At 43.9% G+C, this 256,622-nt stretch overlaps 3 protein-coding genes across 5 annotated transcripts; 1 reads left to right on the forward strand and 2 right to left on the reverse strand.

The window, feature by feature from the left end:
* The first annotated feature begins 4,670 nt into the window (after nt 1-4,670).
* nfkb1 (nuclear factor of kappa light polypeptide gene enhancer in B-cells 1) lies at nt 4,671-131,573 on the forward strand. Of its 2 annotated transcripts, none has more exons than XM_063046963.1 (24): nt 4,671-4,710; nt 26,057-26,096; nt 38,337-38,427; nt 44,270-44,310; nt 52,873-52,971; nt 61,360-61,511; nt 63,847-64,010; nt 64,120-64,278; nt 72,049-72,153; nt 76,617-76,708; nt 80,515-80,653; nt 81,197-81,313; nt 82,113-82,208; nt 82,881-83,051; nt 84,482-84,623; nt 89,023-89,137; nt 90,239-90,446; nt 107,376-107,545; nt 109,556-109,658; nt 109,812-109,936; nt 111,222-111,288; nt 123,884-124,056; nt 124,326-124,476; nt 130,070-131,573. In XM_063046963.1, the coding sequence occupies exons 2-24, from the start codon at nt 26,064-26,066 to the stop codon at nt 130,195-130,197; spliced, it is 2,841 nt and encodes a 946-aa protein (XP_062903033.1). In that variant the 5' UTR covers nt 4,671-4,710; nt 26,057-26,063; the 3' UTR covers nt 130,198-131,573. The 2 variants fall into 2 exon arrangements, with proteins under 2 accessions (XP_062903033.1, XP_062903032.1); XM_063046962.1 differs by lacking the exon at nt 4,671-4,710 and adding an exon at nt 4,896-5,020.
* Nucleotides 131,574-133,302: 1,729 nt separating this feature from the next.
* manba (mannosidase, beta A, lysosomal) lies at nt 133,303-185,699 on the reverse strand. Of its 2 annotated transcripts, none has more exons than XM_063046965.1 (17): nt 185,397-185,699; nt 182,280-182,374; nt 178,918-179,023; nt 178,257-178,427; nt 169,240-169,363; nt 167,238-167,416; nt 165,804-165,914; nt 163,684-163,835; nt 159,454-159,571; nt 157,274-157,360; nt 153,890-154,057; nt 146,597-146,815; nt 145,005-145,169; nt 141,798-141,942; nt 136,781-136,923; nt 135,341-135,595; nt 133,303-134,398 (listed from the first exon to the last, which is right to left on the reverse strand). In XM_063046965.1, exons 1-17 carry the CDS (start codon nt 185,577-185,579, stop codon nt 134,174-134,176), a joined length of 2,646 nt encoding a protein of 881 aa, XP_062903035.1. In that variant the 5' UTR covers nt 185,580-185,699; the 3' UTR covers nt 133,303-134,173. The 2 variants fall into 2 exon arrangements, with proteins under 2 accessions (XP_062903035.1, XP_062903036.1); XM_063046966.1 differs by having other exon boundaries at nt 185,474-185,592.
* Nucleotides 185,700-189,024: 3,325 nt separating this feature from the next.
* On the reverse strand, nt 189,025-238,191 carry LOC134345777 (ubiquitin-conjugating enzyme E2 D2-like). The gene is made up of 7 exons (XM_063046974.1): nt 237,957-238,191; nt 230,041-230,104; nt 223,154-223,185; nt 222,996-223,073; nt 218,840-218,945; nt 209,647-209,740; nt 189,025-191,182 (listed from the first exon to the last, which is right to left on the reverse strand). Exons 1-7 carry the CDS (start codon nt 237,978-237,980, stop codon nt 191,137-191,139), a joined length of 444 nt encoding a protein of 147 aa, XP_062903044.1. The 5' UTR covers nt 237,981-238,191; the 3' UTR covers nt 189,025-191,136.
* Between the last annotated feature and the right edge of the window lie 18,431 nt (nt 238,192-256,622).

Here is a 256,622-nt window from a genome sequence, read left to right on the forward strand (position 1 = left end):
CTTCATGTTCAGCATTCTGTGCTTGAGTCCCGGCCCTACGTCTTGTTCCCAAGGAGGGGTCCCGGCTCTGTGTTCCATGCTCCCATCTCTTCTAGGCCAAGGTTCCATGCTCCTGAAGGCCCTCGTCCAGTCCTATCCAAGTCCTGTCCATGTGTCTTCACCTGTCCTTGTGTCTCGCCCTACCCAGGAGTTCCTCACCCAAGCCATGTCCAGTCCTGTAGCTTCGTATTGTCCTCCCCTAGTTCTGGAGTCCAAGCCTGAGTCAAGTCCCAGGTTTTGGGTCTTTGCCCAGTCTCTGGCTCAGAGTCCATACCCAAGCCTTGAGCCTCAAGACCCCAAGCCCGTCTCCATCTATACTTAATTCCCTGACTGATACGAGACACCTTCTTTTCCTCCCTATCCACATGCGTTATGTCTTTCAGGGCTTGCACCCCAGGATCCTTCTGTGCATCAAAACTCCTAAGGCTCTTTTAATGTCTACCTTCCTCTTGCATTTCCTCTCCAAAATACACTCAGTGGCCACTTTATCAGGTATCTCCAGTCTTTTGCTGCCATATCCCATCCACCTGAAGGTTCGATGTGTTGTCCATTCAGATGTGCACTCTTCTGCACATCACTGTTGTAACACAGTTATTTGAAATACCGTCGCCTTCCTGTCAGCCTGAACTGGTCTGGCCATTCTCCTCTGACCTCTCATTTACGAAGTGTTTTCACCCACTGAACTGTGACTCACTGGATTTTTTTTTTAGTTTCACACCATTCACTAATCTTTAGAGACTGTTGTTTGTGAAAATTCCCAGAGATCAACAGTTTCTGAGATACTCAAACCATCCCATCACTCATTCCACAGTCAAAGTTGTTCAGATCGCATTCTTTCCTATTCTGATGTTTGGGTCTGAACAACAACTGAGCCTCTTGACCGTGACTGCATGCTTTGAGTCACTGCCACATGATTGGCTGATTATATATTTGCATTAAGCAGCAGCAGGTTTATAGGGGTACCAAATAAAGTGGCCATTGAGTGTATGGAGTACTTCTCCAAGTTAAACTCGGTCTCCCATTTCTCCAGCTACATTTTCTAACTGATCTATTTCCTGCTACACCTTTTTTCACTACCCATAACTTCAATGTTTGTGTTGTCTACAAATTAACCATTGAACTACCTACATTTTCAACTAAATCATTTATGGATGGATCTTTGTGCATCACCAATGATCACAGATGTCCAGACAGAGAATGCCCCTCCTTTGTCTTTGATGGCCAAGCCAATTCTGGATCCAACTGACCAACGCAGAGTGGTTCCCACCTGACTTAATCTTCTGGACCAGCTTGCTGTGAGGGGCCTTGTCAAATGAGGGCAGGGGGTGAGAGTGTGTGAGAGGGTCAAGTGAAAAACTGAACAAATGAGAATGTGAAGGAGAGCAAGTGCGACAGGAAAGTAGTGGCTGCCTCCGACTTTGATCTCTGCTTATCTTGGTCCAGAGTTCACTACCACAGTTAGATATTCAGGGTAAAATGTGTTGCTCTTTGTCTTGCAAATAATAAGCTTTGGAGCTGAGTGGAGGGAGCCATGTGCAGTTTGTAACCCAGCCCAACAAGAGCGGGATTCACAGAGTTAGGGTTGGTCAGGTTGGGTGGGTGGGAGAGTGAGAGGGAGGGATTGACTGAGGTGGGAGATAGGCAGTACTAGAGGGTGTGGAATGAAAGGTGTAGGGAAGAGATGGGGTGGGGTTTGAGTGGCCAGGGCCGTGGGTTAGGGTTACGGTGGGGAAAGGGGGTGGCTGTTGCTGGTGATGGGCTGGAGGTGCTGGGTAGAGAGAAGAAAGCAAGGGATACAGTTGTGGGAGCTGACGTTTGAGAAGGGGAATGAGGAAGCAGGTTGGTTGGAGAATTTGTGGAGGGGCAGTATCAAGGGGCAGAGAAATTTGGTGGTGGGGTGAAGGGGGTAAGAGCGAGAGGGGTGAGGGATGGCCAGAGAGTGAGGGGTGTGGGAGGGGCTGTCACCTCAGTAGCTTCTGCATTACAGGTTCTCGGCAGCAGGGGGCATCACAGACTCAGTTACCAACACTAGAAATGCGGAGTCAGGTGGAGCAGATGGAGGTTGTGGGATATTGCAAGGGAGAAGCAACTGAGGGTGTTTTTGAGGGAGGGGGAAGGGAGAGGCAGTCAGCAGCAGGGCAGTGTGATGAACATTGCTGGGACCGGGGTTGGGGGGGAGGTGGCAGGTGGATTAGAGGAGCAGCAAATGTAACCCCACCATTTCAGAAAGGAAGGAGAAAGTTCGGATTGTGGACAGGTTATCATGACATCGGTATTAGAGAAACCACTGGAGCCTAGTACAAAGAATAAGGTCACAGGCACTGGGAAATCATCAGTGGAATTAGACAAGTCAGCATGGGTTCCTGGAAGGGAAGTTGTGTTGAGGATGTGGCTGGTGGAGTGGGCAAAGGAACTGAGGGTGTGGAGGGTCTGGAATTTCAGAAAGTTTTTGTTTTTGTGAAGTGCAGGAAAGATTTACAAGGATGCCACCAGGACTTGATAGATTGAGTTAATGAGAGAGGATTATCAGGCTAGAACGAAAGAGACAGAGAGGTGTTCTTAAAGAGGTTTGTGATATCATGAGGGGCAGAGGTAGGGTGAATGCACTCAGTCTTTTTTCCAACAATATGGAATCAAGAACAGGGCCTAGGTTTAAGGTGAGAGTGGGAAAGATTTACCAGGAACGTGTGGGGCAGCATTTTCATACAAAGAGTGTTATCTATGTTGTATCAGCTGCCAGAGGAAGTGGTTGAGGTGGGTACAAAACAACTTTAATAGACAGTGGAAAGGGTTGGAAAACTTTGGTAAGTTTGGTCAGTTGGATTAGCTTTGACAGGGCCTCTTGGTTGGCATGGGCAAATTAAGCAAAGGCCTCATTTCCATGCTCTATGACTCCATGACTGTGATTCTAAGTCCCACATTAAACATTGGTGGAAAATTGAAGGCTGTGGGATTGAGCACAGACCGAGAGTAGGAATCTAGGTGGGAGGCAGCGATGGATGGGGAAGCACAGGATCAGTGCCTGTTCCTAGCCATTCCCTGGATGCACCAACAACCTCAAAATGGGAAACAAGTGAAATACGTCCAAGTCTGCCAACAAACTGAAACTGGGTGAAATTGTGAATTAGGAGAAGGTGCAAAGAGCCTTTCACATAGCTTAGACAGGTGAATGAGTGACAGGTGAATGAGTAGGCAAAGTTACCCACTTTCAGAGAGAAATCAGTAGTCAGAAACGTCCTGAAACACTGACTGTTTATTCCTCTCCATGGAATTCCATTAGAACTTTTTGTGTGTTGCTCAAGATTTCCTGCATCTACAGAACCTGGAATGCAGATGTTGCGAAATGATGGAATACAGTTTTGGGAAATGTACGATAATGTGTTTTGGTAAAAGGAACAATATTGCGGACTATTATCTAAATGGGGAGAAAATTCAAACATCAGAGGTGCAGAGGGACTTAGGAGTCCTCGTGCAAAACCCCCAGAAGGTTAATTTACAGGTTGAGTTTGTGGTAAAGAAGGCAAGTGCAATGTTGGCAATTATTTCAAGTGGAATAGAATATACAGGCAATGAGATAATGCTGAGCCTTTATAAGACACTAGCCAGGCCCCACTTGGAGTATTGTCAACAGTCTTGGGCCCCATATCTCAGAAAGGATGTGTTGTAATTGGAGAGAGTCCAGAGGAGATTCATGAGAATGATTCCAGGAATGAAGAGGTTAACATATGAGGAGCATTTGGCAGCTTTGGGCCTGTAGTCACTGGAATTTAGAAGAATGCCAGGGGATCTCATTGAGATCTACTGAATGTTGAAAGGACTAGATAGGGTGGATGTGGAGAGGATATTTCCTATAGTGGGGGTATCCAGAATTAGAGAGCACAGACTCAAAACTGAGGGGTGACCTTTTAGAACAGATGTAAGGAGGATTTTTTTTTAGCCAGAGAGTAGTGAATCTGTGGAATGCTCTGCCACAGACTGCGGTGGAGGCCAAGTCCGTGGGTATATTTAAGGCAGAAGTTGATCATTTCCTGATTGGTCAGGGCATCAATGGATATGGCGAGAAGGCAGGTGTATGGGGTTGAGTGGGATCGGGATCAGCCATGATGGAATGGCACAGCAGACATGGCAGGCTGAATGGCCTCATTCTGCTCCTATGTCTTATTTTCCCTCAATAAATAAATCTCTTGTGTTTAGGACTATTACATGATGTTTGATCGAGCTGACTTACAAAGAGACTCGATGTCTTCACACACTGACCTCTGAAGGGAAACGTTAGGTGTAGCCGGGAGAGAAGGCTCAGAGGACTGGGCCTCATTGCATGAGGTTTTGACCACAGGAGGAGTTCTGGTCTCCTTGCTCCAGACTTGCCTTGTTGGGAGGGAAGCAAAGGTCCACCAACTGTCGCGGCAAGGTGACCAGAAATTGGGAAAACTTGGCCAGTGTCCACCGAGTTGAGGAGAATGAAAAGAGATTTGACTTTAACTACAAATTTAGGAATATACACAAAATGCTGGGGAGTCTCAGCCCGAAAAGTTGACTGTTTACCTCCCCCCGGTGCAGTATTTTTGAACGTGTCGCTTAAGACACCTCGCATTCGCAGAGGTCTCATTTCTAGACCCTGACGAACGGTTTGCAGGACTTCCCGGAGCGGAGGCTGGAACAGGGCGGCAGGTCTGAGACTGAGACGGTGGGGTGGGGGAGAGGAGGAGCCAGGCAACCGGTGGGGAGAGTGATATCCCGATGAGGGAGGGTCTGAGGGGGGCGGGAGCGGGGATGGGAGGGCGGAGGAGGGAAGTGGGAGAGGATCTGGGCCGAACTTCCTGCCCGAAGTCGGGGCGGTGCATCGTTGCGGCGGGGGCGGGGAATTTCCCGGCCGGGAGGAAGAGCTGAGTGGCCGCGCATGGAGCGCTGAGACAGCGGCCGCCCTGCTCAGCCCAGGCCGGAGAACATCCCAACTGGTCCCTGAGCCGGAGAGGCCGCGGTAAGTAAGGGGTGGGGTGCGCTGGGGGTGGGGGGGGGGAGATCCCGGGGAGGGGGCCGACCACCGCCGCTGATCTTCCGCCCGGGGCCGAACCGACTGTGGGCGCTCCGTGCACCGGGAAAGGGCCCGGTCTCCGATGTCCGGTGTTTGTCTGAGACGCGGAGCGGGGGACAGTGGGGTGAGTGCCTCGGAGAGGGAGGAGTTAACCCCGGCGGGACTGCTGGCGGAGGGTAGCGCTGTCGTCCTGCTGCCGGATCTCGAGTCCCGGGGCTGGGCTCTCGGCACCGGCTGTGATGAGAGAAGGGAAGTCTCGCCAATGGGAGTTGAGGTGATGGGCAATCTGTGTGTCAGGAGCCAGTTTGACGTCGGGCTGTGCGGTCCTGTGATGGTTGAGGGAACTATACGATAATTCACCAAGTGGGATAACGAGGTGTTTTCCTCCGGTGGATCAGTCAAACGTGAGTACATCCTGTTCGCCACCACACACGTTAATTGTACACCTTGCCTGGAGGAGCAGAACTGGTGCTGAGGCAGAGTTGAGTTTCAGGTGTCTGTTTTGGTCTCCCCTTCTGGCAGCTGAGCGCTTGGTGAGGGGTCTGCCAACTGGACACTGCTTTCTCCCATCTCAGGCTCAGCTGTGAGAGTAAACTCAACAAATCAGTGGAGATTCTGGGAGCTGTGTCTGCCCAGCCCAGCCCAGCCCAGCACCACGTTGTCCTTTCTGGTGAAACAGGAGTGGGGAGTTTCACTGATCCGTAAGACATGAGCAGGACTAGGCCTTTCGGCCCATCGAGTCTGACTGGATTGTATGGATTCCGGGGAGGGAGACAACTGTTGAACTCATTGGGAGTTGGAGCAAGTGGTGACCATATTAAACCACAAAAGTTTCAGAGGGGGTGTTGAGATGGTGCTTTCTCTTGTGGGGAAGGGTCGATTACTGACTGGGCTGTAGCTTCAGAATGAGGGGCTGTTTGTTGTAATTCTTTACCCGTAGAGTCGCTGAACCAGGAGGCGTTCATTGTGTGGGATTACGGGGAGGAACCGGGCTGAAAGGGAAGAATGGTTTCCTGTTCCCGTCTGGTATGCGGATAGGGTTCAGTTACTGATCTACTGACCCAGGGGGTGAGACTGACAATCCAGCAATGACACTGTGATTTGGAAGAGACAAGCTGGTCACTATGGAAACAACCTGACCCATCAACACCCAACTCCTTCACTGAGGCAGGGCATGGTGAGGCACAGGGGCGCAAAAGCAATGGGACTAGTGTAGATTGGTATCATGATCGGTGCAGACACTCTGGGGCAAAGGGCCTGTCTCTACAGGGGACTGCGCTGTCCTCTCCCACTCTGACCTAACTGAGGCTCCTGACTCTCCTCATCTGGTTGAAGACGGAGTGCCTCCTGAGGGGGTCCTGTAAACCACTCAGTTGTGTTGCTGCATTCAAACAGGTGGGCAACAGATGCGGAGTCACTATGGTCACTCCCAGCCTCGTCGTGCTCGCGGAACACCTGCAGGCCGATCTCCAACTCGGGAGAGCCTTCCCACAGACGTCGTGGAGTTCATCCCTAGTGTTGGTTCACCGAGCAACCACCGGACAGTCGACCTCTCGGAATCAGACCCTAAATGTTCACTGGGTTTCATCTCCTAAGTTACAGACGAAGGTTGAACAAGTTGGGTCTTTATTCTTTGGAGCGTAGAAGGTTGAGGAGGAACTTGATAGAGGTATTTAAAATTAGGAGGGGAATAGATAGAGTTGACATGGGTGGGCTTTTTCCATTGAGAGTGGGGGAGATTCAAACAAGAGGACATGAGTTGAGAGTTAAGGGGCAAAAGTTTAGGGGTAACATGAGGGGGAACTTCTTTACTCAGAGAGTGGTAGCTGTGTGGAACAAGCTTCCAGCAGAAGTGGTTGAGGCAGGTTCGATGTTGTTATTCAAAGTTAAATTGGATAGATATATGGACAGGAAAGGAATGGAGGGTTATGGGCTGAGTGCAGGTCGGTGGGACTAGGTGAGAGTAAGAGTTCGGCATGGACTAGAAGGGCTGAGATGGCCTGTTTCCATGCTGTAATTGTTATATGGTTATATGTCAGATTCCACCAGCACATACCTGGGTCGGTCCTGTCACACCCACAGGACAGGCCCACTGGTCATGGTGGCTTAGTAATGTATGGGTGGGAGGGAGTAGGCCATGGGGTCATCCACATTGACTCCTGATGCCACGAAGTCATTTGTTTTCAGGTTACCCATGGCAAGGAAACCCCCTCCTGATCACCATCCACCCAGAGCTAATGAATTGGGGCTCCTCCCTCTTAAGGAACACTGAGTGCAGCCCGACACAGAATGCCCCTTGGGTGGAGACCTCAGTATCCATCACAGATGACGCCACCACTGACCCAAGTGTCTGGGTCCAGGAGGATGGGAGTCCCCGACTGGGTTTACAGCAGGTAGTGAGTGACCAGCAATGGGACAAACACACTGGGCCCTGTCCTCACCTGTCTCCCGGTGGTAGATACATCTGTCCCTGGGAGTACTGGTACGGGTGGCCATTGTGCTGTCCCTGTGGTGCCACAGTTCCGTCTTCACACTAAGAACACCCGCCATCATAATGTGTGGACCTCACTCGTGATAACTGCGACCTGGATTTCTGGACCCTTGTGGACATTCCTGATAGTGATGGACTCTGTGATCACAGCTCAGGAGCTCAGACGTTGGGGAGGAGGTGGCCAGTTACCCCTGGCCTCTAAAAACTGGAGTGGAAGCAACTCTCCCTCGATCTTGAGGAGGGGAACAGTGACAGACCCGGCAACTCCATGAGGTGCCGTCACCTCAAGTCTGTCCCCTCACGGCCTGGCGTGTCCTCACTCAGCCATGCTGTCAAACCAGGGGACCCGTGTGTGCAGACAGATGAGCTGGGAACACCATCGGAGATACTGAGGGTGAGGCGGGTACATGGGGCTCTGTGTGTGTGTGTGACTCGGATAGACAGAGTGAGATGTCCCACCATGATGGCTCAGGTTGAAGCTCTGTAGACAGCCATCTGGTTGTGAATGGTGGCGGACAATTCAACCATGGACAGGTGGATGAGGCTCCAAGGAGATCCCCATCCTCAGTGACACAGGATCCGACCTGTGAGGGCTGTGGACGAGGCTGAAGCAGTCACAACCGTGTTCAGTCAGAAGCAGAATGATCCATCTCGGCTTCCCTCCCGAGATCCCACCAGAACAAAATCCATTCACTCTGATGGTCTCCTGACGATCCCATTCACCCCCTGTGATATTAAAACAGCTGAGAGCTCCCAGTAGTGTGCAGGTTGTCCAGGTGTGCCGTTAGTAAGTGATGGAGGGTGCCATTGACAGTGGCACTTCACTCAACAGCAACCTCCCCAGTGAGAAATCCTCATCACAGCCTAGGTCCGAACTTGATCCAGTGCACTGATCACAAACGAGAACATCTGTAGGTGCTGGAAATCCAAGCAACACACACAAAATGCTGGAGGAACTCAGCAGGCCAGCCTGCATCTATGGAAAAGAGTACGGTTGACATTTCAGGCCGAGACCCTTTGGCAGGACATCGTGACTTCCCTGACATTGTGGCAGCGTTTGAGTGCAGCTTCTTGGAACCCTGGTGATAAAGAAGTCAATGGACATCAAAAGTGAATATACTCTCGCGGTTGGGCTTATACCGCATACAAGGAAGAGGTCCAGTGTTCTGACCTCATTGCCGGAGACCATGATGTCCAAGATCAGCTTCAGCTTCTTCATTGATGACCTTCCTTCCAACATAACATGTTTACTGATTGTTCAATGTTTAATCCCCTTTGTAACTTAGTTAATGAAGCAGCCCATACCTACAAAGCCTGGACAACATCCAGGCAGGTAACATTCTCACCACAAAGGTACCAGGCAATGGACATCTACACCAGAGACTATAATCACCTACCCATGACATTTTAGTGACAGTATCATCATCCATTTCTCCCTCCCTCAACACATTGGGGTCACATTAATCAGAAACTCCACTGGACCAGATAGACACATCCCATGGCTATAAGAGTAGGTCAAGGCTGGGGATCTCACAATGAGAGACTCTCCTCCTGACAGCGCAAGGCCGCCCCACCATCTACGAGGCACAAGAGTAGTGGAATATTCTCCGCTGGCTTGGCCAAGTTCAGCATTAATAACTCTCAAGAAGTTCAACTCCTTCCAGGGAAAAGTAGTGGAGGGAGGGAGGGTGTGGATGGGGTACTGTCTGCTCAGTCAATACACCATCCACCCCTTAAGCACTCCCTATCTCCCTCCACCACCAGTGCACTTGTCTACAAAATGAACTGGTGTTACACACGCAGGCTACTCTGACAGACATCCCAAACACATCACCTCTGACACCAAGAAACATGAGGGATCAGAGGAGCATTTCCACCTGCAGCATCCCCCCCCCCCCCACCCGCCCCAGCTCACACACCATCCTGACTTGGAAACGTAAGTACTGATGAAGGGTCTCGGTCTGAATTGTCAACTGTTTGTCCCCCTCCGTGGGCCTGCTGAGTTCCTCCAGCGTTTTGTGTGTGTGTGTGAGACTGGGAAACATCGCCGGTCCTTCACTGTCACTGCAGCTAAACCCTGTTACGACCTTCTGACATGACTGAAATGGCTCAAGTATGCAGCTCCCTCCCCCCCCCCCCTTCTCGGGGGCAACTGGAGATGGACAATAAACTGTGTCTGCCTTACCAAAAATGGCCAGATTCTGAAACTGAATCTTATGTTTATATTAACAGGGTGTCTGCCCCTTTAGCGTTAGGGACAGAAGTCACACTCCCATTCATTACACTGAATAAACTTATCCAGTCATTTCTCACGTTGGGGGATCTTGCTGTGCCCAGACTATCTGCCACGTTTCCTGTAGTGCAGATGTGTCTATACTTCACTCCTAGTGAACACACACTTTGGATGTGTTGAAGGGCTGCTATACAAACGCAAGATTTTCCGTCTGGGTTCTTGTACTGGTGAACAAGGGACCATTTGTGAGTCTCCTCCCAGGCTGGGAGCTCAGCCTGTTACATTGTTGCTGGAATCAGTTACATTGTTAATGATATGAAGTGATACTATCTGTATCTCTATTATTCAAAGTAACTTTAAACTGACACTTCAGTTACACTCATCCTCTGATACTGAGGGGCATCTAGTGACAGACTGGAACTAACCATGTGCATACCCTGTGTGGAGAAGGTTCTATGCGCTAGCGTTTTCAGATCGAAGCAGCAGGCATTAATTTCCTGCAAGTGTTGCAGTAAATCCCACCCCCACATATGTAACTAGCACCTGTTCTTCACGGGCAGTCCCTTGGGATGGAATTTTATTCCCTTCCGCTCCGGTCCTCTGTGCCCTGAGGTGAATGTGGGAACCACAGACTCACCCCCAAACGGGTCTGGAGAAGGCTGACAGGGCAGGCAGTAGTCCATGGGGTGGTCCACTCCTCCTGACATGTACTGACCATCTCTGTGCACTCTGAGTTCACAGATCTCCAGTTTAAGTGATCATGGACCACGGATTTCCAGGAGTCATGGGAATGTTGCATTTTAGAAGTAGATTCTGAGCACATCACTGAATCTTTTCCGCTGTCTGGCCAGTGTTCTCTCCCCATGAGCTTGTTTTCGAGACAGTGCTGGCCGTGCATTGAACTGCCCAGCTGTGTCTAACCTGGTGCCTGGGATGTTGGCCAGGGAGACATTGCTCCCAGTGGATTTGGAAGAATGTTCAGTTTGGGTCATTTGCACAAGTAAGTGAATTCACAGGTGCAATGAGAAACTTGCTTACAGCAGCATCAGATAAACAGCATTCACAAGATAGACACATCCCATGGAACAACAAATTAAAGATTTCAATAAGATTGAAGGAGTACAGTGAAAATTTACAAGGATGTTGCCAGGAGTTATAGGGAAAGATTGAACAGGTTAGCACTTTATTTAGAATTTATTTAAGTCTTCCATCCATCCCACAACGTGAGGGAGTAAAATTCTTTGTGTTATGACTCCATCGTAATGTAGAGACATGTTTACTGAGTGGTTGACATTCTCCACTGTAGCACGCGGTGATACTGTGCATCAGGATCGTGGCACTACAAGACCTTTGCTTTGGAGCTGACAACTGCAAGACCACTCTCCTGTCTGCCTCAGCGAACGGCTTCCAACGAGGGCCTGGAGCTCGGCCTCTGAACGGGCATCATCTGCATGTTTGCGGCTTAGCAAACGTTGGGTGACCTGGTTCTGGAGCGAGGTGATGTGTGTGGGAGAGTTTCCTGTTAGCTCTGTGGATCGGCTGTGGAAGCCTGTTGAAGGTGGGGCAGCACTGAGAATGGGTCTGCTGTGGACCCTTGGTCAGGGTTACAGTTTTAGGGTGCAAAGGAATTTCCGCAGGAAATCAGATTTGAGAAGGAAGTATGGCAGTCCTCGACGGGGGTAGCCAGTTGTGAGATTTATTATCACTGATATAGTTGGTGAAGTTTATATTTTGTGGCAGCAGTATGGTGCAATACATTAAAAATTACAACAGTTACAATAAACATAAACAGCACAAGAGGAGAGTGACATTGTGAAGTAGAGTTCATGGACTGTTTAGAAATCCGAGGGCAGAAGGGAAGAAGCTGTTTCGAAAATGTTGAGTGTGTGACCTTAGGCTTTTTTTTCTGTACCTCCTCCCTGAGGGTGTCAATGAGAAGAGGGCATATCCTGGGTTATGGGGGTCCTTCGTGATGGATGTAAGGCATCACCATTTAAAGATGTCCTCGATGATGGGGGAGACTGGTGCCCAGGGTGGGGGAGCCCAGTGCCCATGGTGGAACTGGCTGAGTTTACAACACTCTGCACCTTTTTCCGATGCTGTGTGTCACCAGCTCCGTATCAACCAGTTTAAATGCTCTCCATGGTACATCTGTAGAAATGTTCTGGAGTCTTTGGTGACGTACTGAATCTCCTCAAGCCTATATACAGTGGATTCTGGTTAATTGGGACACAGCTGTACATTTTGGCCAATTAAATGGCTACCCCTATTAGCTGATTTTATGAAAATGGTTAAAAATATATGAAAAAGATAAACTGCCATTTAACTGAGTAATACGTTATGTTATTTAGATGAAATACAGACAAATTTAACTGTACTACACAGTGCTGTAAAACTGTAGTTCCTAATAGTTATCAACAGAGGAATTTATCCAGTGTTCTTGCCATGTTCTTTTCATCTTAAGCCCGCCATCCCTCCTGGGCCGCTGACACAAGCTCAACTGAGTGCTTTGTCCAGGACCAGACTTTCAAGTTGTCCCCAGGTGTAGCCCATCTTTGAAGATCCTTTCTCTCCCAGGATTGAGGTTTTTGGAGCTTCTTTTGACCTTTCTGTGTGTCTGGGTTTTTACAGGATGGGTTTGCTAGCCCCATGTCCAACCCTCCTCCTTACGCAGTCAGGCCTGGGACCGTCTGTGGCAGAGTTGTGTTCTTTTGATTGTGCTGATTTGTTCATTTACAGTCAGAGAACTATTGCAGTTAATGGACTGCCCTCATACAATTGCATCTTCCAATTCTTCATTTTCGAAGATTCAGAGTACATTTATTATCAAATGCCCCACTTCGCATTGATCGTCCCCTTCAAACCACTCAAAACCAGCAATCCAGAAACACATGTAACATGAACCCGAAAGTCCTCCAGAATGAGTGCACAGCCTCGCTGATCGATCCCTGAAACGTAGATCCCAGGACTCCTGCACTTTCATCTGACAGCAGCTAGTGAGAGTGAGAGTGAGACCAGTTAAATGCAGGCAGATGGTGCTGAACACCTGACTGTCCTCCGCTGTTGTCCTCGTCAACTTCAGCCTCGCTCAGCGCCTCAGTCGGAGAGAAGCAGTGGAGTCAATCATGGACTTGTGACCCGTCTCCATCCTTCCAGGCCTCTGGGCTGCAGATTTCACTCCAAACCTTAACCAAAGTCCCTCAGAGACAGCAAAGCACCAGATCACTCAGACGGCACGAAACACACCATCAGAATATAAATCACAGGTTCCAGCTTAGCAGTAGAATCATATTTGAAAGAAGAAGTAGCTTAATGAACTTTCTGCAGGGCATCGCTGTTGGTGCGTCATTTAACATGATGGTTGATGCCTTCAAACTCTTTGTAGTTCTTGTTGAAGTAGTGAAGTCGCTTCATTTTCACGCCCAGCCCTCTCTGGCATCTCCAGGCCTGAATGCTTGAAACTGCAGTGAGCAAAACAGTTCTGAATTGTTTCGCTGCTTATTTCTCGCCAACTATCAGTGACAAAAGTCATTGCCGTTTGAACGCTAACACACACAACTGATGTTTTTCTCGGTGTAGGAGGACGGCAATGAGGAGGCCCTTAGTGGCGACATTCCTCACGATGAGATCTGGGCGACCGACCTCTCTGTGGTCCCTGGTCAGATGCTTCACATTGTGAGGCTTGGAGGAAGGCTGTGAGGTTCTGAATTTGTGACTAAGGAGCTAACAGATTATCCAAGAATAAGCATGACAGGGAAACTAGAGAGAGAACAGGTGATAAGTGTGGTTATCCATGTGTGGAGCTACAGGAGATGGGTGAAGTCTTAAATGGATACGTCGCGTCTGTATTTACAATGAAGCCAGTGAGTTTGGGGAAGGGAACAGCAACATCCTGAAACACATCCACATTATAAAGTCCGTGGCACAGAAAGGGCGCAGCCACGAGCATCCAAGGACATCGTGAGAAGCCAGGGAAGAAGTAGCTGGAGCCCTGGGAGAGATATTTGTATCATCGTTAGCCACAGGTGAGGTGCAGGATGACTGGAGGGTGAATAATGCAGTGCTTTTATTTAATGAGGTGTGCAGGGAGAAGCCAGGGAAATTGTCTGTGAGTCAAACATCAGAGGTGTGAAAGTTACCGGTGGAAATTCTGAGGGACATGATTTATTTGCAAGAACTGATTAGAGATAGTCATCTTGGCTTTGTGAGTGGGAAGTCATGTCTCATGAAACAGGTGAACAAGAGGATTGATGAGGGCAGGGCGGTAGAAGTCTCCGTGGACTTTGACAAGGCCTTTACTGGTAGGCTGGTTGGATAACGTGGGACCCAGGGTGAGTTCGACATTTGGACACAAGGATGAGCGTGACAGAAGGAAGCGGGTGGTGCTGGTGCTGGGCTGATGCTCAGATTGGAGGCCTGTGACCAGTGGTGTGCCACAGGGGTGGACGCTGACTCCCTGGTGCTTGTCATCTATAGTAACAACTTGGACGACAATGCAGTTGAGTAGGTCTCCGATGAGCTCATGATCTCTTCATCAACCTGATGCTGTAGTCATGGCACTGAGCTCCTCCATGATGCCCGTACTGATGCTGTAGTCATGGCACTGAGCTCCTGCACACCACCAGTGTACACAGCAACACTAATTTGCCATAAATCCTTTATTGCTTTGCCGAGTGCAGGTAAAGTAACGCTGACTCCATTCAGTTTCCCTGGAATTTGTGTCAGTTTTGTAGAATTTGGTGCTTTGTCCCTCTACATAATACCGATTTGTTAAAAGGCTCAGAATCTTACAACAGCACAGCTACAGGCTGTTCAGCCCACTTTGTCTGCTGAACATGCTGCTGGGTTAAACAAATCCTGCCTACCAGTACGTCATCTATATCCCTCCAAGCCCTGCCCATTCATGTCTCTCTGCTAAACCTCCACATCCTCCTTGTAATGAAACAACCAGAACTGCAGACAGTGCTCCAGATAGGGCATAACCAGAGTGTTGTATAGCTGTGACATGACATCCCAACTTGTATACTCAGTGTCCTGACGAATGAAGGCAAGTACAGTACACTATAAGCTGCCTTTACTCGCTTTCTACTTGCATTGCATGGCTACTTTTAGGAGCTACGGACTTGAAACCCAAGACCCATCATAAGTCAAGGCTCCCTGAGGCACTGCCATTAACTGTATACTTACCCCTTACATTTGACCTCCCAAAGTGCAACACCTCACACTTGCTCAGATTAAACTCCATCTGCCATTTCTCTGCCCATATTTGTAACTGATCTATATTCTACTGAATCTTTTGACAGTCCTGTCCACAACTCCACCAATCTTTGTGTCACCTGCAATCTTACTAACCCACACACCTACCTTTTCATCCAAACATATTATGGATTCAGAATGGACCCCTGTGAAACATTACTGGTCATGGTCCTCCTGCTAGAATAACACCCCTCCACCAGTACCCTCTGCCTTCAATGGAAAAGCCAATTCTGAATTCAAACATGGTGATTGTCAAATGATACAGCGGGATATAGATAGTTTAGGAATTCTGGGTAGAGAAATTAGCAATAACTCACTGTACGTGGCCACATCAGTAGATAGGGTGGTCGAGAAGGTAAAGAAGAGTGTGGCATGCCCTTCGTTAAACAGAGAACACAGAACATTTCAGCCCGGCACAGTACAGGCTCTTTGGCTCACGATGTTGTGCCTCCTTTTAACCTACTCTAAGATCAATCTAACCTCTCCATCTACATAACCCTCCATTTCGCCATCATCCATGTGTCTGTCTCAGAGATTCCCTGATGTATCTGCCTCTGCTACCACGCCTGACAGAACATTCCATGCACCCACCGCTCTGTGTAAATAACTTACCTCTGATATCACCCAAAACTTTCCTCCAATCATTTTGAAAATATGTCTTGTTGTACTAGCCGTTGAGTTGGGGCAGTATGAAACTCAGGGATTCATGTTGCAGCTGTATTAAGTTTTGGTTGGTTCACACTCAGAGTAAGGCACTCAGTTCTGGTAGCTCTATGACAGGAAGAATGTGAAGGCTTTGGAGAGGATGCTTCCTGTATTAGAGACTGTGAGCTGTAAGCAAAGCTTGGACAAACTTGGTTTATATTCTCTGGAGTGCTGGAGGCAGAGGGGAGACTTAATCGATTACGAGAGGCAGAGAGTCCAGAAACTTTTCACAGAGTAGAAATGTCAAGTAATAGAGGATGTTTATATAAAATGGTTCTGTTTATTATTGAAGTATGTGTACAGTATACAACCTGAAATACCTGTCACAGACATCCGTGGAAAACAGAGAACCCCAAAAGAATGAGTGACAAAATTGTTAGAACCCCAAGGCCCTCGTTTCCCCCCTTCCCCACACAAGCAGCTGCAAGCACCAGGGCAACAACCTCCCCCCTTCCCCCTGCCCCTTTCAGCAAAAAGCATCAGCACCCACCACTCTCCAAGCAACAGCAAAGCACCCAAAGAGGGACCAACGTCGACAAAAGCTATTGTTTACCTGACAGTTCGACATGCCACAGGCTCCCCCTCTCTCTCTCTCTGTCAAGGGACAGAGACATATCGCCCATTCCACAGCAAAAGGGGGAGCTGACCATCGCTGTTACAGTGTTACGGTCTGCCGCATAGCTTTTTATTCCGAGATTCTCCGACTCAAGAACCGGCAGCAAACCTTCCCCCCATCGAGAGAGAGAGAGAGTGACCACTCGACTACAGAGACCTCCATCCATAATGCTTATGTTCCTTCTCCCGCAGCGCCCCAGTCAGCAACACCAGCCTGGAGACGGCTGTCCACCGGGCGGCACCCCGAGGTGCCAGCTAACAAACCGCGCCTGGAGAATGTTGTAAAGCGGCCGGCTGGCGAGCTCCAGGAACGGGAACTCATCTGCTGTTTTGTTTTAAAAAACAAAATGTAGTTTGAGTGCCGTTGCAGATCAGCTTAAAGGAGAAAAGTTGTTTAGTGATATATATGCACGAAGAGTGGCGGATGCCTGGAAGCAGGTAGTTGCATTTACAAGGTTTTTGGCTAGGAACACGAGTACGCAGGGAATGGAGGGATACGGATCTTGTACAGGCAGAAGAGAATTTTATTGTATTCAAGGCAGACATGGTGGGCCGAAGAGTTCACTCTTGTGCTGTACTGTTCTGTTTTCCACCAATTTCCTTGTCATCTACACACTTACTGTACATTTTCATCCAGACCATTTATATAAAACCACAAACTGAGGTCCCAGCTCTGATCCTTGAGGAACAACACTGGTCACTGACTTCCAGTCAGAGAAACACTCCTCCGTCACTATAAATAAGCCAGTACAGAGACAGGTGCGTAAAAAGGGCCTGAAGGATCACTGGGGACCTGAGTCACCCCAACCACAAACTGTTCCAGCTGCTACCATCCGGGAAATGGTACCGCAGCATTAAAGCCAGGACCAACAGGCTCAGGGACAGCTTCTTCCACCAGGCCAACAGACTGATTAACTCAGGCTGATACAATTGTATTTCTATGTTATATTGACTGTCCTGTTGTACGTACTATTTATTACAAATTTCTATAAATTGCACATTTAAATGGAGACATAACGTAAAGATTTTTACTCCTCATGTATGTGAAGGATGTAAGTAATAAAGTCAATTCAATTCAAATCAGTGAATCCTATATATCTTAATCATCTGGACCATCCTGTCAGTAGCGACCTTGTCAAATAATTTACTGTGGTCTTTGTGGACAATGTTGGTTGCCCAACCCTCATCAATCATCTTATCACCTCTGCAAAATACTAAATTAAATCTGTGAGACAGGACTCACCCCACACAAAGCCATGATGACTATCTCTAATGTCCATGAAGACTATCTCTAATGTCCATGCTTTTCCAAATGCAAATAGATCCTGTCTTTAAGAATCTTCACCAGCCTATATTTGTCAGGTTTGTCCTTTTTGCCCTTAAATAAAGGGACAACATTGCACACTCACCAGTTTTGTGGGACCTTATGGGACGGGAGGGCACAAAAGTTAGTTTATTCATAGAATTAGATCCTGAGGATTCATCAGGAGTTGATCCAGGGCCCAAGGACAACTGTTCATCAGACTCACTTGGAATTGAAGGTGAATTACTTCCTCTCTGAATCTGTGGCTTCTGAGTGTGATGGAGCCCATGTGGGAATCACAGACTCTGCCACAGTGTAGCAGGATGTGCCAAGGATAACTGAGCTCTGTCCCACCACGTTCAATGTCTCTGTGTGTACCCACTGCACAGATACAAGGTTCTCAATCCCACTGCTGCTTCTCTGCGTTGAACGGACACAGAGCAGATATTCCTAGGTGTCATTGGAGAGGATGCATTTCCACAAGCAGACTTACAGCACGTCCTTGAATCTATTCCTTTCCCAGGGGACTCTCCTCTCACAGCAGGGCTGGGAAGTATTTGATTAGCACAATGCAGGTGATTGGACATGCTTGGGGATTGGAGATTTGAAGTCCAAGACTTCAGTCCCCCTTAAAGGATTCCCACTTGGAGTCCACGTCTTTCCAATCCCCCATGGAGGAGGATTGAGTATTCCTAGAAGGGCATACGCTAGTCACCTCTGAAAACAACCTCACGGTTATTGTTAGGCTGACTAGCCTGTTTCTGTACTATGTGTCAGACCTAATGAACAGGGATGAATTTAATTAGATTAGATTAACTTTATTCATCACAGAAGCAATGAAATATATAGTGAAAGGTGTCATTTGCATCACAACCGAAACAGTCCATGGATATGTTGGGGGCAGCCTATAAATGTCACTAGCTTCTGGCGCCAACACGTCATGCCTAGTATGTCTTTGGAATGAAACTGGAGCACCTGGAGGGAACACCCGAGGTCATGGGGAGAACATACACACTCTTTACAGGCAGCAGTGGAAGTTTAACTCCTGTTACACTACTGTGCTACATCTAAGCATACACAACGGGGTGATTGGTTTCTGTAGGTTCTGTCATGATGCTATGAGTTCATTACAGCTGTGGTTACACATCATGGGGACCTCATTGGTTGTAAAGGTGCTTGGGATCTCCAGAGATGTGAAAGCAGTTTGGAAATGCAAGTCTTGCTTTGACATAACTACAAGGTAAGGAGCTGGTCATTGAAAGCTGAGGCCTGCAGTAATTCCTTCTCAGGGTGGTGAATCTCTGAGGGTGGAAGAGGACAGAGTTTTGGATTATATTTAAATTTGGAGGTGGATAAATATTTAAAAGATTGAGGAACTGAGTGTTGTGGGGAACTGGAACAAGAGGTGATGAGGCCAGCATAGATCAGCCATGTTCACGTCGAATTTGAAGCCTTGCTCCTATTTTAAGATAATCGGAGCAGAATTAGGTCATTACACTCATTGAGTCTGCTGCCCCATTCCTCCATGGCTGATTTATTATCCTTCTCAACCCCATTCTCCTGCCTTCTCCCCAAACCTTTACTAATCAAGAAACTATCAATCTCCTCTTTAAATGTTGCCAGTGACTTGGCCTCCAGAGTTGTCTGTGGCAATGAATTCCACAGGTTCAGCACCCTCTGGCTAAAGAAATTCCTTCTCATCTCTGTTGTAAAGGGACGTCCCTCTATTCTGAGATCTGTGCCCTCTGGTTGTGAAGGATGTCTCTCTATTCTGAGTCTGTGCCCTCTGGTTGTGAGGGATGTCTCTCTATTCTGAGTCTGGGCCCTCTGGTCAAGAGGGATGTCCCTCCATTCTGAGTCTGTGCCCTCTGGTCGAGAGGGATGTCCCTCCATACTGAGTCTGTGCCCTCTGGTCGAGAGGGATGTCCTTTCGCTCCCAGAGGAGCTCAGTGTCTTTTTTGCTCACTTCGACAGTCAAAACATGGAGGCAACTTCCCAACGCCTACAGCCCCCGATGACCCTGTGATTTCAGTCTCTGAGCCTGATGTGAGAGCATCCGTCAGGAGGTGAGCCCACAGAAAGCATCTGGCACGGATGGGGTAACTGGCCGAGTACTAAAAACCTGTGCTGATCAAGTGGCTGGAGTGTTCACTGAGATCTTTAACCTCTCACTTTCGCCTTCTGAGGTACCCATTTGCTTCAAGCTGGCTTCAGTTATACTGGTGCCTATGAAAGACGTAGTAACCTGCCTCAGTGGCTCACATCCAATAGCACTTATAGTACATCCACCGTGATGAGGTGCTTTGAGAGGTTGGCGATGAAACATATCAACTCCTGCCTGAGGAGTGACTGGGATCCACTCCAGTTTGACGTCCGCCACAACAGATCCACAGCAGATGCCAGTTCATCAGCTCTGGAACGTCTGGGCAATGGAAGTGCATGCACCAGGATGCTCTTCACTAACTACAGCTCGGCATTCAGTACCATCAACCGCTCAAAACTAATCAATAAGCTCCAAGACCTTGGCCTCGATACGTGCAATCAAATGCAACTGGATTCTCGATTTTCTCCCTTGCAGACTTCAGTTAGTCTGGCTTGCCAACAACAGCTCCGCAATCATCATTAGCACAGGTCCACCACAAGGCTGGGTGCTTAGCCCCCTGTTCTACTCACTTGACACTTATGACCATGAAGCTAAGCACAGCTCTAACGCCATATTTAAGTTTGCTGATGACACTACTGCTATTGGCTGAATCAAAGTTGGTGATGAATCAGCATATAGGAGGGAGATTGAAAATCTGTCTGAGTAGTGGCACAACAACACCCTCTCACTCAATGTCAGCAAAACCGAGGAGATGATTATTGACTACAGGAGGAGGTAGCTGGAGGTCCATGAGCCATTCCTCACCGGGGAATTAGAGGTGTAGAGGGTCAGCAACTTTAAATTCCTCATTGTTATCATTTCTGAGGATCTGTCCAGGGTCCAACACTTAAGTGCCATTACGAAGAAAGCACAGTAACACCTCTATTTTCTTAGACTTTCGCGAAGATTCTGCATGTCATCAAAAACTTTGACAACCTTCTGCAGTTGTGTGGTGGAGAGTATGTTGACTTGGTTGCATCATGGAAACACCAAATCCCTTCAATGGAAAATCCCTTCAGGAGTAGTTGATACAGCCCAGTCCATCACAGGTAAAGCCCTTCCCACCATTGAGCACATCTACATGGAGTGCCATCCCTAGGAAGTAGCATCCATCATCAAGGACCCCCACTATCCAAGCCATGCTCTCATCTAGCTGCTGGCATCAGGAAGGAGGTACAGGAGCCTCAGGACCCACACCACCAGGTTCAGGAATAGTTATTACCGCTCAACCATCAGTCTCTTGAACCAGAGAGGATAACTTTACTCACCTAACACTGAATTGTTCCCACAACCTATAGACTCACTTTCAAGGACTCTTCATCTTATGTTCTCAATATTTATTTATTGTTTATTTATTATTGTTGTTCCTGGCCTCCCCACCACCGAGCACGTTTACAGGGAGCGCTGCCACAAGAAAGCAACATCCATCTTCATGGATCCCCACCATCCAGGCCATGTTCTCTTCTTTATTGTCATCAGGCGGTAGGTACGGGAGCCAAGTCCTACACCACCAGGTTCAGGAACAGTTATTTCCCTTAAACCATCAGGCACCTAAAATGGCATGATTAACTACATTCACTTAACCCTGAACCGATTCCACACCCTACCGACTCACTTTCAAGGTAGTATATGGCGCCACGGTGGCATGGCAGTTAGCATGACGCTATTACAGCTTGGCGTCCAAGTTCGGTATTCAGTTCTGGCACCGTCTCTAAGGAGTTTGTATGTTCTCCCCATGACAGTATGAGTTTCCCCCAGGTGCTCCAAAACTTCCAACGTTCCAAAGATGTACCAGTTTGCATCAGTATTTACTCAGGAAACTGGCATAGCGTATACGGAAGGAAGGGAAACAAGCAGTAGTGTCATGGAACATAAAGAGATTAAAGAGGAGGAGGTGCTTGCTGCCTTACAGCGAATAAAGGTAGATAAATCCCCCGGGCCTGACATGGTATTTCCTCAGACCTTGAGAGAGGCTAGTGTAGAAATTGCAGGGGCCCTGGCAGAAATATTTAAAATGTCCTTAGCCACGGGTGTGGTGCTGGAGGATTGGAGGGTAGCTCATGTTGTTCCATTGTTTAAAAAAGGCTCCAAAAGTAAACCAGGTAAGTACAAGCCGGTGAGCCTGACATCAGTAGTAGGTAAATTATTGGAAGGTGTTCTGAGAGATCGGATATACAAGTATTTGGACAGCTAAGGGCTGGTTAAGGATAGTCAGCATGGCTTTGTGCGTGGTAGATCATGTTTAATGAATATTGTAGAGTTTTTCGAGGAGGTTACCAAGAAAGTAGATGAAGGAAAGACTGTGGATGTTTTCTACATGGACTTTAGTAAGGCTTTTGACAAGGTCCCACATGGGAGGTTAGTTCAGAAGGTTCAGGCACTAGGTATCCATGGAGAGGTTGTAAAGTGGATTCAAAATTGTCTGTGTGGGAGAAGACAGAGAGTGGTAGTGGATGATTGCTTCTCAGACTGGAGGCCTGTGACTAGTGGTGTGCCTCAGGGATCTGTGCTGGGACCATTGTTGTTTGTTGTCTATATCAATGATCTAGATGATAATGTGGTAAACTGGATCAGCAAGTGTGCTGATGACACTAAGATTGGAGGCGTTGTGTACAGCGAGGAAGGCTTTCAAAGCTTGCAGAGGGATCTTGACCAACTGGAAAAATGGGCCAGAAAATGGCAGATGGAATTTAATGCAGACAGGTGTAAGGTGTTGCATTTTGGAAGGACAAATCAAGGTAGGACTTACACAGTAAATGGTAAGGGCACTGAGGATACATAATTCCCTGATAGTGGCGTCACAGGTAGACAGGGTTGTAAAGAAGGCTTTTGGCATCCTGGCGCTCATAAATCAAAGCACTGAGTATAGGAGTTGGGTTGTTATGGGGAGGTTGTATAAGACATTGGTGAGGCCAAATTTGGAGTATTGTGTGCAGTTCTGGTCACCTAGCTATAGGAAGGATATCAGTAAGATTGAAAGAGTGCAGAGAAGATTTACTAGGATGTTGCTGGGTCTTCAGGAGTTGAGTTAAAGGGAAAGATTGAACAGGTTAGGACTTTATTCCTTGGAGCGTAGAAGAATGAGGGGGGATTTGATAGAGGTTTACAAAATTATGAGGGGTATAGACAGAGTAAATGCGAGTAGGCTCTTTCCACTTAGATTAGGAGAGATAAATACGAGAGGACATGGCTTTAGGGTGAAAGGGGAAAGGTTTAGGGGGATCTTCTTCACTCAGAGAGTGGTGGAAGTGTGGAACGAGCTGCCATCTGACGTGGTAAATGCGGGCTCACTCTTAAGTTTTAAGAATAAATTGGATAGGTACGTGGATGGGAGAGGTCTGGAGGGATATGGACTGGGTGCAGGTCAATGGGACTAGCAGAATAAAATTTTGGAACAGACTAGAAGGGCCGAATAGCCTGTTTTCTGTGCTGTAGTGTTCTGTGGTTCTGGTTAGTAGATTAATTGGTCATTGTAAAGTGTTTTGTGATTAGGCTGGGGTTAAGTGCGTAGGTGAGTTGCTGGGTGGCATAGCTCATTGGGCTGGGAGGGCCTGCTTCACACTGCATCTCTAAATAAAAATAAATAACATGTACACTCTTTGATAATAAATTTACTTTGAACACTCATTTCTGGTTGGGGTTGGGGCATTGTGTTTACGAGTCGAATTGAGGTGCTGGGGCCTGGCCCCAAGAACAGGGAGCAAGCCAGTGTCTGGCCATTGCTGGAGTGGACGTGGAGGCAATTCAAAGTGGCAGAACCAAGGTCAGGCAGAGTTGAGGCAGTGAGACCTGGACCTGAGAGCGAGGAACATGCTGATGTTTTGACCGATTTAAGCACTGGGCCGGATTGGAAAGGTGGGGTGTGGGTCAGATTGAAGCGGTGGATGCCGGGCCTGAGAACATATCAAAGCGGCAGGGCCTGGTCCGAGAGCGAGGGATGACCCACTGTTTGGCTGATATAAGTGCCGGGCCAGATTGAGAGGGTCATTGTGTCGGGGCCGCAGGAGAGGGACAGTCCAGTATTTAGCTCACTGCTTGGCACAGTTTACTCACCTCTGCACTGTCCTCAGGCTGTGGCCTGCATCTAACAGGCTCCTGGCTCGGTTGTGACTGGTTTCGTGGCGGTGGACTCACTTTTGTGACGTCAGTTTCTAAATGTTATTTGCCTACCTTTATTGCTTGCACAATGACTTTTCTGCACATTGGGTGTTTGACGGTCTTTTTTCTTAACGGCTTTGATTGGGTTCCTTTGTTTTGTGGCTGCCTGTAAGGGGTCAAACTTCAAGGTTGTATAAAGTATACATACTTTGAACTTTGAACTTTCCAGTGTTTAATGTGTCTTCTCTCAGTGTTGCCACATCCTTGACTTCTGACAAAGCACTCAGAACACCCTCCTTCATTGAGGGTCTTCAGGCAAAACCTTTTCATGCTTTATCCACAACGACTTTTATTTCCAATTCATTTTCCATTCTTGGGGATTTTCCCGTTGTTGTTGAGGCAAGTCTACCAGACAGCACAACTACACTCTGGAAGGCGATGATGAGATGCCTTGCTGTTCAGGTAAAGCAAAAGCAGGACAATGATGCCAAGTTGAACCAAGTTGCTTCGGAGATCCTTTTCAAAGTCAAAGGAAATTCATTATCAAAGTGCATATATGGTATTTTACCTTGAGATTCATTTTCTTGCAGGCAATTACAGAAAAATAAAGAATTCATGAAAACTATACATAAACTCTGACAAATAACCAATGTGGAAAAGAAGACGAATCATGCAGATAGTAAATAAATAAATAAATAATACTGAGAACATGCGTTGTAGAGGTTTGAAAGTGACTTCTTAGCTTCAATCCCATCCATCTCTCAAATCCTGTTCTGCAGGATGAGTGAATGGTGACTGATGCTGGGGGACACAACACATCTTCAAAATAACCAAATGAGCAATTCCTTCTCTCTCAGTTGTCCCTCTCCTCCAGAGAGATGTGGATGCTGAATCATTGAATAAGACAAAGAAAGTTTGGACTGCGGGGCTGGGAGGTGCAGTTGAGTGCAATGGGATTGAGACCAAAGTACAGATTACCCCTCCCACAGTGTATAGCCCTCACTCAGTTCCCCACTCATCCGGTGGTAGTCACTGTAAAGCACCCATGTCACCTTTCAAGTGGGGGTACTGAGGCACATCTGTGGGTCACTGTTACAGTTGAAGGGGTCATCTCCCCAGTGTTATGTCCCCACACCTGCTGTTTGTGGTTGGAGGGGAGGGGTGAGTAAAGGATTCAGTGATGTCCGTTGTCAAGAGGTGTAGTCACACATATACTCTGTGGGGCTGTTAACCTGACTTGGAGCTGTACTTCCAGCTTCCATTTGACCAGCTCGCAGGGTGCATTGGGAGCCTGATGGATTACTCTCCACCTACCTGGACAAGTGCAGGGTAATAGAATTGTTTGATCAGCACCCCACCCAAAAGTCAGACACTCCCTCCCTTCCTCCATCACCAGCGCACAGTGGCCACCATGTGTACCATCTCCCAAACCCACCAGCTCCACAACAGGTCAGCAAGTGTAACCTCTATAATTCTTTGCCAGTTCTAGCCCATCAGTCAGAAAATTAAATTAAATTAGCCTGTGACTTTTCCAGTGCTAACATTGCCATAGTGATACTCCCTTCCTTTGCTTTTCTTTATTCATTTTCAGAATCTGGGGATGGTGGACAGGTTCCGAGCTGTGAGTGGGAGACCTTGTTGATTCTCAGAATCACTCAGTGCATTAGTTTGATTATGGGATCTGGGCAGTGCGTCACACGGCAGGAGCCAAGGCGGGAGAAGCTTCCTGAGATGATACCCAAGTCTGAGCCCCCTCAGTTGTTTCCGGTCCTGTGCTGCAGTTCAGGACCAGGGCAGGGCAGTTCTTCCAGGTGTCTGGGCCAGTATCAAACAGCTGACTAACGTCACACTGGTCAGTTCACCGACCACTATCAGTGGGATCTTGCTGTGCACTGTTGCACATCCCACCTTGTCACTACGGCAAATTGCTATCCTTCGTTGGCTGAGTGATCCTTGGGATGTCTCAAAGTAGCAAAGATGCTGTGAGAATGCGGTTAATTCCCATTGAGTTTTTGTAGTTGGCACTCTGGCTATGTGAGTTGTGTTCGTAGTTTTAAACTTCTGCCTTATATGATGACTACAGCTTGACTGCTCAGGTTCTTTTTGTATTAATTAATTTATTTTGCTTCTGTTTTTAGGCTCATCATGGCAGAAGAGGGCAACTATCGTATGAACAATGTAAGTATTGGAGATTTCAAGCTTATAATAGCAATGAATTGTGTTGACAATATCAATTGGGGCGTTATATGATTTATCTTTCTTCAGCTAATTCTGAGCTTTGAAAACCGTGCAGTCTGAGGTTTAAGAATGAAACAAGCTTCAGGAATTCCATCATCTTTCTTCCCAGTAGAGATCTCCCAATGAATTTTACAGGGCAAAGTAATGGGTGCTGCTCCAGAGGGGAGAGAGATGAAGAGAATCAGCTTAGGAACCAGAGGGGAGGGGAGATAGTTTCTCCACAGGTGAGGATGTAGAAACATAGAAAATATACAGCACAATACAGGCCCTTGGGCCCACAAAGCTGTGCCAAACGTGCCCCTACCTTAGAACTAGCTAGGCTTTACCCATAGCCCTCTATTTTTCTAAGCTCCATGTAGCCATCCAGGGGTCTCTTAAAAGACCCTATCATTTCCGCCTCCACCACCACCGCTGGCAGCCCATTCCACACACTCACCACTCTCTGCGTAAAAAACCTACCCCTGACATCTCCTCTGTACCTACTTCCAAGCACCTTAAAACTATGCCCTCTCGTGCTAGCCATTTCAGCCCTGGGGAAAAGCCTCTGACTATCCACACGATCAATGCCTCTCATTATCTTGTACACCTCTATCGGGTCACCTCTCATTCTCCGTCGCTCCAAGGATAAAAGGCTGAGTTTACTCAACCTATTCTCATAAGGCATGCTCCCCAATCCAGGCAACATCCTTGTAAATCTCCTCTGCACCCTTTCTATGGTTTCCTCGTCCTCTTGTAGTGAGGCAACCAGAATTGAGCACAGTACTCCAAGTGGGGTCTGACCAGTGTCCTATATAGGCTCTTAAACTCAATTCCACAATTGATGAAGGCCAATACCTGTATACCTTCTTAACCACAGAGTCAACCTGCGTAGCAGCTTTGAGTGTCCTATGGACTCAGACCCCAAGACCCCTCTGATCCTCGACACTGCCAAGAGTCTTACCATTAATACCATATTCTGCCATCATATTTGACCTACCAAAATGCCACCTCACACTTACCTGGGTTGAACTCCATCTGCGACTTCTCAGCCCAGTTTTGCATCCTATCAATGTCCCTTTGTAACCTCCGACAGCCCTCCACACTATCCACAACACCCCGAACATTTGTGTCATCAGCAAATTTACTAACCCATCCCTCCACCAGATCATTTATAAAAATCACAAAGAGTAAGGGTCCCTGAACAGATCCCTGAGGCACACCACTGGTAACCAACCTCCATGCAGAATATGACCCATCTACAACCACTTTTGTGGGGAAGCCAGTTCTGGATCCACAAAGCAAGGTCCCCTTGGATCCCATGCCTCCTTACTTTCTCAATAAGCCTTGCATGGGGTACCTTATCGAATGCCTTGCTGAAATCCATATACACTACATCTATGGCTCTACCTGATGTGATCTGGGACGTGCTGACTGGAAGAGTTGTGGGAGCAGCTTTAACAAAGGGAATTGGGAAATGAATGACGAGGAGCCTGTGGGAAGGAGTGGGAGATGGGGGGTGATTTGGAGCTCCTTTAGAGGCAGCATGGGTGATGGGCTGAATGTCCCATGCCGAGGTTTGGTCATCTGCCAAACCAAGTTGAAGGGATGTAATTGTGAGGAGTTTGCGTGTCTACATGGATTGTTAAAACGCATGGTTGGGGTGTGATGTTTAGATTTTCCCAGTTAACTGGTGAGACGACACTCTGAATGTTGACTGCGTCAGGAGAATGAGCCATAGAGTACAGCTTAGTAATAACTCTGCCATCACCAATGCAAGAGATTCTTATGAGCAACACCTCATATCTTTCTGGGTCGCCTCCAACCTGATGGTATGAACATCAATTTCTCTAACTTCTGGCAATTCCTTTTCCTTTCCCCCTCCCTCTTTTCTTTCTCCATTCCCCAGTCTAGCTTCTTACCTCTTCTCCTCACCTGCCTATCACACCCCTCTAGTGCTCCTCTTCCCCCCCTTTTTCCCATCATCCACTCTCCCTCCTATTAGATTCTCTCTTCAGCTCGTTACCTTTTCCATCTGTCACCTCCCACCTTCTCACTTCATCCCCGCCCCCACCTTGCCCCTCACCTGGCTTCACCTGTCACCTGCTAGCTTGTACTCCTTCCCCTCCCCCATCAATGTTTCTAACACCACCTTATTCTGGCTTCTTCCCCCTTCCGTTTCAGTTGCAATGAAAGGTATCAGCCCAGGATATTGACCATGCATAGATACTGCCTGACCTGCTGAATTCCTCCAGGATTTTGTGTGGTCCATCACTCGCTGGCCGATTTGTCGGCATTAGCTGACGTGGGAAATCAGGACTAAGCCAAAGCAGGCTGTGCTTTCCTGATGGGTCAGACCTGGTCTGTGATGAATGCAGGAGATTGCAAACGTGGAATCTGGAGCAATGTACTGGAGGTGCTTAGCAGGTCAAGCAGCATCCTGAGGGAGAGGGGTGGTGGCGAATGAAATTTTAGATCAAAAGCCCTGAATCAGGAATGGACCCAAACTTACAAATCCTCTTGCTACCCCCACCCACCTCCTTCCACTCCCCCCCCCCGCCCCCGCTGTCCTGCTGGGTTCATCTAATCTCCCTCAGCAGACTGAGAGATGGTCACCAAGTGTCAGAAATGCAATAAGTGTAATTAGCCGATTGGAACCCAGACTGGCCTTTGAGCAATAGAGAAAGGTGTCCACAGCCAGGAAACTTAGTGTGGAAGTGGGTGGGTGAGATAATGGGGAAAGACTGGTGAGAGTCGGGTGCAGGCTCCTACAGTAACCACACCGCTTGATCGAGTTTAAAGGAAGAGATAACAGGACCTTCTCAGAAGGGAGCAGTGATTAAATGAGGGAAGGATTTTGTGATGTTCTTAGAGCAAAGGGTGACTTCAGAGTGAAGGACTTCCCAGGGAGTAGTTGGTCATATTGTGACTGAATTTTACACAGTCTGACAAAGAGAACAACAGTCAAGGTGAGTATTTTAACCTTAAACTACGTGGGCAATGGACTGAACTGGGAGGAAATAGGATCAGGGTTGTTCATAGAGTCACAGAACAGTATAGTATCAGTACAGACCCTTCTGGCCCAGTGATCCATGCTGACCACAGTGCCCACTAAGTTAATCCTGACTCTGCATTCAGACCAGACCCCTCTAAGCCCTGCCCCTCCATGAACCTATCCAAGGGCTTCTTCAATAATACTATTGTACCTGCCTCGTTCTGTACACTCACCAAGCTCCATGAGAAAAAGTTGCTCATCAGGTCCCTTTTAACTCTTTCTCCTCTCACCCTAAATCTATGCCAACTTTCACTGAGGAGAAGATGGTAAATGTCCACAGTATCAACGCCTCAAATTTCCGTAAGGTCACCCTTCATTCTCCTGTATTCCTAGGAGAAGTGACCTAGTCCAGCATTCTCTCCCTATAACTCAGGCCCCTTAGTCCTGGCAATATGCTTGTAAATCTTTTCCGCACTTTTTCTAGTTTGACGGTGTCTTTCCAATAACAAGATGACCAAAGCTTCCCAGTTCTCCAAGTGTGGCCTCACCAATAACTTGTACAACTGCACCATGAGGTCCTGCTGTCCAGCTCCTAAACTGAATGCCCTGACTGATGAACACCAGTGTGTAATCACTTTTCACCATCTTGCCTACCTGTGACATTGCTTTCAATGAACTATGCACTTGTACTCCTAAGTCCCTCCATTCCACTACACTCCCCAATGCCCAACCATTCATTGTACAAATCCTGCTCTGGTTTAACTTTCCAAAATGCATTACTTCACTCTCATCTGTACTGAAATTTATTTTCCACCCCCTGTACACTTCCCAAACTGAAGATTCCCCAGTAATCTGTGATAAGCTTCTTTATCAACACCTCCTTATTTCATGTTATTTGCGAGTTTGCTGATCGAGCCTTAATACATTTGCATACATTAATACAACGGTCCCCAACCACTGGGCTGTGGACCAGTACCGGGCCGCAAAGCATGCGCTACCGGGCCGCGAGGAAACGATGAGTCAGCTGCACCTTTCCTCATTCCCTGTCACGCACTGTTGAACTTGAACACAGGGTTGTCAACTATCCCGTACATTGGGCTAAATTGGTTTGTCCCATATGGGACCGCCCTTGTCCCGTATTTCCCCCACTAAGGTAGAGCGTTCCTATGAAACCTTTCGTGCCGAAATGGCGTGAAGCGAAGAAGGAATTACCAGTAATTTATATGGGAAAAATTTTTGAGCGTTCCCAGACTTAATATATAACCTACCAAATCATACCAATAACACATAAAACCTAAAATAACAGTAACGTATAGTAAAAGCACAGCCTATATAAAGTAGAAATAATGTATGTACAGTGTAGTTGGGAAGATTAAGCCAAAACCGATTTGTGGGAAAAAAATCGGCATGTACGCGCATGCGCACGTCACACATGCGCACGTCACACATGCGCACGTCACACATGCGCACGTCGCACATGTGCACGTCACACATGTGCGCACAGGTGCCTGTGCAGGGCTTCATGGTCATGGTAGTCTTTCCTGGGGTAAAGTGTCCCGGGATTTGACTGCTACTTTTGTCCCTTATTTGGGGGTGAGAAAGTTGGCAACCCTAACTGTAAAAGACAGGTTGAGGTGAGTTTAGCCCTACTTGAACAGCCCCCTCCCGGTCAGCCGGTCCGCAAGAATATTGTCAATATTAAACCGGTCCGCAGTGCAAAAAAGGTTGGGGACCCCTGCATTAATACATTTGTTGGGACCTTTATTCATTATTTATAAATAATGAATAAATGTCCCAACACTGGCCCTTGCCACACTCTAGTCACCAGCCCCCATTCTGAGAAAACTTTCAACCACGCTCTGCTTCCTGCGTTCAAGGCAAATTTTGAATCCACCTAATTGGCTCTTCCTGGATTCCATGGGACCCAACCTTCCAGACTAGCCTACCATCAGGTCCTTGAAGGCCTTACTAAATCATGTACATCCTTGATTACTGCTTCAAAAATCTTTAAAAATTACTTTAAGGATGACTTCCCATGCACAAAGCAATTCTTTCTAAGCAGACTGTCTATCCAAATGCTGGTAGATCTTGTCCCTCAGAATTTCCTTCAGTAACTTTCCCACTACCGATGTCAGGCTGACTAGCCTGTAATTCCATGGCTTCTTGCTACCTTTAAGCAACAGAACATAATTTCAGGAATTTTACCAGTGGCTAATAATGAAACAAGTATCTCCACAAAGGTCACTACACTTTCCTTTCTGGTTTCCCACACAACCTAAGGACACACCTGCTCAAGTCTTGGGAACCTATTCACCTTAATGCACTGTAAGGCTGTGAGTACATCCTCCCAGATAACACAAATCCCCTCCAAAATATTTCTACTTGTTTCCCTTTTCTGTCCTGAGCAACCATGATTTCCTCTTAAGTAAACAAATATCCTTTAACTATCCTGCAGCTCAAGATATAGGCAGTACTGCTGATCTTAGACCTTCTTTCTAGACCTGTCCCTAGACATCCTTTTAATATGGCTATGGAACCTCTTTGGTATTTTCCTTAACCTCACCTGCCAGAACCATTTCATACCCCCTTTGCCCTCCTGATTTCCCACTTAGTGTTTTAATCCTTTTTTATACTCAAAGGGATTCACTTGATTCCAAAACCACCTAAACCCAATGTATGCTTCCATTTTCTTGACTAGAGCCTCAATATCTCATCAGCCAAGGTTCCCTAAACTTGCCAGGGTGTAGGGTTCACTCTAACAGTAATGCACTGCTCCTGGACTCTCCAAAAAGCCTCCCCCCTCCCCCACCCCTTGCCATTTGTTCCTTTTTCAAACAAGCTCACCCAAACAACTTTTACTAGATTTTCCCCAATTGCTCCAAAATTAGCCCTGCTTCAGTTTAGGGTCTTTACCTGTGGATCTGATCTATCCTTTCCCATGATCTTAAAGGTAATAGAATTATGGTCACTTGAGCCAAAAGCTCCCTGGCTGCTGCTTCAGTTACTTGTTCTGCCTCATTCCTTAAGAGGAGGTTCAGTATTGCACCCTCCCAAATAGGGCCCTCTATTGACCCAGGAAATTCCTCTGGACACATTTCACAAATTCTACCAATCTTGACCCTTAACATTCTGAGTGACACAATCGATAATGGAGAAATTAAATTTTCCCACTAATACAACCCTATTGTTGTTACAACTGAAGAATTTATCTACACATCAGTTCCTCAAGATCCTGCTGGGCAGGGGGTTATAATACAGCCCCACTAGTGACTCTCCATTGCTTGTTTCTAAGTTCTACCCATTTGGCCTCACTGGAAGATCCTATGAATGTCATTTCTAAGTCCTGATCAAAGAGGCAACACCCGCTTCTTGCTTACCTCTATCCCATCATTCCTGTACCACCTGTATCCTGGAATGCTGAACCTCTCTCAGCTATGTTTCTGAGATGACTATAACATCCCAGTCCTCAGAGACAATCCAGGCTCTGACTTCATCCATCTTACCTGTTAAACTCAAAGCTCAGTTTAACAGGGTATCCCTTTCCCTGCTTTTAATGTTACCCTGGCTATCTTAATTACTAAACTTGTTACTGCTTTATTCCAAGACTTCCTTCCGTTCAAAATGCCAACTCACCCCCCCCCCCAGCTAAACTAATTAAAACCTCCCATGGAGCACCGGCAAATTTTTCTGCCAGGATATTGGTCTCCCTCTGGATCAAGTGCAACCATTCCCTCTTGTAACAGGTTGCCACCACCCCAAAGGAGATCACAGTGATCCAAGAACCTGAATGCTTATCCCCTCACTGGCTCTGCAGCCAGAACTTCTCATTCCTGACGTGGCACCAGGAGTAATCCAGGGATCACTGCCCCCTGAGGTCCAGCTTCCTAATTTACCCAACTCCTGTACTCATTCTGCAGGAAGGACCTCATACCATGTTCTATCTGTACAATAACCTCCGGCTATTTGCCCCGTCCCTTGAGAATTTTATGCAGCTGCACAAAGACATCCTTGACCTTGGCACCCCCGCCCCCCCCCGCCCGGTGTCTTTTCTGCAGCCACAGAATCTGCTGTCTGTCTCCTATCACTATCACCCTGTCTAACTGTATCCTTTCCCTCTGAATCTCAGAACTAGTCACAGTGCCAAGGACCTGACTGCTGCCGCTAGCCCCTGAAAGCACATCCACGCCAGCAGTATCCAAAGGTGTTAGTGAGGGGGATGGCCACGGGGAGCCCTACGCGATCTAAACTTCCCTCCATTCTCCCCAGACAGACATCTTCTGGTTATTGGTCATTGCTGCCCTGGGAAAAGCTGCTGGCTGTCCACTCTATCTATGTCTCTCATAATATTATACATCTCTAACAAGACACCTCATATCCACCTTTGCTCGAAAGAGGAAGGCCCATCTCACTCGACCTTTCCTCATAAGACATGTTCTCTAATCCAGGCAGCATCCTCTGCACCCTCTCTAAAGTTTCCACATCCTTCCTATAATGAGGCAATTAGAAGTGAACCAAGTGTGGTCTTACCAGAGTTTTGCAGCTCCTGAACTCAGAGCTCCGACTAATGAAGGCCAACACACCATATGCCTTCGTAACCACCCTGTCAACTTGCATCACACATCAAAGTTGCTGGTGAACGCAGCATCTCTAGGAAGAGGTACAGTCAACGTAAGAGGGGCAGCCATGACGCGGAACTCTTCTTCCGCCGTCTCCGTCTCCGAGCTCACTTCCTCGGCAAGGACTCTCCCACCCCCACCGATGACCCCTTCTCCCGGCTTCAACCCTCCTCCTCTTCATGGACACCCCGCTCTGGTCTTCTGCCTGCTCCGGATCTCCTCATTGCTAACTGTGGAGTGCGGAGGGAGTGGAGAGCAGAGCTTTCGGAAGGAGTAAGGTTGGAATGGAAACGGGCTGCGGTGGAGTCGAGACTGTTGATGTCCTTTCAGCAGTTAGCAATGAGGAGATCTGGAGCAGGCAGAAGACCAGAGCAGGGTGTCCATGAAGAGGAGGAAGGTTGAAGACGGGAGAAGGGGTCATCGGTGGGGTTGGGAGAGTCCTTACCGAGGAAGTGAGCTCGGAGACAGAGACGGCGGAAGAAGAGTTCCGCGTCATGGCTGTAGCTCTTACGTCAACTGTACCTCTTCCTAGAGATGCTGCCTGGCCTGCTGCGTTCACCAGCAACTTTGATGTGTGTTGCTTGAATTTCCAACATCTGCAGAATTCCTCGTGTCAACTTGCATAGCAGGTTTTCGGGTACCAGGGAAGGAAAAACTGATCTATAGGAATAAACAAACAGTTGGGCTTACTAGTTACTATTTAACTAGGTGAAAAGTGGTCTGTGGAGAGCGAGTCTGAGGGATTAGTAACAGAAAATCAGGAGATGACAGATTAATTATGCAGAATTTTGCCGGAGTTCTCACCGTAGAGGATAAAAATAACATTCCAGAAGGAATGTAAATCAGAGCCTGGCGGGAGGGACGATCCTGAGGACGATAGCCCAATGTGAATTGTTGGAGCTGTGGCTGACAAAAGTGGTGAGTGAGGAAGTTGATGCACTAGTTTTAATTCTCAGAGTTCCGGGGTTTTGGAGAAGTTGGAAAATGATAAATGTAAATCCATTGTTTAAAAGAGAGGGAGAGAAAAAGCAGGAAACTACAGGCCAGTGAGCTGAACATCAGGCTTTGGGAAACATTGGAAGTGATTAATTAATGATGTTAAAGCAGAGCTCTAAGAAATATTTGAGGTAACACATAGAATCACAAGAAAACGGGAGCAGAGATAGACCACTCGGCCCTTCAAACCTATCCCACCATTCAATATGATCATGGCTGATTTACGCTGACCTCAAGATTCAAGATTATTTATTGATATTCTTAAGTACTTGAGTGTAAAGGAGACTGAAATGATTGTTACCCCGAATCCAATGTAGCATAAAAAACACAATAAATATAAAAGAAATCCTACTAAACAGGACAGTATGTTAGCGAGGCAGCTAGCGTAATGCTATTACAAAGCCAGCAATTCAGGTTCAATAACCGTCACTGTCTGTTAGGAGTTTGCACATTCTGCCCATGACCAAAAGGATTTCTCCCAGGGGGCTCTGGTTTCCTCCCACAGTTCAAAGACGTACCGGTGGCAGGTTATTTGGTCATTGCAAATTGTCCCATGACTAGGCTAGGATTAAGTCGAGGGATTGCCGGGTGGCATGTCTCAAAGGGCCAGAGGGACCCGTTATGTGTTGTATCTCAATAACTAGGTAAACAGGATGTACGAGTGACTGTTACATACACAGACTGAATGTACGTACGTAAAGTGAAGTGTGGTGAATGTACGTAGTGGTGATAGGGGGTGGGTGGGGTGGGTTCATGGCTTGAGGTGTCGATTAGCCTTACTGCTGGGGGGAATTAGCAGTTTCTGAGTCTGTTGGTTTTGGCATGGATGCTGTGTAGCTTCTTCCCTGATGGGAGTGGTTCAAGCAGTGCATGAGCAGGGTGGGTGGGATCCTTCATGAAGTTAACGGCCATTTTCTGTATATATGTCCTGATGGCAGGTAGGTAGGTGCCAGTGATGCGTTGGCGGTTTTAACCAACCCTTCTAGTGCCTCCAATCCACTGCAGTGCAGTTTCTGTACTACACTCTAACGTAGCCTGCTCCTCTTCTGTGCCATTTCTCTACATCCCTTCTATTCTTCGACCTGTCAAATCTTTAGCCCCCTCCACTTTACTACTTATAGGATCCTGCTTCCTCCACCTCAGGGGTGGAGAATTCCAAAGGTTCATCACCCTCTGTGAGAGTAGAAATTTTCACACATCTTAGTTTAGAATCATCAGCCCCTCATAGCTCCTTGTTTGTAGCTCTCCCACTGGTGAAAATATCCTAACATCTCCCTTGTCAAGCTCCCTTAGGAGCTTGTATGTTTGAATTCACTCACCCCTCATTCTTCTAAACTGCAAGGAATACAGACTCAAACTGTCCAGCCTCTCTGAATAGGATAACTGTCTGATCCCAGGAATCATCCTGCTGAATCTCCATGGGACTAGCTCCAGTCCTATGCTACCTTTTATGGGTAAGGAGATTAGAACTTTATACCAGCTGAGGTCTCACTAATATAATTGCAACAACACCTCCCAAATTGTAAACTCCAACCCTTTCACAATAAAGCTCAAAATGCTGTTTGTCTTCTAATAACTCGGTGTTTTTTTTTGTGATTCTTGTAAAAAGAACACCACTATCCCACTGGATTTCACTCAGTTTCAATCTCTCTCCACTCAAACAATAAGTATCTCTTACCAACGTGTACGAATGCCCACCTTCTCCCATTAAACTCCATTTTCCAGGTTTTCAACCCATCCAGTCTATCTGCACTCAGTGGCCACTTTATTAGGTACACCTGTACACCTACTCATTAATGTAACTGTCTAATCAGCCAATCATGTGGCAGCAACTCAATGCATAAAAGCATGCAGACATGGCAAGAAGTTCAGTTGTTGTTCAGACCACTTACTGAAAGTGTTTTTTTTGTTTTTCACTGCATTTCCCTGTAAAATCGAGAGCAGGGTTTCCAACCTGGTGTCCATAGACCCCTTGCTTAATGGTATTGGTCCATAATATGCAAAAAGGTTGGGAATGCCTCCTCTAGAGACTGATGGGGGTGAAAACTCCAGGAGATCAGCAGTTTCAGAGATACTCAAACCACCCTGTCTGACGTCAACAATCATTCCACGGTCAAAATCACTTAGCTCACATTTCTTCCTCATTCTGTTGTTTGGTCTGAACAACAACTGAACCTCTTGATCATTGATAATGTGTATAACAGACAGTGTGCATCACAGGTACAGGTTGCTGATGACTCATTGAAAATAGGAAAAGCTGGAAACAGTTAACAAGGCAGACAGTGTGTGGGGAGAGCAAAATAGTTAGTGTTAAAAGACATTAACTGTCATCTAAACCGAGGAAGAGAAGCAAGCGCAGGAAAGTAAGTTGTAAAGAGGATGTAGAGAGGGTGTTGATGGGGTGAGGCTGTGGGTGAGGGACATTGATGGTGTGGGTAGGGAACATTGATGGTGTGGGTAGGGAACATTGAGGGTGAGGGACGTTGATGGTGTGGGTAGGGGACATTGATGGTGTGGGTGAGGGACATTGATGGGGGTAGGGAACATTGATGGTGGGGGTAGGGAACATTGATGGTGAGGGTGAGGGACATTGATGGTGAGGGTGAGGGACGTTGATGGTGTGGGTAGGGAACATTGATGGTGAGGGTGAGGGACATTGATGGTGAGGGTGAGGGACATTGATGGTGTGGGTAGGGAACATTGATAGAGTGGGGAGTGGGCAGAGTGAGGCCGATGTAAGCTTCCCCAGTGTGGCTGGAGAGCTAGAACAGAGTGAGGTTGAACTGCTGTAAGTATGGAGGTGTCTGGGTACCTGTGGTTCATGAACCACTAGTACTAGGGGACACGGAGTAATTCAGAAGCAAACGTTTCTTGCTGGGAAATTGAATACAGAGAGTAATAAGGTGGTGTTTCAGTGTCATCGGAATTGGTTTTATTTAAAGAAAGGCATTAGTTAGTTGGAAGCAATTCAGTTTACTAGGCCGATACTTGGAGTGGGCAGGTTCTCCGGGGGAGAGGTTAGACAGGCTGGGCTTATATCTGGTGGGGTTTAGAGGAGGGAGAAGGGATTTGATTGAAAAATATTATGATGTTAAGGGGAAAGGAGTTTTCCTGTATGGGAGAGCCAAGAACCAGGTGTGTGGAATAGTTGGTGGAGATTCAGGCGAAGAGAGTGGTGTACTGAATCCACATGTGGCAAACACCAAGAGGGTGGCTTTTGCAATGGTGGGTGGGATCCTGATGTGGGGGTGTTGGGTGGGATTCAGATGTGAGGAATAACCAATCAGGGGATCCAGATGTGGATTGCGGTGGGTGGGATCCAGATGAGAAAAAGTCTGTGGGGATCCAGATGTGGTAGATGGGGATTGGTCAGTCGGACTGGAATACTCAGTGGGATCCAGGTGTGGAGAGCACTGGGTGGGATCCAGATGTGGGAAGTGGTGGTGGGACCATTACTTTGTTCAGTGGTTGGGCAGTGTTTGACCTTATCCCTCGCCTGTAATCCCAGGATTTCTCTCCTGCACTCTGGCAGTGAACTCTGATCAGCGGCTCCTGTTCTCCTGTGTTAACTCCCTTTGTCCTCATTACCTTGTGTAGATCTACAACATTGACGACTACGCAGCATTGGACATCTCTGGGGTCATGTTCAACCCTGCCAGTGGTCCTGCAGACACACCTCTACACACCCGTGAGTACCTGCCCTCTCAGCACTGTCCAAGACAGCGATATTATGAAATGTCAGGAGTTGTTTGTGCTAAAGAACGTCAATCTCCCTCCACCTCCCACAACCCCTCTGGTGGGCTGACTCCCCAGTGGAAGCCTTATAGGTCATCTGTCTATCTTCTGTGAGCATTCAGAACCTTCAATGAGCATGGCTTCAACCTCTGCCCCTTGTCCTTTTTCCTCTCACTCGCCCTTCCTCTGCATCTCTCTCTCATGCAAATCCGTTCCCCCCCTCCCCCCCACCTACTCCTCCCCATTCTTTCCTTTCTTTGCGGCAGGTTTCGGAACGCCGTAACATCCTGACGTACCTTGACTCTGCTTCTCACTGTCCATTTCATGATGGGACTACAGAATCTTTTGAGATTTTCACTTTCTCATCTTCTGCTTCAGGCGGGTGGAAGAGCTGGTTTTGTTCACAGACACCTAGCTGCTTCTTGTTTCAGCTTTCAGTGAAACTTCACTAAATATTTCCACTGTGGGAAAACAGATTGAGATTCAGAGAATGGTGACTCAGTTCTCAAAGCTCGGAGACTCATTGGACTGCTGGTGCTGTGTACTGTAAACTTGGCTGCTCCTGGTAGCTGGCTGGAACCTGCAGCTCACAGCCTGAAGCAGAGACTCTCACTTTTGCGGAGTGTCAGGGTAAGCACTTGAACTGGCAGCACATGGAAAGTTATGGACCAAGCAAGGGGAAAGGAATGAGTATCGCGGGCAGCCATGGACGATGGGCTGAAGGCCCAGTCCCTGTGATGGGTGGGTTAGGATGATCGGCCCTCAGTGAGATCAGGCTGATCGGGGATTCCGGAGAGAGGGCTTGGATGGGGCGATGAACCTCCAAAACCAGTGAGCGGCCAGGATTTTACAGAATGGGTTGGTAACCGGGTGTGGTGGGGGTTGGGGAGGGAGGTCAGTGACAGGGTAGGTCAGGGATGAGGTGAGACAGTTATGGGGAGGGTCAGAGGTTAGTAACTGGGGTGTCATTGAAGTGAGAGTTGGTGACGAGGTGGGTCAGTGACGGGTAGGTCAGGGACAAGGTGAGACAATGATGGACTGGGTTAGTGTTGTATGGGTCAGTGATGAGTGATGGATAGGTTAGCGGGTCAGTGATGGGTAGGTCACGGACAAGGTGGGTCAGTGGATCAGCAATGGGTAGGTCAGGGACAAGGTGAGACAATGATGGAATGCGTCAGTGGTGGGTGGGTCCATGGGTCAGTGACAGGAGGTACAGGGGGTCAGTAGGTCAGTGACAGGTGGGTCAGCGATGGGGCAGCACACCATGAGTCACAGGTTTTCAATCAGACGCAACCATCTACTTCCACTCTCTGGGTTCTCCCATGAAATCAATGTCTAATCCGGTTTACTACTTTACCCTGAATGCCGAGTGACTAAACCTTTTTGTCCAACCTCAGACACGGGACCTTGTCAAGTGCCTTGCTAAAGTCCACTGTCTTTCCTTCAACCTTCCTGGTAACCTCCTTGAAAAGCTATAAGATTGGTTGGGCAATACCTAACCAATACCTAGCCTCACTTCTGTAGACCCTGTGTTCGTCTCCCAAATAAATACAGATACAAAAAAATCAGTTTAAAATATCCCCCATTTCTTTCATGTCCATGCATATATGACCACGCTGATCTTCAGAGGGACCTATTTTGTCCATAAGACCATAAGATTTGAGAGTAGAATTGGGTGATTTGGCCCATTGAGTCTGCTCCACCATTTCATCGTGGTTGATTTATTTTTCCTCTCAGCCCCAATCTCCTGCCTTCTCCCTGTATCCCGTCATGCCCTAACCAGTGAAGAATATATCAACCTCTGCCTTAAATATATATAAAGACTTGGCCTCCACAGCTGCCTGTGGCAAAGAATTCCACAGATTCACCCCTCTCTGGCTAAAGAAATTCCTCCTCATCTCCATTCTAAAAGAACACCCCTCTATTCTAAGGCTATGTCCTCGGGTCATTGACTCTCCCACTATAGGAAACATCCTCTCCACTTCCATTCTGTCAAGACCTTTCACCTTTCGATAGGTTTCAATGAGGTCACCCTTTATTCTTCTGAATTCTAGTGAATACAGGCCCAGAGCCATCAAATGCTCTTCGTATGACAAATAGTTCAAACTAGGAATCATTCTCATTAAACCCTCTCCAGTTTCAGCACATCCTTTCTAAGATAAGGGGCCCCAAACTGCTCACAATACTCCAATTGACGCCTCACCAATGCTTTATAAAGTCTCAACATTATGTCCTTGCTTTTATATTCTAGTCCTCTTGAAATGAATGCAAACATTGCATTTGCCATCCTCACCACAAACTCAACCTGCAAATTAACCCTTAGGGAATCCTGCACAAAGATTCCCAACTCCCTTTGTGCATCAGTTTTTTGTTTTTTTTTCTCCATTTAGAAATTGTTAACTCCTTCATTTTTTCTACCAAAGTGCTTGCCGTACACTTCCCGACACTATTGCATCTGCCACTACTTTGCCAATTCTCCTAATCTATCTTAGTTCTTCTGTAGCCTCTGTACTTCCTCAAAACTACCTGTCCTCCAACTATCTTCATACTGTCTGCAAACTTTGCAACAAAACCGTCAATTCCATCATCCAAATCATTAACATATAATGTAAAAAGAATTGGTCCGTACACAGACCCCTTTGGAACACCACCAGTCAGAGGCAGCCAACCAGAAAAGGTTTCCTTTATTCCCATTCTTTGCCTCCTGCCAATCAGCCAATGCTTTATCCATGCTAGAATATTTCCTGCAATACCATGAGCTCGTAGCTTGTAAAGCAGCCTCACATGTTGGCACCTTGTCAAAGGCCTTCTGAAAATCCAAATACACAACATCAACTGATTCTAACTTTGTCTCTCCTGTTTGTTATTTCTTCAAAGAATTCCAACAGATTTATTAGGCAAGATTTTCCCCTGAGGAAACAATGCAGACTACAGCCTATTTTATCATGTGCCTCCAAGTATCCTGAAATCACACATCCTTAACAATTGACTCCAGCATCTTCCCAACCTCTGAGGTCAGATTAACTGGCCTATTATTTTCTTTCTACTGCCTGTCTCCCTTCTTGAAGAGTGGAGTCACATTTGCAATTTTCCATTCCTCCAGAGCCATGCCAGAATCAACTGATTCTTGAAAGATCATTACTGATGCACCCACAGTGTCTTCAGCCACCTCTTTCAGAACCCTCGGCTATACACCATCTGGTCCAGGTGACTTGACTATCTTCAGATCTTTCAGTTTTCCAAGAACCTTCTCCCTAGTAATGATGACTTCACACACTTTATGACCCTTGACACCTGGAACTTCCACCATACTGCTAGTGTCTTCCACAGTGAAAACTGATGCAAAATATTTATTCACTTCGTTCGCCATTTCCTTGTTCCCCCCATTACTACCTCTCCAGCATTGTTTTCCAGCGGTCCCATATCCACTCTCTCCTCTCTTTTATGCTTTATGTATCTGAAGAAACTTTTGGTATCCTGTTTAATATAATTGGCTAGCTTACTTTCGAATTCTATCTTTAAATTACTTTTTAGTAGCTGCCTATTGGTATTTAAAAGCTTCCCAATCCTCTAACTTTCCACTAATTTGTGCCCTATTATATGCCCTCCCTTTGGCTTTTGCAGTCCTTTTGCTCTTGATATATCTGTAGAAGACCTTGGTATTCTCCTTCACCTTGTCTCTCAGAAGAACCTAATGCATTCTTATAGCCCTCCTTATTTTCCTCTTATGTGTTCTCTTGCATTTCTTATACTCCTCAAGTGCCCCATTTGTCCTTGCTGGCTATATTTGCTATACACCTCCTTCTTTCTAACCTCAGTACACTTGAAAACCAAGGTTCCCTAAACCTGTCAACCTGGCATATTATTCTAATAGGAACATCCAGTCTCTCTACTCTCAGTATTTCACTTTTGAAAGGTCCTATTGATTTGCCAGAAAGCTACCAATCCCATTCCACACCTGCCAGATCCTTTCTGATGCTATCAATTTCTTTCTTCAATTTAGAATCTGAACCCGAGGACCAGTCCTATCTTTCTTCATAATTATCTTGAAACTAATGGAATTATGATCACTGGATCCAAAATGTTTCACTACATGCAGTACACTTTAGTCACCTGCCCTGTCTTGTTCCCCAGTAGGAGATCCAGTGTCACGCATTTGAATTAAGATCTCACTAGTTAGAAACTTTATTTGATAAACTATATCCCATCTAGTCCTTTTGACAGTATGGGAGTTCAGTCGCTATGTGAAAATCACCTACTATCACAACCTTATTTTTCTTGCAACTGTCGGCTATTTCTCTACAAATTTGCTTCTCTAAATCCCATTGCCTATTGGGTGGTCCATAATGTAATCTCTTTCTAATCCTTAGTTCCACTAATACAGCCTCAGTAGACTAGACTAACCCTTCAGACTGTACGGTCTGAGCATTGCCAAGACACTTTCCCTGACTAGTAATGCCATCCCTCCCCTTTTTAATATTTCTCCCACTATCATGTGTAACGATGGAACCTTGGAACATTGTCAGTCCTGCCCCTCCTGTAACCAGTGGCTCACTAATGGCAATAGTATAATTCTACATGCTGATCCATGCTCCAAACTCATCTGCCTTACCTAGAAAACTCCTCGCATTGAAATAGACGCAACTCAGAACAGTTGTACCACCATGCTCAACCTTTGTATTCCTGACTTAAAATCCACTTTGCCCACAACTGCTCCACTAGCTGCCCTGGCACTCTGATTCCTATCCCCCTTCAACTCTAGTTTAAACTCTCCAGTGCAGCACTGGCAAACCTTCCTGTAAGGATATTAGTCCCCTTCCAGTTCAGCTGTAAACAGTCCCTTCTCTACAGGTCCTACCTTCCCTGGAAGAGAGCCCAATGATCCAAAAATCTGAAGCCATCTAAACTCTATAATCTTCCTATTTCTAGCCGCTCTAGCATATGGCATGGGTAGCAATCCTGAGATCACCATCCTGGAGATCCTGTCCTTTAACCTAGCACCTCATCCTGAACTCACTTTGCAGGACCTCGTCACCTCTCCCACCCATATCATTGGTACTGGCTGCTCACCCTCCTGCTTAAGAATACTGTGGATTCGATCCCAGATGTCCCTGACCCGGCACCCAAGAGGAATCTCATTCTTGTCCGCAGAACCTGCTGTCTGTTCCCCTAACCAATGAATCCATGATGACTACAGCTCATCTCTTCTCCCCACTTCCCTTCTGAGTCACAGAGCCAGATTGAGTGCCAACGACCCTGACTGCTGTGGCTTTCCTCTCCTAGGTCATCTGCCACCCCACCCCAACACAATAGTATCCAAAACAATATACTTGTTGCCGAGGGGAACAGCCACAGGAGTACCCTGCCTATTGATCGATAGGCAATACAGGGAGGTAGTTACATCTAAGGTGCAGGACACAGGTAAATGGCTGTCTGTCCCCTTTGCCTCTCCTGACAGTTACCTGTGTCCTGTACCATAAGTGTAACTACCTCCCAGTATCTCCTGTCAGTCAACCTGTCAGCCTCCTTTTCCTGGAGGGAGGGACAGTGTTTGTCCTTCCGTTGCCTCTTTTTCCACTGTTGCAAGGGTGGACATGCTGTCTGTCTCCTGCATTTTCTTCAGTATGGATTTCCAGCATTTGGTGTATTTAGCTTTTTGAGTGCTTTCCCCTGTTGGCACGGGACTTTCCAGTGGTGTTCTGTAATCAGATTCCAGCCTGTCTGGTGCATGAGATGTACATCCAGTAAGTATGTTTCCTGATTGTGCTAATCACCTGATTTCTCTTTCCTTCCAGCTGATGGACCTTACCTTCAGATTCTCGAGCAGCCCAAACAGGTATGGGAGATTTCCCTGGGTACACAGCCTCCTTTCTCTCTGCTGGCAATGCATGCTGCTTCCTTAGTTACCAGACAACATGTGAAGGAGCTTTCACTGTCCAAGACAGAGGCCTCATCTGTCCCTCTCCCCACTCTCTGTGGGAACTCCATTCCCCACCCCCAGTGAAACCATTCCTCTCCCTTCAGTACGTATCCTCCCCTCCCCCAGGATCTCTTCTCTTCTCCTCCAGTCACCCCTCCTTTCCCGCCATTGCAAACCCTTCCAGTCCCCTAGCATATTCAATCCCTTTCTCCTCAAATCTCCCGGTGCATCCCCTCATCTCCCCCAGGGTGTCCCCTCCCCTCCCCCATCATGCCTCTTCCTCCACCAAGCACCCTCCACCCCAGCACAGTCCCTCCCCCAGTCCTCTCATCTCCTCAAGTGTGTAATTCTCCCCCAGTGCATTCCCCTACTGAAGCACAGATCCCTTCCCCTGACATGGTTCCCTTTCCTCAGCACAGTCCTTCCCTTAGTGCCTCCCTCCCCCCAGCATGACCACTCCCTCAGCATGTCTCATCCCTCCTCACGCAATCCCATGATGTCTGAATGAGGACTGACCCTTCTTTGAAAATGTGGGCCAACTTTTAAAAAATTGTGCCCAAGAAGTCTGTGAATGGTTCCAACAGAGGTCCCATCCATTTCAGGGTCTTCCCATTAGGAAGGGATGCAGAGCCATGGGGAGGGTGGGGAATAGATTTACTGGAACAGTCCAGGAGCATTGGGATGGATTGAGTTGGTGGAATGGGCAGACACATGGCAGATGAAGTTTAGTGCAGGGAAATGTGAAGTGATGCACTTTGATAAAAATAATAAGAAATGTCAATGTAGAATAAAAAGGTACTGTTCAAAAAGGATATGGGAGGGGGTGCTGGTGACATAGGTGCATAATTGATGGATAGTGCCAGGGCAGATTGAGAAAATGGTTAGTAAGACAGGGAAATTCTGGGCTTTATCAGTAGAGGCATAGAGTGTTAAAACAGAGAAATAAGGTGAACCTTTATGAAACACTGGTTAATTAGGAGGTGTCGTTGACAGTGAAGAAGGTTATCGTAGATGACAGAAGGTTCTTGATCATTTAGAGCAGTGGGCCGAGCAAATGGATTTCAATACAGATTAGAGTGAGATGCTGCATTTTGGGAAGTGTAGGATTTACAGTGTGAATAGTAGGGCAGAGAGAGTGTAATTGAACAGAGAGACCAAGGTGTGCAAGTGCATTGTTCGTTGAAAGGAATGCCACAGGATGGTTAAAAATATATATATATTTAGCATGCTGGTTATCGTCAGTCAAGGCATCGACTATAGGAGTTGGCACATTATGTTGCAATTATGTATGTCGTTGGTAAGGCCGCACTTGGAGCACTGTGTACTGGTTTGGGTACCCTGTAGTAGGAAAGATGTGGTTCCGCTGGAAAGGATGCAGAAAAGATTTACAAGGATATTGCCTGGACTAGAAGGTCTGGGTTAAAGAGAGAAGTTGGCCAGATTTGGTCTTTATTCCTTGGAACATAGGGTCGCTCGTATAGAAATATTTAACATTATAGGAGGCATATATAAGGTGGATAGTACCAGTGAGATACAGTGGGTCAGCTCTTTGAGTGGTGCTGCAACAACAACCTCGCTCTCAGTGTCAGTAAGACCAAGGAACTGATGGTAGACTTCAGAAAGGGTAAGACGAGGGACCCCACACCTGTCCTCATAGAGGGATCAGCAGTGGAGTGAGCAGTTTCAAGTTCCTGGGTGTCGACATCTCTGAAGATCTCTTCCGGGCCCAAGGTTTTGATGCAATTACAAAGAAGGCATGTCAACAGCTATATTTCATTAGGAGTTTGAGGAGATTTTGGTACGTCACCAAAGGCTGCAGCAAATTTCTACAGATGTACTGTGGAGAGCGTTCTAACACGTTGCGTCACCATCTGAAAGGAGGGGCCACTGTGCAGGCGATGCCTCAAGAAGGCAGCATCCAGCATGAAGGGCCCTCGTTAACTAGGGCATGCCCTCTGCTCTGTGCTACCGTCAGGGAGGAGGTACAGTAACCTGCATGGCATAGGAGCAGCTTCTCCTCCACCACCAGATGTCTGAACGGACATTGAACCCACGAACACTACCTCACTCATTTTTGCTCTCTTCTTGCACTGCTTACTTAATATATTTGATATGTCTATTTCTTCCTGTAGTTTGTGTTTTTATGTATTGTGCTGTACTGTTGCCAACAAACAACAAATTTCGTGACACATGTCAAAGTTATTAAACCTGATTCTTATTCTGGTCCTTTTCCCAGGGTAGGGAGTCCAAAAGGAGGGGGCGTAGGTTTAAGGTGAGAGGAGAAGGTTTTAAAAGGGACCTGAGGGGCAATGTTTTTCACCCAGAGGGTGATGAGTATATGGAAAAAGCGCCAGGTGATGAGTATATGGAAAAAGCGCCAGGTGAAGTGGTTGGGGCAGGTGCAATAGTATTATTTTTAAAAATACTTGGATATGGGGTGGGACTTAGAGGGATATGGGCCTAATTCAGGGAGCTGGAACTAGTTGGAGTTGGCATAAACTTGTTGGGTCAGTGGGCTTGTATCCATCCTACAATTGCTCTAGGATCTATAACTTGAGTGTCATCTTCAGTTCTTGTGCCTTATTTGGGGAACGATGTGAAGATTTTCGAGGGAGTCCAGAAAAGAGTTACAGGAATGGTTCCCGGGGTCAGGGGATGCCGGTGCAAGGAGGGTTCAGGGCAGCCTGAACTGTTTTCCTTTGGGAAGAGTAGGTTGTGGGAGAATTGATAGAAATGTATTAAACGTTGAATGGACTGGAGAGAGTGGATAGAACACAACATAAAACCTAGAACATAGAATGTAAAACATAGGGATCTAGGCCCCTCGTCCCACGATGTCCACGCCAACCACGTCGAATTGATTGGAGACACAGAGACTGCAGATGCTGACATCTGGAGCAACAAGCTATCTGCTGGAGGAATTAGTTTCAGAATCAGGTTTCTTATTGACATGTGCCATGAAATTTGTTGTTCTTGTAGTGGAAGTACAATGCAAGACATAAAAGTACAATAAGCTACAACAGGAAATAAGTTAAATCAAATAGTGCAAAAGAGAAATAGGGAGGCAATGTTCACAGACCGTTCAGAAATCTGATGGTGGAGGGGAAGAAGCTGTTCCTAAAACATTGAGTGAATATCCTCGAGTTCCTGTACCTGTACTTCCTCCCTGATGGTGGTAATGAGAAGGGGGCATATCCTGGATGGTGGGGAACTCAGTAGGTCAAGCAGTATCTGTGGGAGAAAAGGGACGACAGCAGATTGTTTGTTTTGCCATTTGGGAGGCTGTTCCCAATGGCGGAGGGGTGAAGAACTAGCGGTCACGGGTATACAAAGAAGGAGATGAAAATGAAGACTGACGTGAGGAAAAGTTGCAGATGTGGTGGGGTCAAACTCCACTGTGACCTTCCCGAGGGAGTTGGATAAATGTATGATGGAGAAATGTCTGCAGAGAAAGGGAGGGGGAGTGGAAGGAGTGAGCTGTCTGGTAGAGCACGGGTGCAGACTCAATGGGTAAATAGCCCCCACTGACTGGAGGAGCTGCAGTCATGAAATGTTTTTCTGGCATAGTTAGTGGACACCACTCCAGGAAGAACAGTGACCCAGAGGACACAATTTTCTGGGAGAAGGTATAACATTTTGAGGGAATTCTACAGTGAACGGCTGGGAGCTGAGAGCTGCGGGCAGAGGTGGTGGAAGCAAAAGGGAACCAAGGGGAGAGCAAGGCAGTGAGACTGATTGGAGGGGGCACGCACACTCGACAGGCTGACTGGTCTCTTCCAGTGTTCTGTGACCCTGCTTTCTAAGCTGTGATTCTTTACAGGGACTTTAGATGTTCCCTTGGGGGAAAATGTTGAGGTGTATAAGGAGTAAGGAGAGGGTTTCAGTCTGCCGGACACAGCTGCCCCACTCTCTCTGGATTGGGAATTGAGCAAGGAGTAAAGTCCAGCTCATCTGGCTGAAGGGAGACTGGGATCAGGAGCACAACAGGATTATTGAGTTGTTAAGCTAAATCTTGCTTTCAGCCTCACCTGTTAGATATCCAGCCTTGAAAGAACTGTACCCACAGGAATGTGCTGAAACTTTGAAGGATATTGCTAGGTTAATATGGCTGGAAAATCCCCGGCTGAATCCAGGTTCTGAGAATCAGCAGGAATTTAACAAACCCTCTTCCTTTCCATAAAGAGGGCAAGTTGCTGACTCCTTCCTGATCTTTCTCAGACCTCCCTGCCACTGAGAGAGTACTAACTGATGCTAGAGTGTTACCCAGCTACTGGGTGAGGATAGGGGACGGTGCCTCTGAGATATTTGCTGAGCTCTCACTGCCTTGTCAGCGACAACCACGCTGGCACCACTCTGGGACAGAGAGAGTGACAAATAGAACCAGTTGTTATTCACAAACTTCTTGGTAACTTTTTTTTAAATTGCTCACGTTTTTTAAGAGCAGCCAGTCCTATTTGATCATTCACAACCACAGGATAACCGCAAGTCCTTGATATTAGCTTAGCAGTGTCAGTAAATGACAGTCTTTTCGATACATTGGGTTTGTAGTGCTGGCAAATATCCACAGTAGGAAGGAAGTTAATGTGTGTGACAAATGTCAGCAGTGTAGTGTCGACGTTTGCATCTCCAGATGTTTATCTCATTCCTTTTCAGCTTTTACTGCTTCTTGTTAATGCAGCACAGATTAATACTTTACCCTCCCACTGGATTCCTCCCACCCTCCTCAAACCCCATCCCCCTCCCACCCCATTGCCCTTCTCTCTCTATTCCCCCATCTCTCCTCCATCTCCCCTCACTCAGCTTCTCTGCTATCTGCCTCCCTGTTCCCCTCATTCCCCTCTATCCCTCATCCCTCTCTCTCCCTCGCCATCCCTCATATTTTTCCTCCTCATTTCTCTCTCTCTCTCCCCATCCCCCTTCTCTCACTCTCCCATATCTCTTTCTGCCCTGTACCCTTCTCTCTCCCCATACCCTACTTTCCCATCCCATCCACCCTGTCTTCTCCCTGTTCATCCTTCTCTCTTCTTCCCCAACCCTTCTCCATCCTTCATCTCTGTGTCATCCCCATCTCTTCCTGTCCTCACTTCTCTCTCTCCCCCCCATGTTTCCTCTCTCCCCCGTCCTTCCTCTCTGTCCACATCATCCCTCCTCTCCCGACCCTCAACATCTCCTCATTGTTAAACTAGAAACTGAATTTAAAATTGGGCTTCATATTTCAGTCTAATACCTGCAGGGACCTCACGACGATGTAACTCCGATCCTTGCCCCACTGGGCTGACCCTCGCTCCCACAGCCACTTCTCTGAAGGTGCCCATCTGAGTTTTTTTGTTTCCGGTGGCTGTGTTGACTGTCGCAGAGTTCTCTGTCTGCTCCAGATGTGCCCATGACCTGTCAGGACCCGTATGCAGCCTCCGCCACAAGCACACATGATTCATGTGCCCTCTGTAAGGTGGCAGGAGATTGATAAAACCCTTTACTTAAAGGTAGGGTCCTGGCCTGAGGAACAGAATTAGGCGGGTAGTGAGACACAGGGCGGTTACACTAAACCTCTGCTGGATATTTGTGTCCATCTCCTCTTTGGGTCCCTCCATATCTGCTGTACTGTGCAGAAGTCTTAGGCACATGTGAAAAAAATTTGTAAAGTGAAGGTGCTTTAAAAATAATGAAATGTAAAGTTTCAAAGTATCAAAAAGAACTAGAAAGAGCAGGAAACATTAAAAAAAAATCAAATCAATATTTGGTGTGACCTTCCTTTGCCTTGAAAATCACATCAATTTTCTTAGGTTCATTGTTCTGCAATTTTATAAGGAAATTGGCTAGTAGGTTGTTCCAGGCATCTTGGAGAACTTGCCACAGTTCTTCTGCAGACTGTGGCTGTCTTGCTTGCTTCTGTCTCTCCAGGTAATCCCAGGCAGCCTTGATGATGTTGAGATTAGGGCTCTGTGGAGGCCACACCCTCTGAAACCATATTAAAAAAAACTTAGTGTGCCTAGGACTTTTGCACAGCACTGTACCTCTTATCTTAAACCTCCCCCTCACCTCGGCTGAGCTAGGAAGTTCCTCATTGTCTATTCCATTCGTAGTTCTGTATGCCTGCATCAGGTCCCTCCTCTGCTCCAGGAGGGACAAAAACCTAGCCACTCCTGTCCTTCCTAGCTGAAAGGCTCCATCCTAGGGGACACTATTGGTGAATTTCCATTACACCCTCTCATCCTTGCTATAGTGTGATGAATAGAACTGCACACAGAACTCTAGCCATGGCCTAAATAATGTTTGATCATTAGATTCTGGACTAGTTCCTGAAGATTGGAGGGTGGCTAATGTAACCCCACTTTTTAAAAAAAGGAGGGAGAGAGAAACCGGGGAATTATAGGCTGGTTAGCCTAACGTCGGTGGTGGGGAAACTGCTGGAGTCAGTTATCAAAGATGTGATAACAGCACAGTTGGAAAGCGGTGAAATGATCGGACAAAGTCAGCATGGATTTGTGAAAGGAAAATCATGTCTGACGAATCTCATAGAATTTTTTGAGGATGTAACTAGTAGAGTGGATAGGGGAGAACCAGTGGATGTGGTATATTTGGATTTTCAAAAGGCTTTTGACAAGGTCCCACACAGGAGATTAGTGTGCAAACTTAAAGCACACGGTATTGGGGGTAAGGTATTGATGTGGATAGAGAATTGGTTAGCAGACAGGAAGCAAAGAGTGGGAATAAACGGGACCTTTTCAGAATGGCAGGCAGTGACTAGTGGGGTACCGCAAGGCTCAGTGTTGGGACCCCAGTTGTTTACAATATATATTAATGACTTGGATGAGGGAATTAAATGCAGCATCTCCAAGTTTGCGGATGACTCGAAGCTGGGCGGCAGTGTTAGCTGTGAGGAGGATGCTAAGAGGATGCAGAGTGACTTGGATAGGTTGGGTGAGTGGGCAAATTCATGGCAGATGCAATTTAATGTGGATAAATGTGAAGTTATTCACTTTGGTGGCAAAAATAGGAAAACAGATTATTATCTGAATGGTGGCCGATTAGGAAAAGGGGAGGTGCAACGAGACCTGGGTGTCATTATACACCAGTCATTGAAAGTAGGCATGCAGGTACAGCAGGCAGTGAAAAAGGCGAATGGTATGCTGGCATTTATAGCAAGAGGATTCGAGTACAGGAGCAGGGAGGTACTACTGCAGTTGTACAAGGCCTTGGTGAGACCACACTTGGAGTATTGTGTGCAGTTTTGGTCCCCTAATCTGAGGAAAGACATCCTTGCCATAGAGGGAGTACAAAGAAGGTTCACCAGATTGATTCCTGGGATGGCAGGACTTTCATATGAAGAAAGACTGGATGAACTAGGCTTGTACTCGTTGGAATTTAGAAGATTGAGGGGGGATCTGATTGAAACGTATAAAATCCTAAAGGGATTGGACAGGCTAGATGCAGGAAGGTTGTTCCTGATGTTGGGGAAGTCCAGAACGAGGGGTCACAGTTTGAGGATAAAGGGGAAGCCTTTTAGGACTGAGATTAGGAAAAACTTCTTCACACAGAGAATGGTGAATCTGTGGAATTCTCTGCCACAGGAAACAGTTGAGGCCAGTTCATTGGCTATATTTAAGAGGGAGTTAGATATGGCCCTTGTGGCTACGGGGGTCAGGGGGTATGGAGGGAAGGCTGGGGCGGGGTTCTGAGTTGGATGATCAGCCATGATCATAATAAATGGTGGTGCAGGCTCGAAGGGCCAAATGGCCTACTCCTGCACCTATTTTCTATGTTTCTATGTTTTTATGTTACTATAATCCCTCTCCTAGCTCTTGTATTGTAAGCCTTAGCTAATGAAGGCAAAAATCCTCTATACCTATCTGTGCTGTTGCCTCTGGGGGGTCCTTGGACGTGTAAATAAAGGCCCCTCTGTACCTCGGTACTCTCGCAGCTCTTACCATCCACTATACTTGTCTTATCAAGTGTAACACCTTACTTTGTTCACATTTAAATTCTCCCTACCATTCCTCCGGCCATCTCACCTGTAGCCAACATCTTACTTCCTCACTATCTGCAACATCACCTGTCTTTGTGTCATTAGTAATCGTACTGCCTAATTCACAGTTAGATCACTAATTTGTACAACAAACAGTCAGAGTCCCAGCTCTGATTAAATCGGTGGTCATAAGCATCTAATCACAAACCTGACCTTCAGTCAATACCCACTTCCTCCTTTTCCCAAGGCAATTTTGGCTCTAGTTTGCCAACTTGCATTATTAAATACAACCTTTGGACCAACCTATCTTGTGGGACCATGTCAAAGGGCTGCCGAAGTCCATGTAGGCTGGACATCCCCTCAGCAGAGTCTTGCCAATTATCCCTGGTCAGTTCTGCTCCTCATTCATAGATTAATTCTGTCCCTTGGAATTTTTTCTGGTGATGTTAAAAAGCCGTTTTGAGATGTGACTTGCACAGTTGTGTTCATGTTGTCATTGGTTATTTCTCTAGAGAGGATTTCGTTTCCGCTATGGGTGTGAAGGTCCATCCCACGGAGGACTACCTGGGGCTTCCAGTGAGAAGAACAAGAAGACCTACCCTGCTGTTAAGGTCATTATTTGAATGTTAAAACCAGCAAAATGTTCTTAATCCTCGTATATTAAACTTATGTGACATGTGAAACTCATCTGATTAGTTCCAGTGACCTGGTCCATTAGTACAAAAGAATTAAAATCAGCATTTCACATTCATAAATTTACAAGTGGAAAAATCGCCAAGACAAACAATCTTCTTTTAATAGTTTTTAAATTTATCTCAGATATTATCTCAAAATGTAAAGACCTTTTCAGACTATTTCTTTGGATATTTCTCAACTGAGAGAGTGAGTTGGTAGCTGGTGGGTGGATTACTCTGATAATAGAATTAAATTTAGTACAGATGCAAATGTGATCTTTGGGGCTGGGATGTTTCTCAACAAGTGTGAAAGAGGAAATTAGTCGGAGCTTAAGAATGAAGCCAGGAAGTTTAAACCAGGAGCTCGTGGTTGAGCATTGTGACCTTGGGTGTAAGATGATGTTTGGATAGTTCAAGTTTCCAGGCAGCGGAGTTTTGCTTGTGTTAGTTTTATTATTTAGAATAATGAATCTGTATCTCTTCTTCCCACGGTGAGGGTCAGACACCACATTGCGATGCCAGGAAGTTGAGACAGTCATCGTCACTACTTCTTCCTCCTCGGTTTTCTCAACAAAGTGATCTCTGACAGGAAGAGGCTTGGATGGCATCAGTGGTGGATGCTGACCTTGCCCATCAACACTAATTCCATGTGCCCACATTAGTACTGTAGCCAGTGTGTGATTAAGTGTTGCATCCTTACCCATTCACTTTGCCTATCAATATCCCCCTGATGCTCTTCTGCATCTTCCTCACAATCCATACTGGCATACAGTTTAGAAATGTCAGGAACTGTGGACATGTTGCACTTGGTCCCCCTATTCAATTCAGTGACATAGATTACATAAACACAAAATAATCTGCAGATGCTGGGGTCAAAGCAACACTCACAACACGCTGGAGGAACTCAGCAGTCGGGCAGCATCCGTGGAAAAGGTCAGTCGACGTTTTGGGCCGGAACCCTTTGTCAGGACTGTAGGGGAAAGGGGCAGAGGCCCTATAAAGAAGGCGGGGGGAGGGTGGGAAGGAGAAGGCTGGTAGGTGCCAGGTGAAGGAACGTTTCGGGCCAGAACATCGACCGATCTTTTCCACGGATGCTGCCCAACCTGCTGAGTTCCTCCAGTGACATAGATTGTTAACTGGATTACCCAGAACTGATCTCCAGGGCAGCACACAGCTTCCCAACTGGAAATGACCCGTTCATTCCTACTTCTACTTTTCTGTCTGCTAAACAATCATCACTCCATGCTAATATCATCCACTCTAATTTTATTTAATAACATCCTGTATGCAATGTCTTACTTGAAGGCCTTCTGGAAGTTGAAATGCATCATATCGATGTGTTTTCCCTTACCTACAGTGTTAGTTACCAAAGCTGAATGCAGAAAAGCCATGTAAGAGATGCTGCTTTACGCAATATCATTCATTTTTATAAATAAAGTACCCTTTGTCAGTGAAATCTCCCAAAGTATATGAGAGTGAGAGAGAGAGAGAGGGAGGGATGTCAAAACAATTACTAGTTCAGGAAGGGGTGATTAGTCTGGAATTATTAAGGGACAGAGGGCTACATACCAAATACTGGTAAATAGGATTGGTTAATGGTCAGACTAGTAGAGTTGGCTTGTAGGAAAGTTCCTACACTGTATAACTCTGGATTCTAGACACTGATGTCCAGATTCTGTTGGGGGACGACACAGTAGCATGGCAGTTAGCGTAAGGACAGTCAGAGGTACGAGTTCAATTCTGGCATCCTCTGTAAGTGGTTCCTTCACGTGTGCATGTGACTTTCCCCCGGATGCTCTGGTTTTCTCCCACAGTCCAAAGACCTACCTGTTGGCAGGCCAGTTGGTCATTGTAGATTTTCCCGTGATCAGGCTAGGGTTAAATTGATGGGTTGCTGGGTGGCGCATTCAAAGGGTTTGTTCCGTGCAGTATCTGTAAATAAATAAAAATAAAATTCTTCGCTCTTCCTCCAAGTAACATAGAAAGTGATCAGGGGAAATGGTGAGCTACAGGGATCTGTGCCAATCCTGTGCTGAATCCGATGTCATTTTTAAACAGTTTAATTTTTAAGAACATTTGAATCGATTTTCGAGTTTCTGCTGCTTTTCCGCATCGGGATTTAACAGGTGCGTAAGTTGATGATTTACCACTGGCTGGCTGGTGTGTTGTTGGTGAGGCCAGGAAACGAGAGTGTGGTGTTTTTAGACGTAGACAGAGGTGGGATTTTGTGATATTTGTGTGGGGGTCACTGCAGTCCATGGGTCAAACTGAGTTTCCCAACATGGGCGGCCAGCCAAAGACTCTCGTTCGTGATGTACTGTGTCGTATGATGTGGGCAATCATGGTGTTTCCATGACCAGGACTGTTCTGGGCAAATTTTTTACAGAAGTGGTTTGCCATTGCCTTCTGGGCAGTGTCTTTATTGATCCCAGTCATTAGCAATATTCTTCAGAGATTGTCTGCCTGGTGTCAGTGGTAACATAACCAGGACTTGTGATAACCACCAGCTGCTCCCAAGGGTCGAGTGCTGGGAAATGGTTTCAGTGGAGGTGGCTACTGTGGACCAGCGTACACATGGTGGGCCGAGGGATCAGCTGCAATTGGGTAATGAAGAGGAGGGACTCGGCACAATCATTGGAAACCACTTGAAAGATTTTTTCCTTGTCTGTTTTTTTTCACTTGCTTGTTCATTTGATGTGGCAGAGTGTCATGGGCAGCACTGCATCACACCCACGCACTGCCCCTGGTCTCGGTGGGATCTCACGGGAGCGCAATAGTGCGGAGTCATGTCTAGGCCACGGTGGGGAAACGAGGTGGATTGTAGGCTTATACAACATTCTGGGAGCTTTACGGTCACTATCATTGTCAATTAGTTCCTGTAAGTTACCAGCTGCTGGGGGATTTGATCTCAGATCTCCTTCATTGGCAGGATGAGCTTGAACCCCAGCACAACACACGCACAAAATGCTTGAGGAATTCAGCAGGTCAGGCAGCATCCAGGGAGAGCAATGCTGTCTGAGGGAGAGAAACAGATGACATTTCAGACCAAAGCCCTTCATCAGGACTGGGAAGGAAGGGCAAAGAAGCCCGAATAAGAAGGTTGGGGGAAGGGCATGAGGTACAAGCTGCATATGGGTCAAAGGAGTAGAGATTATAGGGGAGGTGACGGGGGGCATGATTCCCCCTTCCTTTCCAGTACTGATGAAGCGTCTCAGTTTGAAATGTCGGCTGTTTATCAGCCTGGCCTGCATTTTGAGTGCGTGTGTTGCTCTTGAACACCAGTTCCTGGTTGTAGAGTTATGGAGTCATAGGAAACTACAGCACAGAAACAGACCCTTCAGCCCATCTAGTCCATGTCGAACTGTAATTCTGCCCAGTCCCATCGACCTACACCCAGATCATATCTCTCCTTCCCCCTACCAGCCAAGTGTTTATCTAAATTTCTGTTAAATGTTGAAATCAGACCCGCATCCACCACTGGCGCTGACAGCTCGTTCGACACTCTCGCCTCCCTCTGAGTGAAGAAGTTCCCCCTCGTGTTCCCCTGAAACACTTCACCTTTTACCCTTAACCCATGACTCTATTTCTTGTCTCAGTGGGAAAAGTCTGCTTGCATTTACCTCTGTATACTTTTGTATACCTCCATCAAATCTCCCCTTATTCTCCTACCCTCCAGGGAATAAAGTTTTAACCTATTCAACCTTTCCCTCAAGATACATCCTTGTAAATTTGCTCTGTATTCTTTCAATCTCAGTGATATCTATCCTGTATTTTATTTTTTGTCAATTCACAGAAGTCATTGATTGTAGGTAGGTTGAGTTGAAGCTGAAAATGTTCTAGTTTGCAGTCACTGAAGGCAGTATTCCCTTCCTGTACTTAACGGCACAGCTCCTAAAAACTTTTTTCCATGGGTTTGTGGTTCAAGTGGCTGGAAACAAAATCTTTACTGTTGTTGATTTCTGTCCTATTTTCATGAGCAATGGACTGTAGTTAGTGCGGGGAATTCCCTGTTATTTCCAAGATACGTAATGTGGCCACGTGACTGAAGGCAGTCAGTCTGTGTCTTCACAGAACTGCGAGTAACTGCAGTATTTTCACAGCTAGGGACGTTCTGCCAGGCTGGGAGGGTGCTTTCTGGTGAAATGTGGAAGTTCCCCGTCCATGAGTGGGGCTTCATTGAATTACATTTTATGAAAGGTTTCTGAATGGGTCTGTAATTACCCTGATGTTACTTTTAAATGGGTGGGGAGAGAGGTGGGAGGCAATTGTTAAAACGGGTAGTATTGGACCTGATAATTAACCTACTCCCATCATTTTTGGTGGAGATGTCAAACAGTCCCACCTACCTCACAAGCAGAAAGTTAAATATTATGTGAACATGTTTGGACAACAGTGAGTTCTGCTCTCTGAAACAACACCATAAATAGCAGAATCATTCTTCCTCATTCCCTGGTGCAGCGTGCGTTTGTGTGTGTTCATGTGTGTGTGTGCGCGTGTGTGTGCGCGCGTGTGTGTGCGCGCGCATGCACTGACTGCAGTGTGTATGGGGGACAGGTGGGGTGGGGGGTCGGCCAAGCAACATTGAGTGCACACTGGATGAGACCCCCTAGGTCAGGTCCTTGTGGTTTTCCTGTTCAGACAGGCCCCACCCCGCTTTTCCTAAGGTAAAAATTCCAGGTGTGGAAGGGACTACAGATTTAACTCTTTCACTGATGTACTGTGGACAAGTACTTAGCAGTCCAATGTTGTCAGAGACTACGCTTGAACTCGTGTCACCCTGTCCTGTAGGTGGGTGTACAGTTACACCCATAATCTTTGTCACAAACAAGAGAAAGTCTGCGGATGCTGGAAATCTGAGCAACACACACAATATGCTTGAGGAACTCAGCAGACCAGGCAGCATCTATGGAAAAAAGCACAGTCGACGTTTCGGACTGAAACACTTCAGCAGGACTGGAGAAAAAAAGCTGAGGAGTAGATTTGAAAGGTGAGGGAGGAGAGAGAGAAACACCAGGCGATAGGTGAAACTTGGGGGTGGGGATGAAACGAAGACCTAGGAAGTTGATTGGTGAAAGAGACAGAAGGCCTTGGAAGAAAGAAAAAGGGGGAGGAGCACCATAGGGAGGCCATGGGTGGGCAAGGAGATAACAGAGAGGAACAAGGGGATGGGAAATGGTGAAGGGGTGGAGGCATAACTGGAAGTTTGAGCAATTGATGTTCATGCCATCAGGTTGGAGGCTACCCAAATGGAATACAAGCTGTTGTTCCTTCAACCTAAGTGTGGCTTTATCACGACAGTGGAGGAGACCATTGATGGATATATTGGAATAGGAATGGGAAGTGGAATTAAAATGGGTGGCCACTGGGAGATCCCACTTGTTCTGGCGGATGGAGTGTCGGTGCTTGGCGAAGCGGTCTCCCAATCTACGTCAGGTCTCACAGATATACAGGAGGCCTGCCGGAAGTACTGAACACAGTATATCATCCAACAGACTCACAGGTGAAGTGTCGTCTCATCTGGAGGGACTGCTTGGGCCCCTGAATGGTAGTGAGCGAGGAGGTGTAGGGGCAGGTGTAGCACTTGTTCTGCTTGCAAGGATAAGTGCCAGGAGGGAGATCAGTGGGGAGGGAGGAATGGAGAAGGGAGTCACATAGGGAGCAATCCCTGCGGAAAGCAGAAAGTTGGGGGGAGGAAAAGATGTGTTTGGCGGTGGGATCCAATGGGAGGTGATGGAAGTTTCGGAAAATTATGTGCTGGATGCGGAGGCTGGTGGGGTGGTAGGTGAGGACATGAGGAACCCTGTCCCTGGTAGCGTGGCGGGAGGATGGAGTAAGAGCACACATGTGTGAAATAGAAGAGAGTCAGTTGAGGGCAGCGTTGATGGTGGAGGAAGGGAAGCCTCTTTCTTTAAAAAAAGAGAACATCTGCTTTGTTCTAGAATGAAAAGCCTCATCGTGAGAGCAGATGCGGCAGAGATGGGGGAATTGAGAGGGGGGGATGGTGTTTTTACAAGTAACAGGGTGGGACAAGGTCTGGTACAAGTAGCAGGGTGGCCACCCATTTTAATTCCACTTCCCGTTCCCATTCTGCGTGTCCATCCATGGCCATCCACAATGAGGTCACACTCAGGCTGGAGGAACAACACTTTATACTCCATTTGGGTAGCCTTCAACCCGATGGCGTGGACATCGATTTCTCAAACTTCCAGTAATGCCCCCTCCCCTTCACCATTTCCCATCCCCTTGTTCCTCTCTGTTATCTCCCTGCCCACCCATCGCCTCCCTCTGGTGCTCCCATTCTCCCCCCTACTCTCTTCTTTCTTCCATGGCCTTCTGTCTCTTTCACCAATCAATTTCCCAGCTCTTTGCTTCGTCCCTCCCCCTCCAAGTTTCACCTGTCGCCTGGCATTCCTCTCTCTACCTTTCCACTCTACTCCCCAGCCTTGTTTCTCCAGTCCTGCCGAAGGGTCTCGGCCCGAAACGTTGACTCTACTTTTTTTCCCTAGATGCTGCCTGCCCTGCTGAGCTCCTCCATTCTGTGTGTGCTGCCCACGGCCTTTGAGGTGGAGCAGCTTTCCTTGACCTCTCGCTTACAGAGAGTCCGGGCAGGGGGTGGGGTTGAAGATTGGAGGGGAGGGTGGGGGGCATTGTTTCAGTTTGGGGGTAGAGGTGGGGGGGCAGTTCTGGAGCTCATTGCTGAGAGGACAGGGAAGGCAGAAACCCTCACTCTTGTACTTGAAGAGTTGTGACCTTCAGGGCTGGCAGGTGAGTTAGACTGGGGAACTCTCCTCAACCTGCACAGCCATGAGGGGTCTAATAGTGCTTGGTTTGTAAGTTTTTAATGGTTCTTTAACATTGTACAATGCGTGATTCACTGATTGTAGATCAGCCTATCAGAATAGAGAAAAGTACAGCCACTTGGCCCATGATATTGTGTTGGTCTTGATGCGTATTTATCCTAAGTATCTTCCCGTGTCTCATCTATATCCTCTAGTCCCTTCATATTCATGTGTCTGTCTAAAAGCCTCTTACACTCCTCTAGGCTGTCTGCTTCCCTGGTAACCCACTCCAGGCGTCCGTTTTAAGTATTAAAAAAATAACTTGCCCCTCACATCATCTTTCAAGTCCGCCCTTTCTAAACTAAAAGTATGTTCTCTAGTGTTTGACATTTTCTACCCCAGGACAAAGATTCTGACTGTCTACCCTATCTATGCCTCTCATGATTTAAAAAAAAACTGCAGGGTTTCCCCTCAGCCTGTAGTGTTCGAGGGTGAAGAACCCAAGTTTGCCCAACCTCTCCTTATACAGTAGCTCGTTCTCTCTAATCCAGGCAGCCTGGAAAACCTCTTCTGCGCCCTGGCCACACTCTCCACGTCCTTCCTATAGTGGGGTGACCAGAAGTGCACAGCATACGCCATGTGGTGTGAACAAAGCTTTGCATGACTTCTTTACACTTCTGCTAAATACTCCTCCCAAAGAAGACAAGCATGCCATAGGCTTTCTTTACTATCTTATTCACTTGTGTAGTTACTTACAGCAAACTATGGTCCTGGACCCCCAAGATCCTTCTGTACCTCAGTGCTACTAAAGGACCTTCCCTGAATGGTATACTTCCCCCTTCCATTTGACGTCCCCAAAGTGCAACATCTCACCCTCATCAAATTAAACTCTTATCTGCCATTTCCCAACCGCTATCTGTAACTGATCTATTCTTACTGTATTCTTTCATAATCCTTTACAGCTCTTTCAGTCTTGGTATCTTCTCCAAGTCATTGATGCGTATCACAAACAGTAGGGAACCCAGCAAAGTCCTTGTGGAACACTTCCAGTCACTTCCATCTAGAATAACAGCCCTCCAACACTACCCAGGGGAGGGGAACGTCGACTCAGACCATGAGAGGCCTGCGTCGGGCATTTTCATACCTTACAGGGTGCAGATTGGAAGTCTGTGTGGGGCGCCATGGCTGGCACAGACACTAGGGCAATGTGTGGTTAAGTGCCTTGCTCAAGAATACAAACACGCTGCCACAGCTGAGGCTCGAACTAGTGACCTTCAGATCACTAGACGAACGCCTTAACTACTTGGCCATGTGCCCAACACTACTCACTGTCTCCTATAGCAAATGGGAAATTTTAACACAGATGTTAACTTGTGTCAGAGGAAACCAGACAACGCTTGCTCTTTAACACAGGGTATTAGGAGACTGGGATAATGAGTCCAGCTCCCAGAAGCGACATGGATTGTGTTCCCTGTTGGTGGCCCACGCTCGAGGTAACGCCAGCACTTCTTGCCTTAATTCATTGACTCACTCTTCTCCTGTTCAGATCTGTAACTACGTCGGGCACGCCAAGATCGTGGTTCAGCTGGTGACTTCTGGTCGGGACATGGTTCACCTCCACGCACACAGCCTGGTGGGCAAGCAGTGCGAGAAGGGGATCTGCCTGGTGCAAATTGGCCCCAAGGAGATGACGACAACGTGAGTCTTCTGCTGGTGGGCCCCCTCTGACCCCAGGGATGGTTCCCACGGGAATGTCACAGTTTAGAGGTTCCTCAGTTACAAGGATCACCCTGTATGATACAAATTCTTCGATCCAATCCCCAACCTCAGTACATTAACCTCATTAGCAAACCCCACTGCCTCGTCCTTACTCCTGTCCCAATTACCCCTCAGACCAAGCCCCTTCTTACCCCTCCCACATTCCCTCCTCTTTACCCCTCCCCTCTTCCCCACATACCCCCTTACCCCTTTCAGCTCTTTCCTTCCTCACCAAAGCCCCCTCCTGTCCACCTTCCTCCATACTCTCCTAACCCCTCCTTATCGTTCCCCTCTCCCCCATCAAAACCCCTCCACCCTCTCAACCCTCCACTTCCACCTCCCATCCCCTCTCCAGTGAGTGAAATCATCATGTACTTCTCCCTCTGTACCCTCCGCCGCCTGGGCAATTGGACCTGCTTCTCATTGAAGATAACAGGGTGGAAGAGATGTTTGGCCTGTCATGCCTCTGCTGACTCTTACAAAGAGTTTTCCAACTAGCCCCACACCCCTTGCACGTACCCAGTTTCCCTTGTCCCCACTCCTGCTGCAGCCTTCCCCACTCTCTTGCCAATAATCTCCCTCGCCCCGGCCCTCCCATACTCACTTACCTAGTCTCTTGCTCACATTCCCTCACATCCTCCACTCTCCCTCACATCTGACCTGCCTCAAACCCCTCTTCCTCAACCCTTGTCAGCCTCACCCACTCTCCCACAGCTACTCTACCCCCCATTCCATCATGTCTGATTTATTAGCTCCCTCTACCCCATTCTCCCTGCCAACTCCCAGTAACCTTTGATGCCCTTACTAATCAAGAATCTCTCGACTTCCATTTTAAATATACCCAATGATTTGGCCTCCACAGCCGTATGCAGCAATGAATTCCACAGATTCACCACTCCCTGGCTAAAGAAATTCCTCCTCATCTCTGTTCCAAAGGGACGTCCTTCTTTTCTGAGGCTGTGGCCTCTGGTCCTAGACTTCCACACCATAGGAAATATCATATCTGCATTCACTCTATCTAGGCCTTTCAATATTCGATAGGTTTCAATGAGATCGCCCTTCATTCTTCTAATCTCCAGCGAGTATGAGCCCAGAGCCGTCAGAAGCCACATACATTGACCCTTTCATTCCTGGGATGATGCTTGTGAACTTCCCCTCGACCCTCTCCAAAGCCAGAACATCCCTTCTTTGATAAGGGGCCCAAAACTGTTCAAATGCAGCCTGACCAATGCCTTATAAAGCCTCAGCATTATATCCTTGCTTTTATATTCTAGTCCTCTTGAAATGAATGCTAACATTAAATCTGCCTTCCTTACTACCAGCTCAACATGTAAGTTAACCTTCAGGGAATCCTGCACAAGGACTCCCAAGTCCCTTTGCAACTCTGATTTCTCAATTTGCTCACCCCTTTGCCTTTATTCCTTCTACTAAAGTGCATGAACTTACGCTTCCCAACTCCTCAACGTGACCTGCCCCTCCACCTGTCTTCCTATCATTTGCAAACTTGGCCAGAAAGCCATCAATTCCATCATCCAAATTACTGACGTACAACGTGAAACGAAGTGGTACCAACCCCTGCAGAACACCACTAGTCACAGGCAGCCAACCAGAAAGGGCCCCTTTTATTCCCACTCTTTGCCTCCTGCCAGTCAGACTGTTCCTGCGGAGGGCACTCCCTGGGGAAGGTGAGGTTGTTGCGGGGTTTCCCAGGGAAGAGGTGTGGGTGTCCCAGGGAGTGGTCTGTATGATTCTGGGGAGGGGAAGGGCATGGCATGGGTGTTCTTGGACAGAGGGAGAGTGTGGGTGGTCCCAGGGAAGGGGAGGATGTGGGGATCCCAGGGAAGGGGAGGATGTGGGGGTCCCAGGGAGAGAAAGGTTTGACTGGTCTCAGGAAGGGTGTGTTGGGGCCCTGGGGAGTGTGTGGGGGTTTCAGGGAAAGTGCAGGTGGTCCCAGAAAGAAGATCGTTTGAGGGGTCTCGGGGAGGGGAGGGCGTGAGGGCGTTCTCAGGGAGGGGAGGGTGCGAGGGGTCTCGGGGAGGGGAGGGTCTGAGGGGTCTCGGGGGGGAGGGTGAGAGGGGTCTCGGGGAAGGGAGGGCGAGGGGTCTCGGGGAGGGGAGGGGAGGGTGTGAGCATTCCTGGGGAAGTGTGGGTGGCCCGGGAATGGTGAGCTGGTGGATGTGGGTCGTCTGGGGGAGGGTGTTGAAGGCAATCTGCCTCTCCCCCCCTCACAGCCGAGCCTTTGACCCCTGACCCCTGACCCCTGTCACCACTGCAGGTTCCCAAACCTTGGCATCCTCCACGTGACCAAGAAGAACGTGGCCAGCACACTGGAGCAGAGAATGATTCAGGCCTACATGATGGGTTACAACAATGGTGTGGTGATTCACCCCGAGCTCAACCACCGACACAGTGATGGCTACGGCCCGATGGAGCTGACAGGTCAGTTACAGGGGATAGCACGGGCATGATGGGCCAAACATTGGGGGGCAGGGGTTGTTGCTGAGTGAAGTGAGAGGTTTGTGGTGACTGGGCCTGTTACTGTCTGCAGAGCGGGAAAAGGAGCTGATCCACAACGCATCGATCCAGCAGGCAAAGGAAATGGACCTGAGCGTGGTCCGCCTCATGTTCACCGCCCTCCTGCCCGACAGCAGTTGCCGGTTCACCCGCAAGCTGGAGCCCGTCATCTCCGACCCCATCTACGACAGCAGTGAGTTACAGACCGGACTGGGGAGGGGGCATGGCTCGTACGGAGGGCACGCTGGTCATTCGGTGCATGGGGGTGAGGGTGGGCCGCAGAACTCACTCCCCCCTGTTGGAAGCCGGGGAGAAGGTCCTGTTGGAGCCGGGTGCTACCCCAGGCCCAAACTGCTGCCCCCCCCCACCCCTGCACAAGAGCAGAGTGGCTGAGTGTGGAATCACTGCACTTTAGCAGAAGGCAGGGACGGGGTCTGGGTCTGGGGTCCGTCCTTCACGATGGCTCCGCGTGTGGGCCCACAGGGTGCCCTGGGCAATGGTGGGTGGTGGGGCAGGGGGCCGTGAAGGTCAGTGGAGGCAGTGGTGGTTCGTGGGGCTGTGGGCAATGATGGATGGTGGAGGCAATTGTGGTTACTGGGGACAGTGATGGTCAGAGAGTCAGGGGGCAGTGATGGTCAGTGGGTCAGGGGGCAGTGATGGTCAGAGAGGCTGGAGACAGTGGTGGTCAGTGGGGCAAGGGTCAATGGTGGTCAGTGGGGCTGGGGACAGTGGTGGTCAGTGGGGCTGGGGGCAGTGGTGGTCAGTGGGGCAGGGGGCAGTGATGGTCAGAGAGTCAGGGGGCAGTGATGGTCAGAGAGGCTGGAGACAGTGGTGGTCAGTGGGTCAGGGGGCAGTGATGGTCAGAGAGTCAGGGGGCAGTGATGGTCAGTGGGGCTGGAGACAGTGGTGGTCAGTGGGGCAAGGGGCAGTGATGATCAGTGGGGCTGGGGACAGTGGTGGTCAGTGGGGCAGGGGCAGTGATGGTCAGTGGGTCAGGGGGCAGTGATGGTCAGTGGGTCAGGGGGCAGTGATGGTCAGAGAGGCTGGAGACAGTGGTGGTCAGTGGGGCAAGGGTCAATGGTGGTCAGTGGGGCTGGGGACAGTGGTGGTCAGTGGGGCAGGGGGCAGTGATGATCAGTGGGGCTGGGGACAGTGATGGTCAGTGGGGCTGGAGACAGTGGTGGTCAGTGGGGCAAGGGTCAATGGTGGTCAGTGGGGCTGGGGACAGTGGTGGTCAGTGGGGCAGGGGCAGTGATGATCAGTGGGTCAGGGGGCAGTGATGGTCAGTGGGTCAGGGGGCAGTGATGATCAGTGGGGCTGGAGACAGTGGTGGTCAGTGGGGCAAGGGTCAATGGTGGTCAGTGGGGCTGGGGACAGTGGTGGTCAGTGGGGCAGGGGCAGTGATGGTCAGTGGGGCTGGGGACAGTGGTGGTCAGTGGGGCAGGGGGCAGTGATGGTCAGTGGGGCTGGGGACAGTGGTGGTCAGTGGGGCAGGGGGCAGTGATGATCAGTGGGGCTGGGGACAGTGATGGTCAGTGGGGCTGGAGACAGTGGTGGTTAGTGGGGGAAGTGCAATGAAAAACTTACTTGCAGCAGTATCACAGGCACTGGGCATCAGATACAGCACGTTCACCAGGAAAATGTAAATCAAACATAAATTATACCCCAAAGAACAAAAGAAAAACAAAGTCCATTTTAGTGCAAAGTGATGAAAGAGCTGCTACACTGAGGACATGATTAGGGCTTTGCCGTTTGGTTATGGATCTGAATGGTCAAAGGGAACCCGGAGCTGTTCTTGGACCCGGAGCTGCTGGACCGCCTGCCTGATGGTAGCTGCAGGAAGGTGGTATGGCCCGGGTACTGGGGACCTTTGTTGGGTGTTGTCTTGGTGAGGCCACCGGATACCACCGGTGGTGGGAGGGACATACCCGTGATGTATTCGGCTGAGTCCACGACTCTCTGAAGCTTCTTATGTTCCTGCAAATCCGAATTGCTATACTAAAGCATGATGTGACCAGTCAGGGTGGTTTCAACAGTACGTTCTGTGACTGGTGGTCCGCAGGGGCAGTGGTGAGCTACCCAGGTGAAGTACAATAATCTCAGTATGCTGGTGTGTGTGTGTCCCTTGCGAAGTTGGTGGTCAGCTGCCCACTACTGACCACTGACCAGTACCAAACTCTGCTGAGAGACAGGGAGGATGTGAGGGCCAGAAGGGACTACAAAGACACAAAACACTTTCAATCTTAGTTTATTGTGAAGCCAGTAGTGTTACAGCCCCCTGATGGGATATGTTTGTTGGTGCCAGCTGGGAAACGGGGACAGACGAAGCCCATGGACACTAACTACCAGCTAGGGTTTTCCAAGTGTTTCCATGTCGGAGTCTCTGTGCAGGATGAGCAACTCGGGGACTGGCAGTTCACCAAAACTGAAAGTTAACGTAGGTTCTTTCCTCGCCAATGGAAACTTACTGTCACTTTTAACTGAAGCCTGTGTTAGTCACTTGTAACTCCCAGTCACCTCAAGCATTGCAGTCTCTGTGTTAACAGCACAGTTTAGTCAAAGTGCAGGAAACCCAAAGGACTCGCCGACGTTAAATTGGAATGTGAGAGGATTATGCCAGAGATGGAGAGACTCCTAGGGAGAGAGAATGTTACAGTGCGGGGTAGGAAAAAGAGGTCACAGTACTGGCAGGGGCTGAGAGATCATTGCAGTAACAGCAAGGAGAGAGGGCAGTGCTGTACTGAGGTGAGGGAGAACATGGCAGTACTGAGCAGAGAGAAAACACTATAGTACTGAGGGGAGAGAGAGAACCCGACAGTACTGAGGGGAGAGAGAGAACACGACAGTACTGAGGAGAGAGAGAGAACACTGTAGTACTGAGGAGAGAGAGAACACGACAGTACTGAGGAGAGAGAGAACACGACAGTACTGAGGGGAGAGAGAGAACACGACAGTACTGAGGAGAAAGAGAACACTATAGTACTGAGGGGAGAGAGAGAACACGACAGTACTGAGGAGAGAGAACCCAACATTACTGAGGAGAGAGAGGGAACATGATAGTACGGAGGAGAGAGAGTGTAAATGAATGGGGATCATGAAAATTAAGGGGCTTTCATTTCATGGTTCCTCGCTGCGGACTGACACCAGACTGGATCAATATGAAATAGATGCTGTTGTTGACAGTGAAAGGGCTGTCAAAAATTGCCGGGTGTTCTTGATCAGCTGAGTCAGTAGGCTGTAAAATGCCAAATGCTTTTTCTTGAAGATAAGTGTGAGGCGTTGCATTGTGGGGATACAAATGAGGCTTGGACTTCCACGGTGAATGGCGGAGCCCTGGGGAATGCGGTAGAACAGACAGGAATACAGGTGTGTGGTCCCCTGAGAGCAACATTAAAGGTAGACAGGGTGGTGAAAAGGACTTTTGGTATGTTAGCCTTCATCAGTCAGGGCAGTAAGCATGGAATTTGGCACGTTATGTTACAAGACATTTTGTGGCTGAACTTGGAGTACTTTATTGAGCTTTGGTTACCCTTTATAGGATAGATATAATAAAGCTGGAAAATTGCAGATTTCTGAGAATGTTGCCTTGACTCGAGGGCCTGAGTTATTCGGCGAGGATGGGCGGGCTAGGACTTTATTCATCAGACATAAGGGACTGAGAAGCGACCTCATCGGCGTGCATGAAATCACAAGTGGCCTAGGTATGGTGAATGGGCAGTTTGCTGGCCAGAGAGGATCGAAACCTCGAGGGCACAGGTTTAATATGAGAGCGGAAAGGTTTAAAGGGGACTAGAGGGGCCATAACTTCACACAGAGGATGGTGAGTATATGTAACAACGATGAGAGGAAGTTGTTCAGGTGGCACATACAACAGTACAGCACAGGGGCAGGCCACAATATTGTACTAAAGCAATTAAATTAGTAACCAAATGGCCAACTAAACTCATCCCTTCTGCCCCCACAATGTCTGTGTCCTTCCATTTCCCACACATTCACATGCCTATCTAAACATCCCTCAAAAATTGCTCATGTATATCAAACCACAAAGAAGAGAAAATCTGCAGATGCTGTAAATCCGAGCAACACACACACACACACACACACACACACACACACACACAGTTCACCATCAAACCAGCAGGTAAGGGAGGTGCCTGTAGTCTGGTGTACGGACCTCCACCTTGCCGAGGCCCAGCATCAACTCTCAGACACCTCTTACTCAGCCCTTGAACAGGACCCCACTAAGGAACACCAGGCCATCATCTCACACCATCACCAACCTTATAGACTCTGGGGATCTCCTATCCACCACCACCAACCTCATAGTTCCCGCACCCTGCACCTCCCGTTTCTACCTCCTACCCAAGATCCACAAACCCGCTTATCCAGGTAGACCCATTGTTTTAGCTTGTTCCTGCCCCAATGAACTCACATCAGCATACCTCGACTCTGTTTTATCCTCCCTAGTTCAACCCCTTCCTACCTACATCCATGACACCTCACATGCTCTTGATCTTTTCAAGGATTTCAAGTTCCCTGACCCTCATCACCTTATTTTTACTATGGCTCTCCATCCCCCAACAGGAAGCTCTCTGTTTTTTTCTGGGCACCAGACCTAACCAGTTCCCCTCCACCACCACTCTTCTCCACCCAGCAGAACTTGTTCTCACTCTGAATTATTTCTCCTTTGGCTCCTCACACTTCCTTCAAACAAAAGGTGTAGCCATGGGCACTCACATGGGTCCCAGCTGTGTCTGCCTGTTTGTCGGCCACGTGGAACAGTCTATGTTCCAAACCTACACTGGTGACCGTCCCGCACTTTTCCTACGCTACATCGACAACTGCATTAGTGCTGCTTCCTGCATCCATGCTGAACTTGTTGACTTCATCCCCTTTGCCTCCAACTTCCACCCTGCCCTCAAATTCACTTGGTCCATTTCAGACACCTCCCTTCCCTTCCTCGATCTCACTGTCTCTATCTCCAGAGACAGCTTATCCACCAATGTCTATTACAAACCCACGGGCTCTCACAGCTACCTAGTATAGACCTCATCCCACCATAATACTTGTAAAAACGCCACCCCCTTTTGTCAATTCCTCCATCTCCACTGCATCTGCTCTCAGAATGTCCTCCTTTTTCAAAGAAAGGGGCTTCCCTTCCTCCACCATCCACGCTGCCCTCAACCACATCTCTTCCATTTCACGCACGTCTGCTCTTACCCCATCCTCCCGCCACCTTACCAGGGATAGGGTTCCTCATGTCCTCACCTACCACCCCACCAGCTTTCGCATCCAGCACATAATTCTCCGAAACTTCCACTACCTCCAATGGGATCTCACCACCAAGCACATTTTTCCCTCACCCCCCACTTTCTGCTTTCTGCAGAGATCGCTCCCGATGTGACTCCCTTGTCCATTCGTCCCTTCCCACTGATCTCCCTCCTGGAACTTATCCTTGCAAGCTTAACAGTGCCTCACCTGCCCCTACACCTCCTCCCTCACTGCCATCCTGGGCCCTAAGCAGTCCTTCCAGGTGAGGCGACACTTCACCATGAGTCTGTTGGGGTGATTTACTGTGTTCGGTGCTCCTGGTGTGGCCTCCTGTGTATCGGTGAGACCCAACGTCAATGGGGAGATCGCTTCACTGAGCATCTACGCTTCATCCGCCAGAAGAAGCAGGATCTCCCAGTGGTCAATCATTTTAATTCCACTTCCCATTCCCATTCTAATATGTCCTTCCATGGCCTCCTCCACTGTCGTGAAGAGGCCACACTTAAGTTGGAGGAACAGCACCTTGTATTCCATTTGGAAAGCCTCCAACCTGATGGCATGGACATCGATTTCTCAAACTTCCGGTAATGCCCTTCTGAATCCCACAGTTCAGCACAGAGCCGAGTAAATGCCCTGGAGCTGTGAGCTGAACCAGTCCCCTCCTCGCCTTGGGTCCCTACACCCTGACCTTTTCAATCTGGTCTGGCACCTAAATCTCCGTCCGAACATCGGGTTTGACCGCTTCAAACAGTGATCTGAACCGGCTTGCTCCTTGCCACTCTGACCTTCTCCATCTGGCCCAGCACTTAAATCTCCGCCTGAACAACAAGTTCTGCGACTCAAAAATGCTGGACTTCACCACCTCGACTTGGCCAGTAAACCTCTGTCTGAACAACAGGCTCTGCCACTTGGATAAGCAGGACTTAGCCGCCTCGATTCTGTCCGAACATCGTGTTCAGTAGCACTCTTGAGCCTGGACCCCACAGCTTCGATTCGGCCTGTGCCCGACCTTTCACGCTGTTTGTTTGGTGATCTGCCTGCCGGAAGTCGCTGAGGGTCACCAGCACCATCTTAAAACAGGAAAGTCATCTTAAGCAGGAGCTTCACTCCTGGACAAGCAGACCTGGCGAGAGGCTACAGAGATCAGCTGAGGAGAGCTGACCAAAAGTGGGTACTTGGAAAGATTAAGGACAGAACTAGGTCACTCTCCTATACTTTGGAGGTTGCATCCGATGTTACCTGGAAACCACATCTATCAGTTGGAGCACAGTCAATCGTTAATAAAGAAAAGTGGCCCGAGCTGTCACACCCTCTTCTTGTAGTCCTACAGTCAACCCCTAAAGCCATGACCGAGGGGGCCTCAAAACCTGAGATTGTTCCACAGCCACAAGTCTCTCCTGTCAAGTGGAGTCAATATATACAGTATACTAGAGAGCAATACGGTTACACTTTTGAGTTGAGCTGCATGCTATATAATGTTGGAGTTTATAGCTAAGCAGGAAGGAGTGTTGTGTATTTAATATTTCGGTAATAATTGAGTAATATTATTTGATTAAGCTTTCTTTGTTGTTTACATAATTCATCACGGGTTATATGTAAAAGCATGTGAATGGCATACGTCATTATGCCATGACATCATAAGTGCGTGCTTCACCACAGGAAAAACAAAATGTACATAAGTTATCCCCAGCACAGTGTTGTTCTTTCAATTAGTTTTATATTTTGCAGTTACAAAACATAACACTCGGTGTGATATATGTATTGTGGGTGCACCAGGGTCTGGAGGAACTGTTTCATTTGTTTTTTTTATTTTTTTATATATAATATCTTGTGTGTGTGTGTGTGTGTGTGTGTGTGTGTGTTTATTTATATATGGGTGTGTGTGTGTGTGTGTGTATATTGTGTGAAGTATGTATATGTATAAACAGATGCAATAAAATTGAAATTGAACTTGAACTGGAATTCATTGCCACAAATATCGGTAGAGGCCAAGTCATTGGGTATATTTAATGCAGAGTTTAATCAGTAAGAGTGTCAAAGGTTACGGGGAGAAGTCAGGAGAATGGGGCTGAGAGGGAGAATGAACCCATCATGATGAAATGGTAGAGCAGCCGATGGGCCAGATGACCGACTTCTGTTCCTGTGTATTAAGGGCCAAGACTGCTCTCAGTAACCGGCCTTCACATCGAACCACAGTGCTGGGTAAAATTCATTCCTGCTAGAGAGCAGGGCTCAAAACTGTGCTGGCGTACCCACGGCAGTGCTGAGGGAGAGTGCTGCCCTGGGAATACAGTCGCTCTGAATGTTAAACATTCTCCTGCTGTCTCAGGGATATACAGTCAGCCCCTCTGGGCTATCAACATTCCTGATAACGATTATATGCCAGTCACAGTCACAGTCAGCGCTGCTGGGCTACCAACATTCCTGATAATGATTGTACACCAGAACACGTTCCTGCAGTCAGTGCTCTGATCCTGTTTGTGGGAGCTCGCTGTGCACAGATTAGATTGGCTGCCATTTTGCTGCATTTCCAGAGTGACTGTGTTTCGTGGTTGTCCCGAGACTGTGGGCGCTATGGGAGTACAGTGCTGGTGTTTTACTGTGTGAACTTTACCCAGCGTAGCGGTGATGGTGAGACAGGCAAATCTGTCTTGAGATCTCAAAGTGCTGACCTTCTGTCCAAATGTTTCAGAGGCACCGAATGCATCAAACCTGAGGATAGTACGGATGGATCGAACAGCTGGATGTGTTATCGGGGGCGATGAGGTCTACCTGCTTTGTGACAAAGTCCAGAAGGGTGAGTTTCATTTAGCGCTGGGCATGCAGAGGTGAACATTCAGTACTGGTGAACTGATTGGTTACAGAGACGCCATGCGCTGGGAGATAACAGGAGATGGGTCAGTATCATGAAGGTGTGGTTAACATCAGGGTCACAGGGTCTCACACCTTTCCTGTCCCCTCGGTGTTCATCGACCCCTGACCACAAGAGGAAATATGAATGCTCAGTATTACATTGATCATCTTGGCTTCCAGATGTCTACACTTCCTCATTCCTCTCTGTTTCTGTAATCCCCTCAGGCTCCTAGACCCTGTCTCTATTGCTCCCTCCAGCCCTCACAGCCTGCCCTATCATTTAACCCCCCTCTGGCCCCTACATCTCCCTATCTTCACAATGTTTTCCGGCCCATACACTCCTCCCTCTCTCTGTAATTCCCTTTTGGCCCTACACCCCTCCTTATCTTCACAATGCCCTTTAGTCCCTACACCTCTCCCTCTCTCTGTAACTCCCTCTGGTCCCTACATTCCTCCCTATCTTCATAATGCCCTCCATCCCCTACACCCCTCCTTATCTCTGCAACCCCCCTCCATCCCCTACACTCCTCCCTATCTCTGTAACCCCCTCCAGCCCCTACACCCCTCCCTATCTCTGTAACCCCCTCCGGCCCCTACACCCCTCCCTATCTCTGTAACCCCCTCCATCCCTACACCCCTCCCTATCTCTGTAACCCCCTCCATCCCTTACACTCCTCCCTATCTCTGTAACCCTCTCAGGCCCCTACACCCCTCCCTATCTCTGTAACCCCCTCCATCCCTTATACCCCTCCCTATCTCTGTAACCCTCTCAGGCCCCTACACCCCTCCCTATCTCTGTAACCCCCTCCATCCCTTATACCCCTCCCTATCTCTGTAACCCTCTCAGGCCCCTACACCCCTCCCTATCTCTGTAACCCCCTCCATCCCTTATACCCCTCCCTATCTCTGTAACCCTCTCAGGCCCCTACACCCCTCCCTATCTCTGTAACCCCCTCCGGCCCCTACACCCCTCCCTATCTCTGTAACCCCCTCCATCCCTACACCCCTCCCTATCTCTGTAACCCCCTCCATCCCTTATACCCCTCCCTATCTCTGTAACCCCCTCCATCCCTTATACCCCTCACTATCTCTGTAACCCCCTCTGGCCCCTACACCCCTCCCTATCTCTGTAACCCTCTCAGGCCCCTACACCCCTCCCAATCTCTGTAACCCCCTCAGGCCCCTACACCCCTCCCTATCTCTGTAACCCCCTCTGGCCCCTACACCCCTCCCTATCTCTGTAACCCCTTCTGGCCCCTACACCCCTCACTATCTCTGTAACCCCCTCCAGGCTCGGTATACCTTCAGTTCTATCTCTTGGTTCCCCCCTTCCCCAGTGTAATCATTCCCTAGGCAGATATGCCTTCAGCAGGCGCCGTGCTCCAGAATTCCCTCCCTCAAACTCTCTCATGTTTTTTTTGCTGCCTGTTTGACTTCCTGCTTCCTGTCAGTTTCCTCTGCAGCTCACTGGCCCATTTTCTCTGAGATTTCTCTCTTGAAATACCTCGGGGACTTTTACTCTGAGGAAGGTGCTGCTATACACAGAGACTTGCTGTTGCTGGCACTGTGGATTGCAGAGGAGGGCCTGACTATCTTGTGCAGTTCCTTGTTCGGAATCTGAGTGGTGAGATTATTCTCCAACCAGAAGGACAGCTTTGCTCCTGATTGGTCAGGGCTGGCGGATTTGAGGAACTGACTCTGACTGTTGTGGGTTTCCCCACTAATGACATCAGGCAATTTTGGCAACTTACAGGAACTATGTGCACATTGTCCATAACCGAACTCTTTTAACACGCTCTGTGACCCTGGAAGTACAAATCCTTGAGAGTTCCAGCTTTAATGAGGACCTGGGATCGTGAGTAGCTTCTCTGAAATGGCCCAGATAAATGGAGACGGGTACTGAGTAAGGCTGGGTGACAACCTTGGCAAAGTCCTTCTCACCACACCTGGGGCCTGCTGGCTGAACTGGATCAAAGACCAGGGCACCCGTGGCAAGGCAAGAAGCCCCCTCCTGATCACCACCCAGCACCCTCCCTCAGCTGGTGCATCAGGGCCCCTGCTTATTGAACACTCGGAAGGCACGCTGAGAGCCCCGTGGGTGGGGACCTCAGTATCCATCACAGAGTAGGGGGATGACGCCACCACTGACCCAAGTGTCTGGGTCCAGGAGGATGGGAGTCCCCGACTGGGTTTACAGCAGGTAGTGAGTGACCAGCAATGGGACAAACACACTGAGCCCTGTCCTCACCCGTCTCCCTGTGGTAGATACATCTGTCCCTGGGAGTACTGGTACGGGTGGCCATTGTGCTGTCCCTGTGGTGCCACAGTTCTGTCTTCACTCTGAGGACACCCGCCATCATAATGTGTGGACTTCACTCGTGATAACTGGGACCTGGATTTCTGGACCCTTGTGGACATTCCTGACAGTGATGGACTCTGTGATCACAACTCAGGAGCTCAGACGTTGGGCAGGAGGTGGCCAATTACCCCTGGCCTCTAAAAACTGGAGTGGAAGCAACTCTTCCTCGATCCTGAGGAGGGGAACAGTGACAGACCCGGCAACTCCATGAGGTGCCGTCACCTCAAGTCTGTCCCCTCACGGCCTGGCGTGTCCTCACTCAGCCATGCTGTCAAACCAGGGGACCCGTGGGTCCGGACAGGCTTCAGGATTAAGTGAGCCACAGCCGATGGATCCCATTTAGCTTGTGCAGTCCTTTCAGTATATCCACTATCTACAAGCTACAAGTCGGGACTCTGAACACACTCCACCTTGGAAACAGCTTCTTCCCCTCTGCTGCTGGATTTCTGAGAGGTCCACAAGCCCATGAACTCTACCGTACTATTCCTCGTTTGCCACTGGTAATGTTTTATGTCCTGCTGTCACCAACTGGCAAATTTCATCACCTACACTATCTGAGTCTGAGGCCGCCGTTGGTCAGAGTCGATCATGGATTTTGTACCCTAGCTGTCTGGTTACACAGGCACGGGCCATACGATATGGAGAGCAAGCTGTTGCCCATGTAGCAAGCTCCCCCTCTCCACACACCTGGTGAACCCAAATGAACGGTAGAGATTGATACAGTCTGGTACTAGCAGCGTCGCAGGAGCTGCCAGTCAGCAATGAACTCAAAGTAGGACTGCCTTAGGGACTCCAACTCCAGATTTTTCCCTTGGGGTTTACTCCCAAAGCCTTCCCCGTGAGTGGGTATAGACGCAAGGCAGCGGTGGTTTGAGATCAGAGTTTTCCTTCTCCTAGATGAACTGCCAAGGTCAGCTGACGAGCCCCATTTGACCTGCGGTACACCAGTGATAATAAATCTGATTCTGAGTATATCTCCAATGACATTGTTTCCTGTTCTCCCTCCATCGACGACGAGTCCCAGCATTTTCAACAGCTGCACTATTTTGCTTTCCTGCCATTTTGTTATGATTCAATAGTGGAATCCAAAAGTAATACATTTGCCTAAAGTTTCTTAAAGGGAAAACGTGAACCAATAAACGCCCGAAGTAGGAACAAAATCCCCTGCTTATCACCAGCCCCCTGACATCCACAGCAGGCTCGAAGTTCCGTATCTCCAAAGGAGCAATTTCTCCACCCCAACACCAGAGTCACTTCAGCTCCCTACAGTAGGATCCCACAATATTTAAAAAGAGTTATGCTGCATGTTATTGGCTTGGAATGTCCCGTAAAGCTTTGCCACTTTGTCACTAGATCAAAGATGTGCTTTATTTGTCACACTTACATCAAAAGAACAGTGAAATGCATCGTTTGCGTCAAATGAAATCATCGGCGATTACGCTGGGCAGCCTGGAAGTGTCGCTATGCTTCTGGCATCAACATAGCGTGGCCACAACTCACTAAGTCTAACCCGTACACCAACCGGAACACGCGGAGGAAACCGGCGCAGTCAGAGGGAGTATGACGGCGGCAGGAATCGTTCTTACAGCTGACGCTGTGATAGTAGTCCGCTAACCGCTACACCACTGTGGTTAGCACCAGGTTCTAATCAGCAGGTAGTTCTGCTGCCTCTGGCTCTCGTGTGCTGTTCCTGCGGAGTTTGCAGGAATTTCTCATGGCTGCGTGGGGTTCCCCAGTCCCTCCCACATCGTAAGATCAACTGGTTGCTATAAATAGCTCTGAGAGGGTAGGTGGGTGGTATGGGGGGTTGGGGGGTGGTTGGTGTAAAAGTGTGAGAGAGTAGGCTGTAGGGAAATGGGGAGGGGGGAGGTGGATGGGCGGATGGGCATGCTGTTCCGGGAACTGCCACAGATGATGGGCTGAAGGGCCACTGATCGGCCGTGTTGAGCTTGCTCCACACCGCTCCAGTGTTGCCCCTTCCTGCTGTTGAACAACTGATGAACGACGTTCTCACTCCTAGCCTTCTGCTGTGCCATCTCTCTATCCAGACGACATCCAAGTTCGTTTCTATGAAGAGGATGAGAATGGAGGGATTTGGGAAGCATTTGGGAACTTTGGTCCAACAGATGTTCATCGACAGGTGAGTGACATTTTGACCTCTCCCGACGCCTGAGAGCTTTCTGGGCTTTAACCTCACCGGTGGTCCAGTGCTGTTGGTCTGTGAATGAGCCCCAGCTCGAACTCTGAGCAGAGCCAACCAGTGTTAACTGGTCTGTCACACAGCTGCCGAAAGCAGAGTGCGTTAACAGTGTCAATCATAAGACCAAAACACATAGGAGCAGAATTAGGCCATTCGCGTCTGCTCTACCATTCCACTGTGGCTGATTTATTATCCCTCTCAACCGCATTCACTTGTAACCCTTAACACCCTGACTAATCAAGAAACTGTCAACCTCCAATTTAAATATACTCAAAGATATGACCTCACAGCCATCTATGGGAATGAATTCCATAGATTCACACCCTCTGGCTAAAGAAATCCCTCCTCATCTCTGTTCTCAATGTACATCTCTGTATTATGAGGCTGTGTCCTCTGGTCTTTGACTCCCCCGCTATAGGAAACATCCTCTCCACATCCAGTCTATCAAGACCTTTCAATATTCAATAGGTTTCAATGGGATCCCCCCCCCCACCCACCATATTCTGAACTCCAGCGAGTACAGGCCCAGAACCATCAAATGCTCCTCATAAGTAAACCCCTTCATTCCCAGAATCATTCTCACGAACTTCCTCTGGACCCTCTCCAATGCCAGCACATCTTTTCTTTGATAGAGGGCCCAAAATTGTTTACAATACTCCAACTGTGCTTTGAACAATGCCTTATAAAACCTCACATTACATCCTCGCTTTTATATTGACAGACTCAACCTGCAAATTAAACTTCAGGGAATCCTGCACAAGGTCTCCCAAGTCCCTTTGCACCTCAGATTTCTGAATTTTCTCTCCATTCAGAAAATAGACTATACCTTTATTCCTTCTACCAGAATGCATGACCATACACTTCCATCTGCCACTTATTTGCCCATTCTCCCAATCTGTCCTTCTGTAGGCTCCCTTCTTCCTCAACACTGCTGACCTTTCCACCTAGCTTTGTGCCGTCCGCAAACTTGGCCACAAAGCCTTAATTCAGTCATTCAAATTGTCGACATATAATGTAAAAAGAAGCTGTCACAATACTGACCCCTGTGGAATACCACTAGTCCCCAGCAGCCAATCAGAATAGTCTTCTTTACTTCCACTCTTTGCTTCCTGCCAGTCAGCAAATGTTCTATCCATGCTAGTGTCTTTCCTGTAATACCATGGGCTCTTATCATGTCGAGCAGTTTCATGTGCGGCATCTTGTCAAAGGCCTTCTGAAAGTCCAAGGAAACAACATTCAGTGACTTTTTAAAAAATCTATTCTGTCTGTTATTTCCTCAACAAATTCCATAAGATTTGTCAGGAAAGATTTCCCTTAAGAAAGCTGTGCTGACTTCACCCTATTTTATCCTGTGCCTCCAAGTACCCCAAACCTCATCCTTAATAATGGACTTCAGCATTTTTCCAACCACTCTGGTCTTCACACAGTAACTCCCAGCATCTCACAATGGTCAAGCACCTCTTCCACCATTCTCTGAGCTATCTCTGGACAAGTCACCTTGTTACCCCCAGATTAAAGTCCAAGTTCCAGTTGGACCTGTGTAAAGAGCTGAGGTGTGGCCAAGAACATAGAGAGCGGGATAACATGTGGATAATTGGGAACTCCTCCACATTGAGGCACAAAGCTATTGGTTAGCATTGATTTCGGGTGCGAACACAAGGCACTGAAAACACAAATGAGTAATTAGCCAGTGATATATTAGTCTTCATTAGAGAAGGAAGGATTATTGTAATTATGTAGGGCCTTGGTTTGACCATATCAGGAGAATTTTTTTCAGTTTTGGTTTCCTTACTTAAGGAGGGGTAGAGTTGCCACAGAAAGATTGAGGTACAGTTTCACCAGATCCATCCTAGTGATGTGTGTGTGTGTGTGTGTGTGTGTGTGAGAGAGAGGGAGGGGCGGGACAGGATCCTCTAGCAATCTCATTTAAACTTACAACATTTTAATAAGGCTCTTTAGAAAGGATGGGAGGATTTTTCTCTGAGGAAAGGCCACAGTCTCAGAATAAGGGGCAGACCGTGTAGAACTGAGAAGTGGAGAAATTTCATCACTCAGAGGGCAATGATGTTTTGGAATTCTCTCCCTCACAAAGGGTTGAGTGAGCTTTGGAGTGAAGGAGGATGAGAGGTGACTTGATAGAAGTGAACAAAATGATAATAGGCATAGATCAAGTGGACAGCCAGAGTCTTTTTACCAAGGCAGAGGTGGCCAATACAAGAGGGCATGTTTTAAGGTGACTGGAGGACAGTATGGGGGGGGGGACGTCAGAGGTCAGTGGAGGGCATTTGGAATGCCTACCGGTGTGGGGGAGGGGTGGTGGTGGTACAGCCAGATACTTTGGGGGCTTTTAAGAGACTCTTAGAGAGGCACATTGATGATGAAAAAATGGAGGGCTTTGTGGGAGGGAAGGGTTAGATTGATCTTAGAGTAGGTTAGAAGGTCAGCACAACATTGTGGGCTGAAGGGCCTGTACTGTGCTGTAACGTTCTCTGTTCTATAACTGTGAATGCTTGAACTAAGTTTGCTCAAAGTAGAGAGCCATAGGGTTCCAGCTTTCGAGGGATAGACAGGGAAGTGGTGTTGAGATAGAGGATCAACAATGGTTTCGATGAATGGGGGCCCAGGTTTTACATTATTTCAAAATATACTTTATTCGTTTGAATTTCAAATTAATTAATACGGAACATTCAAAGTAAGATTTTCATTAAGAGTTACATTATTCTACCTAGAACATAGAACAGGTCCTTCAGCCCACAATGTTGTGCTGAGCTTTTATCCTACCTCCAGATCAATCTAAGCCATCCCTCCCGCATAGCGTTCCATTTCACCGTCAGCCACGTGTCCAAGATTCTCTTAAATGTCATTATTTATAATGCATTTATTAAAAGTTAGTGCATTGGGAGTTATTTGCAACCCAACTGCACCCTACTTCAGAACGTCCCACAGCAAGTGACTCTGGCCCAGAGACCGGTCAATGTGTAGCCTCAGTTGTGGAAAACACCTTGCTCAGGAAGACCTGTGAGCTTCTGGCCAGGACTGTCTTTCTCTGAGCTGATGGGTTGTCCAGTAGTCGTTGGTACTTGTCTCAGTGTGTGTCCCTCAGGACAGCCTGCACAGCAGAGTCTGATATGTGCTACAGTCAGGAGAAATCTCACAAATGCCCCTGCACCTTCTCAGAGAGGCAGAGGGACTGGCAGTGGTCTACACGGCTGTCAGGAGAGAGGAGTGGTGTGACTATCACTCCAGTGGTCTGGGCTCTCCTCCTGCTTCTTCATCCTGTGTTCAGAGAAGCTGGCCGGGTGAGTAGTTGAAGTGGGTTATTATTGTCACACGTACTGAGGAGCAGTGGATACTGTACCTTTGGGTTGTGTGCCATCCATACAGGGCGTTTCATTACAATGGTGCACTTTGTGAGTACAAGGGGAAAACAAGAAGAGAATTTGAGGTTCAGGATTGTTTATTGTCATTCTTCAGTACACAAACCCAAAGGAGAACAGTGCTGGCAACGGGTGCTTCCGTCGCTCGGATTTCCTCCCACACTCCAGATTCGTACCGGTTGGTGGGTTAATTGGTCACTGTAAATTGTCCCCTGATTAGGCTAGGATTAAATCGGGGGATTGCTGGTGGTGCGGCTCGAAAGGCCGGAAAGGTCTATTCCGTCCTATAAATAAATAAATATTCTCTGGGTTCCAGGGGGACCATTAACGCAATGAAAGTAAAATGTACTACATTCCTCTCTCTCACAGTTCGCTATCGTCTTTAAAACTCCAAAGTACCGGGATGTGGACATTTCCAAGCCTGCCAGTGTGTTTGTCCAACTTCGCAGGAAATCCGACAACGAGACGAGTGAACCAAAGCCCTTCACGTACTACCCGTTAATTAAAGGTGACTCCCGTCCACTTTCACCGCCGCTCTCAGACACACCTCCCTCAGGATGTGCGATCCACATCTTCCTTGCTGACATGATAAAAATAGTTCAATACTTTTGGGAAAGAAGAGCTTACAAAAATATCACACTTCAGTCTCCCCCTCCCCTTACCCTTCTCACACCCCTCTCACCCATTCTCCGGTGCCCCTTCCCTCCCCCTCCCATACCCCCCCTCCCAACACCCCTTTTTCTTACCCCCTCACCTCCTCTCCCACTACTCCCTCCCCCCTCTTCCCTGCTCCCTTCACTCTCTCTCTGTCTTCCATCCCTCTCCCCGCGTTCCAATTTCTTCCCCTTTCTCCCTCTTCTCCCGTTCTCCCCACTCCTTCCCTTTCACCCCTCTCCTAACTCCTCCCCTAACTCCTCCCCATTGTGGCCTAGCTGAGTGGAGACATCTTTGCCGTTATGAATTGCTTGCCTTCAGTGATTTATGTGTGGAGGCCCTGCCTCAGCACAGGAGGCCAGTTAATCTACAAACGTGTGCACTTCCTGTCCCACAGATAAAGAGGAAGTACAGAGGAAACGACTGAAGCTTTTGCCAAATTTCTCAGATCACTTTGGAGGTGGAGCAGGGTCAGGTGGAGGACTTTACGGAGGAGGGGGTGGACCCGGTGGGGGTGAGTACATGGTGCAGATTAAATGTACTTCAGAGAAATGTAATGTGAGGAGATGCATTTTCATGTGTAGGTCCTGGGTGTATTTGTACGTGGGGAGCAAATCATGCAAAGTTCAGAAACCTTTCAAAGTGGGAGAGAGAATCTGTCTTTGTTAACCCCAGATTGCTCCGTTTATGTAGATGGGAATCCTGGTCAGCACGGACGAGATGGGCCAAAGGATCTATTTTCATTTTGATTAATTCTGTGAGTAGTGTACCTAGAACCACTGTCAGTCCATTTCAGTGAATGGAAACGCTGGTACTAACATGCAACTAAAAACACCCAGGGAAGATGTCTATAAATCCTAAAATTCCTTGTGTGCTGTTGTAAAGAGTTGACTCTTTGATCAAGGCAGCCAGCTGGTGAAAGGTCTGCTCAGCTAGTGATGCCTTCATGTTACCCCTTGGTGAGCATCACCACAGGATTGCATGAAGCCGATGGCCAAACGGCCTGTTTCCCTGCTGTATGACGTTTGGTGTGAGGGACAGACCGGCTTGTGTTCACACACCCAGAAAGTAGGAGAGCCTGGTCTTTCAGGTGAAGCCCAGGGGAAGGCCCGATGGCTGTCAGGATGTTAATGGTTGTATGTGGAAGTCTGAACTAAAGTGGATATTTACTGGTCGCTTGTGTTGTTTCTGAGGTTTTGCTGTGAAGTCGTCCACTGCTGGTGACCACATTTCACAAGTATATGTCGATTGTGAGGGGGGGGATAGACACAACTTCCTGCAGTCATGTCTCTTTTTTTCTGATATACATATAGGTTCCAATTACTTCACAGGATTTCAAGGATACACCAACTTTGGAAATTACGCTTACCCTCCAGGAACCACCAACTCCAGTGCAGGCATGAAACATGGTAATCACTGATAACCAAGAGAGATTGATTGGCCGGGTCTGTGCTGCATGGGGCAGGACATGTGGGTTTGGTGGGACGGTGGTGCAGAGGGAGCGTGTGGAGTGCAATGGGACAGTGGAGTACTGGAGAGCTCCACAGCTACAATCAGAGAGCTCTGGCCAGCGTAGGGCCCCCCCCACCCCAGTGGAGGGATGTCACTATGGTGGAGAATGTGGAAGCTTACTACGATTGTCTCAGTTCTGGGGCTGACTACTGAGGGAGAGAGTGGAGCTGTTCAAACTCTGTCCTGTTTTTCAAGGTGATTTGGACCACTCCTTGCGCTGGGGCCAGTCACTGGCTGGGACTGCGAGGGTCACTCTGTTGGGTGGTTTCACTGGGTCCTGTTCTGGGTGTTGGGCCTCAGTGCACCCAACACCCCTGGCCCTGTGTGTAGTGTTTGTCCTGGACCTTCTCACCAGTTACTGAGGTCCCAGTCGACAAGGGGATGGGGGGTTGAGCCAGTCTGTGGTGGAGGATGTAGCTGTGGAAGGGGAGGGGCAGGCTGGGGTTGGACAGGTGTTGGGTGGGTGAGCAGCTGGTGCATGGTGGGTGTATGGGTGGGCATACAGTGGGCATTGGGTGGGCCACTCTTTCCTTCTGGTGCAGCCACTGAAGAACTTCTGTTATCTGTAGCCGCAGTAGAGCCTGGACAGTCCCTATCGGAGAGTTCTACGTCCCCCCGTCTTGGACAGGCTCCAGAGGAGAGCTCCACGCCTTCCCACCAGCCCACCACACAGCCTGGAGACACCTCGAATGAGGCCGACATCACCTGCCCCAGACTGAACCAGCAACCTCAGGACCCAAGTAGGTTCCTCTGTCTGGGTAGCGATACTCGGGGTCTCATTTAGAATTTTGTGCTTGGTTTAATTTGTTCACTGAAGGAAGGTGAGAGAGTTTGATCACTTTCCATTAACGCTCTCTGGTGTTTCTGTCCCACCATCAACAGCCTAGGCTCATCTCTGACCACGACCAGACAGGCCAGGGCCTGCGAATCCATTAGTGAGTATCCCAAGGTCCTTCCAGCACCTGTAAGGCATAGTCCGGAGTGTGATAGAACACCCTCCGCTTGCCTGGGCGAGTGCGGCTCCAGTCACCCTCGATAAGCTCGACGCCATTCGGCACACAGCAGCCCGCTCTGTCCTGAGTTCCAGACTCACTTTATTTATCCCACGCACATTGAAACATACAGCAAAATATCGTGTTCTGCGTCAATGACCGGCGTGGTCCGAGGATGTGCTGGGGACAGCTTGCAGGGGTCGCTCGCCATGCTTCTGATTTGCCACAACTTACTAGCGCTAACCCGTGCTCTGGATCGTGGGAGGAAAGCAGAGCGCACAGAGGAGGCCCACGCGGTCACGGGGAGAATGCGCGGACAGCGGTGGGGACTGAACCCCTGTCTGCAGGCACTGTAAAAACGGCGCTGCGCTAACTGCGATGCGACCCGTGCCGCCCGGCCCGTGACCTCCATAGGCAAGGACAGGGGGGATGTGGAGCACCACCACTTGCAGGCTCCTGTTCCAGCTGTGTTACCACCCTGATCTGGTGGAGTGTCACTGTCAATGGGTCTAAACCCTGGGACGTGCCCCTCGACATTCCTTCCCCACGTAGACTGCGCGGGCTGAAGGTGGCCTTCCCCTCGCTTCTCCAGAGTAGTTCAGGTTGTGCAGTAACCCTTCAACCCCTCGTCACCAGCAAACCCACTTCCTGTCAATGAATGAAAACAAATATCAAACAAGTGCAAAGAGCGGTGAACTTCACCTTCTCACTTCCTGCCTTTCACCGGCACTCCTTTAAAGCAAGGCCTCTCGACCCAGAGGTCACAGGTTTAGGGTGAGAAGTGGAATATTCGACAGGATTCTGACAGAAAATTCTTCATTCAGGAGGTGTTGCTAGTGTGGAGCATGCTCCCGGTGGAGGTGATAGATGGTGGGTTCAGTTGTAACATGGAAGAGAAGCTTGGATGGGAGGGAGATGGTCTGGATGCAGGTAGGTGGGACTAGGCAGAAGATCGGGTCAGCATAGATTAGGTGGGCCAAAAGGCTTGTTTCCCTGCTGTAGTACTCTATGACTCAGTGACCCTATGAAAGAAGTAGTTCTGTGTCTGACCCCTTTTTGTCCACCCCCTTTTATGACTGATGCTCTGTCTCTCTCAGAGGCTGACTTTCTGTGAAGGTTGGTGGGTGATGGGCGGTGTGAACGTTGCAGACGCTGACCCCGTGGCTGTTTGCTTCCAGATCCGCTGTTCCTGGAGAAAGCTCTGGACTTGGCAGAGAGACACGCCAGAGCCCTGCTGGACTACTCGATGTCGGGAGACGCCAGGATGTTGCTAGCAGTGCAGCGTCACCTCACTGCCGCCCAGGACCAAAACGGAGACGCGTAAGTCGTCTGAGGACCAGAAAGGAGAGCTGGGAGCCGGGGGGCGGTGGGGGGAGGGAAGTCATCCTACCACCTCGACCTTCTCCATTGCCCCATGACCCTTGCCTTTGCCCCGGAATGTAACTCCGCCCTGTGACCCTTGCCTTTGCCCCGGAACGTAACTCCGCCCTGTGACCCTTGCCTTTGCCCCGGAACGTAACTCCGCCCTGTGACCCTTGCCTTTGCCCCGGAACGTAACTCTGCCCTGTGACCCTTGCCTTTGCCCCGGAACGTAACTCCGCCCTGTGACCCTTGCCTTTGGCCCAGAACGTAACTCCGCCCTGTGACCCTTGCCTTTGCCCCGGAACGTAACTCCGCCCTGTGACCCTTGCCTTTGCCCCGGAACGTAACTCCGCCCTGTGACCCTTGCCTTTGCCCCGGAACGTAACTCCGCCCTGTGACCCTTGCCTTTGCCCCAGAACGTAACTCCGCCCTGTGACCCTTGCCTTTGCCCCGGAACGTAACTCCGCCCTGTGACCCTTAACTCTGCCCCTTGATCTCATCTGATCTTGGCCAAATCACCTCAGTGCCATTCTCCTGCATGTAACCTACGATTTTGTTCGTATCTAAAATTCTCCATTTTACATTCGGGTGATGAGGGCCCCTGTGAAACTCTCAGGGAAAATCTGAATGAATTTGGGAGCCCCCTCCCATGAAGGATGGTATAGTTTATCTGATTGTAATCAATTGCTGGTAGTTCTTGTCACCAACATGAGTTCATCAGCGGTCTAGTTGCTCTTCAGGGCCCTACCAAGGCACAAACTAGCAATGTTTCTCTAATTAAGATGCAGGAGTCAAAGCTGTGTTTTAATATGCTGGGCAGTATCATTTTTATGTTCCTGCTTCTCCAAAAGGCTCAATGATTATTTGGAGTTTTGATTCAATCAGCATTTCATGGGTAATTTTTGAAATTAATTATTGCATTATAAATCTGCTGCATCACTTTGTAAGCTCAGGCTGCAGAAAGAACATAGAACAGTATGGCACAGGAACTGGCCCTTCGGCCCACAATGTCTGTACTGACCGTGATGTCAAATTAAACTAATCCTATCTGCCTACACAGTCAGATATTCCTCCATTCCCTGCCTGTTCACGTGTCTATCTAAATGCCTCTTAAATGTTGCGATTGTATCTGTTTCTACCACCAGCCCTTGTCAGCATGTTCCTGGCATCCACCACTGTCTACTGAATACTTGCATCCAAAATCTCCTTTAAACATCCCCCAGCTTTCCTTGAAGCTGTGCCTGTAGTGTTTGACATTTCATCCTGGGGCAAAGGCTGACTACCTTTTCTCTGCCTCTCAGAATTCTATATTCTTGTAACAGGTGACGCTTCAGCCTCTGGCCTTTAGAAAAACAATCCAAGTTTGTCCAGCCTCTTCTTCCAGCTAATAGTCTCTAGTCCAGGCAGCATCGTGCCGAGGCTCTTCAGCACCCCCTTCCAAAGCCACCACGTCCTTCCTGAACTGTGGTGACCAGAGCTGCAAACGGTACTCCAAAATGTGGCTCATTTTATACAGCTTCAAATTCCTTACCAACTTTTACCACAAGGCATAGGAGCAAAATTAGGCCATTCAGCCCATCGAGTCTGCTTCGCCATTCCATTATGGCTGATCCTGGATCCCACTCAACTCCATACATCTGCCTTCACACCAGAAAAAGGGGTAGGCCATTGAGAATGGAGTTGAGGAAAAACTTTTTCACCCAGAGGGTTGTGGATCTGTGGAATGCTGTGCCTCAGAAGGCAGTGGAGGCCAAGTCTCTGGATGCTTTCAAGAAAGAGTTAGATAGAGCTCTTAAAGATAGCGGAGTCAAGGGATATGGGGAGAAGGCAGGAAAAGGGTACTGATTATGGATGATCAGCCATGATCACAGTGAATGGCGGTGCTGGCTCGAAGGGCCAAATGGCCTACTCCCGCACCTATTGTCTATTGTCTATTTTACACTCGATACCTCGACCATGAAGGCAAGTTTGCCCGACACCTTCAATACCACTCTGTCTCCTTGTGTTGCCACTTTCTGGCATGTATAATCCCCAAGATCCCTCTGCACGTCAGTGCTCCTAAAGATCCCGCTATTTACTGTATAGTACCCTCCTGTATTTGATCTCCCAACGTACAACTCCTCACACCTGTCTGCATTAAACTCCACCTGTCCCTTTTCTGCCCATATTTCCAAATGGTCTCACTCCTGCTGAACCTCCCTCACTATTTTATGTCATCTGCAAACTTTGATATTTATTTATGTATATATTTGTACAGAAGGCACGGCTGGTCATAGTTCTCTCGTTAGGATAACATTCTGTCTTCTCTGGCCAGGCCAGTTTTGAATCCAGTCGACCAAGTCACCATGGATTCCACATGCCTTCATGTTCTAAATCAGCCTATGTGAGGGACCTGGCCAGATGTCTTATCATAGTCCAAGTGTTCAACATTAGGACATGTTATCTTGTTCGTTCTTGAGTACCAAGATGATAGAGGTGTTCTTAAAGCAGGGGGGTACCACAGCCTGAAGCAGGCAGGGGTTAAATACCCCTGCCAACTCTTCCCTACAGGATCAAAAGACATGGCCACGCACAGCATCTGGGTTTCACAGCCCTCCGTCAGCTGCTTACCTGGTCTACTGTCCCTGTCTGGTTAGTGGTATAAAAATCAGAGTGATCGCACCCTTCTAGTTCCTGAACCCTACCACCCTGCCTCACGGAATGTGCCCTCCGGGACGTTATTTCTAAGTGCCACACCTCTCTCTGTTGTGTCAGAAACATCTGAATCCAGGAGCACTGAGCTACCAGTCTGCCTCACTCTCAGCCAAGTCCTGTAATGGCTACATCATAGTTCCCCATACTGATCCAGGCTCTGAGTTTGTCTGCCTTGCCCGAAATAATTCCGTCCTTGGACTCACTTTACACCGCACGCTGTCGGAGCAGTGCTGCCAGGATAATCAAGGACATGACCCACCCAGCCAACACACTCTTCGTCCCTCTTCCCTCCGGGAGAAGGCTCAGGAGCTTGAAGACTCGTACGGCCAGATTTGGGAACAGCTTCTTTCCAACTGTGATAAGACTGCTGAACGGATCCTGACCCGATTCTGGGCCGTACCCTCCGAATATCCGGACCTGCCTCTCAATTTTTTTTGCACTACCTTACTTTCCCTTTTCTATATTCTATTTATGATTTATAATTTAAATTTTTAATATTTACTGTCGTTTTGTACTCCAGGGAGTGCAAAGCGCAGAATCAAATATCGCTATGATGATTGTACGCTCTAATATCAATTGTTTGGCAACAATAAAGTATAAAGTATAAATTATACTCCTTGCACTGGGACAATTACACTTCGGTCCATCCATGCCTCCATGTTCATTAACCTGGCCCTGTCTGTCCGTTCGTTCGGCCTTATTTGCCCCCCACCCCCTCCACTGACCGACCGACTGCCCGGGTTCCGTACCCCACCACCCTCCCGAGCAGCGCACAGCAAAGCTCGCTGACAGATGTCAGGTTGTTAGCACAAGTGAGAACTGGGGTGACAACAGGAAGATCAATAGGAAAACAAAAAAGGAAATGAAAGGTAAAGAGAATGCTTGAGAAAGACAGCAGCAAATGTTCGAAGGGCCAAAAATATCCTGTACACATGTGAAGAGGAAGAGGGTGGAATACACCGGAGAGCAGAGCGAGGTAGAAATGAAAACTTCAGTCTACCACCGACAAGGAAACTGCTGTCATTTCAGCAAAGGAAGGTCTGATTCAGATTCTGATGGGCTAAACGATGTTCAAAGGAAATGGGGTAAGAGGAGAGAGACTGCTCAGCAGGTCAGGCAGTATCTGTGGAGACAGAAACAGACGCCCAGCCCATGGGATAGGACAGGTGCTCTGTCAGTGTGAAAAGGGCAGATGCCTGGTCAGTGAGACCATATTAGACAAATGTCCGGTCAGTGGGATAGGACAGGTGCTCTGTCAGTGTGAAAGGGGCAGATGCCCGGTCAGTGAGACCATATTAGCAAACGTCCAGTCGGTGTGACCATGTTAGACAGATGTCTGGTCAGTGTGACGGGACACATGTCCGGTCAGTGTGATGAGACAGATGTCCGGTCGTGTGACCATGTTAGACTGCTGTCTGTCCTTGCTTGGGCTCCGTCATATCTCACAGGAACAGGAGGAAACGAGGAGGGTGTGTGGATGCTGTGTCAGCAAAAAATGGACTTTCTAACCACAATAAGAAAGGATGGAATGTGTCAGGAAATGTGAAGCCGGAGATGGGAAAACCAGTACTGCGGAAACAGTGCGTGCTAGTTACTGAGAGGCATAAATCCTTTGTCAGAAGGGCTGTATTGTTAAACCTTGTTTTCTCTTCTGAAATATCAGGGCATTACATCTAGCGATCATTCACCTCCAGCCAGCTGTGGTTCAGCACCTTCTACATGTTATCGTCAGCCTACCTGGCCAGGACATCATCAACATGAGAAACGATCTGTATCAGGTACATGTCTGTCTGTGTCTAACTCTGAGAACCATCTTGTGCCAAACTAATTAACTTGGTAACCAATGCATTACTAAGGCAATCTTTTCATATCCGTCCATTCCTGTTCCTTTCTAATTGTCTGAGTCGTGCCTGCCTGCTTCCCCACCCGACAGTGCATTCTAGGCACTGTAAAAACCTGCCCAGGACATCGCCTTCAAACTTGCCCTCTCCACAGAAAATGTTCAAACAGATGAGTCCTGATGGGTTTTCAGCCTGAACCATTAACGGTTTCTGTCTCCACAGAAGCTGCCTGACCTGCTGAGTGTTTCCTGCATTTTCTGTTTCATTTCAGTTGTCTGCATTTTTTCGTTAAGGAATAAGTGTTTAGGGAGGTGGGGGTAAGACACCAGCCAAGCCAGCTCATTTGTCCTGGGCGGTGTTGAGTGTCAGTGGTGCAACATTCGTCCAAGCAAGGAGAGTGTTCCACCACACTCTTGACTTGTACTTTGCAGGGGACTGAAAGGCCTCGTGGTGTCAGGAGGTGGACACAACAGATGTCTGTCCCCTGGCCTGCTCTTACAGCAGTTACATGACTGGCCAGTGGTGACTGCCAGACATTTGATTCAGTGATGGGCATGTCCTGGAGTGCCCAGGGCAAGTGGTTGGATTATCTTTTGTTGGAGACGACCATTGCCTGGCACCTTGTGTGTGGGAACGTTCCCCTGAATGTTGCCCAAGTCTTGCTGCACACAAGAGTGGGTTGCTTCATGTACTGAGGTGTTGGGAATGGAATTAATCCATGAATGACCCAGTTTCACCTCATGACAGGAGGAGGGTCATTGATGAAGCAGCTGAAGATGGCTGGGTCGAGGAATTGTCCCGGGGCAGTCCTGGGGCTCGGATGATTGACCACAACCTTCTGCTCTGGTCAGCTGTGGCCAGAGGGTTCAGCACAGTTCCCAGGAACGTGATTTTTTTTCCTGCTGCTTCCAGTCCAGAGTTGAAGCTGGACTCCACCATTCCCGCCCGGACCACAGGCAGAGGAGAGATCCTCCTGCGGTGCGGACTGCCGGCATACCGTGTACCGTAACTCTGTCTGACGGCTGTTTCTGTTTTCAGACACCGCTGCACCTGGCTGTTATAACTCGACAGGCGGAGGTGGTGGAGCTGTTGCTGCAGGCTGGGGCTGACCCCAGCCTGCTGGACTGCCACAGTAACTCTGTTCTTCACCTGGCCGCAGAGCAGGGGGATGTCAAGATGCTCGGTGTGCTGCTGAGAGGAAAGAACAAGGCTGTGTTGGATCTCCTACCCCTTCCAAACAATGCAGGTGTGTACGGGCACTGAGCACTGGGCTGGGTGTGGGGCAGGTGGTCTCTGACAATCAGAAACTTGTTTATTGTAGGTTCTGTGAAATCTTTGTTTTGCACACCATCCATAATGATCACATCAATACATCGAGGTCGTGGGCGGGAGAACAGGATGCAGGATGTAGTGTGACTGTGAAAGTGTTCCATTTTCTATAATTCTCCAATGGCTTGACTCTAGGCATGGTTTTAATTGTGCTTAACAGTCCGTAAGTTAGCTGCATTTAAAGTTTTGACAGCTTCGCAAGGCTTCAGTAATGGAAAGGCTGAGAAACATTTGAAAATATCTGATCGAATTGGTTGGGACACGAAGAGACGGCTGGACAGCAGGCGAGCATGGCAGAAAAGGTGGTTGCTGGGTCCCGGGGGGAGGATGGATTCCAGGAGGGCAGAGGTAGGAGAGGGTAGCTGGCTCGCAGGAGATGAGGGGGAGAGGGGGGCCTTGGATGCAGGGCGAAGGAAGAGGAAGCTGGGTGAAGAGAGAGGGGATCAGATCCAGGGAAGGGATGTGAAACCACCCGTTCCCGGGGGAGAGCAGTGTTCACTCACAGTGGACTAAGCTGTTAACCCAAAGGGGAAAGGAGCAAGTCTAAGTGTAGAGGATGATAACTCCGCTTGGGGTTCAGGGATTGCGAAGGCTCAGGAAGACATCTCAAACTTTGACAAACTTCTGTAGATGTGTGGTGGAGAGCATACTGACTGGCTACATCACAGCCTGGTATGGAAACACCAATGTCCTTGAATGGAAAACCCTACAAAAAGTAGTGGATACAGCCCAGCCCACCATGGGTAAAGCCCTCCCCACCATTGAGCACATTTACATGGAGCGTTGTCGCAGGAAAGCAGCATCCATCATCAGGGGCCCCCAGCACTTAGGACATGCTCTCTCCTTGCAGGAAGATGGTACAGGGGCCTCGGGACCCACACCACCAGGTTCAGAAACAGTTACTACCCCTCAACTTTAGGCTCCTGAACCAAAGGGGGATAACTTCCCTCAACTTCATGTGCCCCATCATTGAAATGTTCCCACAAGCAATGGGCTCACTTTCAAGGACTGTTCATTTCATGTTCTTGATACTTACTGCTTATTTATGTAACAGCCTTTGCCCCAACTGACTCCCGTTGCCTTGGGTGAATAACCGTCGACCCCGCCAAGCAGTGCAAATGCTTTGGTGTGGATACGGCGTGAGGCGCCCAGAGATCAGCCACGACACAAATATCAAACAATATACCAAGTGCGCGTAGAGAATTATACTTCATAGCAAGTTTTGGTGATGGGTTAGTAGCAGCAACTAAAAGAAAAGGCTCCACATAAGTAACTTATCAGTCTTGTGGGTGTTGAGAAATCGAGGACCACGCCCTATCATCCGCAGGGCGATCCCCAGCCGGAAAGGTTTACTCGGATGCTGCTAGACATGCTCGGGACTCTGGAGATCAGCAAAAAGAATCATTGGAGTCGACATATTGGGCATCTGGTTCACTGTTACAACTGTACACACAACAAAGCTACTGGTTACTCGCCCTATTATCTTATGTTTGGGCGCAAGGCAAGGTTGCCCATTGGCCTTTGTTTCGGGACTGATGCGGGTGAGGTATCGCCAAAGCCTTACCTGAAGTATGTGTCTGATAAGAGGAAAGAGCTGAAAAGAGCTTATGAGTTGTCAGTCATCTCCATATCATCGCCACTGACACATACAGGGGTACAATACTCCCTTCCCTGAAGTCAATAACCAGCTCTTTTGTTTTACTGACATTGAGGGAAAAGTTGTTGTCACTAGACTATCTCCTTCCTGTGCTTCAACCCATCATTCTTTGAGACACGACCCACTACAGCGGGGTTAAGGGCGGAATCTGACTACACCGTTGTGCAGTAAGGTGGGTTTGAGGACTTTGCCCAGGAAAGGAAGGTCATTTGGGATTCCCATTGGAATTTCTGGAGTGCGCAGTTCACTTAAACCACCAGCATGAGTTCCCTGTAATTCGAAAGCATCACCACTGTAGGCTGTGGGTTTGGGGATGTGTGCCTTGTGGAAGTGGCTGCTTTCGGAGTTGCCCACTGTACCTCACACCACACCTGGGACAGGAGTCCTGCTCTGGGAATGCTACACTGGTGCCAGACTGCGTGACAATGCTTGCAAACTGCCACCAGCACATCCTTGGGTGTGTTGGTCGTTGATGCAAATGATGCATGTTTAGATGTACATGTGATAAGTAAAAGATCTGAAAGGTGAATCTCTGTGAGAGCTCCAGCACCAGTAACTCCATGAAGTTTGCCCCAAATGTTTGCAGGAGTGGGGTGAGGAACCAGAGAGTGTCTCACATGGTCAGAGTTAGAACTGACAACTACTGTGCTGACACACTAGGTTGAAAGGACCCCTGGTATTAAGTAAGAATGAGGCACCATTAAAAGATTCTTGGTCATAGAAACAGGCCATTCGGCCCACCATGTCCATGCTGACCATTGTAACTAACCCATTTCCAAATCTCTGTCTCCAGCACCCTCTTAGCTAGTGTGTATGAGAATCCAGGAGAAACGTTTGCTCCTCAGATTGCCTCTAAACTGCTTACCCTCAACCTCTGCCCTCTGGATTTCAATGTCAACGTCAAGTTCACTGCCAAATGTGCAGTCACCCATATGCACAGGTGCAATGAATTGCAGCACCTAAAACACAAGACCCATTCACATAACTTAGAAATAATGAAGAAAAACATAAATTTTACGAGAAAGAACACAATTAGTAAGAGAAAGTCTATTTTAGTGCAAAGTGATCATGGTGTTGTTCTGCTAAAGGGACTAGAGTTTTGCCATGGGGAAATGTTTTCTACTATCTACCCATCTATATCTTTCATAATTCTGTACTCAGCCTCTTTTCCAGGGAGAACAAACCCAGAGTATTCTGTCTGAACTGAAATACTCACAGGAGTATCCTAGTGAATCCAGTGCATCCTCTCCAATCAGGTCCTCCCATGCCAGGAGTGGGTGAGGTGGGGCCTGGTCCTGTTCAGCCTCTGGGGCCTTTCCCACCTCTGGAAAGCTCCCAGCCGCCTCCATAGTGACACCTTGTGGTTAGTTTCAGAAATGGACTCTTGGCTGGACGGTGAATAGCAACACTTTTTTTTAACGTAGTCAGATAAGACTTTGGGGCAGAGGATATCAACAAAATCAAAGCTGCAGACAAACAACATAGAAAGTAAACATGAATTATCTGCTTTCCAGAGATGATAATAGGAACTTAAAGGAGATGGACCTTAAAAATGCTGTGTCACCTTGTGGTTAGGAAGTAACATTAAAGCTTGGGTTATGCATCACGAATGTATCTTGTAGGGGGAGAGCTTGTACTAGAAAATCAAAAGCATATAGTTTTGAAAGAAGGAATAGAAATGCCTAGTTATATCAGGTGGTGTGTGGACTTGGGCACTAGGGTGCCACTGCATCAAAGTTCAAAAGTTCAATGTAAATTTATTATCAAAGTACATATATGTCACCATATACAACACTTTTCTGGTGACATTCACAGTAAGTACAAGGAAACGCAATAGAATCAATGAAAACTACATGCGACAAAGATGGATAAACAACCAATGTGCAAAAGACAACAAGCAGCAATTACAAAAAAAAATCCAAACAAGAGATAAACATAACAACTAACAAGCGAGCAATAAATACTCAGAACACAAGTCGCAGAGTCTTTAAGAGTGAGTCTGTAGATTGTGGGATGAGTTCAGTGTTGGGATGAGTGAAGTTATCCCCTCTGATTCGAGTCTGATGGTTGAGGGGTAGTAACTGTTCCTGAACTTGGTGGTGTGGGTGCTGAGGTTCCTGATGAGCATGGGGTGGGGGGAGGAGGGGGGGTCCTTGCTGATAGACACTGCTTTCCTACGACAGCACTCCTTGTAAGTGTGCTCAATGGTGGGGAGGCCTTTACCTGTGATGGACTGGGCTCTATCTGCTACGTTTTGTAGGCTTTTGCATTCGATCTTATCGGTGTTCCCATACCAAGCCAAGATGCAATCAATTCAGTATGCTCTCCACTGCATGTCTATAGAAGTTTGTCAGTTTTAGATGACAAGCCAAATCTATGTAATCTTTTAATAAAATAGAGACATGGCCATGCCTTCTTTGTAATGGCACTTAAATGCTGGGCTTAGGACAGGTTCTCTGAAATGATAACAGTGAGTTGCTGACCCTCTCCACCTCTGGTCCCCCCCATGCGGACTGGCTCATGGACCACTGGTTTCCTCCTCCTCTAGTCAATAATCAGTCCTTTGTTGCTGTGGAACCACTCAGCCAGATTTTCAGTCTTCCTCCTATATGCTGATTCGTCACTACCTTTGATCAGCCCACGACAGTGCTGTCATCAGTAAGCTTAAACGTAGCATTGAAACTGCACTTAGCCTCATGGTCATAAGTGTAAGGCGAGTAGAGCAGGGGGCTACGCACACAGCCTCGTGGTGCACCTGTGCTGATGGAGATTGTGGAGGAGATGTTGTTGCCGATCTGAACTGACTGGGGCCTGCGAGTGAGGCAATCGAGCACCGAGTTGCACAAGGGGGTGTTGAGGCCTCGGCCTTGAAGCTTTTTGATTAGTTTAGAGGGGATGATAGTATTGAATGCTATCAGTTGTTAATGATGTATGGACCTTCACTGCCCCGTTGTTCTGGGATTGAGTGAAGAGTTAATGAGATGACATCGGCTGTTGACCTGTTGTGACCGTGGGCAAACTGGAGAGGATCTAAGTTTCTCCTCAGGCAGGAGTTGACCTGTTTCATCACTAGCCTCTCAAAGCATTTCATCAGGGTGGATATAAATATGGACGAAGGTCACTGAGGCATGTAAGCTTGTTCTTCTTGGGCACCAGTATAACTGAAGCCAGCTGGAGGCAGACTGCGGAAGCATTACTGAGGTTCTACCTGTCCTTGCTGTTGCAGAAGGTAGGCCTGGCCCTGTTACTGTGCCATGTCCCAGCTGGCTGGATGTTGCTGCACTGCCCATCCTTTGTGGAAGGAACTTCCTAGTAAATAGCTTTGACTGCAAGTCCGTCAGGTAGTAATCATCTCGGTGGGATGTGATGAACCCAAACCATTTGGCAGAATGCCTCATCACAAGGTCTCACTAACAAGCACCAGGCTGGCAGTGAACAGGAGCCTCACAGTCAGATTGTTCCGGTCCAGATGACGTATCATCCTCAATACTCGCTGCCCTCAGGCTGGCTGTGGTTGGAAAGGAGACGTCACCTACATTTTTGGAAGGAGTATGTAGAGATGGGTGCAAGGGCCTCTGCCCCAGTTCCTCTCCAGCATCTGATCACGGGGCTGTTCCCAGGGACACACAGTGAAACTCAGTGCAACTGTGCTAAGGCTCTGTGGAGAAGGACCACAGACAAGGCTGCTTCTGCCAGATGCTCATTGAGGGACAGTGTTGGGAAGCCCCTGGAACAGTGTCCCCTCAGGAGACCACATGAGTGGCAAGCTTTCTATATTTACGTGGCATGCAAAAGTACGGGCACCCCTGGTCAAAATTTCTGTTACTGTGAATAGTTAAGCGAGTAGAAGATGAACTGATCTCCAAAAGTCATAAAGTTAAAGATGAAACATTATTTTCAACATTTTAAGCAAGATTAGTGTATTTTTTTTGTACAACTTTAGAGTGGAAAAAAAGAAAGGAGCGCTATGCAAAAGTTTGGGCACCCCAAGAGATTTGAGCTCTCAGATAACCTTTACCAAGGTCTCAGAACTTAATTAGCTTGTTAGGGCTATGGCTTGTTCACAGTCATCATTAGGAAATGCCAGGTGACGCAAATTTCAAAGCTTCATAAATACCCTGACTCCTCAAACCTTGTCCCAACCATCAGCAGCCATGGGCTCCTCTAAGCAGCTGCCTAGCACTCTGAAAATTAAAATAAATGATGCCCACAAAGCAGGAGAAGGCTATAAGAAGATAGCAAAGTGTTTTCAGGTAGCCATTTCCTCAGTTCGTAATGTAATTAAGAAATGGCAGTTAACAGGAACGGTGGAGGTCAAGTTGAGGTCTGGAAGACCAAGTAAACTTTCCGAGAGAACTGCTCGTAGGATTGCTAGAAAAGCAAATCAAAACTCCCTTTTGACTGCAAAAGACCTTAAGGAAGATTTAGCAGACTCTGGAGTGGTGGTGCACTGTTCTACTGTGCAGCGACACCTGCACAAATATGACCTTCATGGAAGAGTCATCGGAAGAAAACCTTTCCTGCGTCCTCACCACAAAATTCAGCGTCAGAAATTTGCAAAGGAACATCTAAACAAATCTGATGCATTTTGGAAACAAGTCCTGTGGACTGATGAAGTTAAAATAGAACTTTTTGGCTGCAATGAGCAAAGGTATGTTTGGAGAAAAAAGGGTGCAGAATTTCATGAAAAGAACACCTCTCCAACTGTTAAGCACGGGGGTGGATCGATCATGCTTTGGGCTTGTGTTGCAGCTAGTGGTACGAGGAACATTTCACTGGTAGAGGGAAGAATGAATTCAATTAAATACTAGCAAATTCTGGAAGCAAACATCACACCGTCTGTAAAAAAGCTGAAGATAAAAAGAGGATGGCTTCTACAACAGGATAATGATCCTAAACACACCTCAAAATCCACAGTGGACTGCCTAGAGGCGCAAGCTGAAGGTTTTGCCATGGCCCTCACAGGCCCCCGACCTAAACATCATCAAAAATCTGTGGATAGACCTCAAAAGAGCAGTGCATGCTAGACGGCTCAAGAATCTTGCAGAACTAGAAGCTTTTTGCAAGGAAGAATGGGCGAAAATCCCCCAAACAAGAATTGAAAGACTCTTAGCTGGCTACGAAAAGCGTTTACAAGCTGTGATACTTGCTAAAGTGGGTGTTACTAAGTACTGACCATGCAGGGTGCCCAAACTTTTGCTTTGGGCCCTCTTCCTTCTTTTTGTTATTTTGAAACTGTAAAAGATGGAAATAAAAAAGTAATCTTGCTTAAAATATTAAATAAATGTGTCATCTTTAACTTTATGCCTTTTGGAAATCAGGTCATCTTTTACTTGCTTAGGTATTCACAGTAACAGAAATTTTGATCAGGGGTGCCCAAACTTTTGCATGCAACTGTATTTGTGTTTTTTATAAACTTTACACCACATAATGTAATAACTATGAAAGTAAATGCTCTGTGGTGTTTCTTCATTTGGATATAGATATTAGGATTCAAGTCTATTCAAGTCAAGTCAAAAAGGTTCTCCTAGAACGAGGTAGACCATTATTAATGTTCTCCGTACTCTTTCAATCTTATGTCTTTCCTGTAGGTCATCTTCTTCTTCATGTGCCTTGCGTGTTACACGCTTGGGCGATCATGGCACTCCACATCGAACGATCCCTCGCAGCGTCAGTGATATCTCACACACTTAGATCTGTTAGTTCTTTCACAGTGTCCATTTATTTTCTCCTTTGCCTTCCTCTACCGCATTTCCCAGGCATACGGCTTTGTAAAGTGAGACATTGTACTTCTCCCTTTCTGATGACATGGCCCAGGAATTTAAGTTTCCCCTCATTTAATGTTCTCATTAAAGATCTTTTTGTATGGCCGCATTGGAATACTGTCTCATTAGTTACCCTATCTCTATTTGATATTTTCAGCATTCTTCTAAGAAACCACATTTCTGTTGCTTCTAAGTTTCTTTGGAGTTCTGGTGTTATAGTCCATGTTTCAGAAGCATACAGCAAGATTGACCAGGTGTAACATTTTAGTAGCCTAAGCCTAGTTGTCATAGATATGTCTGTTGGTAAAAATGGGTTTCATTTTTTGGAAGTTGGTTTTGGTAATGGCAATTCTTCTTTTTATTTCTACTTTACTTCTAGCATCTTGTGATATAAAGCTACCAAGGTAATGAAAGCTGGTCTTTTGTTCAATCTCTTGGTTATCGATGTACAATTGGCAGTTGGGAGTATCCTGCTGTTTTGATATTAACATACATTTGGTTTTTTTACAGTTTATGGTTAGACCAAAATCTGCACTTGATTGTACTACTTTGTCTAGGAGGATTTGTAGGTCTTCTGCAGCACTTGCTATTAGTGTGGTATCGTCTGCATATCTTATATTGTTGATGTTAACACCTTCAATTTTTATCCCACCTAGGTCTTCTATTTCTCTGAGAATCATTTCACTATAGATATTAAATAATTCCGGTGATGCAACGCATCCCTGTCTAACTCCTCTGAATTTTAGTCCAACTGCTTATATTATCATCAATTTTTACCGCTGCCATTTGATTCCAATCTAAATTTTGAACCAGTTGTTGGTCCCTTCTGTTTATGTTTAGTTTAGCGAGAATTTGAAATAATTTTTCATGTTGCACTTTGTCAAATGCTTTAGTGAAATCAATAAAACATAAAAAGACATCATTTTGATATTCAATTGCCCTTTCTGAAAGCATTCGTAGTATGAAAATTGTGTTCTTAGTTCCTCTATCCTCAATAAACCCATACAGTATTGCAGTTTAGAAGTTTCTGGCCTTAACTTGTTTTTAATTCGACGCAGAATAATTTTTAACAAGATCCTTATTATGTGATTCATAAGACTGATTGTTCTATAATTTTCGCAGTCAATAGTTCCAGAAATTTTTGGCAGAGTTATAAATACTGATTTCAGAAGATCGTCAGGCAATACACCAGACTCATATATGCCATTAAACAGTTCAAAAAGAGTATTTATGCCCAGATCTTCTAGGGCTTGTATCACTTCCACTGAAATTTCATCAGGTCCAGTAGCTTTACCATGTTTCATGCTTTTCATAGCTTTAGTTATTTCTTCTTTGGTAATAGGTGGGCCAGAATTAGGGTGTTTAATATCTGGGGGTTCCCCTCTATTATCTTCAAAAAGCTGCTCTATATACTGAATCCACCTCTCGCATACTTTATCTGGATCTGTTAGTATGGATCCGTCTGCTGATCTTATGCATCCTGTAGAGGAGGATTTCTTAATTCCAGTAATTTCCTTAATTTTCTTGTCCATTTCTTTGCTGTTGTTAATATGGCGTTCTACTTCATTGTATTTTTGATTCAGCCATTCTTCCTTTGCAGTATTGCACAATTGTCTGGTCTGTCTGTCTGGCTCTCTTCATTATTCTTCAGCAACCTTCTTTGTTCCATCAGATCTAAAATTTCTTGGGTTATCCACCCCTTGATGGTGTGTTGGATTTCTTGTACTGGGATTAACTCCTCTGCTGATTGCTGTATAGCATATTTAAATCTGTCCCAAACAGGTGTTGTTACGTTTTCGTTGAGGTGTTCTTTTACAGCTGTTTTGAATTGTTGCTTAAGGCTGCTAACATTTTTAAGTTCTCCCAACATATACTTCTTTCTCTTTTTTCCACGATTCAGTTTCCTTAATTTTGTTTTGATGGTAGCTATTACTGGATGGTGATCTGAACCACAGTCTGCTCCTGTGTGGGCTTTAGAATTTGTGATATTATTTCTGAAGCGTTCATTGATGGTAATGAAATCTATTTGATTCCTTGTTCTGTCTCCAGGGTTAATCCAAGTACACAATCTACGTAGGTGGTTGGAAGTTGATATCTTAGGCCTGTCAGAAATTAGATGGACCGACAGTGGCAAATTCTCTGATAATGTATTCTGGAAGCCAACAGCATATGTATGGAGTTGGAATTATTTTAACCAAACAAGTATCAAAATGTCTTACGGGATATTGGGTGATATCCAACGGGTTGCTTTCAGTTAAATTAAGGAGTAACCCTTTTAACATTAGCAATCCAAGCCAATGCATCAACAAACGATACGGATGAAGACGTTATCAACAAGTTTTATGAAGATCTCGACAGTGCTTATAAGCAATGTAAATCTCAGGATATAAAACTAGTCATGGGAGATTTTAACTCCAAACTTGGACAGGAAAGGGTTGATAACATCATAGGACCTTTTGGATTAGGGGAGAAAAATGAAAATGGAGAAAGGTTTACTGATTGGTGTGTCAGAAACAACCAATAAAAACCATCCCCGTAGATTGTGTGCTTAGATTAGCCCTGGAGATAGAACAAGGAATCAAATAGATTTCATTACCATCAATGAACGATTCCTGTAGGTAGGTGAGCAAAACTGCACAGCATACTCCAAGCTCCTCACCAACATCCTTGCTAGGCTCCTGATTAGTACAGGCATAAGAAGTAATGGGGAGAAGGGGGAAGAATGGGGCTGAGAGGGATAATGAATCGGTGATGATCAAATGATAGCACAGACTGGATGGGCTGAATGGCCTAATTCTGCTCCTACGTCTTATGGTCTTAAGAACTGAGCTTGTGAGCTCTGGCTGTACGTGTGTGGTCATGGCTGACTGCTGTCATTTCATTCTCCTTGCTGAAATTTCATACACCATGGCAGAACTTTTCCAATGTTTATCCTTTCAGTGAATTTGTTATGCCACATTAAAACTTAAAGCCACTAATTAATGGTGAAATCCAAGTCTCTGGGGAGAAGTTCAGCCCCTGGAGCCTGTGCTAACACAAACACTGTTGCCCAATGTACAGCCAGTGTAAAACAGGGAAAATTAAACAATTATTTCAGCCCACGAAGCAGTAGCCACCCACAGAGAAGGCAGTGTGACAAAGTCTTGCACAGAGTCTTGTCATCTTCAGAAGTTTTCTGATGACTCTGCCATAGTTGGATGCATCAGCAAGGGAGATGAGGCTGAGTACAGGACTACGGTAGGAAACTTTGTCACATGGTGTGAGCAGAATTATCTGCAGCTTAATGTGAAAAAGACTAAGGAGCTGGTGGTAGACCTGAGGAGAGCTAAGGTACCGGTGACCCCTGTTTCCATCTAGGGGGTCAGTGTGGACATGGTGGGGGATTACAAATACCTTGGGATACGAATTGACAATAAACTGGACTGGTCAAAGAATACTGAGGCTGTCTACAAGAAGGGCCAGAGCCGTCTCTATTTCCTGAGGAGACTGAGGTCCTTTAACATCTGCCGGACGATGCTGAGGATGTTCTACGAGTCTGTGGTGGCCAGTGCGATCATGTTTGCTGTTGTGTGTTGGGGTAGCAGGCTGAGGGTAGCAGACACCAACAGAATCAACAAACTCATTCATAAGGCCAGTAATGTTGTGGGGATGAAACTGGACTCTCTGATGGTGGTGTCTGAAAAGAGGATGCTGTCCAAGTTGCATGCCATCTTGGACAATGTCTCCTATCCACTACATAATGTACTTGTTGGGCACAGGAGTACATTCAGCCAGAGACTCATTCCACCGAGATGCAACACAGAGCGTCATAGGAAGTCATTCCTGCCTGTGGCCATCAAACTTTACAACTCCTCCCTTGGAGGGTCAGACACCCTGAGCCAATAGGCAGGTCCTGGACTTATTTCCTGGCATAATTTACATATTACTATTTAATTATTTAAGGTTTTATTACTATTTAATTATTTATGGTGCAACTGTAACGAAAACCAATTTCCCCCAGGATCAATAAAGTATGACTATGACTATGACTATGACAGATAGGTGCACCTTCGATTTAAAGGCAAGCACGTGCCTGAAAGAAGAGGCAGCCCTGTTTATCGAGTGATTTCACTTAAGCTGACAGTACAGTCAGAGCAAACCTGCTGGACTTTCCCATTTGGGACAAAAGACCTGCAGTTCAGCGGGATTGGGTATCACTTTTCCTGATGGGGCACTTTGGCAGGTATGGTCTGCTTTGATTTATCCTGTCCTCTGCCTTGGGTGGCTGGTGATCCCAGTAGAGTTGTACAGCACAGAAACAGACCCTTCAGCCCAACTTGTTCATGCTGACCAAGTTGCCTACTTGAGCTAGTCCCATTTCCCTGGGCTTGACCCACATTCCCTTAAACCTTGAGGAGAGTCTCAGCCTGAAACATTGACTATATTCCTCAAACTCGATGCTGCCCGACTTGCTGAGTTTCTCCAGAACTGTGTGTGTCGCTCCTTTTCTATCCAGGTACTTCTCCGAATGTCTTTAAAACAATGTATTTACACCCAACTCGTACCATTTGTCAGACCAATATTCTTGCGGTCAGGTTTGTTAAAGCTGTTGGGGAGGGTTTAAGCTAATTTGGCAGGAGGGTGGGAACAGGAGTGAAGGGACTCAGGATAGGACAGGTGGTTAAAAGAAAAAGCAAAGCTAGCAGGCAGTCAGTGGGTCAGTTAAGGAGGGCAGGCAGATATTAGGACAAATTGCCGCCAGCAGGGCATTAGGGATGCAGAGTCAAAAAGGGTAGCAAATACAGTACTCAGAGTGTTATATCTCAGTGCACAGAGTATAAGAATTAAGGTGGATGATCTTGTTGCACTTTTACAGATTGTCAGGTATGATGTTGTGGCCATCACTGTCTCATGGCTGAAGGATGATTGTAGTTGGCAGCTGAATGTCCAAGGTTACACGTTGTATTTGAGAGATAGGGAGGTAGGCAGAGAGGTTGTCATGACTCTGCTAGTAAAGAATGGCATCAAATCATTAGAAAGATGTGACATGGGATTCGGAGATGTCGTATCCTTCTGAGTTGGGTTAAGAAACTGCAGGGGTAAAAGAACCCTGATGGCAATTATATACAGACCTCCCAACAGTAGCTGGGATGTGGACCACAGATTACAATGGGAAGTAGAAAAGGTGGGTCAAAAGGACAATGGAATGATAGTCATGGCAGATTTTAACATGTAGGTAGATTGGGAAAATCAGGTTGGTAATGGATCTCAAGAGAGGGAGTTTGTTGAATGCCTTCAAGGTGGCTTTTTAGAGCAGTTTGTTGTTGAACCTACTAGGGGATCAGCAATACTGGATTGGGTGTTATGTAATGAATCAGAGGTGATTAGGGAGCTTAAGGTAAAGGAAACCTTAGGAGGCAATGATCACAATGTGATTGAATTCAACATGAAAATTGATAGGGAGAAAGTAAAGACTGATGCAGTAGTTTTTCAGTGCAGTAAAGGAAAGTACCATAGCATGAGAGAGGAGTTGGCCAAAGTATATTGGAAGGAGATGCTGGCAGGGATGACAGCAGAGCAGCAATGGCGTGAGTTTCTGAGAGAAAAGACAGAGGTGCAGGATAGATGTATTCCAAAAACAAAGGAATACTCAAATGGCAAATTAGTATGACCATGGCTGACAAGGGAAGTCAAAGTTAATGTAAGTGCGAAAGAGAGGACATATAACAAAGCAAAAAAAAGATAGTGGGAAGATAGAGGATTGGGAAGCTTTTAAAAACCCACAGAGAGCAACTAAAAGAATCATTAGGAGGGAAAAAGATGAAGTATGAAAGAAAGCTAGCAAACAACATCAAGGTAGATAGAAAATGCTTTTTCAGGTGTATAAAAAATGAAAGAGAGAAGAGAGTTGATATAGAGCGACTAGAAAATGAGGCCAGAGAAATAATAACGGGGGGCACAAGGAGATGGCAGATGACTAAATGAGTATTTTGCAACAGTCTTCACTGTGGAAGATACTGTTGAAGGGTGTGAGGAAGAGAAGTGAGTGCGGTTACTACTATAAGGGAGAAGGTGCTCAAAAAGCTGAAAGGCATAAGGTTACATACATCACCCGGCCTAGATGAACTGCACCCTAGGCTTCTGAAAGAAGTACTGGTAGAGATTGTGGAGGCATTAGTAATGATCTTTCAAGATCATTGAATTCTGGCTTGGTGCCAGAGGACTGGAAAATTGCACATGTTACTCCACTCTTTAAGAAAGGAGGAAGGCAGCAGAAAGGAATTTATAGACCGGTTAGCCTGACCTCAGTGATTGGGAAGATGTTAGAGTCAATTGTTAAGGACAAGGTGATGGAGTACTTGGTGACACAGGACAAGATATGACAAAAGTCAACATGTTTTCCTTAAGGGAAAATCTTGCCTGACAAACCTGTTGGAATTCTTTGATGTGATTACACATAGGATAGATAAAGGGGATGTAGTGGATGTTGTATATTTGGACTTTCAAAAGGCCTTTGACAAGATGCCACAAGTGAGGCTGCTTACCAAGTTAAGAGCCTATGGTACTACAGGAAAGTTACTGGCATGGTTAGAGCATTGGCAGATTGGTAGGAGGCAGTGAGCGGGAATAAAAGGATCCTTTTCTGGTTGGCTGAAAGTGACTAGTGGCGTTCCACAGGGGTTGGTGTTGGGACTGCTTTTTTTCCTGTACATATATCAATAATTTAGATGATGGAATAGATGGCTTTGTTATCAAGTTTACATTACGAAGATTGGTGGATGGGCAGGTAGTGTTGAGGAAACAGGAAGGCTGCAGAAGGACTTAGACAGATTAGGAGAATGAGCAAGAGAGTGGCAAATGAAGTACAGTGTTGGAACATGCATGGTCATGCACTTTGGTAGAAGAAATAAATGTGCAGATTATTTTCTGAACAGGGAGAAAATCCAAAACTTTCAGATGAAATATGACTTGGGAGTCCTTGTGCAGAACACCCTGAAGGTTAAGAATCGGTGGTGAGGAAAGCAAATGCAATGTTTTCTTTAATAAATTTCTTTAGTCCCCTTTTCCCAACCACGATTCCCTCTCTCTGCTCCCTTCCCATTTCAGTCCACGATAGAGACCCATATCAGAATCAGGTTTATCATCACTCACCTAGCTCATGAAGTTTGTTTTTTGCAGCTGCAACGGCAACAATACAGCACAATACAAAATTACTACAGTATAGTGCAAAAGTCTTAGATATTTATCTAAATGTGTCAAAGACTTGTGTACAGTAGGTGTCAAGGAGCAGCTTTATTTGCCATGTACATTTATATGTATTAGGAATTTGCCGTGGTGTATTGATGCAACACGCAACCTAAAACAATATTTCACAGTTATAAAGAATAAGAGCTACGTGGGATTCTGGTTAATTGGGACAGCCATTTATTTGGGACAACTCTTAAAAAAACAAAAAACTAATCAAGAAAATAGCCAGGATTCCCTTCATTTATTTGGGACACCATGCCACTTAATTGGGGCAGGAGTCTGCTGCCGAACAGGACCTAACTAGCAGCAGTAGCATGGACTTGTGTGGCCGCTAGACGCTACACCGTGCTTCGAGTGAACAGTTTTAAATAGCATCAGTTGCGTGCGTTTGTGTTCAAAAGGCAGTGAATTTTGTAACTGATATTTGGTGAGAAATAAAGAAGTAAGACAATTCTGAACTGTTTTGCTCACTGTGGGTTTCAAAGCATTCTGGCTTGAAGATGTCAGAAACAGCCGGGAGTGAAAATGATACAATTTCACTACTCCAACAAGTTAGGAACCACAAAGAATTTGAAGGTATCAACAATCATCTTGAATGTTACAATGAAAATGAAGATTTGGAGCATTCAATCATCGACAGTATTGTATGAAGGCAGTCCATTATCTGCATGAGGTGTTTGCATTGATTTTGTTTGTTATATCCACTGGATGAATTCCTCCATCAATAACTATTAGGAACTAGTACAGATTTGTAATACTATAGTAGTATTGTGTTACAATGAGCTGAAACAACCAACGCCTATTGGTCAGCTGACAACTAATCTCAGCCTGACTTTGATTAATTGATTATTGTTCCCATCACCATCTTGAATGTTGTTTGGGTAAACCATTGAAATAGTCATGCTTTGGGACATACAGTTGAATTTTTGAGTTTGACATTTGTATTTGCTTGGTTTTACTGAATAAAGGAGTTTTGGCTTTGTCCTATTTCAGTGGTGAGCGAACACAACATATTGGTAGTGTTCTAATTCGTTCTGTATTTCCTTTAGATATTTAATTTGTTACTCAGTTTGGCTTTTTATACCTTCTTAACTACAAACAAGTTGTGTATTTTAACCATGAAAATTCTGCTAATTGGGGCAGCCACTTAATTGGGCCAAAATGTACTAGTTCTGAGTGTCCCAATTAATCAGAATCCACTGCATATAAAAATAAAGTTAGAAGTGAAATGATATGGAATAAAATGTGCATATTACATAAAACCACTATGTACTGCATTTACAATGTATAAACAGCATTATAATGGAGTGTTTACAGCGCCGTGGCAGCGGTTCTAGATGGGGGGAGACTGATGAGAATGGTTGATCCGATTAACTGCCTGGAGGAAGAAACTTTTAAGATGGCGTGAAGTTTTTGTTTCAGTAGCCCTATAGTGCTTTTGAGTGGGCACGTGGCCAAGTGGTTAAGCCATTGGACTAGCGACCTGAAGGTCGTGAGTTCGAGCCCCAGCCGAGGCAGCGTGTTGTGTCCTTGAGCAAGGCACTTAATCACACATTGCTCTGCGACGACACTGGTGCCAAGCTGTATGGGTCCTAATGCCCTTCCCGTGGACAACACTGGTGTCGTGGAGAGGGGAGACTTGCAGCATGGGCAACTGCTGGTCTTCCATACAACCTAGCCCAGGCCTGGCCCTGGAGAGTGAAGACTTTGCAGGCGCAGATCTATGGTCTTGCAAGACTAACGGATGCCTTAAATAGTGCTTTTCAGAAGGAAGCTTTTGGAAGAGGCAGTTTGCAGGGTGGATCATGTCCACAATGATATTTTTCTGCCCTCACCTTTGTCCTGGACACATGTAAGTCCTGGAGTGATGGTAGACCATGGCCACAGACCTTTTCTGCTGACCTGGCAGTTTGCTGTAGTGTATCAGTGTTTATGTTGTAATATTGTAGTCATTGATTAAACTTTGTACATTAAGAACGTAAGAGGGAGGGGTGGGACAGAGGCTGGCGGAGAGATTTTGTAGAGGTGCTGTTAGTGGGCTCATTCCAAGGGCTTGTGGTGTCCGTTATGCCTTGAAAGTTTGCTGGAGGATCGGGGTCAAAGCTGCTGGTCCTTGTATTTGGTGTCATGTCCCATGGGGTCACAGAGTGGGAAGTGTGGACTGGCCAGCGTCTAACAGCCTGCTGTGTTTCCCCAGGGTTCAGTGCCATTCACCTGGCAGTGTTGGCCAACAGCCTGTATGCCCTGAGGCAGCTGCTGGCAGCCGGAGCAGACATGAACACCCCAGAACAGCGCTCGGGGCGCACCGCACTGCACCTTTCCGTTGAACAGGAGAGCATCTCGCTGGTCGGAAGCCTTCTCCTTGAGGTCAGTGCAGCAGGACAAAACAAAGAAGTTTCATTTGTATAGCGCCTCACAGCATCATGGTGCTCACCTGCCAACACAGGGAATGTCGCAGTCACCTCGCGCACAGCAAACTCCCACAAACAGCTATGTAATAATGACCTGATAACCAGGGTCAGTTACTGTACACTGGCACCCTGAGAGTAGTGTGGGCATGTGTGTTGGCTTGTGCTGTGGTTTACAGGGGCCATTGAGAGAGCTAGAGCTGTGCAGGCAAACAGCCATCGGTTCCCCATCACTCCTGGAAGCCCTGCCCCAGGACCTCTGATGTCTGCCACGTTCAGCCCTCTGCTGCTCTGTGGCACAAACCAGTGACAGCTGAACTTGCACCTCTTGGGCATCCACCGTGAGGGGGTCAGTAGCCGAGAGTCAACATAAGGGGGACAGTGGCTGAGATTCATCATGAGGGTTCAGTAGCTGAGGGCTGCCTTGAGGTGTCAGTAGCCGAGGGTCACAGTGAGGAGCTCAGTAATTGAGGGTCAATGTGAGGGGTTAAAAGCAAATTGTACAGAGGATGTGGAGTGTCTACAGAGGGATATGGATAGGTTAAGTGAGTGGGCCAAGGTCTGGCAGATGGAATACAACATTGGTAAATGAGAGATCATCCACTTTGGAAGGAAGAATAGAAGAGCAGATTACTATTTAAATGGTGAAAGATTGCAGCATGCTGTTGTGCAGAGGGACTTGGGAGTGCTTGTTCATGAATCACAAAAGGTTAGCTTGCAGGTACAACAGGTTATTAAGAAGGCAAATGGAATGTTGGCCTTCATTGCTAGAGGGATTGAATTCAAGAGCAGGGAGGTTATGCTGCAACTATACAGGGTACTGGTGAGGCCACATCTGGAGTACTGTGTGCAGTTCTGGTCTCCATACTTGAAGGATATACTGGCTTTGGAGGCAGTGCGGAAGAGGTTCACCAGGTTGATTCCAGGGATGAAGGGGTTAACCTATGAGGAGAAATTGAGTCGCCTGGGACTATACTCTCTGGAATTCAGAAGAATGAGAGGGGATCTTATAGAAACATACAAAATTTTGAAAGGGATAGCTAAGATAGAAGTAGGAAAGTTGTTTCCATTGGTAGGTGAGACTAGAACTAGGGGACATTGCCTCAAGATTCAGGGGAGAAGATTTAGGACGGAGATGAGGAGAAACTGTTTTTCCCAGAGAGTGGTGAATCTGTGGAATTCTCTGCCCAGGGAAGCAGTTGAGGCTTCTTAACGAAATATATTTAAGATACAGTTAGATAGATTTTTACATAGTTGGGGAATTAAGGGTTATGGGGAAAAGGCAGGTAGATGGAGCTGAGTTTACGGACAGATCAGCCATGATCCTACTGAATGGCAGGCTTGATGGGCCGGATAGCCTACTCCTGCTCCTATTTCTTGTGTTCTTATGTTAGTAGCTTAGGTCTCTGTGAGGATTAAGTAGTCAAGGGTCAACATGAGGATTCAGTAGTGGAGGATTACCTTGAGAAGCGTATATATATTTATATACACACACACAACCATTTTATTGTGGTAGACACCATGATCCAGAGAGTGAAACCAACCAGTCTCATACATACGAGGGAGGTGACCATCACACACCCCGGTTACAGTTAGAGTGATCCACAAATACACAAGTGAATAACTATAACCCAAGCTAAAATGTAACAATAAATGAAGCGGAACTTCCCACCATAATCCCACAAAAGCACCTTAACAATAAACAGTGCTGGTCATTAGAAATTCTGGGGAGGACTGTTGACCATGTCCCCCCCCCCCCCCCCAGAACATCACATAATATATATAAATGGAGCTGTACTGGGGCTCATAGAAGGAATTGCACTTCTCTGATCCATCCACAATTTCAAGATTCCCAAAAATACTTCACAGTCACTAGCATAGCCCTGGTATGAAACTACAGTGACCAACGTGTGAACGGCAAGCTCCCACAGCCAGTGTGTTGACATTGCATGTGTGCTTTGGTCTTCAGGCGAGTACAGACGTTGATGCAACCACATTTGATGGATCAACCGCTCTTCACATAGCCGCGGGGAGAGGCTCAACCAAACTTTGTGCCTTATTGATGACAGCGGGTAAGTAGGCAAAGATTTGTGGTCAGCCTGAGGGGTCAGTGGCTGAGGGTCACCAAGCTGGGTACTCGGGGAACCTCATGATGTTGTTCATTTTAAATATCTTTGTTGTCGTCAGTGAAGTAAGTTTATTGTAAAATGCTCTGCAATGTTCAGGTGCAGACCCACTAATCGAGAACCATGAACCGCTGGATGACAGATGCGATGAACGTCTCGAAGATGCCGATGACGAAGGAATCTTCCGTGGAACTACACCTCTGGACATGTCGGCCACAGAGGAGGTGAGAACTTGGGTGACTGGGGGGAAGAATCCGATGATTCATGTACACCCAGTGTCCTGCACTTAATAACGTGGTCATTGAGTATCTGATCATTGTCTTCTGCTGCTGTAGGCCATCCACTTCAGGGTTTGATGTATTATGCATTCAGAGATGCTTTCTGCACACCGCTGTTGTAAAATGTGGTTATCTGAGTTACTGTTGCCTTCCTGTCAGCTTGAACCAGTCTGGCCATTCTCCGCTGACCTCTCTCATTAACAAGACATTTTCATTCACAGAACAGCTGCTTACTGGATGTTTTTGTATTCTTCACACTACACTCTGTAAACTCTAGAGACTGTTGTACATGAAAATCCCAGAAGATTAGTAGTTTCTGAGATACTCAAACCACCCCATCTGGCACCAACAATCATTCCACAGTCAAAGTCACTTAGGTCACACTTCTTCCCCATTCTGATGTTTGGTGTGAAAAACGACAGAATCTCTTGTCCATGCCTGCATGCTTTTATATATTGAGGTGCTGCCATAATATTGTCTAATAAGATATTTGCATTAACAACCGGCTGCACAGATGTACCCAATAAAGTGACCACTGCGTGTATATCTAAAGGACGCAGCACAATCTGACAATCTTGGGTCACCTCAAAATGGTCGGAACCAATTCAACCTCCCTTCCCACTCCCAGCTCCCCTGTTCCCCTCACTCCTTGTTCCCTCTCCTCCTCCCCACTCCCAGCTCCCCTGTTCCCCTCACTCCTTGTTCCCTCTCCTCCCCCCCACTCCCAACTCCCCGTTCCCCTCACTCCTTGTTCCCTCTCCTCCTCCCCACTCCCAGCTCCCCTGTTCCCCTCACTCCTTGTTCCCTCTCCTCCTCCCCACTCCCAACTCCCCTGTTCCCCTCACTCCTTGTTCCCTCTCCTCCTCCCCACTCCCAACTCCCCTGTTCCCCTCACTCCTTGTTCCCTCTCCTCCTCCCCACTCCCAACTCCCCTGTTCTCACTTCTTGCTGTCTCCTCCCACCCACTCCCAGCTCCCCCGTTCCCGTCACTCCTTGTTCTCTCTCACCCCCTTCACTGCTCCCCATTATAGCCCGGCATCTTTTCTCTTTCAACAATGCATAGATTTTCCCTCTGACTGTTCCCATCAGCCTAGATCCCAGATGACAGCCACTCACTACATCTGAAGAAATAATTCCCTCATCCTCTCTCTGGTTCCTTTGCCTGGTGTAACTTCAGGGAGTCAGGAATTCGGTCTCGCTAACTAATTTATCAATGTACCTTTTGTTCCAGGTTTATGACATCCTAACAGGCAAACCGTACCAATCCAAAGCTGGGTCTGTTGCTCCTTTCCCACAAGGTAATCCTTTATTTCTGCCGTGCTTCAATGCTTTTCTGACTCCGTCCAAAGTTCTGTTCAACTGGATGAGGAACAAAGTCCATCAGGATTAACCATAGTTCACCACCTTCCTCTCAGAGGAAGTGATTCCTACACTTGGAACAGTCATGGCCCGATCTAACTCGTCAGTGCTGAGTGTCTCCTCAGTAAGAAGGATCACATCTGTTGTCTGTCTCTGGAGACACCCGCCCTGTCAATCGCTTTCCTAATGAGAGGCAAGTTTGGCTCTCGCTCTGAGCTCCCACGAGTGCAAGCTGGTTGTTCTGGAGCTCCTGGTCCCAGGAATCAAACCCAGCAGATCTTCATGGTGCCTCCTCCCTGAGGCAAGTTGTGCAGAAATAGAGTTTTGGACGAAGTTCGCATGGGTCCCTTGCACACTGATGCCAGAGGAATTACACGGGGTAAAGAATTAGCCAGGAAATTTGGCCAATATTTTGTCTGCCTTCATGGAAGAGAGAACTCCTCTGGAAATGGTGGAGAGTTGGGTGGTTGAGGTGCATCAGTACTGGAGAAATTAATGCTGATAGATTGCCAGGACTGTACACCAGTTACTGCAAGTTAACATGATGTTCCCTCCCCCTCCTGTCTTCTCCTATCATTTCGGATCTCCCCTTCCCCCTCTCACTTTCAAATCTCTTACTAGCTCTTCTTTCAGTTAGTCCTGTCGAAGGGTCTCGGCCTGAAACGTGAACTGTACCTCTTCCCAGAGATGCTGCCTGGCCTGCTGCGTTCACCAGCAACTTTGATGTGTGTTGCTTGAAATTCCAGCATCTGCAGATTTCCTCCTGTTAGGGTATAATAAAGGGTCAGATTGTTCCTGACTTGGAAGATTTGGGCTGTATCCTATGAGTAGTAGTGCAATCACTTGAGTCAAGTTTGATGTTCTCCTAAGGGCTTGTCCACGAGTGGGTCCTCAGGTGGCTGTAGAGGTCAATCTGTTGTAGTGTGGACACGAGTAAGCGATGGCTGTGGTCGGTGGCTGGGTCTTTTGGTTGTTTAGTCTCTCCTTTAGCAGCTGCTGCTTGTTGTCTGGGGCACAGCAGAGGTCGTGCTCCCTCTTGATCAGATTTCCTCCAGGTGTATCTATTGAGTGCAATGTCTTCCCAGCTTTTAGATGTCATGCTGGATTTCTTCAGTCTGATTTTGATGTTATCTTTAAAACATTTCCTTTGTAAAAGATCTGGGAAGATGCAAGTTGGGCATCTGAATAACATGACCTATCCGGCAGAGTTGTTCATGTTGGCCTTCTCATTAAAACGACAAGGTAGTACTTGCTCTGAAGAACGAGAGGATCACATTGAAATACACTGAGTAGATACGTTATTAAATACCCCATGTACCTAATAAAGTGGCCACTGAGTATATGTTCACGGTCGTCTGCTGCCATGGCCCATCCACTTCAAGGTTCAACATGTTGCACGTTCAGAGAATCTCTTCTACTCACCACTTTGTAACGTTAATTTAGTTACTGTCGCCTTCCCGTCAGCATAAACCAAATTGCCATTTTCCTCTGACTTCTCTCATTGACAAGGTATTTTCACCCCGAGAACTGCCACTCACGGGATGTTTTTCATTTTCCACTCCATTCTCTGTAAACTCTAGAGATTTGTGTGTGAAAGCACCAAGAAATCAGCAGTTTCTGAGATACTCAATCCACTCCTTCTGGCACCAACAATCACTCCATAGTCAAAGTCACTTAGATCACATTTCATCCCATTCTGGTGTTTGGTCTGAACAACCACTGAAACTCTTGACCATGTCTGCATGCTTTTATGTTGCGGCTGTATGACTGACTGATTAGGTATTTAAATTATCGAGCTAATAAAGTGGCCACTGAGTGTGTGTGGGAATTTTAAAGGAGCTTGACAGTAGAGGCCAGGCTGATGTTTCCCTAGCTGGGCTGCAGCAGCTCAGAACCAGGGATCAGCAGCTCACAACTAAATTGAGGAAAAACATCTCTTCAGCCAGAAGGTTGTAGAAGTTCAGAGGCTGTGGGGGCTTGGTCACTGAGGAAATGAATAGGCTTTTTGGATCTTAAAGGAATTGAGAGGTATGGGATTAGTGCAGGAAAGACCTTGGAGGTAAAAGTTCAGTTATGACCTCAATGGACAGGTGAGAAAGGTTGAAGCCCAACTCTCACTAACTGTTGGTTTTCATTGCAAAACCAAAAGTTGGACTTCAGGCACTGACCTTGACAAATGCTTTCTGCTCCTGTGTATTTATTTGCTGTGACTCATTCACAGGGACCCCAAACATCAGTAAATATCATTATTATTTCTCTGTTCTCCTTACCAGTGAATAATTCCACATTGTCTGACCTACTCTTTCAGTCAGTTCCTACTCTCTCCTTAGATAGATTATGCAAATCTGCACTCGTGACATTCTACAAGTGCACCGTAGAGAGCATCCTAACAAGCTACAACATTGCATTACACCGTAAGACATAGGAGCAGATTTAGGCCATTCGGCCCGTCGAGTTTGATCCGTCATTCCATCATGGCTGATCCCGGATCCCACTCAACCCTATACACCTGCAATCTTGCAATTTCCTTTGATGCCCTGACCAATCAGGAAACGATCAACTTCCACCTTAAATATATCCACGGACTTGGCCTCCACTGCAGTCTGTGGCAGAGCATTCCACAGATTCACCACTCTCTGGCTAAAAGAATACCTCCTTAACCGTGTACTAAAAGGTCACCCCTCGATTTTGAGGCTGTGCCCTTTAGTTCTGGATACCCCCACCACATAGGAAACATTCTCTCCACATCTACCCTATCTGGTCCTTTCAACATTCGGTAGGTTTCAATGAGATCTCCACACATTCTTTGAAATTCCAGTAGTACAGGCACAAAGCTACCAAATACTCCTCATATGTTAACGCCTTCTTCCCAGAAACATCCTCTGGATTCTCTCCAGTGACAACACATCCTTCCTGAGATATGGGGCCCAAAACTGTTGACAGTGCTCTTAAGTGCAACTTGACTAGTGCCTTATGAAGGCTCAGTATTATCTTCTTGCTTTTATATTCTATTCCCCTTGAAATAAATGCCAACATTTCATTTGCCTTCTTTACCACAGACTCAACCTGTAAATTAATTTCTGGCAGTCTTGCACAAGGACTCCTAAATCCCTCTGCACCTCTGATGTTTGAACCTTCTCCCCATTTAGATAATAGTCTGCACTATTATTCCTTTTACCAAAATGCATTATCATACATTACCCAACACTGAATTCCATCTGCCACTTTTTTGCCCGTTTTTCCAATTTGTCTAAGTCCTGATGAAATCACATTGCTTCCTCAGCACTACCTACCCCTCCATCTATCTTCATATCATTTGCAAACTTTGCCACAAAGCCTTCAATTAATCATTGACAAACCATGTGAAAAGATTTCCTTTTACAGAAATCATGCTGACTTTGACGTACTTTATCATTAGTCTTCAAGTACCCAAAAACCTCATCCTTAATAATAGACTCCACACTTTCCCAACCACTGAGGTTAGGCTAACTCATCTATAATTTCCTTTACTTTGCCTTCCTTCCTTCTTAAAGAGTGGAGTGACATTTGCAATCTTCTAGTTCTCTGGGACTATGCCAGAATCAAGTGATTCTTGAAGATCGTGACCAATGCATCATTTATCTCTCCAGCAACTTCTCTCAGGATTCTGAGATGTAGTCCATCTGGTCCAAGTGGCTTATCCACCTTAAGAGCTTTTGAGTTTGCCCCGCACTTTTTCCTTTGTACAAAGTTTGTAATAGTAAAGGTACTCACTCCTGCTCCCTGACACTCACAGACCTCTGGCACACTGCTAGTATCCTCCACGGTGAAGACTGATGCAAAGTACCCATTAATTTTTATCTGCCATTTCTTTGACCCCTATTACTACTTCACCAGCATCATTTTTCAGTGGTCCAAAATCAACTCTCGCCTCCTTTTTACTCTTTACATATCTGAAAAAACTTTTGGTACCCTGCTTTATATTATTGCCTAGTTTGCCCTCATATTTCATCTTTTCCTTTCTTATAGCTTTTGCTGGATTTTAAAAGCTTCCCAGTCATTTAACTTCCCACTTACTTTTGCTACCTTATATGCCCTTTCCTTGGCTTTTATGGAGTCCTTAATTTCCCTTGTCAGCCATGGTTGCCTACCCCTGCCATTTGAAAACAACTTCTTCTATGGGACATATTTATCCTGTGTCTTGTGAAGTCTTCCCAGAAACTTTAGCCATCTCTGTTCTGGCGTCATTCCCACCATTATCCTCCTCCAATCAACCTGGGCAAGCTCTTCTCTCACACCTCTGTAATTCTCTTTATTCCATTGTGATAATGGTACATGTAACTTGTGCTTCTCCCTCTCAGATTGCAGTATGAATTCTATCATATTATGATCACTGTCTCCTAAGGGTTCCTTTACATTAAGCTCCCTAATAAGAGCATGGTTATTGCACAACACCCAGTCTAAGAGAACCTTTCCCCAAGTAGGCTCAAGCACAAACTGCCATCTCATAGGCATTCAACAAATCCCCTCTCTTGCCATCCGACACCAACCTGATTTTCCCAATCCCCTCACATACTGAAGTCCCCCATTACAATTATCTCATTATCCTTATTACTTGCCCTTTCCAGCTCCCTTTGCAATCTCAACCGCACATCTTGGCTACTATTTGGAGGCATATATATGATTCCCATAATGTTATTTTTACCCTTGCAGTTTCTTAACTCCACCCACAAAGATTCAACATTTTCTGACCATATGTCACCTCTTTCTAAGAGGTGATACAGGTATGGAAACTGCACTGTGGCAGACACAAAGGGTCTACAGCTGCCCAATGCATCACCAGCATCATCCTACCGGCTATCAAAGACACATGTATACCGAAAGGTGCTGGAAAAGGGCCAAGAATATCATGAAGGATCCTACCCATCCTGTTCATGGCCTGTTTGTCCTACTCCCATGAGTGAGGAGGCTATAGCATCCATGCCAGTACCACCAGACTCAAAAAGTTACTTTCCCAAAGTAGTAAGGCAGATCAACACCTCCACCCAATAGCCCATCTCTCCACATCCCAAACCACCATTATTTATCATTTCCTGTCAGTCAGTTTATGAACAGACACCTGGGTGCAGAGTGTCACTTTATGTACATACAGTACAATCAATTTATGTATATAATCTATGTATTTATTTTTATTGTGTTTTTAGACCATAAGACATAGGAGCAGAATTAGGGCATTTGGCCCATCGAATCTGCTCCACCATTCAGTCATGGGGTTGTGGGGGGCGAGGGTTTTTGCAGGGTGAGATGCCTGAATTCACCACCCTTTGGCTAAAGAGGTTTCTCTGCATCTCTGTTTTAAATGGACACCTCTCAATTCTGGGGCTGTGCCCTCTTGTCCAAGACCCCCTGACTCCCTCATCATTCTTTCCACATCTACTCTGCCTTGGCCTTTTAACATACATCCTTCTAAATTCTAGTGAGTACAGACCCAGAACTATCAAAAGTTCCTCGTATGATAACCCTTTCATTCCCAGAATCATCCTTGTGAACCTCTGCTGAACCCTCTCCAATGCCAGCTCATCTTTTTTTAGATGAGGAGCCCAGAACTGTTCACAATACTTAAGGTGAGGCCTCACTAGTGCCTTATAAATCCTCAGCATCACATCCCTGCTCTTGTATTCTAGATCTTTTGAAATGAATGCTAACATTGCATTTGCCTTCCTCACCACCAACTCTACCTGCAAGTTAACCTTTAGGGTGTTTTCAATAGTATTCATGTAACTGTGTAGGTTGTTATCAGCCAAAATTGCCTGTATGGGGATGGGAAAGTATGTTCTCCTCAATGTTTTTCCATTGAGCGTCATATGATGGGTTGCACCAGCATATCACAGCTCTCAACTGTGCTGCAAAATAATAATCTCTAAGAGAAAACAACAGGAATTCTGCAGATGCTGGAAATTCAAGCTTACATCAAAGTTGCTGGTGAACGCAGCAGGCCAGGCAGCATCTATAGGAAGAGGCGCAGTCGACGTTTCAGGCCGAGACCCTTCGTCAGGACTAAGGGTCTCGGCCTGAAACGTCGACTGCGCCTCTTCCTATAGATGCTGCCTGGCCTGCTGCGTTCACCAGCAACTTTGATGTAATCTCTAAGAGAAGGTGGGCCACATCCCCTCTTTTCCTTGGCTAATTGCAAAGTTTTGAGATGAACTCTAGGCCTTTTACCTTGCCATATATATCTTGATAACATTTTGTTCCATTCATTGAATTGATTTTGGTTAATCTCTATTGGTAGAGTCTGAAAGAGATATAGTAGTCTGGGCAGTATATTCATTTTAATAGATTCAATCCTTGAACTGAGACTGAAAAAAGGAATTAGGTTCTATCTTGTTATATCTTGCTTAATTTTTTTATATATAGGCTGATAATTGCATTCTGATAATTTTGCCAAATCTTTTGGCATAATGATGCCCAAATATTTGAAAGACTCAGTTTGCCATGCCCAGGAATACCTACTTTCAATTTCTCTTGGTGGGCTATAGTTATATGAAAGTAATAGGGTTTTATCTATGTTGATCTTGTATCCTGATAATTGACCATATTGTTCAAAGGATTGCATCAATTTAGATAAAGAGTATGTTGGTTGCCCTAGATAGATCAAAATGTCATCCACATAACAGGCCAATTTACGCTCTGTCCCTTTAATAGTAATTCCCCTGATATCTTCATTTTGTCTGATGTATTGAGCTAATGGTTCCAGATATAATGTGAAGAGTAGCGGTGACCATGCACAACCCTGTCTCGTGCCCCTTTCTAGGGTAAAACTATTAGATAAACATACATTGATTTTAGTCCTAGCAGTAGGATTGTCATATAGTGCCTGTATAGTTTTAATAATTGTGTCATGTAAATCAAATCTGTGTAAAACTCTGTAAAGAAAATTCCAATTCACCGAACCAAATGCCTTTTCGGCATTCACGCTTATCACTATCGCTTCAATTTTATTTTTTTTATATGATCCATAATGTGAAGTGTCCTTCGTATATTGTCTTGTGTTTGGCATTGCTGTATAAAACCTGTCTGATCATTATGTACTAGTGTGGGTAGAAACTCTTCTAATCGTTTGGCCGTGATGGAGGTAAATATTCTATAATCCATATTAAGAACAGATACTGGTCTAAATGACCCACATTCCATTTTATCCTTGCCTCCTTTCGGTATAGCTGAGATTATCGCCTCCTTCCAGCTGGGTGGCATTTGTGCCTTTCTTAGAGCCCAGTTCAGTGTGGGGAGTAAAACAGGAACTAACTCTTTTTTTAATTCTTTAAACCACTCTGCCGTATATCCATCTGATCCTGGTGATTTGCTTAATTTAAGCCTACTAATTGCAGTTTTTAGTTTAGCTTCAGTTAATTCAGCAGACATAATTCTATTTTGTTCTTCGCTTAAAGTGGGTAACTCTAAAGAATTCAGGAAGGTGTCAATTTGGGTTATGCTTCCCCCTAGAACTTTGGAATATAGAGTTTTGTAAAACACTTCAAAAGCTTCTTGAATTTCACTTTTTTTTTATCACTTTTGTTCTTGGATCCCTAGTTCTATGAATTGTATTTTCTGCTATCCTTTTTTCTAGTTTCCACACCAGTATTTTCATAGATTTAGATCCACTTTTATAGTGTCTCTGTTTCAGAAACATTAAATTTTTCCTGATTTCTTGTGTAGCCAAACTATTAATTTCATTCCTAATTTTTAAAATTTCCTCTAATGTATCCTGTGCCAAACTCAATTTGTTTTTTTTTCTAGTTCCTTCAGCTTATTTAGTAATTCCGCTAATGTTTTATTCCTTATTTTTCTCTTATATGAAGGTATCACTATAATTTTCCCTCTTAAGACAGCCTTCAGAGTATCCCATAGAATGGGAGGTGAAACCTCTCCATTATCATTGAATTCTAAGTAAAGACCAATTTCTTTTTTAATTTGTTCCTTAAAATAGGGATCATTGAGTAGACTTGAATTTAGTTTCCAAATAGTATTTTTTGGTTGTAGGTCAAAATCAACAGGTAAGTATATAGGTGCATGGTCATTTACATCTATTGTCCCAATTCCACAGGTGATTATTTTGTCTTTATCTTATCTTTTCCAAATGTTATGAAATAGTCTATTCTTGTATATACAGAATGGGGGGGGGGGGCAGAATAATGAGTGTAATCCCTTCTGACGGGAAAAGGTCCCTCCATATATCAATTAGACCAACATCCTCAAAAAGTGTGTTAACTTCCTTATGTAAGGACTTTGTTTCATAGGTTTTTCTATTGGAAGAGTCTAACTTTGGTTGTAATTGTAAATTTAAATCTCCCCCACATATCAAGAGACCTTCTGTTTCTGTTACCATAATATTAGTAATTTTCTGGAAGAAACTAATATCACTTCCTGGAGGTGCATATATATTCAATAGAGTAACTGAATTTCCGTCTATATTCCCCCTTACTAGAATATATCTGCCCTCCTTATCTCCCATTTCGAATACTTTTTCAAAATTTAGCTTGCTTGAGATGAGAATAGCAACTCCTCTTCTATGTCCTGATTTATATGAGGAGAAAAACAAATTAGTGAAGCCCATTCTCTTTAGTTTTCCATGTTCATTATCACTTAAATGAGTTTCCTGTAAATATACAACATGGACTTGTTCTTTCTTCATTTTTGATAGAATTTTACTGCGTTTGATTGGACTTAACAGCCCATTGACATTAAAAGAAAATGAATTTTACTTTGTCCTTAGCCATGTGTATTTATCTGTCAGTATATCATTGAAATTAGCAGAATAAAACTTAATCGATCTACTCCCTGAACAAATAAGAACCAAGAAATGCGAATTTTTAAAAAAGGTAATGAAGGTGTGATTCCAAGGCTGAGGTCTCTAGTAGATGACCCTGGGTTGAGCTAGAGGAAACGTCTAGCCGTGGGGGATAGCCCCTCCTACCTGTGAGTTGAGGGCCCCCACTACAGTACCCATAAAAGTAAGTGAAAAAAACTGTGTCCATTACACAGAAAAAATTTCTCTGTGTATTCCTCCCATGTATATATTCTCATGTAGGTGGGGGAAAAAGGAGTGAATGAATGAATAAAAAATAAAATAATTGAGTAATATAAAATCCACATTGTAATATGTATTTCTTGAGATAAGTATAGCATTGTCTATTTTTGCTTCTGTTTAGCTTATCAACACTTTTGAAATTAGTCAGACCTTATGGCTCTTCTGGAGGGGGTGAGGGCTATATTCTGAAAACTCACAGTCTCTTCCTGATATTCCTCTCTCGCCCTCCTCCCATACCCTGCTTTCTCGATTCTCTCACTATCTCCCAAGCAGAACGGGATAGCTGCTCAGCCAGGCTTTCCCTCGGTTTGATCACACTGACAGGCAACCCTCTGTCCTTCATGCCTGCAGTCGCCTCTTCCACTGTCTGATACAGCTGCGTCCCGTCTTCATAAAACACTCGCAGTTTAGCAGGGTACGGAGTCTGGAAGCTAATCTTTCTTTGCTTTTATACTGGCTTCGCTTCAGAATATTCCTCACGTTTCTGCAGGACCGCTGGGGGGGTAATCTTGATCAAAATATATTAATTTCCCATTCAAAAATACCACCTTCTTTCCCCAGGCTTTGCACAGAATCTCTGCTTTGGTTTTTTACCGAAGGAATCTAATTACGATTGACCGTGGCTTATCTTCCCTGTCTCCAGAAGGCCTCAGGACGAGCGCGCGATGTGCACTCTCGATGTCAAATTCCATAGTCGAGGGCATCTCCAGCGTGTTCCGTAGTAACTTTTCTACAAACTCCACCACAGACAACCCAGCTCCTTCCGGAACATTATATATCCTTATATTCTTCCATCGTGACCTTCCTTCTTGGTCGAGTAGTTTATTTTAACTTTTATCATCTTACTTAGCATCCGTTCCACGTTTTGAATGCGATCTTCCACCTTTTCAATACGTATCTCTGCCACCGCTATTTTTTGATTAACGTCGGTGAGCTCTGACTTGATACCATTTGGTTGCTGTTTTATGTCTTTTTGGAACTCCCATATCTCTTCCAGAATTTTTATTAAATTTGCCACTTTGTCTGAATGAGGCCCAGCGTCAGCCTCACTACCATGCGCTCGTGTAGGAGAGTCGCTGTTGCACCCTCCTTGTCCACAGGCTCTGCAGTGATGCTTTTTTGTATCTCCATTCCTTTTCCCCATTCTTGCCCCCCTTACCAGTTCAGATATTTTCGAGCAATCTTGTATTTGGCAGATTAACGGGGAAAAATAAGCGTTTTTCTGGAGGAGCTATTATTTTAGGCTGCCATTCTGGATGATGACATCACCGGAACCCCAAAATTGTATTTCATTTGCCACTTTCTTGCCTATTCTCCTAACCTAAGTCCTTCTGCATCCCACCTGTTTCCTCAACACCACCTGCCCATCCACCAATCTTCACATCATCTGCAAATTTGGCAACAAAGCCACCTATTCCATCATCTAAATCATTGATATACAGCATAAACAGAATTGATCCCAACATCGACCCCTGCAGAATACCACCAGTCACTTTCAACCAACCAGAAAAGGATAATTTTATTCCCACTCGCTGTCTCCTGCCAATCAGACAATGCTCTAACCATGCCAGTAACTTTCCTATCATGCCATGGGCTCTTAACTTGGTAAGCAGCCTCATGTGTGGTATCTTGTCAAAGGCCTTCTGAAAGTCAAAATATACAACATCCACTGCATCCCCTTTATCTTTTCTATGTGTAATCTCCTCAAAGAATTCCAACACATTTGTCATGCAGGATTTTCCCTTAGGGAAACCATGCTGACTTTGTCCTATTTTGTCCTTCAACATCTTCCCAACCACTGAGGTCAGGCTAACTGGACTATAATTTCCTTTCTTCTGCCTTCCTTCTTTTTTAAAGAGTGGAGTTTTTTTTTTTTTGTAGTTTTCCAGTCCTCTGGCATCATTGCAGAGTCCAATGATTTTTGAAAGATCATTACTAATGCCTCCTCAATCTCTATTGCTACCTCTTTCAGACTCTAGGATGCAGTTCATCTGGTCCAGGTGTTGTGCACCCCTATGTCTTTCAGCTTTTTGATCACCTTCTCCCTTGTAATAGTAACTGCACTCACTTCTCTTCCCTCACACCCTTCAACATCAGGCACATTACTAGTGTCTTCCACAGTGAAGACTGGTGCAAAAACTCATTTAGTTCATCTGCCATCTCCTTGTCCCCCGTTATTATTTCTCCGGCTTCATTTTCTAGTGGTCCTATAACAACTCTCATCTCTCTTTTATTTTTTACGTACTTGGAAAAAGCTTTTACTATCTACTTTGATATTGTTTGCTAGCTTGCTTTCATATTTCATTTTTTCCCTCCTCATAATTCTTTTAGTTGCTCTCTGTAGGGTTTTAAAAGCTTCCCAATCCTCTGTCTTCCCACTTATTTTTTTTCTGTTGTATGCCCTCTTTTTTGCTTTGACATTAGCTTTGACTTCCCTTGTCAACCACAGTTGTCCTCTTTTGCTAGTTGAGTATTTCTTTGTTTACATCTATCCTGAGCCTTCCTCATTTTTCCCAGAAACTCGCGTCATTGTTGCTTTGCTGTCATCCCTGCCAACATCTCCTTCCAGTTTACTTTGGCCAACTCCTCTCTCATTCCACTGTAATTTCCTTTGCTCCACTGAAATACTGCTAGGTCAGACTTTACTTCTTCCCTATCAAATTCCAAATTTTATTATTATTACATTCTTTATCTTATTGTGTTTTATTTTTGTGCTGCATTGGATCCAGAGTAACAATTATTTTGTTCTCCCTTACACTTGTGTACTGGAAATGACATGAAACAATCTTGAATAAAGAGCATCAGTCATTATGTAACTCTCTGCCATCCTGGTCAGCCATACATTCATTCCTGATTTCTGTGCTTCTCTCAGTTCATGCTCATATATCTCTGGTGAAGGAAAATCAAAATGTTGCAATTCTACAGATCTGATCTTATTCTCACATGTTTGAGAACAGTTACTTTCCTTCAACCATTCTGTTCTTGAATCAGCGGCAAAATCCGAATCACTCGTCTAGCCATGTTATGACTATCTTGATCACTTTGTACTGAAATGAACACTTTTGTTTTGAGTTCCTTCTTGTAAAAATCATGCATAATTTTCTTTTTTTCTTTTGTCTGATGCTATCTGTGATACAGCTGCAAGTAAGTTTTTCATTGTACCTGTGCATATGACAATAAATTTAACTGGACTTACTTTGACCATCTGCACACTGGAAGAGTAGAGTTTCTCTCCAAAAGCTGATCCAGTCACACCATTCACTCCCACTCACCACACTGGTGTTGGAGGAGCGGAAGAACCAGGGAACATCTTGGGCAGGGTCACCCATTAAATATCTTTCATTAGTGCTCCAGTGAGGAGTAGAAGCTCAAGAAGTTTTTGTATCTTAATCCATCCTTTGGAACATTCTGCAGGGTGATGTGATGCTGACATTGCACTGACTTCTGGCATGTTTCTGTCTTAACAGGTGACCTAGGACAACTGGACATAGAAGCGAGGATGGAGTTGTGCAAACTGCTGGAAGTGACTGAACCAGGCCTGAACTGGATGACTCTGGCACAGAAACTGGGTCTTGGTATCTTGATGAATGTCTTTAAACTCAGCCATTCTCCTGCAAGATCCCTGCTGGATAATTATGAGGTGAGCTGCATCCGCACTCCACAAACACTGATAGCTGCAGTGTTGTGGAGAACTCGTAGGACTGGCACGATATGATTGCTGGGTTGTTGGGCTGGGTATCATTGGAATAAAGTTGTATTACCATCCTGACAAATGCTCTCACCAGTCTCACTTCTCATCAGCAAGAAGACTCCCAGTTGTCAGTGTTCCCACTCCTCACTCCCCACAGTTGTTGCAATTACTGCTTTGCAAATGGTGTTAACCCTTGTTAAACTCCTTGTACAATGCAGGTATCTGGTGGTACACAGATGGAGATTCTGGAATCACTGAAGTCCATGGGTTACAGAGAAGCAGTGGCAGTACTTGGTAAAGCAATGGCCAAAGCAGCAACCACAAAAATGAATGAAGAGTTGAATTCGTCATCCCTTGCTGAGCAGAACAGTAAGCATACCACCTCCACTTGTGTGTTAAGAGTATTCTGAATGATCCCCTTAATTACTAGACACCAGATCAAACTTTTCCCCTTCAACCCCTCGCTTCCCTTGAGCACTAACGTTGCTTAAGAGACTCTTAGGCACATGAATGAAAGAAAAATGGGCAAGGGGCATGTGAGAGGGAAGGGTTACATTGATCTTGGAGTAGATTAAAAGGTTGGCAAAGCATCGTGAGCTGAAGGGCCTGTACTGTGCTTAATGCTTCATGTTCTATTAAACTGTTTTTACGATTGAAAAGACCACTGAATATTTCTGAAGTTAACTTCAGTGGGGAAAGGGGGATCAGAAATCACACCCCTATCCTAATTCTGTAATCCAGTTGAACCCCTCCGCTCAGAGACTCCATCTCTTCATTTCCTCATTCTTCATCTATCCTTCAGTCATCATCCCCAATGTTCTTTATCCATTGATACTGTGTTTTTAGCTGCCTGGACGCAGGCACCAAACTCCCTCCATAAATCACCTCTCTTTCCTCCTTTACAGCCAGCTCTGTGATCAGGACTGCCCCCCTGCCCAGATTCCTCTAATGTAGCTTGATGGAAGATTTTATTGGCTCAACAGAAACAGCTAAACTGTTCAGAGCAGCCCATTACTAACTGCATCTTTGTCATGCCTGGCATCCTCACAGATGTGTTTTAAGACTAGCCTCTAATGTGATTTAAAAATCTAGAAAACTTTAGATGCTGGATATCTGAAATAAAAACAGTAAATACTGGAAACACACAGCAGGTCAGGCAGCATCTGTGGAGATAGAGACAGAGTTAATGTTTTAGCGAAAGAAAAGAGGTGAAAGGACAAGTGTGGCACCTCTGGGAAAGTAGCACGAGTGAAGGTGGAAGACAGGACTAGGAGAAAGGTAAGGCAAAGGGAGAGTGGGAGATAGCCTGCACAACTGGAAAAGCAGGGTGGAAATTGGCTACAAAGTGATATAATTTTGAAGTTCTGTATAAGTGCAGGAAGCCACATCAGTGCAGTCACTGATGTATCAAGGGTATCTCCTTAACCATAACATTGGAGAGGGATAGGAACAGACAAGTTAGGGAAACGTTTAATTGGAGTAAGGGGAAATATGAGGCTATCAGGCAGGAACTTGGAAGCATAAATTGGAAACAGATGTTCTCAGGGAAACGTATGGAAGAAATGTGGCAAATGTTCAGGGGATATTTGTGTGGGGTTCTGCATAGATACGTTCTGATGAGACAGAAAGGATGGTAGGGTACAGGAACTGTGGTGTACAAAGGCTGTTGTAAATTTAGTCAAGAAAAAAAGAGCTTACGAAAGGTTAAAAAAAACTAAGTAATGATAGAGATCTAGAAGATCACAAGGCTAGCAGGAAGGAGCTTAAGAATGAAATTAGAAGAGCCAGAAGGGGCTATGAGAAGGCCTTGGCGGACAGGATTAAGGAAAACCCCAAGGCATTCTACAAGTACGTGAAGACCAAGAGGTTAAGATGTGAGAGAATAGGACCAATCAAGTGTGACAGTGGAAAAGTGTGTATGGAACCGGAGGAGAAGGCAGAGGTACTTAATGAATACTTTGCTTCAGTATTCACTACAGAAAAGGATCTTAGCGATTGTAGTGATGACTTGCAGTGAACTGAAAAACTTGAGCATGTAGATATTAAGGAAGAGGATGTGCTGGAGGTTTTGGAAAGCATCAAGTTGGATAAGTCACCGGGACCAGGCGGGATGTACCTCAGCCTACTGTGGGAAGCAAGGGAGGAGATTGCTGAGCCTCTGGCGATGATCTATGTATCATCAATGAGGGCGGGAGAAGTTCCGGAGGATTGGAGGGTTGCAGATGTTGTTTCCTTATTCAAGAAAAGGAGTAGGGATAGCCCAGGAAATTATAGACCAGTGAGTCTTACTTCAGTGGTTGGTAAATTGATGGCGAAGATCCTGAGAGGCAGGATTTATGAACATTTGGAGAAGAATAATATGATTCGGAATAGTCAGCATGGCTTTGTCAATGGGAGGTCAGCCTTACAAGCCTGATTGAATTTTTTGAGGATGTGACTAAACACATGGATGAAGTTAGAGCCGTAGATGTAACGTATATGGATTTCAGCAAGGCATTTGATAAGGTACCTCATGTAAGGCTTATTGAGGAAGTATGGGACCCAATTTTGTGGATCCAGAATTGGCTTGCCCGTAGAGGCAAAGAGTGGTTGTAGACAGGTCACATTCTGCATGGGGGGTCAGTGACCAGCGGTGTGCCTCAGGGATCTGTTCTGCGACCCCTATTCTGTGATTTTTATAACTGACCTGGATGAGGAAGTGGAGGGATGGGTTTGTAAATTTGCTGATGACACAAAGGTTGGGGGTGTTGTGGATAGTGTGGAGGGCTGTCAGAGGTTACAGCGGGACATTGATAGGATGCAAAACTGGGCTGAGAAGTGGCAGATGGAGTTCAACCCAGATAAGTGTGAGGTGATTCATTTTGGTAGGTCAAATATGACGGCAGAATATAGCAGTAATGGTAAGACTCTTGGCAGTGTGGAGGATCAGAGGGATTTTGGGCCAAGTCCATAGGACACTCAAAGCTGCTACGCAGGTTGACTCTGTGGTTAAGAAGGCATACAGTGCATTGGCCTTCATCAACTATGGGATTGAGTTTAAGAGCTGAGAGGTAATGTTGCAGCTATATATGACTGTGGTCAGACCCCACTTGGAGTACTGTGCTCAATTCTGGTCATCTCACAACAGGAAGGACATGGAAGCCATAGAAAGGGTGCAAAGGAGATTTACAAGGATGTTGCCTGGATTGGGGAGCATGCCTTATGAGAGCAGATTGAGTGAACTCAGCCTTTTCTCCTTGGAGCAACGGAGGATGAAAGGTGACCTAATAGAGGTGTATAAGATAATGAGAGGTATTGATCATGTGGATAGTCAGAGGCTTTTTCCCCAGGGCTGAAATGGCTAGCACGAGAGGGCATAATTTTAAGGTGCTTGGAAGTAGGTACAGAGGAGATGTCAGGGGTAAGTTTTTTTTTTACACAGAGGATGGTGAGAGCGTGGAATGGGCTGCCAGTGACAGTGGTGGAGGTGGAAATGATAGGGTCTTTTAAGAAACTCCGGACAGGTACATGGAGCTTAGAAAAATAGAGGGCTATGGGTAACCCTAGGTAATTTCTAAGGTAAGGACATGTTCGGCACAGCTTTGTGGGCTGAAGGGCCTGTATTGTGCTGTAAGTTCTAATAGGTGAAGGTAGGGACTGAGCACTGAAACAAGGCTCATTCTGTGCATGTTGCTAAGAGGTGGCTTTGGCTTGAGCCCATACAATTTCTCCCATCAACACCTTTGATCTAGAGACATAGAAATCATTCGCTGATGTCAGCTAAGCGTGTTTTTTTTTGAAGGGGTTGGGGGGAGTAGCCAGAACTCTGTTCAAGGAAGAAATGGAGTCTATTACAGCCTCCTGCTGTGGGATGGAAGTGCAGGTGATGGAGGGCCTCCATGATAGAGGTAACTTGGTTGGGCTGTCAAAGTGCCGGAGAGTATCAGAGGCATCCAACTGAAGTAGGATGGGGCTGGTTGAGAAATTATGGCATTAGGGAGAGAAGAACGCTGCTGTGTGTGACAAGTTCAGGTGAAAACAACAGTTTACTGGCATAGACCTGCCTGTGGTTCTTGGGGAGGACTGTGTGGAGCTGAGGGACCAGGAAACTGGAAGCCATGTATCTCTAAGGAGAAATTCAGGTGGGGGTTACAGTTCACCAAACACCAAAGGCACTGTTGGTGAGTCACCGACCTGAAGCACCAACGCTGCTCTTCTTTCTGCTGAGCATTTCCAGTGGGTTCTGTTTCATCTCAGAACTTTAGTATCTGCAGGTTTTTGCTGACAATATTAAGGTTTAATTGTCTACTATATTTAAAACTATCTGACCAACCCCACCCCACCAAACACTTGGTAAATTATTACAGAAATCTACTGGGAATCATCCCTGCTGAATAGAGACTGCCAGCCTGAAGTATTTTCCTACAATTCATTAAACATTTCTGCTTCTCCAAAAATTCACTGGTTTAACCTCAATCACTCTGAATTCCTCCTGCTAACTACCCTATCCCCTTGGCTCCCTCCATTTTTACAGTTCAATCATGTTTGTTCAGGGACGAGCAGTGAAAACTCCACAGCTGACCTCCTGTCCCATGATCCTCTCGTATCCCCTTCTGCCTATCACCTGTCCAGCTCTCGGCTCCATCCCTCCCCCTCCTGTCTTCTCCTATCCTATTTTGCATTTCCCCCTCCCCCTCCAGCTTTCAAATCCCTTACTCACTCTTCCTTCAGTTAGTCCTGACGAAGGGTCTCGGCCTGAAACGTCGACTGCGCCTCTTCCTATAGATGCTGCCTGGCCTGCTGCGTTCACCAGCAACTTTGATGTGTGTAGCTGATTCATTGAAATGTTATCAAATCAGTGACGTATAATCACTGGCTTTGACACAACATAAACCTTCCTTTCGTGTGCTGCAACCACGCCTTTGTCAACGGCAATCCCTCTCATTACAATCATCCTTCTGAACTCCTCTTATCGGTGGGATCTCCTGGCTGGGGTTGAATCCAGGAAGAGGGCATTTTATTCTATCAGGTTGTAATCGATACAAACCCAGTTCCTGGAAGTAAAGGAACAATTATCAAACACAACTCCTTCCCCAGCACAATGTTATTTAGGAAAAAGTAAGATCTGTTGTTCTTATTCCAAAGTATACAAATTCCTGTCTGTGATTATATCAGCTCATGTTCTCAGTATTTGTTTGTTTATTGCGTGTGTGTGTGTGTGTATTTGCAGAGTTTGTCTTTTGCACGCTGGTTGCTTGTCAGTCTTCGCTCATGTGAATTCCTGCAAGTAAATGAATCTCAGAGTAGTATAGGCATATACATGCTTTGATAATAAATTTACTTTGAATTTAAGTAAGTTTGTGAAAAGAACTAAAACTTCCCTGCAGCAGGGTTAATACTGATTTTTTTGTGCCTTGGATAGATAATAATCACAGGAAAGGGATCTTCAGTGATCAGGTTTTAATCACAGGCTGTATAAATCTTGTGTACAGCGTTCCATCAGGTGGTGACCACTGCATTCTTTTAACAGTGAATAGTTTATCATCCCTAACACTTGTCTCATTAGTAGGAATACTTGCATCCCAAAAGATTTAATAAAAATTAAGAATGCACACACTCAGCATTTTAAGAACAGCTTCTTCCCCTTCATTATCAAATTTCTTAACAGACAATGAACCCTACCTCACTGTTTTTGTTCTCTTTTTGTACTAATTTAATGTGTATATTTCCTCTTATTATATTTTAAAGCATATCTATATATTGTTCTGCTGCCACAAAACAACAAATGTCACAACAATGATAATAAACCTGATTCTGATTCTGCATCAAACTGAGAACAGTGTGTTTAAAATGATCCCTAGTTTCTGATTCAAGATGAGTCAAAGTGTTAACCATACTCTACTAAATCAGAAAAATAAAAGGCGTTGAGTTTTTGCATGGACTTTCAAATAAGGAATTGAAACCTCTCACTGCTTTCACCCAGCTGTACAGGTCGACGCCAAGTCCCAGGAGTGTGACAGCGTGTACGACAGCGGTGTGGAAACCTCATTTAGGAAACTCAGCCATTTGACATCGGAGTCTTTCAACAACGAAGCTTCTTTGAAAATGTGAGCCCTGACAAGTGGCCAACAAGCTAATCTCCACTGATTACCTGAACTTATTGGAATGAGAGAAATTCTATTCAAACCCAGCCCATCACTGTGGTTTCAGTTTGATTATTGCCATAAGGCATAATTATTTTAAATATCTGAAAGTCAGTGCTTCAAATTAATTAAGTTCTCAAACCTATGGAATATACCCGGCACACTCAGCTTTATTATTATTTTTATTTTAAAATATGTTCATGCCAACATATTACTGAGGCTGCCAATATTTCCATCCTACAACCTGGGTGCAGAAGGCAGTCTGTCATTTCCAGTGCAGTACTGAGGGTGTGCCAAAGTGTTGGCAGATGCACAAGTTTCTGGAGTACTGTTGCAGCGATCAGAAGACTTTCCTAGTCTCCTGCCAAGATCTACCACCGGCAATATGGTTGCAATCACAGCACTGTTTCTCGGATCTTGCTGTGCATGCTTTGACTGCAGTAGTTCCTGTATTGCAACAGTGTCTGTTTCAGAAACGTCACTGGCTGTAGAGCAGGGGCTGCCAACCTCTTTTCCTTTGCCATAGACCCCTACCATTAACTGAGGGCTCCATGGACCCTGGGTTTGGAACCCCTGCTCTAGAGCTTACTTACACTGCTCTGATTTTGTGAGGGCACTGTGAACAGATCTGCTAAACAAAGTTTCGCCTTTGGGTCTCTCCTCCCTCAGCTTCCTTGGAGCTGTTTATTTCTGCTAAGAACTAGTGTGTATCGGGGGTGGGCAGGAGGACGGGTTCTGGATTCTTGATGAGCCAAGCTGCAAATTGTCTTTACAAAGAACTGGATTGTTCATGCAGGAGCAGCTCACCATTAATCGTTTACACATTCCAAACTGATCCTGTAAATACTGCCAGCAGCAGGAGTTCCAAAATTTATATTTTTGCTTGAAATAGGTACTTTGAAATTATAAGCTTTTTTTAAATAAACAATTAAAACCAATCAGTGACTATAGCAATCTTCATTTCTGAACTTGGGTTTGAAGATCTGCACCAGTTCTACAAGTCTCAGGAATGTTAAAATCTTTAAAGCAAAACAAAATGCTGGAAATATCCAGTAATTCTTCTGTGGAGAGAGAAACTGAGTTATTGTTTAAGGTCCAAGCTACTTCAGAACCCCTCTCAGTGATTAACATCCTTGTAGATTGATCATTGAAAGTTAACCAGCAGTAAAGTCATTGTTGTGTTGGCCTTTGCTGCAGGTATACTGCTCTGGCATGGCAGATGTGAGTGCAGTAAAGATCATCAAATTGGCTCCTGGTATTGTGAGGACAATTTAACAGATTGGACCTAGGCACTATTGAGTTTAAGAACAGTCAAAGACTATTTTATTGAAACGTATTAATTTCTTACAGCAGTGGTCCCCAACCACCGGGCGGCGAGGAAACGATATGAGTCAGCTGCACCTTTCCTCATTCCCTGTCACGCACTGTTGAACTTGAACGCCGCCACCCCCCTCCCCCCCGCCCCCCGGTCGGTTGGTCCGCAGGAATATTGTCAATATTAAACCAGTTTGCGGTGCAAAAAGGGTTGGGGACCCCTGTCTTACAGGGGTTGGAGCTGGTGCTGTCATTGCTTTGGTGGGGAGTCTAGGAACAGGGTTACTGTCCCAGAAAGACTTGGTCAGCCATTCAACATTCAGGACTAAGATAGGAACAAATTTCTTTACCTAAGGGTGGTGAATCTTGGAATTCTCAAGCTGAGAGAGCCATGGAGGCATAGGCATTGACTGTATCCAAAGCAAATTATACATATTAATGGAATCAAAAAATATAGAGTTAGTTCAGGAAAATGGTGACCACGATCTTTTTGGATGGTGGAGCAGACCAAGCTACTGGTTGGCTATTCCTACTATTTCATATATTTTAAGCAGAACAGACAAACATTTAGCATCAGGATCTATGGTCGGATCCTGATTAGCTGGGCAAGTGAGCTGAGGAATGGTAAATGGGGTTTAATTCAGCAAAGTCTGACATGATGCATTTTGGAATGACATATCAATGTTGGACTTCCACAAAGAACAGTCAGGCCCTGGGGAACGTTGTAGAACAGAGAGACCAGGTAGTTACAAGTACATGGTTCTCTGAATGTGGTGTTACAGGTAGATAAGATGATGAAGGAAAACGTTTGGCACGTTGGCCGTCAACAATCTGAGTACAGAAGTTGGGATGTTATGTTGCAGCTGCACAAGACATTGGTGAGACTGCATTTCAATATTGTGTTCAGCTGGAAAGAATACAGAAGAGCCTCATGAGGATGTTGCCAGGTCTAGACGGACTAAGTTATAAAGAGAGGTTCAGCAGGTTAGAACTTTTTTCATTGGAGCACAGGAAACTGAGGGGTGACCTTATAGAGAGGTGTATAAAATCATAAGGGGCATTGATGGAATGAATGCACACAATCTTTTTCCCAAGATTTGGGAACCAAAAGTGGAAAAGTTTTAAGGTGAGAGAGGAAAGATTTAAAATGAATCTGAGAGGCAACATTTTCACTCAGAGTGGTTGGTATTTGGAATGAGATGTCAGAGGAAGTGGTTGAGATAAATACATTAACAACTTTCATAATGTACATGAACAGGAACGGTTTAGAAAGCCATGGGCCAAACACAGGCAAATGGAATTAGCTTAAAATGGAATCTTGGTTGGAATAAACAGGTTGGGCCAAAGGAACTGTTTCCCTGCTATATAACTCTATAACTCAAATAAGCAGTGTTCTTTTGGGAATGAAATATTCAGATACACACCAGATAGTAAAGTCCTGACTTGGCAGAGCCACATTGTGATGAATGAAGTTAACACTCTATGAGAAGAAACCACTACAGGGGATAAAAATCAAAATAATCCGGTATGCCCAAGATTGCCGGTAGATTGCCAGACAAATTGACCTTATTCTATTAATACAGAAATGCAGTTTACTTCATGTTCTTTACGTTTCACAATAGTATAATAAATTTTCCAGTGAACTTGGTGAGCTTAAAGGGAGCAGGAATCTATGATCTCAGGATCCCAACTCTGGTTGTCACCACCCACCCACCCAGCATATTCTAGATGCCTGTTTTAGGGCATCAAATTCCAGGTGCCTGTTCCAGATCCTGGCCCTTATCCTTGCTATACTCTGAGCCCTGACACACATTTCAGACGAACAACTGATAATCCACCTTATCCATGTCCCTCATAATTTTATAAATCTCTATAAGGTCATCCCTCAGCCTCCTTCACGCCAGTGAAAGCAGTCCATTCTATCCACTCGCTCCTCAAGCCCGCCAATTCATTAGGTATATTTAAATAAGGAAGATTTCTATACACCATGGTTCTCAATATGTATATATAAATTTAATCAGTGCATCCTGGAAATGAAATCAGATTTTCAGAACTGTTAACATGAGAAAACAAATTCTTCCTCAATATTTTCAAATTAAATATTGTCTTTTTAAACAATTAGTTTGATCTGAAAATTCATCAGTTCTGTCCATGATGTTGCCTTAGTTCACCCATTCAGAGAGGTCACATGTGAACAAAATTGAAGCACAGATTTATAAAAAGCATAATACTATTTCTGAGATGGGCTTCAACCAATAATACAGAAGTGAACACAAAGTCTGCAGCATAGAAGTAGTATCGATAAAGGAATGTTGCAATATTGTCAAAACCAGGGAGAGCGCAGCAATGTTTGTTATTCTGGTAGGAGTCAAATCCAAATTATTAAAAGTTATCAAAAGATCCTGAGTTGAAAATTTCAATCCTGACTTCCTGATTTGTTTTTGGTTTAAATGCACCCTTTCTTGAATGAAACTAGATGAATGGCCCACCATTATGAATGCACATCACAGTCCAATATGCATCGATTTCAACTAACATTAACAACAGTATCCTGAGTGTGCTGACCATTACTCACACAGACAGAGATGTTCATTCACTTATTGGGAGAATCAGCCTTAAGATGTGAACAGTTAGTATACATCCTGGAGGGTGTGGATGGTCAGAGACTTCCTCAGTTTGGAGATGCTGGTGGAACTCCATGGGATGAAGGATAGCTGCTTGTTCTTCTCCCACATCAGGAAGCCGTTGTCACTGAACCTCCCTGAGATGTTCCCTACATCCAACCAGATGTAAGGAGCGATACTGTTGGTCCACAGATTAATGGTGTATATGTCCCCTTGCTGGCTGATGGTGACCTAGGAAACAATGGAACTCAGACGTAAAACTTGCTCATGGGACAAATACACTGACATAATAATCTCCTGGTGTATTTATGGCAAACCCTGATCTGTGTTTGCACAAAATGCCCCGTGTATACTTCACCACCCACATATTCCTTACCACATCTGGCTATAACTTCACAATTCCCCATGTAACCCACTGCCCCATTCCCGTAGTCCTGTAAACTCCGTACACCCCTCCAATTTCCATGTATACCCTGCTATTCCCAGCTATAGTACAGTGCCAGGGTGCGACTACAAGCATGCAGAAAGAGGGACAAGGGAAGGGAACTGGAATTTAATTCAGATGAGTGTGTCTGTTATGTTTTTAAACCAGGGAAGGACTTAATGAGTGATAAACTTTCTAAATCCTTGCTAGTATATATTGTCGTCCTAATCCATAGAGACAGGTGCCTTTGGATAACTTGGTCTCCACTGAGATGTCCCCCCACAGCTCATATACTCAGTGTCCACTTTATTAGGTACAAATATACACATGCAAATATCTAATCAGCCAATCACATAGCAGCAACTCAATGCATAAAAGCACACAGACATGGTCAAGAGGTTCAGTTGTTGTCAGACTAAAGATCAGAATGGGGAAGAAATGTGACAGAATGCGAAAATGCCTTGTTAATGAGAAAGGTCAAAGGAGAATGGCCAGACTGGCTCAAGCTGATAGGAAGGCAACAGTAACCAGATAACTGTGCATTACAATACTGGTGTGCATAACAACATCTCTGAATGCAAACATGTTGAACCTTGAAGTGGACGGGCTGCATCTGCAGAAGACGGCAAACATTCAATCAGTGGCCAATTTATTAGGCACAGGCCACTGAATGTAATTCACCACCGAAATTGATAATTTACCTGTCTGTGAGGTACGAGTGAATGATGAGTTATGTTGTTGTTACTTACGTTAATTTGTGGCTTTCTCAGTGTCTGAGCATCCTTTAACGATGTCAGCAAGTAATAATTAGCTGGTCCGAGCTGCTGGCTGTTAGCCTCAAGGTAAAAGGTGACCACACAGTGAGATCGGCTGCAGCTACAACGCTTCAGTAAATCATCCGTTAGTTCCTTGTACATGGGGGCTGCACTCCTTGCCTTTAATGTGAAGGATTCCGTGTGGAAAACACATGCTGGTTCCATAAGACTCCACTGGTAAAGCCGAACCTACACAACAAACACGTTCAGAATTAAACAAAACCATTACTGCAACGTATTCCATTTAGGAGCATTATATTGGCAAGTCTCCTCATCTCAGAGAGACAGTATGCAATCCCTCAAGTGACCTTCACGAAGAAAAGTATACTTTGCTGAGTCAATAACTTACTTCTGTCTATGGATTCAGTTTATTCAATTCCAAGGCAGTGCACGTTGTTACAGCTGAGACTGAATAAGCAAAGTGATTCCGTCTGAGGCTGTAACAGGACTAGAATGCTTCCCGTGAATTTCCAATCACAGAGATGTGAAACAACACAACAGGACCTCAGCACACAGGAACTGCATTAACAGCATACTACCCATTAGTAACAGGAGCACTGGCAGGTGCCCAGTGTGGGGAAGAGACAGTTACCAAAGCGTGTGGGGGGGGGAGGACACAGTGGGGTGGGGGGGATACTCAGCATAAACCCAATTTATCCAATCCCTGCTTAAAACTATAGTCCTTCTTTCCGGGCAAAACCGGATGAACCTCGTTTGCTCTCTAATGTTACCACATCCTGCCTGTACTGTGTGACCAGAACTGTATATAATACTCTTAAGAGTGGTCTACCCAATGCTTTGTACAACTGTACTGTCCCAACTTTTATATTCGGTGCCCCACCTATGTCACCACTTTTGGCAAGCAAGGTCTCTCTGTACATAACAGTCAACAATTTCTTTCCTCCCACAGATGTTGCATAACCAGCTGAGTTCTTCCAGCATAAAGTTTAACACTCCTGAAATCCCTGAAATTTACTCCATGTCATCCTGCCATCTGACCTCCCAAAGTGCATTACCTTACATTTGTCTGATTAAATTCTATTTGACATCACACCGCCCAATTTTCCAGTTGACTTCTATATTCTTAGACAGCCATCTTGGTTATCTAAACTCCAAAAACTTTGTGTCATCAACAGACTTCCTGATCAGAATCAGAATCCATTTCATCCAAGTTTTATTTTCATGTACGACAAACAACAATCCACCATCTATCCCTGCAGTACACCACAGGTCATAGATTTCCAGTCAGAAAAGCAATCTTACACCAGGAAACCAGAAATTGAAGCAGTCAGAAATCTCTACTGGGATTAATGTACAAAGTGGTGGCCGGTAGTAGCTTAACCTGAACCAATAACCTTTCTAGTCTAAACATACCTGAAGAACAAGTTGGAGGTCTGTGGATAGATCAGAAATTCCATAGATTATCATGGTCCCTTGGTCTTCAAAAGCTACTGGCAGAACAGGAGCAAAGAAATTCTGTGCAAAGTAATGAAGCATCTTCCATTTACCACCATACTCTGGGAAGGAAAAGAACAAACATTTCCACTAATCAGTCTAATGATATCTATAACTGGAACTTGATTTCTATTGGTTTACTTTGAAATCGTGGCTTGAAAGAACAAAGATATTTAAAATTACCATTAAAACAATTTTTACCAATATAATAGTGAGATTAAGGAGATTTATGAAGCACAGGGCGATTCAGTCCACTGTGTCCATGTTGTTTAAAAATGGAGCTGTTAAGGCTTACTCTCACTCCCAGCTCTTCAAATTCTTTTCACATGACTTGCTTTAGCTGGCTTGAAGGTTTCTGTCCTATATCCTTTCATCAGACTCCCAACATAAGCTGAGAGAAAAAGATTTTCCTCAACACCTCCAGTCCCATGACCAATTAACTTAAACATTTCCTCCGAATTACTAACATCTCTACTCAAGTCAGGTAAATTCCTACTGTTCACTCTATCCATTCCTGTTGCACTATTACAGGTAGTCAGGTATGATGTTGTAGCCATCACCGAATCATGGCTGAAGGATGGCTGTATTTGGGAGCTGAATGTCCGAGGTTACACATTGTTATCGAGGGAATAGGAAGGTAGGCAGAGGGGTTAGCATGGCCCTGCTAGGAAAGAGTGGCATCAAATCAGTAGAACGATGTGACACAGGATTGAAAGATGTTGTGGGTTGAGTTAAGAAACTGCAAGGGTAAAAGAACCCTGTTGGCAGTTATATACAGGCCTCCCAACAGTAGCTGGGATGTGAACCACAGATTACTACAGGAAATAGAAAAGACATATCAAAAGGGCAATGTTATGATTGTCATAGGAGATTTCAACATGCAGATCAATTGGGAAAATTAGGCTGGTAATGGATCTCAAGAGAGTGAGTTTATTGAATGCCTACAACAGTGCCAGACAAGGGAAGTCAAAGTTAATGTAAAAACAAAAGAGCGAGCATATAACAAAACAAAAATGAGTGGGAAGACAGAGAATTGGGAAGCTTTTAAAACCCTACAGAGAGCAACTAAAAGTATTATTAGGAAGGAAAAGATTAAATATGAAAGCAAGCTAGCAAACAATATCAAAGTAGATAGTAAAAGCTTTTTCAAGTAAAAAATAAAACAGAAATGAGAGTTGTTATAGGGCTGCTAGAAAATGAGGCCGGAAAAATAATAATGAAGGACAAGGAGATGGCAGATGAACTAAATGAATATTTTGCATCAGTTTTCACTGTGGAAGACACTAGCAGTATATCAGATGTTGAAGGATGTGAGGGAAGAGAAATGAGTGCAGTTACTATTAAAAGGGAGAAGGTGCTCAAAAGCTGAAAGACATAAGGATACACAAGTCACTCACACCATATGAACTGCACCATGCCAGAATTCAAGATCATGGTGCCAGAGGACTGGAAAATTGCAAATGTCATGCCACTCTTTAAGAAAGGAGGAAGGCAACAGAAAGGAAATTATAGACCAGTTAGTCTGATCTCAGTGGTTGGGAAGATGTTGGAGTCAATTGTTAAGGATGGGGTTATGGAGTAATTGGTGACACAGGACAAGATAGGACACAGTCAGCACTGTTTCTTTAAGGGAAGATCTTGCCTGACGAACCTGTTGGAATTCTTTGAGGAGATTAAACATAGGATTGATAAAGGGGATGCAGTGGATGTTATATATTTGGACTTTCAGAGGGCCATTGACAAGGTGCCACACATGAGGCTGCCAACTAAATTAAGAGCCCATGGTATTACAGGAAAGTTAATGGCATTGTTAGAACACTGGCTGATTGGTAGGAGGTAGCAACTGGGAATAAAAGGATCCTTTTCTGGTTGACTGTAAGTGACTACTGGTGTTCTGCATGGGTCGGTGTTTGGATCACTTCTTTTTATGCTGTATGTCAATGATTTAGATGATGGCATAGATGGCTTTGTTGCCAAGTTTGCAGATGATACAAAGATTGGTGGACGGGCAGGTAGTGTTGAGGAAACAGGAAGGCTGCAGAAGGACTTAGACAGATTAGAAGAATGGGCAAAAGAGTGGCAAATGAAATACAATATTGGAAAATGCATGGTCATGCACTTGGGTAGAAGAAATAAATGTGCAGATTATTTTTTAACTGGGGAAAATATCCAAAAATCTGAGATGCAAAGGGACTTGGGAGTCATTGTGCAAAACACCCTAAAGGTTAACTTGTAGGTAGAATTGGTGATGAGGAAAGCAGATGCAATGTTAGCATTCATTTCAAGAGGTTTAGAATACAAGAGCAGGGATGTGATGCTGAGGCTTTATAAGACACTGGTGAGGCCTCACCTTGAGTATTGTGAACAGTTCTGGGCTCCTCATTTAAGAAAGGGTGTGCTGGCACTGGAAAGGGTTCAGAGGAGGTTCACAAGGATGATTCTGGGAATGAAAGGGTTATCATACGAGGAACATTTGATAGCTCTGCGCCTGTACTCGCTGGAATTTAGAAGGATGGGGAGGGGGGATCTCATTGACACTTTTCGAACGGTGAAAGGCCTAGGCAGAGTAAATATGGAAAGGATGCTTCCCATAGTGGGAGAGTCTAGAGCAAGAGGGCACAGCCTCAGGACAGAGGGGCATCCATTTAAAACAGACATGCAGAGAAATTTCTTTAGCCAGAGCGTGGTGAATTTGTGTAATTAATTACCACAGGCAGCTGTGGCAGCCAGGTTGTTGCGTGTATTTAAGGCAGAACTTGATAGATTCTGAACTGGATACAGCATTAAAGGTTACGGGGAGAAGGTCAGGGAGTGGGGATGAGGAGGGAAAAAAAAAGATCAGCCGCGATTGAATGGCAGAGCAGACTTGATGGGCTAAATGGCCTAATTCTGCTCCTATGTCTTATGGTCTATCCAGTTTTTCACAACTCTGCACATCTCATTTAAGAATGTAGAACAGTACAGTGCTCAAACAAGCCTTTCAATGTGCTGACCATGATGCCACTCAAACTACTTCCATCTACCTGCATGTTCTATATCCCTGCATTGCCTGACTCTTCATGTGTCTGTCTAAATGCCTTAAATATTGCTATTTTATCTTCAACCTCCTCGGGTCTGGGTCAGTGGTGGGCCCACTGGGAACAGGTCTGTGATGGACATGCCATAACACTGGGAGTAATTTAATAGAGTACCATGACACCTTTTACATACACATGACAGGCTTTGGTATAAAGTCCCATTGGAAAGACAACAGCTCCAACGTACAACATTCCCAGAACTGTCCAGCATCACTCTGGGTTCCTTTAGAATGGTTTACATTTTTAATGGTGGTCAAATTCTGTCAAAGGTAGAACTTTAAATTCTGTGTATTTGTAAAGATATCTTGAGAGAGGGATCCAAAATGCCCCAGACCAGCTGATGGCAATGAACAGCCAGGGGAGGAACAACAATCCATGTTTATCTAACCTCTCCTTAAAGCTTGTACCTTCTAATCCAGACATCATGCTGATAAAGCTTTTCTGCACCCTTTCCAAAGCCCCTATATCCTTCCAACAGAGTTGTGACCAGAACTGCACACAATTATCCAAGTGTGGCCTTACCAAAGTTTTACACAGCTGCAACATAACTTCCTCATTCTTGCACTCTGCCCCTAGTGACAAAGGTTAGCATGCCATTCACCATCTGCCCTCCACTTGTATGCATTATTACTTTCAGAGAGGTTTGAACTTGGAAGCCAAGATCCTCCGTACATCAATTCACTGAAGACTATGGGAATGGTTGATCATGATCAATCAGGCCACATTTTGCCTCTGCTCAGTGATTCTTTATATTTATCTTGGATCACAAAGGTCACTTGGAGGCTCAGATGGAGGGGAAATTCCCTGGTACCTTGCTGCTCTCAGACACCAGGGTGGCCTCCAACAGTGGCACATACTAATGAGCTGAGCTAAGATGAAAGCAGTGCAACAGTTCCTTTTACAACTGGTACCTCAACATTCCAAAGCAAGGAACTACTTTCAAATATTCAAACAGTAAAGATATCTATTTCATTGCATGGGATTATTTCCTTATTAGGAAGTGGTAATTAGCTTACAAGAATTAAATTCCAAACCTGAAACCAAAGGGAAAATCACTTCTCAAACTTGCACTTTCTAAGATAGCATGTATACTTTAAGGTGTCACAAATTCATGTGGTACAAAGTACAAAGACTGGACCTTATAATTTATTCATTTAAGCAAATAATATATCACATGCAGTTCCTGTTAATCTTTAACAAGTTTCCATCACTATAAATGTGTAGATCCAGTAGTTTCTGTTCAGGAATATTTAGAGTAGCCTAAACTGGATTAGATAGCAAGGAATCTCACAGAGAGTAGCCCATGAACAAGAGAAAAACAAAATATCTGTGCATTTTTAGATGGCATTCCCAGTAGTCCAGGGACACCTGTGAGTCAAAACCCACTCCAGAGACTTGAAAGCTTTCCTTAAAAATCTACACTGGCAATACAAACAGTACCCTGAATGCAGAGTGCAGATTTTTTATATAATGTTAATCTGAGGCCTATTAACCACAGATAGGGAATAAAGATATTACACATTTCTCTATTGTGAGATCTCCCTGCTGCAATGTCAGTCCTTTACCTCTAGGTAACACTACTGAAATGGAATATCTATCTGGTCGTTATCACATTACTATCTGTGGGCCAATATAGCTCTACTTCAAAATGTACCTCACTCTCTGAACAGCATATTCGGATGTGTAAGACAATGAAATGTGCTACAAAAATGGACTCACTGATCCAACCTTAGGATATCCACTCAGTTTAATGTTTCAGACCACCTGTACAAAGCTGACATTTCAACATTCTTATTTCTTTGTATGAGAACAGCTTACAGTGGCTGAAAAGATGACATTTGTTATTGGAAGGTTCATACCAATGGAGGCCCAGGAGGGGGCTTGCCAGATATCATTGAGTTGCCAGTACAACGCGCCCATTGTCAAACCTTTCCCATCAATGACTTCACTCTGACTCCGCCGATAGAATTCGGTCTGTGTTTTTATACACTGTGCTTGCATAACCTGTTTGCAAACGAGGCCAGATTTAGAATCTGCAAACATCACATCAATGTTATCAAATCAAAAAAGATTTAGTCCCTAGTTCAAATTATCCTAATCTCAACTCCCAAATTCCTCGTTTTAGTCCAAGCTTTTCAAACTTTTGAAGGATTAAAATAAACAAATTTTAAACAGTGACCTCACTTCTACTGAAACCCACTAAAATTTAAGTTTCCTCTGACTATTAGTTCTGTTTAATCCACCAAAGGAAAACAATTCACATTCCTACAAAGCCTGTCCACAGTATGTGTTGAGTTGGCTGCCGTGTTCCTTCATACCACGGGCAGTCCTATTTCATAGCTTGCTAATCGGCATGCACTTGCAGCTGTGGAAGGAACTGTATCAGCTTTCCAAGACTGTGCTTATGCACTCCTCTTATGGCCTGGTATTATGCATCAAGCCCTACCAAGAATGGGTGACATTCAGAAACTGAGACTATGACCTCCTTTATGAGGTCAAATTAGCAAAGAAATTGCAATGACCATTCTAACTCTTACAGAACTACTACGGAAATACGCCAGTAACTCCTGGTATTCTCAGCTTTACCATTTTCTTTCATAATGTGATTAGTTACTCAGACCAACAAATGCAAATGTGTGATCTTGTACTATGTGTCTGAGTTCTCATTGGTTGTGCTGAACATCAATAAGCCTTCTTTTGCTTCTTCACTTTGGTAACCAAAGTTATCCACTTTGGTGGCAAAAATAGGAAAACAGATTATTATCTGAATGGTGGCCGATTAGGAAAAGGGGAGGTGCAACGAGACCTGGGTGTCATTATACACCAGTCGTTGAAAGTGGGCATGCAGGTACAGCAGGCGGTGAAAAAGGCGAACGGTATGCTGGCATTTATAGCGAGAGGATTCGAGTACAGGAGCAGGGAGGTACTACTGCAGTTGTACAAGGCCTTGGTGAGACCACACCTGGAGTATTGTGTGCAGTTTTGGTCCCCTAATCTGAGGAAAGACATCTTTGCCATAGAGGGAGTACAAAGAAGGTTCACCAGATTGATTCCTGGGATGGCAGGTCTTTCATATGAAGAAAGACTGGATGAACTGGGCTTGTACTCGTTGGAATTTAGAAGATTGAGGGGGGATCTGATTGAAACGTATAAGATCCTAAAGGGATTGGACAGGCTAGATGCGGGAAGATTGTTCCCGATGTTGGGGAGGTCTAGAACGAGGGGTCACAGTTTGAGGATAGAGGGGAAGCCTTTTAGGACCGAGGTTAGGAAAAACTTCTTCACACAGAGAGTGGTGAATCTGTGGAATTCTCTGCCACAGCAAACTGTTGAGGCCAGTTCATTAGCTATGTTTAAAAGGAAGTTAGATATGGCCCTTGTGGCTACAGGGGTCAGGGGGTATGGAGGGAAGGCTGGGTTCTGAGTTGGATGATCAGCCATGATCATAATAAATGGCGGTGCAGGCTCGAAGGGCCGAATGGCCTACTCCTGCACCTATTTTCTATGTTTCTATGTTTCTATGTTAACTTGCGTTTCTATTCCAGTTTCAGTATTATGCAGTTACAATTATAAACTTACAATCCTGATAATAGAAATAATAAAGTTGACGGCTACATTGATGCTGTTTCCTGCACCCAAAATGAACTCATCAATTTCATCAACTTCCACAATGCCCTCAAATTTACTTGGTCCATCTCTGACACCTCTCTCCCCTTTCTCGATCTCCATCGCCACCTCTGGAGACAGACAATCTACTGATATTTTTTTTATAAGCCCACCGACTCTCACGGCTATCATGACTAAATCTCTTCCCATCCTGTCTCTTATAAAAATGCAATGCCTTTTCTCAGTCCTTCCATCTCTACTGCATCTGTTCTCAGGATGAGGCTTTTCATTTCAGAGCAACTGAGATATTTTCTTCTTTCAAAGAAAAGGGTTTCCCTTCCACCACCATCAATGTTGCCCTCACTCACATCTCCTCCATTTCCCACACATCTGGCCTCACTCCATCCTTCTGCCATCACAACAGGAATAGGGTTCCCCTTGTCCTTACCTACCATCCCATGAGCCTCCGTATCCAACACATCATTCTTCGTACCTTCCGCCATCACCAACAGGATCCCACCACCAAGCACGTCTTTCCCATACGCCCAATCTCTGCTTTTCTTAGAGATCTCTCTCTACATGACTCCCTTGATCAGTCATTCCTTCCCACTGATTTTCCTCCTGGCACTTATCCCTGTAAGCAGGGCAAGAGGTATACCTATCCCTATATTTCTTTCCTCACAGTCCTTCTGGGTGAGGCAAAACTTCAGCTGTGAGTCTATTGGGGTCATCCATTGTATCCTGTGCTCATAGTGCAGACTCCTCTGCATCAGTAAGACCCAATGTAGATTAGGGGACTGCTTCATCAAGCACCTTCGCTCCATCCAGCAAAAAAGGTGGGATTTCCCGGTGGCCCCCATTTCAATTTGATTCCCCTTTCCCAATCTGACCAATCAGTCTGTGACCTCCTCTACCGCCGTGATGAGGCAGTACTCAGGTTGGAAGAGCATCACCTCATATTCCGGCTCTGTAGTCTCCAAGCTGATAGATTTTTCTAATGTCCACCCCATTCTAGTTCCCCTTCCACCCCTTCTCTTCTCCTCACCTGCCCATCACCTCCCTCTGGTGCCCCTCTCCCTTTCATTTAAGGTCCACTGTCTCTCCTATCAAATTCCTTCTTCTTCAGCCCTTTACCTCTTCCACATATCACCTTGCTTTTTACTTCATTCCACCCCCCCACCCCCCCACTCACCACCTTGCCTGGTCTCACCTATCACTTGCCAGCTTGTATTCCTTCCCTTCCCCACTTATTTCTCATTCTGCTTCTGCCCCCCCTTCTTTTCCAGTCCTGATGAAGGGTCTCAGCCCACAACGGTGACTGTTTATTACCCTCCACCTCCAGCATTTTGTGTGTGTTGCCAAGATTTCCAGAATCACATGTTAGCAAAAATGAAATCTACTTTTGTAATTACAATATTCCAAACACTATTATCCTGATACACTGGAGTGATTGGTCTAACCTGAGAAAGGTAGAGTGTATTTTTGAAGTTTTGCAGGGGATCTTTTCCCTGAGGAAGTTTAAAGTGGAGTTCGATTTGCCTCAGTAACAATGCATTGCCAGTAGTTTGGTGCTGTCGGTGATTAACAAAAGAACTGTTGAAATTCCAGTCTTCAGCAGAAGAAACCTGATCAACAAGAAAAGATATTTTAGGAACACTCAATTTTCCTCAATGATGTAACATACTCCCATGCTGCTCCTCCTCCAAAAATGAAGTTAACTTGGAGATCTTGGATTGTATTCTGTGGCAACACTGTTGCTTTCCTTAATATATGAAAACTATTTTAAATAAAAGGACATGGGAAGATTTCTAGTAGTTTTCCAACTAGTTAGCTTTTAAAAAAAATGCACTGTGAACAGCACTGATCTGAATTGACCTAGCTTTTCAAATACCTTGAAGATTAAATCACCAAGGGAGGTCAACTAATGAACATAACTTTGAACCAGAGTGAGAAATTCACACCTCCAGACCTCTACCTGCACTGATTTAGCTAACCTAGTGGTACAACTAATGCCACATAATACCTTATCAATTTATTTTATTATCACCCAACAATTCAGATGAATATATTAGCCCAAGAGTGCATGTTGAAGATTTGGAACATATGTATGTGCAAGCATTTTAAGAGTATGTGTGTGTGTAAACAAATATGTTAGTATAAATATGGGAGATGTTCTAATCTTGAGTGTAAGTGCACAAGTATGTATGAATGTGAGAGCCTGAATATTTAAGTGTGTGAGCATTTGTACAGATTGACATCAGGAGCAGTTGTGACACAGCTGTCAACAGAGGAGGTGGAGAAATGTTTAGCAAGACAACAGATCGTTGTGTGAATATCAGCATCCACTTCCATGATTCCAATTATTACAAACCCCTGAAAAAGATGTACTACTAAATCTGGTCAATAAGTAGCATTTACATACCTGAAGCATCAACTATAGATACTGTTAAGGATCTTGAACGGAAACTTTAACACTCTTTCACTTTCTACAGATGTCGCCTGACCTGCTGAATGCTTTTCTTATCTTCTGTTTTCCTTTCAGATTTCCATTATCTACAGATTTCTAATTTTCATGTCTTAGCAGAGTCAGAGCAGCTAAAATATTAGAAAGAACCGACTCTTACAATCAGGACAGAAAATTGATCATCTGAGTCTGTTCCTGTGCTGTATAACCCTATCACTCTGATTATAAATTGCTCGATGTGTGATGCTAAATGAACAAATCACCCAGCTGTTTCACAAGATTCTTATTACATAGCAACATAATCTATTGCTTCTACACAGAAGAACTGATATTGGTTTAAAATTAATAACTATTTTTATATGAAACAGAAGAAAACTAGCTATAGATATACCACTGATTTGCTGGCATTGGCCTTCAAAGTCTATTTTAGATTTCCGAAGAAAAGGTTTTATAAGTGAAGTGATTTCAATATTCCACATCCTGGGGACTTAAAAAATGTTTTAAACAGCAAGCACGTTTAACAACAACAGCAAACAGCAAGCTCTCCAGTGACTTCATTCATGCAACAACAAAGGTGATATTACAAACCCTTTCCAGTGTTGAGAAGGAAGGCCAAGACTGGAAGCCATATTCAGATGCAAATCTTGGCTTTGGAAAATATGTCCAGTCCAAGCAGTCTTTGCAGTAATTATAATAATGAACATCACCATAGTGGTCATCATATGGGTTCTTGGCAACCCAGTGCTCCTGAACCGATTCCTCTCCATTGGTGGGACTTGAGGTAATATATGGGCGATTTCTATCCTCCTGAGAACAGATTTCAAGTGTTAGTCAAATAATTACTCTAGGTAAGTGTTTATTAATCATAAAAGTACCAAAAGGCAAACTGGTGATATTCAGAGATTGGGGACATCAGTGCAGAGAAAAACAGAGTCAGAGGTTCTAATCAATGGCCATTTGTCTGAAATTCTCAGACAAATGCTTCCTGATTTGTTGTGTTTTCCTGTATTTTCTGTTTTATTTTCACATCAAGTATTTTTTTTTCTAAAAATACTAAATATAATGGCTTACCACAACTTCAAATGGCAAATCATTCCTTGATTCTTCAAGAGACAAGGCCTGATGTGAAACTGAGCTACAAGAGACTGAAGATGCTGTAGTCTGGGGAGTGTCATCTTCCAGCCTGTCTCCACCTCCACTCTCCTCTCCCCGATTCCAGCTGCCCATCATCTCCTTCCTCGCCTGATTCTACCTCTCCCCTGCTAGCCCCTGCCTCACCTTTCCCTCTCAACTCTTTATAGTGGCTATCTCCGCTCTGCACTCTCAGTTCTGATGTATGGTCTATACCTGAAACGTCTAGCATCCCTTGACCCCCACAGATGCTGCCTGACATGCTGGGCACTACCTCATGATGCACCACGTTTCAAGGACGACCACGTTAGTATTAGCTAACATGAGGTATTGGCTCAACCTTCTCAAAACAGCCGGATGATTCATGTGCATCTTACTGAGGGGTTTCAAAACCCACAGGAACTAGCACTGAGACTGATTTGGTCACTCAGTCAACCTTGCTGCTTCTTCTCTTCCAACAAAGCTGTGGGGCTGAAAATATCCGACCATATAAAAAAATTGGATGCCAGAGAAAAATGTTTAAAAATTTCCTAAAAGAGCAAACATATTGTGCAGTAAATACAGTGACTGTTAGAATGTTGTGAGATGATTTACAGAAGGTACTTAGGTGGCATAGTGACATCAGTGTCGGACTTCGGGACGAAAGGTCCCAAGTTCGAATCCGGCCGGCTCCCCTGCACGCTTTCCATCCATGCTGGGTTACGAGCTGGTGACCTCTTTGGAAACTCACCCGGCAGAAGGCAATGGCAAACCACTGCTGTAACTTGCCTCGTACGCGGTTCCCCACTACGTCAGAGAGGCGTGGAGGGAAATCGTCTGCTAACTGGAGAAACTCCGGATGTGACGTACCTTTCGATCGAGGGACGTGTTTGTAGACCGGATATTGAACTTTTTGCTGTTGGACTCCGGCCATATTCCACCGAGATACAACACTGGGCATCACGGCAGGTTGTTCCTGCCTGTGGCCATCGAACTTTGCAGCTCCTCCCATGGAGAGTCTGACACCCTGAGCCAGTAGGCTGGTGCTGGACTTATTTCCACCTGGCATAGCTTGCATTTTGTTGTTTGATTGTTTGTGGTTTTTGTATTGCTATATTTATGCTCTATTCTTGGTTGGTGGAGCTGTAACGAAACTCAATTTCCCTCGGGATCAATAAAGTATATCTATCTATCCTTTCCTTTCCTTAAGATGATCAAAGGAACCGACATAATGAGAAAACAAACTATTTGCCTAGACACAGGGAGCCCAGGAAGCAGCTGAACCTTTTTTAGAGCCAGGACATTGAAGGGGAGATTAGGAAGCTCTTTGTCAACACAGAGTGTGATGACCTTGATCTCCAGTCAAGTGAAAACATCACAATGAGAATGTGGAGCTTTGTTAGGCAAAGCTGATAAGGGCTTGGAAGAAAATAAACAGGATACATTTCAGTGATCAGAATCAAAGTCAGGTTTAATATCACTGGCATATGTCATGAAATCTGTTTACATTATGGCAGCAGTACAATGAAATAAATATAGACAAATAACTGAGTTACATTAAGGATATATATGTCTTTTAAATCGTTAAGTTAAAATAAGTAATGCAAAAAATAGAAATAGAAAAGTAATGAGGTAGTGTTCATAGGTCCAATGTCCATTTAGAAATCGGATGGCAGAGGGGAAAAATCTGTTTCTGAATCACTGAATGTGTGCCTTCAGGCTTCTGTAGCTCCCTCGCGATGGCAACAGTGTGAAAAGAGCAGGTCCTGGGTGGTGGGGATCCTTAATGACAGATGCTGCCTTCCTAAGGCATCGCTCCTTGAAGATACTTCTTGGATACTATGGAGGTTGGTAACCATGATAGAGCTGATTAACTTTACAAGTTTCTGCAACTTACTTCAATCTTCTGCAGTAGCCATGCAACACTACCCCCCACCCACCATACCAGACGGTGATGCAGCCAGTCAGAGTGCTCTCCACAATACATTTGTAGAAGTTTGAGTGTTTTAGTTGATAAACCAAATCTCCTCAAACTCCTAATGAGATACAGCCGCTTTATAGCTGCATCAATATGTTGGGTCCAGGTTAGGTTCATCAGAGATATTGACACCCAGAGCTTGGAATTGCTCACTCTCTCCACTTCTGATCCCTCTTTGAGGATTGGTTTGTGTTGTCTTGTTTTACCCTTTCTGAAGTCCACAATCAGCTCTTTGGTCTTGCTGACGTTGAGTGCAATGTTGTTGCTGTGACACCACTCATCTAACCGTTATATCTCGTTCCTGTATGCCCTTTTGTCATCATCTGAAATTCTGCCAACAGCAAATTTATAGATGGCATTTGAGCTATTCCTGGCCACACAGTCATGAGTGTAGAGCCGTGGGCTAAGCACACATCCTTGTGGCTTAAATTGCTGAATGGCTTCCTCCTGCTCCCAGAGGTTTGTTAACCCTGTTGAGCCCATTCCAACTCAACTGGAAAATCACATTACAATATCTGAATGAAAATAGAGCAGCAAATACTGTCTCACCATCACACGTTGCCAAAGGTACCTAACATAAGAACATAAGAAATAGGAGCAGGAGTCGGCCATCTGGCCCATCAAACCTGCTCCGCCATTCAACAAGATCATGACTGATCTGGCCATGGACTCATCTCCACCTACCTGCCTTTTCCTCATAACCTTTAATTCCCCTACTATGCAAAAATCTATCCAACCTTGTCTACAATATATTTGCTGAGGTAGCCTCCACTGCTTCATTGGGCAGAGAATTCTGCAGATTCACCACTCTCTGGGAAAAACTGTACCTCCTCACCTCTGTCCTAAATCTATTCCCCCGAATCTTGAGGCTATGTCTCCTAGTTCTAGTCACACCTACCAGTGGAAACAACTTTCCTACCTCTATCTTATCTATCCTTTTCATAATTTTACATGTTTCTATATTATTATCTATTACCTATTTTCATTATGTTTAAATCTCTTGCAGATGTTGTATAAACCATACACTGGCAGAAACTCGTTTCAATCAATAGAGAACCATGTTTCTCTGGAAGTCTGTGAGATGGCTCAGGAATGTTATGAACCACAGTATAGAAGACTTCCGCGTATAGATTTACCACACCACTCTTTACCTCAGGTTGATAGACATTATGTTGTTGAAATAAATATCATTGAAAGAGGAACTATTGTAGAAGTAATGAGCACAGAGTGTTCCATTACAAGGCTTGCTAATACAACGAGTGGTGGAGGGGAGCGGGTAGCTTCATCAGCCCTTCAATGAAATAGCTGCCAGTTGCTAGACCAACATACATCTACTGTCTGGAATGAGAAGAGGGAGTTTCACCTTTGGATGCAACTTCATCAGCAGGCAGTCCGATCCACCACTGCCAAGGGCATCAATGTACTGGATCCTGTCAGGGGCCAATGATATACTGTCTGAATTTTCTTCACATCAGTGTTTCCAACGCCAGTGGGACTGGTCATCAGTTAACCAGTCCGCAGTCTTTCTATATCTATGTGGTGCCAAGCTCCACAGGGACAGCAGGCCTGAGCCTTGGGAATCATGTAAAATGACATACGGAAGGTTGCAAGAGCAGTAATGGAGGTTGAAAGGAGAATCGATTACATCATTTTTCAATAATACAAGATTATGCCTAGTGTGTACCTTCATAATCTGCCATTTATAAAAACTCATTTAAGCTTAATACTAACTCAAACTTAAGGTTGTTATAGCCAGGGATGGGAATGGGGACAAGCTCCCACTACCTATTATATACTCACAATGGCATGTGCCTCAAATGGCCTATGACAACTAAGTTCAGCTCCTGGCCTTCACGTGTGATTTAGCTACTAAGCCCAGCGGAACAGCTTCTGCTGACAGAAGAAGGTGCAAAGGCAGGTTACTGGTGCCTTAAAACCAGTAGATTCAGACAGATGGGGCTCGTCAGCTGTTGTTGACAGCTCATCTAGAAGGAGAACTCTGATCTCAAACCTCTGCTGCCTTGCAGCTATACCCACTTGGGGAAGCCTTCTGGAGCAAACCCCGAGGGAAAATTCCGGAGCTGGAGTCCCTAACACTGGTAACTTCTGCGACGCTGCTGGTACCAAACTGGTATCTGTCTCTGCCGTTCCTTTGGGTTCATCAAATGTGTGGAGAGGGGAAGCTTGCTACATGGACAACAGCTTGCTCTTTATATCATACTGTCCAGGCTTGCATATCCAGAAAGCAAGGACACAATATCCATGGTCAACTCTGACCGACAGAGGCCTCAGACAGACTCAGAATCCAAACTATACCCTTACACAATAATCAATGCTCACTTCATAATTAACCAGCATGAGATTAAATTAACAATAAAAATAGTAAGCTATATTGCTATAAAGCAACAATAGTAACTTGAAATCTGACTGAGAGCAACCAGTAATGGCATGGTGGATTAGACACCTTTACTGCCACTGGCTTAATCAGCCATGGAGTGAAGGTTTTACAGATACGAGGGCCACAAGGAAGTAATTTACAAATACTTGAGAACACTGTTCAGTTCTCAGAAAAGTAACAGGTACGTTGAAATGTAGCTCCTGTTTAACTTCTTCCCATGAATCTATTTATAAATCCATGCAGTCACCTCACCAGTGACACAAAGCAGCAAACAACATTACACCATGTTTTGTTTTAGGTTTGTGCCTGTCGCAAACACTGTCTATTTTTGGAACATTACTTAATTTTCATGACTGGGAAACAACACAAGGTATACATTGCTCAGATCAAGCAATCTCCTTGCATGCTGATATAGCTGAATATTATCTGAGACATACAGCTCACTCAAGGGAGTTTAGTTATGCTTGCCTGTATTCTATGCATTCTATTAGGTTACTGAATTACTGATAGTTCTTCATGAAGAACCCTGGTTTTGTTGCCTTGACCCCAAGTCCAGCACACGTTCCAATTTAACATGATGTTTTCCACCTATCAAACTAGCGTGAGAGATGTTCACACTCTTTATTACATAAGTTTATATATAGAATCACTGACTGCTTCCCAAACACTGTTACTAAGTAACCAAAGTATATTAAAGTAATAGAACATATATCAGTACAGCGCAGGAACAGATCTTTTCACTCACAATGTCTGTACCAAGTTAAACTAAATTTCTTCTGCCTGCACGTGATCCATATCCTGCATATTCATGCATCTAAGAGCCGCTTAAACACCACTATCATACCCAGTTATATCACTACTGCTGGCAGTCTGTTCCAGGCACCCACCAATCTCCGTGTAAAATCCTGTCCTGCCCATCTGCTTTCATCTTTCCCTCTTCTCACTTTAAAACTATACCCTTTAGTAGTAGGCATTTCTAAGAAAAATATTCTGAATGTTCACTCTGTCTATACGTTGCATTATTTTATATCTCTTCCCTCGTCTTTGATGCTCCAGAGAAAACAACCCAAGTTTGTCCAACCTCTCCTTCAGCTCATGCTTTCCAAACCGGGCAACATTGTATTAAAACTCTTCAGTCCACTTTCCAAAGCCTCCACATCCTGTCTGTAATGGGGTGATCAGAATTGCACACAATACTCCAATTGTGCCCTAACCAAAGTTTTATATAGCTGGACTTCAACTACGAGATCTCTCTGTACATCAACGCTGTTAAAAGTCCTGTCATTAACAGTATATTTTCCCCTTATATTTTACTGCGTCTCCCAAAGAGCAACACCTCACACTTGCTCAGACTTAGCTTCATCTGCTATTTCTCTACCCATACCTGTAACTTATCTAATACCATTGAATCCTTTGATAACCTTCTACACAGTCCACAATTCCACCTGTCATTGTGTCTCTGCAAACTAATTGTGCAGTTTGTTTTACTTATTGTTAAGACTGACTGAACTTTTACTGCCAAACACATGGGATCCAAGGTGACTTGGCTAGTTAAATCCAAAATTGGCTTGGTCTTAGGAAGCAGAGGTCATTTTTGACGGGATTGCTGTGACTAACAGTGTATCACAGGGATCAGTACCGAACTCCTGCTGTCTGTGATCCATATTAATGACCTAGATGTGAATGTGCGATCACCAAGCTTAGGAATGACACGAACATTGGTGTGGAATGCGAGAAAGGTTGTCTAAGGCCACAGCAGCATATGGATCAGATGGAAAGTTGGCAAGTGGAATTTAATCACAAGAAATGAGAGGTGATACATTTTGAGAAACTAAATAAGGGTAGGACACTAAGAAATGGTAAGGTGCGAAGGAATATTTATAAATACAAGTCTAACTCCATAATTCCCTGAAAGTGGTCACACAGGTAGACACGAGTGATCAAGAAGGCACATGATTGCCTTCATAGGTTGGAGCATAGAAGATAAGTGTCGCTACATTACAACAGTCTACGTTGCCCAGGAACCAAATAGAAAACTGAGAAGTTTGGGAAAAGAGACACTAGAAGCTAGATTACAGTATGCTCTCAACTGGTGGAAGATGTTTGGAGGAGAACCTCTTGTACCTATTCTTCCAAACACTAACTACACCTCCTGCTTTCACTGCCAATTCAATATATCTATCTTCATACCCATGCCAAGAGATTCTATAACCCAGAAAGTAAGGTGCCTCTTAATTGGAAAACACACAAAAACTAGTCCCTCATGTTTTCAGAAATTCATACAGGTTATGCAAACTAAAACATGTTTCTACAGATTTCAATTTTTGTTTACAGTTCTTACATGCCAGGCAGTGTCCAGTAAGTAAATGAGTAGCTGTCAAAATATATTTCTTACCTTAAGTACTGTTTCTCTAATCGTATCGACATAGAGTTGTACATAGTCATTCAAGTACAGTGCCATGTTTGATGGTGAAATATTGAACCAGTTAACTGCAAGTGCAGCCTCATTTTCATTGTTTCCACTCCAGATTATGATGGATGGATGGGATTTTAATTGCCGGATCTAAAGACAAAAACAAACAATCTTGAATGCAAAAGAGAAAAGTGGAAATGTAGGAAATCTGAAACAAAATAGAATAGCAGTATCTGTGACAAAAGAATAATAGAGTTAACACTGCAGGTCCATGAAGTTAATGATAGCTCATCAACTTGAAACAGTACTTCCATTATTTTCTCTTTACAAATGCTGCCTAAACTGCTGCAACATTTTCTTTTTGTTTTAAATTTTAATTTAGTCAAAGACAAAATTAGAAACTGAAAAAAGAGTTAACGACTGCAACTGTAATGGACAGAATGGTGTGAAAGTGAAAAAAAAATATTGAACCAACAGGTGAATCTCTCTTGGTACATTTAGATGTTTGGCTGGAAGGCAGATGGAGGTAGAGTGGGAAAAGAAAGGGAGCTTCATGTTGAAGTAAAACCCTATAATATGTGAGCATTGGACCTACACTGTGGGTGCAATAAAGTAACACAAACTTTAAGTGGTCAGTAGTCATCATGACTGTTCATTCCGTATTGCAATATGCTGTTTCAGGTTAGGACTTGTCTGCCACTTTTATAATGTGTTACTCCCGTTATTCCTGTTCCTGTTGAAGCTCCTTGACAATCTGGATAATCACAGGTGTGAACGTAAAAGCCTGTCACTCCGTGACTTCCAGAACTGTGACCGTCAAGGATAAGATCTGCTCAGGGAAGCAGAGCCAGGTTTATTTTTACTCATCGGCTGACAGAGTACACTGGGTCCTTTAGAACTCCCCGAGCAACATGTATAAAGCTCAGTAAACAACTTCCATTTGGAGAGTACTGCAGCACTTCATTGAGGCAACAGTGAATTACTGGCTACTGTCTCAAATCAGTCAGCGTCGGGAATGAGCCCAAACCCTGCTTGGAGAGGAGGCAGGAAGGCAGAGGGACGTATTCCCAGACTGTAGCCAAGATTACTGGGAATAAGGATAAGGCCGTAGAGTCAGAGGAACAAAGAGTGTGGGGTGGGAAGCAGAGGGGATTATAGAGATAAGTACAATAATGAGTGATTTAAATTTACAACAGTGGGAAGGAGGGTTAAAGGGGTAAAGAATGAGGTGAGGGCAAGGTGGTGCAGGAAAAGACCAAGGATGTGGGTATACAGGAAAAGAAAGATGACTAAAAGTGCAATGGAATAACTGAAGGTGAAAAAGAGTGAAGGAGGCAGTGAAATGGAAGCAGCAGAGCTTGTCTTTGTAAGCTGCTGTAGCTCACCCAGAGTCCATCATTGCCCCTCCAGAGATGGACAAAGAATCATCAATGTGTGTGCATGCATGTGAGTCCATGGTCCATGTCCACACAACTGTGTCCACGTGTGTACTAGTGTCATCTGTCATCGTACTTCTGTGTGCTTGCCTATGTGCAAAAGATGGTGGCTTCACCAAGGGGCAACAACTAGAGGCTCAAGACCAGAAGAATAGGTCTCTGAGGGACTCCTAAGCAGGGAAGCTGGGTAGAATTTCCTCCCCTTCTACAAATAATTACTTCCCATATTTCACAACCACCAGAAAGAGGTAGGACTTCTGTTCAACAACCAATCCAAGACAATATCTGAAGGTAGGTGGAGGGGCAGTTAGTTTTAAGGAAGCAGAGGCTATAGAAGGACTTAGACAGATTAGGAGAATAGGCAAAGAAGTGGCGGATGGAATACAGTGTCAGGAAGTGTATGGTCGTGCACTTTGGTAGAAGAAATGGCTATATTTAAGAGGGAGTTACATATGGCCCTTGTGGCTACGGGGGTCAGGGGGTATGGAGGGAAGACTGGGGCGGGGTTCTGAGTTGGATGATCAGCCATGATCATAATAAATGGCGGTGCAGGCTCGAAGGGCCGAATGGCCTACTCCTGCACCTATTTTCTATGTTTCTATGAAATGAAAGGGTTGACTATTTTCTAAATGGAGAGAAAATGCAAAATTCTGAGGCATGAAGGGACTTGGGAGTACTTGTGCATGAATCCCTAAAAGTTAATTTGCAGGTTGAGTCTGTGGTGAAGAAGGCAAATGCAATATTAGCATTCATTTCAAGACGACTAGAATATAAAAGCAAGGATGCAATGTTGAGGCTTTATAAAGCAATGGTGAGGCCTCACTTGGAGTATTGTGAGCAATTTGGGTACCTTATTTTAGAAAGGATGTGCTGAGACTGGAGAGGGTTCAAAGGATGCTCACAAAAATGATTCCAGGATTGAATGGGTTGTTATATGAAGAGCACTTGATGGCTCTGGGATTCAGAAGAAAGACGTGTTACCTAACTGAATCCTATTGAATGGTGTAAGGCCTTGATAGATTGGACATGTAGAGGATGTTTCCTCTGGTGGGAGTGTCTGAGACCAGAGGACATAGCCTCAGAATAGAGGATCGTCCTTTTAGAATGGAGATGAGGTGGAATTTCTTGAGCCAGAGAGGAGTGAATCTGTGGAATTCATTGCCACAGGCAACTGTTGAGGCCAAGTCTTTACGTATATTTAAGGTAGAGGTTGATAGATTCTTGATTGGTCAGGGCATGAAGGATACGGGGAGAAGGCCGGAAAGGGGGGCTGAGAGGAAAAATGGATCAGCCATGATGAAACAGTGGAGTAGACTCGATGGGCAAAAGGGCTTAATTCTGCTCCTATACCTTATGGTCTATGGAATACTTTTGCACCTCTTGCTACTACCGGAAGCACAAACCCAAGCTTCCTCATACATCTGTGGAATAGAACTTAACCTGATTTGGAATGGAAACTGCTCCGTAAAGAATTGGTACAACTTCAATGGGCCAGTACTGCTCTGCTGATGAAGCCACAAGGAACTGCAGATGGTGGAATCTGGAGCAACAAACAATATGCTGGAGGAAATCAGCAGGTCGTGCAGCATCTGTGGGAATTGTGTTTCATGTCAAAATCCTGCATTAGGACTGGACTCGAAGTGTCAACATTTCCTTTCCTTCCAGACATACAGCTCAGCCCACTGTGTTCCTCCATCTAATTGTTTGTTGCTCTAGTGTCCAGCTGATACTGGGCATCGATAGCTCTGCAACAGCAACGATGTAATCACTACACCCAGGCAAATGGTAAAAGGCTTTTTGTATTATCAAAATTAGAGGAGCAATGGCTTGACTCCTCTTCAGACATTATAGTTAGCAGTAATTAATACAAATAACATCACATTTTAAAAGAATATTTAAACTGAAGCAGTAAATAATTTCTTCCTCTTACCTGGTGAACAATTTCTACCCTGACTGAATCAACAAACTTTTTGTTGGTTGGATAAAGTGCACAAGCAAACATGAAATCTTGCCAGATCTAAAAAGGACATAGAGAAAAAAGACAGAGTACTGGTTAAAGCCCACTTTCATTAGCCCCTGTGGTCAGCTCAGGTAAGAAGTTTCAGAATCAGATCTTCAAGCATATCTGGTCATGATTAGAGAATGGACAAGGGTGAAAGGCTATTCGCTGATAACGAGCTGCAATCTTTAATTTCAGTTCAAAGGACTCTGAACAAAGACGATTTGTAGAGTGCAATGACTCTTGCTCAAGGTTAGATGATAAGCATTAATTAAAGAACAACAACGTTCTTGTCAAAACAAGTAATAACCTTCCACATTTGCTCATCTTTCAACAGTCTACAATGTCCCAAAACCTGAAAATAGAATTTGATTCCTAATCTGACCTCAAAGCCTGCTTTGGGATGTGCCACAAAGGAAACTTGTAGACTGTGTGGAAGTGACAGCAGGGCTAGGAAACCTACATTGGAAGCAGTAGAATTATGGGAGGACAGTCAGTTTCCAGATGGAGGAAGTTATTCACTGATGTTCTCCAAGGACCTGGACAAGCACCAGTGTGGTTCTTGGTTTTTATACATAATGAGTAATTGAGGGCACAGAGCACCATTATGTATGGAATGATATGTCTGGATGGTATGCAAGCAAAGGCTTTTCACTGTGTCTCAGCACACTTGACAACAATAAACTCAGCACACTTGACAACAAGACCAATCACCATTTCGAAATTTGCAGATCACGAGAACACAATAAGCATGTTGAACAGTGACAAGTACGCACTTCAGGCAGACATGGACAACTTGATGTAATGGGCAGAACGTGCACTGTGATACATTATGGTAGAAGAATAATACAGATAACTTCAAGGGAGGCATTTCTAAAATGGACAGTGGAACAGAGATCCAGGTGTGCACTAGGTTTTGTAGATAGCAAAATGGATTGAAAAAAACAATTCAAATACGAGCGGGCATGGTTTTAAACTGAGAAAGGGGAATTTATGAAACAGATTTATAGGAGATTTATGAAACAAGCTTTTTTTCTTCCACACAGAGAGTGGTAGGTGCCTGGAACATGCAGCCAGAAGTGGTGGAAGCAGATACAATTTGTGTTCAAGCAGCATTAAACAAAACATGAAACAGTGAGAGAAATGAAGGGATAGAAACCCTGTGCAGGCAGATGGCATTAGTTTATATTGACATAATGGTTGGCATAGATATTATAGACCAAAGGGCCTGTTCCTGTGCTGTACTATTCTACGTTCCAAAAAGTCAGAAAGGTAATAATAAAGATAGCATGCAAAAGCAAGGAAATTTTGTTGAACCTCCACATAGTATGAGTGAGATTGTAATCAGGGTACTGCAGCTACTTGTGGTCAACACATGGGAAAGTCCTAGGGAGCAGTAGAATGCTCTCAGTGATGTAACACATTGGAGAAGCTGGCCCTGCAGCCGACAGACTGAGAGCAGATTTGATAAAAATCACTAAGGGTTTGGACAAAATGAATAAGGAAAAAAATTATTCCTACAGCTGGAAAGATTGAAACACACATTTACAGGAACTGGCAAAAGAACCAGCAAAGGAGACAACCTGGGATTCATACTGGAAGGGAGCTGAAGCAGATTCAGTCATTCCTTTCAAAAGGAAATTAATAGATTCTCAGGGGGAAAAACTGCAGAGCTTGAGGAAGAGGTGGGAGGAGGACGACCTAATAACTCCTTCAAGGAGCTAGCACAGGCATGGCCAGACAGTGTCCCTGTGTGCTGCTTGGCAGCACTGTGGTGTAGCAGTTAGCGCAACACTTTACAGTGCCAGTAATCACCAATCGGGATTCAATTCCCACTGCTCTCCATAAGGAGTTTATACATTCTCTCCGTGACTGCATGGGTTTCCTCAAGGTCCTCAGGTTTTCTGCCATACTCTAGGTCTTTACAGGTTAGGGTTAGCAAGCTGTGAGCGTGTTATGTTGGTGTGGACTCTGTTAGTCATTGACGCAAACGATGCATTTCACTGTGTGTTTTGATATAAATGTGATCATTAAAGCAAATCTGATCTGATTCTAGGATTCTGAGCACCTTGGTCAGGTACGCAAATAAAGAAAAACAGTAATTTTCTTACCATGATCCCCAATTTATCACACAGCTCATAAAATTCATCTTGTTCATAAACGCCTCCTCCCCATACCCTTAGTGCGTTCATATTGGCATCAACTGTAGACTGTAACAAGTTCTGTAATCTGTTAATTTCACAACAAGGAAGTATTAGGACATATTTAATAACTCAGCATAAATAGATCACTGATGCACATCTACAAAAATACATTAGACTCTAAACGAGGAGTTCCCAAATTGGGTAATATTGTCCCCCACTCCCTGGGGGTAGTGGTGGCGGGGGGGGGGGCTTGGTAGCAAGGGGCACATTTGCAGGATTACAGGTCTAATTTAAGAAATAAATTACTTATTATAAGAATTTGATCTTCAGTGCCCCATAAATGATAATAATCACCTCATCTCTTGCTAACCCGCTGTTCTCTTAAGACTTTGCTTGAAGCTTGTTATATTTATTGAAAAGCAATGTGACATTTCATTAATATGCATATCATGAAAAATCTGGAATGAAGAAATAGTGTTATTTCTGGGCCTAGCCCGCACATTATTGCTATTCACTACTTAGCTAGCATGATTCCCATACTCTAATCAAACAATGATGCAATTCTTGTGAATTAGGGTATGGCGTTCAATGGGGTAAAGTTCAAAATTGGCCCTTTCAAATGGTTTTCACCGCATTTCTCTAGACCACGGCTCAACCGAGATATTGCTGCCCCACTTTATGTACCTTCAGGCAAAGATTCAGGTCTTGCTTGAGCCATGCAACACACATAAAATGTTGGCGGAAATCAGCGTGCCAGGCAGCATCTACAGAAGAGTAAACAGTCGATGTTTCAAGCAAAGACTCTTCATCCAGATTTCAGTTTGAAACGTCGACAATTTACTCTTTTCCATAGATGCTGCCTGGCCTGCTGAGTTCCTCCAGCATTTTGTGTGTGTTATCTGGATTTTTAGCATCTGCAAATTTTCTCTCGTATGTGACTTGCCTGAGCTATGATGACATCATAATTTTCCCCTTTATTGATTGCAGAGCTTGAAGTAGGAATTAAACAATAGACAAATGGTCAGGGTCGTTAATCCATAACAAAAATGGCAGAAGCAGACCAAATGAAAATCATGTGTAAACAGTATAGTAAGGAGTATCTGAAATATGGATTGGTACCAGCACCAAGCAAACAACAGCAGCAGCCAATGTGCCCATAGTGTGAAAATGTTTTTTCAAATGAGGCAATGAAGTTGTCCAGGCTCCTTGAGCATTTGAAGAGAATACACTTTGATAAAGCAAACAAGAACTTGATTTATTTTCAATCACTTTGTGAAAACTTTCAAAAACACAAAACACTTCAAAACAAGTTTGCCAGCACTTCACAACAAAACACTGATGATCTGCATGCTTGCTCATTTCTAAATCTGAAAAGTCCCACACAAGTGGAAAGGAACTGATTCTCCCAGCAGTGAGGGATGCATAACGGTTTTGCATAAGTCACCAGAGAAAATAATTAAAGTGATTCCACTCAGCAATAACTGTTCAAAGACGAGTAGATGAAATGTCTAAGGATGTGGAACATTGTGCAGCATACCTAGGACAACAGAATTAACTGCAGTTGGATGACTCAACTTTGCCAGGCAATGAATCTTTGCTTCTTGGTTATGTTTGCTTCATAAAAGATGAAAGCATAGTCCAAGAGTTGTTATTTGCAAGGAGACTAGAAATAGGTATGAAAGGGAGTCAATACTTTGGGTTGTTGCACAATTTGTCAAAGAGAAGGATTTTTCGCACACCAACATTCTTGCTTGTGCACCAGATGGGGCATCATCAATGACAGGAAGCCGACATGGGGTTATTACCTTCTTGAAGAAAAACTGTATCTAACATATTTACCTTCAATGTGTAACTTATAGATAACACCTTGTTACAAAAAACCTAAGAGATCAGCTGCAAAAATCATTACTGTTATCACAGGAGTAAAAAAATCAAGCCCCAAGCTCTCAATTCTTGACTATTTTGAAGCTTTGTATTGAGAATGATGAACAATCTGAATGCTTGCCGTTGCACACAGAAGTCAGACGGCTCTCAAAAGGAAACTGTCTGAAATGCTTTTATGCGCTTTTTGAAACTGTGATAAAATTCTTGGAAGACTCGAATACTTCATTCAGTAATCAACTCAAGAATATTAGGCATAACATTGCTTATTTGTCAAAATTATTTGCAAAGTTTAATTAAATCAATCTTCAATTGCAGGAATATGATGTGAATCTTAAAGTCAAATCAGTCATCTCCACATATCTGTTCAAGTTAACCCTATTTAAATGCAACATTGGCCATCATGACCTTTTCCAATTTCTGAGCTTCTCTGTGTTGGAAGAAAAAAGAATACCAGATGATGATCTTCAGGTATATTGTACCCACCTGGGTAAGCTGCATAAAAAGAGATCTCAGGATCTTCTCTCGATCCAAATTCCAGATTGGGTAATAAATCCATTCCTGAAAACTTGTAATGAGGAATTAACAGGAAGGATGGAGGAAGAACTGATCTTGCTTCAAAATGACTGAGCTGAAGCCAAGGTTCCAAATATCGAATCAAGACTTTTGACTGCAGAAATCTCTGAATGCTATTCTGCACTGATGAGAAAGGTCAAGATGTTCTTTTTCTTTCCAACATCACAATTAGTGGACCTCAGTCTCAGTGCAGTCACCCAACTTCTTTCAAAGAAACGAAATGAACTGCAAATTACTGAATATGGGGATCTGAGACTCCTGAGTGACATTCAGCCTGATGTTAACAAACTGATATCACTGCACCAAGGCCATCCATCTCATTGAAAAGTGAAAAAGCAATTAAGTAGCAAATAGTTGAACTACTAATATACACTTAAAAATTGTTGATGAAAATTGTTTTTACTGTAATTAAACAATTTTATTTGTAGCGTTAAACAGATATGAATAATTTTTGCAATTATCTGTCACTTCTCTGAAGTTACAGTTTCTACTTTCTTTCACTGGGCATCGTAAATTAAAATACTTTGGTTTTTGTGTAATAGCCAGAAAGGGAGAGTGGTCACTGGGGATGGGGCCTGGGAGCCAAGGGGTGGTAACCCATTGCTCCAAACCATCTATTAACTTTAGTCACAGTGCATAATGTTTAGAACTTGTCAAAGTCTCAGTTACACACCAAATCATGGTGGAGCAGAAGAGCTTCCAAGAACTAGTTGACTCCATCAGTGACAAATACATATCAGAACATCAAGGAGGGCATCTGCGTTTTTCCAATGCAAATACAAAACAGGAGTGGGTCTGATAAAACCCAATACACTAGGATTCCACCCCAATGCACTAGGATTCCACACTACTCAGTCAAATGGGCCATGCTCAGCTTCATCATTTCTCTAAGCGAGTAACAAAAACTTGCCCCAGTTTCAGTGTTCAGAACAACTTTTCAACTCAACATCCCACTGAAACTGCAACACAAGACTACATTTGTGCTAGACAACAAAATCAGCCTGTGTCAGAGCTAAGTGGATCAGAACAATTCTTCATAGTCCAACCACAGTTGGTTGTGAATGGTAGTGGAGAATTAAGCTGGAGGCAGAGGCTCCGATGTGTGTGTCAGAAACAAGGCTGAAGCACCAAAATTACGCTGAGACTGAAGTGTTGATCGATCTCGACTTCCTCCTGAGAGCCCCACCATCACAGAAGTCCAGTTTCAGGCAATTCAATTCACACCAGAAGACATCAATAAAATAGTTGAGAGCACTGGATACAGGAAGGCTAAAGGACTTGATAACATCCCAGCTGTGGTACGAAGACCTGCACACCAGAACTAGTTGCTTCTGTATTCAACAGTTCCAGTGCAGTTACAACATACCCAACAGAACCCTACCTGTCTGTGCGTGCTGCATCCTCATTAATATTAACATAATTTTAGAGCTTTTATGACCATAGGACATAGTTTCTTTCCTTAATTACTTCCATTAACCCATCAACAAGATGGCCTCATTTATAGTTTATTCCCAGAACAACCCGGGTCTAAACCCATCAGATACCCCCGTTGTCCTATCCATACATCGATGCAGCTTGATACTAATTTTCTTTCTTTTCCAGTTCTGATGAAGGGCCTTCAACCTAAAATGTTAATTGTTTCTCTTTCCACACATATTGCCCAAACTGCTGATCTTGCTGCATTTATTTAAATTAGCAATGTTAAAGTTAATATTCACCTTGAAATTTTTTAAAACTTACACATCAAATGTCACTCTGTCCAAGAATGCATCTGCAGGAATCCAGTTCGAACCTTTGATGAATATAGGGAGCCCATTGATTTTAAAATAAAAGCTTAAACCAGGAGATCCTGGTACAGGTTCTTGAATCAGCTCTACAGTCCTAAAATAGACCTGGAGAAAATACATAGAAAAGTCTCAACTGGTTCAAAAAGAGAATACAATTATCAGTTTTATAACTGTTATAGAACATAACGAGATTTCAAACTAGTTCTTTACAAGATACAGAAGACTGATTGATGAATCCCCCACAGCACCCTCCACTGTCATGTTAAACTTCAAATCCCAACCATGCTGCTGCAACATGGTTATCTTCTATTGAGTCACAAAGATGTTAAAAGCAGGCAGGTTTTACAGTATTTGGTTGAAAGATCAATTAGCAAATTTCAGTTAAGATGTAGAAGAGTTAGAAGGAAGTAAGGAAAATATATTACAAATAAAGAAGAGTGAAACTGACAGCTTGAAATGGTGCTGGAAGCAAAAGCCCACATTATACTTAAAAGCTACCTGGGAGAACTTGAAGAGCTATGATCTGTTGGACAATGAATCCAGGTGAGGGTCGATGGGACAAGACAGCGTAATAGTTTGGCATGGACTAAATGAGCTGACGGGCCTGTTTTGGTTCTGTAGTGTCAATAATCAATAATCTTGCTTTATGTTTTGGACTGGTGAGTTATGGTGACTTATAGTTGGGACTACCAAGCACAAACCTAAATTGCTGAGTATTTAATTGGCGTACACACTTTCTGCGCTTGGTATTCCTAATTATGTCACCAAAACTCACTAGTCCAAAACATAAAACAAGATTATTGATTATTGACACTGACAATCAACACTGGCATACCTCAAGGGTATGTGCTTAGCCCACAGCTCTACTCCCTCTACACCCACGACAGCATAGCTAAGCACAGCCCAAATGCCATCTACACATTTGCCAATGACAAAACTATTGTTGGCAGATTTTCAGATGGTGACAAGAAGTATAGGAGTGAGATACATCAGCTGGTTGAGTGGTATCACAACAACAAACTCATATACAATGTCAGTAAGACCAAGGAATTGATTGTGGACTTCGGGAAGGGAAAGTTGAGGGAACATACACTGGTCCTCATCGATATACATATTTCTTAATGTAATTTATAGTTTTTTATTATGTACAGTGGATTCCAGTTAATTGGACCATAGGTTAATTGGGGCAGGCAATATACCGGTATTTGGGACAACTCTTAAAGAACAAAATCTAAATCAAGAAAACAGCCGGGGTCCCTTTGTTTATTTAGTACACTGTGCCACCTAATTGGGACAGGAGACTGTTGCCATACAGTTTCTAACTAGCACCAGTTGTGTTGTACTTGCATAGACAATACGCTCTGCTTAGAGCAATCAGCTTTTTTAAATAGCATCAGTTGTGTGCGTTTGTGTTCAAAAAGAAGTGATTTTTTTTGTCACTGATAGTTGACGAGAAATAAGCAGTCACACAATCTGGAACTGTTTTATTCACCGCAGTTTCAAGCATTCAGGCTTGTAGATGCCAGAAACAGCCAGGAGTGAAAATAAAAATGAAACCATTTCACTACTTCAACAAGTTAGGAAGCTTTGTATTTCATTTAAATACATAAACTGGTACTCAGTTGAACTGTAGTTTATGTTTTTTTATACCTTTGAACTATTTCCATGAAACCTCAACAAATTGGGGCAGCTAGGCAAAAATGTACTGGTCCTGATGTGAATCAATTAAACAGAATCCACTGTATTGCAATGTAATGCTGCCCCAAAACAACAAATTTCACGACATGTCTCAGTGTTATCAGAACCTGATTCTGATTCTGCCTTGGTTATGTCCTAGACTTTAACTGTTGAGAGTATTACAGTCGAGAGTTTGATTTGGGAATTACTTCTTTTCCTCTATCAGAAAATGAAATTAAAATGTCAAAACTGATTTATTGATTGATGACCAAAGTATTGTACTTTAAAATGCGTTCACCTAGAGGAAGATTATATTCATCAAAAGCTTTCACAAAACCTCACCCAACAGACTATGAAGAATTTTAAAAATAAAATATTCAAATAACATTAGCTGACCATGATGGTCTTTTCAACATGATATTCTCCTTCGACAGTGACTGTTACAGTCATGTTGTAACCAGTCTGATTGCCATATCCATGAGGCCACCAAGGATGAACAGATGCATTCTGGAAAAAAAGTTGAGAGTGGACAGATTATAACTTTATGCACATACGCGTTCTAATCAAGAATGATGCGCACAACCACAGTAATAAATCTAACATTGTGATCGGACTTAACCAAGTACTTCAGCTGAAGAAGGAACAGTGTCTATAATTGCTTTGACCACTCCTGACACAAAGTTCCATGAGCTGGCATTCCATGTTGGGTGTTTGTCTGTGCTCAATCCATCAGGACAAAGAAACTGAGTATTCATTCCATCTGCTCAAACTAGCCTCTGTGCCCCCACACATGCCTCTTTCCACCCTTGCTAGTGTCCCCTTTCTCTCTCAATAGATTATCCAACTTTCTAGTGGCCGGTTGTTGCCATATTGTTCTTACCAACAGCTTCATGCCCAAGACTCCACAGTGCTACAGCCAGTGTGATAATGTAAGCATCATGAAAGAAAACAAGGAATTGTGGACATACAAGTAATTTGCAGTGGAACAGGATCTGCTGGTGATGTTGGTAAGTCTCTCTTTCATATTCAGTAAAACCAATTTCCCCCGGGATCAATAAAGTATGACTATGACTATAATGTGAACCTTTTGGTTATTCTGATGTACAGACATTACAAACAATGCTATCAATGCTATAGACTGTATACACACTTCACCCCTCTATAACGACTTCAATCTAGATGACAGCCATTGCCTTGGCACTTGAAGGCATGAGATACAATCATCACCGAAACAGTCAGCACTGTGACAGAAAATCAGCCTGTAGTTCAAGACGTGGCCACAGACTCATTTTCAAGAGGTGGTGGCTCAAAAAGATAGCATCCATCACAAAGGAACCTCACCACCCAGGAAATGGCCCCTTCTTCTGGTAGGGAAAGTTTCTTCTCCTCCACCATCATATTCCTGATTGTTCCATGCATCGATAAACAGTACCTTGCTTTATTTTTGCACTGCTTGTTTTGTAATTTATATTAACTTTTATGGCTTTGAGCTGTACTGCTGCCACAAAACAACAGATTTCACATCGTATGAGTCAGTGGTATTAAATCTGATTCTGATACAGAGGAACAAAAAGAAAGAATCATTACTACGCTAAAGCCATCTCGGAGCTGCAGTTGATCAATATGGCAGTCACTAGCCTCAGTTCTAAATAAAGGATCCCCAGTGAACAGTGAACATGGATTCCCACGATGGGCCCCAGTTGCAAATTCTGAAATGTTGAAGCCAACCGCATACCACTGCCATCTCACTATCGCTAATCTTCACAAGCTATAATGTGATTAAATAAGGTTCATTTTCCCCAATCATGCGTCCAATAATAAACATCTTACCTGATTAATGTGCAGTCTGACTTTACTGCTGCTCTCTTTTCCCTTCCTAAGAAGTATTTTGTAAATTTGATGTGTGTGTAGAGATGGAATGTTAGCAGTCAATTCACCTTCAACCGGCATTGAGGAAGCAATATCATAAAAGCTCTCTATTTCCACAGACCACTTCTGTTTTCTTTTATCTATAGATGCAAACAAATACATTTCTTTATACTGGTGAATTTGTCTACTTTGGTAATAATTCAACAATATTTATTCATGAAAAAGCTCATTTTGTGATTAATCATTTTCCATTGTACTGGGACCTAGGCCCAAACCTGATAAAACGAGGAGTGAGCATCTTCAGTTCTTGAACCAATCTGCACAACCTAATCGCTACCTCAATATAGCAGCAATATAACCACTTTGCACTACAATGGAGCTTAGTTTTTGTTCTGATTCTCTTCTTTCTTGCAAAATTTGTGAATAGTTTATATTTATTTTGTGAATGCTGTGTTTCTCATGCTATGTGATGCTGCTGCAAGGAAATTTTTTCATTGCAACTATTGTAATGTTGAATATTAAAAGACCTAGATAGAATGGGTGTAGAGAGGATGTTTCCTATAGTGGGAGAGTCTAGGGCCAGAGGGCATAGCAACAAATACCAAGACATCTCTTTAGAGCAAATATAAGGAAGAGTTTCTTTAACCAGATGGTGCTGCATTGTGGAATTCATTGCCAGAGACAGCTATGGCAGCCAAATCATTGGATATATTTAAAGTAGAGGCTGATAGGTTCTTGATTAATAAGGGCATCAAAGGTCATGGGGCGAAGGCAGGAGAATGGGGTTGAGAGGGAGAATATATCAGCCATGATGAAATGGCGGAGCAGACTGGTTGGATTATGCTTCCTTATCTTACAGTCTGTGAATTCACCTACCTGTGCATATGACAATAAGCTTTGACTGTCAAAGATTCTGCTTCCACCACTTTGAAGAGTTTCAAAGACTTGTGAAGGAAATAATTCTGCCTAGCTCCAAATGGGCATTTAACCATAAACCATTGTTCTAAGATCTGTCATAATAAGAACCATCGTCTCTCCATCCATGTCATGCCCCCTCAGGATCTTACAGTATCAGAACTGACACCTCATAGCAAGTGCTAACCTACACAATATAGTTCTACAATCTGTGCTAAACACACGCAGCATGTTACATATTACACCATCAAATGAATTGATTCAAAGATCTACAGACCTTTCACATTCAGTTGTGAGCAACAGAAAAAGCACTAGAGGAACACAGCAGGTCAGGCAGCATCTATGGAGGAAAATGGACTGCCGGTATTTCTTATACTGGTCAAGAACCTTCATCAGGGCTGAAAACAAAGAGGGGCAAGAGCTGACAGGTGGATCCACGGAGTGGGGGTGGTGATAGGCAGGTGGGGTGTGTGGGGGAGAGTGGGAATGATGTAAGATGCTGGGAAAGGATAGATGGAAATAACAAGAAGCTGAAGATGAAACTGATAGGGGAGGAAGGTGGAGAGGAGACCCAGTGGTAGGAATGTGTGGGTGGTAAAGAGATGGAGAAGGCGGGGGAGAGGGGACAGAGAGAGTGATGGAGCTGGTGAGACAAGGAGAACAAAAGAGGAAAGGACAAACGACAGTGGTTACACTATCCAGTTGTGAATAGCGATGAAAAATTAAGCAGTATAAAGGAAAATACAATGTTGCACACAGGCAGACAAATCTAAAAAACATGGTTACCAACAACACATCAGGGCATTAATTGACCAGGATCTCAAACAGCTCTCCCAATTTAGATGCCGGTCTCCAGATGTTCATGAATTGAATTCTGCAAGGCCAGCTGGGCTTTCCATCTTTGCCACAGTCAAGTCAAAGGCCTTGGTGGCTCTCGGGCTTAATTATTTTTTTGCTATTCAGTAATTTGGAACAACTGAAAAGCTTAAATAAACTCAAACAGAAAAACTGACTTCAATCCTCATTCAGAAACTAGCAATACCCATACCATAAACAGAGGTTGCCGTGAGATACGTCAAGTGGCAGATGTTGTATGCCTCAATCCGTATATCTTTCCAAATGCCTTGTGTAGGGAAGGACGGGCCCCAATCCCAGCTGAAAGAGCACTGTTCCTGAGAATGATGCAGAAAGATGCAATATAAATCATCAGTGCTCACTCACTGCATTTCCTTGCTCCACTCACATTCACCCAGTGTGCAACCATTACACAGCCAACAGCACAGGCTCAGGCTATTCAAACTTTAAACTTCTTACGCATTTGTTGGTAAACTGAGAAGGAAAAATCAGACTCTATGTTTTAGTCGCTTGTTAGAGAATGGAGGGAAATGTTTACATATTTATGAGTTACTTTATACTTAAACCAGATTATACGGTTAAAATGTTGTAGTGTATTCTAGGCTGCTCAGCAATTTTTCCTTGACAGCACTACATTATCACAGTTCACAAGATGTGGTACTGACTCCTGTTAGGAACTGCAGGAAAGAAAGTCGTCTGGGCCTGTTTCAAAGACTCAGTTAATACACTGAATCCCTCACTCCAATCCCAAACAATGTCCAAGCTCAGGCTGCTGACTGGCAGCTGCACTATTGGCATACGACCATAAGACATAGGAGCAGAATGGGGTCATTCAGCCCATCAAATCTGCTCTGCCGTTCCATCATGGCTGATTTATTATTCCTCTCAACCCCATTCTCCTGCATGCTCCCCGTAACCTTTGATGCCCTTACTAATCAAGAACATATCAACCTCGGCTTTAAATATACCCAATGTCTTGGGCTCCACAGTCATCTGTGGCCATGAATTCCACAGATTCCACAGATCCTCTAGCTAAAGCAATTCCTCTTCATCTGTCCAATGGCTATCTCTCTATTCTAAGGCTGTGCTCTTTGCTCCCAGACTCCCCTACTATAGGAAACATCCTTTCCACGTCCACTCTATCTAAGCCTGTCAATATTCGATAGATTTCAATGAGATAACCTCTCATTCTTCAAAACTCCAGCAAGTACGGGCCCAGAGCCAAACACGATTTATACATTAACCCTTTCATTCCCATGATAATTCTTGTGAACCTCTTCTGGACCCACTCCAATGCCACTAAGTTCTTTCTTAGATAAGAGGCCCAAAACTGTTCACAATACTCCAAATGCAGTCTGACCAATCAGCATTACATTCTTTCTTTTTATAATCTAGTCCTCTTGAAACGAATGCTAACATTGCATCTGCCTTCCTTACCATTGACTCAACCTTCAAGTTAACGCTTGGGGAAACCTGCACAAGTTCAAAGTAAATTTATTATCGAAGTACATATATGTCACCACATACAACCCTAAGATTCATTTTCTTGCGAACATATTCAGTAAATCCAAGAAACATATTAGAATCAATGAAAGACCACACCTACCAGGACGGACAAACAATCAATGTGCAAAACTGAGCAAATACAAAAGGGAAAAAAAAACAACTAAATATTGAGAACATGAGATGAAAAGTCCTTGAAAGTGAGTCCATAGGCTGTAGGAAGAGTTCAGTGATGGGGCAAGTGAAGTTATCCCCACTAGTTTTGAATATATAATTCAGGTGGACAGTTCAGTTCAGTGATGCTGCTTTGTCAGGGATGTTACCTTTTGAAAACACATTCACATGAAGATCCTCAAGTACTATTTGAAAGGTGGTCTGGTCAAATGTTTCTCAACCATCAAAAATCTTCTAAACAGTAAAAGAGCCGCATTAATAGTAAAAAGTTGGATTTCAAAGATCTAACAGTGGCCATGTTTCAGAAACTAACAACATGTGAATGTTTTTTGGGATGCTTCTGAGGGAAGTGACAAGACGCCATATAAATAGCAACACACACAAAATGCTGGAGGAACTCAGCAACTCAGGCAGCATTTGTGGAGTGGAATAAATAGTCAACATCTTGGGCGGAGCCCCTTCGTTAGGTCCTGTTTATTATTCTCCTGACCAGTCTATCCAGCTGAGCTCCCCCAGCATTTTGTGTGTGTTGCTCAAGATTTCTAGCATCTGCAGAACTTCTTGTGCAATATAAATAGAAAGTATTTGACTCTAACAGCTACTTTAAACCAGTGACACGGAATCATTCCGAACATAACCTCAGACCATATATTCAAGATCATATTGCCTGTCACAGAAATACTTCTGATATTTTCCAGGAAGCCAGAAGGACTTTTATATGTGGCTGAGAAAGAATTTCCATCCCCCTACAAGAACTTCAAGCTCTGCCTCTATAAATAAGCCTATCATTAGTACTACTGCCTTCAGGAACCACCAACCAGTAAACCTCCACAATGGGAAAGAATTGCTCAGGTTGTGAAGCAAACTCTGTGGATTTCAGAACTCAGTTCACAAGGAGCCTGCAGCATTCGGAATGCTCCAAATGCTCCAATCCACTATCTGACACAAATAAAGTAAACTGCTCCTCACATTAGTTTATGAAGTTCACTGGATTTCTTTAACATACAGCACTGTGCAAAAGTCTTAAGCACATATATATGTGGTGGCCTGCTTGCGTAGTGGTTAGCAAAACACCTTACAATACAGATGACCGGGGTTCAATTCCCTCTGCTGCCCGTAAGGAGATTGTACATTCTCCCTGTGACCACGCAGATTTCTTCCCGGTGCTCCAGTTTCCGCCCACAGTCCAAAGATGTACCTGTTGGTAGGTTAATTGGTCACTGTAAAATGTCCCATGATTAGGCTAGGATTAAATCGGGAGATTGCTGGGGATGGGGTGCAGCTCCACCTGGAAGGGCCTATTCCTCACTTATTTTAACAAATCAATAAATAAAGACTTTGGCACAGTACCGTAGCCAACAAAAAAAAATCATGAGCTAGGTGAGTAATGATAAATCTGATTCTGATATGGGTCTCTATTGTGGGCTGAGAGTGGAAAGGGAACAGGGAGAGGGGAATCATGGTTGGGAAAAGGGGAAGGGAGAGGGGAGGGAGCAGGAAGCACCAGAGACACATTCTGTAATGATAAATAAACCAATTGTTTGGAATCAAATTACCTTGCCTGGTGTCTCAAGAGTTGGGTGAATCTGTACCCGCACCACCCACTGGCCTTAACACTCCTTCTCTGCCACCTATCCCACATCCCTTCCAAGGCACTCCACCCTCACCATTCCCAACATCTTTTACTCCAGCCAAATTTACAAACTTGCTTTCCTCTCCACGTTGACAAATATAGTACTGTTCAAAAGTCTTATGCATCCTAGCTATATAAACAGTATATATGTCTAAGACTTTTGCACAGTACTGCAGTTAAAGACTACTGGCCCTTAACACTGGCGTGAAGCCATTCAGTAATATCAATTCAGCAGTAAATATCAATCCCTGCCAATATAGTCAGCATAGCTTTGTAAAGGGCAGGTTGTGCCTTAGAGCCTCATTGATTTCTTTGAGGATGTAACAAAACACATTGCTGAAGGTAGTGCAATGGACATAGTGAATATTGATTTCAGTAAGACACTTGATAAGGTTCCCCATGCAAGGCTCATCGAGAAAGTAAAGAATCCAAGGACACCTTGCTTTGTGGATGCAGAATTGCTTGCCCACAGAAGGCAAAGGGTGGTTGTAGATAGTTCTTATTCTGCCTGGAGGTCACTGACCAGTGGTGTTCTGGGACCCCTCCTCTTTATGATTTTTATAAATGACCTGAATGAAGAAGTACAAGGGTGGTTTAGTAACTTTGCTGATGACAGAAAGGTTGGGGGGTGTTGTGGATAGTTTGGAGGGTTGTCAGAGGTTACAGTAGGACACCAATAGGATGCAGAACTGGGTAGAGAAGTGGCAGATGGAGTTCAACCGAAATAAGTGTGAAGTGGTTCATTTTGGAAGGTCAAATTTGAAGGCAGAATATAATATTAATGGTAAGACTCTTGGCAGTGTGGAGAATCGGAGAAATCTTGGGGTCCGTGTCCATAGGACACTCAAAGCTGCTGCGCAGGATAACTGTTGTTAAAAAGGCGTATGGTGTATTGGCATTCATCAACTATGGGATAAAGTTCAAGAGCCATGGGGCAATGTTACAGTTATCTAAAAGTTAGTTAGACCCCACTTGGAGTACTGTGTTCAGTTCTGGTCACCTCACCACAGGAAGGATGTGGATATTATAGAAAGAGGGCAGAGGAGATTTACAAGGATGTTGCCTGGATTGGAGAGCATGCCTCATGAAAATAGATTGAGTGAACTTGGCTTTTTCTGCTTGGAATGACAGAAGATGAGAGGTGACGATAGAGGTGTATGAGATGATGGGAGGCATTGATTGTGTGGGTAGCCAGAGGCTTTTTTCCCAGGCTGAAATGGCTAACACAAGGGGGCATAGCTTTAAGGTGCTTGGAAGTAGGTACAGAGATGATATCACAGGTAAATTTTTCACACAGCGTGGCGGGTGCGTGAAATGCACTGCCGGCGATGGTGGTGGAGACAGACACAATAGGGTCTTCTAACAGCCTCTTAGAAGGCTATACAGTAGAGAAACTCTAGGCAGTTTCTAGGGTAGGTTACATGGTCGGCACAACATTGTGGGCTGAAGGGCCTGTAATGTGCTGTAGATGTCTACGTTCTATGTTATAATACTTTGGTATCTTACATAGTCTTTGCACGGACACTTAAATGCCAACCTTCCATCCCACGAATGAATAAAACAATATTTTGGCAGCAGATCTCCAGTTTAGTAAACAGTCTTTGTAAATAGTTTAAAATAGATGATCTAACTTTAGAATTAGACAGCTGTCTTTCACGATGTCTTCACAGTTCCTATCCCTTGCTTTGCCGCTATTTCCCTTTAAAGTCATTTAATTTATATCTTTACAGCTTCAGGTAGGCATAAGCATGATTCAGCGCAAGCACATCAATACCTATCGAAAAGTGTTCTTCCGTCTGTCAAAACATCTACAAAATTTTGGAGAGAAATGACAAACCCCATCGTCAGCTTCCACATCCAGGGAGCTACAGCACAGTAAAAGAGATTGCAGGTGCCAGAACGTGGAGTAACAATTTGTCCCTCTGTTGCTTAAGGCACAATGAAGGGTACATGGCTAATATTTAAGATGCATTGAGGTGCCACATGTAAATAGCTGAGCCAACATTGCAGAGTGAAAATCTTGCTGTAGAAACTTCATTTCTGTGTTTGAATAGGCTATAATTTCTAGGTTATTAAAACTATCACCATTTCATTTTAGGTAAGCCCCAGTAAAAAATGAAAGGCAGGTAGAAAGAAGTCAGCTAATGTTTATGAACAAAGATTTCAGTTACCTACAATAAGAACATAAGAAATAGCCATAAGAACATAAGAGCAGTAGCCCCTTCAGCCCCTCAACTGCTCCATCATTCAACAAGGTCACAGCTGAGTTTCTCCAGCACTATAACTATTTTCTCGTTTATGACAGAATATCTGCAGATGCTGGAAATCCAAGCAACACACACAAAATGCTGGAGAAACAGCAGGCCAGGCAGTATCTATGGAAAAAAGTATAGTCGACATTTTGGGCCAAAACCCTTCAGCAGGACTGGGGGAAAAAAGATGAGGAGTAGATTTAAAAGGTGGGGGGAGGCGAAGAAGAAACACAAGGTGATGGGTGAAACCAGGAGAGGGAGGGATGAAGTAAAGAGCTGGGAAGTTGATTGGTGAAAGAGATACAGGGCTGGAGAAGGAGGAATCTAATAGGAGAGGACAGAAAACCATGGAAGAAAGAAAAGGGGGGAGGAGCCCCAGAGGAAGGCGGTGGGTAGGGAAAGAGATAAGGTGAGAGAGGAAAAGGAGATGGGGAATTGTGAAGGAGAGGGGTGGTGGGGGGGAATTACCAGAAGTTTGAGAAGTCAATGTTCATGCCATCAGGTTGGAGGCTACCCAGACGAAATATAAGGTGTTGTTCCTCCAACCTGAGTGTGGACTCATCTCGACAGTAGAGGAAGCCGTAGATTGAGGTATCAGAATGGGAATAGGAAGTGGAATTAAAATGGGTGGCCACTGTGAGATCCCACTTTTTCTGGTGTATGGAACGTAGATGCTCAGCAAAGCAGTCTCCCTATCAGAGCACCGGACACAGTATATGACCCAAACAGACTCACAGGTGAAGTGCCGCCTCACCTGGAAAGACTGTTTGGGGCTCTGAATGGTAGTGAGAGAGGAAGCGTAGGAGCAGCTGCAGCACCTGTTCTGCTTGCAAGGATAAGTACCAGGAGGGAGATCAGCAGGAAAGGACGAATGGACAAGGGAGTCACGTAGGGAGCAATGCCTGCAGAAAGCAGATAGTGGGGGGAGGGGACTAGAAAGATGTGATTGGTGGTAGGATCCCATTGGAGATGACGGCGGTTCGTGGTAGCGTAGGAAAATTGGGGTCAGACGCCAGTGTAGGCTTGGAACATAGACTGTTCCATGTAGCCACTCTCCTCCATCTAGTGGAACTTGCCCTCACTCTTAATAATTTCTCCTTTGGCTCCTCCCACTTCCTTCAAACAAAAGGTGTAGCCATGGACACTCGCATGGGTCCCACGTTTCCCTGCCATTTTGTCGGCTGCATGGAACAGTCTATGTTTCAAGCCTACACAGGCGTCCATCCCATACTTTTCTTATGCCACATCAACAACTGCATTGGTGCTGCTTACTGCACCCATGTGGAGCTCGTTGACTTTATCAACTCTGCCTCCATCTTCCACTCTGCCCTCAAATTTACCTGGTCTATTTCTGACACCTCCCTCCCCTTTCTTGATCTCACTGTCTCTATCTCTGGAGACAGCTTATCTACTGATGTCTTTTATAAACCCACAGACTCTCAAAGCTACCTGGATGAAACCTCTTCCAACTTGTAAAAGCGCCATTCCCTCTCTCAATTCCTCCATCTCCACCACATCTGCTCTCAGGATGAAGCTTTTCATTCCAGAACAAAGGAGATATCCACCTTTTTCAAAGAAAGAGGCTTCCCTTCCTCCACCATCAACACTGCCCTCAACCGCATCTCTTCCATTTCATGCACATCTGCTCTCACCCTATCCTTCTGCCACCCTAGCGGGGATAGGGTTCCTCTTGTCCTCACCTACCACCCCACAAGCCTCCACATCTAGCACACAATTCTCTGGAACTTCTGCCATCTCTAATGGGATCCCACCACTAAACACATCTTCTCTCTCCCCTACCTTTCTGCTTTTCGTAGGTATTGCTCCCTATGCGACTCCCTTGTCCATTCGTCCCTTGCCACTGATCTCCCTCTTGGAACTTATCCTTGCAAGCGGAACAAGTGCTACACTTGCCCCTACTCTTCCTCCCTCACTACCATTCAGAGTCCCAAATAGTCCTTCCAGGTGAAGCGTCACTTCACCTGTGAGTTTGTTGGGGTACCAAGTCCGGTGCTCCCAGTGTAGCCTCCTGTATATCGGTGAGACCCAACATAGATTGACAGACTGCTTTGCCAAGCACCTATGCTCTGTCTGCCAGAAGTGGAATCTCCCAGTGGCCACCCATTTTAATTCCACATCTTATTCCCATTCCAATATGTCAATCCATGGCCTCCTCTACTCTCAAGGTGAGGCCACGCTCAAGTTGGATGAGCAACATCCTATATTCTCTCTGGGTAGCCTCCAACCCAATGATATGAACATCAACTTCGTGAACTTCCAGTAATGCCACCACCCCCACCCCATCTCCTTCACCATTCCCCATCCCCTTTTCCCTCTCTTACCTTAGCTCCTTGCCTCCCACTTCTCCAGCCATGTATCTCTTTCACCAATCAACTTCCCAGCTCTTTACTTCACCCCTCCCCCTCCCAGTTTCACCGATCACCTTGTGTTTCTCTCTTCCACCTTTTAAATATACTTATCTTTTTGGTCTCAGCCCAAAATGTCGACTGTACTTTTTGCATAAATGCTGCCTGGCCTGCTGAGTTCCTCCAGCATTTTGTGTGTGTTGCCCATATTCTATGATCCCCTAACATCTAGAAATAGTCACCATTTTGAATGAACTCAACAACTGAACTTCCACAAAACATTTAGAAGTCTCACTGCCTTTCGAGCGAAGGAAATTTCTCCTCACCTTGGATATAAATGGCTCACCCTTTCTGTGAGACTATGACCCCTGGTTCTGCACTCCTGAAACATCCTTCCTGCATGAGGCCTGTCATGCCAATCAGAATTTGGTAAACATCAATGAGATCTCTCTTTCGTGTAAACACAAGGAAATATAGTTCCACTCTACTCAATCTCTTCTCAAAGAGCAACACATCTCTGGAACCAATCTTGTTCTCCGTCTCTCTTTACGCATTCATATTGATTGCTGATGTTCCTCCAACAAATTGTGTTGCTCCTCCAGTAGACTGTTGGTTGCTTCAAGTACCAGCATCTGCAGGCTCTTGTGTCTGTCCTTGCTTAGTTAACTCAACAGTGACAGTTGTATCGGTATTTCTAATTTATTTCTTGCATTCACAACTTTTCCTTTTGACTGAATTATATTGATCTCACTAACAAAATCTATACAAAGGCATAGGATTTTAAAATAGATTCAATGCAGAGCAGGTGAGCACTGAGAGATAACTGCAGCAACTGCTTCCTTTGTCCTTACACATAATCTGTACATTTTCAACTTGCTTAACTTCATATTTCCTCATTGTTTAATTTGCATAAACATGGAATTTGTTTATTTCTTTGAGCCTGAAGACCACACTCAATGATTTGAAAACAGCTACATCCCTCCACAGATTTCTAAATGGTCCATAAACCCCATGCTGCCTTTTTTCAAATATTTATTTATTTTTGTAATTTATAGTAATTTTATGTCTTTGCACTGTACCGTTCCTGCTAAACAATAACTTTCATGCCATACAAGTCAGTGATTCTGATTCCGAAGTTTAGCAGGAGCTGGAGAAAAGAGATTTCCTTACAGAAAGATGGACTGAAAATATTTTCTCTCCATATAACACATTATAAAGATCAAAAGCTTGAATCCTAAAACAAAATACAAAATGTTGCCAATTCGCAGAGCCTCATTATCACCTTTCTGATGAAGTTGACATGACATTCTCCATTTTGCTGAGGTGGAGGGCAGTCAGGGGGCACTGAGTACGCCTTGTGCTGAGCATTCTGCTGTGCTGCATAAGAAATTGCTGATAAAAAGTGCACCTCAATGTAGTTTTGTTCCTTAATCACATTAGTAGAATCGAAAGTCTAAAATGATGAATAAACCAAAATCAAAGATGTTAAAATGCATGAATATTAAGGTTTAATATTTACAAACAGTTCAGTCTTTGAAGTACTTTTAACAATACTGTATACAAAATTCCCTTCAAATTATTGATGCCAAGTAAACTTAAAAAAGAAACTAGATTCTTTTCTTGATGGTTTATTGGAAATAATAAGCATTTATCCTGGAAATAAATGCAGGATATCATCCCCAGATTCAAATCATCTGGCATGATTTGATTAAAGCAGCTGCCCAAATATTTTACTAATTAACAAAACAATTGTAACTCAAAAGTCCTGCTGAAGGGTTTTGGCCTGAAATATCGACCGTACTTTTATCCATAGATGATGCCTGGCCTGCTGAGTTCCTCCAGCACTTTGTGTGTGTAACTCAAAAGAAAATATTTTTATTACCAGTTAAAAATTCTCAACCTGGCCTGTTGATGCTAAATAAGTTTTGTGTGGGTTCACTCACATATCTGTGAAACATGTTACTAGATGTTCCAATTGTAACATTATTGATAAGGATTGTAGCAGCAGTGTCAAGACCATCACAGACTAGGTTTACTCTCTTCCACTTCCTGTTAAAACAAAGAAATGATGAAACATTATACAGGCCTTAAATCTTCTGAAGGTGGGCAGTGGGTTGGGGAAGAAGAATGAAGATGAGATTCAGTGAGGATAGGCTGGTGGATGAGCAATGTGGGAGGAGATGAGTGTTTGAATCAGCCACCAAGCACTGGAGACACCTCCTTTCTATCTCCGGTCATGGGATCCTTGCTGTTAAAATTGCACCTGAGAGGAGTCTAAGAATAGGTAAGTGTAATTTTGGAAGAATCATGGCTTAGCAAAAATCAGAGAATTCTCTAGGACAATTTTTTTTATTGGCTGATAAGACCATAAGAGATTGTGGAGGCATTAGTAATGATCTTTCAAGAATCCTTCAACTCTGGCATGATTCCGGACGACTGGAAAATTGTAAATGTGACTCCACTCTTTCCGAAAGGAGAGAGGCAACAGAAAGGAAATTATATACCAGTTAGCCTAACCTCAGTGGTTGGGAAAATGTTGGAGTCATTTGTTAAGAATGAGGTTATGGAGTATTTGGTGACACAGGACAAGATAGGACAAAGTCAGCATGGTTTCCTTAAGGGGAGATCTTGCATGAAAAACCATTTGGAATTCTTTGAAGAGATTACAAGTAGGATAGATAAAGGGGATGCAGTGGATGTTGTATATTTGGATTTTCAGAAGGCCTTTGACAACGTGCTCCACGAGCCTGCTGACCAGGTTAAGAGCCCATGATATTATAAGAAAGTTGCTAGTATAGTATGGAAAGACCGGCAGAAATGGAAGACTCTTGTGGAGGCTCCATGTGCCACCTGGGCACTAAGGGTTCAGACGACGACGACTAGTATGGTTAGAGCATTGGCTGATAGGTAGGAGTCAGCAAGAGGGAATAAAACAATACTTTTTTGGTTGGCTGCCAGTGACTAGTGGTGTTCTGCAAGGGTCGGTGTTGGGACTGCTTATTTTTATGCTGGATATCGATGATTTAGATGATGAAATGGATAGTTTTGTTGCCAAGTTTGCAGATGATACAAAGATTGATGGAGGAGCAGGTAATGTTTAGGAAGCAGGAAGGCTGCAGAAGGACTTAAACAGGATCAGAATCAAATTTATTATCACCGGCATGTGACGTGAAATTAATTTGTTAACTTAGCAGCAGCAGTTCAATGCAATACATAACACATTAGAGAAAAAATAAAGTAAAAAAAAAATAATAAATAGATCAGTTACAGTATACATATATTAAATAGGTTTAACAACGTGCAAAAAAAAGCCAGAAATACCGTATATTAAAAAAGTGAGGTAGTGTTCACGGGATCAATGTCCATTTAGGAATCAGATGGCAGAGGGGAAGAAGCTGTTCCTGAATTGCTGAGTTTGTGCCTTCAGGCTTCTGTACCTCCTACCTGATGGTAACAGTGAGAAAAGGACATGCCCTGGGTGCTGGAGGTCCTTAATAATGCACACTGCCTTTCTGAGACACTGCTCCCTGAAGATGTCCTGGGTACTTTGTAGGCTAGCGCCCAAGATAGAGCTATCTAGATTTACAATCCTCTGCAGCTTCTTTCGGTTCTGTGCAGTAGCTCCCACCCCCACACCAGACAGTGATGTAGCCTGTCAGAATGCTCTCCATGGTACATCTATAAAAGTTTTTGAGTGTATTTGTTGACATGCCAAATCTCCTCAAATTCCTAATGAAGTATAGCCACTGTCTTGTCTTCTTTATAACTACATCGACATGTTGGGACCAGGTTAGATCCTCAGAGATCTTGACACCCAGGAACTTGAAGCTGCTCACTCTCTCCACTTCTGATCCTTCTATGAGGATTGGTATGTGTTCCTTCGTCCTACCCTTCCTTAAGTCCACAATCAGCTCTTTTGTCTTACTGACGTTGATTGCCAGGTTGTTGCTATGGCATCACTCCACTAGTTGGCATATCTCACTCCTGTACGCCCTCTCGTCACCACCTGAGATTCTACCAACAATGGTTATATCATCAGCAAATTTATAGATGACATTTGAGTTATGCCTAGCCACACAGTCATGTGTATATATAGAGCAGTGGGCTAAGCACATACTTCTGAGGTGCGCCAGTGTTGATAACCAATTAATAGAATGGGCAAGAAAGTGGCAAATGAAATACAATGCTGGAAAATGCATATTCATGCACTTTGGTAGAAGAAATAAATGTGTAGACTATTTTCTAAATGGGGAGAAAATACAAAATTCTAAGATGCAAGAGGGCTTGGGAGTCCTTGTGCAGAAAAGTCTAAAGGTTAACTTGCAGGTTGAGTCAGTGATGAGGAAGGCAAATACAATGTTAGCATTCATTTCAAGAGATCAAGAATACAAGAGCAGGAATGTGATGCTGAGGCTTAATAAGGCAATGGTGAGGACTCACCTTGAGTACTGTGAACAGTTTTGGATTCCTCATCTAAGAAAAGATGTGCTGGCACTTGACAGGGTTCAGAGGAGGTTCACTAGGATGTTTCCGGGAATGAAAGGGTTATCATATGAGGAACATGTGATGGCTCCAGGCCTTTAGTCACTGGAATTTAGATGGACGGGGAGGGATCTCATTGAAATCTTTTGAATGTTGAAAGACCTAGACAGAGTAGACGTGGAAAGGATGTTAACCATGGTGAGACGTGTCTAGGACAAGAGGGCACAGCCCCAGGGGCGTCCATTTAAAACAGAGATGTGGAAAAATTTCTTTAGCCAGAGGGTGGTGAATTTGTGGAATTTTTACCACAGGCAGCAGTGGAGGCCAGGTTGTTGGGTGTATTTAAAGCGGAGATTAATAGGTTCTTGATTGGCCATGGCATCAAAGGTTACAGGAAGAGGGGCTAAGGAGGGGGAATAAAGGATCAACCATGATTGAATGGTGCAGCAGACTTGAAGGGCCAAATGGCCTAATTCTGTTCCTATGACTTATGGTCTTAACAGATCCCTTTCCACAGATGTGGCCTGACCCGCTGAACATTTTCAGAGTTTAGTTTTTATCTCAAATTTCCAACATCTTGATTTCTAGATTCAATTGCACTTGTTTGAAGTTAATGTATATAGCTCAGTGCTTTAGATATATTTCCCTATTCAGAAATGTTCAGTATTTCCAGTATTTTCTGGTTTTAGTTGAGTGTTACAACATTTCAGTTGCAGTATTTGCCGTTAAATAAAATATCAGATTCTAGGACATCTTATCACCCACTCTCACAAGGTACTCAGTTTTGAGGAAATGCATCTTTCACCCTACTAAACCAACCAACCTCACGTCAGGAGGCAACGTGAAAGTCCGGCTGTAGGTCCAGTTGTCCAAAGCAATCCACCTGTAGGCCACATCATTAAACCTATAGTAGGGATCCTATAATTCAAAAAACAAGAGCAAGATTTATATACATAAAAAGCTTTTCTCTTATAGCATCTAATGATTATTCTTCAAAAAAAACTGTTGTATTTAAGATTATCTATAAATGCAGGGCCTACAGCATGCAGTTTAATGGCTACAGGTGCTGAGATCTCCCTGCCCTGTAATACTGCAGCAGCACAGTCATCAGGACTGCAGCAATTTGAGGCAGCCACCTTCTTGAGTTCAGCTCGAAATGGTTATTAAGTGCCAGCTTTGCCAACATCCCTACTGCCCGGGAAAATCGTTTCAGTCCTGATGGTTTCGACCCATGAAGTCAATAATTCTGTTCCTCCCACACATGCTGCTTGACCTGGTAAGTTCTTCTAGCAGACTGTTTGTGTAGTAAAGATAATTAAATACTTAAAGAATCTACAGTGCCTACACAAGTTTGTGATAATGTTCATAATCCAGACAACCCTCCCCACTCCTGTTTTCTTCATCTCACTCATTTCAACATATGGTTTCATCCCTTGCTCTCCTGTCACCTATCCAACCCTCCCTTAAAATCCACCTATACCCAAGTTGATTACCAACTCTCTGTGGGAGTGAGAGAAGCACTAAAATAGGCAAGGCATGGAAGAAATCAGTCCTAAGATGGGCAACGGGCAAAAAGGGCTTGTTTCTGTGATGTGTTACTCTATACGTGATGGGCTAATGCCTGAAACTTTTCCTGATACACACAATAGAATACTGGCATTCTCTGAATGAGAGGAATGAGGGGGGATCACATTGAACCCTATCGAATATTGAAAGGACAAGATAAAGTGGATGTGGAGAGAATGTTTATTTGAGAACCAGAATACAAGGACATCTCTTTAGAACAGAGATGATGAATTTCTTTAGCCAATGGGTGGAGAATCTGTGGAATTTATTGCCAATAGCTGTGGAAGTATATTTAAAGTGGAGGATGATAGGTTCTTGATTAGTAAGGGTGTCAAACATTACGGAGAGAAGGCAGGAGAATGGGATTGAGGGGATTAATAAACCATGATATAATTGTGGAGCAGACTCTATTCTGTTCCTATGTCTTATGGCAGGGGCCCCAGTGTGGGGTTTGCAGACCCTTCGGTTAATGGTAGAGGTTCATGGCATAATAAAAGGATGGGAACCTTTATCTTAAGATCTCTGTTATGGGGTTGGGGTAAGAGGAAGAGGAGGAGGACAAACATTGCGCAAGCCTTAATTGGCTCCATTTTTATTACTAAAAGTTTAACTCCGTTTATGATCAAAACAGCTTCATGCTGTCCTTCTTTTAATTCTCTTACATATCGCCTGAAAGCAGCTACCAAGTTGTGATTGTGACAAGACTTCAAAAATGCTTGATTCAATGTGAAGTACTTTAGAGCTTACTGACATCTTAATGAAAATTTTCTAAAAAGTGTCACAAGATCTTAATGCAGGGGTTCCCAACCTTTTTAATGCCATGGACCCTTACCATGAACTAAGGGGTCCATGGACCCCAGGTTGGGAACCTGGCTTAATGCAATTACCTTGAGCAAGCCAAGGGCTTTAATAATTTTTCTTTTAATTATAGGATGTGGACTTTACAGGCCAAGCCCGGATTTAATTGCTCATCACTAAATGTCCTGGAGAAGGTGGGTGTCAGATGTTTTCTTGAACTTCTACAGGAAGATGAGGAGTGAGTATACCCAAAAGGCTGTTAGATACAATTGTTGATAATGAAGCACTACCACAGTACAAAACCAGACAGCATCTTGTGTTTTTTTCCTATCTCAATGGTGAAAGTGCTACCCTCTGAGACACATTATGTTGTAACAGTTGAGGTCAGTATCTATCGCCATCTTTACCTGCCCTAAAGAAGCCACGGAACAGCTTTCTTAAATTGCTAAGTCCTTCTGATGAATTTACTCCCACAGGATTTAAATCAAAAGATAATGGAAAAAATACGTACTCTTTCATATCAGGGGTGTGCACCTTGGAGAGGTGGTGACCCCTTGTTGTCCTTGCCCTTCACGGGGACAGAAGTCACAGGCTTTGGATTGCTGTCAAGATTTGCCTGGGACAGCACAAAGCGTTAAATAAATGATATGCATTTCAGTCACTGCATTACCGGTGAATGGAAATTTTTTTTTTAGAGATACTAGATGAGTTGCCAATCAAACAGCCTGATATCCAGAATGGGTTTATGATCTTGAGAGTAGCAAAAGCTACACTCACCCAGCAAGAGGAGAATATTTTGTAAAGTTGTGCCTGAATGGCTTTAGGGGGGTACAAAGAATGGAGTCTGAACCTTCTCAAAGGCTGAGTACCAGGAGGAGTATATTTAAAAACTCAGATGAGGCTTGCTTTTGCAGTTTGATCTGAAATCCACTTACATGGCCCACAGAACAGTAACATTTGCTGAATCATATTCTGAAGATTGTGTAACCACTTGCAGACTTGTTACTCAAAAATGAGTGCTATCCATAGGGCTGCACCTTAGATACCACTTATTGTTACCCTGCCCAACCAGAGTTGACCCAATCCTGGTGGAGATTTGTTCCCCTTCTAGGCACATACCCCTCCCCGTATGCTCTTCCCCACCCTACCCTCAGCACCAATAAACACCCACCATCCCCCCACCCACAATGTCCTCACCCTCAGCACTGGTCACTCCCTACACTACTATCAGAATCAGGTTTACTATCATCGGCATGTGACGTGAAATTTGTTCCCCAGCATAGGTCATTCCCCACTACCATCCTAACAACCAGCACTGGACACCTCACACTCCCAAACTGACGCAAGCATCGCTCTAACCCTCAACACCAGTCATTCCCGAAACTGCTCTAACCCCCAGCATTGGTCACTCCCCACCTCACCTTAACAACCAGCACTGGAAACTCCCCATCCAACCCCCCTCATCCTCAACACCGATCATTCCCTGCACCAGCCAGCCCCGTCGCCCTCCACCACTGGTTTCAGTGGGAAAACCTTTCCTTCCTCCGCACACCGGGATAAGACGATGGGATCTCACCCGAATGACGCCGCCATTAAGCAGCGCGCTGTGAACGTTCCCGGGAACCGTAGCGGGCGCGCGTACGCTTCCGTTACCGTTGCGGACCTCCCAGAAGCTTCCACTCAGGCTGTAGAGCTGGGCGTGTACGACGCTGGCGGCAGCAAGTAGCAGTGTGATCACCCTTGGGTACGGGGCCGGCATCACCGTGAGCGTCCGGCCTCACCGCCGTGCACCCGGAACGATGCCAAGGCGGGTGAAACGTCAGTGGCGCGGTCGCTCCTTCCCGCCCCACAGTGCGCTGTTCCCTCGTCACACCCCTCCCACCGTGCGGCACTCCCTCGGCCCATCATTGTGGGATGGGCCGTTCCCGACCTCGGACCTTCGGTTGTAACTCGTGACACTGCTCCCTCAAACTTTCACGATTGGGTTACCGGCGTGAATTTGCGAGTGACCACTGGGAGAGAACGCCATTGCTCCTCTAACGCTAATTATACATTGAAGCCCCACAAAAACACAATTGCAACTTCACCTTCCCCATACCACACGTCTATTAGTGATCAGGCTATGGTATATGATGGAGAGGTAAAGAAGCAAAAGGAGATAGCTGTGCCTGCAGATGTATTTTTTGTATACAATGGACTATAGCCACCAACGATTATCTTAGTTATTTAATGAATGTATCCTGCATCACTATTTTTTCCTCAGTGAAATTAAACAGTCGCCGTTATAAACTACATGGAGTAGAAATCTGCATGGATGTGAATCAGGTTGTCATGTTTTTATTATGATACAAAATAACTTTGCAAAAAAATTTACAAAATTAGTTTCTCTATTGACTTCTTTAAAACAAATACACATTACTCAATGCATCAGCATAATGAGATAAATACCCTCCTGCTTTCTTAAATTTATTAAGTTTAATAATCGTTTACCATCTCCAGTCCAAATACATTGTTGGTTTTATACTTGCATAAAGTTGTCCCACATCTTTTTAATTTAAATTTAAAACTGACAGATATTGATAGACAGATCAATACTACAGTACTTTTCAAATATGACTTTGCTCCATGGAATTCAGACTGGATATCCATGGTGGAGTCATATTTAAAGTAAATTGAGCAACATGAGTATACTGTAGAAAGCTATGATTTCATGAAAACAGATTTGTTAGTAATTCCCAAAGAAATGGGGTATTTTCTATAAGGAAACACCAAGTACAGGGAACAGACAAGTGCAATAGCTCCGTTTCAGACACAGCACAGCGTCAATGGATTCAATAACCACCTTTACTATAAAATTCCATAATCTAATTTAGAGATCAAGGGCAGGCCTGCTTCAAAATTTAGAGTAAAGGATCATAGATCTTCAGCATCATAATTTTTTATTTTTACTTTCATATGGGAAATGAGGGAGGATGAGCACAAAAACAGAGCAAGTGGCACAAAACTATTTAGTTTGTCACATGGTTCTACTTGAATAATTTTCACATTAAATCTTTTATTAGAACATATTTAAAGCAGCTCTAACATGAGTTGTTTTTGTTGAATGGGTTCAGTCCAATTCATTACCTATTAAATTGCCTGAAAAAAGTACATCACTGAACAATTCAACATTCACATGCACAGAATTTATAGAGGGGAAGATAGATTTTTTGAGAAGAGATGATATTGTTATTCATGTTTAGGTGAAAGCATGGTTGTTCATCAAGGCCTGGAAGAAATGAGCAAGAGAACCATTAGGTCCAAAGAGGAGTGTGATGGTGGAGAGATCTGAAAATTCAGACAAGAATTTTAATCACTTGTGGACTAGCAGGTACACAGTGCAAGCTTAGGGAGATGGGCAAATGGGGCTGGTGCAAAGTGCCGACTGCAATGTTTGGCATAAATACAAATTTAGAAGATCACAGCCAGAAGAATTATTCAGCAACTAATGGCTGTAAAGATAGGAATAGGGGTGTGTGAAGTAAGAATTAAAACAACCAATGGTCAGTTAGCATTTCAGGTGTGACTGTTTCAGATTGATAAGAAATCTTTCCATATATGCTTTTTTTCTACTAACTACTACTGGCATGCACCTCCATAATTATTTCAGATTTCTATCATCGGCGATATTTAACCTTTTTATGGTCAAACAGATCACAATCTGGTGTAGTCCCTAGATCAGAGCCGGGAGATTACATGGCAAGCAAGAAAGATGATTGTTTCTATCCCTTGATTGAAGAAAAAGTTGATTACTTGAAATTAGGTATCAGATAGGCAATGCAACAAAAGCAAATGGTGGAGAGGAAAGGACTGAAAACCAAAGTTTCCATGGTTCAAGAAATCCCAGCATGTTACAAAGCTTGAAATACTAGATCGTTATTAAAATCCAGCAGGATCGAGTATTCCTCTTTCAGTCTACTGCATCAAATCTAATAAATTAGGAAAACATGCTGCAGATGCTGGAATTTTCAGAATAATGCTCCATTGAAATTCTGTTAAAATAACCCACATCAAAACATTTAAAAATGAACTGGAGGAATTGGAAACAGTGACTGTTTCAGGTCTGAGACCTTCTTCTCAAATGATAACTACATTTATGTGCACAGATGCTGACCATCCCAGCACTTCCTAATCCTAAAAATTAAAACTCCTGGTCACCTGAATGATGCAGATTTAAAACTCAAGGCACCTAACTTAAAATAGATTTAACTGATTTATACTAGAAATTCAAGAATAACAAGTAGTTTGAATACAGTTTATGACAAAATTAAAAGGACACGCACAAGTATATAGTTTTTCTTTACCTTAGGTTAATAGAGTTATGGATAGCTGAGAGCTCATTCTTGGACTACCTTGATATATGATTTCTTCACAGGTTTGAGTTACATTGACATTTAATAACTGATTTGACTACTTGGGCGCAATATGGCCACTCTGCCACAAGATAACCCCTGCTGGTCTTCAGCAACATTTCACTTTATTCTACAAATGACAAAAGTACTCACTCACACACAGGTTTTATTTTAAAGTATGCCTAACACAGTTCAACTTTAAATGGCTCAGCTTCTCTTTGTTTATATATCAAGTCCAATAGCGTGTTTCGGTTCATAACTTCAGTAACGTACAGAACCCCATTCCAAGTGCACAATCCAACTATGGCGTTGGTAACATACTAGTCCCAATGGAAATGTGAAAATTATATCTACATTAGAGGCTTTTAAGATATATTTGGATAGGCACATGGATGCAAGAAAGATGGAGGAATATGGACATTTTGTAGGTACAAGGGATTGGGCATCTTTGATTTGCTTTTTAGCTGGTTCAACACTGCATTGTGGGCCAAGGGGACTGTTCCTGTGCTGTACTGTTTTATGAACAGCACCTGCATGCACATACATAATTTTAAGTACCAAATTCTCTGATTGAGGGTATATCTGAAAACCTTTTCTCCACACAAGATGGAAAAATGGATTTCCAAAGTAAGTGTAAGTGGTCAAGTGAAATAGAAAAACAAAAAACTGATCAGTCAAACCATCATCCTGAAATTAGCAGAGCCACTAATCTCTATCATTCAGCTTTCAAATTATCAGAAGCCAGCCTTGCATCACTGGTGGTTTGGTACCAGAATAAGGTAGATATGAAACAGGGTTATAGATAATTGTCAATTTAGGAGGGTGGGGGTGGGCAGGGAAGAAATTAATTCAGCCCAAAGCAAATTGCTGGCATCATGTAAAACTATAACAATGAAAAGAGAATGCTGAGTCTTGCAAGAATCACAGACTTCAAGGAATTAAAATACCATAGCATTTGACAAGTTTAGCCTGATTAGAACAAATCAAATAATTTAAGCCCAAGATGTCACCAAAATATTTCATTGTGCTTATGTTGTATAGAATTGTAGAATGCTAAAGTACAACTTACTATATGTGTAGAGATCTCTGGATTTGCATTGGGGATACTTACCACACGGGACAATTTGCCAATAGCTACTGTAAACTACCATGTCACCTTTTCACAGTCCACCTCCCCTTCAAAGAGTTGTCCATAAATTTAAAAATCAACAAATATTTCAGCAAGATTAAATGTCTGAAACAAGAGCTAAGTTTACATCAAATAATAGACTCAACTGCTAGATCAGAAATAAGATCAGAAATGCAAGTTAAAACTCCAGTAAAATAAGGCTAATCATTTAAAAAGTTTGAAAGCGAAATCCAATTTTGCTGTAGTCCAGAATTCTTTCTAGTTTTAAACCCTTGCTGTAACTTTATTGTAGTAACATTACTGCCTTGAGATTTACAGTTTATATAAAAATCATTCTAAATTCTTACGAATTACATCTACACATTGAAAATTGAAACACATTGATTTTCATAATTCACTTCCTTCTTTCTTTTAAAAGAATGAAATCACAAAAGTCTTTTTAAGATTGTAAACAAATGTCAAAAAAATGAGAAACTATGTTTAAGATAGGGACATATTCATTTCAATTTACAGTTTCTGGCTTCCAATAATTAAAATTATTTAACAAAAAGCGAGTCTCTCAACAAAACTGACTGTAAACATTAGCAACAATCCCACAAGATAGCTTTAAGTATATAAAATAATTTATAGCTGCAGATGTCTGCATGTTACACATCATTCAACCTATACTCAAATTCAAACTAAGCCTATAGCTGATTAATTTCTGGTACTATATTTTAATTTAAAATTTCAACTAAAAATAATAATCATTGTACTCCTATGTGAACATGAACTCTATATAGAATAGAGTGCTTAGAGAACCAAGGTTGAGTACTAAAGCATTTAAAACTACTGGTTTGAATTGTTTGGCAAAACTGTTTTCATAAATAACCTTGAAAAGCTACCAATTAAAGTTATCATCACTTCAACATAGCTGTACCTTAAAAGGTTGTACTCCATTCATCCAGGCTGCTCAAACATTGGTTTATGCAACTTTATTAAAAGAAAAACCCAATGAATACAAGCTATTAGTTGATCGGTCTACCATAAAATGAGAACCATTACTCAGTGCCATGTAAAAGTGTTGTGGTAAACAGATCAACTGATAGTTGTATTTTGTTTTGTAAAAAGTAGTACTGTAAATGAAATTTACAAAATGATTTGAGTTTGTTCGCTTGGGGAGGAAGATTAAGAGACAGTAACTTCCATTTCCATTCTGCGTAAAACCAACGAAAACCTTAAGTCATTCCTTTTATTAACATGCATAAAATACAGCATATATTTTAATTAATGTCGACGTTATAACGTTCTGAACCAATCCACCATTCATAACAAAGTTATGAGCATGAAGTAAATAGACTCAAATACTATTTTATTGGGGGGAAAATGAAAGATGCTGTCCCATTAATACAGCAATCTTTAAAGAAAAGAATTTGACCCATTTAATTTCAGGTAAAAATCAGCACTTATTTCAATACAGACTGGTTTTAATCTCATAACCAAGTTATTATGAAGGTATTGGCCACTTAACACATGCTCCATATATAAAGGAGGTCAAAATTTCAGATGATTGATGGAACTACATTAGAAATCCAGTGGTCTTTCCAAGCACGAAGTACTAAACTGCCTTCTCACAAGAGCATGTGAATGGGGGTGGAGGAGGAGGAATAAGGAGAGGATAGGGTTAAGGGATGGGAAGAGGGGTATGAAAGATGTGATCTTACAAGGGGGCAGCCAAATAGTAAAATCATAAATCAGTAATTTAAAAGTTTGTTCCAGCTATGATGCAAGATATTTGAACTCCAAGGTATCAGGTTTCACATTGCATATTTGTGAGTCCATTCCCGAGCTGTTTTGTTGTACCTGCAAATAAAAAGGAGAGGCATTAATTTACATATGATGCATTTGTATGGAAAACAGAGACATTAGTCACACCAAGACAAAAAAAAAATTCTGACATTGGCCATTAACACAAGCACATCAAGGAAATGAAATATGTTTAAGTACCAACAGATAAGGAGGAAGGGGGAGAGTCAATCATCTATTCAGCAAACTAAGGGCACATTAGGGGCACTCAAGGAAATATTCTTAAGCCTCTGTTGCTGACTTAAATTGTAGCTCAAGATTTTGATCATGTTCATGCAGGATGGACAAGAAGTGAATCAGACATTGTTCATCTCCAAAAATGAAATGGAAAAACTTCAATAAAGATAAAAGAAAAATTACTCTTCAAAGTAAATGAGCAGCATCTATACACAAAAGCAATGAGGCTTATTACAGCTAGTTGCATATTTGGCCATTTGCAAATGATAATTATACAAGGCTACCACTCAACAAACCCATAATTTCTATTGGGAATCCCTGAAAAAGGCTTCACTTTCATTCCAATCTATTCTCCCCCTCATCATAAGACATAGGAGTAGAGTTAAGCCATTTGGCCCATCGAGTGTGTTCCACCATTCAATCATGGCTGATCCTTTTTCTCCCCCCTTCTCAGTCCCATTCCGAGTAACCTCTGATGCTACATCCAATCAAGAACCTATCAAGCTCTGCCTTAAATACACCCAATGACCTGGCTTCCACTGCTGCCTGTGGTAATAAATTCCACAAATTCAACACACCCTGGCTACAGACATTTCTCCACATCTATTTTAAATGGATGTCCCTCCATCCCGAGGCTGTGCCCTTTTGTCCTGGACTCACCCACCATGGGAAACATCCCTCCAACATCTACACTGTCTTGGCCTCTCAACATTCAAAAGGTTTCAATGAGATTCCACCCCCCCCCAATCCTTCTACATTCCAGCGAGTACAGACCTAGAGCTATCAAACGTTCCTCGTACGATAACCCTTTTAGCCTTGAAATCATCCTTGTGAGCCTCCTCTGAACCCTCTCCAATGACAGCACATCTTTTCGTAGATGAGCCCGGAACTGTTCACAACACTCAAGGTGTGGCCTCACCAGTACCTTATAAAGCCCAAGCACCACATAAAGTCCAACCAATAGAAAAACCTTCTCAACTTTACTTTTGAAACAAGGAACTTCTCCATTTTGGCCATGGACCAATGTAGTGCCTGAATCAGATATTTCTTCAAACAAAACATACAATTCTAAAGCTTGATTTTCCTTTTCGTTTTTAGAGAACAGTTCAGTAACAGGCTGCAATTACACGTACGTAACAATTAGCCTACTAACCCACTTGTCTTTTAAATGTGGCTGGAAACCCATGTGGTCATGGGGAAAACAAAATCTTCTTACGGACAGCAGTGGAATTGAACCCAGATTACTGGCACTGTAGTGCAGAGCAGCAGATACTGATTTCTGATGCCATATGTGGAGTTTGCACGTGCTCCCTGCAACAATATGAATTTCCCCAGGGGCTCTGTTTTTCTCCCACTCCTAAACACTCATTAATTGCCAGCTGTAAATTATCATAGTGGATTCATAGAGGAAAAAGTGGGTATGGAGAACAGGCTACAAGAAAATAATTAGGATATGGAACTGAATTGGTATACTGAATCCATATATTGGCCAGAGATGGTTCAATAGACTGAATTGCCATCTGTTGCATCGTTAATACATTCCAACAGTGAAAATAAAGATAGTGCTAATTTAACCCGATTCTCGGAATTTTGGAAACCTTTCTCTAACCTTAAAGCTTGATTTTATCTGAGAATGGAGACACGAGATTGTGGATGCTAGAAATCTGAAGCAACACACAAGATGCTGGCGGACCATGTCAGTCCCGGATTACCTGAAATGTTGACTGCTTATTTCTGATGCCATATGTGGAGTTTGCACGTGCTCCCTGCAACAATGTGAATTTCCCCGGGGGCAATGCCTGACCTGAGCTGCCTGACCTGCTGAGTTCCTCCATTACTGTTTTTTTTTATTAACCTGAGAATCCCTGCATTACAATTTCAGTTCAGTCCTTAAGAGGATTGTATTTACTCAACTTCATATTTAACACTGCTGATCTAAAAGGCCAAAATGTACCACACAAATGATTATTTGCCTTCCTAATCACTTGGTGCAAATGCAAATGATGTTGATATTCAGTGATTTGTAGGCACATACAGCTAAATGCTCTTTGAGTAGCAACACTACCCAATCAAATACCGTTAAAACAATTTACTTTTTTGTTAAATGAAGCGAAGTGAATGATCTCACATTTTCCTATATTATATATATCTGGCCATGGTCTCATCCACTTAGTTCTTTTGTACCCCCTTGCAGCCCCCTTGCATCATCCTCCCTCACAATCCTATCTGCTTTTGACAACAACCTTAGACTATGACATTTGGTGGCCCCTTCTGACAAACATGGATACAGATAGTGAAATGGGGCCCTAAGTACCAATCCCTGAAAAATTCCATTAGTTACATTCTGCCAACACAAAAATAATTACTGCATTCCCCACTCTGGTATTTTCTGTGAAGTTACAAATTCTCAATTCATTAATAAAAAGCAGAGTGGTGATGCCAGTTATGAAAGGCAATGGTCAGAGCATACCTAAAGTAGTGGTCTCCATAATTAATGATGCAAATTCATTGGAAGTAGTAAAGATTTCTAAACTCTTCCTATAAATGGGAGATGAATGGAGGCTAGGTTTGAATTCAATGAGGTGATGAGTGATGACTGCAACACAGGATCCTGAGGGGAGCCTTGACAGGGTGAACTTAGAGGAGGTTTCCCTAACTGCATATAATTTAGTCTGTTTCTTTGTACTGCCAACTTGAACCAACTAAAGCCAACAAGTTAAATTCTAGTGATCAAAAATCAAATAAGGTCAACAAACTAATCCCCAGCAAGTCTTACATTGTACCTAACTGCTCCAAGCCCTGCAACACACAAAATAGACTACATTACCAAAAGTCCCAAAATGCTAGATTTCAGACCTATGTTGAACAGCTAACTGAAATACTCACACAGAAGCCACAGTGAACTGAGTACATTACACCCTCATTCAAATCAGATCCTCATTTAACAAGTTAGCAAAATAGATAAATTAATTCTGACAATTATTTTCACAACAGAAAGAATTGATTAGATTCAATTTCTAAAATCACCCTACTGCTTCCTTTTATGATGTTGTAAGCTCTCACTTCAGTTCAAGACAGAATTTTGATCTACCATACTATTATAAAAAGATAAAAGCTTAAAGTTCCAACAGGACTGTCTTTGACAATGACTATCATGCTGTACTTCCTCTTCAGGATCAGATTTGGTATGACTGGTATATGTGGTGAAATCTGTTGTTTTGCGGCATGAGTACATTGCAATACATAATTAAAAAACTAAATTACAGTAAGAATATTCTAAAAAATCAAATGTGATGCAGAAAAGAAAGAAAAACAAAATATTAAGGGCATGTTTATGGATTCATGGTCCATTCAGAAATCTGATGGCAGAGAGGAAAAAGCTGTTCCTGATACATTGAATGTGTGTCTGCACACTCCAAAGGGCATGTCCTGGGTGACAGGTGCTCTTAATGATGGATGCCACCTTTGTGATGCATTGTCTTTTTAATGTGTCCTCGATGCTGGAGAGGCTAGTGCCCATGATAGAGCTGGCTCAGTTTACAACTTCGTGAAGCTTTTTCCAATCATATACAGTGGCCCCTCGATACCATATGGTAATGCAACCAGTTGTCAAGCTCTCCACATCTGCAGAAATTTGAGCGCATCTTTGGTGACATACTAATTCTCCTCAAACTCCTAGTGAAATATAGTCGCAGTTGTGCCTTCTTTGTAATTGTCTCAATGTTGGGCCCAGGATAATGTTCAGAGATGTTGATACCCAGGAACTTGAAATTGCTCACTCCACTGCTGATCCCTCAATGAGGACTGGTGTGTTCCCTCGACTTCTCCTCCCTGAAGTTCACAAGCAATTCCTTGGTCTTACAGATGTCAGTGCAAGGATGTTGCTGCGACACCACTCAACCAGCTGATCTATCTCACTCCTGTATGCCTCCTCGCCTCCATCTGAAATTCTGCCAATAGTTGTAGTTGGCATTTGAGCTGTGCCTAGTGAGACAGTTGTAGGTATAGGGAAGAGTACAGCAGTAGGCTAAGCACTCATCCTTGAGGCACTCTAGTGATGACCATCAGCGAGGAAGTCAAGAATCAAGTTGCAGAGGGAGGTGCAGAGGGCCAGGTTTTGGAATTTCTTGATTAGAACTGAGGGTATGATAGAGCCGAATGCAAGCTGCAGTCAATAAAACAGTATTGATGTAGGTATTACTATTGTCCAAGTGAGCCAAGGCCGAGTGGAAAGCCAGTAAGATTGCATCCAGAGTAGACCTATTGTGGTGACAGGCGAGTTGCAGTGGGTCCAAGTTTTCATTAACAGGAGTTAATTATAGCCATGGCCAACCTCATCACACTTCATCACAGTAGATGTGAGTGCCACTGGGTGACAGTTGTTGAGGCAGCACACCCTGCTCTTCTTGGGCACTGGTATGATTATCACTCTTCTGAAGCAATTGGAAACCTCCGAATGCAGCTGTGAGCGCTCCCTTGAATCCCTTTCACACTCCCACCTGTTGGTCGGCACAGGTTTTCAGAGACTTACTGGGTATACTATCAGGGGCTGAAGTCTTGCGACGATTCACTCTCTTGAAAGATGTTCTGATGTCAGCCTCTGAAACAGATCACTGGGTCACCAAATGCTGCAGGGTTTCGCACAGATGTAGTTTTATTTTCCTTTCAACACGTGCATAAAAGGTATTTAGCTCATGTGGGAGTGAAGCATCACAGCCAATCATGATGTTACGTTTCGCTTTGTAGGAAGTAATTGCCTACAAACCCTGCACTGACGTGCATCCAATCCCATCTATAGCCTCAATCAGAATTCTTTTTTTGTCCTTTGAATGCCTTTTATAGGTTGTACCTGGGCTTCTTGGATAGTTCTAGATCTCCAGTCTTGAAATCTACAGATCTAACCTTCAACAAAATATGAATCCCGTTTCATTCACGGCTTTTGGTTTGGATATGTCCGGTACTTTCTTGAAGGCACATACTCACCCACAAAGGGCAGTGACAACTGTGGCATATTCATTTAGATTTGAAGACAAATCCAGTTCACCAATTCAAAGCAGTCCTGTAAGCACCCCTTCACCCTTGACCATTTTCTCTTGGTCCTCACCACTGGTGCTGCAGTTTTTTGTCTCTGCCTCTACACGGGGAGTAGAATTAGAGCCAGGTGATTAGATTCTCAAACGTGTGGGCATGGGATGGCACAGTAAGCATACTTGATGGTGGCCTAACAGTAGTCAAGTATGTTGGCTCCTCTGGTTCCACAGGTGATGTGCTGGTGACAGTGATTCAGAGATATAGAGATTTCTTCAAGCTGGCCTAGTTGAAAACCCCACAATGATCAGAAAAGCATCAGGGTATGCTGTTTGATGAGAAAATCTGCAGATGCTGGAAATCAAAGCAACACACACACACACGCAAAATGCTAGGGGAACTCAGCAGGCCAGGCAGCATCAATGGAAAAGAGTAGACAGTCAACGCTTCAGGCCAAAACCTTTCATCATTGAGTCCTGATGAAGGGTTTCGGCCTGAAACGTCAACTGTTTACTCCTTTCCGTAGATGCTGCCTGGCCTGCTGAGTTCCTCTAGCATTTCGTGAGGGTATACTATTTCTTCAGATTGAGATGTCTTCAAAGACATGTCTTACTTCAGCAGAGTAATTTGTAGAGCAATAGCATTACAGCTAGGAAATGCATGTCAAAAAGTCCAGAGGTTCCACTGTCCTTCACCCACAACAACTCACCATCTTCTCAAACAAAAGAAAATCTGCAGATGCTAGAAATCTGAGCAACACACAAAATGCTTACCCCTCAGATCCCTTTAATTATTCCTCTCTTACCTTAAGACCACGATTCCCAGCTCTGGACCCCCTTACCGGCCGGGGGGGGGGGGGGGGTGAAATCAACTTTCTAACCTATCTCAACTCCTCAATTTTATCAATGTCCAACAAGTTACACCCCTCCCCCATCTATGTTCCAGTGACAATAAACCCAGCTCACCCAATCTATTCTTAAAAAAATTATTCCTCCATTCCAGACAACATTTGCTGCTGGATCTCTTTTGCACTCCCTATTACCACCATATACTTCCTGTAGTATATGACAACTGTATACAGTAACACACAAGTGCAGTCTAATTGGTGTATAGCTGCAAAATGACTCCCCAACTCTTATATGCAATGACTCAGCCTATGAAAACAAGTACACCAAATACTCGTCTTTCCTTTATCAACCCTGTCATAACTTTCAGCGAGTAGGTACTTGCAACTTCCAAGGTCTCCCTGTACATCAACATTTTACTTTTAAAATTTATTTACAGATATAGCACGGAACAGTCTCTTCTGGCCCAAAGAGCTGCACCACCCAGCAACCAACCTATTTAACACCAGTCTAATCACACAACAATTTATAGTTACCAATTGACTTACTAACCGGTACATCTTTGGACTGTGGGAGGAAACCCATGTGCTCACAGGAAGGACATACTAACTTCTTACACAGAGATCATTGGGAATTGAACTCCGACACTCAAGCTGCTAACTGTCTCAGGTCCCACTCATTTACTCTATGTCCTTACCATAGAGCTCCTGAAATAAATTACCACCTGTCAGGATGAAATTCCACATGACAAACGAGAGAAATTCCATTCTTAGTAGGAAAAATCAGGAAGGTTACATGCTAATTTTAAAGCAAGAACCTGAACAGGATGCAAAAGAACAAATACACATACTGCAGTGGGGAAAGGTTAGTAAAGCAATCGCTGTCAAAATTCATTTCTAAAGTGACTGAAAATAATTAAACATTGTTAGGTTAATGTAAAGTGCAAACAAGATTTCTTAACATGTGACTAGAATTGTGACTGTTCAAAATAGATACATAGACTGAAGTCTTCCCTCCTCCTGAAATTTCTATTTTTTGTATTTTTTAAATTTTTAAAGATATAGCAGGCGTTTCTAGCCCCAAGAGCCCAGGCTGCCCTATTACACCCATATGACCAATTAACCTACTAACCCAAACATTCCTTGGAATGAGAGAATAAACAGGAGCACCCGAAGGAAATGCACACAGTCACAAAGAGGATGGACAAATTCCTTACTCCAATTGCAGTGAAATTGAACTCTGTTTGCCAGAGCTGTAATAGTGCTACTCTACCATGCTAATTTGTATTCTAACTTTTGATAGAACTCATACTAAAAGTTGTTTCCATTTAGAGGAGCAAAAAACAAAAATATAAAATGAAACAGTAATCAAGGAACCAAATAAGGAATTCATAACCCTTTACTCAGTGACTGATTGAGGTTTTAGAAATAGCTCCTGAAGCAGGGATGCACTTATTTAAGAAGACATTGGGTAAACAGATAGGGGAAAAAAGGCAACAGGATAACACTAGAATAATTGGTTAAGAAACAATGGGAGTGGCTCAAATTGCATACCAATGTTTGCATGGACTAACTGGACAAAACTGGCCTACTTCTATGCTGCATGCTATTTAACTTTATTCCACATCTTACTTATCATGGTCATAGACTAATACAGTTCAAAGTAAATTTATCAAGATACATACTGTATGTCACTATATACAACCCTGAGATTCATTTTCTTGCAGGCATACTCAATACAATCAATGAAACACTGCACCAACTTAAATATGGCATCAAAGATGTGCTGAGCCACAAAGTCATAAGTGTAAAGTGGGGCTAAGCACACAGCCTTGTGGTGGAGATTGGTGAAGGAAATGTTGTTGCCAATCTGAACTGACTGGGGTCTGCAAGTGAGGAAATAGAAGATTGATTACACAAGGAGGTATTAAAGCCAAGCCTTGAAGCTTATTGATTAGTTTTGAGGGCTCAGCACAGAAACAGGTCTGTTAGATCATCCAGTTCATGCCAAACTATTAATCAGCCTAGTCCCATCAACCTGCACGCAGGCATACCTCTCCCATCCATGTACCTATCCAAATTTCTCTTATATGTTGAAATCAAATCCGCATTCACCACTTCTGCTGGCAGCTTGTTCCACACTCTCACCACCCTCTGAGTGAAGATCCCTCCATGCTCCCCTTAAACATTTCACCTTTCACCCTTAACCCACAACCTCTAGTTCTAGTCTCACCCAACCTCAGTGGAAAAAGCTCGCCTGCATTTACTCTATCATCATTTTGTATATTTATAGCTAGGGTGCTCAATACTTTTGCACAGTTTTGTATTTATCAACACAGAGCGGACAGCAGGTTAGTAAATCTGATGGAAGCAAAAGATGTTGGGAATGGCAAGGGTGAAGCACTGCGGGAGGAATGCAGGACAGATTGCAGAGGAGTGCCAGTGGCTGGGGGTGGTGTGAGTGTAGACACACTCAGCCCCAAGACACCAGACAAAGTCATTTGATTCCAAACAATTGGTTTATTGATCGTTACAGAATGCCTCTCTGGTGCTTACTGCTTCCTCCCCTCTCCCTTCCCCCAACAATAACTCCCCTCTTCCTACCCCTTTCCCACTCTCAGTCCACAATAGAGACCCATAACAGTATAAGGTTTATCATCACTCACATGTCATTACATTTGTTTTTTTGTGGCAGTACAATGCACGCATTACTATAGTACTGTGAAAAGTCTTAGGCAACCAGGCTATATACATGTGCCTTACGACTTTTGCACAGCACTACTTCTGTCAAACCTCCCCTCATTCTTCAAATCTCCTGAAGTCCAAACTTATTCAACCTTTCCCTGGAATTTGGGTCCTCAAGTCTCAGCAACGTAATTGTAATTTTTTTTCTGCACTCTTTCAATCTTATTGACATCTTTCCTGTAGGTAGGTGACACAACACTCCAAATTAGGCCTCATCAACGTCTTATACAACTTCAACATAACATCCCATCTCCTGTACTCAATATGTTGATTTATGAAGGCCAATGCCAAAAGTTTTCTCTATGATCCTATCTACCTGTGATGCCACTTTCAAGGAATTATGGATCTATATTCCCAGTCCCCTTTGTTCCACCACACTCCTCAGTGCCCTACTGCTCACCTGCATGGCAAGAACTATCCTTACTGACAAGCCTCTAGAAAAAGACATAGGTGAGGCCTAATTTGGAGTGTTGTGTCACCTACAAGATTGCAGGAACCTTGCTAAAGTTAACTGTTTATCTTTAGTAAGCTGGCTAAGAAATTCCTTCCACCCCAAAGTCCTGTTTACTTATATTAGGGGTCGCCAACCTGTCGATCGCGATCGACCGGTCGATCTTTGAGACTTTCCCAGTAGATCCCGAAAAAAATCAAAAATACACAAATACTGTTGTAATGTGAGCATTATAAAAATAAGTAATACTAATTAGCATAATGGTAATATAGCAATACTTTTGCTACAAAGCTGTTTGTAAAGAGAGATTGTTTCCGGGTTGCGGGGTTTTAGTTCCGTTCTTTCTGCCCAGTGCGCATGTGTGTAGCAGCCCCCGCCATGAACTGTGGTTTCAGCGTAGCTTGTGCTGCATTAAAGTGACCACTTAAATTAGATACGCAGTGGTCCCCAACCACCGGGCTGCAAAGAATGCAGCTGTACAGCGGTAGTCGGAACGCACCCAGCACATCTTTTAAGAAAAAAGCTGAAATAAACAAGCTAATTAATTAGCATGTAAATGTCAGCCCAGATCAGAGGCGATTGCCAACAGTGACAAGGAGGGTAGAGTCACTGTCAGAGGACGTGGATGTTTTTCACTACAATTCAATGAATCCCTGGATGTAATGCAAACAGCTCAGCTGGTTGTATTTGTCAGAATAGCTTTTCAGGATTTTACAACAAAGGAGGACTTCCTCACTCTTTTGCAATTAAAGGAGGGAACGAGAGGTGAGGATATTTACAATGAGTTTAAAAAATGTCCGTGAAAACGACAACCCCATTCATAAACTGGTTGCAATTACTACTGATGGGGCCCCAGCAATGCGCAGTGTGCGCGTTGGTTTTATAGCACTAAAAGTCAGTGCCAACTTCGGGTCAACCTATCCATGTGAAATTGCATTTTCACAGATGAAAAATGATTAAATCTAAGTACAGGAGCTGTCTTACTCACAAACACCTCACAGACGGTCTCAGACTGACTGTCTGTAGTTACGAGCCAAATTTCAGGGAACTAGCAGTAAGTATTCAGCCCTAGTCATCACACTGAGTGCAAGTCAATTTTTATTCATTTATTTTTCGTGTTGAAATAAAATTAAATAATGAAACTTAGAATTACAGGTGTGAAGTATTGTAATATTCTTAAAGATATGCTAGTTACAGTGTTTTCATGTTTGAATTAATTTGAAAGTTTGACAAAAGTATTTTGTGTAATTCAAATACAATTAGCCCAAATAAAAGGCCTCAAATTGGCGGTACAATCCGAGCTGTTTTTTCTCTAAACGATTTAGTAGGTAGATCTTGCCTTTCACTAAGGTCGAGGTAGGGGATCTTGGGCTTAAAAAGGTTGGTGACCACTAATTTAAATCATTCTCGGGAACAGAGAAAAGTCAACATCCAATATCATTTGAGTTCTTTAAATTCCAAAACCCAAATAACAGGTTTCACCTGTCCAGTACATCAAAAGAGGTGCAAGAACCAAACTGAGTACCAACATACTGATCTGTAGCATCTACAACATCATGCAATCACAAACCTTGAACACATTCCTTGTCATTTCTGTGAATGCATCCATGACCATCCAAGCTGTTCAAAAGAAGCAGACACCCACTCATTAAGTCTTAAACAACAGGAATTCTGCAGATGCTGGAAATTCAAGCAACACACACCAAAGTTGCTGGTGAACGCAGCAGGCCAGACAGCATCTCTAGGAAGAGGTACAGTCGACGTTTCAGGCCGAGACTCTTTGTCAGGACTAACTGAAGGAAGAGTTAGTAAGAGATTTGAAAGTGGAAGGGGGAGGGGGAGATCCGAAATGATAGGAGAAGACAGGAGGGGGAGGGATGGAGCCAAGAGCTGGACAGGTGATTGGCAAAGGGGATATGAGAGGATCATGGGACAGTGAACGCAGCAGGCCAGGCAGCATCTCTAGGAAGAGGTATAGTCAACATTTCAGGCCGAGACCCTTCGTCAGGACTAACTGAAGGAAGAGATGTTTCAGGCTGAGAAACCTGTCCCATGATCCTCTCATATCCCCTTTGCCAATCACCTGTCCAGCTCTTGGTTCCATCCCTCCCCCTCCGGTCGTCTCATATCATTTTGGATCTCCCCCTCCCCCTCCCACTTTCAAATCTCTTACTAACTCTTCCTTCAGTTAGTCCTGACGAAGGGTCTTGGCCTGAAACATCGACTGCACCTCTTCCGAGAGATGCTGCCTGGCCTGCTGCGTTCACCAGCAACTTTGGTGTGTGTTGCTCAATAAGTCTTAATAGGTCTACCTCCATTCTGTGGCTGTTTTGCAAGTTCTTGGAGGAAATCCTAAATTGCAAATGGGTAGGTTTGAACTGTAGGTTCTGACTGCAAATTGTTCAAATCAAAGGCCAGTTTATTTTGCAATATATCAGCATGGTTTAAGTAGCCTGTATACAGACACAGAAGTTTGCGTACATTTCTATGTGCAAAAAGAAAAACAGTAAATAGCAGGAGGGAGGTGAGGACAAAATTTTTCTTGACCCTTATAACAACAAAACAAATATTAGAGGGCAAGTAAATAATGAAGCATCAACTAGGCTTTCCAGGGACTACCCAGGCAAGTCTGAACACAATTTCTGGGGAAATTGTATACAAGGACATCCTACTTTCCGTTACTAGTCAGAGGCAGAGTAGGTGGCATATTTTAAGTGTCCAGGAAAGTATGCCAAATGGGTTAGCTTTGTAGTATAAACAACCAAGCACAAATATTTGATGGATAAAATACAATTTTTTAACCAGCATTGAAAACTGATTATGAAGTCTGCAGGCAACGTAGCAAAGCCCATTTCAACTATTTCAAGGTATGACAAATTCCAATTATGTTGCAGGAACCTTGTTAAAATTAACTGGAGGTCTTTTATTCAATGTGGAATCAAGATTTTCTTGATGTCAACAATGAAAATAAATATTTGTTCTGACTAGACAGTTTTCACAAGGTTAAAATGTCTAACTTATGCTTGACAACTTTCAGATTCAAGAAACCAGCCAAAAATACAAAGGCATCCCTTTTTAAGCAGATAACATTTAAAGTGACATTCAAAGATCTGCCTCGTTATAGTAATCCTCTGTAAAGTCTTTCCAGAAAGACAAAATGCAAATCAGCATGAAAGAGTAGGCAAATGATTAGTTACCAAAGGCGAAAGGGAAATATAAACCTCTTAAAATTTGTACAACGCAAGCTTGATCTTGTTCAAACTCTTTTATTCTTTTTAATCCTGTTATCCCATAACTGGACAGATGTTTCAGTAATTCTCCCTTATCAGAACTGACCATTTCTACCATGTGACCTGACATTAGCTCAGGTCTTCTCTCTCCATTAACAGTTTCACATGATGGGCATATCCATTTTTAATACTTTATATTTATTTGTCTGTTATCAAATTGTTGCTATTAAACATCTTAGCTGCTTCTTATTCCTAATTCTGGCCTCACCCTTTAGATATTCCTTTTGGCCTAGCTACCCCTTCACTCACATTATTTGTATTTTTTTTTAAAAAATGTTTTCCCTCTTCAACCTGAAACATTACCTGTTTCTCCCTCCACAGGCACTGCCTGGTCTGCTTACTGCCTCCCGCATGTTTATTTCAGAATATTATTTTATTAATGAGTCAACATTTCCCAACTCACCACCAGAAATGAAACTATTTTTCAGACTTAAACCCACCTTTATCAGTTCTGTCTTACATATTTCCCTGTAAGTCATGAAGAAATATGTTAAGAATCACTACACAATTTGCTTAGTTAAGCCAATGCAGCATTGATAAAACACTGCACCTATCAGCATTTAAGTAGGATTTTTTTTAAAAGGCAGACTAAAGACCTCTCTAGCCTCATTAAGTTTAAAAATAGGTTAAAAGATTTATCTTCTCCCACGTATTGGTTTTCCATTAACTGGATTCAGTCCTATTCTTTTTCTCTGCACCATTTCCAAGGCTGAATGTTTTTTTTTGTTATTCAGTATGCATGAACAGAAATTATCAGTGTTAGAAGAGACAGTAGAGAACGCAGATGCTGTAATCAAGAGCAGAAAATAAAAAACTATTGGGAGAAGTCAGTTGGTCAGGCAGCACCCGGGAAGAAAATGGTCATATCAGAACATTAACTGTACATTTTCCTCCATAGATGCTGCCTGATGAGTTCCTCCAAAAGCCACTTTTTTTAAAAATTAGCATTTAATTTCAAATTAAATTTTCCACAGAGATACTGGGACCTTATGATGCAACACAATCCAGTTACACCAATAGCAAACTTATGTGGAAGAATATCCACATCGGCACTACCTTCTCTACACACACCTGCAGCAGTCAGGCAACAAGCTACTTACTGGAAGGAATATTACAAAGGACCAAAAATATTCTGCAACTAAAGGCAGTGTTCACACCAACTTCCTAAAGTACAAAGGGACTTGACCCACAAGACTCAAAACAATTTTTCAACTTGTGGTTCTTGGGAGAACTTCCCTAAGGCAACTGTCGATGTACAGGGAGACCTTGGGAGTTGCAAGCACCTACTTGCTGAAAGTTATGACAGGGCTGATAGAGTAAAGACAAGAGTATTTGGTGTACTTGTTTTCATAGGCTGAGTCTCTCTACAAGTCTAAATTCCACAACCCAAAACAAATCACAGTTGTAATTAAAATCAAGCATGAAGTTTCTTGATTTAATCCAATTCTGCATTATTCAATCCAATCAGCCACATTTGCACTAAATAGGAAAACAGGAGCTCAGGGGTTAAATAGACTTCTCCTATTCCTCTGTACACAGTTCCATCTAATAACACTAATCACTCAATACATCAGCACACACAAAACTTTGGAGGGACTCAGAAGGCCAGGCAGCAACTATGGAAAAGAATAAACAGTCAACAAATCAGAATAAGGTGGTGGGGAGAAGGGATAAAGTACAAGGTGGCAGGTGATAGGTGAAGCTGGGAGAGGGGGAAGGGGTGAAGTAGAGAGCTGAGAAGTTGATTGGTGAAAGAAATAAAGGCTTGAAGAAGGGAGAAACTGATAGGAGAGGACAGAAGACCATGGAAGAAAGGGGAGGGGAGGAGCACCAGAGGGAGGTGATGGGCAGGTAAGGAGATTAAATGACAGAGAAAAAACATTCAATAACTGATTGCCCAAGGGTCACTCTTGTTTTTCAATTCAGCCAACATTCCTCTATGGATGGATTGTTTATACCTCAATGCCAGGATTATGTAATGGCAATCAACATCAGCTGGAAGACCTCTATATTGAAATAATGGTCTAAATTTTGATCAATCAAAGCAGTAGTGTCCAATCTCTCTCCACAGTACACAAAAACCTGAATTTGGAAGGAATACAGTAACAGAGGGGATGATCCCAAAACACCTGTTAACAATGGCAATCTGTATACTCATTAATTTGGAGAGGTGATGTGGAAAGGTGGGGGCTGATCTGATGGGAAGAGTAGACATTAGAGAATTTCCTGACTAGACACAATTCTCCAGTAGCCAGCCTTCAGCAATTAACAGATGAATCCTTAAACTGAGGAAAAATATTTAAAAGGAATCTGAGAAACAACTTTCTCCATACAGAGGGTGATGGGTAAATTAAGCCAACTATTTTGGCACAACATTATGGCCGAAAGGGCTGTTCCTATGCTGTACTATTCTACATGTAATACAAGTGCTCTCATGATAGGTGTGTGATCCTTTGCAGGTACTAGTACAGCACAGGAACAGGCCCTTCAGCATCAAGTGTTTCGAGAGGCTCAGCATGAGGCACATCAAGACCCTGTTGCCCCCCTCACCAGACCCCCTGCAGTTCGCGTACCGTCCCAACCGTTCAACAGATGACGCCATTGCCATCACCCTCCAACTTGACAAAAAAAGACACGTACGTTCGAATGCTGTTCATAGACTTCAGTTCAGCATTCAACACAATCATTCCTCAGAAACTGAATGGAAAGCTGAGCCTACTGGGCCTGAACACCTCCCTCTGCAACTGGATCCTAACTTCCGGACTGGAAGACCTCAGTCAGTCCGGATTGGAAGCAGCATCTCCAACACCATCACACTGCTTCACTCTGCTGACCCACGACTGTGCTGCAACACACAGCTCGAACCACATCATCAAGTTCGCCAATGACACGACCGTGGTGGGTCTCATCAGCAAGAATGATGAGTCAGCATACAGAGAGGAGGTGCAGCGGCTAACGGACTGGTGCAGAGCCAACAACCTGTCTCTGAATGTGAACAAAAACAAGAGAGATGGTTGTTGACTTCAAGAGAACACAGAACGACCACTCTACGCTGAACATCGACGACTCCTCCGTAGAGATCGTTAAGAGCATCAAATTCCTTGGTGTTCACCTGGCAGAGAATCTCACCTGATCCCTCAACACCAGCTCCATAGCAAAGAAAGCCCAGCAGCGTCTCTACTTTCTGTGAAGGCTGAGAAAAGTCCATCTTCCACCCCCCATCCTCACCACATTCTACAGAGGTTGTATTGAGAGCATCCTGAGCAGCTGCATCACAGCCTGGTTCGGAAATTGCACCATCTCGGATCGCAAGACCCTGCAGCGGATAGTGAGGTCAGCTGAGAAGATCATCGGGGTCTCTCTTCCTACCATCACAGACATTCACACCACACGCTGCATCCGCAAAGCAAACAGCATTATGAAGGACCCCATGCACCCCTCATACAAACTCTCCTCTCTCCTGCCATCTGGCAAAAGGCATCAAAGTATTCAGACTCTCACAACCAGACTAGGTAACAGTTTCTTCCTCCAAGCCATCAGACTCCTCAATACCCAGAGCCTGGACTGACACCAACTTACTTCCCTCTACTGTGCACATTGTCTTGTTTATTATTTATTGTAATGCCTGCACTGTTTTGTGCACTTTACGTAGTCCTGGGTAGGTCTGTAGTCTAGTGTAGTTTTGTGTTGTTTTATGTAGTTCAGTGTAGTTTTTGTATTGTTCATGTAGCACCGTGGTCCTGAAAAACGTTGTCTCGTTTTTACTGTGTACTGTACCAGCAGTTATGGTCGAAATGACAATAAAAAGTGACTTGACTTGACCGATGCAGATACAATTACATTTAAAGGACATTAGCACAGGTACACGGACAGGAAATGTTCAGAGCTATATGGCCCAAACATGAACAAATGGACTAGCACAGGTAGGCACCTTGTTCAGCATAGATGAGTTAGGCTGAAGGGCTTGTTTACATGATGTATAATTCTAAAATATACTTGTAAATACTTGTAAAACCAAGTAAAAGGGTAGGTTATTTAATACTGAGATACCGTCATATAAGGATGAACAATTATTGAAGAGCTGCGGTGGTTTGATCATTGAATTCCCTTTAAAAAAAATCAATAGATTTCTGATAAATAAAACAGCAATGGCGCTGACCTAGATCAGAAATAATCATGATGAATAGCAGAACAGGCTTAAAGGGCTACTCCTATTCTTAACCCTTGTGTTTAGGTACTCAGGGAAATAAAGTGGAAAAAGCAAGTGGCCTTGCTTCTAGTGCCAGGGTTCCCAGCCTTTTTTATGCCATGCACCCCTACCATAAACTGAGGGGTTCACAGACCCAAGATTGGGAAACTGATGCAATCTTTATTCTAATAGAGGTGATTAAGTGTTCAGGGCCCATCATAACTCTCCTGGGTTCTTTGGAAAGGAATATAGGCAGAAACCCATATCACTAGCAGAGCTACCAGACTAAACTTGAACAATGGACAGCAGACTTGGGATCCACAGATCTCACTTCAACACATGAACCACAAATGCCCCTACTCAGAAAGGAATTGAGGATATTTGGTTAATACACCATTTACTACTGTAGTACCAAAGTATACAAGTACAGGAGAGTTGTGACAGGTCCTGATCACTTAATTATCTCTATTAGAATAAAGAATGTCTCACAAACCACTAACAGAAGTTCCTAATCTGGGGTTCATGGATCCCTCAGTTTATGGTAGGGTGCATGGCACCTAAAAGGCTGGGAACCCTGGCAGTACACAATGACATTCACCTTTACAGATAAAGTCTCCAAAATCCACTACTCACCCAAAGTTATACTGACTAGTACCTACAAAGACACATGCTTCTCCTAAGAGCACAAGTAAAGGGAACGAAGAACAGTACAGCATAGGAACAGGGACTTCAGCCCATAATAGTGTGCCAAGTTAATTAAGCTAGTGACCACATTATCCCTTTTGCCCACATATGGCCTATATCCCTCTGTTCTCTGCATATTAGTAGCAGTACATGGGACTCTAAAGCCGGGTCTACCATTTAAAAAAAAATATTGAGCTAATATGATCACAAACACGAGAAAATCTGCATTTTCTGGAATTCCAAGAAACACACACAAAATGCTGGAGGAACTCAGCAGGCTACTTGGCCTGCTGAGTCCCTCCAGCATTTTGTGTGTGAGAAACTAATATGACCTTAGCCTCAACTCCATTTTCATACCTGCTCTGCCTAATGCGTTACTTCCCTACAGTAAAAAAAATCCTGTTTCTTATTCAGTAGCAGCATCTTTTTGGCTTCTACACATCCTGTTAATATGTAGTCTAAAGAAGCTCTGGATCATTGTTCCAGTGATGCAACTTCAAATTCTATCAGAAAATTCTAATAATTAAATCAATCTATATTATAAGCCCACAAGGTCAACCCTAGGAAGAAAACCTATCATCCTAATTCAGTCCAGCCTACTCCAAACCAATTAGTGTGATCGATCTATGATAAGTACAAGCTCTGCCAATGAAGTCCACATTTTCTGAATATATAAACTTGGAAAAAATGTTACTGAACCCAAGCTAATTAGTCACCTATGCTTTGCAAGACTGGGATACTTTATTAGAAATTTAGGAAATTGCCCAATATCTAATTAGAGATAACAATCAGTACTCAAAGCATCTTAGTCCCGAAGTCATGATGCATAAGTGTTTCTTTTTAACATTTGCAAAGTGCAGAAAACATTTAATGCAATTTAACTGCAATGAAGGTTCACATATTCAGCATGAAAACACTGAACTAATTTGAAGGCAGAATCATTACCTCTCTCTCAACTATATGATTGTACGTAAAAGCAATTTAACACCAAACATAGGATCAGAAGACTACTTAAAAATCAATTATTGAATAACTGCCTATTTAGATACTTACTTTTCTCTATCTGTTTTGTAGATACGTGCAATCTCTGGCACTAGTGGGTCGTCAGGGTTTGGATCACATAACAGTGAACAAATGGACAATAGAACTGGAAAAGAAGTAACAAGAAATTTAGGGTTTGTTCTTCAATCAATGTATTTTACCTTATACTTCAAACATTCATTTTGTTCTAATTGAAATTACCTTACTCAAAGAAATCTAACCAGCTTTGCAAGGAAAATTTATATAGAGCAGCATAATATTCAGAAGGCCACGGTAGTTCAGAATAAGCTAAAGAGGACCAAGACGAAAAATTACCAACATGTTAAAATTTGAAAATTTACTTTTTTTTTTAAACTGTTGCAGCTATATTTATTTAAATTCCCTTCTCCTCACCCCACAATGGACTGAGGCACTGAATTTAATAGTAATAAGTACTTTATTGATCCCCAGTGGGAAATTATAAAAAGAAAGATCTATATATTAATGACACCACAGCTACAAATGGACAAGTAAAAACTGTGAGATTGTGGAATAGTAAATTAGATGAGAAAACACCATCTAACATTGACATTCAGAGATGCAGCATGGAAACAGGCCCTGCAGCCCAAGTCTGCAACACCAAACACCCAAACCACGCTATTCTTTGCACATTCCATGGGATACCCCTCAGACTCTTCTACTCAGCTACACAATACAGGCAATTTAGAGTGGCCAATTAATGCATCATCTATATATTTTTGATATCACTCAGATTCAGATTACAATAAGGTTCCTTAGCTAACTGATTAGTTGAACTAAAAAGTGCTCAAACTTGACAACTCCAATTTTAACATTACTGTTTGTACATATCCTGTTAGATTTTTACCAAGTAGAATTAAACACAAAAATTTACAATGACAATCTAGTGCTGATAGAGAGCTAGGGTTGTGATTTTTTGATCAAAATAGATTTACTGCGGAGTAAGACATTGCAGTTGGAAAATTTCATAGGAAGGACAATGGAATTCTACCAAAAAGGAGGCAATGAATCTCTTAGCAGACCTAAAGATGGAAAAATCCTAAGGGCCGTTGTATTCCATGATCAGCATGGGAGCAGATTGCTGGTACTAACGGTTTTCACATCTCTAACTGCAGAACTCATATCAGATGACTAGAAGGCAGCAAAGATATTTTTATCAGGATGTGAAGCAGGTATAAGCCAGGTAACTACAGCTAGTCACAAAACATCAATGACAAAGAAATTATTGGACAAAATGCTGAGAGGACAGGATCAATCTGTATTTAAAGCAGCAGGAATTGAACAGCAATGATCAGGAGGCCTTGTTAAGTTTTCCTGCCTGAACTTCCTTGAATGCTTTGAGGACATGACTAAATGGTTCTATGAGTGTTGTACAAGACCATAAGACAAAGGAGCAGAATTAGGCCATTTGTTCCATCAAGTATACTCAGCCAGTTGATCATGGCTGATTTATCTTCCCTTTCAATGCCATTCTCCTGCCTTCTCCCTGTAACCTTTGACATCCTTACAAATCAAGAACCTATCAGCCTCTGCTTTAAATATAGCCAATGACTTCACCTCCACAGCCATTTGTGGAAATGAATTCTATCGCCTTCTGGCTAAACAAATTTCTATTCACTGTCCTAAAGGGATGTCCTCCTGTTCTGAGGCTGTGCCCTCTGGTGCTAGATTCTCCCACTATGTGGAACATCCTCTCCTTGTTCACTATCTAGGCCTGTCAATATTCGGCAAGTTTCAAAAAGATACCCCCATCATTTTTCTAAATTCCAGCAAGTACAGGACCAGGGCCATCAAATGCTCCTCATACGTTAACCCTTTCATTCCCAGGATTGTTTTCTATAAACCACCCCTGGACTCAAATGCCAGGACATTCTTTTTTAGACACGGGGCCCAAAGCTACTCACAATGATCAAAATGTGGTCCCACCAATGCCGTATAAAGTCTCAGCATCACATCCCAGCTTTTTTTTTTAATTCTAGTCCTCTTGAAAAGATGCTAACATTCAATTTGAATTCCTTACTACTGACTCAACTTGCAAGTTAACCTTTAGAGAATGCTGTACTAGAACTCCTTTTACATCACTGCCAGTCTGTACTACTCCTCCCCCTCCCCACCCCACCTTTTAATTCTGGTTTCTATCCCTTCAGTCCTGGTGAAAAGTCTTGCCCAAAATTGTCTATTCCCCTCACAGATGCTGCCTGATCTGCTGAGCTCCTCCGGCTATTGTGTGTGTTGGATCTCTTTTATAGACCTCTTGATATTGACAAGAAAACAGCATTTTTAAAAAACAATACAAGAGCTTAAGCATTCACAAGAAAAACAGTTTGGAAATATACAGCAAACTTATCACGTATTCATCATTTTTATTCAGCTGTTTGAAAGTTTCCTCTACAGCATCCACTTTCCAAAAACAGACATACGAGGAAATCTCATCTAATTTCCTCTTCAAGCTTCAACTCATTCTGACTTATAGTTGTTACTGCATCATAGACTGCAACAGATAGCGTAAACGTAAGCAGGCTTTTTCCAGAGAGGATGGGTTAGACAAGAACTTGGTGTCATGGGTTAAGGGTGAAAAGTGAAATACTTAAGGGGAACACGAGGGGGAACTTCTTCACTCAGGGGTGTGGTGAGTGTGCACCAGTGGAAGTAATGGATGCAGGTTTGATTTTAACATTTAAGAGAAATCTGGATAGGTACATGGTTGGGAGGGGTAAGGAGGGCAATGAGATGAGGCTGAATAATAGATCAGCATGGACTGGATAAGCCAATAGGGCTGTAGTGCTCTATGACTATGTTTAATGTGGTCTAAACAAACTTGATTTTACATTAGCTTAACAATACAAAAAGGCTATTTATTCAATTGGAATCTATGACCACTGACGAATGACAGGGGTTGGCGCTGCAACCTTAAATTTGTTATAGATATTAACCATATAACAATTACAGCACGGAAACAGGCCATCTCGGCCCTTCTAGTCTGTGCCAAACTCTTACTCTCACCTAATTCCACCGACCCGCACTCAGCCCATAAACCTCCATTCCTTTCCTTTCCTGTCCATATATCTGTCCAATTTAACTTTAAACGACAACATCGAAACTGCCTCAACCACTTCTGCTGGAAGCTCATTCCACACAGCTACCACTCTCTAAGTAAAGAATTTCCCCGTCATGTTACCCCTAAACTTTTGCCTTTTAACTCTCATGTCCTCTTGTTTGAATCTCCCCCACTCTCAATGGAAAAAGCCTATCCATGTCAACTCTATCTATCCCCCTCATAATTTTAAATACCTCTATCAAGTCCCCCCTCAACCTTTTATGTTCCGAAGAATAAAGACCCAACATAGACATAGACATAGAAAATAGGTGGAGTAGGCCATTCGGCCCTTCGAGCCTGCACCGCCATTTATTATGATCATGGCTGATCATCCAACTCAGAACCCCGCCCCAGCCTTCCCTCCATACCCCCTGATCCCCGCAGCCACAAGGGCGATATCTAACTCCCTCTTAAATATAGCCAATGAACTGGCCTCAACTGTTTCCTGTGGCAGAGAATTCCACAGATTCACCACTCTCTGTGTGAAGAAGTTTTTCCTAATCTTGGTCCTAAAAGGCTTCCCCTTTATCCTCAAACTGTGACCCCTTGTTCTGGACTTCCCCAACATCGGGAACAATCTTCCTGCATCTAGCCTGTCCAATCCCTTTAGGATTTTATACGTTTCAATTAGATCCCCCCCTCAATCTTCTAAATTCCAACGAGTACAAGCCCAGTTCATCCAGTTTTTCATCATATGAAAGTCCTGCCATCCCAGGAATCAATCTGGTGAACCTTCTTTGTACTCCCTCTATGGCAAGAAATGTCTTTCCTCAGATTAGGGGACCAAAACTGCACACAATACTCCAGGTGTGGTCTCACCAAGGCCTTGTACAACTGCAGTAGTACCTCCCTGCTCCTGTACCCGAATCCTCTCGCTATAAATGCCAGCATACCATTCGCCTTTTTCACCGCCTGCTGTACCTGCATGCCCACTTTCAATGACTGGTGTATAATGACACCCAGGTCTCGTTGCATCTCCCCTTTTCCTAATCGGCCACCATTCAGATAATAATCTGTTTTCCTATTTTTGCCACCAAAGTGGATAACTTCACATTTATCCACATTAATTTGCATCTGCCATGAATTTGCCCACTCACCCAACCTATCCAAGTCACTCTGCATCCTCTTAGCATCCTCCTCACAGCTAACACTGCCACCCAGCTTTGTGTCATCCGCAAACTTGGAGATGCTGCATTTAATTCCCTCATCCAAGTCATTAATATATATTGTAAACAACTGGGGTCCCAGCACTGAGCCTTGCGGTACCCCACTAGTCACCGCCTGCCATTCTGAAAAGGTCCCGTTTATTCCCACTCTTTGCTTCCTGTCTGCTAACCAATTCTCCATCCACATCAATACCTTACCCCCAATACCGTGTGCTTTAAGTTTGCACACTAATCTCCTGTGTGGGACCTTGTCAAAAGCCTTTTGAAAATCCAAATATACCACATCCACTGGTTCTCCCCTATCCACTCTACTAGTTACATCCTCAAAAAATTCTATGAGATTCATCAGAGATGATTTTCCTTTCACAAATCCATGCTGACTTTGTCCGATCATTTCACCGCTTTCCAAATGTGCTGTTATCACATCTTTGATAACTGACTCCAGCAGTTTCCCCACCACAGACATTAGGTTAACTGGTCTATAATTCCCCGGTTTCTCTCTCCCTCCTTTTTTAAAAAGTGGGGTTACATTAGCCACCCTCCAATCCTCAGGAACTAGTCCAGAATCTAACGAGTTTTGAAAAATTATCACTAATGCATCCACTATTTCTTGGGCTACTTCCTTAAGCACTCTAGGATGCAGACCATCTGGCCCTGGGGATTTATCTGCCTTCAATCCCTTCAATTTACCTAACACCACTTCCCTACTAACATGTATTTCGCTCAGTTCCTCCATCTCACTGGACCCTCTGTCCCCTACTATTTTTGGAAGATTATTTATGTCCTCCTTAGTGAAGACAGAACCAAAGTAATTATTCAATTGGTCTGCCATGTCCTTGCTCCCCATAATCAATTCACCTGTTTCTGTCTGCAGGGGACCTACATTTGTCTTTACCAGTCTTTTCCTTTTTACATACCTATAAAAGCTTTTACAGTCCGTTTTTATGTTCCCTGCCAGTTTTCTCTCATAATCTTTTTTCCCCTTCCTAATTAAGCCCTTTGTCCTCCTCTGCTGAACTCTGAATTTCTCCCAGTCCTCAGGTGAGCCACTTTCTCTGGCTAATTTGTATGCTTCTTCTTTGGAATTGATACTATCCCTAATTTCTCTTGTCAGCCACGGGTGCACTACCTTCCTTGATTTATTCTTTTGCCAAACTGGGATGAACAATTGTTGTAGTTCATCCATGCAACCTTTAAATGCTTACCATTGCATATCCACCGTCAATCCTTTAAGTGTCATTTGCCAGTCTATCTTAGCTAATTCACGTCTTATACCTTCAAAGTTACCCCTCTTTAAGTTCAGAACCTTTGTTTCTGAATTAACTATCTCACTCTCCATCTTAATGAAGAATTCCACCATATTATGGTCACTCTTACCCAAGGGGCCTCTCACAACAAGATTGCTAATTAACCCTTCCTCATTGCTCAAAACCCAGTCCAGAATAGCCTGCTCTCTAGTTGGTTCCTCGACATGTTGGTTCAAAAAACCATCCCGCATACATTCCAAGAAATCCTCTTCCTCAGCACCTTTACCAATTTGGTTCACCCAATCTACATGTAGATTGAAGTCACCCATTATAACTGCTGTTCCTTTATTGCACACATTTCTAATTTCCTGTTTAATACCATCTCCAACCTCACTACTACTGTTAGGTGGCCTGTACACAACTCCCACCAGCGTCTTCTGCCCCTTAGTGTTACGCAGCTCTACCCATATCAATTCCACATCTTCCCGGCTTATGTCCAACCCATATTGATTCCACATCTTCCCGGTTTGTTCAACCTTTCTTTGTAACTTAAGTGATGAAACCCAGGTAACATTCTAGTAAATCTTCTCTGTACTCTATTTTGTTGACATCTTTCCTATAATTCGGTGACCAAAGCTGTACACAATACTCCAAGTTTGGCCTCACCAATGCCTTGTACAATTTCAACATTACATCCCAACTCCTATACTAAATTCTCTGATTTATAAAGGCCAGCATATCAAAAGCTTTCTTCATCACCCTATCGACATGAGATTCCATCTTCAGGGAACTATGCACCATTATTCTTAGATCCCTCTGTTCTACTACATTCTTCAATGCCCTACCATTTACCATGTATGTCCTATTTTGATTAGTCCTACCAAAATGTAGCACCTCACACTTAACAGCATTAAACTCCATTTGCCATCTTTCAGCCCACTCTTCTAAATGGCCTAAATCTCTGCAAACCTACTTCATTATCCACAACTCAAGATTAAAATCAAGATGTAACTGTGAACTTACTAATCATATCTCCTACAGCTGACATGATGATTGGTGGTATTATGGAGAGCCAAAAGTGTATTCTTTGGATATACAATGATATTGATTTAGGGACAGAAAAATGACAGATGAAACTTAACACTGCACAATTTAAGGTTAAGTTTTGGAAGCACTAACAAGGCTGGGATATACACACCACAAACAACAGGGTCCCATGGAATACAGATGAACTGAAGGACCTCTGTGTAAATATCAAAAGACTCCAAAAGGTAACAGCACATACAAATAAGGTATCATACAGGGTATTGCCTTTATTTGCTGTGGCATAGAACTGTGGTAGTGAGGTAATTATATAGCTGTACAAAGCAGGCCACAACTCGGGTCCTTGTGCAGTTCACCAAACTAAGAGAAAGGATATGACTATATTGGAAGATTGCTGAAGAGATTTGGCCTGGAACGATAATGAGGAGAGGCTGGATGTACATGGTTTCTTTCCTTTACTGCAGAGTAGACTGAAAGAGGGTGTGGGTAGAAGAGAGGAAAAACACATGATAGAGGTATATAATAAGAAACATTTCCCCTTCAAATACTTCCAGATCCAGAAGGCAGAGTTTTAAGCTAAGAATTGTTTTAAAGGGGATCTGATGGGTTCATTATATTTGTTTTTCATGGAGTGGAACACATTATCAGAGGTGGCAGCTGAGGCAGATGCAGTCATGTTTAAAAATCATTTAGACAGACAGTTAAATAGTTAAGGTATAGTGGATACAGACCCAATGTGTAAAAAAAGGATCAGTGTTGATGGGCAAAAAGGCTGGCATGAACACTTTGGGTGGTGGGGGGGGCAGAAATCAAAGGATCTACTTCTATGTGATGGTAGATAAGGAGATTGAAGCAACAAAGGGAATAGTTGCAGGGAACTTAATGAGTGGCACAGACACCAAAAATTTTTTAAAGTAACAGAACAAATCCATAAGGTGGTTAAAAAGGCACATGACTTTTATCACTCAAGGCATGGAACACATGAGCAGAGAGATTATGCAAGAGCCATAACACAACACTGATTAGATCACAGCTGTATGCAGTGGTCACCACACCAGAAGTAAACACACCGAGTCAAAGGTGGCCACTTTATTAGGTACAGGAGTGGAACCCAGAGTAACTTCTGTGTTGTAGCCCATTCATTTCAACATGTTGTACGCTCAAAGATGCTCTTTGGCACACGATTTGTTGTAACATGAGGTTATTTGAGTACTCAAACACGAGGATATCTGCAGATGCTGGAAATTCAAGCAACACACACAAAAAAATGCTGGTGAACGCTGCAGGCCAGGCAGCATCTATAGGAAGAGGTACAATCGACGCTTCAGGCTGAGACCCTTCGTCAGCACTAACTGAAAGAAGAGATAATAAAAGATTTGCAAGTGGGAGGGGAGGGGGAGATCTGAAATGATGGGAGAAGACAGGAGGGGGAGGGATGGAGCTAAGAGCTAGAAAGTTGATTGGCAAAAGGGATAAGAGCCTGGAGAAGGGAGAGAGAGGATCATGGGACGGGAGACCTAGGGAGAAAGAAAGGGGGAGGGGAGCCCAGAGGACAGGCAAGGAGTGGGACAGAGGGAGAAAAAAATAAATAAATAAAAGGATGGAGTACAAAGGGGAGGTGGGGCAATAACGGAAGTTAGAGAAGTGAATGTTCATGCCAGCAGGTTGGCGGCTACCCAGACGGAACATAAGGTGTTGTTCCTCCAACCTGAGTGTGGCTTCATCTTGACAGTAGAGGAGGCTGTGGATAGACATATCAGAATGGGAATGGAACGTGGAATTAAAATGTGTGGCCACTGGGAGATCCTGCATTCTCTGGCGGACAGAGCGTAGGTGTTTAGCGAAATGGTCTCCCAGCCTGCGTCAGGTCTCGCCAATACATAGAAGGCCTTAGCTCCATCCCAACCCCTCCTGTCTTCTCCTATCATTTCGGATCTCCCCCTTTCAAATCTCTTACTATCACTTCTTTCAGTTAGTCCTGACGAAGGGTCTCGGCCCGAAACGTCAACTGTACCTCTTCCTATAGATGCTGCCTGGCCTGCTGCGTTCACCAGCATTTTTTGTGTGTGTTATTTGAGTACCGTCGCCCTCCTGTAGCTTAAACCAGTCTAGCCATTCTCCTCTGATCTCTCTCATTAACAAAGCATTTTTGCCCACAGAAATGCTGCTCACTGCATGCTTGTTGTTCGGGGTGAACAACTGAATCTCTTGACCATGTCTACATGCGTTTATGCATTGAGTTGATTAGATATTTGCATTAGCAAGGTGTACAGGTGTATCCAATAAACTGGCCACTGAGTGTAGAACAACATTGCGAAGCACCGTGCAAGGAAAGATCAGATGAGCTCGAGCTTTTTACCACTGGAGCAGAAGAGACTTAACTGAGGTGCTCAAAATTATTTTCTTTATACATCTGTCATGGCTTTTGCTATCAAAACTCACTGCCATTCTTTCAAGGACAATCAGTGACTGACAAAATCTGCCCTTGCAATAAAACCTGCATTCAAAAAAACTAAAACACAAGTGCAGCTAATAGCCTAGTTGATTGATCAACTTTAAACCCTGACATCCATTTGGTTCAGGAGAAGACAGTCATTTGGTCTGAAATGTGCAAAAACTTAATGTCACTGTACCTTTAGAAATAGTTAATGCAGGGGACCACTGTGATCTTAGAATATCAAGGCAGATGCTGCCATTACTGTTAATATTTGGGTGATAAATTCTTGTTGTAAATGCAACCTGAAAGCATAAAAAAAACATTTTTTCAGTTGATAAGATACAAAACAACGCAATCTAAGTTTACCTCATACAATTTTTGGATTAACACAATGACCAATGATTCACCGAAAAGTGAAAATGGAGCATTTCAATCAGTGTCAAACACCAAACTAAAACTAATTCAGCTCTTCATATACAGTGCCTACAAAAAGTTTTCATCCCTTGGAAGTTTCCATGTTATATTGTTTTACAACGTCGAATCATAGTGGATTTAATTTGGCTTTTTTGCCCCTGATTAACAGAAAAAGACTCTTCCGTGTCAAAGTGAAAACAAATCTCTATAAAGCGATCCAAATTAACTATAAAAAACACAAAATAATTGATTTTTGACCATCAGACTAAACCCTATGTTTGGTGCAAGCCAAGCACCGCTCATCATCAAAAACACACCATCTCTACTGTGAGGCCCATCATGCTGTAGGGATGCTTCACTGCAGCAGGCCCTGGAAGGCTGGTGAAGGTAGAGGGCAAAATGAATGCAGCAAAATACAGGGAAATCCTAGAAGAAAACCTGATGCAGTTTGCAAGAGAACTGCAACTTGGGAGAAGATTTGTTTTTGAACAAGACAATGACCCCAAGCATAAAGCCAAAGCTACTCAAGAATGGCTTAAAAACAACAATGTTAATGTCCCGGAGTGACCAAGTCTGAGACCAGACCTCAATCCAATTGAGAATGTGTGGCTGGACTTGTAAAGGGCTGTTCGCTCACGATCCCTCTGCAATCTGACAGAGCTTAAGTAGTTTTTTTAAAGAAGAATATGGGAAAATCGCAGTGTCCAAATGTGCAAAACTGACAAGAGACGTATCCACACAGACTCAAGGCTATAATTGCTGCCAAAGGCGCATCTAGTAAATACTAACCTGAAGGGAGTAATTATGCAATCAATAATTGTGTTTAATAATTGTAATAAATTTAGACCAATTTGTAAAAATTTATTTTCACTTTGACACAAGTCTTTTCTATTGATCAGTGTCAAAAAAGCAAAATTAAATCCACTGTGATTCAATGTTGTAAAATAATCAAACATGAAAACTTCCAAGGGGGTGAATAGTTTTTTGGCACTGCAGAGGAGATTGAATGGTGCCGGAACAACCACCTTTCAGTCAATGTCAGCAACTGGAAGTCAATGCGCCAGTCCACACCAGAGGATTAGAGGTGGAGAGAGTCAACAACTTCCTCAGCATTATCACTTCAGAGGATTTGTTCTGGGTCCAGAACGTAACTGCATCATCTCTACTTTCTTAAAAGTTAGCACAAAGCATCTAATCTAAAATTCTTCAAACTTCTACAGATGCACAAAAGACAGTATACTGACTGGCTGCATCACAGCCTGGTGTGTGAACACCAGTGCTCTTGAATGGAAAAAAAACATTAAAAAGTAGTGGATAGACCACTGTCCATCACAGGTAAAGCCCTTCCCACTACTGAGCACATCTACAAGAAGTACTGTCACAGGAAAGCAGCATTCTTCATAAAGGGCCTCCACCATCCAGGCCGTGCTCTCTTCAAACTGCTGCCAGTAGGTACAGCAGCCTCAAGTACCACACCACCAATTTCAGGAACAGTTATTACTCCTCAACAAAAGCTCCTGAACCAGAGGGGATAACTTCACTCATCCCAATACTGAACTGATTCCACAACCTCTGGAAACAACAGGAATTCTGCAGATGCTGGAAATTCAAGCAACACACATCAAAGTTGTTGGTGAACGCAGCAGGCCAGGCAGCATCTATAGGAAGAGGTACAGTCGACGTTTCGGGCCGAGACCCTTTGGTGTCCTGACGAAGGGTCTTGGCCTAAAACGTCGACTGTACCTCTTCCTATAGATGCTGCCTGGCCTGCTGCGTTCACCAGCAACTTTGATGTGTGTTGCCACAACATCTGGGCTAACTTTCAAGAACACAACAATTTGTGTTCTCAATACTTATTGCATATTAATTTTTTATTTTCTCTTTCTTTTTGTATTTACAGTTTGTCGTCTTTTGCACATTATTTATTTATCTGCCTCTGTTCTGTGCAGTTTTTCATTGATTCTGTCGTTTCTTCCTATTTACTGAGAATGCCTACAAGCAAATGAATTTCAGGATAGTGTATGACATACGTGTACTTCGATAACAAATTTACTTTGAACTTCACCAAGATTCTGAACTTTGAAGAGAAATCAAAAGTTAGATTATCTGAATGGGGAGAAATTTTAAGTGAATGAAGCCCGGAAGGAATTAGGTGTTTTACTGCAGAGGTCCCCAACCTTTTTTGCACCGCGGACCGGTTTAATATTGGCAATATTCTTGCGGACCAGCCGGCCGGTGGGGGGGGGGGGGGGAGTTAATTACGACTGGAATATAGGTGATAAGTCAACTATAAGTCACTTAGTCACTTATAAGTAACTAATACACTCAATTTTGTTTCTAAAAGGGTTTATCTAACGAATTTAATATTAAACACAGAACATATTTTCCCCTCATGAATATAGTGACGTTTGGATATTAAATACACCACATATTTTTTCGTATGAACATATAAAATCATTGCAACACACCAATATTGCTGAATCAGTGGGAACCTGCAACAAGAGGGTCTCATCGAGGGGTGATGGGAGACAGCGATACTCAAACAAGGTTCCTTATGTTCAGTCTATTCCGCAATTTAGTTTTCGTGGCTCTTAGCACTTGCTCACATTTCTTTCCGCTCAAAACACTCAGCGGGTTTGTCTTTAAGTGCAGGGTGCTTGGACTCAAGGTGCCGAAGCAGTTTTGAGGGCTTCATTGGCTCATTAGACAGCCTCCACCTGCCCGCCCGCTGCCAGACGCCTTCGCCAGGTGTGGCTGGTCGTGGGTGGGGTGAGAGGACAAGTTAAGGGCCGGAAGTCCCCGTGCCGGGGCCATGGTGGTCGCAGTCCGAAGAGAGTGACCAACCGAGCAAAGGGCACGACAGGGTACGTGCCCGCCCCCTCTTGTGGGTAGATAGGATCTTTCAGCCGACAAAAGTTTGGCTTGAGGGATGACTTTCAGTAGATCATTGCGAGGTAGCTGCTCTGCTACTTATGAAACCCTGAGCCTGAATTAGGTCGTCTGCCAATATTTTAGCACCGGGTTCCCCACGAACATTCGGTCTGCTAAACAGGTTTAGAGGCAGCGCCCATCTGTCCGCACTCCAGGCCAGTATCAACAGTACTTCTCGCAGGCCGCACAAAACAGCCGGTTACCCGAGGCCAACCAGTGATCCCTGGCGCAAGGGTATCACTGCGCTTAGGCGACTGATGACCTCGTGTGCGTTCAAATTCAACAGTGGGCGTGACAGGGCATGAGGAAAGGTGCAGCTGACTCATATCATTTCATATCGACAAATCATTTCCTCGCAGCCCGGTAGCACATGCTTTGCGGCCCGGTACCAGTCCACGGCCCAGTGGTTGGGGACCACTGTTTCATTGCATGAACCTAGTCTAACATGGTGAAGAGAGACAGGTTGCAACTGGGTTGGAATATAAAAATAGAGAGGTTTTGTTGCAATTTTACAGTCTGTTAGTGAGACCTCATTTGGAATAATACTGTGTATTGACTTGGTCCCTTGAGATCCAAAAATAAAAGATATTGTAGCATTGGAAATTCACTAGGAAGTTCCTGAGATTAGAGTATTGTCCTATCAAGAGAGATTAAATAGCTTGTGTCTGAATTTTTAAAGATGAATTCAAAAGGTAGATGTAAATCATTTGAAGGTATACTACCTGCAAAGTTAATTTTATAGTTCAAGAGCGTCCCTAAAGGACATAGTAATGTGAAATGTATTTCCTCTAATTTATCAAAATGCACAAGGGGTAGATATTCAGATGTGAGTCAGTGGCTAGGCAAAGAGGAAATTCCATGTTCCATGACCTGGCAGTGTGGTTGGGAAAAAAAATCACTAATCATTCAAATCTTTAAATTTATTAATTGAATCTGTCAGTGCTCAAATAGTACAAAATGTGACACTTTAACAATTAATCATGATAGGCGACAACAGCAATACTTGCCTTAGGTGGTTTAAATGGATAGTCTGTAGGAAAGTGTATTGTCAAGAAAAAGACTCCACCCTGATATGGACTGTCATTCTATAGAGAAAAATAAAATTAATTTTATAATCCTTCAAACAATAAAAATCTGTATTATCAAACTTTGAACAAATACTTACAGGTCCCATGATCGTTGCTTGCCAGTGAAATGCTAAAGAAGAAAGAAAAATTGATTAGTTATACCAACAACAAACAAAAACTAAAACAAATTAATACATTTATACAATTACATTTGATATTCAAAGCTTAGTCTAAAGGCAGATAGAACAAAAAAAAAGCAAATAAAATTAAAAAGTGTAAAACACTGGAAATTGCCAGACGATCAGGCTGTATCTATGAAAGAGATGAGAGTCTTCAACACTTTCTACAGGTTCTGCCTGACGTGCTAAGCATTTCCAGATTTTCTATCTTTATTTTCGTCTAAAGTCATAGTAACAAACTGCATTCCACACATTGCTGCAAGGTGGATAAAAATGGGCACACTAACTTTCATTCTTCTCCAAGTCGATGGTGGCTGATAACCAACAAGGGCCAGCTTAAAAACCACTCACCAAACCAGAATCACTAAGTTTAACAAAGCCAGAATGCAGGAAAATTCAGGAATTCATTTAGAATTTGAGCAGATAACTTTAAGACTGAAACCTTACAATGGAAAAACATTTCAAATCCAACCCAGCAAATTCATGCCTATGAGTAAAATGTAATAAATGCATTTCGAAGGACAGAACCAAGTGGACAGGCTGGCTCAACTATAAGCAGTATATAGTGTAACCAAAATAGAAGTAATGAAAAAAGCCTCAGTTAGCCAAATAAATTTCCAAAATGTACATCACTGTACCACTGTGAAATCCATACATAAAAGGAAACTATTGCAACTAAGATTTGTGTATTAAATACTTCAGATGGACTTGCCCAAGTCAGAATTATGAACTGTAACTTGTTATGACCTAGTAGTGTCAGGATATTTTTTTCTCCTTAATGTAACCCTATATACCAAGAAGCATATTAGAAATAGGTTATTTTTGTTGAAGATCTGATATACCACATCCAAAGCTTCTAGTACAGGTGGCCCCCGTTTTCTGAACATTCGGTTTACAACACCTCGCTGTTATGAAAGACCTACATTAGTTATCTGTTTTCACTAACAGAAGGTATTTTCACTGTTATGAAAAAAGGCAGCGCGCACCCAAACAGCCAAGCTCCTCCCCCGGAACTGCATTCTAGCTGGCATTGCTTAAACACGTGCTTTATCTCGATTTATTTTGTGCATCCGTTAGCAAGACGAGTTCTAAGGTATCGGAAAAGCTTAAAAGAGCTCGTAAGAGTGTTACACTTAGTGTAAAACTGGACATAATTAAGCATTACGATCGTGGTGAATGAAGTAAGGATATTGTCCGCGCGTTGAACTTGCCTGCGTCCACCATTCGCACTATTTATACAGAGAGAGAGAAAGAATCCTGAAAGCTGCCGATGTTACTCTTGGTTCTGCTCGTAGCAAAGTGGTCTCTCTTAGTCGGCATCCAATAATGGATAAAATGGAAAGTCTATTGCTTGAGTGGATTGATAGGTGTACAAATCGTGGTGTTCCGTTAAGTTTTCTTATACTTAAGGAGAAATCAGTCAGTCTTTTTAATAAGCTGAAACAGAAAGTACTGGACGATGGTGATGAAAGTGTTGCGAAAGTGGAATTTAAAGGTAGTCATGGGTGGTTTGATCGGTTTCTGAGGCGAGGGCAGCTTCGTAGTTTAAGCAGTGGCCCCCAACCTCCGGGCCGTGCACCAATACATTGCCGCGAAGAATGCAGCGGTGCAGCAGTAGTTGGAACACACCCAGCACATCTTTAAGAAAAAAGCCGAAATAAACAAGCTAACTAATTAGATGCTGCCCGGCACGTAAATGTCAGCCCAGATCAGAGGTGACTGCCGATTGCATCAGGTGCTTATTCATATAAGTGTTTAACTGTGACAAAACTGCAATTTATTGGAGTCTTCCCTATTCCATAAGTGAAACTACACTGTACATACATTATTTCTACTTTATATAGGCTGTGTATTTTTATGTGTTATTTGGTATGATTTGGCAGCTTCATAGCTTAAAGGTTACCAGAGAGTGTTTCTGCCGAGAGCGCTTCTGCAAGATATTCGCTGTGCTAGACAGTGCTGCAGAAAATTATTTCTACTTTATATAGGCTGTATATTTATCATATCATTCTTGCTTTTACTATATGTTACTGTTATTTTAGGTTTTGTGTGTTATTTGGCATGATTTTGTAGGTTATTGTTTGGGTTTGGGAACACTCAAAAATTTTCCCCATATTAATAAATGGTAATTGCTTATTCACTTTACGACATTCCGGCTTACAAGCAATTTCATAGGAACGCTCTACCTTCAGATAACGGGGGAAACCTGTAGATGCAAAATGAAAATAACCCAAGGAATTCTGAATCAAGTAATTAATTCTAATTCAAGTCACCAGTTTACCATTCAACATATTGATCTACAATAACACAAAGCATATCAATTGGGAGCAAGTGTAAACTGTTCAGCCCTTCAAGTTTTGCCATTTCATAAGGCCATGACTTTGTATTTTCCCATCCAGCCACGATAAACTTTCATTTCTTACCTGTCCACAAGTGTTTAAATACCCTACTCATTTGGTCTATACACTGAAATGATGATGACGATGGAGGGACTGCCCATATCAATTCCACCCCACCTCCCCCAAAAAATAAGAGAACATAATATATTAATCTAATCTACATATTTCAACTCGAAATGTTAACTTAGTTTCCCTCTCCACAGATAAACCCAACCTGCTGTGAGCATTTTCAAATTTTCAGGTCAAAGAATGCTAGACCTGATTTTTACTTCATTCAAAAGGAACTGCACTGTAACTTAAATCCACCTCAAACAATGAGCCACCTTCAGAAAGCCATCGCTCCCATTATTTCACTCAAATTGCCTCAGAACACATTCTCCAGAAGACAACTTTAGAAGCTCAAAACCTGCCATTTCATAGGCCCAAATTACTCACTGAATGCCAAGCTCTTTGGAACTATTCAGATGAAAACGAGTTTGCAGACATTACCTGCAGCATTTCGTTTCCACTATCACAGAGCCCCAATTTCTTCACACATTAAGGATTAAGTTCAACGCTCTGGAACTTTCCGAAGTCCCACAGTCATACAGCACTGAAACAGGGTCTTTGATGCATCAAAGACCCTGGAGAGACTTGTTCTGGAGCTGCTCCGGCCTATGGTTAGGCCACACTTAGATCCCCTCCAGTTCACCTACCAGCCCCGACTAGGAGTTGAGGATGCCATCGTCTACCTGCTGAACCCTGTCTACGCCCACCTGGACAAGCCAGCGAGCACTGTGAGGGTCCTGTTTTTTGACTTCTCCAGTGCGTTCAACACCATCCGCCCTGCTCTGCTGGGGGAGAAGCTGACAGCGATGCAGGTGGATGCTTTCCGGGTGTCATGGATTCTTGATTACCTGACTGGCAGACCACAGTACGTGTGCTTGCAACACTGTGTGTCAGACAGAGTGATCAGCAGCACTGGGGCTCCACAGGGGACTGTCTTGTCTCCCATTCTCTTCACCATTTACACCTCGGACTTCAACTACTGCACAGAGTCTTGTCATCTTCAGAAGTTTTCAGATGACTCTGCCATAGTTGGATGCATCAGCAAAGGAGATGAGGCTGAGTACAGGGCTACGGTAGGAAACTCTGTCACATGGTGTGAGCAGAATTATCTGCAGCTTAATGTGAAAAAGACTAAGGAGCTGGTGGTAGACCTGAGGAGAGCTAAGGCATCGGTGACCCCTGTTTCCATCCAGGGGGTCAGTGTGGACATGGTGGAGGATTACAAATACCTGGGGATACGAATTGACAATAAACTGGACTGGTCAAAGAACACTGAGGCTGTCTACAAGAAGGGTCAGAGCTGTCTCTATTTCCCGAGGAGACTGAGGTCCTTTAACATCTGTCAGACGATGCTGAGGACGTTCTACGAGTCTGTGGTGGCCAGTGCGATCATGTTTGCTGTTGTGTGCTGGGGCAGCAGGCTGAGGGTAGCAGATACCAACAGAATCAGCAAACTCATTCGTAAGGCCAGTGATGTTGTGGGGATGAAACTGGGCTCTCTGACGGTGGTGTCTGAAAAGAGGCTAATGTCCAAGTTGCACGCCATCTTGGACAATGTCTCCCATCCACCACATAATGTACTGGTTGGGCACAGGATTACATTCAGTCAGAGACTCATTCCACCGAGATGCAACACAGAGCGTCATAGGAAGTCATTCCTGCCTGTGGCCATCAAACTTTACAACTCCTTCCTTGGAGGGTCAGACACCCTGAGCCAATAGGCTGGTCATGGACTTATTTCCTGGCATAACTTACATATTTACATATTACTATTTAACTATTTATGGTTTTATTACTATATAATTATTTATGGTGCAACTGTAACAAAAACCAATTTCCCACGGGATCAATAAAGTATGACTATGACTATACTATGACTAAATCCACACAAACCATCACAAATTTTACATTAATCTGATTACTTTATTCTCCCAACATTCACTCAACCTTCCCCAGATTATACAAATCATCTATATTTAGAGACACCAATTTTTCTACCAACCTGCATACATGGAGGTTGGGCATTGGCAGGGAAATTGGACCAACCAGAAGAATCCCATGCAGTCACGAGGAGACCATACAAACATCATAAGGACAACACCCAACAACAGGATTGAATCAGAATCTCTGACATTGAGGCAACAACCCCATAGGCTGCTTTATTTCATACCCATTTGTATTGACATGGCCTTCTAAAGAGAGCCGATAGAAGTATATAAAATTATGAGAGGCATAGATACGGTAGAAATGTCAAATACTAGAGGACAGTTTCAGGTGGCGTGGAGGTGAGGATGTGGACAGGTTCAATGGAGATTTATGAGGCAAGTAATTTTAATATACAAAGACTGCGAGGTGCCTGGAACACACTGCCAGGGGATGGCAGCAGATACAGCAGCAATGCTTAAGAGGTATTTAGAGAGACGTGAACTGGCAAGGAATCTAGAGATATAGCACATCTACAGGCAAATAGAATTAGCTTGAATTGGTGTCATGGTCAGCACAGACATTGCTGCTCAAAGGGCCTGCTCTCTGTGACACTTAAACTGAAAATTGGTTAAACTTGTAATCATGCTGAATGTCAGGTACAAATCAGCAAAAGACTACCAGCAACACAAAGATTGACAACTGTTTGCCTTTGGAAAATGGTTAACTTTAAATCAACAACAATCTTCAAAATCTAGCATTAAAAATCTTCCTATAAATTCCAAAAACAATGTAACTTTAGACATAATTGCACATCTCAATTATCTGATGTGTTAATTGGGAGCCCATAGACTCCAAGAGTTAGATGACAAGTTCAGTGGTATATCCAGAAAGCCAAAAGCAGTGCTGAAAGGGAAGACCGAATCTGAGCTGATTTTCTACTTTAAAACCATTTTCCAGAACTGTCCCCGATCCCTGTGTTACACTACTGGACACGCCCTTCAACCCAAGACAGACACAGGTAATCCCATTAAATAATACAACACTGAAATGGGCCTTTTAGTCCATTCAGTCTATGCTGACCTGGCCTTTGGCCTCGTCCCATACACTTTCAACAAGACAATATCCTTCCAAGCCCCTCTTAATTGGTCTATCAACTAATTCTCAATCTATGCCGGGACATTACCCTCAGTCTTGTGTACTTTAATCTTGTTGACCAATCTCCTGCATGGGATCCTATCAAAACTCTTCTTAAAATCCGAATACACCACCTAGATTAGTTCATTTTTATTTTAAACTCCATTAGCGACATCCTCAAAGTATTCCAATAGAGTAGCTGCCAAATCCTAACATTCTTTTCTAGGTATTATATTCTTACACCTCTTACCGATGACTTAATCCTCCCGACCATTGATGTAAACAAATAAGTTAGGACTACCGCCCACGGTACTGTAGTAGTTAGCATGACACTATTACAGCTTGGGATTCAATTCTGGCACCATTCTGTAAAGAGTCTCTGAACATCATCCCTATGGAATGCATGGGTTTACTCTGGCCGCTGTGGTTTCCTCCCACAGTACAAAGTCTAGGTAGTCATTGTAAATTATCCTGCGATTAGGTTATGGTTAATCAGCGTTGTGCGGTTGCTGGGCTGGCGTGGCTCAAAGGAGGGAAGGACCTACTCTGTGCTGTATCGCTAAATAAAATAAATATCTTTTCTCAATCCTGCATTTCTGTAAGTGTGGTTATATCTGCCACCCTCCAAACTGCAGGAACCACCTGAGACACTAGAACTTTAGAAGATAAGAATTAGGTATTAATTGGTATTCTATTTTTAACAATCCAAAGCATTATGGATCCTCCCCAAGTTATTCAAAATTATTTAATGTTACAAATGTGTATTGCCTGTACACACAATTGAGTGTCTTGGGAGACTAGCAGAATAGATACATTTTACAATTTAAATATATTGGCGGGCTTGCAAACTGGAGAAGATATGTGTATCAAAGACTCAAATGATACTAATTGCTTTCTGGCTGATAAAAACTCAGAACAAGTGATCTGTCAACATGGACCAACAAAATTGCCACAGCAAAACCTACCCAGATCAAGACTTTTCCATGTGCTGACTGAACAGCAAACCCAACCCAAGTAAAAATTCCTAAACATGCTGCAGATCTGAAAGAGTAATAGCTTTTTATTCCTCACTGAAGGTTGTTAGCCAAGGTACATCTTCACGTGAACTACACACGTCTCTAATGGATATGTGAGGATTCAGGAAGTAAATGTGAAAACCAAGGGAAAAATATCTGATGGAATCGTGCATGGCTCTTAAGCACTGGATGCTTCCACTGAGCAATCTTTTTTTTAAAATTGTTTTTAAATATTGTCAGTACAACTCACTTTATTAACATACAGTTCATTTAAAATACTCACCATCATCTCCAACTGGGCCTGCAGAACACTGTGCTGGAGGATCACGAGCCAAATCATTTAGCTCCTAGATTTAAAAACGAAAACACAGTTACAGCTCAGTAATTTTTTTAAAAATCAGTCTGTAAAAGTGATTGTTGGACATGGCTTGTCAGGAATTTCAAAGCTACTATATTAGAAATTCATCCTGTGAATTTGTAATATTGATTAGCCAGTATAAAGCGGCTAACAGAATTTGTACTCTGCCAGGTCCATGGTCATTTCTTTCAATGATACCTGTTCTTCACTGGCAGATTGTTATTCTTTCCAAATTCACTGTTATGAAATTATTTCTGAAATTAGAAGCATGATGCCATGCCTGTAGTATGGATACCGGATAGCAGCAAAGTTAGAAGGAGATAGGCAAACGAGGAAATCAAAGTTAAATTTATTGCAGTGGAAACAGGAGATGACGCAGTTTGAAGCGGCTTAAGTTTAAAGGTATTCCAAAAACTCTTTTGTAGTACTTCTTTAATTGAGATGTGCACTATTGCAAGCATTTAATAGGTGGTGGGAGCTTATCCTCACTACCCTCCCCCCAACCTTAAGGTTGTCATAACTGCGGAGGGGTTTGTAGGGGTAAGTTCTATTTATTAAATGGTGGGCATCTCAAATAGCCTTTGACATCAAGCCCAGCTCCTGGCCTTCGCACGTGACTTAGCTAAGCCCAGCGGAACTATTTCTTCTGACAAAAGGAGATGCACAGGCGGGTTATTGGTGGCTTAAAACCAGTTGTTCTGGGCAGATGGGGCTTGCCAGCTGTGGTTGGCAGCCCAACTAGAAGGAAAACCCTCAACTCAAACCTCTACTGCCTTGCAGCTATACCCACTCATGGGAAAGGCATTGGGACTAAACTCTCAAGGGGGAAATCTGGAGCTGGAGTCACTAAGGCAGTCCTACATTGAATTCAATGATGACTGGCAACTCCTGTGACACCGCTGGTGCCAAACGGTATCAGCCTCTGCCGTTCCTTTGGATTCACCAGCTGCATGGAGAGGGGAGCCTGCCACATGGGCAACAGCTTGTTCTCAATATCATTCTGCCCGGCTTGCATACCAACTGATGGCGCTGCACAAACAACGTAGACAACTGGGACACAGCAGCCATGGCTGACCCTGACCAACAGAGACTAATAAGTATTTATTTTGATTATGAATTATAGTAATTTGTAATGCCTATAACAAATTACTAAAGGCTGTTATAACAATTTGTTACAGGCATACTGCTGCTACAATTATCATCACCTAGTTCAATGAAAATAAACCTGATTCTGATTTTTTAACGACCTAAAAGCATGAATGAATAGAATTCAGTAAAAAACAAATGTACACAAATCTGATGTTGGTATATCACACACCCGTGGACAGAGGGATTTTAATTTCAAAGAAAAAGTTCTACGTTATGGAAACCACTACCTGGAAGAGCAATGGCAGCAAATTATCAGAAAATCTGAGACGGCCTAAAATCACAACTTTGGAATTAAATGTTAGGGTCTTAACCACAGATGTGTCGTACCACAGTCAAAGAGGATTAGAAAGTGTAAATCCAGCACCATGTACAAGTAGAATAGCAGTGCCTTACCGCACTATTATTCGTTGCCTCTCCACAGCCTGAGAATTCCCACTGCTCTTTCAACACTGCTATTTAAATACTGGTGGTATGTCACACAAAATGTAGTCTCTGGCTATCAACTCCTTCCCTCTTCTGAACTTCCTTTTGAGACATAACCAGTGACAATTTGCACCTCAGTGTCCAATCAAATTCAGCTTGTATTCCGTATCCTCTCACGTTACAGCTGTAGAGAACTTTGGTGAGGCCACATTTGGAGCATTGTGTGTAGTTCTAGTTGCCGTATTACAGGAAGAATGTGGAGAGAGGCAGAAATGAGGTTCACCAAGACGTTGCCTAAATTTAAGTACATTAACTACAAGGAGAGACTGAATAGACTTGAATGTCGGAGTCTGAGGGGCAACATGATGGAAGGATAATACGAGAGATGTAGGTTAGATAATCAAAATCTTTTTCCAGGGCAGAAATGTAAAATACTAACATGGCAGCAATATGATTTATGGATTATAAAAGTCAATACGTCCACTGATGAAGACAAGATACTGTTCACCTTCATTGTCCTACCTACTTTGGTTGCAACTTTGCACTCAAAGATTCTTCTGTTCATTAGTGCTCAAAGGTCCTGCCATTTACTTTATGTGTAAGTTGGCTTAGGCTCGAATTAATTCCTGCCTGACCAAGGACCTGGAACCACTACAACTCACCTATGAATACAACAGCTCTACAGGACAGCACTGTGACTCACTGCAAGTTGCTCCATGTAGGTTTTACAATCTTCTTCAATATCCACAACTCCAATTTGCCTTCTATCAACATTAATTAGACCATCCAATTTTTCAACGAAATCATCTCTCATTTCTTTAGTTCTGCAGCTTATTCTCTCTCACAAGCCTATTAACTTCCATATGCTATAGGAGCAGAATTAAGCCATTTGGCCCATCAAGTCTGCTCCGCCATTTCATCATGGCTGATTTATTTACTCCTCAGCCCCAATCTTCTGCCTTCTCCCCATATCCCTTCATGCCCTGACCAATCAAGAATCTATCAACCTTTGCCTTAAATATACATAAAGACTTGACCTCCACAGCTGCCTGTGGCAAAGAATTCCACATATATACTATAAATTCCCCACCTCCCTTCTAAAGGAAGCCCCTCTGGTCTTAGACTCTCCCAACATAGGAAACATCCTCTCCACATCTACTCTATCGAGGCCTTTCACCATTCAACAGGTTTTATGAGGTCATCCTTCATTCTTCTGAATTCTGTGAATACAGGCCTAGAGCTATCAAACACTCTTCATATAACAAGCCATTTAATCTTGGAAACAACAGGAATTCTGCAGATGCTGGAAATTCAAGCAACATACATCAAAGTTGCTGGTGAACGCAGCAGGCCAAGCAGCATCTATAGGAGGAGGTGCAGTCGACGTTTCAGGCCGAGACCCTTCGTCAGGACTAACTGAAGGAAGAGTGAGTAAGGGATTTGAAAGTTGGAGGGAGAGGGATAGAGCCGAGAGCTGGACAGGTGATAGGCATAATTGAAGGAAGAGTGAGTAAGGGATTTGAAAGTTGGAGGGGGAGGGGGAGATCCAAAATGATAGGAGAAGACAGGAGGGGCCCTCCCCCTCCTGTCTTCTCCTATCATTTTGGATCTCCCCCTCCCCCTCCAACTTTCAAATCCCTTACTCACTCTTCCTTCAATTATGCCTATCACCTGTCCAGCTCTCGGCTCTATCCCTCTCCCTCCAACTTTCAAATCCCTTACTCACTCTTCCTTCAGTTAGTCCTGACGAAGGGTCTCGGCCTGAAACGTCGACTGCACCTCCTCCTATAGATGCTGCTTGGCCTGCTGCGTTCACCAGCAACTTTGATGTATGTTCATTTAATCCTGGAATCACTTTCGTGAACCTCCTTAGAATCCTCTCCAGTTTCAGTATATCCTTTCTAAGGGGCCCAAAACTGCTCACAATATCTCCAAGTGAGGCCTCACCAGTGTTTTATAAAGTCTCAACATTAGATTCTTGCTTTTATATTCTAGTCCTCTTGAAATGAATGCTAACATTTGCCTTACTCACTACACATTCAACCTGCAAATTAACCTTTAGGGAATCCTGCACAAGGACTCCCAAGTCCGTTTGCACTTCAGTTTTTTGTATTTTCTCTCCATTTAGAAAATAGTTAGCCCTTTCACTTCTTGTACCAAAGTGCATGACCATACACTTCCCAACACTGTATTCCATCTGCCATATCCTTGCCCATTCTCCTAATCTGTTGGTAGCCACTCTACTTCCTCAAAACTACCTGGCCCTCCACCCATCTTTATATTATCTGCAAACTTTGCAACAAAGCCATCAATTCTGTCATCCAAATCATTGACATATAATGTAAAAATAATCAGCCCCAACACAGACCCCTGTAGTCACCAGCAGCCAACCAGAAAAGGCTCTTTATTCCCACTCTGCCTCCTGCCAATCAGCCACTGCTTTATCCACATGCTAGAATCGTTCTTGTAAACCATGTGTGGCACCTTGTCAAAGGCCTTCTAAAAATCCAGGTAAACATCAACTGATTCTCCTATCCTGATTGTTTCTTCCTTCAATTTATTTCTGCATAGAACTCAGATGTGATTTGCAACAGCTAATGAATCTGCCAGTACATTTTCAAGATGAGAGAAGACAAAATCACAAAATTGAGGGATATTGGGAAAATCTAGTAACTGCAAAGGACTACATAACCTACTTATGCTCTATTGGTATGGAAACACGATCACACTTATTTGACGTCTTTTTTAGATGAACGTTGCACTGCACAAATGCAACTTTCTCATTCTCTTCAATTGTTTGGTTATAATACTTCTGTAGAAGCCAGGCAGGTTTGTTTAAATTCCATAATAGCTCATAAATATTTAAGCGATGGTACAATAGGTTCAGGAAACGCTAGAGAAGCTAAAATCTATACTTTGCAGATATTAAATGAGAGGTGATCTCAGAGGAACATACAAAATCCCTATCAGGCTTAGAACAGGCACAGCAATAACGAGAAAAATCTTTACCCAGAAGCTAATGTATCTTCAGAATTCCCTCCCCAAGTTTGCAGTCACTCAGTCTATGAACGTACTCAAGAGATCAACAGTTTTTTTTAAATTTATGGGAAATTCAGGGACATGGGATTATTTCAAGAAAGTGGTACTTAAGTAAAATATCACCCATGATGTGATGAAACAGTTGACTTGGGTTCTGCTACATTTTTATTCAAAGTAGTTGAAAAGACACAAAATCCATTAGGGAATCAAATTGATATGCCTAAAATACTGTTAGATACAGTGACATGCAAAAGTTTGGGCACTCCTGGTCAAAATTTCTGTTACTGTGTATAGCTAAAGCTAAGCGAGTAAAAGATGACCTGATTTCCAAAAGGCATAAAGTTAAAGATGACATATTTCTTTAATATTTTTAAGATTACTTTATTTCCATCTTTACAGTTTCAAAATAACAAAAAAGGAAAAGGGCCCGAAGCAAAAGTTTGGGCACTTTGCATGGTCAGTACTTAGTAACACCCCCTTTAGCAAGTATCACAGCTTGTAAATGCTTTCTGTAGCCAGCTAAGAGTCTTTCAATTCTTGTTTGGGGGATTTTCACACATTCTTCCTTGCAAACGGCTTCTAGTTCTGTGAGATTCTTGGGCCATCTTGCATGCACTGCTCTTTTGAGGTCTACCCTCAGTTTTCGATTATGTTTAGATCAGGGGACTGTGAGGGCCATGGCAAAGTCTTCAGCTTGCACCTCTTGAGGTAGTCCACTGTGGATTTTGAGGTGTGTTTAGGATCATTATCCTGTTGCAGAAGCCATCCTCTTTTCATCTTCAACTTTTTTACAGACAGTGTGATGTTTGCTTCCAGAATTTGCTGGTATTTAATTGAATTCATTCTTCCCTCTACCAGTGAAACGTTCCCCGTGCCACTGGCTGCAACACAAGCCCAAAGCATGATCGATCCACCCCCGTGCTTAACAGTTGGAGAGGTGTTCTTTTCATGAAATTCTGCATCCTTTTTTCTCCAAACATACCTTTGCTCATTGCGGCCAAAAAGTTCTATAACTTCATCAGTCCACAGGACTTGTTTCTAAAATACATCAGGCTTGTTTAGATGCTCCTTTGCAAACTTCTGACACTAAATTTTGTGGTGAGGATGCAGGAAAGGTTTTCTTCTGATAACTCTTCCATGAAGGTCATATTTGTGCAAGTGTCGCTGCACAGTAGAACAGTGCACCACCACTCCAGAGTCTGCTAAATCTTCCTGAAGGTCTTTTGCAGACAAACCGGGGTTTTGATTTGCCTTTCTAGCAATTCTACAAGCAGGTCTCTCAGAAAGTTTTCTTGGTCTTCCAGAACTCAACTTGACCTCCACCGTTCCTGTTAACTGCCATTTCTTAATTACATTACAAACTGAGGAAATGGCAACCTGAAAACGCTTTGCTATCTTCTTATAGTCTTCTCCTGCTTTGTGGGCATCATTTATTTTAATTTTCAGAGTGCTAGGCAGCTGCTTAGAGGAGCCCATGGCTGCCAAATGTTGGGACAAGGTTTGAGGAGTCAGGGTATTTATAAAGCTTTGAAATTTGCATCACCTGGCCTTTCCTAATGATGACTGTGAATAAGCCATAGCCCTAACAAGCTATTTAAGATCTGAGACCTTGGTAAAAGTTATGAGCTCAAATCTCTTGGGGTGCCCAAACTTTTGCATGGTGCTCCTTTCCTTCCCCCCCCCCACTCTGAAATAGTACAAAACAAAATTAATACTCTAATCTTGCTTAAAATGTTGAAAAGAATGTTTCATCTTTAACTTTATGACTTTTGGAGATCAGTTCATCTTCTACTCAACTATTCACAGTAACAGAAATTTTGACCAGGGGTGCCCAACCTTTTGCTGCCACTGTATTTACTGTGAATATTTTTTTTCTATAATAAAATGCCATAATTTCAAAGTAATCCAAAAATCCTTAATTTCTACATTACTGGGCATAGAATCATTTAACTACTTCACTTCAACAATTATCGTAATTTCAAGCTATAACCAGTTTTTGCACCAGTTTTTAACAAATTAAAAAATTCAAATACATTAGATTTTAAATTACAAAGATCCAATACTACCCTTAGAAAACCAAGACAGACCATATCAAAATCTTTCAACCCAAATTCGAAGCAGCCTTATCCACTCCGAAAGTGCGAGCAAACTGAAATACAGATGAATTGATGCTCAATGCACTGCCAAAACTGAATCAATTTCCACGTTCTGTGGGTCACTCCTTGTAGACATACCGACTCAACATTTGATCAAATCCTACACACCAAGTAATTAAAAGAACAGCAGGAACAAGTTCCTGAAAGCAAGATATTATCTGAACTCTATACTTCAGCTCTGATTCAAGAGGAAGTTAATGCAATTTTTTGATTGGCTTCAACATAATGTTTTGCCTTATACACACAATGCTGCAGGAACTCATCAAGTCAGGCAGCATCCATGGAAATGAACATGACAAGGGATCTCGGCCTGAAACATCAATTAGCTGTTCACTTCCATGGACGCTGTCTGAATTGCTGAGCCCTTCTAGCAGCTTATATATGTTGCTTTAGATTTCCAGCATCTGCAGAATTTCTTGGGCTGATCATTATTACATATGGATTTCCCAAGATAAAAATGTTGCAGGTGTCAGAAATATGCAAGAGAATGAGGAAAAAACTGGAAATTAGACTTCAAGTCAGGCAGCATCTGTGGAGAGAGAAACAAAGTTAACATCGCAGATTCAAGAGCTTTCACTGGAGATCTTTCATTGGATATTCACGTTGATCTTTGGTACCTTACCAGGAATTGGGGGGGGGTGGGGGGAAGGAAGTGAGGAGAAAAAAAACGAATGGCCAGATATGAAAGAGGCAAAAAAGAAAACAATAGACAGGGGTGGTGATGAGGACTAGAATGCAGACAAGAAAGTAGGTGAGATGAGGGGGAGAAAGGAAGGAGGTAGAATGTGATGAGTCGAGGGTGGGGTGGAGGCCAGACGAGGGGTGTGTGCCGGGGTTCAATGGACAAGGACATTGCCGACAGCAGCAACCGCTCACTTCTCGTTCCCGATGCATCATCTCCCGCAATTCCTGGGTAGAGTGACAATAGCCACCGGGCCCGGAAGAGGCAGCGTCGGCAGCCTGGTTTCCCCGCTACTCGAGTGTGAGGGCAAGCATCAAGTATGGGCCCGCATCACCCCCACCCCGGGCTCCAGCACCCGGCCCCACACCGCAGGCCCGGCCCCGTCTCTCTACCTTGGAAATCCGCTTCATTGCCATCCCGCGGGCCGGCACCTCCCGCTCTTTGTCGGGACTGACGAGTAGGAATCAGGGCGGCTAATTGCTGTGAGTGCCGCCGGTGCCGCGGCTGCTCGGCTCCCCCAGCCCGTGGGGCCGGAGCGCGGATTCGGTGCGGACTCTGTCCGGTCGCTGCGGCGCCGCTGCCTCTCGCCACAAGATGGCGGCTGCCGGAACTACTTCCCGCCCCGAGGCTGCGCACGCATCTGCCGCACAATCCGCCAGGGAAGCGGCCGCCGATGCACTCAGAGCACAGAATTTCCGCTTCTGCCGCTCGCCGCCTTCTGCAGGCGGGGCTGCACCCATTGCGCAGGCGTAGCTTCGGAAGGCCGATGGAGTATAAACTCCCAGCGCATGCGCATGTCTGGAGTGCCGACAGAGAGCTCGGCCGTTGCGTGGAAACGTCCGTAAAGCGCCGCCAGCTGGCAAAAAGCGGATGGTATCCGGGATAATTGGTTTCCCCGGAATCCATTGCACCGATGGCAGCATTTTTTGCAAAGCAAGGTCTCACAACGGTGGGATAAAATGACTATCACGGTAATACATCAGAGCAAAATCCAAAATAAGCTGGAAATGAAACCATAGGAAGTGAGAGCAATAGTGTTCAGCCCATTCAATGGAATCACGGCTGATCGCACATTCCTAGTCCACTCCCCTTAGCCTTGATTCACGGGCCATAAATGTACAAAGGGTGACTGTGTCTCTATAGCCATTTCTTGTAAGCAGTTCCAAAGACTTTCTGAGAAGAAATATTCTCATAAATGACTGCCTCTTATTCTTAGATTTAACGCTTTGGTTCTGAATTTTCCCCGGAGAGATAACACCCTTTTAGCACTTCCCGGACCAGCCTCCAGTTTTAATATCCTTTCATGCTTCTAAACTCCAACAACTAGCATCCCATTCAACCTGTTAAACCTTCCTTTACAGGGCAACCTTTCCAGACACCACATCAAAATAGTGAACTTAGTCTGAACTGAACTCCGTTTAAATAACATATTTCCTAAAATTAAGGACCAAATATGTTTGCAGTACTTATATGTGTTGTCAACTTGTACAGTTGCAATTAGACTTCCTTATATTTACATTCCAAATCTCATGAAATAAGGGCCAACATTCCATTCACTTCCCAGTTACCTGGTGCACACTGCTCACTTTCTTCCTCAATGGACAATTCCCTTTGTGCCACTGTTTCAAGCAGCTTCTTGTCACTTGTGTAATACTGTATTCTTTTACTCTTCTTTCTAAAGTGAACTACCTCTACATTTCCCACATTAACTCTATCTGCCAACTTTTTATCTCCTCACTTAACCTATCAGTATTTCACTGTAAACCTCTGGTAACCTTCTCGCAACTTTCATTGTGTCACCTGCTCATTAATCTCTTGCACATTTGCTTCATTCCTTCTAAGCATTGTAACCAGTGTTGGCCTAGGATTGGTCAAAGTTTTGCAGTCTGAAAAAGAACCCCATCCCTGCAAGTTATTGCCGGCCTGTTCACCAATCTTTTTATCATGCCAATATATAACGTGTAACATGATGGGCACTGAACTGTGACCACATTTTGTGCAGCTCTAGTCAAACTCCCTTTGGAAACCCGTCCTAGTTGAGATTTCCTCAGCACCTCTAATAAATAAATGAGCTGAAGAGCCTGTTCAGACATCACTTCCCCTTCAGCATCATGGCTTCTTTGACTGATTAGATTACAAATTTTCAAATTACTATGTGATGCTGGAACTACCTTACTAATTTTCCCAAAAATACCCAATCAGTGAATCTGTCAATAGTTACCTGCTCCTTTCCCTTCTCCCTTTTTGAACAAGGTGTCACTTTGGTTTCCAATTCTATGGCACTTCTCCAAAACCTAAATAATTTTGAAAGTTTATAACACTGTCTCAGTAGTCACATTTTGTAAAATTCACCATCCAGGCTTGAAGACTTATCAGCCTTTAGCCCCACTAGTTTGTTCAATACAAATTCTCAAGTGATCATAACATTATTTAATTCCTCTCTCTCATTATGCAAAATGTCTAATTGCCTGCTATACCATTTCCTTGCTCCTCATAACTATTTCCCTAGCCTCATTTTCACGTGGCCATCTCTCTTCCTTTTCATATATTTAAATCCATTCCTATTCTTTGATAAATCGTCCTCATATTTACCTTTTCTCTCTTTATTGTACAGTGCTGTCCAAGAGTCTTAAGCACACATACATAGCTACGGTGCCTAAGACTTTTGCACAATACTGTAGTAATTTTATGTATTACACTAATTTGCTGTTGCAAAAAAAACAAATTTCATGAAATATGTGAGTGATGATAAATCTGATTCTGATATGAGTCTCTATTGTGGACTGAGAGTAGGAAGGGGTCAGGGAGAAGGGTGTCACGGTTTGGAAAAGGGGAAGGGAGAGGGGAGGAAGCAGGAAGCACCAGAGAGACATTCTGTAATGATCAATAAACCAAATGACCTTGCCTTGTGTCTCAGGGCTGCATGTGTCTGCACCCGCACCACTCCCACCCCTGGCACTCCTTCTCTGCCACTTGTCCCACACCTCTCCCATGGTGGTCCACCCTTGCCATTTCCAACATCATTTGCTCCCGCCGGATTTACAAACTCATTCTCTGCTCCACATTGACAAATACGGTACTATGCAAGGCAAGGAACCCGAGCAATATATATATGTGCCCAAAACTTTTGCACAGTACTGTATTTTTGTCCTTCTTTGCTAGATTTGAATTTATCCAAATATTTGGATTGACCTCTGACTTTTGCACCCTTATGTGGATTCTTTTTCAGTTTTTAAAACCTCTTTTGCTTACTTGGTTCATCCCTCCCTTAAAATCTTTCCTCTTTTCTGGGATACTTTTTTTTATTGAGTGCTGTGAATTATCTCCTAAAATGTTGGCCACTATTTACCTACTGACTTTCGACTAAACTATTAGCCAGGTCCACTTCTGACAATCCTTCCCTTCGGAAATACTTTGGGAAATGTGTAGCTCGGGTCGTTGATGGTTGGGTTGAGTTGTTCTCTGACCTTGTCGGTAACAATGTCTCCTCACTTGGTGACAAAAATGTTTGCAAGTAGATTGCCAAGATCGGAAAACAATTCAGTCCAACCATTCAACCCTCTTACCATTGCAATTCAATTTATTTGAAATAATTTCTCCCTCTTAAACAGAATATAAAACTCAGTCAGAACATTACTCCCAAGGGGGAGCTTTTAATCAGAGGTCATTAATTAGACCAGCTTGTTCCTGGTTGACTTCATAAGCTATTGCTCGAGGAAATTATCTTCAAACCATGCAATGAATTTTTCATGCACAATGAATTTGCTCATTCCAAATTGACCAACCCAATCAACATAAAGTCTCCTGTAAATATTGCGCTGCTCCTTCTATACATCCTCATTATTTGTTGATTTTAACTGAAACGCTGGGGATGTTTAACAGGTCGGGCATCATTCGAGAAAATTGAAGTAATTAACATTCCACATTGATGACCTTTTATCAATGCAGCTATAAAGAAGGCAAGATAGAGGGTATATTTCATTAGGAGTTTTTAGAGGTTTGGTTTGTCACCTAAAACACTCAAAATCTTCTATAGATGTACTGTGGAGAGCATTCTAACTGGCTGCATCACCGTCTGGTATGGGGTGGGGGGGGGAGTGCTACTGCACAGGATTGAAAGAAGCTACAAAAGTTGTAAAATGAGCCAGCTCCATCATGGGTGCTAGCCTCTGTAGTATCCAAGACATCTTCAAGGAGCGGTAATCAGTGAGGTGGCGTTCTTCATTAAGGACCCCATCACCCAGGACGTGCCCTCTTCTCATTGTTACCGTCAGGAAGGAGGTACAGAAGCCTGAAGGCGCACACTCAGCAATTCAGGAACAGTTTCTTCCTCTCTGCATCCAATTTCTAAATGGATACTGAACCCATGAACACTACCTCACTTTTATTTCTGTTTTTGCACTATTTTTAATTTAACTATTTAATATACATATATATACTAACTGTAATTCATTTATTTTTAAATGTTTATTATGTATTACATTGTACTGCTGCTACAAAGTTAACAAATTTCATGACATATGCCAGTGATACTAAACCTGGTTCTGATCAGATCCATAAACTTCCATTGAGACTCCAGACAAGAAGATTTTTTGTAAAAATAATTAATGTGAGTTAAAATGGAGAAATTAGCACAGTGAGCCAAAATATCATATTTTAGTGAGTGCTTTAAAGTGGAGGGAGAAGATAGATAGGTTCAGGGAAGGGATTCCGAAGCTCAAGATTGCTGTGTCACAGTTCATGGAGCACCAAGATCACAGAGAATTTTACTTCTGAGAATTGTCAGAGCTTGGAAGTAGCAAAGCCAGGGAGGTATTTGAAAACAAGGATTAGGGATGAGGGAGAATGCGGCCATCCTCAGAGTTGGCTGAACCTGGTATGTGAATTTCTCAGAGAAGCTGCAGTGTCTACAACCACTTTCAGACTGAAGTGCTGAGTGAGTCATCCACCTCGGCTTCATTGCTAAACACTCACCACATTGTGGAAGGCAATGAGATTCACTCTACAAAGTATCAAGCAAATGCCGGGAGTAATGGATGTGTCAAAGGATGCAGGACTTGATGAGATTCCAGCTGTAGTCCCGTGCATCAGAATAGGCTCTAAATCTAGACGAGCTGTTCCAGTAGTTACAACACCGGCAACTACTACCTGACAATGTGGAAATTTACTGTGTATATAAAGTACATACTGTATGTACTGGCCGGTGGTGTAGTGGCATCCACACCAAACTTTGAGGCAAGTGGTTCTGGGTACAAATTGACACAGCTCCTTGCACGCTTTCCACCCATGCTGGGTTGAGCATCAAGCTAGCAAAATGGCCTAGTAAAAAAGAGACAAAAATGCTAAATAAACGGCAAGGTTGCCACCTGATGCAGCACAAGGCACGGAAAGGAACAACAATGTGTATGTATATATACACACACACACACACACGCAGCATATCCAGGGTGGTGGGGGTCCTCAGTGATGGTGTCCTGGGGGGTCATGCCTTATTCTGATTGTCAAAAGTCACTGGTTAGTTTAGAAACTCCAGCTGCTTTTCCTATTGGTTAGCCGTCAGGAATCCAGTTTCAAATACCTGGGTATATAGAGAGGTTCTGTCTCTCTTCTTTTGTTTAAGGCAAGTGGTGTACATAGCCATTGGGAAGATTTGCACTGCACACACTTCTAACTGTTTGCTCAATGTACGCTTGTTGAGTATTCAGCTTTATAGTGTCCGTAACTTGGGGAACATGAATCTTTGGTTGAATTTTTACTGTTTGTAAGTAAATAATTGATATACTTATACAAATTCAGTGCATTTTCTGTCTCACTTGCCAAATACGTGAACCTGATTCAACATTACAGATGAATGCTGCCTTTTTAAGGCAGCACCTTTTGAAAGTGTCCTTGATGGTGGGAAGGCTAGTGCCCATGATGGAGCTGTCTGAGTTTACAACTTCCTGCAGTTTTTCCAGTCCTCTGCATTGATCCCTCCATACCAAGTAGTAATGCATCCAGTTAGAATGCTGTCCACAGTACATCTATAGGAGTTTACTAGAGTATTTGATGACATACCAGGGGAAGGAGGGAGGGGACGTCGACTCAGACAATGAGAGGCCTGTGTCGGGCATTTTCATGCTTTACAAAGCATATCAAATCCCAAACTCCAAATGAAATATAACCACTGCCATACCTTGTTTGTAATTGCATCAATATGTTGGACCCAAAAAAGATCTTCTGCGATATTGACAGTCAAAAACTTGAAGCTGCTGACTGTCCCCACTGATGACCACTCGATGAGCATTCCCACACAGGTACTACAACAGGGTTTTAAGAATCCAATCTCTAGAAAAGAGGGGTACTGCCTAGTGGAACGGTCATTTGGAGTAGTCTTGAGTCAGGGTGGTAACTGCCTGAACAGGGCTTCAGTAAATAAGCAGATGCTAGTAAGTTCATTCCTTATTTCTTACTTAACTCTAGAGAGGATACGGGGTATGTCTTCAGAACCAGTGTTCTGTTCTGGATGTCAGATGTGGGATTTCCAGGATACTTCCAGCCTCCCTGATGGCCACATCTGTGCCAGGTGCATCGAGATCCAGTTCCTTAGAGACCGTGTTAGGGAACTGGAGCTCCAGCCTGATGACCTTCGGCTTGTTAGGGAAGTGAAGCAGTGATAGACAGGAGCTACAGGGAGGTAGTTACCCCAAGGCTACAGGAGACAGATAAATGGGTGACTGCCAGGAGAGGGAAGGGAGAATGTCTGATAGTAGAGAGCACCCCTGTGGCCGTCTCTTCAACAAAAAGTACCCCATTCTGAGTACTGTTGTAGTGTTGGGGGGGGCACGAACCGACCTACCTGGGGGAAGCAACAGCAGCCGTGCCTCTGGCACTGAGTCTGGCCCTGTGGTTCAGAAGAGTAGGGAACTGAAGAGGCTGGCAGCAGTGTTAGGGGATTCTATAGTCAGGGGGACAGATAGGCAATTCTGTGGATGCAAAAAGGAAACATGGATGGTAGTTTGCCTCCCAGGTGCCAAACTCTGAGATGTTTCCGAACACATCCACAATATCCTTTTCTTTTTTTTCTTTTCAAATCTTTTTATTGTTATATACAGAAAAATAACATGAGTACATCGAAGTAACAACACTTACAATGCCTCTAAAAAAGAAACATGATTTTAAAGATTGAAAAAAAAATTTTGTGATAACAAAAAAAACCTACTAAGCAGAAAAGTGAGAAAAAAAAAGAACCCATTAGGTGTACAACCCCGGAGTCATGCGTCATACAAAAAGCTTCTAAAAATAAACATCAAACCGCCAGCAAGAAAAGAAAATATACTAAAACAAATTTACAATTAGATCATGGAAAAATTATATCAATTAACTCAATTGACAATAACGAGCAAATGAGCCCCATCTTTTCTCAAAATCAAATAAAGGTTCAAAGGTTCGACTTCTAATTTTCTCCAAACTAAGACATAGCATCACTTGAGAGAACCATTGTGACAAAGTGGAAGCTGATGTATCCTTCCACTTCAACAAAATGGCCCTCCTAGCTATCAATGTAACAAATGCAATAACATGTTGGTCAGACACAGAAATACCATGAATATTTTGAGGAACTATTCCAAAGAGCACAGTTAATTTATTAGGTTGTAAATTAATTTTAAGTGCTTTAGAAATTGTTGAGAAAACCAACTTCCAGAACTGTTCCAATATAGAACAAGACCAAAACATATGTGTCAGTGTAGCTATCTCAGTTTTACATCTATCACAATGACTATCAATATTAGGTAAGATTTTAGAAAGTCTCTCCTTTGTCAAATGATAACGATGTATAATTTTAAATTCAATCAATGAATGGCTAGCACAAATTGAAGAAGAGTTAACCAACTTCAATATCCGCATCCAATCCTCCGTCATAAAAGTCAAATTAAGTTCCTTTTCCCAATCCTGTTTAATCTTAGGTAAAGGACGCTTATCCCATTGTAATAATAAATTATAAATTCTTCCAATAGAACCCTTAATCAAAGGATTCATACTCATAATAGTATCTAACAGGTCAGCCTCCAATATGTAAGGACAATGACTTAAATATTTTTGTAAAAAATATCTAACTTCAAGGTATTGCAGAAAGTGTGAGTATGAAAGAGAATATTTATCAATTAATTGTTCAAAAGATATCAATCTATCTTCTTCAAATAAATCCAAAAAAGAATTAATACCTTTATTTTTCCAAAGTAAAAAAATTGGATCACTCAAAGAAGGCTTAAAAAAGTAATTTTGGTAAATTAAACTACAAAGTTTAAATTTTTTAAGATTAAAAAGATTGCGGAACTGGAGCCAAATTTGTAAAGAATACTTAATCACAGGATACAGGTTTAAATTAACAACTTTACCTAATTGCATAGGTAAAGGAGCTCCCAATAACGAGGTTAAATAAAACTGTTTTACAACTTTCAGTTCCACGTCTACCCAAATTGGCCGATCACTCTTATCAACCCAGTATAACCAAAAAGACATGTATCGCACATTAACAGCCCAATAATACATTCTAAAATTAGGCAAAGCAAGATCTCCTTCCTTTTTCAATTTTTTGTAAATGACATTTACTAATTCTTGGTCTTTTATTATTCCAAATAAAAGATAAAATAATAGAATCAATCTGATCAAAAAACTCCCTAGTGAAAAAAACAGGAATATTCTGAAATAAATATAAAAATTTTGGTAAAATCATCATTTTAACTATATGAATACGACCAACAAGTGAAAATGTAAGTGGACTCCATCTACTAAATAAATATTAAGGGAACAAAATTAGCATTATAAAGATCCTTATGTTTTTTGGTAATTATAATACCTAAATATCTAAGAGTCTGAAACTTTAAAAGGAGTATTATCATATATAGAGACAGAATCATTTAAAGGAAACAATTCACTTTTACTAAATTTATTTTATATCCTGAAAAACCTCCAAATTCATTAAATAATTTTAACAGGGCAGGAATGGATTCGTCAGGGTTAGATATATAAACCAATAAATCATCAGCATAAAGAGAGACCTTATGCATGGTCTCATTCACAAAGATCCCATAGATATTTTTAGCCTCACGAAGAGCAATCACAATATCCTGAAAAGGGAGGGTGAGCATGCAGATGTCACGGTACATAGTAGTACCAACGACATAGGAAGAAAAAGAGAGGAGATCCTGAACAAACAATACAGGGAGTTAGGAAGGAAGCTGAGAAGCAGGACCTCAAAGGTAGTAATCTCAGGATTGCTGCCTGTGTCATGCAACATTGAGGATGGGAATAGAAAATGGTGGCAGATAAATGTGTGGTTGAAGAATTGGAGCAGGGGCAGGGATTCAGATTTCTGGATAATTGGGACCTCTTCTGGGGTGGGTGGGACCTGCACAAAAGGGACAGGTTGCACTTGAATTTGAGGGGGACTTATATTCTTGCTGGCAGATTTACTAGAGCTGTTGGGAGCGGTTTAAACTAATATAGGAGGGGGTGGGAGCCAGTATGATAGAGATGAGGATGCGCCAGGTAGATGGTGGGTGTAACATGAATGTAAGGAAGGACAAGCCAATGATTGGGTACAAATGCAGACACAGCAAAGAGTTAAATTGTACCACAGAGGCAAAATTAAAAAGGGTGAAGAATGCAGGACTGAAGGTGCTGTATTTAAATGCGCATAGCATTTGGAAGAAGGTGGATGAACTTGTGGTGCAATTAGAGATTGGTCAGTATGATGTTGTTGGCATCACTGCGTCATGGCTGAAAGAAGGCCGTAGCTGGGAGCTTAATATCAAAGGATATACTTTGTATCAAAAGGACAGACAGGAAGGCATAGATGGTAGTGTGGCTCTGTTGGTGACAGATGGAATTACATCTTTAGAAAGAGATGACATAAGGTTACAGAATATTGAATATTTGTGGGTGGAGTTAAGAAACTGCAAGGGTAAAAAAATCATTACGGGAATCATATCTAGGCCTCCAAATATCAGCCAAGATGTAGGGTTGAGATTGCAAAGGGAGATGGTAAAGGCATGTAATAAGGGTAATGACACAATTGTAATGGGGGCCTTCAATATGCAAGGGGATTGGGAAAATCAGGTTGGTGTTCGATCACAAGAGAGGGAATTTGTTGAATGCCTACGAGATGGCTTTGTAGAGCAGCTTGTGCTTGATCCTACTCAGGGAAAGGCTATCGTAGATTGGGTTTTGTGTAATAACCCAGATCTTATAAGGGAGCTAAATGTAAAGGAATGCTTAGAAGGCAGTGATCATAATATGATTGAATTCACACTGTAATTTGAGAGGGAGAAGCATAAGTCACATATATCAGTATCGCAATGGAATAAAGGGAATTACAGGTGCATGAGAGGTACTTGCCCAGGTGGATTGGAGAAGGATACTGGCAGGGATGAAGACAGGGCAAAGATGGCTGAAGTTTCTGGGAATAGTTCACAAAGCACAGGATAGATATGTCCCATAAAAGAAGTTGTTCTCAAATGGCAGTAGGCAATCATGGCTGACAAAGGAAGTTAAGGACTGCATAAAAGCCATGGAAAGGGCATATAAGGTAGCAAAAGTGAGTGGAAGTTGGATGATTGGGAAGCTTTTAAAAGCCAACAAAAGGCAACTAAAAAGCTGTAAGAAGGGAAAGGATGAAATATGAAAGCAGACTAGCCAATAATATAAAGCAGAATACCAAAAGTATTCTCAATTAAATAAAGAGTAAAAGGGAGGTGAGAGTAATGGAGGGCAAAGAAATGGCAGATGAACTTAATGTGTACTTTACATCTGTCTTCACTGTGGAAGACAATAGCAGTGCGCCAGAGTCTGTGAATATCAGAGAGCAGGAGTAAATGCCATTACTATTACAAAGGAAGAAGTGCTAGGCAAACTCAAAGGTCTTAAAATGGATACGTCATCTGGACCAGACAGACCACATCCCAGAGTCCTGAGAGAGGTTGCTGAAGAGATAATGGATGCATTGGTCATGATCTTTCAAGAATCACTTGATTCTGGTATGGTTCCGGAGGACTGGAAAATTGCAAATATCATTCCACTCTTTAAGAAGGAAGAAGTCAAAATAAGGGAAATCATAGGCCAGTTTGCCTAACCTCAGTGGTTGGGAAAATGTTGGAGTCTATTATTAAGGATGAGGTTTTTGGGTACTTGAAGACTAATAATAAAGTAAGTCAAAGTCAGCATGGTTTCTGTAAAGGGAAATCTTGCCTGGCAAATCTGTTGGAGTTCTTCAAGGAAGTGAGAAGCAGGGTGAACAAGGGCAGTGGATATCATTTACTTGGATTTTCAGAAGGCACTTGATAAGGTGCCACGCATGAGGCTGCTCAACAAGATAAAATCCTATGGCATTACAGGAAGGATACTGGCATGGATAGAGGAATGGCTGACAGGCAGGAGGCAGTGAGTGGGAATAAAAGGGGCCTTTCCTGGTTGGCTGCCAGTGACTAGTGGTGTTCCTCAGGGGTCAGCATTGGGACTGCTGCTTTTCATATTGTTTGTTAGTGATTTAGATAATGGAATTGATGGCTTTGTGACAAAGTTTGCAGATGATACAAAGATAAGTGGAGGGGTAGATAGTGCTAAGGAGCAATGCAATTGCAGCAGGACTTAAGACAAATTGGAAGAATAGGCAAAAAAGTGGCAGATGGAATACAGTGTTGGGAAATGTATGATAATACTTTTTGGTAAAAGGAACAATAGTGCGGACTATTATCAAAATGGGGAGAAGGTTCAAACATCAGAGATACACAGAGACTTTGGAGTCCTCATACAAGACACCCAGAAGGTTAATTTACAGGTTGAGTCTGTGGTAAAGAAGGCAAATGCAATGTTGAAATTTATTTCGAAGGGAATAGAATATAAAAACAAGGAGATAATGCTGAGCCTTTATAAGACACTAGTCAGGCCACGCTTGGAATATGGTCAACAGTTTTAGGTCCTGTATCTCACAAAGGATGTGTTTTCATTGGAAAGAGTCCAGAGGAGGTTCACGAGGATGATTCCAGGAATGAATGGGGTTAACATATGAGGAGCATTTTGCAGATTTGGGCCTGTATTCACAGGAATTTAGAAGAATGCAGGGGGATCGCATTGAAACCTACTGAATGTTGAAAGGACTCCATATGGTGGATGTGGAGAAGATGGGGGCATCCAGAACTAGAGGGCATAGCCTTTGGAACAGAGGTAAGGAGAAATTTTTTAGCCAGAGAGTAGTGAATCTGTGGAATGCTCTGCCACATACTGCAGTGGAGGCCAAGTCCGTGCTTTTATTTAAGATGGGAGTTGATCGTTTCCTCATCAGTCAGGGCATCAAAGGATATGGTGAGAAGGCAGGTGTATGGGGTTGAGTGGAATCCAGGATCAGCCTTGATGGAATGGCACAGCAGACTCGATTGTCTGAATGGCCTAATTCCACTCCTGTGTCTTATGGTGTTATGGGGATTGGTGTGCATTCCCTTGGCTTCTCCTGAAGTCCACAATCAATTTCCTGGCCTTTCTGACGCTTAGTGCAAGCTTGTGACACCATTCAACCAATTGATCTATCTCAGTCCCATTTGCCTCCTCATCACTATCTGAAATTCTGCTGGCAACAGATATGTCATTGGTGAATTTATAGATGGTACTTGCACTGCCTATCTGCAGTCATGGGTGTAGAGAGAGTAGAACAACAGGCTAAGCATACATCCTTGAGGTGTGCCAGTGTTGATTGTCAGCAAAGTGTAGATGTTATTTCTGATTCACAAATAGCATCATAAGAACATAAGAAATAGGAGCAGGGGTAGACCATCTGGCCCATCGAGCCTGCTCCACCATTCAATAGAGTCTTGGCTGATCTGGCCATGGACTCATCTCCACCAATCTGCCTTTATCCATAACCTTTAATTCCCCAACTATGCAAAAATCGATCCAACCTTGTCTCAAATATATGTACTGAGGTAGCCTCTGCTGCTTCATTGGGCAGAGAATTCCACAAATTCACCACCCTCTGGAAAAGCAGTTCCTTCTCATCTCTGACCTAAATCTATTCCCCTGAATCTTGAGACTATGTCCCTAGTTCTAATCTTACCAACTAGTGGAAACAACTTTCCTACCTCTATCTTATCTATCCCCTCATAATTTTATATGTTTCTATAAGATCTCCTCTCATTACCAGGCTGGAGTCATTCTTCAAATAAAAAAGATAGTTGCAGGAATGAAGCTGATTATTCCAGTCCCAGGAAGGACCTTGTAAGCTCCAAAATGTACTGAGTCCAACAATCTTCAGCTGCTTCTTTGGATCCTTGCTGATGATTTTACAATTCAGCTTTATAAATAGGGCAAAGACTACAAAAGCTGGGGTTAGTTTGAAGCTGGTAGTCCAATAAGTTACTCCATGTCAGGAAGGATGTAAATTTGGGGATGCTATTTTAAAATGAAAGGCTAGAGGCTCTGTAAGGTTGAAGGAAACAAAATCAATCAACACTCTTAAAGAAGAATTAGATCGAGACATGAGAGGAAATAATTTGCGGGAAAAAACGTAGAGAAAGAGTGGGGAATGGGAATGAGTCCTGATGAAGGATTTCAGTCCGAAACATTGACTGCTTATAGCCCTCCTTAGATGCTGCCTGACTGGCTGAGTTCCTCCGGCATCTTCTGTGTGTTGCTTGAGATTTCCAGAATCTGCACAATCTCTTGTGTTAGGGGATGGTTCTGTGCAGAGCTAGTGCAGACACAATGGACCAAATAGCCTCCTTCGCTGATTCTATTCACAGCTCTCAGAAAACAAGGCAGTCAATACCTACATGTCGCTATAGGCAGATAAGTTCATTCATGTCACAATGATCAATATTGACCAAGAAATCCTCAGCCCTTACCCTAGATTGTAACTGGAATCGCCTCACCAAATCCCCATCATCAAGACCCAGGGAGCCATCGCTAACTAGAAGCTCGACAGAACCAGCTACTTTCATTCTGAGGCTCCCAGAATCAGGCAGGGGCTAAGTCACCTGAATCATCTCTGACTCTCCAAGCACTTTGGCTCCAGCTACAAGGCACAAGTCAAGAGTGTGGTTGAACACTACCACTTACCTGGAAGAGTGCAGTGCCAACAACTCTCAAGAATATTCACACTGTCCTGGGTAAAGCAAACATTTAAATTCCAACCTTTTTCACCACTACAACCATTTATTCCCTCTAAGGAAGATCTTACAAATATCACTGGGATGAATTTGATCATATCACTGAAGGTAACTGAAAATTAAGTGTTAACCTGCTCACTGGACAACAGCTTTCCTCTTATGGTGGAAGGGCTTCAGTTAACGTCTGTCTTTCAGAAATCACCCATCCCTAGTTCCCACTCCTGAGTCTGGTGATCAATCAGATCTGATCTTCCATTAGTGCAGCTCTCCATGATATCACTGTTCTGACAATGCAGCATCCACTTAATGCTGCCCTTCATCAATTCAGCTGTTCCTCAGTAGCAGCCCTCTACCCCTACGGTATGACACACCCTCAGTACCACCCCTGGCCTGTGATGGATTGGACTGCGTCCACCACTTTATTATTTATTAATTTAGCGATACTGGGAAGAAGATGCCCTTTTGGTCCTATGACCAGCACCACCCAGCAACCTACCTATTTAATCCTAGCCTAATTGAATTAACTTTATTACTTACATCCTTCATATACATGAGGAGTAAAAATCTTTATGTTACATCTCCATCTAAATGTGCAATTTATAGCAATTTAAAATAGTATGTACAACAGGACAGTCAATATAACATAGCAATACAATTGTGTCAGCATGAATTAATCAGTCTGATGGCCTGTTGGAAGAAGCTGTCCTGGAGCCTGTTGGTCCTGGCTTATATGCTGTGGTACCAGATGGTAGCAGCTGGAACAGTTTGTGGTTGGGGTGACTCGGGTCCCCAATGATCCTTCGGGCCCTTTTTACACACCTGTCTTTGCAAGTGTCCTGAATAGTGGGAAGTTCACATCTACAGATGTGTTGGGCTGTCCGCACCAATCTCTGCAGAGTCCTGTGATTGAGGGAAGTACAGTTCCCACACCAGGCAGTGATGCAGCCAGTCAGGATGCTCTCAATTGTGCCCTGTAGAAAGTTGTTAGGATTTAGGGGCCCTACCAAACTTCTTCAACTGTCTGAGGTGAAAGAGGTGCTGTAGTGCCTTTTTCACCACACAGCAGGTAAGGTTTATTCTGAGGAACTTAAAGCTGTCAGCCCCAATCCATTTAGCTAACTGCTATGCTACTGTGGTGCGCCAAATCACAGAACAATTTACAAAGTCCAATTAATCTACTAACGAGTATGTCTTTGGAATCTAGGAGGAAAATAGAGCACCCAGAGGAAACCCATGCACTCACAGGAGGAACATACAAACTTGTTATAGATAAATAGATACTTTATTGATCCCAATGGGAATTACAGTGTCACAGTAGCATTACGCACAGATATACAGTACAAATATTAGAAGAGAAGTAAGAAGGAATAGAAAATAAGTTACCTCAAACAGTCTAACAGGAGGGGTCATCACTTCCCCAGCTATAGTTTGACTCATTATAGAGCCTAATAACAGAGGGTAAGATGGCTTTGTAATTGAACTTTGAACTCTGACGCCCCGTGTTATAACTGTGTCACGCGAACTGCTGTTCATGCTGACATAACTGTATTTCTATGCTATATTGACTATCCCGTTGTACATAATATTTATTATAAATTACTATAAATTGCACATTTAGACGGTGTAACATAAAGATTTTTACTCCTCATGTATATGAAGGGTGTAAGTAATAAAGCCAATTCAACATGCTAATAGGTACCATTAAATATTCATAATTATGTTTCTCCTCTCTGATCCCACCAGTCGATGTCCCACAAGAGGGTTCAATGACTCTGTAGCGACGACCTTTATTGCCTTCTGACTTCTGCCAGATCTTGTACTCATGTGAACTGTGCCCCAGCATGTCACCATTGAGGAACAAATTCACCTTAATTGGGCACCCAGTGATCCAGCACACACCTTCAGGACTCCCACCTTTGGCACACAGGAGACCTGGCTTGTTGCAGTCATGTGACCTGCTGTCTCTTTGCCCATTCCTCCTGGAGAATCCACGTGGCTCAGCAGGGAAAGGGGAGACCACACCGCTACTTCCATTCTTGTGGGTGTTCTTCTTGCTCAGAACTTGAGGCTTGGACCGAAAATTCAAACAACCAGTTGTGAGAAACCCTTACCGTAAAAAGGCCATGTGGCTTTTCTGGCTGTGCTGTAGAAAAAGCCAGTGATGGGTCTGTGTCCTACAAGACTCAGCTCTTCAAGTATAATTAAAGGTTCTTTCTCCACCATTCCTTCCTGCAGTGAGTTCACCACTTCTGTCACCCACTGCTGAGTGAATAGGTCTTTCCTATATATTCTGTCTACACCCCTCACTATTAAACACTTCAGTTTGGTCTCCTCTTAGCTATCCCTATCCCAAAGGAAACAAAACGAGGTTATCTAACAGTTACCTATGGCTAAAATTGTCCAGTCCTGGCAATGTCCTCATAACTCCTTTCTCACCCTCCCCAGTGCTTTCTGTACTGTGGCGACCAGATCTTTCATTGCTGGGTCTAATTAACTTAGTATACAGTATTCATAATCAGAGTCATACAGCATGGGAACAGGCCATTCCACCCACGATGTTCATGCCAACCAATGAACATCCATCCTTATGAATCCCGTTTTCTAGCTCTTGGTCGGGAGCCCTCCATGCATATTGATTCAAGTGCTTTTCCAAACTCTTCTTAAATACTGTCAGTGACTCTGCTTCCACCGCGCTCTCTGGCAGCATGTTCAAGACACTCACCACTCTCTGGGTGACGAAGTACTCTTCAAAACTCTTCTAACTCACATCTGATATGGGTAATGGATTCCTGCAGTCTATCTATATCACTCATAATTTTAAATACCTCAAACATGTCCCCTCAATAAATCAATAATAGAGAATAACTTGGGACTTGGGAGTCCTTGTACAGGATACCCTTAAAGTTAACCTCCAGGTTGAGTCAGTAGTGAAGAAGGCGAATGCAATGTTGGCATTCATTTCTAGAGGAATAGAGTATAGGAGCAGGGATGTGATGTTGAGGCTCTATAAGGCGCTGGTGAGACCTCACTTGGAGTACTGTGGGCAGTTTTGGTCTCCTTATTTAAGAAAGGATGTGCTGACGTTGGAGAGGGTACAGAGAAGATTCACTAGAATGATTCCGGGAATGAGAGGGTTAACATATGAGGAACGTTTGTCCGCTCTTGGACTGTATTCCTTGGAGTTTAGAAGAATGAGGGGAGACCTCATAGAAACATTTCGAATGTTGAAAGGCATGGACAGAGTGGATGTGGCAAAGTTGTTTCCCATGATGGGGGAGTCTAGTATGAGAGGGCATGACTTAAGGATTGAAGGGCGCCCATTCAGAACAGAAATGCAAAGAAATTTTTTTAGTCAGAGGGTGGTAAATCTATGGAATTTGTTGCCACGGGCAGCAGTGGAGGCCAAGTCATTGGGTGTATTTAAGGCAGAGATTGATAGGTACCTGAGTAGCCAGGGTATATCAAAGGTTATGGTGAGAAGGCGGGGGAGTGGGACTAAATAGGAGAATGGACCAGCTCATGATAAAATGGTGGAGCAGACTCGATGGGCCGAATGGCCAACTTCTGCTCCTTTGTCTTATGGTCTAATAACCACAATAGAATCAGTGAGAGATCGCACCAGATCGGGTGTTCAACAGGTCTGCAAAAAACAACAAACGCTGCAAATACATAAATAAATAAATAATACTAATAAATAATAATTAAGCAATAAATATCAAGAACATGAGATGAAGAGTCCTTGAAGCGAGTCCCTAGGCTGTGGGAACATTTCAATGATGAAGTGAAGTTGAATGAAGTTATCCCAGAAAAAGGCCAGTAACATCATGAAGGATCCCTCCCACTCTGCTCATGGACTGTTTGCCCCACGCCCACCAGGGAGGCAGCTATGTAGCATCTATGACAGAATCACTAGACTCAAAACCAGTTACTTTCCCAAGCAGTTAGGCTGATCAAAACCTAGAACACTAACCCCCCACCCCCCACTACTTTATCATTTCTTGTCAAAGTCACCTTACGTACAGACACTCCTGTGCCTTGTGTTACCTTATGGACATATAATCAATCTATGTATATAAGCTGGCTTATGTATTTATATTTATTGTATTTTTAAAATTATTCTGTTATTTATCTTATTGTGTTTTTTGTGCTGCATTTGATCTAGAGTAACAATTATTTTGTTCTCCTTTGCACTTGTGTGCTGGAAAAGTCATTAAACAATCTTGAATCTTGAATAAGGTGGCCACTGGGTGTATGTTTATGTCTGCTGTTACTGTAGACCATCCACTTCAAGGTTCAAGAGATGCTGTTACGCACATCACTGCTGTAAAATGTACATAGTTACTGTCATTTTCCTGTCAGCTCGAACCAGTCAGGTCACGCTCCTCTGATCCCTCATTAAGAAGGCTTTTCCACTCACAGAACTGCAGTTCACTGGATGGATTCTGTTTCATCACACAATTCTCTGTAACTTTGTGCGTGAAAATCTCAGGAGATGAGCAGCTTCTGAAATACTCAAACCACCCTGTCTAGTACCAACAATCATTTCATGGTTGAAGTCACTTAGATCAATTTCTTCCCCGTTCTGATGTTTGGTCTGAGCAACAACTGAACCTCTTAACCAGGTCTGCATACTTTTATGCATTGAATTGCTACCACATGACTATTTGCGTTAACAAGCAGGTGTACCTAATAAAGCGGCCACTAAGTGTATATTCCCTGCCTTGTTTCAATTTCCCAAATGTATTGCCTTTTCCTTGTCTGGATTAAATCCCTTTTGCCAACTGTCTAGGGCATCAATACTTCCTGCAGTCCAAGGCCCTTGTCCTCACTCTCCACACCAAGCCATTGTTTTTGTCACATCTGTAAACTTACATATTTTGCCCTCTGCATTTGTCTAAATATAATAAATATCACATTTTC

The sequence above is a fragment of the Mobula hypostoma genome, chromosome 4, assembly GCF_963921235.1.
Source record: "Mobula hypostoma chromosome 4, sMobHyp1.1, whole genome shotgun sequence".
Lineage (NCBI taxonomy): Eukaryota > Metazoa > Chordata > Chondrichthyes > Myliobatiformes > Myliobatidae > Mobula > Mobula hypostoma.

What these genes read in the sequence shown, in the direction of transcription:
- nfkb1 (XM_063046963.1), top strand. Translation starts at nt 26,064, where the DNA reads ATGGCAGAAGAGGGCAACTATCGTATGAACAAT. An exon ending in GCAACTATCGTATGAACAAT is followed by an intron (nt 26,097 to 38,336) that starts GTAAGTATTGGA and finishes TACCTTGTGTAG; the next exon opens with ATCTACAACATTGACGACTA. An exon ending in AGACCTACCCTGCTGTTAAG is followed by an intron (nt 52,972 to 61,359) that starts GTCATTATTTGA and finishes TCTCCTGTTCAG; the next exon opens with ATCTGTAACTACGTCGGGCA.
- manba (XM_063046965.1), bottom strand. Translation starts at nt 185,579, where the DNA reads ATGCCGGCCCCGTACCCAAGGGTGATCACACTGCTACTTGCTGCCGCC. An exon ending in ACGTTGCCTCCTGACGTGAG is followed by an intron (nt 179,024 to 182,279) that starts GTTGGTTGGTTT and finishes TTGTTTTAACAG; the next exon opens with GAAGTGGAAGAGAGTAAACC. An exon ending in GACAGAGTGACATTTGATGT is followed by an intron (nt 159,572 to 163,683) that starts GTAAGTTTTAAA and finishes TGAAATTAACAG; the next exon opens with ATTACAGAACTTGTTACAGT.
- LOC134345777 (XM_063046974.1), bottom strand. Translation starts at nt 237,980, where the DNA reads ATGGCAATGAAGCGGATTTCCAAG. An exon ending in AAGCAACGATCATGGGACCT is followed by an intron (nt 223,074 to 223,153) that starts GTAAGTATTTGT and finishes TTTTCTCTATAG; the next exon opens with AATGACAGTCCATATCAGGG. An exon ending in TGCATTAACTATTTCTAAAG is followed by an intron (nt 209,741 to 218,839) that starts GTACAGTGACAT and finishes CTTCTTTTCCAG; the next exon opens with TTCTATTGTCCATTTGTTCA.